This window comes from Larus michahellis, chromosome 4, assembly GCF_964199755.1.
Source record: "Larus michahellis chromosome 4, bLarMic1.1, whole genome shotgun sequence".
Classification (NCBI taxonomy): Eukaryota; Metazoa; Chordata; class Aves; order Charadriiformes; family Laridae; genus Larus; species Larus michahellis.
In genome coordinates this window covers 36,548,575-36,815,307 of record NC_133899.1, presented here as the reverse complement: position 1 = coordinate 36,815,307, position 266,733 = coordinate 36,548,575, and the positions used below count along the sequence as shown (strand labels likewise).

General features: G+C 44.4%; 3 protein-coding genes across 8 annotated transcripts; 1 reads left to right on the top strand and 2 right to left on the bottom strand.

The window, feature by feature from the left end:
- Nucleotides 1–55,229: 55,229 nt before the first annotated feature.
- On the bottom strand, nucleotides 55,230–117,486 carry SETD3 (SET domain containing 3, actin N3(tau)-histidine methyltransferase). 2 transcript variants are annotated; one of them, XM_074584039.1, is made up of 14 exons: nucleotides 117,327–117,486; nucleotides 116,584–116,757; nucleotides 91,678–91,787; nucleotides 89,977–90,069; nucleotides 86,530–86,678; nucleotides 85,387–85,459; nucleotides 84,605–84,861; nucleotides 69,970–70,028; nucleotides 67,949–68,063; nucleotides 63,632–63,706; nucleotides 60,724–60,890; nucleotides 59,998–60,083; nucleotides 58,355–58,515; nucleotides 55,230–57,729 (listed from the first exon to the last, which is right to left on the bottom strand). In XM_074584039.1, the coding sequence occupies exons 3-14, from the start codon at nucleotides 91,778–91,780 to the stop codon at nucleotides 57,286–57,288; spliced, it is 1,782 nt and encodes a 593-aa protein (XP_074440140.1). In that variant the 5' UTR covers nucleotides 91,781–91,787; nucleotides 116,584–116,757; nucleotides 117,327–117,486; the 3' UTR covers nucleotides 55,230–57,285. The 2 variants fall into 2 exon arrangements, with proteins under 2 accessions (XP_074440140.1, XP_074440139.1); XM_074584038.1 differs by lacking the exon at nucleotides 116,584–116,757.
- Nucleotides 117,487–117,794: 308 nt separating this feature from the next.
- Nucleotides 117,795–137,025, top strand: CCNK (cyclin K). Of its 4 annotated transcripts, none has more exons than XM_074584031.1 (11): nucleotides 117,795–117,933; nucleotides 120,279–120,545; nucleotides 121,580–121,661; nucleotides 122,256–122,387; nucleotides 123,216–123,321; nucleotides 123,467–123,524; nucleotides 125,810–125,979; nucleotides 127,564–127,853; nucleotides 132,287–132,320; nucleotides 133,449–133,523; nucleotides 135,695–137,025. In XM_074584031.1, the coding sequence occupies exons 2-11, from the start codon at nucleotides 120,349–120,351 to the stop codon at nucleotides 136,315–136,317; spliced, it is 1,767 nt and encodes a 588-aa protein (XP_074440132.1). In that variant the 5' UTR covers nucleotides 117,795–117,933; nucleotides 120,279–120,348; the 3' UTR covers nucleotides 136,318–137,025. The 4 variants fall into 4 exon arrangements, with proteins under 4 accessions (XP_074440132.1, XP_074440135.1, XP_074440133.1 ...); XM_074584032.1 differs by lacking the exon at nucleotides 117,795–117,933 and adding an exon at nucleotides 118,050–118,204; XM_074584033.1 differs by lacking the exon at nucleotides 117,795–117,933 and adding an exon at nucleotides 118,111–118,259.
- A 155-nt stretch (nucleotides 137,026–137,180) lies between these two features.
- On the bottom strand, nucleotides 137,181–252,816 carry CCDC85C (coiled-coil domain containing 85C). Of its 2 annotated transcripts, none has more exons than XM_074584035.1 (7): nucleotides 252,694–252,816; nucleotides 251,642–252,524; nucleotides 182,168–182,244; nucleotides 165,663–165,767; nucleotides 150,137–150,232; nucleotides 142,661–142,759; nucleotides 137,181–140,893 (listed from the first exon to the last, which is right to left on the bottom strand). In XM_074584035.1, exons 2-7 carry the CDS (start codon nucleotides 252,351–252,353, stop codon nucleotides 140,804–140,806), a joined length of 1,179 nt encoding a protein of 392 aa, XP_074440136.1. In that variant the 5' UTR covers nucleotides 252,354–252,524; nucleotides 252,694–252,816; the 3' UTR covers nucleotides 137,181–140,803. The 2 variants fall into 2 exon arrangements, with proteins under 2 accessions (XP_074440136.1, XP_074440137.1); XM_074584036.1 differs by having other exon boundaries at nucleotides 251,642–252,490; nucleotides 252,694–252,717.
- Nucleotides 252,817–266,733: the final 13,917 nt, after the last annotated feature.

Sequence of the window (266,733 nt, the reverse complement as noted above, 5' to 3'; positions counted from 1 at the left end):
GAATCGAGTCTGTGGCTCACACATTTGCAGGAACTGAGAGAATGTTAGTTGGCTGTTGTGTTTTTGGTTTTGGTTTTGTTTTGTTTTGTTTTTTGTTTTTTTTTTCTTGGAATGAATCACCTACTCTCACCTGGTTTTGAATTGACACCATGAGAGAGTACTTTTGGCAGATTTTTTAATCCAAACCTGTGAATCCTCCTAGCTCCTAAACACTGTGGAAATAGTTTTAGAAATTCAGGCAGATTAGAGAGAGAAAGAGAGAAAAGGAGTGTGCAAGGGAAAGAAAGAGGGAAAATTTCTCAAAGGGCTAGCAAATCTCAGTAACCTTTTGACAAACGTGGCCTGAGTTCCAAGTTTGCAATGAAACCTGAAGACAGGCAAGTTTCTTGTGATTTGGGGCTCTGCTATGAACATTTTGCACAGCTCTAGGTAAAAGGATCTGTCCTGCTGTGCTGCACTCTGTGCCCTGTGTGCCGAGCATTTGTCACTGTGCAGAACAGAGGAGGGAGAGTACAGATCAAAGGCGGCAGAGAAAGATGGGCTCAGCAGCATCCGCCGATCAAGGTGCCCCTTAAAGTTTTTGTGATTTTCTATTTGTTATTAAATATTTTTATTTGGGGGCAGATGGCTGGGGGGGGGGGGAGATGCGGAGAGGAATCTGCAGCCCTCTAGTTCTGTGTTTTGCTGATCATTTCTGTCCTTTTCACGCTAAGCCTTCTCATCAATTAATGCCCTGGCGCCCATATAGAGTACATATGTGATCTTCGCATATAGAAAATCAGTCTGATTCCTTTCTGGATAAACCCTTGTCTTCCAGATCAGGCCAGCTCTAGAAGCCCATTTTCAAAACAGCGTTTGTGGTGCTGCAAAGGAAGGATTTGGATTAATTTCTGTTGCCCTGCTTATGCGCAGAGATCTTCAGGCAATCAGAAACATCACCTGCAAATCTTCCTGACAGTACAATTTTGCCCGTAGCTATGAGGTTCGATCATACACAACGCATCTTCCTCCTAGTCTCATTGCTCTTAGAACAGTGCCGAGCGCGTTTTCTGTTTGTGTTATGCTTAATTCATGGGCTCAGCATTTGGCATTGTTTGTAAGTCTATCGTTATCTTTGTTCATGTTGACATCAAAAGCGTCCCTTCTTGTGTGTGTCTATGAGCTCGGTGGAGCTTCTCTATCAATCAATCAAGCAAGCAGGCAATCAATCAACGTACAAGTATCTGAAGCTGCTAAATACAACACCAGAGCCTGTCAGGCAGATACCTGGCTTCTAATTAGGACTAGGTATTATTCTAATTTCTCTGACTGGTTCTCCACTTGGTAGGACCTGGGGAAGTACTTTGTCATTAACATGTCAATAAAGCAATACAAATGAGGCTGGAGGGAAATATCAGCTCCCCGCACCACAATGTCAGCCCTGGTCTCTGATGCATTCCTTTGCTGGGGGGGCGGGAGCGGGGAATGCACTTTCAGACGTAGCTGATCAAAGAAATATCATATACAATAGATTTTCTTTTCTTCACTCTAGTGGCTGGGTGGCCCATTGCGATTGATTGAATTTTATGAATTAAGTGAATAAGTGAACACACAATGACAAGGAGGTTGTGCTACAAAAGCTAGGATGCCACATTCCGCATCCCTGAAGCCAGTGTCAGTTGGGAATAATTCCACTGACAGCAATGGAGTTACACTAGATTTCTTCTGAGGCAGCTTGGATCTGGCCTGCCTTGTTTTTTTGATGGCTGTAATTTAGTTTAATTATTTATGCTAACCCTCTATGCCATACTTTAAATGTACTATGATATATTTTCTCAAGGTAGAGAAAATTTAGTAATATAGGTCATTACTGCAACATTAACACTATTAAATCTTTGGAGAGAAGAGATCCCACTGCTGATGGTGAGAAAATGATGAGGTATGTAGATTAGCATAGAGTAAGATAAAATCATTCGACTTAAAAGCAGGGAAAAAAACAATTCCTTTTAACATCTAATGTTATTTGGAAATATCAAAACGATCTTTTCTTTTCTTTTTTTTTTTTTTTTCTTTTTCTCCTTACACAATATTTGTAAAAGAGAATCAAAAATAAGGAAGGAAGTTTAGGGACGCTGAAAACATATGTCTGGAATTAAAAGCACCCATCTAAAAACTCTTCCCATGACAATGTACTTTCCCCTGCCCCCTGAAAATTTCTTCACTGCACTGATAACAACGAAAAAAAAGCAAAAGAATACGAGAAATAATAGCTTTGATGACTGAAGAACCTGGCTAAGCAAAATTATTTTGCTTAGTAAATTGTAATTCTTTATTCTTAGGTGGTTGCATAACACGAATAACTTTAAGGAAGAGCTGTTCTGTTCATGAGATTTAGGGATTGTTTAATGCATGAATGAACTGCTGCCATCTTCTGACTTTTCTGAGTTCTGCAAATTAAAAAGACAATTTTCTACTGTAATCAAGTGCCCTGGGGAAAATACTTGTAGTGTTTGAACTTGGAGGCACCAAGGGCTTTTTTAATCATTTTTAAAGATGATTAAGTTCTTCGGGTGTCTTTTACAAGTATATAAAGAAAGACTAAAATTAAGGTGTAGATACATTGGTGGGTTACCATGAAGAGAGGCAGATGAGAACAATTCCGTCATTGCCTAAAAAATGTTTCTTGTCACAAAGTTAGACCCTAATTTGCACCTCTACAGCCATATGAATAACTCTACTAAACCACTGGGCAATGCCCATGTGTACATGGGGTGAAAACATGACTTAATGAGCTGGAAGTGATACTGAGATTAGGATGCCATTTGATAATACAAGCTCTAACGGAAGGCTCATACCTCACCCTTTGGAAAAAAAAAAAAAGGAGCAAATGAAACATCTGTCTGAGAAAAGCTTTGAATTTAAGCAATTTGGCTTCAAATTCCTCAGCTTTACAAGAAGCCAACTAGAATATCAGTTCTGAGCATCCACAGCCCCGGGGGCATTTGAAATAAGGAGCCACATTCTGCAGTTTGAGCCCTTTTGAATATCAGTGCCTTCTTTGTTGTTGTTGTTTTGGGTTTGTTTTTTTTTTTTTGCTGCAGTGTTTGCTCATAGAGGCTGGATATATAATCCTACTCATTTATCCACCAGCCTCTCATCTACCATCAGGGAAATTCAGAGCTCTGTTAAATTTAATAGTTACTGGTGAGAAATAAAGACACTATGGGATATTTTAAGTGAACTGCGACTACTGCCTGGCATATTAACTGGTTTTGGACTACCCTGTCCTTCCATGAGGACCCTACTCAGGTAGGATTGCCTGGAGAAGGACTCTGTGCTGAGTCCAAAGACTGGCTATTCACATGCTTCAGGAGCTGATGTGAGGATATACCTCAGTTGTGCTCAGCACCAGACATTCCCAATGTTTACAGCTGATTTTGGAGAGGTCTCTGCACTCAGCCCATAGGTCTGGATAGCTGGGCTCTGATTTTGGTACCTGATGGGGCTAAGCCCCACCAGGAAGCCCTTGCTTTCACACCCCACCAGCGGAGGCACCCAGACAGGTCAAGCACATCCCGCAAGTGGTCATCGCCCTTTGGGGAATAGCTGTTTAAAGGCAGTTCCCCTGGAGCTTCCTAAAGAGAACTGGTCGGGATGTTTTAATAAACCCAGAAATTCACTGGGACTGTGCACATAGCCATAAGGAGCAAATTACATGCCAAGAAGTTAGATTGGATATTAGGAAAAATTCCTTCCCTGAAAGGGTTGTCAAGCATTGGAACAGGCTTTCCAAGGAAGTGGTAGAGTCACCATCCCTGGAGGTATTTAAAAGATGGGTAGATGTGGTGCTGAGGGACATGGTTTAGTGGTGGATTTGTCAGTGCTAGGTTAGTGCTTGGACTTGGTGATCTTAAAGGTCTCTTCCAACCAAAATGATTCTATGATTCCATGAATCACAGCTACAAACATTACCTGGTCAGAGAGCCTTCCTCTACTTCCCTAGGAGATGTACCTCTGCCCCCTTAAATTTCTTTGGCTCTGAGGAAGAACAAGCTGACAAAGTAAGTTCTGATCTGCAAACCAGTAAGAAGGAGTCAAAAGACATAACATAGCTCTTCCCCATGTGTTCCTTTCCTCTCTAGCAGCTGCCCAAATCATACAGAGATGACATGGCTTTCAGTGGGACTCTCATACGCACCCTGGTGCATATTCCCAAGTGACATGGGGTGGAAATGGGAGATTGCCTTTGCCATATGAATGAGTAGGTAGACCAGGCACCAGAGCAAGTACAGGACAGCAGGTACTCAAGGGTACTTCCATCAGGGCAGGGAGAAACCCCAAGCCAAACTGTGTCTCTGAGTGTGGAGCTTTTTGCTGTCACAACCGCAGGCAGCTCCTTGCTCCTGTGATGTAGCAAAACCCCAAAGCCTCCTGAGATGCATCTCCTCTCCGAGCAGCATCTGCCCCTGTCAGACCAGACCTGACGCAACATCTCAGTTACCCACCCTGCCCTTTGCCCTTCACTTCAGTTAAAAAAGAGCAAAGCACTCTTCATCCTGCCTTCCTGCGGGTGGCTAGGAGCCCCTGGAGGCATGGTGACCCGCGCTCACCCTGGCAGCTTGCACCATCATGCCTACACAGTATTTACAGCTCTCCTGTGCCAGCCCCACTGCCAGCTGTGAGAGTGCCAACATACTTCCTTTCTATTGCCTGTGGAGAGCCACGAGACGAGAAGGCTTCTGCCTGTGTGCTGAACCGGTGTTGGCTTATGAAGCATATTTAACATCCAAAGGCCAGCTGTGCTCCGTTCCATCCCTGAAATCTCGAGCCGGTGAATAAAATGAATGAAATGTAAGCGCTGCTTTATTAGCTTCTTTTATGTAGTCACCTCGGGCTGCACAGGTGTGCTAGGAGCTGTTGGGATGTTAGATGTATGCGCTCTGTACGTGGTTAAGCGATGCAGAGGCATTGCATCTCGGAAGCACCCGACGAGGGAGAGAAGAGCTCCCCAGGGCCAGGCTGAAAGTCCATTTTCCTGCTCAGAGAGACCGTTGACCTGGGCCTTTAGGAGGTATGAGGCTGAAATACTGACCATATGTGGCTGTCCAAAATACTCTCTCCTTAGCCCTGGCTAAGTTCCAGGGTGGGTAAATGTATTTTATAAATTCACATTCTTTCTATGTGTTCCAAAAGAATATAGTGTCTTCTTCTTCCTGTCTTAAACTACTGGCAGTTCTGCCTCAAACACCTGTACTCTCCCATCCCAGAGATGCCTGCAGCTTTTCTGTGCAGCTTCACCGTTTGGAAAGACCTTCCAAATACCTTAGCAGGTTTCCACATTACCTTTGTTTAGGAAAAGTGTTTCTGCCATGTTATAAATCCTAACCCCAAGAGTCCTGAGGAGAAATTTGTGTTATTAGATGACACTGCTAAGGCTTGAAAGTGACAGTTTTTACATATGCTGTTTTTCCCCCCTATCTTGTGCCATTAAACTGAAGATCCAACCTTTTGTTATTCTCCCCAGGAACAAGCACAGCTGCAGTCATCTCCATGGTGTCAGAAAGTGCCTCTTGCTTGACAAGGAAAGCTCAGATTCCCTAGGATCCCCTTCCCAATTTGTCTCCGCTTGCCCAAGAAATTTACCTTTTGTGATACCTCCTGCATTTATTGACTGTGAAAGAAAAGAAACCAAGATTTTAGAAACAAAGTACCTTAAAAGTTAGTGTTTTTTCCCCAGTCTCATGAGCGTTTACTGCAAAATGTTTTTAATATATTGAGCCTTCCTCAAAAAATCTGGCAAGACCTTCTGGTGATTTAGAGCCTTCGTTTGTAGACAGGCAAACTCTGGCCTGTAAGACTAAGAAACAGCTGTACAACCTCATGTGTTGGACCTTCCACGCCTAAGCCTCCACCAGTGACGGCGCTTGGCACAACATCTGATGAACGTAGTCATACGAAGCCTGTGTGGTGCAGAGACCCAGGAGCCCAGGGTGGCCATAGGTCTCAGCTGGGCCAGTTCAGAAGCAGGTGCTCCCTAGGAGACTGCAGGGACATGTCTAACAATTACAAGACCCAACTTTGCTTTCCTTGTTCTCAGCTCCGAGCGTAATTCTGATACCAGGACAAATTCCTTCCCCTAGTGAAGTTCTCAAGTTCATCCATTGTGCCTTCCTACCAAACTCCTACTGCTGTTCACCCAGGGGAAAAAAAATAAAAATTCTACTTTCTCTACTCAGAATGGAAAATGGTTGGTCTTTAATCCACCCCAGAGGCAGCTGATTTCCAAACACGATAGAGTCACTGCCACATCTGCCTGCAAACTGTCCAACCTGGCCTTCAGCGCTCAGGGTGCTTTGGGTGCTGAGGGTCCTGTTGTTGGGGAGCAGGAGTGAGAACTGTAACAAAGCTGCTCTGTTGCACAAACTCTCTGTTCCAGCTCCAACCTGACAGAAATTTCAGGGGGAGAAAGCTCTCTGCCCCAGTGTGTTTGCAAATAAGGGTGGGAGGTAAAATGGACAGATTTCATTTGCAGAGACTTTCAGTGCGGAATTCATTTGGTGACACTTTAGGAATTGCTATGAGTAAGTGCTAATTCAGAATTGTCAAAGTAGTAAAACTGGAAAATGAGGAGACATTGCATAGTGCAGGAGGAATTTTTTTTAAGTGTTCAACTGCTTATTCTGTTCCTTGAGAAAGTCTTTTGCTGAAGGGGAGGTTGACTTAATGTGATTGAATAACCCCGGGTGAGAGAGATATATATATCTGTGTGTGTATACTATAAATAAACACCTCAAAGATTAATATGTGTTTCTTTTTCCAGAAGATATTCCACAGTTGATGTCTCTTTTCACAAATCCCACCTACGCCATAGTGTCACTCACTGCTTTACCTCCATTTGGAATGAATGTATCTTTGGAACATCTTCAAACATAACTTATATAGAAGGCTGTCCAGCAGAGAGAGACTGAAGGTTAATTGTAATAATTTGGATTTGATGACTACAACTCAATTAGTATGTTAAATGTCATGGAAGGTGGAAAGGAAATCCGCACTCCTAAGCACAAAGTACTTGACTAGAATTGGCTTGAACCTACATGGTGCAGCGTTGGTGCTAGAAGTGTGTTGAGTCAAATTAAATTCTTGTCTTTGAAATCCAGAGAAATTCAGGCTTTACCCACTCTTACTTTCCAAGGAAGTAAACACAGGTGCACTAAGATTCTGACTAACATCTCTCATGGGCAGTTTGTTCTGGAATAAATTGAATCTGATGTATTGTGTTTTAACTGAAGGATCTCTTCCTTTGTAATGCTGGTAAGAGGACAGCAAAGAGGGGCATGGTGCCCTGGCAACAGAGGACCATCTTGGCTTGGGCCATCCATGGCTGAGCAAGAGCTCAGCCCCTCCTCAGTCCAGTTTCAGTCTTACAACAGCACAAGCCAGGGAGCCCAGGGCTCAGAGTTGCCAACCAGTCTTTACCTAGGAGATTGAAACAACAGTCCAGATTTTGGGGGGAGCAGTAATTCGAGAAAATAGCCGAGGCTTGGTGTTTATCTGGGTGAAAGACAAAGATCATGGAGGACCTGATGTATTTGTGATAATCTGTGCACTGCTGCAGAGTTTCATACCAACTGCGTTGTCTTGACTGGGCTTTTAACTAGACTCAAGCTGCATATTATAAATTGATTTGTCAAAGGACATGGGGGAGACTGTAAACATCAGGACTGGTAACCTTGGACCAGCAAACATACATGCAGTTCTCTAGCTTTGCCTGGAGTTTCACAGTCCTCCGGGGGGGCAAAGTGATCTGCTTACCAATGACCCCAAACAGATTGTGAGAAGAAACAATAGGAGTGAAATGCTTTATGCACACGGGAAATAATTAAGACATTAAAAAATTGTTCTCTACATGTTATGTGAGAATGATTCCTCCCCCTCACTTCCCAGTGCACTGGGGAGATAGTAGCTGTAAGAGAAAGTCAATGGTTTTTCTGTTTGTGTTTGCTTGCAAATTGCAGCCTGAAATGTTTCTTTAATTAAATCCAAAGGAAAGAAGTTGCATTATTGATTTCCCCATAGATGTTTCTCCTTGATGCAGAGGCGGGACAAGCCTTCGGACCTCTTCAGAGGCTAACTTCAGGCACCTACCCTGTGTCATCTTCCTATATTGCTGGACACAGACGCAAGCTATGAAGTAGACATCAAAAAGTTGCGGACCTCTAAGTGTTCTGGCGAATAGCAACATGAACTGTTGGCTAAAACAAACCTTAGATCCAAGCAAATGTATCGATGCAGTACCAAAACTTTTATCGCTTTCCTGTCTGCCCCATCTTCTGCCACCTGCTTTGCCTGTCCCCGAGGGCATCGCTACCTCTTGCCTGGCATTCGGGTCTTGTTGGGTAACTGCCTTTTAATTATTGTTTTCTGAATCTCTCTCCTGATTGTAAGTTGTTTAAGAGTTGTAAACTGAGTGAGTCTCGGTGCTGGAAAATCACCTGAGAAACTACTGTTCTTACAAGGTTCCTGACAGAATAAAAAGCAGAAAAAAAATAGATATTTTCAGACGAATTTTGCAGTCCCTGTTGTTGCAGGCCAAAGCTACTTGGACAGCCCACATAGCCATCTGCGTTTCAGAGTGCTTACCTGAACTGAACTGTCATTTTTTTTATTTTTTTTTTTAATTTTATTTCAGGCTTATTAGCTTTGAGCAGAAATTTGTCAGGTTTAGGCAGGGAAGGCAAGGACAGAGCTGTTGGCCGAGTCTGTCTCCCGCCACCTTCAACAGAAGGGATGAACCTGTCAGGGGCTGGTTTGCCTCAAGGTATCCCATGGCAGTTATTTGTTAGTCCTGTTACCATTGACCCACTGACAGTGACTCTGGCTTCTGGTTATGGCCATACAGAAATTATAAATTAGGCATTGGAAACCCAGAGATGATTATTTTGCAAAGAGGCAGCTCCCCGAGTACATGTCTGCACACATGCTCATGATTTTGCAGTGAAAACATTCTCTTGCCCATCATTCCTACAGACGATGAACCCCAGTTGTCGACGAATCTCTCAAAGATCTGAAACTAATCTTTCGGAGACCCGCTCTGGAGCCTGTTGTATTAGAAGGGAGTTTACAAAGGAATACGTTAGAAGATCTTACAGCCAGCAACGACTTGCAAGGAAACACGCTTTAAAAACAAAACTATTGTTTAATGGTGCCAAAATTCATTCATTCTTGCAAAGCCTCAGATTTTCCTGCTGCAGCACATTCATTCTTAAATGTCAGACTCCATGCACGCAGCCCAATTTGGTATTTATATGATGAAAACTGCAAACCAATGCTCCTTAATATAGTTGCAGTCTTGTGATGGGATTATTTCCCTTGTGAAAAAGCAGGATATTAAGTCCATTAAAAGATATGTGAAGTATGGCAGGTGCACAGCAATTTTGCAAGGCTGAGGGAAAAAATGATACCTTGATATGCTGAATTGAGGCCTTTTCTAATTTTTGACAGTTTACATTTCCGAGCTATTTGGTAAAAATCCTCTTTGGTTAGCACCACTGGAGCAAATTCAACTTGCAGCAATGTGGGTGTAGATCTGGAGTAATTCCATTCTGAACGACAGAGCTACTTCAGACGTACTCTAGACCCGCTGTTACACAGGTGATAGGATGGAAAAAGACTAAGGGAGGAATCCTGTTCATGAAATGATGATTGCCAATGGCTTGAGCGTCGCCTGTGTTTATGCCCTAGGGGAATTACAACTGGTGAGGCGAGGGACCCATCCTCTAAGAAGAAAGCGCCTTATTTCAGACTTGCTTTGTAAGAAGCAGTCTGAAACAGAGACCTTGCTCAGAGCCATGCAACTTTTTTGCATCTAACGGGGGTTTGTGTCACTGGTCCCACTCTGCCTGGTGGGGAACTGGGGCACAGAGACAGAAATTGCTCTGGGGCACTGGGAAGCCACGAGCAGAGGGAGGACAAGAGACTGGTTTGGAGGGTGAGGCTGGTGCATGGGCTGCATTGGAAGGAAGCGCCGAGGTAAAGGTACATGTGCACAAATCAATTGGTTGGACTTTTGTGTACGGTTGGGTAAACTCTTTGCAGGACAGGAAGAGTGTATGTGTGTGGGGATCAAGAAATGAATGTTTCATGCCAAGTTTCAGGCTGCCATTCAGCCAAGTTTCCATTCTTTTTCCACCACCCTCATGAAACAATCAGATTAACAACAGGGAGGTGCAACTTCCTACTTGCTGGGGCCAGATTCTGCAAGCCTGTCCATCAAGACAGCCACCGGCTTCCGCAGGGGGCCACAGAGGCAGCATGAGTGTGTTTTAAGCAGGGGAGGAGAGATGCTCACCTGGAAGGGAGCCACGGCCAGCCATCCAACCAGAGGTGACCCCTCTGCCTCACCTTCCCCCTTCCTGCCCTTCCCTTGCTGTGGATCGTCTGGTCAGCCAAGCTGTGGTTTTGCCTTCACAGGCAGGGCTGGAGTGGGATGTTGCTGTATGCCCTCTCCAGCTCCTGGTAGCTGCCTCTCATTACTGCCATGTTGCTAAGGCTTTCGTGACTCTTCTCCAAGCCTAGCAGCCGGATTTTGGCAGCCTTCCAGGCACTTCCACTAATGTAACTCAAAGTTACCGCAGGTTGTCTCGGGAGGTTTAGGATGCTGCCGGACTCGTAGGGATGCTCGCTTTTCCTGGCTGCTCTTCTCCAAGGCTTTAGCTTTAATTCTGGGTAGTTTACATCTCTGGAGTCATTAGAAGCAGGACCCGTGTGCTTCTCCCTGATTATGTATCACACCAACATTTCATCAGAGCAAGGCGCAGCTCTGGTGATGTATGACACTAGCGCATCATCAGTCAGCCATCGCAATAATGATGCATTAGCGTAATATGCCTTCAGGATGGAGTTGTACTGATGATGTATTTTCAAAAAGATGGAGTCCTGGAAAAAAGAAACAGTCTGGAGCTAATTCAGTATGAACGTGGCCACCGAGAGCATACAGTGTGCAGCTGATTGGGATAAGAAAGATGACTTTACGTTACCCACTCTGACCCTGATCCTTTCCTTTTCCCTTTTAATCTTTCCTTCTTCTTTCCCCCCTCCTTCCTTCTTTTCTCCTCCACTAGCACTTTTCCCCTCTTACTCTTTGTTCCTCTTTCTCTTCTTCTTTCTTTTTTTCTTTTTTTCACACTGGTGACTCTCATGGCCACTGGCTTTATTCATATATTCTTGTCTCTCACAGTCTGACCTTGTGTCATGCTGTATAACTTAATATTATCCCGCTAGAAACTTTTTCCCCCCTCTGACTGAGATAATATTAAGGTGACCTGTAAGTGCAATAGATAAAAATCTCCAGGCCATCTAGGCAGTGACATTAAAAATCATCACAACCCTTAAGTGATGGAGGGGGGGAAATCTTATGGGATGTTTCCTTGGCAAAGGCAGCAAATGTGGGCTGAGGAGTGGCTACCCCTGGGATTTCTCATAGCCTTCAGCTTCTGGAAGATGAGAAGTGTGTTAACCCATTCACACAGCTAACAATATTAAAACAACAAACAGTGCTCAGTCAAACCCAGCTTGTCATCTTTCATTGGATAAAAAGTAACCTTTCTAATAAACATTTCAACTAATAAAGACTACAAAAGTAATTATACTATTAGCTCGCTAGCCCCTGACACCCAGACATTCATTTCAAAGTAACTTTCCTGCAGTGTTTAGACTGAGACAATTGAATGATGGAAAGAGATTATACCAAGACCAAACATAAATAAAATTGGCTTCAGTCTCGTCTGGAATTCAGGCTATACATGGAACTCAGATAATGCCCTCAGTCTAGTAGTAACACGTCGTTAGCATCCAGCTCAAGAATAGATGAATTCTAGGAATTTGATCTTTCAACACTTTCAAATGTATATTCTGTGAAATAAAGTATTTCTCAATACTTAGCAATACCAAAGCATTTTGGAATAAATATTCACTATGGAAAATACAAAAGACCTTTCGTGACATTTACAGGTTTTTTTCAGTTTTTGTTATTACTTTACCTCTTGGTTTATTAGTACGGTTATTTGTTCGATTACATTAACACTCAGAGATTCCAACCAGGACATGGCAACCCATTGTGAAAGGACCAGGACACACACGCTTAAAGATGCAGTTCTTGCTTGGGCACTTAATCGCTGTGTCCTACGCAGTGCGGGATTTCTCTTCATGTTTAGAGTGAGTTAAAAATCTTCTGAAAAATGCAGGGGCTCGTAGCTCTGGTGGCTGAAATCATCTGTTTATTCATGTATAACTCAGGCACATCAGCGTGCCTCAGCACTGAGCTGAACTGACACAACAAGTGTTGATTTTCCATGTCTAGCTTGTGGCTTCTCTGCTGTAAAAGCTACTAAGCAGGTCAGCTGTGGAGATGTGCAGAAAATGGACCGAAGCCCCCTCTGCTCATTTTCCAGAGCCTACCACGCTCCCTGCAGTGAGGACCAGGAGGCAGTGACCTACAAGCTTGATGTGGTTCTGCTTTTGTTGCTCCAAATTAATTTCCAGTTAAATTGTTCAGGTGGGAAACTGTACTATCATTGGAACGGATGTCTTGCATTTCATTTAATTCCAGCATGAGCTAATTCATCCTCAGCTCATCCAGATGGAAAACCAGGTAGTTTTATTCCCATTTTACAGGTAGGGAAATTGAAGCAAATTTAATTGACGTACTCCGAATTGTAAAAAGAAGGAAAAGCATGGAGTGGCTTGGAATTAGGAGTCTGCTACTCTTCTGCTTCAGCCCAGGAAAACTAATTCTGCATTTAGCTTTTACCCCTTCTGAAATACAATTTCTCAATATCTATTCATTAAGTATCAGCATGAATAAACTTGCAATTCTTTTGATGTTCTTTTCCCATAAACTGTCATGAGTTCCTCTACCTGTACTAGGTCATAAAGATTTGGCTTGCACAATAAATGCTGCCATATATAGCTAAGGGATGATCTCTGTTGCTCTCTAGAACCAAAGCTCTAATTGGCTGGTGAGATTGATTAACATGTGAAGCAAAGCTAAGGTCTTTAATCAATCTTAGAAGTCATTTATTGAGAGTATATGACAAAGCCATAAAGGTTATTGCAAATTACATATTTTAATATTAAAACCAGAACCTTCTGCCTTTGTAGAGGTTTGAATATGCTTTTCCCCCTGTTTATAATAAATTAAGATTAAAATTAAATAGATACAAACTAAAAGGATGAGTGTAGGAATGTATGCCTCTTTATCATTAGTCGGTAATATCCAGAGCGCTGGAATTCCTTGCCCCAGAATGCCTCAGAGCCCAGCCCAAGGTTCATTCACCCCAGCTAACACCTACTAGCACTCCAAAGTGGTTACTTATCGTCGTGTCTAATCTTGATGAGAAATTGGAAAGCACTATGCGCGCTATTCTCATTTCTCTCTTTGCAGAAGTAAGGTTGAATAAAATGTAGGTGGTTACATGAAACGTCGGCCTCGGTGTATAAAGAAGTCCTATGCTGAGGGCTGATCCCCTGCTCTGGAAGGCAGAAGGGAGCATTTATCCTGCATAGATTCAGAATGGATCCTCAGGGAAGGCTGGGGGTTGTAAAGATAAACCTGTTCCTAAATCTGAAAGCTCAGCCCGAGTCTACACTTCTATGTAAGGAAGGGCCGTGCCAAGAAATTGCATAAGCATCTGACAGCTTGCTAGCTGGATGAAACAGAGAGAGACACCTCTTGGGTGATCTAACATATAGATAGTTATAATTATGTTTTTCTATTTCTATCCACCTGTCTTGAAATTGAGTAACTCTGCTGTTAAATTTGGATTGCAATAAAAACTGTCTTCTTTTGCATTTACCTTAACATTTGCCTTATGTTAAGAGTGACTTTAGAGTAACTGGAAGCCATCCCATTGTAAGGACTCGAGAGTTCTCAAAATCAGAGTCCTGGACCAGCACCTAGAATTATCTCATAGCTAGAGCTGCACGGGACTGCTCAGGGACTTGTAGTCCAGGTCCTCAGGGGCACCCAAAGAAGGTGTCCGTTCTTCCTCTTGGCTCAGGAACTTCTCCAAAAGACCAGTGTGAAAAGCAACAGCCAGAATAAGAATTTACTGGTAGTTATTGTTTTTCCAAATATCACATTTTTCAGTCTTGCTCTGACTAAATGTTTCCTGCCACATAGTTTTTTTGTTTGTTCAGCTGCCCTTCAGCTGCTTTTCAGTCACCTCAGGTGAAATGAAAGGCCAGTCACATTCAAGATCAAGCAAAACTGTCATAACTAGGATTTCCAGGATGGTCAGAATAAGCCTGAGTTCATCCCCTAATGCAGATAATACGAAACAGGGAGCAGCCAAGTGTGATTGTCACATATCTTACAAAGAAGAAAGAATTTAATTCCACCATATTTGCAACCTAGCTCGTCAGATGAAGAAACTGAGGCAGAGAGTAATCTACAATTTTTTTTCCTGTGACCACACGAAATAGCAGAGGAAATCCAAAGGTCTGAAACACAATTCCAAAACCTTGACCATGAGACCAGCCTCCTTTGTATTTTTTGACTGTTGCCAGTCATTGACATGTAGAAGAAGTGACTCTAAATGCATGTCCTCAGCCTTGAAGCCATGTGCATAAGAAGGGAGGATTCCCATGGGTGATTGGGTGATCTGGCACAAAAAGGCTTAAGTGAAAGACCCCACTATTGATTGCCAGAAAGCCAGTGATTGACCTGAGAAGAGTAAAACCCATACCTTTGGTTTCTCTGACCAGTGTAAAAGTCTCCTAAAAAAGGAAAAGGCCAGCAACAGATAAGAAAGGAGATGTGCAATTTTGTTTCTAATGATGGAGTCTGTACGACCCTTAATGACCTCCTCCTGTCTTTGGGCTCTCAGTGCCCCGCAGAGCAACAGATGCATAGCTGGTGAGGCTAAATCAGGGCCAACAGCACAGCAAAGATGGCTAGGGAAAAAGAGAACATTTTTCCAGATGCTAAGCCTGATCTTCTGTCTTTTATTGTGCAGGAGTGTCGTAATGAGGGAAGTGTGCATATAGAAATCAGAGATGGGAAAGGCTATCAGGTCGTCTTGTCCATCCTCCTCACAATGAGAGAGGTTCTGAAAGAAATATAGTATTAATGCAGGGCCAAAGAACAGAAGAAAAGCCAGGAATTAAGTGAAATAAGTTCCGAAACCATTAGGGGCTGTTATAGGTAATACAAGTTAATAAGTAACATTAAGGCAGATGTGGACATTAATTGGCCATTTAGATTTGTGTGTGTGTGCGTGAAGTTATTAATGATAGACAGGTTCTAATATATCCTGTCCATGTCCACAGTAAAAGTCAGAAAGAGTCCTCATTCAATAGGATAATGAGGCAGTTAATGGATGATCCAGCTATTTGATCTGTATTTTTAGTGCATTTAAATAGAATAACTATAATACGGTAACTACAGCTGATATCCAGCAAGTAAAGAGAGAGAGAAAGTGGAAGATGACATTTCTTTGCAGGGAAAAGGGCTGGAACCATTACTTCAAAGTTCAGACTGTGCTCAAGAGTGGCAGGAAACACGGAGGAGAGGATGTCTCACATGAAACACTGCACTCCGGGAATCTCTATTGCGGCACAACCCTGGTCGCGAATGTCACCAGGGAAGAATCATGCCCCAATCTAGTTAATATGACCTGGGTTCACTGAAAGTCAATGCTATCTGTTGTGGAGCAGGGTGTTGCTGGCTGCTGTGGTTTAGATGAACTGGGGACTCTGTGCCTGAAACACCCTCAAACCTGCATCATAGTGGTTGTATCGTAAGCAGACATCAATTTATGACAGCTGAGGAGCATCCTATACATCTGTCCAGCTCTTACAAACCTTCTCAATACAAAGAAAAAAATATAAAAACAAAAGTTGGTCATAGCATTGCCTCAGTCTGTGACTGTAGGTGACACAGCCTATAGTCTTTGCAAACACAGAAGCTAACACTCCTGACGCTTGATAGTCTTAGAAATTCTGCATGGGGCTCATTTGCAGAGGTGATGCTCTCACTGCCTGAGTAGCAGATGGCAAGTAACTCCATGGTCCTTCCCAGCAGCCATCCCCAACCATGTTCTCCATGGCCCAACCTCCTTGGCATGCACCAAGGCAGCCTGAGCTCAGCGGGGCAAGGTCAACTCCACTGGCACAACTGGGCTTGGGAGACAGAAAGGCAAATCTCGTGGTGTGTGAAGGCAGCCCATGTTCGTTGGAGACAAATAACATGGGTGTAAAATGCAGCCAGAATTCTTGTGTGACTGGTATCAGAAAAAATGCACATGCGGAAGAAAGATGGAGGTAGTCAGCTACTAGGAGAGACGCAAAATAGGTCTGTAATGAAAAAAAAATTGGTCCTACAGCTTAAGTAGGCTGTCCAGTCCTTTTTGGATTCAGCCTACTGGATGGTGAACGTTTCTCGTACCATTGTTTAGAAAGGGTTTGGGGGAAACGAGGTGGTTTAATCTCACGACTGACCTTTGCAAAGTATTTACATACACAAATATTTAAAATGTGCATAGCGCCTCTCCTGTTTGCCAATTTGTCTGGCTCAGTAAGCCCTTCCTGAAGAGCGCTTTGCACCTGCAGCAATCCTGATCCGTCTCCGTTGGCCTGCCAGTGGGATGTGGGTGTTTTCCTGGGATGCAGGCTCACCGGGGTGATGGGCTGCATCATTGCATGGGGCGATGCCAGCCCTGGGGTGTGTAAAGAGGGAGGTCAATGCAGCCCGAGCACCAGGTCTTATTCTGAGGCACCGAGCTCACCTGCTGAACAAGGGGATAGGAATCTCTCCAAAGAAGGAGTTAAGTAAGGTAAATCCCAGGTAAATCCCAAGATGCCCATATCTATGCAACTGGAGAGAAGGCCCACAGTACAGACATTAAAAGTGTGGTTTTTAAGAATGCAATTAGTGTCACGTGACTTCCTCGTGGGGTGTTTCGCTCTCCCAGAGGTTGCAGGTAAGGGACTGAAAAGTGGTATTCCCAACCTTTTTTTTTTTCCCAGAGAGCCGAGCTATTATATTTCCCACCCTCCTGCAAGGGTTAACGAGAAACCTTTTCCGCGCCCCTGACTTTGCCTTTCCCCCTTTTCTATATTCTTGCTTCCCCCTCGCCGAAGTCATTTGCAAATGATATCACTTGTCTGCATATTGTCACTTGCCGCCTGCCCACCCATTTATCAAGTGTCTGCAGCCCGGCGCAGGCTTGCCCTGTCCTCCCTGCTCCATTGTTCCTCTTGACCCAGGGGAAGGTGTGCGTGCGTGAGACGGGGAGGGAAGCTGGGGCTCTCCCACAGCACCGGGAGCCGGGGTGCGGGCAGGCAGTGCAGCTGGGAAGCCACAATTACAGGGGGAGAGTGACGGCTCCCCCTCCCCGTCTGGCATTGACAGATGACCTTGCAGGGACAGCAGCCCTGGGCCTCCCCACAGACATTAGCTGATATAATGGGCTAGACTGGACACGCCGGGCTGAGAAACGTAGGAGGTAGGTAAATCATCCCAGCGCGGTGGAAATCAGCTCCGCCGGTTACTTGCACAATAGGTTTCCCCGCAAACTCATAAACTTGTTTCTCAGTAACCCTAAAGCAAAATGATCGTGGAATTTGAACGCAACATTTACCGAGTCCTAATGAATAACATAATTATCACTTTATGCAAATTTGGGCTCATTTACATATGTGAATATTTAACTATTAAAAACAACGCTTTGATCTGGAATAAAAATATGTATATCACATAATCATAGCCTTATGGAACATGAAAAATATCTTTTTTCCTTTCTTTTTTTTAACTGTACAGTTTTGCTGCGCTCCGGTTTGCTGTTTGAACCTTCTCGGCGGGGACTCCATCTCTGGAGCTTCTTCCCTGAGGATGTCCACTGGGGTCTCTCGGTGGCTGTCATCCCAGCTGGGCACATCAGGCCTTTCTCTTCGGGTCACTTCATTGCGGAGGATGGCAGCCTTCCTTCAGCTGGCTTTTTTCTCCCCTGGTACCGTCCACTTCAGTGGCAGGAGCAAATCCCAGCTCTGGAGACCAGGTGGGCTGACTCCTAGTGTGTTACACACCATGCCGGAGATATTGCCAAGAGATGGGTACTTTATACATTAATTACAAAGTAAGGGAAGAAGTCAAACTCTGCTTGCATATTTAAATCAAGCCACAGCGATGCACAGTTTTCTCTTCGGGAAAGATTACCTGGGATGGCAGAGGCAGCACGAGTCTTCCACGGGACATTTCCCCACTGAAAGCTCTGAACCTGGTTCACAGAATAGCACAGTCACTTTGGGCCAAGGATCTAGAAGTAGCTAGGTGCCCAACACCTGCTGACATCACCTTAAAATTGCTAAAAAGCAGCTCTTTGTGCTGGCCTGGGGATTCAAGCCATGCACAGTGACAGCTTAAATGATAAAGCTTCTGTTTTCATACACTGGAGCTATTATCAGTAGCTGTTGTCTTGGGTTATGCGCCATTCAGAATAGAAGTTAGATTTAAGGAAACCCTCCACTTCACCAAATAATTCCTTGTCTGCAAAGTTCTTCATTTGTTATTAAACCAAATGAACTAATAATGTGTATCTGGCCACTCAAAATTCCCCCAAAGGCTGTCATTGATCACAGCCCCTGATCAACAAGGTTATCGAGTAAGTGGCCTCAAATGTGCCTACCAAACTGGGGTGGGTAAAGATGACCAGGGCATTAATTACCCTCTTAATGTGCCTTGCCCAGGATGTGCGAGAGTGTCCCCTCCTGTGCTGATGGAGACAGCCCTTCTCTGCTGCCCTGCCCCGTCACCCCCTCCCAGCTCCAGGCCATCAGTGATGGTCAGCCCTGCCTGCAGTAATCCTGTACACTAAGGGAGCCAGACAGGGACACAAAGCATGTGTTTGACACTAACATAGCGAGGATGTAGGTGTTCATCTAGGAAAAAACCCCAACTTTAGTTCCAGCTCTTAGCTCCAACCCCTGATTAAGTATTTTGCCCCAAGGAAGTTTTTCCTGGGGCTATGGTACCCATGGCTCCTTTTTCCAGGTAATATTGCCTGGGATAAAAAAAAAAAAAATCATGCTCAAATTCCCTTTTTTTTTTTTTTTTTTAAATCAAGCATCTGATGATTATTCTACAAAACAGCGTAAACACCTTTAACAGGGCGGACCGAAGGAGTCCCTCCTGAGGATGCCCTGAGAGTCTGCGGGCTCAAACGCTTTTCCATCTCTCCGGAAACTGAACTTGGGTCATCCCCATCCTGGCGGAGCACACGAACCGCTGAGCTGTTGCAAAAACAGGGAGTGGTGAGGAAGGAAACAGGTGGTAGCACTTGCACCTCTTCTGATATTTTGTAAGCAAAGGCTGGTGTAGAAATTTAACTCCAGGACTGCTTGTAGTGCCGCGATTCCCAGTTGGACTTCAGTGACTTTAAAGTCTGGGCTGTTTAGAATTTGAGTGTTGGTTTGAACTTTGCAGTTTGGGCTTCAGTCTAGCAAGTGCATATTTTAAACAAAGAAAACATTTGGCAAATAGTTGATTCTGCATGCAGGCAATGTCCCTCTGCTCCACACGGTTTATTTTTACAAGGGTCTAAGGGAGACACATTTCTCTAAAAATAAAAGGCATCCACATGAGGCTGAATTATTCCTTCCCAAACACAAACTGATCTTTTGCTTGTTTCCAAGCGCTCTATCAAATTATAACAACAAAGTCCCGCTGTACTCCTTAAGTTAACGAGTCTACGACTGCACCTTTCAGTCTTACCCTTCGCAGCCCCAAGACACACCCGTTGCTCCTCCAAAGCTTTTGTCCATCAGAATTGCTATCACGACCCCTGGCCTTGGAAACTTTACAAGTTATTGGTGGCGTTTCCTACACACGTTGTAACACGGGAAAGTCAGCAGGTGACGCATAAGTAAATGATTGGAGAAGAGTAAAATACTAAGAATCTTAATTATTTTTTTAATTATGGAACTTGTCTTTGCAACAAGCACAGGAAGATGACTTTCTTCAAATAACCCAAGGCCTCTTAATGTGCGTAGCTTACGGTTTAGTGATGGGCAAGAGGGAAACTCTTGTAGTTCTGTGAAAGGGGCTAGAGAAAACACAACTCAGACAGCAGCACGAATTTGGTACTTCTAATAGAGTGCCAAAAATCTTCCAGCGTATTTTGCATAAGTGGCTCTTCTCTTTACCTGTCCAACACAAAGCAGCACCCCAGAGCCGCTCGCACAAAATCACTCTGCTGGGTTGTCTCCCTCCTGCGCTGAGAGAGCTGCCCCTCAGGAGGGCACCCAGAAACGACCAGCAGAAGTTTATGCTTGAGCATCTTGATTCAAAACATGTCGAAAACCAGGTGAAAGAGGAGGTGAATGCAAACTGTGTTTATCATTGCCTCCCCCCCCCACCTTTTTTTTTTTCCAAGGTATAGAACAACGAGGCCCAGATGTTACAATCACAGGAATGCTAAAAATTTCATAAGTTATACTGCAGGCAAGAAAAGCCACAGAAGGTCAGGCCAAAGAGGCTCAGGGTTTCTGCGGGGCAAGAGCTGCTCAGAACGAGTCTTTTTAGTGTGCAGTATCCATTACCAATTGATGTCAGAGATCCTCTTATAGATGGATCATCTAATGTTTTTTCTTAGAAGGCAAAAAAATATCCATGGCAAAGTTTCAACACATGTATTTGAAGGGAAAGTTGGAGTTATGGAGACAGAACTTCTGTTTTGACCAGCTAAGAATGGCAAGTTCAAGTTTTATCCTGCTGTCTTTCATTCCCATGGTAGGATGATTACCACTAAAAAAAAAAAAAAAAAAAAGGAAAAAGTTGGAAACTTCTATGCTGTGTAAGAAAAATCTTCTGGAGCTCTCTATTTCTGGATGATAAGTGAACCAACCCTGCTTTCATCTAGTAGCCTGCTGTCAAGCAAGCGGGTTTGAACAGGCTTGGGTTTATTAGTACATAAAGTGCAGCATGTGTCAGTCTGTGTTGCTAGGACAGAACCCCAGTTTAAGTAAAGTTCAAGGTTATACCCAAGGCAGAACCATGTGGATAGTTTGCAAAGAACCAGTAGCCTCCAGCAGCTCGCCAAAACTGCTGGGTTTGCTCAAAATGACAGCCAAACTTCAGGCATACTGCTGCCTCCTGGCTCAAGCAGGAGCTGCGGCTTCTTTGCCAGGATGTTTCCCATATCACAGGGGTTTCCCACATTAATGTACCTACACGCCAGCCTCTGCAGGGGTGGCTGCAGCATCTCCTGCTGCCCCAAGACACATCTGAATCAGAACCCCACCTATGCCCTCTCCTTTAACCCCTCTTGCGTCCTGCCCAGAAAAGTTTCCTGTCCCTTTTCCCTGACACCCAGACCAGTTTTGGGAAAAGGCCAAGCAGGCCTGATGGGCTGAGATAAAGATGCAAGGGTCAGCACAGCTCTGGCCTCCTCCAGGAGTAGGAACTTGGACCCACCCCAGGAGTTTTGTGAGTCTCCTGCAGCACCCACCACCCACCTCTGCCTCGGCCATCCCACTCACAATGTAGCCATTGGCGGGACATCAGCCCCTATCCCGGATGGTGGAGGGACCATGCGCCCCAGGACTTTCCCCGGTGTCCTCCCCTTTAGTGCCAGCACACCTGTATGTCCCTTCATCAGAGCATTGTTTCCCCATTCAGAGGTCCCATTTCCAGCCCATCTGTCCGAGGCCCACCCTCACACCCCCATCTCACACTCTCAACTACCCACTGTCAGAAGAAACTACTGACATAGAGTCATAGAATCAATGAATTGTCAAAGTTGGAAGGGACCTTTCAGATCATCCAACCATCAACCTAACACTGCCAAAACATAGACAAGATTAACCAAAGACAAAAAGCAAACTAAAATCTTGCTCCGGTTCAAAACAAAGCAGAGGGCAGGAGCAGAGGGCTTTTGTCTTGGCTAACTGGGATGGTACACCCAACATTTTCACCATTTGCAACCTGCCCTATCTCTTCATCTGTCCTTTGGCACCCCTGCAGCAAGGGCTGGAAACAGCCCTTGGTCCTTCTCTGCACCAGCAAAGCCAGAGAAAGGAGGAAGGTGAAGTTTCCCCAGAGGAAACACCTTTCCCTGGCTTCAGTGCAAAGCGTGTAGCTCTTGCTAATGATGAGCCTCTGCTGTCCACAGACTTTGGTAGGAAAAAATCAGGGTTTCATTTACTCACACCTCCTAGAATTTCTCTTTAGTTTGTCCATAATTTCATGTAGGCATTAAGCGCTTTTTTGCTATATATATCTCAAGTAGAAATCCGTTCAACCAGAATTCCCTTAATAAAGGTTAAAAGATTTGCAGCGAAGAAATGTCAAAATACACTAGCTTATAATTGCCCTCAAATATGCAGTTTTATATATTTACTTCATGGAGAGGAACCTTGGCATATATTTAATTAAAGAAATGGAGCCTGCAGGAGGTCTTGGAATGGAGCTCATTGTATTTTGGTTTGGGGTGAATTTCACAATCTACTCTCTAGTTTTATTAATCTCCCCAAGCATGAACAAACTCCAGCTATTTCTGTAGAAAATGGGAAGGAAATAAAACTTAGAAGCCTTTGGAAGTGGTTTTAAACATAGCAGGAGAAATTATAGTATTTAATGTCAGAATCTAGACAATTATTACGGAATAAATGGCCGCATGCAAGAGAAATAAACTTTGAACCAAGACTGCTAATTGATACTTCAACAAAGGAGACATTTTTATGAAATAGAAATTCTGAAACAGACTTTAGCACTTTTGTCAATTAACCAACAATAAAGGTTACAATCAGCACCGGGAAAGCCTACAATATGATTCCTGTTGACATCATCTTTTTTGATTAAAGCTAGAAAGGTTAACCTGAAGACCTGCAGAACAGGAACCCAAGAAGTGAAGCTCTACTGAGCTTCCTAACGCCAGCTACTAGATGCAGGAAAGAGCGCAGAAATATGTCGCTTAAAAGGTTAGTTGGTGAATAATATACAGCCATAGCTCGGCACCACGACAATGGTGCCATGCCAATCAGAAGGTGACAAGACTTGTGCACTGCCTTTGGCAAGAGGTAGAAAACCTGATCTTGTGATGCGAGTAAAAATGGGAAATGCACACATAAGAGAGAAGCTCAACATGAGCCGGCAATGTGCGCTCACGGCCCAGAAAGCCAACCGCGTCCTGGGCTGCATCACCAGCAGCGTGGCCAGCAGGTGGAGGGAGGTGATTCTGCCCCTCTGCTCCGCTCTGGTGAGACCCCTCCTGGAGTACTGCATCCAGCTCTGGGGCCCCCAACATAAGAAGGACATGGACCTGTTGGAGAGAGTCCAGAGGAGGGCCACAAAGATGATGAGAGGGCTGGAGCACCTCTGCTGTGAGGACAGGCTGAGAGAGTTGGGGTTGTTCAGCCTGGAGAAGAGAAGGCTCCAGGGAGACCTTATAGCCCCTTCCAGCACTTAAAGGGGAATTACAGGAAAGATGGGGAGAGACTCTTTATCAGGGAGTATAGCAATACGACAAAGGGTAACGATTTTAAACTGAAAGAGGGGAGATTTAGATTAGCTATTAGGAAGAAATTATTTACTGTGAGGGTGGGGAGGCCATGGAACAGGTTGCCCAGGGAAGTTGTGGCTGCCCCATCCCTGGAGGTGTTCAAGGCAAGGCCAGAAGAGGCTTTGAGTAACTTGGACTAGCAGGAGATGTCCCTGCCCAGGGCAGGGGGTTGGAACTAGATGTTCTTTAATGTCCCTTCCAACCCAAACCATTCTGTGATTCTCTGATGCTGTGTGTGCCAGAAGGGGGGACATCAGCATGTGCGGAGCGCCACTGTGAACTTTGAATCTGATGACATGTCACATTTTCAGTGAAAATTACCCACCCTCCTTCTGAAGGGACAGAGTTTTAAGACCTCAGTGGGGCCAGCAAGGGACAGGTCTGGGGTATTTATGGGGGTATCTGTGCCAGGAGCATGCTGCTATAACCTTTTACTTGGCTAAGGGAACTGTCCTGAAACAAAGACTAACACTTTCCTTCTCCTCTTCGTAAAATGCCAGAAGCAAGAGTGCAAGTGTGTGGAAGAGTGACTGGAGTGGTGAAAAACATGAAATAAAATGTTACAAAATGTGACTAATTCCATTTGTCAAGTAGGCTCAGGTGTCAGAGTGTTGCAGGTCTAAAAACCAAGCCAACCCTGTTATTTTTCACTGCTTTACTCCTCCTCACTTCTACTTTTTCTCATAGGACAGATAGTGGAGGATAAAATGTGTGGGAATGGGGGTATTTTCCACTGAAGTAAATGTCATTTAAGTGTATGACGGGAGAACATCAATTTCCATGGCAAAGCAAAGAATTGGAGAAACATCCCATACAAAACCAACTTGTTCATTAAGAAATCAGGAAAAATATTTATCTTTCCCTGGCTGGTAACTGAAAAACTTTTTGATCTATAAAACGAGAATCATGTTCCAGTAGGAGTACAAGCATTCTATCTTACCAGCTCCCTTCAAGTCCCGTACACATGGCAGAAAGTATAAAGTAGGCTGAGTTCAACAGCACAAAGACCTTAAGCATGTAATTTCAGCCAAAGGGAACTCCTTACAGAAGATCTGAGACAAAGAGCTCTGTGTCATAGGATCACAAGGCTTGATTAATCGTGTGCATGTTTCAGCGAGAAGTATTGCTTTCCTCCCTTGTTCAACACGCTCATAGTTGAGGTAAAAGGAGATTTCACACCAAAAGAGGAAAACCACACTGTTGTAATACCTAGCTTCCACCCACCTCAGTGCGTACTGGAGTCCTCAGCCCTGGGTTAGAGACACAGGTATCCCAGGCTGCCAGGCCTAGTGTAGGGGAGGACGTAAATCTGATACCTCAGGATGGGATTAGAGAAGCTGGAGAGGAGAAGAAGCAGCTGCCCAAGCTGATGGATAAGAAATGTCTACAAGACACCTTGTGGTGTGAAGTATTTAGTGGTGAGGCAATTAAGCAGAGGCATAGCTACCGCTGGGAGAGAAGGTGGCACCTATCTCCTCTGGGAGTCCTGGCTGCAAATCCTTTCCTGGAGATAAGAAAAATACTGAAAAACAACTCACAGTCATCTCCCCCATATTTTTCCCTTAGCCACATAAGAGGTAGGAAATCTGCTTTCAAGTCTTCCTCCTCTCTCCTCGCCCACACACCTGATTAGAAAGCAGAGATTCGAACCCTGGTCTCCCATTGAGTAGAGTGGCCTCACCACCACCCTCTCAGGTATTTGGGAACAGGACTTTCTTAATACCCACTGCTGAATCTGATCTACTTTGCCATAGCTAATTAAATACCTGCATTCAATTATAAACCAAACGTGACTCTCCCACCTTTCTCTGTAAGGCCAAAGGATGAGGATATTCCCCCAGGATGTGAGAGACTCAAGTTCGAATCACTGCTCCCGAGGAGATGGGCTCAGATGGCTATGAGTTTTGAAAGGACTGGTTCTCAGAAGACCTTAAGGCATTTCCCACTCCACTAACTGTGTTCAAAGTGTGCCAAGAGGTGATTCCGTGTGCTGTCCTGCACCACTGTAGCATCAGCTATACATGGAGCATCCCTCCTAGAGGGAGCATCCCTCATGTTGCTAGTTCTTAAAGTCTCTGGGGATACAGACTCCAGGAAATCCACTCCAGGGCTCCCCTTGCGTCAGCTTTGAGGAAGGCCATCTCAGTGAACACTCGACTAATTCCTGGCTCAATCCAAGGTACCCCATTTTCAGAGGTGGCTGGTACCTATTGCTACTTTCAGTGGATGTCTGATGGGTCACATACCTGCCCAGGAAATCTAGCTGGAGGATTGCTCCTCCTCCTGGATCACTGCAACAGCAACAGTGTTTGTTCTCATTGCTCCACAATAAGTAACAGTGCTGGAGAAACATTTTGCCAAGGATAGGAAAAACTGGCTGTTCCTCCACCTACTTTCAGTAGCAAGGGGAAGTATTAGAGTCCTCTTAAAGAGGAGAAAATGCACGGACATGAAAATAGGGTGGGAGGATGAAACCTGTCTGCATCAGGCATCCTCCTCCCTCCAGTACTACAGATGCCCTATCAAGAGGAAAAAGTTGCGTAATGAAAGAAGTCTGCCTACAAAGCCTGCTGCTGCAAGAGTTTGCCAAGAAAAGAGACTCAAGAGAGAGTGCCTCACAACAGCCTTAAAGCAAGACATTGCAAGCTAGAACCTCAACGCAGGATCTCTGACTAATAGCATAGAAGGGATTAAAAGGATAGAAAGACCACTGAATCAAGCAAAAAAGCACGTAACAGGGCATCTCTGGAGGTTCTCACTCATTAATGTTACTGCTATTGCAAACAATAATCCTGTTTATTTTCGGTTACTGTAGAGTGTGGAGGCCTGAATGGCCGGGGCTGGCTGTATTTGGAATTCAACAAACAAGGAGAGAATTTGAATTGAACAGGATGATGGACAAATTATCACGCTGAACTTCTCCAATGTTCAGTGCCATCTCCTTAGGCCCATCTAACAATGAGTACTATGTGACTCACATGACTGATACAACCACGACTCATGTAATACGTATGATTGATACGACCAATGAACAAAGAGAAATAGTGTTGCTGCCCACCACCTCCATGTTGTCCAGGTAGTTTTGTCTTGCTCTGGTTTTATTTCAAATCTGTTATTCTTGAGGCCAGGACCTGGATATGCATCGGCACGAAGGAAGGAAAACGGAGGTGTTTAAATGCTTAGCTGCCCGGTGTACCATGAAATAAAATACTCAGTCCTGGTTTGATTCAAATTTTGGTTAACAGTTTGAAATTGGCAGAGGCAGATGCCAGTGAGACTATTGCTGTTCCCAAAAGTGGCCAACTTCTGCTACTTCGCTGATACTTCTGGAACCGTTCATCGTTTATACATACATGTATTCAGTATACATTGTTCTCTTCCCTTGAGCGTTGTGATTCACACGCTGATGGTATCAAGAGATCCCCAGCAAGATGAGGGCCCATGTGGGTGAGGGGGTACTGGCACACTAGCTCTGTCTGTCTGAAAGAAAAACTAGAATCTAGAAAGCCCTGTGCCCCCTTTTTTACGCACTGAGCTGAGGAGCAAGTGAACAGACTTACTGAAGATGCCACAGGCAATCCATGGTGGGGCTGGGAACCGAATCCAGATTTCCTGAATCCTATCCAATGTCTTAACCTCAAAAGCGTCCTTTCTCACTTAATCAGGTATATCAGACGAGTCATCAGACACCTATATGTATATCTGCTTACCCTCAGATTTGTATACCTCTGTGGCCCTGAAAACTAGTTTGTTCTCTCCTGCCTCGCCCACAGAGGTTTGATAAGGTGGTAAAACCAGCTTAAAGACTTCCTTTGTTCTGATGACAGGCACTGCACCAAGCCTCTGACCTTGGTCATGAGGTCCTGAGACGAAACAGCTGTCGGATGGGCCAAATCCGTGTGGAAACTTCCTCCTGGGATGTGCCGTGTTAGGTGTCTGCTGGAGTATCGGTGCCTGGACCTGTTGTCCTAATGAAGGCATTGTAGGCCAACTCCTGAAAGAGGCTCATCAGCAGTTCTCCAAAAACACCTTACCTGTAGACAAATGTAGGAAGGACATGGTCTACTAGATAGAAAGTGCACAGGTCTCAAAGAGAAGCCAGTCTGGAAGCTGACAGAAACCACTGGCAAGGTCTGCAGCTGAGGATCCTGTTGCCTAACCCTTAGTAAATCCCACCAGATTAGAGAAGCACAGACTCAAGAGCCATGTGAAAACTCCAGGTGAATTTGTTCTCCATGGCTCAATTTCTTAGTCAATCTTCCTGAGAAGAAGTTCTGTCTTTCCATTTCCTTCGAGAGCAGGTGCTGCAGACCTTGTCTCTAGGCGCGATCGAAGTCTGCTGTGTTGAAAAGAAAGTTGACAGAAGTAGCAATAGGCATGACAGGAGCATATGAGACTGCTTAAGCTAATCATTAAAGCCCAGGATCAAGAAAGCAAGTGCTTACATGTGCCTCTGACAGTCTTATCAAGCCAAGAGAAAAGGAACTCCTGAAAAAGTAACAGCTGAAAAGTGAGGCTGGTGTGATAAGACGGCAATTCCCCCCAAAAAAGGTGATTCAGGCAATATACGCTGGTATTTAGCTAAAAACATGAAAAGCACATAAGGAAAATGTTGTAAAACTGGCAAACCTTATGGAATTTAAGAAGAAATCAACAGTTTTGAGAGATTAGCCTGTTATCACCGGAAAAAAACACTTTGACTGGAAAAATGAACAGGGGATAAAGTTAGAATTGCTGTGGCTGGTGGCAAAACTTCTACAGATCTCAGCAGCCCCAAGACTTCATCCCGGGAGCCTTGTCATAGAAAAAGAACCACCACTGTTTTGACCACCTGAAAGTCTTCAGTGGGGAGATCCCGAGCTTTTCAGCTTTTCCACTGTTCCCACCCATGGATTTTCTGAGCTCCCTGGCATACCAGCGTCATTCCCAAAGACTAGTCTAGCACGTGGGTACATCTGCACTGCACATTACAGTGCTAAGTGAGTTAGCTCTAAAAGAACTAGCTTGAGGACGAGAAGCAATCCAGACTTATTAGCATGGTGCTCTACCCATGCTAATTTATTGTGCTAATGTAGCTATACCACTTCTAGGTATCCCTGAACAACGCAGTGTTGTGAGATCCGGATCTGCCAAGAGTACAGATGTGTCAGTAGGTTGAATGAGGAAGGTCTGAGACTAACAGGTTGGTTGGTAATGTGAGGTACACCGAAGGAGGCTATTACTTTGTGCTGCTTTAATGCCTTCTAATTTTTTTAATTAAAGCTCGGTTACAATATCCCGTAGGGAAAAATCCCTTGCTGGCAAAAAGAGTAGGCCAGAAAACCTCACAAGCTCTTTTCTGGCATTAACGTCTATTACTCTAAGTAGCAGTCCAGCCCAAACTTGTAGGAGAATAAAGCTACCACACTCCTACCACAAAGACTGTTGTTCTTTGCCAGTAATTGCTGTTTTTCCATATACAAGGACCAGATCATCTACTTTCATTCAAAATGACTTCTTTTAGATTAAGGGAAAACAGCAATGAGAAGGGGGAGGGGGGAATTAAAATAAAATGCAAGGTCTCCAAGAGAGATTTGCGCGCGTTCCCTTCCGCGGCAGGCTGGAGCAGGCAAGAGGAAAATGTCTGCTGCCTCTGCACACATGCAGAATTTCTTTGAAATTCCACGTCTTGCTGGCAGGCTTAAATGTTTCCTTTATTACATCGGCCTTTCAGGGCTCCCAGTCATTTGGCTGCGCTGATATCAAGGCTCGCAAATGGCTGAAGTCCAGTAAGGTAGCAATCGGGTGCCTCTTTCTACTTGGGATCAAGATAGGCACCTGGCTACATACAGGTTTGGCACCAGAAGACCAGCAACACTGTTGCCGCCAGTGCTGTCTCCACAAGCACCCTCTGATACTTCCCCACTTGCCCGTGTCCATGTGCCATCTCGTGTTGCACGCTGAGAGAGTAAATCATGGGGGAAAGAAAAGAATCATGGAATCATAGAATGGTTTGGGTTGGAAGGGACCTTGAAGACCATCTAGTTCCAACCCCCCTGCCATGGGCAGGGACACCTCCCACTAGACCAGGCTGCCCAAAGCCCCATCCAGCCTGGCCTTGAACACTTCCAGGGATGAGGCAGCCACAACTTCCCTGGGCAACCTGTTCCAGTGTCTCAGCAGCCTCACAGTAAAGAATTTCTTCCTAATATCTCATCTAAATCTCCACTCTTTCAGTCTAAAACTGTTACCCCTCATCCTATCACTACAATTCCTGATAAAGAGTCTCTCCCCATCTTTCCTGTAATTCCCCTTTAAGTACTGGAAGGCTGCAATAAGGTCTCCCTGGAGCCTTCTCTTCTCCAGGCTGAACAGCCCCAACTCTCTCAGCCTGTCCTCACAGCAGAGGCTCTCCAGCCCTCTCATCATCTTTGTGGCCCTCTTCTGAACTTGATCCAACAGGTCCATGTCCTTCTTATGTTGGGGGCCCCGAGCTGGACCCAGTACTCCAGGTGGGGTCTCACCAGAGCAGAGTAGAGGGGCATCTTGTTAATCCTGTGTTTGTACCATCTCAGTGGTGGTCTGCAGCCAGATCCAATCGTTGTTACTGTAAAACCAGCACTAATAACAACAAACCAGAGCAATAATGCGATCATGGTAAAACTTTTGCTGGCGTTATCCCAGGGGTAAGCTGTCCCCGGTGCAGGCAGCGGGGCAGGGCTGCCGGCAGCTGCCTGCTCACCCCGCCGGAGGGGGACGGCAGCGCCGCGAGAAAGCGATTGATCTGCGAGGCTCCACATGAGAGTGACAACCTGATTTACGGTTATGTAGCTGTGTTAGATGAAGGAGCTGTGGCCTTTTCCTTTCAGCATAGGTGTGGTCATCGCTTAATTATCTACGAGAAGGTGGAAAGCATTAAAACCTCAGGAAACTCTTGTGTCTGCGAGTGTGCGAGTAAGAGTATAAGTGTTAGGCAGCTAAAATTACCTGTTAAGAATTAATTTTACTTTCTCCGAGGCTCTTCTTTCCACCCCACACGCACGTACGCTCCGGCACGCACAGACAAATACATGCAGGCAAATACTAAACAAATACATTCACCTTGAGAGCATTATTGACTATTCGATATGGTCGGGTTGCTTAAGTTAAAAACTCTCCAAAGAAAAGAGTTTGCAGATTTCTGTCAGCCAGAGATCTATTACTCATGCTCAACCATCTGGTATTTAATGAGAATATGACAAGCTGATTGTTATTTTTTTTTCACATGGCAAGTTGAAAAATGCGACTTTTTGATCTGTATTTTAATTACACCCCCTCTGATCTCTCTCCCTTGCACTTTCTTGGTGATATGAATTCAGAGAGTAAACACACTCTGACTTTCCCTGTTAGCCCTTCCTCTTGAATGGCGAAAAAAATATTTAATTTCTTTACATTTCTCCGATTCACCTGTGATCCGTGGAGGTTTAAAGCAAACTCTTTTCCTCCCAGATGATGAAGAGCCAGGGAAGGGCTTCCAATGAGAGGTGGGACTGCTTGGCTCTGCGACCACCCTTGGTCCAGCGCAGCTCCCTGGCACCCTGCTTTTTCCATGCCATTGCAGCTCTCAGGGAAAGGGAGTTATTTTGATGTTACATTTCATGTTACAGGCGTTGCTATTATCAGATAGGCTCATAGTTTTGCTCGAATGCTGGAAACATAATTAGAAAACCCAACAGAACACATCACTTTTGCCACAAAAAGAGGGGAAGCTGTTAAAAGCCCTAGAAATCGGAATTTCTAGCAGACTGACCCCGCTCAGTTCATGACAGGTTGCTGCCTGCTTACCCGGGCCTGCTGCCTATAGCTGCAGCTAAATCAGACTATGTATGAAAGCATGACTTTAAAGGGACCGGACCCAATCACATGACACATTTTTGTCCAAGTTCCACTATCATGTGACAATCTACAGTAGATTTATGAAATTAAGCACAGATGGCTACTTTGTTTTTGTTCTTTGAACTGACAGCTGCTGGTGTAAAAATAAATTAAATTAAATTTCATGTAAGTCAGACTTTGAGATTTATTTTTTTTTTTTTTGGTTAAATAATCTTTAAGGTCCCGTCCCTCCCCCCCGCCCCCCCCCCCCCCCCCCCATGCATTTTAATGTTTTACTGGTTTTTGCCTCTCACCCCCATGCTCCTGGCATACCGCCAGGAGCCTTCCCCAGCCGCCCTGGCAGTGACCTCCCTCCTCATCTGGGCACACACCTCCGAAGGAACACCAGACATCCAGCCCCCATCCCCGAGCTGATTGCGAGCAACGGTGGGGACAACCTGCGCCAAGCCTGGCCAGTGGGCATAGCTGGAGCAGGGCCATTTAAAGCCACTTTCCATCAGGAAACCCAGGTAAAAGAAGGGAAAACCCCATGAATTCTCCACCCTGGAAGCCTGCAGGAGAGTATTCCTAAGCCCTGAGGAACTGTCAGCTCTGAAAGGCTGCATCTGCCAACAAAAGTGGGAGGATTCTTATTCACCGAGTTGCTAATAATCCAATATACAGGGAAAAATGAAGGAAGTCACTTCTAGGTAAGGAAAGTAATGGCAGGTGCATAAAAGAGAATGAGCTGAGTTTTTAAGAAAGCAATGTTTCAGGATTAGCCAAAGGGTTCTCCTATATTCACAAATCTCCATGGAGCACTTTAAAGTCTTCTGTGTTTGTATCACTTAAAGTGCTGCTATTTTAGGTCAGTGTAAATAAGTCATGTGTGCCGTCAGCCTTGTACAAGTGCTTTCTGCTGCTTAATAATACATGTGCTTGTCCATTATAGGGGCTACACGGGTACGTGTTGGGATCTAGAGGCAGTCGTGCAAAGATCCTGTCTTTGGCATGGCTGCTTAATGCTTTGAGTGAGGGCAGAGGGTATAGACTTGTGATGACCTAGAGCAGGACAGAGGCTAAACCTAGCTCTGATCACAGCGCCCAATAAATAATTCATACGAAACCATCCCATGGTATCACTGCTTTCCTCCCCAGCTACGCCACCAATCCAGCACTATTACCTTTTATTTTATTTATACGCAGATATCAGGGTTTGAGGTAGCAGGGGGTTAATTGACCACATCAGAATCCAGCCATCTCAATCGCGTTTCAGCAGTTTTCTGGGATTTGGTGGATGTTTGGGAATTAGAATGTCTCAGGTTTCCTCACGGAGGCACCTGGCAGAAATGATGCTGTTGGGATGCGGCACCCTGCAGGACACCGCAAGCAGAGCATCTCAGGCCCTGACGTTCCCTCCAGTCTCAGCTGTGGTTTGGGCATCCAACAGACTCCCACGCCCATGAAAGCTATTCAGATGATTGCCCTCAAGTAGGAGCAGGACATTCTGAAGGCAAGATCCCACTGACCCAATATTCGTGGCTCCTTGTATTGTTCACTTCCTTTTGTGTCCCCGCTCTCTCTGGGTCTCTTTCTCCACTTATATAATGGATTCATCAGTACGGGGACGCTCATTAAGTGCTTATCCAGAAATTAGCACAATGGGGTCCTGTTCTCTGTGGCAGGACAGCAGGACACACAATTAGTTTCACTAAGGGCCTAAATTGCACCATAGTGTCATGCAATAGGCTGAATACAGGACAGAGAGCGGGAACTTTCGAGATCTCAATCATTTGATCATTTTGCAAAGTTACAGTGAAATGTAGAAGTGATGGCGAAAAGTGGGCCTGTCCACGTTGCGTTAATTACTGAGTTAGTGCTGAAAAAGCCTCATGTTCTTCAATCTGACCAGGTGGCCATCACCATGAATTAGATGTGGGTTCTCACATTCTGACCCGCTTGCTTTACCTTGGAGTTTCTAGGGAGAAAATGGGTTGAAGTGCCCATTTTTCCTGATTGGCATCTGCAAGAGTCAATCAGCAGGTATTTTTAAAGCCTTGTGCTCCTGTGATTTTGCTCCCTGAGAAGTCAATTCAGAATTGCCATTCCTCCAACAGAAGGAAAATTCAACCACTAAAAGAGCAAACTATCGTACTGGAAAAGCCAAATCTCTGAGTCTGACTTGCTGGGAGGGAGATGCCAAAATACCTTTACAAATCTGCGCCTCAGTACCAGTGTCAGGTTTGCAAGGTGCAAATGCTGCGCTTCTGAGAAGAAAGCGAAGAGGGTTTCGCTAGCAAAAGGCTTGCCCAATCACACCTCAACAGACCTCCACAGGTTACTGAAACTGAGCACAATGTCTGTGAAATTAATAGCTGAAGAGTAATTTGGTAAAAGAAAATGGTGAAAAGAAAAAAAAAACATTTAGTTTAAAATGGTACTTTTCTTTCCCCTTCAAATGTTACAGATCTGATTTCTTTGACAGGAAAATAAGTATGTGCGTGCATCTATACGGTGAGTTTTAAGGAGAGGTTTAGAAACAAGATTTTTAATAGAAAACAAAGGCACGTCAGTTAATAAGCATGCATTAATGTTGAAAAAGCCCTGTAATAGTGTTTCTTGTGCATATGTGGGAGTGAGGGATTGTAAGAACAAGTGGTGGCTGGTTGCCTGGGTTTATCAAAGCCCAGTAGGGCAGGATCACCTCTTTGTCTTTGCTGCGCTCAGAGTCATCAATCCCTCCTGTTCCTTCCGGAGCTGTGAAAATGTCAAGAGAGAAACTCCTCCTCCTCTAACAAAACCCAAGTGCCATGAAAGCTCCAGCTCCAGGCAAACACCCACTGTGCCGTGTGGCTCAGCGAGGCCTGGGGTAGCCCACCCAGCCGGGTCCTGCTGGCTTTGCGGGGCAGAGGGGATGGGCAGAGCTTCTGATGATGGGTCCCACAGCTCGGTGGCTGTGCTCCTTCCATAGCCGTGCTCCCTCCATGGCTGCTTTCCCTCCATGGTCGTGCTCCCTCCGTGGCCGTGCTCCTTCCGTGGCCATGCTCCTTCCATGGGCATGCTCCCCCCATGGCCGTGCTCCCTCCATGGCCGTGCTCCCTCCATGGCCATGCTCCTTCCATGGCCGTACTCCCTCCATAGCTGTGCTTCCTCAGTGGCCATGCTCCCTCTATGACTGTATTCCCTCAGTGGCCATGCTCCCTCCATGGCCATGCTCCCTCCATGGCTGTGCTCCCTCCATGGCCGTGCTCCTTCCATGGCTGTACTCCCTCCATGGCTGTGCTTCCTCAGTGGCCATGCTCCCTCCATGACTGTATTCCCTCAGTGGCCATGCTCCCTCCATGGCCATGCTCCCTCCATGGCCGTACTCCCTCCATGGCTGTGCTTCCTCAGTGGCCATGCTCCCTCCATAGCCATGCTCCCTCCATGACTGTATTCCCTCAGTGGCCATGCTCCCTCCATGGCCGTGCTCCCTCCATGACTGCGCTCCCTCCATGGTTGTGCTCCCTCCATGGCCGTGCTCCTTCCAGAGTTCGCAGCCTTCTGTGAAGTGAGTAGGGGCAGGCCTGGCCTGGGTGCCATGAGAAGAAGAGGGACTTGGCATTATCCCTGGGCAGGGGCTGGCCACGTTCCCATGCCGTGGCAGGGCAGTGCTGGAGGCAGTTTTGCCTGATGCCGGAGCTCCCACCTGAAACCGCAGCTCCCAAACAGCCTGGAATGCAGCCTCCTCCTTGGGGGTCCCTGCCCCCTGCTGCCCTTCCCACCACCTCATCCGCTCACCAAAGTCTCCCCCTTTTTTTAACAAGGCAACCCCCAAAAAACCATCCTGCCGAGGGGGTGCACTGCTGAAAGCCAGCTCGCTGAGACTCCAGCGCTCACAGAGCCCCTGGGGGGTGACAAGCCACCTCAAATAGAGGAGGAGGGAAACGGCCCTTGCTGCCAGCTGGGGACCAGCGCTCCGTGGAGAGCTGTAGGTGACTGCCGGTCCCGTCTGGAGAAAGGCAGGGTCTGTTAGATGCTGCGGTGGGAGGCAAACGGGGCAGACAGGGAGGAATGCAGACAGGGGAGCGGGGATGGCCGGAGGGGAGGCAAAGGCAGCAGGAGGGTGGCCGAGGGCGGGAGGGGAGAGGAAAGGCTGGAGGACAGGGAGGAGGGTGGAGAGGGTGATGAGGTGCGGGATGACGTAGGAGATGTAATCTAAAGGCAGAGCTGGCCAGAGCCTCCAGGCTGGGAACCAGGTGACTGAACATGATCTGGGGGAAGCAGATGCCTTCCCAGCACCTGCGGTGCAGCCCCCACCCAGCGGTAACAGAGGTGGTTCGCTCCCCGCCAAAGCGCGAGGGATCCATGCAACCCACGGCTGAGAGAATGAACATCAGAGGAAGAAGTTCGCGCAAGCATTGCTCCGTACAGTCAGGTTGACAAGCTGGAATCAGAGACCTTCTGTTCCTCCTTGCCTGGTGCCGTGCTGGGACAGGACGGGGGCGGTTTATGCTGCTGGTTTCCCCAGCAGGACCACAGGCTGGTGGCTGGGGGGACACTAGGTATGAATAAGCGATGGTTTGCAAAGGCAGCTGTGCAGCTATGTGGCCTTCTTCCTGTGTTCAGGTAAAGTCTGTGGGTAGAACAGTATTTTCCCAAGTGTGCTCAGCCTGGGAGTCAAATACTTCTCTGTTCTCCATCTTTTTTTTTTTTTTTTCTTGCAAAATAATTCTACCAAAACCATCTAGCCCAGGAAGTGATTTCAGGAGGAAACAGACAAAGATGGGAATCTGAACCAGGTAAAACCTCAGATCAGTAGCACAGGATTAAACACGGGATTTGCCCCAGCTTGATAGTGTTATTGTTCTTGTAATTCAAAGTCTCTTTTCTTCTGATGGCAAAGATAACCTTCTAAGTGTGCCGACCATAATCCAAATCAGTCTCGTATACTTAAGCCTTCATATATCCTGGAACAACAAATACCTCTGAGAAATACACGCCATCCTATTGCTGTCAACAAAGCATCACTGCTAGTGGCAACAATTCACTGTTTAAGTGTTCAGCTCATGTTTTTTCTTTGCTGCTGCTGGACATCACAGCAGCCACTGATGGTAGACTTTGCAGTGTGGTGGTGGCTTTGCCAAGAGGGCGCATGACCCTCAAATATTTTAGATCATGTGAGATCGCGTGTAAGGGACAGAGAAAAAGGAGATTCCTCCTCCTCTGCAAATTCTACTTCTTAAAATTTCAAAATCCGACATTATCTCCTACATCATCTACATTGCCCAGATCCCCTCCACCCCATCCAAAGCAACCAATAGCCCACAGCACCTCCCTCTTTGTCACTAAGAGTATTGACAGTATAGACTCTATGATAGCTGAGGAAGAAACACAGAGTACTTACAAAGTAAAATATACTTTTTATAGTATCTATGATTCTATACTGTCAATACTCATAGTGAGTAAGAGGGAGGTGCTGTGTCACTATGAGTATTGACAGTACAGAATCTGTGATAGCTTAGGAAGAAACAGAGAGTATTCACAAAGTAAAATATGAAGTTTCTGCAATGGCAAGTGAGGAACCAGGTCGGCTAAGTGAACCTCTTGAGGTGTGTCCCACACGAAAGGATGAGGCCATGTCACTCTTTCTTCTCAAGGGACACCGTTAGACACCGCACCTGCTATGCTCAACATGGCACTTCAGTCCTAAGGGTCTTGTCTTTGGGAAAAGGAGCCATATCACCATATTGCCTTCAGCATTTCCAGGGAGAGCAGACAGGGAGCCACTCTGAGGGGCAAGTCAGTAACCACCTCACCGCACAAGCAGAGATAGGGGAGATAACCTTGGTGGGAGGCTCAACAACAGCCAGGAGGGGCCCACATCCCTTCTCCCTGCCCCTCTGCATGCTCTCGGCTGCCTCTGGCAGCCCCTGCTTCCTCCTCTTGTGCCAACCACCTCCGAGCAGGCAGGGGAATAGGTCAACCCAGTTTCTTAGAACAGAGACATGTACTTCTCCTCCTCCTCCGTGACTAGCTGCTGATGCCTTTGGGAGTTGTTATCCTTCCTGCACAGGAAAAATGCAGTGAAGGGAAGAGGCTCACGTCCCACACAGATTTAGAAAAGAGCTATCTTCTAGTCCAGGGGAGCAGAACGCAAGCCCCACTGTCTCCAGTGGCCACTCCAGCTCAAGAAAGCAAAACCTATAATGCTACCGCAGATTTCATTGCCTTCAACGGCTACTGATAAGCCATTAAAAGCTACTTCAAATGAATCAAACTAAAAAATAGCCCTAGATTGGCTCATGGCTTCAATACACATTAAGAATTTATGCCTGCCAGCCCAAAGTTTGTAGTAAGAGATGTTTCTTAGTGACCTGGGAGTAGGTATGTAAATAGTGAATTAGCAAAATGTCCGGACGACACAGAATTTTTTAGGTTACTCAAGACTATGGGGAGCTGCGACGTGTTCCAGAAAGACTTGACCAGACAGCATGATGGCAGATGAAATTCAGCGTAGACATGTGCAAGCTAATGCACACTGCAGGAAATAATTTAAGCTTTCATACATGCCAAGGGACTGTGAATTAGTGATGAGAGGCATTATGGTGGACACACAATGCCTTCAGTGAAGCTGGCTGCTCAAAGTATAGCCCAGGTCAGAAAACAAATGAGAGAAAACTCAGTTATCTAAAGGTGAGTGGGCTGGTACTCACATTGGAGAAACCTTCTGGGTCAGGCTGGAACATAATTTAAAGCTACCTGGGAATGAGACGGCTCTGGAATCAATTCTCTCTCTTTGCCTCAGCCAGGTCTTCCAGGGCTCACGTTTTACACGTTGAGAAGGTCAGAATTAGTCACCAAGCCTTGTAAAAGATCTGGACCTCGCTGAATTCTTTATCCATCTGTGAAGTCCTTGAAAAGTGATAGATATCCTGACAAAGGCTCAAACTTGGCAATTAAATTCTCATGAGCTGGAATTAGAAAAGGTGTCCCACTTACACGAATAGATTGCATAAATTGCATTTGGAGACGGTTTCAACAAGACGGGTTCCCTGGGTTTTGCTGTGAATGAGCTAAATGCTCCTTCAGCATAAGGCACTATTGCAGTATCCCCAAAACCAAACCCCTCTGATGGCGTGGAGTGGGAAATAAAAAACCTTATTTTCCCTCTTAAAAGACAAGGGGCATAAAACAATGGCTGGGAATGAAAGCCCTGTAAATTAATTTGTATTATAATTTCTGCAATGCCGTTGTATATAAATAGAAGTTAGGTGCATAATTTATGGAGGATGGTATATGTGAATCGGTGTCTCAAGCCCCCTCAAACACACTCTCTCAAGCGTGATGTGTAGAACACTAACACTCTCAGACAGCGCGCAGATTGCAATAGTGAAAAAAAATAAATCACTCTAATACTGTGTGTTACAATAATAAATGCAGGAATTAGAGGTTTTTACCTCTCTGTAAATAAATTATGCATATGTAGTTTTAAATTAACCAAATTAAATGATTAAAGACACTCCATTCCTTCATAAACTTGTCTCGGGAGTAAGGAATGCAGAGGTCTCTGGTTCCTCTGAGCCTTGCTGTTTCATTTGAAGCAATCTTGGATGCACTTCCCTTTCCTCCCAGCTTTGCAAAGATAGAAGGCATTTTATTTTCCCTTCAGCTAATTATTTTCAGATAAATGCAAGTGCTGAGATTAGGAGCACTGCTTTTGTTCGCATGCCCTCGGTGGGGTGTTGCTGGTGCTGGGGAAGTACCACATGGCTCCTCAGAAGTCAGCCTGCCCACAGCCACTGGTTCCAACATTTCTGCCTCTGGATTTAACCTAGGGAGTCAAATAGGCACAGCTCTTCAGGAGTGGGCTGGCAGTGTTAGTGGATGACATTCATAGAATCACAGAATGGTTTAGGTTGGAAGGGACCTTAAAGATCATCTAGTTCCAACCCCCCCGCCATGGGCAGGGACACCTCCCACTAGACGAGGTTCCTCAAAGCCCCGTCCAGCCTGGCCTTGGACACTTCCAGAGATGGGACATCCACAACTTCTCTGGGCAACCTGTGCCAGTGTCTCACCACCCCCTGAAATGCAGGTCCATAGTGCCTTCTCTGCACAAAGTACCATTGTCATGTTTTGTCAACAATGACATGATTTGTCGTGGTACATGGCACTATGGTATGTGGCACCATGATTCACACTTGGCTACAAACATTGTTGCCCATTTTAATGTGGGAGGCAATTTAGGCTGTAGCTCAATGGACTACTTTCTTACTCATTTCATGAAATAGCACTGTAGCCTAAACTCACCAGTCGTAAGAAGAAGAAACTGCAGAGACCTGAAAAGTGTTTTCTTTCCCTGTATTACCAGTGCTGTCCTACCACCATACTACCAAACAGGGCTTGACTTTGCTACATCCCAGATACCAAATGAGTTTGGTTCTTCCAGGAAATCTCTGGGTTGGTATCCCTTACTCTCAAAGCACTTAGCTCAAAATGACTTTTTTTTAATCAGTGGAGGAGGCACAGAAAGACATGGGACCTTTCTCCCAGGGCAGTGGAAGAGCTGGGACACTTGTCCCTCAGTGTGTGCCCTACTCCTGGGCAGCTCCACCTCCATGCGCTGCGGCCATTTCGTCAGCTGAGCCACTGCAAGATGTTGTTTAAACTTTGCTCAATGACCCCGAGTAACTTGGTTCCTAGACAGCTCAAGCATTTACAGATGTTAAAACTTCCCAAGGCTGTATTTCAGAGAGGTCTACTGAAATTTGCACGTTGAAAAAAAACCAACAGGAATGTCCACATAATATATCTTTCAACTGGATTTTACACGTTTCTGCTAGAGAAGAGCACACAAGCTTGTCGCTCTGTGTAAAAATGTGTATTTTAGAGTAATTCTTTCCACACAAATCAGCTCAAGCTGAAACAGTGTGCTCAAAGCAGTGTGAAAGCAGGAGCCTAAGTGAAGGCAATGCAGGTACGTCACAGTTCACAGAGCTTGCTAATATTTCTTCTTTAATTGCACCTGTAGCCAAAGTGTGCTGATATATGCTTTCATTCACTGCTTTTTGACCGTGTTTTCCCTTCTCGCTATAAAACCAGCCTCAGCCTTAATGAACTGCATGTAAGACAGCAACATCTCTCAAACCATTCTTGGTGTTTTGGAGAAGAACCCCGTTTTCAACGTTTCTTCAACAGAAGAAACGGACCCCTTCACACCCACATCAACCGGGCTTCAGGAAGCAACTCCCAAGTACATGCAGTGGGATCAAGAAACTGGGTTTAAACCGTAACTTTATGAGTTTATGAATGGGATTATAGGTAAATATGAAAACCAGTAGCTTCAGGGAACCAGACTTACTAATACAGAGGTTTCCGCCCATCCTTGGTAGAGTGAGCATGCCACCCGTCTTGGGAATGAGGGTAGCTGTTCCAAGGTAACTAAATATTAAGACTTCTATGATTCAGACACATGGTGGTTACAGTGTACTCAAGTCAAAATGAAAAGAGTTAGTTTGAACTTAAAAAACAAGAAAAAAAGCACCTATTAATTTGGTTTAAACTTTGGAGGGAAGTAGGGAGCAATTTTCATCTCAGAGCGCCAGTGATGATTCTGCTTGATCCTAAGCAAACCAGGTTCAAACTTCTTCCAAGATATTTTTTTAAACGCTATATAAATCTACCATTGAGGTCTTTACTGCAAGTTTCTGAGTACAAATACAGCCTCATGGTGAAACGAAGATTAGTAGCTCGTTTTGTTCATGGCATGAACCAGGGGTTTTGCATATAAACGGGGGATATACATTGGAAAGAGTTTTGATCTTTCATTCAGAAATCTTCTCTTCTAGAGCTTTACACCTCTCACTAGCTGAATTGTCATCAGGACTTGGAACAGTGGAATGTAACGTTCACACAAAACGACGACAGGCAACTAGGCTACGAGTTTTTTGGAATTTGTTTCTAGTGTGATGGGTCACCAATCTGCCCGTGGCCTCCTGCATCAGTACAAAATTAGTGTTACATTTTCCTTTTCCCAGCTGTTTGCAAAACTTACTAGTGCGCGGTTTAAACATCCCAAGAAGCTGCTACAAGCTGACATCCACGTCTGCACACCAAAACGTGAATCACGTGGCTGCGAAAACCAGGCAATACTTCACACTTTTAAATCACCCAGGTTCTTGTTTTTGTGTTTGGATTGTGTGTGTGAAGGACAAAGAGCATCTGTGACGGCAGGCACACAATTGGGTGGCTGGAAGAAAACACAGGAGGAGTTGTGAAGAAATTGTCTGAAAAACAGAGGACATGAAAAGCATGGCTCAGGATGGAGAGGGGTGGCAGGCCTGTGCCTCTGCTCCACGTGTGTGTTGTTTGACCATATCCCACTTGGATCAGATCCCGCCCTCACTGGCACGACTCCAGGTCACTCGTGGACATGGTCTTTGCTGCAGGTGGGCTTCGGTACAGCTACTCAAGGGTTGTCTACCAGAGTTAAAGAGGAACTAAATGTGTACAGGCTGAGCTTAACCCTCACCTTCACCAGGAGGTGAACAAGGCCTAATCCCACTTTTTGTGTCACTCCACGTTGTGTTAGGAAGCATTGGAAACCGATAGCTGAGGGAAGGTAGATAATAACCCAGGCCAAGCTACTTTCAGCAAATACATACAAGAAAATATTTGCTTAAAATTAATCTAAATATTCTATAACATTGATAGAAAACAGATAATTTAAAGACTTTCCTCACTCATCAGAGTTTTCCCATTCCCTTTTGCCTGGTCTGTACCCATTTCCCACTCCCCAGGGTGTGCTTCTGCAGTGCAACTTCAGTCCTTAACTCCAGGAACTTCAGGTGAGCAGCTCCTGTTGTCCCTTCCAGAAGCTCCCAGTTGTTAAAACGAGATCTGGCTGAGCCTTCTTCTGTCACCAAAGGCCTGCCACCCATCAGTCCTTCATACGAGCATGTTTAAAACCTGCACACGTTTTGAGACTTGTAAGTCAATTTGAAGGTCGAATTTGTCTTTGAGAGTCCAACCGCTCCGCTCCATTGAGAAGGCTCACACAGTCCCCGGGTAGGAACCCATATAGCTCTGACACAGCTCGTGAACGTCTCTGCCCTGACACAGCCTGACTGAGCAGAGCCATTTCTTTCAGACCATACCTAGGAGACACCTGCCTCAAGAATTGCCTAGTGCAGACAATCCATGTTCTTCCTTACTGAATGACCGTACAAACTAACCGCTGAGCATGAACATATTTAAAAAGAGCCATAAACACCCATGCTGTGCAGTCCTCATCCACAGCAAAAAGTGAAGGTACCTGGAGAGAGAGGTTTTGATTCAACCCACTATTGGGAAAAATGAATTTGGAGCTGAACTTCACAAACTTTGCAAGCAGTTCTGTACTGTTGTTTTTCTAAAATTATGACTAAATGTGAAAAGTGTGGAGTTTAGCTATCTCTGTTCCAAAAAAATGTACTGGAGAACATGTCCCTATTTTTATCTATGTAAGTAAAAATACTCCAGAAGACATTAAACTTGACTATAGAGCTTCTTGTCAGAACATGGCATGCAGCACACGAACTTAGGAAGATTTAAAAAAACCCAACACTGGACTTGACTTATAGAAATAATAAAATTAATCTGAAAAAATAATTGAAGAAGACCTAACAATTTCAGGCATGATAAGTGAAGATAATCGCGGAGCTCTTACGTTCTGGTACAATTGTTAAAATGGGATCATAAAACATGAGAAATTTTTAATGCATCTGAATTGAAAGCCAGATGTCTAGAAATCAGAATACATGCTCCACCTGTGAGTTGTGGAAACTGTATCATCGATAGTAGTAATTCAAACGATGAGCAAGGAACTCAATGGGATTTTCAAAGCAGCACTAAGACAGAGGACTACCGGAATACTTTGATATTTGACCTGGCAAAATAGCAGTTTAAAACATAAATACCACCATAAACAGCCCTGGTGTTACAAGCACTGGGATATACTCCAGCAGAAGAATCTTTGGAGAGTGCTGAAAAATTAGAGGAACACAGATGGGACACCCCAAAATGACTCTCAGGATGGAGGAAACAGCTTACAATGGGAGGCCTTTTTTGCCTATCTCATCAAAAGAAGAAGCCTGGGAGGTAAACTTGAGTATTCCATACAAGTATATTCACAGAGGGAAATTTTCAGGAACTAGAAAGAGAGCTTTTGCATCCAGCAAAACAAAGCAGTACAAAATCTACCACTAGGACCTGAAGCAATAGGAAAATATTTTTTTTTGAAAGTAAGAGTGATCAAATGTTGAAAGAAGCTGCCAAGAATAGCAATGGAATCACCATCTTCTCCTATCTTTGTATCAACATTGGATGTCTTTGTCTTAGCCAAATGCACATTATGGACGTGTACCAGGCAACTGGATGCAATTGAGGAGGTCAGAGTCAGTGATCCAGGGGACCCTTCCAGCCTCAAGGTATAAATCTAGAGTTGGAGTGGTCCCTCCTAGTGGATTCTGGAAAGGATGTATTAGCTTCTGCTCGTGCTTCAGGGCTTTCATCCATCTTTTCAAAGGATCAGGATAAGGATCTTCACAGAAGCAGTTTCCCGAATCTGCAGGTTCCTGAGCTACTTGCCCTACATTTCCATTAAGCATCAGTAGTGCAGATGCTGTCTCCTTGTGCTTTATCTGCCTTTTTCATGGTCTTTTTGGCTGCCTGGACCATGCCTCTTCAGACACGTCCCTAGCTGATAGCAACTTACTGGTTGTCTGCAAGACTTCTCATTCCTACAAAATTATCCAAGATTCACAGAATTCAGCTAGTTTCTCTAGGCGTTCCTTTGCAGTCCAGGGTTAGCTAATGAACACCTCAATTACAAGTATTCGTGAGAGACAGTTTACATTTTTTCATTAAAAATGTCACTGGAAGTCCAGTCTTCCCATGCTACAATATTTGAAGCCCCTGCCAACAGCATACACGGCTGATATTAATTAAAGTAGATGATGAGAGCACTTGGAAAATGAACACTTTTCTCTGCTCAGATAAATGACCTTTAACGAGTGCTTGTTCGTTAGTTAGACTAGGTCATTACTAGAGATTACCAAGCATTTTCAATAAAACTGGAATTTCTGACTCATCTTTGGCTTTAAACTTGAAGACTGAAAAGTGATGGAGACTCTTCTCCGAGCGGTACAGAGTGTCATCCAACACTGTCACTAGCCTGCCCCACCACAACAGACAGCTAGTAATCCCCCAGTAGCATTTTGCTCTGAGCCACAGGAGAGGGGAGGTGGTGAGCTTCATTTTCTCCCTCATAAGTAGGATCCTTTCCTTTGCTGTGCAGAATCAGGCTTAGGAAGCTTGAAGACAACCATCCCCTGACACGGTGCCTTTTATCGTCAATGCACAGGTTATGGAAAATGCAAGAAAACTAAGCTTGCAGTCTGTGTTGTCACAGGTTGTAGCCACGTCCAAAATACTGGCACAGTAAACTTCAAATAGCTGCATGGCTGCACCTAATCCCTGGGTAGCGTCTTCTCCTCAGCGTGGCTTCGCTCTGGGGCAGTCAAGCTGCAGCTGGTTGAGATCTGAGCTCCTGATGCCATGGTTCCTCCTGGTTTCTACTAGGGTGCCGCCATCCTTAAAACACTGGAGTTTCAGAGTCCTCTGCTGGAAGAAACCAATTTAGAGAGACTCTCTGTGCTCCTACCTCAGTCACACACAAGATCTCATGGGACTGAGGACAAAGCTGCAAGCATGACACACACCATGCGGAAGAAAGGGCGGTCACCCCATTCAGTGCTTCTGGACACGATGGGGTGAGGGAAACAAAAATCTCCCAGCCAACCTCTTTGTTTAGAGAGGAGGGCTTCCCACCACCCTCCACAACCAGTGGGCTCCATCAAACCCTGCAACTTGCTGCTTTCTGTGAGAAATTACGCTGCAGTTTAAGACACTCGGAACAGAGGGTCTGCTTAGGAAGCAGTTTGAAATTATTGAGAGCAGCACTTCACATTTCCACAGCAGAAGCCTTTATGGGCTGGAAGTCTCAAACCTTGATCACTTCCAATTGAACCACTTATAAAAAATGTGCACTGCTGGAATATTTTAAATGACTGTGTGCAGTGTGTACTGACTGAACATTAGGGGCTTCAATTAAATAACAGTTCAGAACATAATGAACTGAAAAATTTCACACTCTCTAAAGTGAGATAAGTATGAAGTGAAGGAGAGAGAATTAAGAAATAGTGCTCTGAATGTGGCACCAGCCACTGCCTGATGAGATTCAGCCAGAAACACAACAGAACAGCTTGTGAATTAGTTTTTTTTTTCCCCAGACCTCTTAGAGGGCACAGGAAATGGTCAGGTCCTTTTTTTTAAGTAAGGGTGACACTACTTGTGCTGCAATTGGGGGTGCACCTGCCCTGGGAGCTTGGCTCAGTCATGTCGGAAGTTAGGCACTCCTGGATGCACATTTAGAGCCAGTGGTTCCCTGCCATGGGCTGAGTGGATCATCTGGAGCCCACGTCTAAGGTTCTGGCCTGAGATTCCTCTAACACTGAGTCTTTCTGCAGTTCTTACATTTAGTAATGAAATAATCTGCTCCTATGACCATTCTGGACCAAACAGAAGCAGTACAACATCGGAAACTCTGCCCACAGCTATGGAGAAAGATGCAATGCAGACTATCCACGCTGTGGTTTTCTCTGCGTGTCAATGAAAGGAGAAAGAGGGACAGCAAAGGCAGAGATCCTGCACCACAGCATGAGGCGCTTGCTCTGGAATACTGCAGCATGCTTCACAAAGGAAAAACTGGCACTCGGAGTGCCAACATGCTGCCTTTTGGTAACCTCTGACTTCACACAAGGGCTATTCTCCCCTTGTTCCATGGCTGGTTTGTTAGCTTTGGAGGTAAATCCCTTTACAGACTTCCCATGATCTCTAAAGTGCGCTTATTTGGTTTGAAATGGAACAAAAAAAATGAGATCTCATTCCAATAAGTACCGTATTTATCCCTTTACCAGAGAGGGCACGGGTGTCTTTAGAGATCTTGCAAATACAAAAGATGTTAAAAAAAACCCTCGACAAACCTAAACAGACAGGAAAACTGACACGCTTCAGTTTTTTAGGCTTATTAGGCTTAACATTTCTGTGTTTGAGGTTATGCTTTTCAACCGACTGATTACTATTTGCTCTATCTGTGTTATTTCATCCCAGCCTTTTCAGCCACCTCCGTGGCACCTGCTCCATGCACTTTCCCCTCCTTCGTATGCGTGACTGGTGAGGTCCTATCGCCAGATGCCAGCTGACCAAAGCAGCTGTACTCTCCAGCAGCCTGTGAAGGCTGAAGGTGATGGACAACTGTATCAGCCTCTACCAGTGTTGGTATGCCACTTACGTACTCTGTTCTGTCTTGTAACTAGACCAAAAAGATTCAAAAAGTGAAAAGCACACGGAACTTAGTAAGTGGCTTTTCCACATGGTAGAGAGTTAAGTCAATTTGCCGGCAGGTGTTCATGGGGATATCAAGAATCAGGTGGGAGTCAGGAGCCTGCATTTATTCCAGTTTACCTGATATAAACCCAGCATAGGAAAACACTGAAGCAGACTACAAAAGCCATTTAAAAGCATATGCGGTAAGTTTAATGATTTAGGAGTTCTATAAAAATTGTAAGTATGCTCTGATCTTCAAAAAAAAGGTTGTCAAATAAAATAAAATAGGACAGAAACTTATGCACACTTCCTCAAGCTCCATATTGCCAAACTGATGAGGCTGTTATCAAAGACTTGGTCTGACTCGTCTTTCGAGGAATGTAGGAAATCCAGCTCAGACCACTGAACTTCCATTCTGCCATGCACAGAAAAAGCATCAAAAGCAATGCAAAAACCTTTCTCCTTAGACAACTGTGTAATTACCTGCCCATGGGATAAGTTTCTACCTTCCCCCCTCAATTTTAATCTCCTCGTAATCTTAGGGCTGAAGGCTAATTATCCTCTTAGTTTTGTCTATTATTTCCTTTAACAGAAAAGTGAAGCATTAAGACCAATGCTTTGCCTTTTCAAACTCCTCCTGAGTGGTGGGTTTCTCCCTTTCTTTGCTATAGCATGAAGTGTCAGTGGTCAACTATATTGTATTGCGTTAGTTTGAGGTTCCCTGCCCTTCAGATTGCCCCTGGTCCTCCTACGTACAGAAGGATGAACAGGACTAGGGCTGGACCAAAGAAGAACTTTCCAATTCAGAGCCAAGTTTGTTCTTCAATTTGCAGCAAAATTCATTCTTGACTGTTTGCACCAGAGGACAAAGAGCTATCAAGATATTGAACACTTCGAATCTTTTACTTCAATATTTCAAAGAAATGGGTTGAAGTCTTTAAATCATAATAGCTTACACTCTTAAATAAAAGGCTGATTCAAACCCAAATCAGAGGTTTTAAATTTAGGTTGTTTTTGTGAACAAGAAAACATGGTTTTCTTCTGGCTCTCATGGTTGACCATGATCTCTGATTAGGGCTGTCTCCACACGGATCTTCTGCAGGCTAAAAATGTATGAGGTTACGAAGCCGGTCTGTTGCTAAAGCAGGGCACTGCCTGGCTGGTTCCATTTTCATGGGACTCAGCAACCTCTGAGCTGTCCATAATTTTGTCAGATTTGAAGATGACCAACAAATTCTTAACACTTGAGACTTAAGTAACTTATGACGAACTTAAGTAACATGTAGGGAAATGCAAAGAGATCATGTCACTGCCCAGGTTTTGTTTCTTTAACAGATCAGCCTTGAAACATCAAAATAGGATGCTTTGACAGATCCAATGTCTTCCGAAGTTTTCTACATGAGGAAGATAGGCTAAATCTCATCCTTTCCTGCAGATTTGTGCACAGTTTAGACCAATACCTTCCCGAGAGAACATTTTGTCGCTAAATCAACCAGCTCTGCCTTTCCCTACAGCACCTTTCATTGCTTCGTATATCTGTATCACAACTACTCTTTACCTTAAAAAGCCTTTAAGGGCACTCTCACATAGAAGCTCCACCTTGACTTTGTTGTCTATATTTTCTGCAGGCTAACAAAAAATATTGCTTTTTATATCTTCTCGGAAATAGGATGACCAGTCCATATTGTGTTCTTCAGTGCTTTCCAAGCTAACACTTTATTTGCAGTTGCCATCACTGAACCCAGAGAAGAAATCTCAATCAGGACAGGTACAATTACACCTGTGACTGGCAGCCTGTCCTTGGGGGAGGTTTCGTGCTGCTGTTGCAGCATTAGTTTCTTCTCCCAACCCACGGCTGGGGAGAAAATAACCCCAATGCTTAATGACCTTCTATTCCTAAAGATGAACTGCTTATTTTAGTAGGCACTTGTTCTAAACAAGTAGCAGGCACACCTCTTTTCCTCTTTCTAGAAACAATCTTGTAGCTCGTTCACAAAACTATTACACATGAACCTGAAAACATTTAACAAAGGCATCTCTCGTGACCAGAACCACAGATTCAGGCTCTGCCACCCTGTTGGAGCCCCTTCTTCATCTCAGAAAAGTACTGCAAAAATTCAGCTTTGTGAGAGCTGTGAGGCATTTGGAAACCATTGGGAGAAAACGTGCCACGAAAGCGAATGCCTTCGCTGCATGATGCAAATATATGTTAAGCAATAAAACCCTTGTTCCTAAATATGCTTGTCTTGTTTTGATATTCAAGGATATGAAAAAAAGACATACATACTTCTCATTTAATCCTGCCAAGATATAAAACTTGCCTGTTTTTATATAGTTGCCCAATATGGACAGCAAAAATAGCTTTCTTAATACAGAGAAAGAAGAAAAGGCTAGCTAATTCCGTGTGATGCAAAATCACGAGGTCCACCTCAAGACTGCACATCATTTTGAGGCTGAAGTTCTACCTGTTGAACCTCATTTCACTTAGGAAAAATGCTGCTGCTTCTTGAAATGCAGCTTACGATGACTGAACTGTTCTGTCAGAGAATATTACTACTCCCAAAAGTAAAATCTGAAGAAAAGATTAATATACTTTGCTGAGAGTAAGCTTGATAACTATCATTGTGCTGCGTATTTGCTTCTCGTGGCAGATGATATTTGATCATTTGAAATGATTACTGGGCTTTAGCTGAAAATCTTTTGAATCAAGTGGCTATAAATCATCTGTCCCACAAGTACTGCTACTAACTAGTGAGCATTTAGACAGCATTAGCCCAGGCTAATAACTCCTCTCAAAGGGAGAAGGGGCAGAGAGTACCTCAAGTGTGCGGGTAAAAACCTCTGGGGACAATACAAGACTTTTTAAAGCAACAGCTAAACCTCTTCCATGAAAAAATAAGCCACATCAGTGCCAAACTGTATTTTAAACTCAAAAGCCACGCTTTTTTTCCAGGGCGGAAATAATTTTATCTAATCTTGAGTGATGCCATTAGAATATGAATTTTGTGCAATGACATTAGTGCATGTGTTAATAGTGTCAGATACTTCATCCCCTGTACTTGAAACGGGCCTCTTCAGAAGCCAAGAGCTGCAGCTTCCACAAAACAGGACTGAGAATTGGTGACAATATATCCACTTCTAAGGTTTCGATAATAGGACTTGCACTACTTCATAAAAAAAAATATACAGGCAACACTACTATTTTCAATACACATCATCTTATTCTTTGAAAGATTTGTGTGTCATTCCTGCATTAAAGTGTTCAGCATCAACCTATAAAACTGCTGTAATAATACTCCAGAAGGACTCACAATCTTAGTTGATACCTAAAAACTATGCAAAAGCGTACATGAAAAACAGTTTCCAAAAATCACTCAGCACTGACATTATACTAAAGGTGTAATGATTTTATCAACATAAAAAATGATTACTTGTGATTCGTCTGCAAACGCTTCTTCAACAGATGATGCAATTTAAAATTAATAAATATGCTTTTTGATGGATACTTTTCAGAGGTTTCAAAAATGACAACATACTGCAGCTCTAATTTTTAAGTGTTAAGCTTAAGAGACCCAACATACCATTGTATTTTGGAATTGATGCCACTACACAGAACCAAGGGTTTATTTTTATCTAATCTTGTGGCTCGTTGAAATCCAGGCATTATTGAACCGCAGTATAACTAGGCCTTGGTCATCTGCAAACACCACCACCGTTTCCTTATTCACTTTGCCTGTTTATGCCTTTCGGCTGTGGCTAGACGCTGCTTTAGAGCTGTGGGGAAAGTCACACGTATACGCGAAAAACGTTAAAGGGACAAATTATGGATTTGCATAATTAGATGCTAAGGTAAGTTAATAGGGATGTTAGTGAAAATTATTTTAAACAGCTTACTGTGATCTATACTTTTCCTGAAGTCTGTTTCACGCTATTCCTTTTACTTCAAATCCATAGTATTTCTGGTCCTTTTGTTACTAACTGTTCAATACTATCTTGACAGCAGAACTACATCTTCGTTCTCATTTAATAACTATTTATCATTCTGTATCTGCCCATTTTCAAGAAGGAATAAAGTTAAGTGTTCCAGAAATTGGAAAAAATTGAAACTTGACCTTTATTAAGTGGGTTAATTGTCACAATCTCAGCATGTATGAAATTAATGACCAAAAAGTGGAACTTCAGAGTTTCAGAAGACTAGGTTAATGTCCAAAAAAGTCTAAACTCTGACCTTCTTGACATATGCCAAAAGAAACAGCCACCCTAATAAATTACTACCTGTGTGCAATTATAATAAACCATTCCTAGCATCCAATCACTTGAATTAATTGCTGCAAGGCAGCGGGGCTTTCTTACAGATATTCGAGTTAATCTAAAAATTCCTTTGCAGTTCATGGGAGGCTGTTTGTGCACGCCTGTCTCGCTATGGAGATGCAGTTTTAATATTTCATACCTTCGCACCACAAATCTGTATACAACCCCACTTATTAGCGCTGAAATTAGGAGCCTTGGCTGAGTTACTAACAAAACAGAAAGCAGTGAACCAGCATGGAATAAAGCAAAGGGAAATGAATTTGCCTTAACCCATGCCATAAGGCAATTGCTGGATGCAGGGCACCTACATAATTCCCAAATTTCAGACTTAGAGAGGTGACGCAGACAACTTTTGTAAATATGACAACGGCAGAATATTGAAATCATACAGAATTCACAAAAAGGAAGTTAAAAAAAATAATAAAGAATACCCCACTGGCACAGAACCAAGTCAGCAGCACAACGCAAAACCTACTGATTTCCACACCACCGTGTCAAACACAGGCGAACTGGCCAGGAGGACAGCCAGGATTTCTCCTGTGGACAGCAAGTGTATCTAGGGGATAGGTAGGTGGCCCCAACCTGACATAAAGCAAGAGGTGTAAGTGAAACAAGGCACCACACTGGAATTAGGCTGCCGTTGATCTTGACAGAACAGAGGAAGAACAGTGGGACACTACAAGGAAACTTCATTTTTTCCCGGTGATTCTTTTTGGAGGACAAATGACTCGTGTGCTCAGGGCTGTCAAGTTGGCCCAGTTTTCAAGAACATTGTATGCTTAATATTAAATAAAACCCTAAGTGTTTAAGTTCAACTATCTAATTCTGCTGGTATCTGAATCTGTGCATAAGTAATGGTGATTCAGGTGGGAAATCAACATTCCTCAGACACGCAAGATTTTATTCCCTATCCTCACGCAGATTTTAAACACCTTTCTGAAGAAGCAAAGTCAAGTCTCAAAGGGCCCCAGATCTATTTCACTCCAGTTCACGTTAAGCTGCTCAAAGGCAGAAGTTGTGGTGGTCAGCATTACCTACTTTGCCATGTCTGAACTGGATTTATTTGGAAAATGATTGTCTAGTTTCTCCAAACCTGGAAGTTAAAACCAAAATAATTCTGTGTGGACATGCCCAAAAATTGTTAAAATAATAAAAATCAGAAAAACAAATAAAAGGAGTTCAGAGCATAGTAAACAGAAGGAACCACCTGGAAGATGGAAGACTCAGGTTCAAAAGCCTCTTCTGCGCTTGATCACTTTATATAAAAAAATAGTCCTATACAAAATACATTATTTGGACAAAGGTCCCCAACTCTAGATACATTATGTTTCAGGTGAGTGTCCTGAATACAGCACTATCTTCTATTTTCACGTTGCTCTCTGTGCCTTTGTCCAGTCCTTCCATGCTGGATTCATAAAGCCTTTCCTTACCTCCTCGGTGTCGAGTAGTTCTCCCACAAGGGCAGAGGAGCCGGTCAATGGACAATGGTGACTCCAGCCCAGACTTCACTCAGGCTGCCCTCGGCACCAACAGCACACCTCCTTTTCACTGCCAATTTAATGCATATCAACAGTTTGTAATTCATACATTTTCATCTAGGGAAAGTGAGGCCCTTATCTAATTATGAAATGTATGGCTTGCTTAAAAATCCACAGTAATTGCAGTACTAATTGGAGATGCTCTTTTTTTGAACACTCACCAGAATTCCTAAACTTCTTGTTCTTCAGGACAGCAACGCTGCCTCTGAGACAAGCTAGCTAGTGTTCAGTTGTCCAGATTTTGTTTTCCAACAAAGGACATCTCCTCACTTTTTCCTTCCCTATCTAGTTGAATCTTTCCTGATGGCACCAGCTCCAGCTGTTAAGGCTTCCTAGCACGAGCGACAAAGGAAGATGTCAAATGCTTTCTGGTTTCCCACCGTTCCAGTACTGACTGTGCAACATTTTCTGGACAATGCAAACACTGACGACCAACTTGATTGCTTTTGTAAACTGCCAGGTCCAGTTCATGCTGCTACCAAAGTAAAAAAAGTAAATTAATTTGTTAAGTGAAGTTTGATGTCTATTTACACTGAAAATAAAGATAATAGTTAATAACTGAAGACAGCATACAAGGCAAAAATCACATTTTGTTACGTGAGTATCCTACAGCACCCAACATATGCTGCTACACAAAACAACTTATTCAAGCGTATTTCAAAGCCTGTTACTGATAATCCAGGAGTATAAGTACTAGAGCACTCCATACTCAGCAAAAGGCTATAAAAAAAAAAAAAAAGGAAAAAAAATGGGTATTTTAGTTTGGTTTCTGCTTGATACCATAGGACAGGTGCTTTGGCATTTGGCAACATTTCAATTTGTTTTTCACTAAACAAATTATCTTAGATAGATTTCATTGATCTTATTAAAGCTCAAGTTTATGTCATTTACACTGACTCCATAGCAGTCAGTCATTCAGTTTTGAAATGCAATGAAAACACCAGTGAAGCTAAGGAGACACAAAACCCATACGAATCCAGGACCGTTTGCGGCTTTTTTTCTTAAGTATGGATGGAGGTCTATTTATTTTAGCTGAAAAATCTGCCACATGATTTCCAAACTTGTGGCATTTGTTAGGAAATAGATGTAGAACCCAAGAAATGTTAAGGAAGCTCCTCTAACCATGAGTCACCAATTTATGTGCTGTACTTTGTACAGCAAGCAACGCACTCGAAGAAGGAAGCATGGTCAAAACTATTAAATATAGACTGCAATTATGTGAAAATCAGGTGGTCATATCTGACTCCAACAAGGATCAGTTAAAAATCTTCTAGGAAAAAAAAAAAAGAAATGGGCGTTGCTTCATTGGATAAACTTGGTCGAGCAGTTTTTTCTGAACACTCCTGTTTGGCACAGAGTGTGAGAAATAGGAAGGACTGATTTTCAGCCCATAAAATCAGAAAAGAGCAGCGGATTTGGAGAGCATCTTTATTGTGTCAGATGGAAACACTTCAAATTACGTTTCATAATTACTTCACACACCTTTCTATAAAATAAGGGTGTCAGAAGTAGCAGCAGCAGATATTAAGTAGTTTCTAAACATGTGAACCAGAGAAGAACAGTTTGTGTAACCTAAATCTTGCAGTGTGCCTTTGAAATGTGTAAGTTTCATGACTCCATGATGCTCATTCCTCTCTAAAGGCAAATTAGCCTCCAGAATGCAGCTTCGGTTGAGTTGCATAGATTTTCTGTATGTACCGCCTTTTAACAAAGTCCAAATGAAGGAATACGTATTTTAGCCAAGATGCTAAAACATAACTTAGTTTAGCCAAGATCCTAAACGATCTTACCTCCACAGCCAGAAGGTTCTCAGCTCCCGTGTACTCAAGATAAGATCGAGTTGATACAATCTGCAAGCATTTTTTTCAGAGTGGAGGTTGTTTCTCAATTTTGTATATTTGACTTTGTCAACAGGGCTATACTGACATCGTCTTGCAGTATAGAGCCAAAGAAGTTGGAGGTTGTTAAGGAAACGATTAATCAGTAGGTAGGTTCATGCAAAATTCAAAAAGGCTTTCCCCCCCCACCTCTTTTGTTTTTGGAGAACAGTCCGAGAAATCCAAGTGATGTCTTTCTTACAGGAATACTTCAGATAGCTAGCTAAACAGAAGCGAGATTTGGCATTTAGCCTGGGATTAGTGTGAACAGCCTCTTAACCAAACATTATGAAGAAAGTTAACTTTAAAATGCTTTGAAAGGTCTGTTTTCATGACAGATGGTAATAAGGGCTCATCAGTGCCAATTTTTTTTGTTTCCACCTCAGTTTTCAAAAGCTTAAGTTTTAGGTTAGTGCTTCTGAGAAACCATTACATGCACAGAGGAAAAATGCAAATTACAAAATTAGATTACTCACTATTTTTATTGTGTGCAACATATTTTTTCTAGATAACACTAACATATGAAGAGTAAGAGTTTGACCGTGCGCTCAACAGACCACTTTCCCTTTCTGTTTACTAGAATCCTGTTTTTTCTTTTTTCCCAGCTATTTCTCCTTTAATCTTTATCTGTACACCTGGGCAGTTATTCCTCTGCCCACAGACCCCAAAAGATCCAGCAGTCAGTAGCAGGTAAAGATTTTGTTTGTATAATACACTCACTAGGGAAGACATGGTAGAACTATATTTTATTCAAGAAAACCCACACATTCTGTCCTGTGGTGACCACAGGCTTTGCTAAGCCATAGATATCCGCGAATACTGGAACAAAATACAGTGTATCAGATTGAATCAAAGCTAGTTTCAGAATTGCATCATAGTATCTAGTACAACCTTGTGCAATGTAACTGGCAGAAACAGAAATGGAATATTGGTCCTAATAAAAACTGAAATGTAATGACTTTTGTATGACATTTAAACTGTCAAGACAACAATTGATAACATTCTACCAAAGGCAGCATATAGTTACAAAAATACTGGTCCAGCATCTTGTTAGTGGTGAAGCAATATCCAAGGTGCAATGGCAATGTGCCATTCTTAGTGAAATCTTTTTTAAAAAACTATTTTTTCTATTTTCCCCACACTGATACTAGCTGAACACCAAAACTGCTATGACAACCCGAAAGAAAGTCACTTTCATGTGTATTGCACCAAAGATTTATGCAAAAACACATTTTCCAAGTTGCAGTATAAAAGAAGCAAAATCTAATAAAACTATGAATATGCCAAAAGACGTTTTACTGCAACTGATCCTGGATGAGCAGGTTGCAACATCTACTGAGCTTTAAACAATTGTCCAAGCTTGTCCATTTTATCCATTATCTTGAATCTAAGGATACAGAGGTAAAAGACAAAGTCCTTAATATTGAGAACAGAATAAAATCACCTTATAATCCTCTCCGTTCACCCACAAAATAAAAACATTCCGCCCTCCCCTCCTCCCAATGCACAGGTAATTTCAAAGTCAAGCCTTGGAATCACCCTTGTTCTGATACCGCACTGCGCTAGGATTGTACTGTTTCCACCTAGAAGACAAAACATAGTATGACAGTGACCAAAACTGCTGGAGACAGCAGACCTGCTTAACTTGTGGAGGTATCCCAAGAAATGTGCCTCAGAGGGAGACACGATCTACATGCGAAAGCGTACTGCAGACTTGGCTGTGGTCTAGACTTGGGCCAAAAATACATTAGCCTGCCTGCCATTTCCTTCAAGACAACAGCATCAATTAATATCTTAACCAAAAGATGACGCTGAGGAAGATCAGGTAACCGTATCACATTCAATATTACATCCAACACCAGAGAAATGAAGGAGTAACAGACAGGAATATTAATCATATTTTCCTTTTAATAATGGTTTAGTCAAAAGTGTAGCTTTGAAAATCTCTAGCTAGTTGTGAAAACCTGAAGAAGCTGGGAAGCGACCTCACTTTGAACAGTACAATTTAAAGCTGTGGCTTGGCCTATCTGCTTTCAAACTCTCCAGTGGCACTGCCAACCTTGTAAATAAAAGGTACCGCCTGGCAATAAAAAGAAGTCAGCCTTTAAAAGTTGGTGAATGTTGTTTTGTAGCAGCCTAACTCTGACTGAAGAAGAAAGATGAGATATTTTTTATACAGTAAACAAGAGACAAAATAAACTGAAATCTTCAGAGATCCCTTGAAGTGTATACAATTTGGATTCTCATCAACATTTAAAACTACCAATCATAAGGTTGCCACCTTACCTTTTTCTGGACTGGCACACCTGATTTTAAACAGGTTTTCCTCCAGTCTCCCAAGTTTCTGATCCTCTTATCCAGTTTTCTGCTGTACTGCTCTCCCACCTTCATGCTGAATACCGAGTCAGTCCTGCCTTCTGCTTTTCTTGGCAGGAGGCAGAGCAAGCTTTTAATTTCGGTAGTCAGAGTGACAGAACAACAAAAGCACAGCAGATAGAAGAGCTTAATTCTTCCCCAGGAAGAAAATACATTTGGTTCAATAAAGGGCTGCAAAATCTTCCAAAGGCACCTCTTTCCCCAGTTTTTGCCTGAAAGCAAGATGGCAATCTTAATTGAAAAGGGATGCTAAATCTTTTAAATAACTTAAAAATTCATTTTTATATAAAGCAGCAAAAACATTTTTCTCTGCAGAAAGAGAAATGTTAACAAAGAAACACACCAACATAAATGCACTGTTCATAAACTTCAGCTAATTTAACTTCACAAGAAAGTAAAATTTTAGGACTATTCTTTAACCTCATCAGTACTTTCTGAAGAAGATTCTTTGGCATCTTCAGTCTCTCTGTTGCTTTTCTCTTTTTTTAGATTTTCACTTTCTGATTTGGTCCCATTAAATAGAGAGTTTTCACCATTTACAAACCCATTCTCTGTGACTCCAGCATCAATAGCTTCATCAATCTTTAAGTCCCCTTGCTCTTCCACATCTTCTAGGTTTCTCAAGACAATAGGAAGTCTAGAGTCTGCCACAGTGTTCTCCAACAAGGCAATATTGCTCTCTTCGTATTTAGGAAGTGGAGCTCCATCTGCCATTTGTTTGGTATAATACTCTCGGCTAGCAGCTGCACTCTTTACTGCTTTCTCCAAGATCTCTTTTTCGCCTAAGCGCAATTTGATAGCCATTATCGCGTGTGAAGTAAGGTCATGGGTCTCCAAGAAGGACTTATCATCCTGTTCAAAATGAAAAAGCAAGTTTGTTAGTAACAACAAACACAATAAAAAAATCCCTCAACTTTTCCCTCTGTGCGCTAAAAGTAAGTGACAACTAGGCTCTTCAGGCTGAGCCAAAAGGATATATATGAATGAGGGGGTCTGCATGGCGTCCCAGTGAAATTTGTCATGAATTCACACAGAAGCCAAAAATTTCTCCACACGGATCAGCCTGCATAACAAGCGAAGTCAGGAGACTTCACGAATATATGGAACATGTAGGTTCACTTATATGCTTGCACTAGCAGCACATTTCTTTGCAGTCTGGAGAATGCACCTAATAGACAACAAGTTGAAACTGATTCCTTATTTTACTTGCAGAGAAAAAGCAGGTAGCCTCTATTTGGAGAATCAAAGAAAAAATACATTAACAAAATTACATTAACAAAATTTCCCTTTTGCAATCTTATTTGATTTTCCTTAGATAATGCAAATCTGTTTCTACACTTTAAAAAGTACAGAATGAATTATGTACTAACATCCAGATTAAAGTTTGTAAGGACAAGATGGGGGACAAAATATCTTTTCCTACAATCATAACACAAAACATTTCAGACATTTAATTTACATATAATGATAATTTTACCTCCACGGTTGTTTTATAGGTTTTCAAAAGAAGGGATGCTCTGGCTTCCAGGAATGTCCAAAGTTTAACTTCATTGTCCCAGCTAATGGGAAACTCAGAGTTCCCCAGAGTGAAGATTTTGTCAATGGCATGCTCGCCTATCAAGTGTTCCTTCAGCTCTTCTGCAATAAGTATAAAACAAATCTGTTAAAAACAATCTCATCATTCACTTTTGTCAGTTGACAAACTGCAGAAAGATTTATTTTCAATAGTATAGCTTTGAGCAGCTAACAAAAAAAACCTCTCCTCAAATAAGAATTATGGGATATGCTGGTTATTTCCAGAATACTCCTCAAAGAGGCAACTGGAAGTCTTGAGGTTAGCAGAAAATGGACCTTCTGCTCCACTCTGAAATAGAGATACTTTATATATTATAGCCTCTGATACACAGCATAACTCTGTGACAGTGAGATGGAACGTTTTGTACAATACTTGATAAAAGGGAGTAATTCTTTAAAGAGTTCATCAGACTGACAATAAAAGGAATGGGCCAGGGAGTGTGCAAATAGCAGTGAAATTATTTTCCTCATTGTTTTGGTAATCTTTTTCAGTAGCAGAAACTCCCTACAGTTGGTCAGCAAAGACATCCATCAAACAAACCTCACACAGAGTAGGAAATGTTTAATCAGCTCCTTGACATTACACAAATTCCATTAATCTTTTAATTACCAAATTTCACTCCTGCAAAGCAGCTATCACAAATTTCACAAGCCACTTGCATGTAGTTTCTCAATAAACAATTTTCTTACATAGTGTTTGAGACATATGAATAATCTAAGCACGATCGTATATCAGAGTAGTGCAACTAAAATGTTTACTAGCTATGTTTTCTTCTCTGAGCCAAATTTCACTCCCTCATCAGCATCCTAAAATTTGCTTTACTTGAATTTACTTCCCTGAAGTGGTCAGGCAGTGGACTAGCTGACCGCTGTAGGTCCCTTCCAACTGAATTATTCTATTCTTTTCTAATCTCTTCGTAGTAGGATGCAGTGAAGGCATGACACTAAAAAACGTAGGTTGTTTTTATTAAAGAAAGCAAATAGAGCACATGCAAAAACTTAGCAGTATTCCTACTGGTATTAATTGCACATATATTTTCCCCATAAACCCCCCTAAGATAAGAGAAACACTACAAAGACAGTTTGCAAATACATTAAGTTGGTTTTAGAATATTCCAATTCCATACCTAAATGATGCTATCAGCGATGACTAATAAGACATGATTTTAAGCATGTAACCCCCTAGGTCTCACATGATCTTGTCTGTGAACCATTTTTAAACCTAAGAACTAAAGATCAAGCTCTGAAGCTCACTCATTCACAATAACCTGGGGGATTAAAAAAAACAAATAAATCGCATCACCACATGCTTTGGGAGTTCCAGAAAGGCGTGTGTTACTGAAATATTCCCTCAGACTACATAGCCAAAGACTTGGTTTAACACTAGCTTATAGATCCCTTTTTAACCTCCACTCCTTGACCGTTCTGATCTTCTAGATTAATGTTTTATATAAATGTCTATCATATTCCTGCACTGAAAAACAACATAACAAAAACCAACCCCAAACCAAACGCAAATTAGGTTATCTTTATAAAACATCTTACCTTCACTCATACAAAACACTCGAAGGAAAGCCAAAAGCTGGGCAGAGATTGGAGGCTCAGTGGAGTGCAAGGCAAAAACACTAGAACTAATAAAAGAAACAAACAGCAACAGTAAATGCAAGTTCTATCGTTATACCTTTGAACTTATTTCAACATAAAAGACCTCAAAGTATACAACAAATGCACTGTTACAAAAGTAACTTTTACAAAATTAGGTAATAGTAGTTCAAACTGAAGAAAAGCTTCCCTAACCTGTATCTGAAAAGAACAATTATCTCCACAATTTTACGCTTACAATTATTTTTATATGGCTTTCATAATAAATTCATGAAAATGCAACATTTCATGTCTGCTGCTCCTAACAGTACCCTCTGAACTGAAAAGACCAAAGGAAAATGCTGTGGTTCACATACTGAACATCGTAGTATGTCTGTAAGGGATAGGAAAGAAAGAAAAACCACAGATTGCTTCAAATTAATCCTTGCTCTGTTTTTGTTCAAATGGTTATTAAACCAAAGGCTTTTTCCTTATATATGGTCCAAATTAGATGATAACATAACTCAGAGAACTTCTGTAAATATTATTACAACAACTTTAATTTGCTATACAAACAGGAGAAATATTACACCTAAGAAAACTATCATAGAACAGCTTCATATATGCCCTACCGGACACTATATATTTTAGAAATGTTTTAAAAAACCCATGGCATTGTGTTTTACTTACGTTGGGATACCAGCACGAGCTAAGACCTCTGCCTTCATAGCATACAGCCTGTCACTTTTACTCACGCCAAGCTTTATTTTCACTCTGTCATGTGAATTATTATCAAAGAAAAAACCACTGTGGATCACAAATTCAGCGTTTGACCGAGTGCCATAAAAAATGTAAATCTAGAAGGATGAAAAGAGAAGTGAAGGGACAGGAAAAAAAGCTTAAGATCAGCTCACAAAACTGACATAATTTGAAAGTTATTTCCTGAAAGAGCTACTGTTTTGAGTACAGGGTATATTTGGTTGCATAAAGAAAAACGCTTTGTTTTCTGGTATTGATTCAAATGCTGTATATAGTGTGGCAATATACTTCAGAGGTAGATGTAAACATGTCCATGTAACAGACTTTGAAAGGAGAGAAGCAGTTGTTATTCTACACTTTAAAATCAAAATGCTTTGTTTTCTTACATTGCCAGAAAATACCAGTATATGGAAATAAGTTCTCAAAGATGCTATGCCTTTTAAAGACTAAAAAAATCTGACACAAGGAGGGCCCATTAAAAGAAACGGTGTTTCTGGGGTCACTTCCCCCACCATAGGCCCACCCAAAAGAGTAACCTACAGTGTTGATGTATCAACTTTGCTTTTGTTTTAATGTTACCTTAAGGCATGGATATATCAAAGTATATCACACAGAGAGAACCGATCTGTGTCCAGGCAGTAGTTATTTTTGTGTTAGACTCTGAACTCTTCATCTAAAGCAAAGAGGTTACTTTAATTTACATTAAAAAAAGAAGTTCCTAAATATAACCTGCAAAAAGAGTTTAATTCAGGGCTAAGCTATATGAAGTACATGGGACAAGAGGTCAAATCAGCAATTATCTTCTCCTGCATCAAGAGGATATTTTCTCCTTTTGTTTGATAACAGAATTGTCAATTGGAAAAAAAGTTTCAACAGTTACAGAACTCCCTTCTTAAACTCAGGGTACAGCAATGCTCTGGATACCTGTAAGCTGCCACTCCTCTCCAGCTGACAGAGAAAGGCACAGTGTTCTCTTAAGGGCTTAACAATGCTAATGATGCCATTTACTTTCTTTGTCTTCAATTTTAGATTAGAACTATTTATCTCAAGCACTAAATGCTTAAGCGTTATATTAAATTATAGTAAACACTATACTGTAACACACTCATCTAATGAAAAAGTGACCTGCCTGCGTGTGTTAAGGCAGTGGTTAAGGAGCGAGTTGCCAACCCTCTCAAGTTTTAAAACTACTGTGATACATCTCATATTAAACTAAAAGTCGCATATCGTGTATAGATTATACAGTATGCTCTTACACACTAAGACTGTTAAAAAAAGCCAATTAAACAGAATGAGAAAGTTGCTTTATTCAATGCCAGTGTTCGATAGATTTGGTGGACTTCTGCTGCCTCACGTTTTTTACTAGTAAAAGCAAGGATCATACACTCTTCCTGCTGAAACTGTAAGAAATAACATCTGCACAGTATATTAAAAGACCAAAGTGTTATATAATTAAAGTGCTTTGATAATGTCGTTAAAGTTTGCGCAGAATTTTTTTTTTTTTTTTAAATCTAATAAATAGCAAACAAAGTGAAACTACTAAAATAAAATTGAAATAGAGGAAGCCTCTATAATTGAAATGGAGAGAGCAGCCAGAACAGCTATATGACACATCCATTGCCAGCTGTGGAAAATTATAAATTGGATCACTTCTGGAAAAACTGTGGACCCCTTTTAACTCATCATACCGGTATTGGAAAAAATAGCAAATATTTGACTACCATAACAAATTCTAAGAGCAACACAAAAAAATATACAATCACTGTAAACCCCAGCATAGCAATGAGGATAAATATACCCCTGGAAAGACAGACTTAAAAAAATTTTTCGGACACATCTTTGTTAAAAAAAGAAGGTAACAACACATAAGAAAAATGAAAATCAAAATATTATTAAGTATAAGACTGGCAAAATAATACACTAAAGGTAATAGCTCAGAGACTGAGTTACAAAACATTTCAGGATGTTTCATAGACAAAGTCTTTTTCTGGCCACGCTGACTACAGTTGCACGAGCAGTGGGAAAAACTGAGTGCTACTACACTTGAGGGCTTAGGCTGGCTGCCGACACAGCGCAGGAACCCTCCTAATGGAGATTTCCTACACTGCTGGAACCACCGTCTTCAATGCATTGCTAGTTTTAATGCTCATTTTTGTTTCTTAGCAGTTCTGAACAAAATATTGGACTCTGAACTGTTCCACGCATCTTTGCAAGACTCGCCCTGTGGTGCTTTCTGTCTCAGGAGGAAGGGGTGTGTACATGTGTGTATGCCTGCGTGAAAGGGAGGGAGTACATTTTTAGGTCCTTTCTCATTTTCACTAAGCATGGAAATGGCAACATGGGTAAAATGACTGGCAACTATACTGCACTTAATCTCTTCTTAAATGGAGACTAACAAGAAACATAAACCAACATTTCAAAGAAAGACTCTACAATCTGCTGTTGCAGACAAAGGGACGGCCCGAATCTAAAATATATTTATCTTTTGTTCTTTGGACATGGCCTTTCATTAATCTCATCCGGAACATCATGCTCATCATCTGTGTCTGTGCATTTACCAGTGATTAAATATTTCTCAACTAGTTCTCTAAAATATGAGGTATCAAAACTCACCTGAAGTTGGGGTCTACCAGGTAATAGAAAATATTTTATTCTGAAAAACATGCACTTAGTTTGGTAGCATTTTCACACTAGCTCACAAACATTAGCTCAGCATAATAAAATGCAAATGTAGCAGGGCTTAATCCACACCACTCTGCTATTAAAATTTTGTAGGGAGTTACCAAGTGTCCACAAAACTTAATTAAAGAATAATTATGTAGATAACTGTTCACGCTACCTGTTCTCCAGGCTTGAAATCTTGAAGCGCTACACATTCACACCGGTCATCTTCTAAATTGTAGCCTGTAGTGATCTATCCAAGAAAAGAGTAACAAAAGCGCCTTTAGAATTTTATATTTATCTCCCCCCACCACTGACAAAACATTGTCCTGTTGGAAATAGATATTAAGAATAGCAATCGCATACATTTCTTTCTCTGGACCATATAATACAGCTGGTAGTAATTGTTTTACAATTCCTGAGCAATCTTTTCTTTAAAAAATCCCTGCATTAAAGAAATCTAAGGGAAGAAATAACTTACCTGAAGCAAATGGAAGGCTCTGAGGAAAGCACCCTCCACAGACCACAGACAGTCCCATGCTAAAGCCTGCAGCTTGTTATGAAGTTCTGGAGTTTTCAGTCACTCCCATGAGGCCCAAGGAAGCAAGGCACTGACAGCTCTATGTGCTGTGCTTTATCCTTCAACTGCCAGCACATTTTTGATCTCTCAATGAAAAAGGATTAGATAACTGTGGATCTTTAGGGGATACAATCTTCAGAGAATTATAATTTACTTGCAAATAATCCCTTTATCTGAAGTTAAGTAATACTCTTAAAATGCTAAAAGGATTTTTTTGATGGTAGCAGGCAATGGAAGAGGATAAATTCTCTTAACAAATCTGTACTTCTCTGAAAAAAAGTTATGAAACCATAAACTGGTCACACTACCAAGTAAAGCTATCCCAAAAATGTAATACTTTTTAAAGCAATAAACAGCATGTTCTTGGATAGTATTACCAAAGATGCAGGCATGGATGCAGCACAGGATGGACCATAAGCTGCTGAACAATCAGGAAGCAACTTTTATGGTAAATATTCTGAATTCAGTACTGGAAAAATATGCTCTGGGCCTGGGAAAAAAATGTAGAAGTAGCCAAAGATTCTCTCTCAGCCTTTGTAAATGAAAACATACTTGTTTGTAAGCTGACTTACATACAACTATACCGTAAGTTGCGGTACACCCTGATTCCCATCTTGGATGCAGTTTGTCCAAAGACAGAACTCTGTGGAGCATTTTGAAAGCTTGGTTGGTGGCTTACTTGTTAAGAGTTTTATGCTGCTTGTATCATCATCGGGCATTTGTTAGCCAAAATAGTGCTTTCCAAGTGAGAATGAAGAACTTGTCTACGGTGCAGCAAATCCAAAAGGGCAGCCCCAAGTGTGGGCAGACTGGCCCTGCGGAAGGTTACAGAACTGCTCTGCATGCGGATGCCATCACTTCAGCTCTATTAATGGGTTTGTGGTATGCTGAGACCAGAAGAGAACACTGGCATCGTGCAATACGGCCTACTGCAAAACACGGGCTGTAGTACTTGAACACAGAAATTCCTGTACATTCACTATGCCGGACTGAACAACTTTTAATTAAGATCCCTGGTTTAGGAAGTTAACTAACCCTGAATTGCAGGTTGCAAGTGCTAGAGGATTTACCTTCACTATGACAAATGTGCCTTTCAAGTTCAAATACAGTCATCTCGGCAAAAACTGCAATTTCCATTCAAAAAAAAGCAAACTCTGGACAGTACTTGACCTGTCCTGAAATTTCCTTAAAGTGTAAACTCATTTAAATACTTCTGAATGTGAAAACTCCATTCCAGTTTCTCGAAATGCCTGTGGAACAGGAGGCTTTCAAGAACTGGGGAAATTCCACTATGGTAAGAGAAGGATTCTGTCAGTTTAAGCATGCTTCACTAGACTACTGCTCTTTTTTGGGATTGTTTTTTATTTTTGCCTCTTTTTAAAAAAAAAAAAAAAAAAACACAGACGTAAAAACACTAGCAGCGCTTCTAAAAGGCTTTTCTATAAAGCATAATGGAGTGCTAGACTCTTATTTCCTCTTTCTTTTAATAGCAGTCATGTAAGAGAATTAACAGGGTGTTTACTTCTCTTCCCACATGATAGCTGACAAATTGCATCCCTTCAGTTTTATTTCTGAAGCAGACTGATACATGAATTTCAAGTTGTATATAAAGCACGCAATAGTCTGCTTGGTCAGTGATTAAGGATGGACCCAGCCCAACAGGCAGAATGTAGCTTATTTAAAGCTCTGGCAGAACTGGTAATCAACCTCTGACTGTCAAAATACAATCCCACTAAAGAATAACAATGAGAAATGCATGAAGACAACCATTTTGATATAGTTCTTGGTGGCAGGTTGATCTAATTAATAGTGTCAGAAGCAAGAAAAAGCTGGATGGACCTAGCTCCAGATAAAACCCAAAGAGCATTTTATTATCTAGCTCATGGAAAGGAGCACTGTGGAATAAAGCAAGAACAGAGATCTATAGTAGTCGATCGACTCAGTAAGTATTTCAGCCCTATCTTTGGAATAGACTAGAGAGGGGCGCACACAACACCATCTTTTGTTTCTTACTTTTCTGCAATGAAGAACAATTCCCTTCATATATTTTAAAGTGATGTGCTATGATTAAAGCAGAACCCACCCTCATCTCACTCTACAATAATATAAACTACAATACAGACAGCTTACAGTTACCTTAACAGCTTACAGTTATCTTAGCAGGTTTTTTCCCCTATTTCTAATAGTACAAGTGAACTAACACACAACAGAAATAGGTTTAGTAGCTTTTCTTGGCCCATTATCAATATTACAGTTGTCTATCCTTCCTAAATCAATAACCCCCTAAACTAGTTTCTGAAGAACTATGAAACAAATGAGTGAAGTCTGTATATACATTCAAAATATTTAAGTTCAGCACACCATCAACCCTCCCTCCACCCTTTAGGATACACCTCAGCATAAAAAAAAAAAATGCTTCCAACCCTGATATACTACTGCACCAGCAGGTTTGGCTCCAGAGGCTGGCTCCGTATCAAAACCATTGTTAAAGAGCGTAATAAAAATAAAAATTACTTTATCAATTTAAATAGAAGTTTGAATGATTAAAACAACTTAACTAGCTGCCCTTTTAATATACGCTACTTAATTTTTTCCCTCCCAGAACCTTAATTCTCTTCCTCTTTCCTCTGATCCCAACTTTGAAGGCATTCATTAAGTGTTGTCTAATGAATACAGACAAGTCTCTGCAAAAGCATCTGAAAGAGATGCCCAGCAGGAAAAAGGTACAGGAAGTACTAGAACTTATAATACAAAAATATACATTTCTGAATTTTAAGCAGTTTTCTTTACATCGGAGACTCTGATACAAGCTTTATTGCTAAAATCAAAGTTAAGAGATTGCATAACAAATAATGAAAGGCAAGAATCACTGTTAAAGAACAACATGTAATCGTATTTTAATAGAGAAAAATAAATGAAAAAATCCCACCAAACTCTCGCAACTTCGTAGCCTAGCCTACCTTGGTGTATTTGGTACAGTCATAGTAACAATAAATTAGGTAAACGTCAAGTGAAAACCAACTTGCTTTACAATTTGAATAGCAGGGTCATATTCACTGCTAACAATAAATAATGCTATCTACTGGAAACACAATTAGAGGGTATGAATTTTGATGCATATGTGAGACTGGCTAAATAACATTGATAACCCATCCTCTTATGGGTTTCCATTTCCTCACTTCAACATTAACTAGCCTGTTAACGAAATCAAGACCTTATCTTCCGAACTAGCTCACGTAAGCCAAAATGTCAGCAGGTCTCGCTTTCTATATACATATGTCACCTTTTAAATGTTTAATATGCCCTAAAGTAGTATTTTTGCATTTTGTTTCTTTGATGTAGTAACAGATGTACTGTTTTTGTTGAACTAGGCTTTGTTCTTGTTGTTGCTGTCTCTGTAACAAGGCTCTCTGGGCATGGTTAGGAGAGCAGGCAGTATTTCTTAGTAGCAAATTTCTAACCACTTTCCCTAGTGGTAGCTACAAGAGGCAACCTCCATCATTGTCTGCTTTCCTATTCCCAGAACAAATTTGTCCACTATTGTGAATCTTTTTCAGCCCACCAGAAACAAAACTCTGTGTCAGAAGAATATTCAAACTTAGCTGGGAAAAAAGGCATCATGTAACTGAAAACTTTTAAAGGCGCATTATATGTATATAAGACATAACTGTATGCAAGTATGCAATCAGTTTAAGTTTCCTCTAGATGAAAAAGTTCTCCCTGAAAAGCTATCATAAGACATTTAAAAAACCAACAAATCTTTCTTTAAGATATTAGTTTTTCAGGGTCACTTGGGAAGATAAAATACCTCTGTTAAGAAGCATAATGAAAAGTCTTATTAAACTGTTGTACAGCATTTGAAAGGCTTAATACTTAAGCCCTAAAGCCTTTCAGCAACACTGAAGAAATCCTTACCAGTCCATTAGTATGATTACACATGTCCCATAAAGGTATTAGAGCCAATGTAACTCTGGAACCATCTTCTGTCGGAATCTGGTTCTGACGTGTCATAACAGAGGAAACCGCCCATCTATAAAAATTAAAAACATTAGACGGTCAGTCTTCAAAACATCAATATACAGTTGGCTGTAGTCCAACCTGAAGCAATCATTTAGGCTGGGAGCTTCCAAACTTCATTTTCTTCAAGATCACACTGCCTACAGTAACAGCAGAAGGCAATACCACTTGCAGAAGCAGCAGCAGCTCCCAGGTTTCCAAGACATACACGTAGACCGATTTCCAATCAGGGTTTCAATCCCACTCCTCTTCTGCACTCTTTGCAACAGTACCTTCACACCTTCCATGACCTCAACCAGGACCCACTCCCGTGTCACCTTCTGCTTCCCCAAGCCTTCACTGCACACATAACTCCTGCCACACATCCCCAGCCTGGGGTCAGCTATTCCTGCAGGCTTCAGAGCAGCTCACAGCTCCTGCTTGGCAGCAGCAGATCTCATCCGTGTGCGGACTCTTGTAAAAGCCAGGAGGAATTTTTCCCCTCACTCCCTAAAAAGCTTAGGTACTGCATGAACTGAAAACCAGTATCATCACCCAACACATGCATGGTATTTTGGTAAGAGCTTTGCTTTAGTTTGCTAAACTACGATCAGTATTGCTAAATTTTCTGCTTAACAGAATAAAGAGGAAAAAAAAACCCAGTACTCCAAACAGACATCCAGGTAAAAAGAATGAGGAAAGTATAACATAGTTACGTCACTCAAAAACCTTCTAACTCAGGTTAAGCAAAGGAAATGCCAGCTACCTTAAAAATCTTCAGAAAAGCTTAACATTTCAGTATTTTCTAAAATGTCATTTTTATTTTATTTCTGACAAAAATGAATGTTAAATGACAGAAGGAAAAAAAAAAAAATCTTAATTTTGCTGTGTTTTGGCCTTAATACATTTATTTGTTGTGGTTTTGTTTTTTTGTGTTTTTTTTTTTTTTTTGGGGGGGGGGGCCGGGGAGGGGGATGGGGATGGGACAGACGGACAGACAGGACACCACCAGAAGGTGAAAATAATTTTAACTCCCACAGATTCCACTACTAACAAGTATTTAATATACAGAATTGGACTTTCAGAAGGACTAGAAATTGCTTAGAAAGATGCCGTCAAATTAAAATCTACTTAATTTCTAAAAAAGCAAGTTAAAATTGTGGATATTTCTGACATAACAAACACTGTTTGAAACATAACAGCAGTATGTTTCTTTTTAATTGTTGTACTTTATCTGCAAATTTTTAGACCATTTCACACGTAAGTTGGCTTGTTCCTCTGTGACCTATAAGCAAAGGAGGCACGCTTTGGAAATCCCACTTTCATAGACTTACTCAGAAGTACAACTAGGCTAAAAAAAATCCTTGTAAGACCTCATGAATGCCTTTTATTCATGCTATTTTAATCACTTCACAGAATTAAAGCTCTAGTTATCTTAATTATTCTTATTTTTATCTTAATTATGTCACCCCCTATAGCACCTCCAAGTGACACTCATGCTTCACGTGTACAGCTTAAGTTCTCCAGTTCTCCTGTTCAAGAGCCACTATAAATATTAAATTTTTCTACTACGCACTGGTAAAGCCTTTTAGAAAATAAAATTAAAAAAAAAATATTCCAAAACCCAAACCTCCTGCAACATTAACTAAATTATTTTCTTAAGAAACAATGAATTACCTTACTAATCTCAGACTATGTGTGCCAGTTGGCTAAATTAACTGCTCATAATGACTATTCCTTTGTAACAATTAAAATCTACATATTTATTTTACTTTTTTCTTCATTAAGTGTATTAGTATCAAATCCTACATTTAACATTTCAATAACAATAGGGCTTTCCCACCAATGAAGCATTTCCAGGGTCCCACAGTTCATTATATTAAAAAAGAAAAAAAAACAGAAAAAAAAACCAAAAAGGAAGAATTAAGAGACAGACCAACCTGTAGTCGTCATAAGTGAAAGAATCCTTTAAGGGCAGTTTGCTGGCATTAGGATGGGTCTGGGAAATGCAAGTTTCAGAAAAAGGTGAAAAGAGAAAGAAAAGAGAAATCAGAAATCAGTCAGCAGAATTTCATTATTTAGCTGCCTAACAGATCCTAACAAGAGCCAAATGAAGCAGGAGGCGTCCAGCCGCGCTACAGAGGGATCATCATGCTATTATGCTCTCATACATCACTGTCAACTTAATTTGTTGTGCCCAGCAGCCGCCATAAATCTGTTTCTTCATATTTCAAGACTGGAACCCACAGACATCGTACAAAAATAAAAAATTTAAGGTGGACTGAGTATGTGAAGGTAAAACAAAACCCAGCCCATGGTGCAGGACAGGGGAAAGAAATCACACAATAAGCACATACTAGGTTTCACCAACTTCCACATTTTTCCTTTTCTCTGGGTTATTTGTAAGGTATTTCACAAATGCAAGTAAAAATTATACATACTAGATTTTCAATTCTTCCTCCATACCTGTAAAGGTTTTGTGCAGCACAAGATGCACTACTCCAAAATAAAACAGATAAAAATATTTAAATAGTTTTGGTGACAAACATGGATTAGATAGTACCTACGTTAAGCCATCTACACATATTCCCATCTAAGAGTGGAGTAATGCCATTGAATAATGCATACTGTAATTATCATTAACAAGCACAATATTTAGATTTTTAAGAGGCTTTAAGAAGCTGAAATACCTGTTACTTTTCTGATCAATTTACTTATTAAAAGTTTCAAATATACAGGTAGATTAAGCCCACACTCGCACACTTTCTTTAGAACTTTGTCCCAATTCACAAATGGAAAGCCATAATAGCATAAATTTTAATCTTCAGGTTCAATTAGGTCTCAGAGATGAATGAAACAGTTATCTCAGAAGATACAAATGATTTTTTTGCACAGCTCTATCTTTGCGACACTCTTAATGCATGAAGCTCCATGTAGTATGCAGTTTTTTACTCTTGATGCATTAGCATCACAAGTGCATGGTAATTTATCATTTCTCACTGTAATGTACTTGCTGGCACCGTGTGCAGGACAGTAGGGGATGAGGTAAAAGTGGCTCAAACCGTAAATCAATTAGAAAACAAAAGCTTGTGCTCAGTGCGCAATTTTAGGCAAATTATATATTACAAAAGACTGCCAATTGGGTGTTAGGTCCCAGGTGTCTGCTCTCCCTCAGCCCCTCCAGTTAACCCTTTGGATGGACTTTCTCCAAAACAGGGCAGAAGTTACCAATTCCAGCGACTCCCGTCCCTTCCCTCGCTTTTTTTTTTTTTTTTCCTTTTTTTTTTTTTTCTTTTTAAAGCAGTTTACATTTCCACACGATTTTCATTCACAGCGATGATACGGTCATTTCCGAACAAATCCTCTCGACTTTAATTGTAGCCGCGCGTTCCGCAGAGTTATTTCTTCTCACAAAGCCCAGCCAGCGCAAGACGCGAAGTGAAAGCCCAAGCAGTACACGGCGGGGGGTCTCTCCGCTGCGGCGCAGCGGCCGGGACGCGATTCCACAAACCAACGCAGCCTTACACTGGAAATAACAATTCTTCAAACCCAACACACACGCACACCACCCCGCCCATGAGAGTCCTTTACGACAATTTAATTTCCACTTTTATTCCTAGTATTATTAATCTATTTTACAGTAAACTAAGCAGGGAAAGCCAACACCGACAGTGAGACGTTATCAGCCTATCAGTTCCACTTTAAAAATATGACAACATTTTCCTCCGATACGTTACTATTGGTCGTGAAAACCCGGAATCTCGTTCTGCACCTGAAGTTTTAAAGAAGGTATTTCAGACGAAGAGAAGTTAGGAGCCCTTAAAAAAACCCCTATCTTCGCCGTTCCACGGCGGGAAAACGAGCCGTGCCCCCCCTTCATCCCCCCAGAGCCTCGGGGTGGGGGGGGCAGCGCCGGGGCCGCCGCCGCGGGCCGACGCTGCCCCCTGCTGGAGCCGCCGCGGCGCCGCGCACTGCGCGCGGGCCGGCACTGCCCCCTGCCGGCCGCCCCCGACACAACACGCTCAGCCCTCACCGGGAGCAAACGCCTATAGGAAGGCGATATCTACATCTATCTATCTATATATACACACGCACGCTGCTATTGTCCTCTCCCTGAGAAACGTGTCTATTACATCATCAGATTGCGCATTTGACGTCAGCAGTCCCTCTGTAACGAGTCAACTCGAACGCACAACCCACGGGTTCCGATGCCACCAACCGCTCCGTAAATCTGTGAAACTTGGGGACTGCCCCTATAAACATAATTCACGTAAAACCACATACACGGTCTTAAAAGACACAAAGCAGAATAAAATCCCAGTGTACGTAATTACCATATTTACACCATTCCGTGGTACAATATTCTAGTAGCTATTTTAAAGTTAAGATACGTCAGCATGTTAGATTTCTGACTTGGACTACTTTACAACGTAACTTAAAAAACCCTATAGACTACAAGGATCCAAAGACACACGAAAAAAGAACAATATTCTGATTAAAAAATTGATTTAGTATGCAGCTTCTCTTTATAGTCCCTTGGTAAAAATGAAATCTCCCTAACAAACACTTAATAAAACCTGTCAATATATCTAGAAAGAAAAATGACACAAATGCATTAAGTATTAAATACCCTTGAAAAAAGTCACATATTCCATGAATTTTTGATGTACTATCTTGACATTAATGTAAAACCTTGATATTTATAATTGACAGATATTTAATAAAGTATAGAAGACGACTGCTGCATAGCATGCAAATTGCTCAGGCTGATCAAAAAAGATACCGATGTATTTAAACTAAACAAACACTTAATACATAAAAAAAAATAATCAGATATCCAGCTTTTATAGGTTCACGCAGCTAGGTCTCTACACTTTAGCTTTGAAACGTGACATTATCCACTACACGCACCCTGATTTTAACTTACCAAATCTGTATGAAGTAGTTTCAGGAAGTTGGGCAGGGAAGCTTTAAATAAAAAATGGGAACATGAAAACGTGAATCAATTCATTTAGATGCAGGTCCTGACATTCTACTGAAAGAGTTATTATAAAGAACAAATACCATCTATTTAGTTACCCTTTCTGTGAAAATATTGTCAGAGCTGGCAATCAGGGTGATGACCACTGCAAAAACAAATAGTGGCATGCTGAATTTCATTTTCCTCCTGATGCTGCTATTCCTTAAAAAAAAAAATAATATATAAATAAAATTGCTTCTTCCCCTTCAGCGTTCCAAGCCTTCTTTGAGACATTTGGAGGATATCTCAAAATAACCAGAAATATTAAAAAGTAACAGTGATTGCTGCCAGATTGTCTGCAGCCACTGCGGAAAGAGACAGACTGTTATTCTAGTCACCTAAAACACTATCAGACTAGAAGCCAGTTACTCAGTATGGCAACCAGAAAAAAAAAAAGGGGGGGGGGGGGGCGGGGAGGAGAAGAAGAAGAAAAACCCCAAAAACCTCACTTTCAGTCATTTTTCTCTTTCTGGGAAGCAGTAATATCCAGTGGTTCGTGTCTCACACTCAACGTCTGACAAGAAAGCACAACTCCTGTAGGGGCCTTTGCGCTAATAATTTCTCCATTGTACTTCTGGATGGACATCACAAGATAATGATTCTCAAGCCTCATAAACTAGATGCTAGAGGACTCCTCCCCTCTTGAGAAGGCTTGTTTTTATTTCAATGGCAGGAAGGCTTCAATGTAGAGAGGGTGGTGGCCTTTCCAGCTGAGAACCATCATAACCCGCGCTTCTGCTATCCAGCCTACAAGGGCATCAACCTCCTGTAAAAGGATGGCCAGACTATTAGAGGCAGTAACCCTGTACCCCATTCAATCACAAAATGCCAAAGCTCATCTATCAAAGCTCCTAACCTTGGCAAGGAATTTCCATTAAAATTAGCTTAATATTTGCTTGTTTACCAAGTGATGCAAAGTACAAGTCCTATTACTGTAATGTGCAATAAAATGTTTTGAGTAGAAGTTAAAATTGGAGTATAACAGTTTACCTAGTGTTAAATTTGTGTTCATATCTAAGCTACTAGATGTCTTCAAAAGAATTGATGTATTTTGGTGTGAAGGCATATTGGTCAGTATACTCCTTTGTACCATTAGCCCTTGTACTCTCCGAGTAAGAAAAAATTAATTGAATCACTGGATGTCATCATAGCAGTTTTTTTTGAAAAGACATCACCTCTCAGCTGAGACAAGTTGACTGCCAGTCATCTATTACTCCAATGGACTACATAACAACAACAAAATCCTTGGTTTTGTTTTTGTTAGTTTCCTGAGTTTGTAAACACAGAAATGGCTGGATTTCTGTGAAGAATATTTCAAGTACTCAGAAGTCCAAGGCAAAGCTGTGGGCAATCACTGCATTGATATCACTAAATCAGATTTCAATATTCTCAAAAACCTCTTGTGCACCACTGAAATAGAAACAGCTCCATTTCTATCTCAGGAAAGCAACACGCCAAGCGTTGAGATTATACCAAGGCCATCGCTCCACCCCCACTCCCAGTTCCCAAAACACTAAGGGTACTCGAAACAGTTAAAGCCAAAACCAGTTTAAGCTTCCACCTTGTTAACTTTCATTCCTTTGAACATAAAGCCCAAGGGTTGGTTCCTTTTGACCAAACATTTTTTTTCCTCCCCTTCTTTGCAGATTCTCCCCTCTTTCCAACGTACTCATTAACATGGGGAGATTTCATTATAAGCCTTGTTGGATGCTACTTGATGGTTTCAGGCCAATGTGTAGGTGTACAAAAACACAAACACACACCACACACACACAGTTTCAGGGCCAGAAGCAGGAAGATCTGTCAGCATTTGCTGGTTACTGTCCCTTTCCCAGCTCTGCAAATCCTTTGAAGCAGCAGCCTTGAAGAGAAACTCCTCTCTGTGGAGCTGCTGAGGCTTTAACTGCCCTAAAGCTAAGTAAAATAAAGAATTCAGAATGGAGGATCCTAGCGATCTATAGGGAAACAAGAATTCAGTTTTTCCATTGGACATACGCTGCCTAACCTAACGAGGGAAAGCCAGTTCACTGTATAGGACAGGAGACAAAGGCAAAGATTATTTTACTTTGTAATAACAGTTTGTAACTACAGAGGCATGCTCTGGAATTTTCAAAACGGATCAATTCATGAAGCACTAGGAATGACGACCACAAACCTGTGCTGTTATATGACTTTTCCAGTGGAAGAAAGATCATCCTACTTCACAAAACCTAATAGAATGAATCTTAAAATTAAAAAGGTACCACAGGATTGAAACTTATTAAATCTAAATAACATTCTTGCTTATTCTTTATGTCAGCAATTTTTATTTACTTTCTGCCAATATGCACAAGAAAGCACTGTTCCAGACTATTAGGGGATTCATGCAGCGGAAGCAGAGTGGAATGACTCCTTCTGGTGCAATGGAATTTAACTGCACAGTCCTTTTTTCCATACCTTCTACCTGCAAAAATTGTTCTTAAGTTAATGAGACAGCAGTGGCATAACAGACAACTCAAAGCATGACATCAGCTAACTCAAGGGTCTGAAGGACTGACAACCCACTTCACATGCAAAGTGGACATTAGCATTTGGCTGACAGACTACACAGAAATAATTTTGAACTGACTGCAAACAAGTACCTGCCTACAATCTCGTGGCTTCTCAGGAACAGAGAAGAATTAAATAGAGGCAAGACAGTGATAGACTTTTTAACAGCCACTTCTTGATCACTCCATTTACAAAATACTTCTTAACATACAGAATTCTAAAATACTAATCTTCCCTGGAAAAGAAGGCACTCAGATATGGCATTTAAATCAGTGACCAAGTTTTCTGTACTTTTTCCCATCCTTCCACAAAATCAGAGTGGAATGCAGCTCTGCTAAGGGCTGGAGGGCTGAAGTGGGAGAGCAAGCTGGGCTGAGACTGGGCATGTTCTGCAACAAGCCAGTCTCCCCAGTCCCTCCCGTCCACTGTTCAGCAAACAGAAAGACAGACTAGGTCCATTATCTCCTGTGGTAAATCTCAGGAAATATGAGTTAAGTGTTCATGTTCAGCCTTGGAGTGACAGGTTCAGTCCATAGTATTTTATTCACACAGGTCCAGTAAGAGACCGACAGTACAGAGTTTCCCTGCAAAGGTCTATGCCTGCGTACTAGGACCTATCATTTACTCTTTAGACTCCTCCTGAGGTACAAGGTTTACCTTGTTCATTTTGTTTAGTGCAACACATGTGCACTCTGTTCATGCACAAATTCATCGCACAACTCTATTATTAATTCAGTGAATCACAAGCCACAAATAAAATGCTGTAATGGAAAGCCTGAAGTGAACTGCTTTGAAAGGACAGGGATATTTCCGATTCACCACCACTCCACATCCAAAGAGTTTCCTAACATGCATGAATATCATGCAGTATGGCCAAAGTTTTGTTACCTGTGAATCAACTACTCAAGTTTACAGATAAATCCTATCAGGAGCCACTTAGGTGGAAGCTTGGATCACGATCATCTTATAACCAAGGTATCACGCTGCACCACCAGCATGGAACATGGGGCAGGTAACTCCCAAAACCAGATGTACTGGGACTATAGTGCACACACATCTAAAGCTAAAAACCTTATAACTTCCTCTTCAACTTGCATTCAAACCATAGTACAAGAAAATAAACTTTGGTTTACTTAGCAACATATCAATCTCCTACTGTGCGGAGTATTAGCATTGGGTCTGACTGAAGAGGATAATCCACTTTGTAATTTAGTTAAATTACTAATTTTAACAAAGATAAGTCCCCTGTATAATTTTGCAGCACTTAAAGAATACATCCTTTGAGTATTCCATTCTAAGAAACATCAGCTTGTTATCATATTTTAAATTTATGGAACATTTGTAACTGCTGTTATATCAGGAAAAATATTAAATCTGCACAATAAGTACAAACTTTATATGAGAAAGTATACTTGTAAGTGCATGATGATCTCCTGATGTCTGCTGAGGCACTCACTTCCACAAAAGACGCAGGCAACACCTCTGGGGATAAACTCAACTGCCCCAGAAAGTGCAACTCAGTTAAAAAAGCAACAAAAGAAAAGCAAACAAAAAAACCCTCTCCAGTCTATTGGCTGTAAAAACAGATGCTTATCTGCATTCCCAACTACGAGAGTGGTTGAGAACCCTGTCTTCCAAAAAAATGCTTTAAAAGCCCGTGATACTAACAAGAGAACGTATTATTCTTCCCAAATGTGGCTTACACTGTGCAGAAACAAATTTTGTTTAGCACTGGCATACACGCTTTGAGGTTTGTCTCTGTTTCTCCAGAGGAAAGAGGGCGTTTAGGCTAGTATAATAGAATCCAAACCATTCAGAACATAAAATAAATTAAAACCTACTGATTAGGAGATCTTAACAATGAATGTCCAAAGAAAGATAACATCTATATCTAAAACGAAAGATATGTTTTACCCTGTCTGTCCTCCTCCGACTTTATAATATTCTCACTGTAAGGAATAGCAGACACCAAGTGGGACGTGCCTGTATTTCGATCTAGGCCAGCACAGTCCAACTGGCGCCTATCGGCTGAATCTGGACCACAGGATGCCTCCATATGGCCTGCCACCTTTTCCTTGGAGGAGATAGGGAACAGCTGTTTGAGGAGCAAATGCTGCCCGAACAGCCAAACACCTCCTCCTGTGTCCGGCTGGCTCCAAGCCCAGAGCTGTCGCCGTGTTCCTGTGGAAGGCAAGGAAGGAACGGGGGAAGAAGGCAGCAGACCTCCTGCCCACACAAGGACTTGAGCTCTTCATTTGTCTCAGATGGACAGATGCAACCCAGCGAAGCCTGGAGCTGCTTCTGCGATGGAGAGGGGCAGCCACAGGAATGGCCCAGCGAAGCCCCAGGATCTGCCGTTACTGTCATCATAGCTGGGGGTGGGATATACCAGAAATGACACAAAAAAGTCAGGAAATTGGCGCCTGTTTGCAAAGTCTAAACCGCCTTACGGTAGATACGCTAAGTGGTACATACAAGCATACAGTCAATATTCAGTTTGCTGCCAGCAAAACAGATTAATACAATATTTTGGCCCTCACAGAGAGGAAAAACACAGAAAGGCATAAATATATTCCATTATTAAGTGCCTATTGATTTATTATTGATCAAGCAGAACTACTCAGGCGTTGAAATTCAGACAAAGCAAATCTAAATGGCAACACTATTTTACCTTTGTAACTGCCCACTCAATGGAATTTTAAATCTCCCCTTAAGCTGACACGTATAGTAGACAAGTAAACAAAAGGGAAAGATGTGATAGGGTTTACGACTGTGCCATCTTTCTTCCACCCATTTTTTACAGTGTCACGGACATCACTTCTGAAAAAAGCTATTTGATTGGCGTGCCAGTAAGTATAAATCAAGTAGGGAGGAAAACTGAGAACCCTAAGGACCTACCTGGTACATGATCAAAACTGTATTCTGCTTCCAAATACGCTTGCTTTTGACTGCGTATTAGTTGAATTCTTCAGAGGCATTAAAACATTCTCTATTATATCAACTTAAAAATAATAAACAACTTCCAAACATATGAATAGTTTAGAGTGTTAAGGAGTACACTTGTCTGCATAACCCAAACATTATTTAGCACATGGGAGTTAAATGGTGGTATCTTAAAGCCAAGTATAGAGAGAGACCAGACGTTCTCCTTCACACTGACCTGGAGAATCATATGCTTATTGGAATATGATAGATTAGAAACTATGGAAAAATAATATAAAAGTGGCATAAGTCATATTGAAAGTATCATCACAACTTCAAAAATTGGTGTCAAAATTAAGCTAGAGATGTGAAATCTCACCTAATATACCCAATATTGAAGAGTCAAATGTGATACCAGATTTTAAAGATGCTATAATATTATTTTGAGATCTAGAACTTAATGTGTTAAAAAGTCTTAGCTAAAATGATATTCCAGTGCCCAACAGCTAATAACTGGATTTTAGAATTTCATTCACGCTAAATCAATTAGTCAAATTTTATATGAATAATAAATTAAATTTAGTATCTGATCAAAAGGGATTACAGCCTCCAGGAAATTAAGTTCTCTGTCCAATAGTGCAAACAAACTGATCAAAACATCTTTGAATAGATTACTGCAAGGTTTGTATTCACAATGGGACTACAATAACACTTTCACAAGCACTGTCCAGATGTCAATACACACTAGGAAGAAAACTGGTATAAGAGTGTTCCTGTGGAACACTGGATACAAACCAGACTACAAATACTACCTAGAAGTATGGCTTCTGCTAAATAGTTTCTATTAAAAAAAAAAAAAAAAGAAAAGAAAGTGTGATTCATGGGGCTGCTTCTGCCTTCTGGAGTAACAGTACCTTGAGAGAAGGCAAAGAAAGCTTTTGCAAGTATTTGATTATTAACATAGCAAAGAAACATAAAACTGAGTCAAAGAAAATTAAATTTACTTGCTAAACCGTTACTTAAACAGGTGACTTTGCTTTCTCCATCCAGCTTAATTCTAAAATTCTTACTTACCAATCTCTCTTGTACTGGGGAGCCCAGAACTGGACACAGTACTCTGGCTGCGGCCTCACCAGTGCTGCGCAGAGGCGAATGATCATCTCCCTCAACCTGCTGGCAACATGTCTCCTAATGCAGCCCAGGATGCCATTACCCCTTTTTGCTGGAAGGGCACACTGCTGGCCCATGTTCACCTTGGACCCCAACATATTCATGGCATTATTCCACCCCACATGCAGGACTTTGCCCTTCTTGTTGAAGTTCATCAACCGTCAGCCAATTTCTCCAGCCTGTCAAGGTCCCACTGGATGGCCCCTTCCCAGGGATCCAAGTGAGCCTGAATGGCTTTTTCCAGCCCATGAGAAGCAGTCAAATACTGATACTACTTACACCTAGACTGCCCCTGAATGCATACAGCTGGCTACCATATCAAAAGCTACGGCTAGCTAATGGGCTCTGCTAGTTTCGGACCTACAACTTAACAGATTTTAAATGTTCACTAAAATTATCGTAAAATTGTCTTTTAGTAATGCGGCTAATAACAGCCTTTACTATACATGGGGGAAAGATATAACGCTGCTTCAGACCCATAGCGTGCAAAATGTAAATAGAGTTCAGGCACTTCCACCTTCTCTAAGAGCACTCCTTGTCTTGATGTCTTGTTTTCATTTACAAAAACTTCTCTCTAGCAGACTACAAACAGACATCCAGGTGCAACTGAAAGTCAAACCAAAGACCATTGCATATTCTTTTAAAAAAGGTTCCAACTTGCTTGTATTTTCTTTAGGAATATAAACTCACTGTGAATGTCTGCAAACTATATGGCTCCCTCTTGTGCTTATTATACCACATTTCAGTGTGCAAAAAGTTTTACATTAAGCCATAAATATTTGGGGTCTGTTCACCCTGCAGTAAGCACGCAATGCCCATAAATGTTAATGGAAGTCACACGCATACTTTCTAGGGGAAAAGAAAACCCTGCAGTTTACAAAACTTCTCTGGAACAAACTACAAAAACATCTTGCAAACTACAAGTCTGCTGCGATGAAAGTACTACTTTGACTGTTTGGTGTATTTTGATAGCAATGCAGAGGCCAAATATGCCTTTAAAGTACATCTGTAAGAACTTTTAACTATTTTTTAGTTATCAAATTACATATGTTTAGAAAGGTGTCAGTGTGGTTTATAGAGCCTGGCTAACATGCTCAAGGGTTTATTTTTGTCTACTCAAAATCCCACCTGTTTCTGCTTATCAGACCAGACTACAGTTTAGCTTGCAGCAGCTGTGAAATGCATAAATCTGCCCATTCTTCATGTGTATCCAGACTAAGCACTTGGAGAGAGAGAGAGAGAACTGCAGCATTCTGAGAAAGCCACCCTTACGGAAAAGCCGGGGAAATAAAACAGACCAGCGCTTGTCAAACTGTTTAAAACTGCACACCTATCAGAAGCCAAGTTATTTTAATAACAGTCTAGCAATCCTTTTTGAAAAAATGAAGCATTTGAATAAATGATTTATTAGCCCTTTATTTTCCTGGCTATTAGAAACGTTTTGCAGACTAAAAATGCTGCAAAGGAATTAAAGTATTTTGCCTGCACAAAATATCCCCTTTTCCAGTGTCTTCAAATATCAACTTTTTATTTCAGGATGCTACTTGTTTTACTTTCTGCAGTAGAATAGCTATCAAGAAAGTAAATATAAGATTTTTGTATTAAAAAAGCATATTTGTAAATTTAGAAGAAATATTAGTCTGCGTACCTGAAGCAGTATCAAAATCCTGGTCACACAGGTCAACTTTCATTAAAGGGCTTATGCTAAAGCAGTAGTAGTACTAAATGGAATGATGGTATACAAAAATCTAACTTTCATTTCCATAAAGCTTACAGAGTATACTGCCTTTCATAAGAAAGTGGTTTTGCTTTGCTTTTTTTCATTTATATGATTAATTTTTCTCTCCCCACCTCTTCTTCCCTTTTCCATATGGCTCATGAATTTCCAAAAACATTACCCTTAGCACTAGTATTCTGTGGGTCAACTTTGTTCATAAAATGATATGAGTGCATGCAAGGTGATACTAAAATTCATTTCAGCTTTTCTGAGTAATGAAAAACGGTACTTTGTTTTAGGGAAGAAAGAGGCTTTTTTTTTTTTTTGTAATGAACTTGTTTTCTCCACCATTTCATAAATTACAAGCTCTTCCTTTTCAGAGTAGAAACAGATATCAAAAAGTTTTAAAATTTTTCCATGAGTTTTTATCAAAAGCATTAATAATAAGTAGCCAATACATTCACTTGGCACTTCCGGAGCCAGCTGAAATTATATATCTTCCCAATGTGACATTTGCTGAATACTGAAGAAACATTCAGCTGAAATTGTGGTTACGTGGCAGTGCTGAAGCATGGCAGCAAAGAACCAGAACACACCTAAAATTTACCTAATATTTATTACCACTCATTCGCCAAAGAACAAGTAAATAAAGCAAATTATTCCTACCTGATCTACCTTCATGCTCACATTTAACACGAAACAACGGCTATATTATACAAGAACATAAAATAAGCAATAAAAGCACTTGTCAGGAGAATAAAAAAAAATTTAGTCTAGATTTCTGACCACAAGTGATCAGAACCTACATTTTAACAATTCATACAGAAGGCAACAGTACAGTACTAAATACTTTCTTGGGTATGCCAATATAAAGCTCAAAGAGAAGACTGCCATTTATTTAAACGCTATTTCCACAAAGGTTTCCCATTGCTGCAGATCAAACTGAACTGAATCAGTCTCAACAATATCAGACTGAGAAGTCTTTCTCCATCAGCTGCCATATCAGCTTCCATATCAGCTTCCATAAAATCGCAAATGTAAAACAGCAAATATAAGTGAGAGTATTAAAGGCTTGTTACGATGTACAACACATCACCTTCGTTGGGGCTCAAAATACAGTCTGCCCCTAAAGTCATCTCATGTATATTATTTTCTTTGCTCAAACTGTACCTTTTCTTACTCTTAAGAGTCAACAGCAGGGACTTTTATGTGGAATAGAAATTATTTGTTAGTGAGACATTTCTTTGACCACATTAGCTTAAAAGCTATACAAATGATCTTTGATTAGCTTTAAGTGACAGTAAGAGAAATAGAGTGTATTTGCCATCCTTAAACAGATTATGTGCCACATAAAACTTTCATAAACAAAAACTGTTTTGTCAAACATTTAAGCTGCTTTTCACATAATAGATATCTCATGTTTCAATTGATGTTATACCACTCCATTTTATATACATTCTTCAGTTGTGCTTGCATCACTTTAATACCAGTCTACATTTATTCATCCATGACTGAGAAGCAGTCACATGGCAATCAAAATCCAGGGTGTCATTCTAGATCTCATTTCTCTGTAAAACTGTGTTTCAGGGTTTTTTTAATTAATGTTGTGACCATATAACCTCTCACATAATGCTACTAGTGCAGGATTAGTCAATGAAAATGATGGAACTAGTCATAGTGATAGCTTAGCTATCTAATTAAGTACTGCAAGAGCATGAGCACTAGCGGTTGGAAGAGTTAGAACATAGTTACACTATATTCCGCTAATAACTCTTTAAAAACAGTAGAAGTATTTAGGGGTAAAAAGATACTCTAAATAAATAAAATTTAGGAGTTCTGTTTGCTCAGGCAGTATACTTTGAGAAAAAAAGTGAAAGCTGGAAGGTCATGTGTCAACTGGCAGCCCAGAATAGCACATGGCAAAAAAAGAGAGTTGGCTAAACTGTAATTTCATGAATTGTGACACCTGGAAGGAAGAATTTTTTTCCTTCCTGATATTAAAGCCATTCTTCCTACCCTACTCTTATTTGGTTTTCACCTACTATTTTCAGTGACTTTAATTTTCAAAACATATCCCTCCGCTCTTTATACTTGGTAAATTGACTCTGTGTTTGAAACATAGGAAGTTCTTCAAACACTAAACAGCTAAGCAAAATTTACTTAAAATAGTTAATAGAAAAGCTCTGGAACTCCGATAACGTTAAAGGAGAATAGAATTGCTTTATGTCTTATGACCTCTCCTATGGCCAAAAAAAATATCCCTAGATCACACAACTGTGGAAATTCAGTACATAGAGTCATACACTTTTTACACAGATTGTGCCACAAAAAGCTCTGGATGTTTGGACATTGAGCACTACCTTGACAACAACACATCACCATTCACTTACAACATCAATTATATCTAGACATCACTCAGTAACAGTTCTATCTTGGAAACTCAATTTAAATCATTACTTCAGAACATGATGAAAAGTTCACCCACCTCAAGCCTCCCCACACTGAAATTCGCTACCAGATGGGTTTATCTTTGTATTTGAAAGCAATCAAAATAATTATGTTACATAGAATAGAAAACGACAGCTAATCCACAGCCACTGGAAATACAACATATGCAATGGTTTTATTCTATGTCAATAAACAATTATAATTTTACTGTGTTCACTGTGAACGATACATTTTTCAAACAGTCCTAGAGGCACAGGTTGTAGATCTCTGCAGGTCATCTAGCACAGCTTCCCACAGGCAAACTTCTGGAGTCTGGCTACCAGTAGCAATTTGAAAACAATAATTGGATCATCCCTTATCTCCTTTTCCCCAGAATAAACAAATCCAGCTCCCTCACTCTGTCCTTGTATGGATAAAGGGCAGAAGCAAATGACATCTTAACAGCCCTCCTCTGATCTCATTCCAGTTTGTCAACGTGTTTCTTGTACTGGTGGGCCCAAAACCGTACAGTATTTCAGATGAAGCCTCACCCAATGCCAAACAAAGGACAGTAATCACTCCTCTCAACCAACTAAATACGTTCTTAGATATTCATAATCCTACTGAACTGTGAAATTTTAACAGAAGTTCAAAAAACAGCAAGAAATTGCTTTAATGATTCAAACCTTTAAGAGCAATACACTTGCTCTATTATTTAGCATCACTGTTTTCACACCTTCCTCAATAATCATCATGAGAACAACATATATACTACATTTAAGACGCTTACCTGAATAACTTTGTAGAAATAGGCGTACTGTCGAGCTGTATTTTTATATTGGCTAAAAACATCATGTATGGCCTGAGTTGACTGAAGATACTGCACTTCATCTTCTTCAAAATAGAGAGGAGTATCATATTCACTAGGGAGCGTCTGGATGTAGGGCAGCCAGAAAGAATTGGGGTTGGCTCGCTCACAAAGAAGATGGAATGCCAATGTTATATTGCCCATGGCTTGAAGAATTCGATCTTGAGAATACAGAGACCCTGGATTAACCCAGAAAGGTGAGGCACTAAATTAATTGTCCATGGAAAATATCATCCTAGATTAACTTTAAATGAACACAATGAGATGATGTGTAAGAATTTTCAACAAAAAAAAAAAGGCTTCTCAGGTTTCTAAAAATGTTTATCTGCCCACTTTATTATGCTGGAAGTTATTCGACACAGTAAAATCTTCTTGTATAATTGCATGATGGAAGACATGAAGAAACTAGAATAATACTCTCAGTGCCACAGAACATTTTATCTCCAAGTGTTATATGAGCTATGTGATATGTGTTCAAAATAACACACGCACTTCTGGAAGATATCTAGTGTGCTCAGCCAGACACAAAGAGGAAAATTAAATTCTTTCCACTGCTACTTCAAGCTTCTAGGTATTCCAAACGTGACGGTCGACATGATAAGCAAAGTCCTGTAATAAAGGAGATCAGCTAAAAAAAGAAATTCTCCTACTGCACGATCCCATCCATATCAACTTCTTGCTTAAGAACTTCCTTAAGCTCTTACCTAATACTGAATTTTTAGCTGACTCAACTGTCATCAACAGTTTTCTAGGAACCCACAGAAACAACTCTTCAGCCTACAGAAAGGAAAAAAATGCACAGAAGGTCAGTTAGCATTTATATGATATACCAAATGTCTCAAATATGCACTGTCTTTAAATTACATGTTGTTTTAAATAAAAAAAAAAAACAAACCAAAAAAAGAAATTATTCTGAATCAGAAATCTTCCTTCTTTTTCATTGCAAATTAAACAAAAATGGTATGTTTCATATTGTGGTAACCAAATGTCTCAATCTGCATTACACAAAGCTTAAAACAATGACACCTAGATTACAAAATAAAGTGCTTCAGTTTGTAATTGCTACCATGTAGATTGCCCACACAACCTCAAAGCTACCATTATACCAATACATTATATTGCTATTAATTATGTGATCAAATACTTTATCACAGTAGAGGTTTTTTCACGTTGCCCATTCTTATTTTAGAAGAATTGTTCAGGATTTTTATCAACCAGTAGTGCTAGACTTATTAACTATGTGCTACTAAAGCCTTAAAATGAATATAATGTTTGTTTTCTAATATTCTTTCTACAACAGCTGATTGTTCTTCGAAGCTGTTCCCCATCTGTAAAATGGGAATGGTAAGAGGCAATCTCAAATGCTTACTTTTTAACCGTGTGTGTCTATATTCCTTACCTGATGATCTTTACAATTATCATGTAATTTTGGGGTTTTTTTAATTTTCACTGGAAAATAAGTATTGCAAATACCTCTTTCTAGGCAAAAAGACCAGTGCTTTAAAAGAAGGGACATAAAAGAAGCACATAAGAGACTAAGTAGTTTAAAATCATGGAAGAGAGGTATACATCAATGGGATAGAATACTCTGATGATTAGATAAACAGTAGAGGCAACATAGAGGAAAGAAAAAGACTGATTAAAAATTTCACAGTACTATCCAATAGTCATCAAAATAATACCCAATTTTATCAATAAGTTTATTTGTCAAGGACGCTGAGTTGAGAGCATTTCAGAACAGCAGCTTCATAGGCAGTCAAAGGGGAAAGGAAAGGTGGTGTTTCAGAGCTCTGCAGTTACATTCCAAACACAATTTTCTAATCAAAGTCAAACGCTCACATACTTACTTTTATCTCTCTTGTTGCTTTCAAACCAAACCCCTCCTCTTCAAAGTTAGCTATTTCAAAACCCTCTGTAGATGCTCCATTTTCAGTTGCCCACTTTATCAATTCAGGGAAATAGTCATCTCTTTTTCCATCAAAGACAACAGACAAACCTATATACACAATTTATTAAAAAACAAATGCAGAAATAAGAGGATATAGAAAGACAAAGAAGTTCAATATAAAACCACATGTAAAAAGCTACCTGCTATGCCACAGCAGTTCTACTTTGAAGTAGCCGAGTCAGAACTGGTCTTTGTTAAGTGTTACTCAATTGTATACTAATGTCGTACCCAATTTTCATGCACTTAAATATTCTGCCAAATTGGCTTACCAGTCATCTGAAAAACACAGCCACCTAAAGTGAGCTGTGATGAAATATGAAGCTCCCGTCCTCTTCCCCTTTTAAATAAACTGAACGAAAATATTTCCCAGCTTAATAGTCATGATAAATGCAATCACCACAACATGTTAATACAGACACAAGGAGGAATTTGAGAGGCAAGCTGCAGCTTCATTAATTCAGCCCTGGAAATGATGATAAGCAGATCTCAAGCTCCTTCTCTCACATACAAGGCAGTTAGCTTTTTCCTGTAGCATACTGATCTACTAAAATTAAGGACTGATCATCCTCCTGACGTCACAGAGTTTGTCCAAATTTTTACACTTTGCTTTTCCAACAGGCACCTGGTCCAACAACGAAATTGCAAGCCTCATTAATTTCCTCAGGTTTCCCCTTTACTGTCATTGGATTTGAGCCTATGCATTATAGTTCCCAGCTACACTCAGCCAGCCCCACTCCTACCTCTTTGCCTCTGTGTTCTCTTCAACCCAAACTCTAGTCTCAGATCGCATTAAAAGTGTCCAGACGTCCCTGGAATGCTCAGGCCATTTTATGAGTTATGAGTGACCAAACATCATCAGCAAGTTGCTTACATTCAAAAATATTTTTGTTAAGCACAGGTGATAAATATCTTTAGATTAAAAGGATTTCGAGAAAGTAGCATTAGTGTATTTGAAATATTCCTCCCTCTCCGAATCATGCATTTCAAGCCCCACAACCAATCAAATCTGCAGTTAACATAAAAGTGCAAGTATCATCTAAAAGAACAGCCTTTGACGATGCAGTATAAAAACTTGCTATTGATAGAGTATTTTTTTGAATGCAATGACAATATGGTGCATGGTGTTTTGATGTTTGTTTGGTTTTTTTTTTTTGAAAAGCTGGCATTTCTCCTTTATTTCATACTCCCTTCAGTATACTATTTTCTGTGGAACATATTCAGAGCTAAGGCCTCAGAACTCTAGTAAGACTAGTTTCATAGCTTCTACAGAACTTGATAGGTGTTTATACTTTCCAGGACTTTGCTCTTTTGATTTCCAACCTTGATTACTGTATAGGGCTACTGGAAGCTTTTAACGTCCAGCTGGTATCTGGAAGCATTCTGTAAGCATCTCTGAAATTCTACCTCTGTTCCTCATATATGATGTGGTCCAATACTTCCTACATTTTTCCAAATCAAAGAGAAGAGTAACTCCTTCAAATTACAAGCACTACTGGGAAACAATTTATTTCTATACTGAACAAAATACAGCTATACTGATGAAAATCTGTATTGAAAAATTAGCTTTATTTAAAATTTTGCTAATGAGTTAAACAAGGAAAAATTTTAGAAAGTAAAAATACTCAGTTTTCAAATTAAGAGTTTTCTATAATCAAGATCATTTTAGTTCATTTTCTGCAACCCAGTGTGCTATTCAAGAAAAGCATAAAGTATGACACTTCAGGCATCATATATTCAATTGTACATCTTAGAGTTCCCCAAAGCAATTTATACTTCCCTTTCTAATTGTTTAAAGCTTTTATTAAGCTTGAAAACCTTGTAGTATAAATTACTATGTTCCATTAAAAATAGTTTTGAAAGAACACCACAGTATTCATACTCACAGCGTCTGTAAAAATGTTACATTAAAAGCCATTTGTATGTCAACGGCGCTATAGTTAGTAGGTTTTGCATCTTTCAAGGAAAAAAAAATATGCTCTGTTAACATAATACTATTATACTAATTCTACCACTTCCACCAGCACCCATTTTCACCATGAATGTTTTGATATTTGTGGCACAGAAGATACATACAGCATATAGCCCAACTCCAACGCTAACTCTGTTCTTGTTAACCTGAATTATGTTTTAGCATAACACATGTATTACATCATAAAAACCAGGACATGTACCATACATTTACAGAAGTCACAGAACAGCAAAACAGTGACTCAAGTTCACCTCTACAGAGCTACAGGATGCAGTCACTCAAACAGTATCATTTATTCTTCCATATGCGCTCTGCCAGTAACCGATGTTCAGAGGTCTATAAGCCCTTTCATGAAGTAAGATTCTTATATGTTAGTCAAAATTATTAAAAACAGGTATGAAAAAGACATTTCAAGCATCTAAGTACAGTCTTCTGCTTTTTCAAGCAAGTACATGAACACTCAAGCTCCATTGTAAATACAGTCTGGCTTTCTTACCATCACCATATAAATATCAGAGAAGAAAGAATTGTTATTTCTCTGCCATTAAAATACAACAGTCATAAAAAAAGATTACTTTTACTAAAATTACAGGAAAAGCATTTTTTAGAGCCTATCTCCAAATAAAAACAGAGCTACTACGAAAATGAAGTATCAACAACGGTAAGTTGTTGCAAAACATACCAGAAGAAAACTGTTCTGATCTGAAAAATAAGTACACCTTAAACTTAGGAAAATTGGCAATAAAACTCTATATTAACTGTGGTACCATAAGCATTTCTTTATTTTAATTATGTGCTTGATTTGTAGCAGATAGATAACTGATGTATTTATTTTGTGCACTTACATTTATTTTTTTAAGTATAATTTAATGTCATGATGTTGAATTGCAGAAACAGTTTACATTTCCAGTAAAGCGTTCAGGATAAAATAAAACAGTTATAAAATTAAATTCAAGATGTTCAGATTTATAGACGCAGAAAGGCAGACTATGCCATCAGGAATCAAAAAGGCCTATATTCTCAAACAATTTTTACTTATAGTCCTTCATATTATTGTATTATTACAGTCTCAAGCTCTTTTTTCTACTTATTGAACAGAATTATCACAAGATCACCTGTCTGCGATATTCACTCAGAATTATAAGTATTAAAATGGTTAATGCCAGTAGTCATGCCCACCAGAATATTTCAGAAACATTTGCAAGTGTAAAAAGCAACTGCATGTCAGAGAAGTAAGATTTTTATCCCAAAATAATACGATTGCCTGATATTTATATACCAACAACAAAGAAAATAATCCTTTTAGCTGTCAACAGACAATTCTTTAGGCAAATCAATACTCTGAGCCACCCTTATCTTACAGTCTTTCACATTTACCTTTTTGTTTTTTGCGAATTTTCTCAACAAGTGAACGAATCTGTACATATTCTTCCCATTCCTTACCGGGACCTGGGGTAGGACTGCTGCATTCTGGAAGTAAAAATGCCAAACAAAAATGTTTTCTTTAATAAAGTGTGTGTGTGTATATATATATATATTTTAACAACAGAGAAAACGTCACGGTTTCACAGAAACTTTAACTGAACCTTAGTATTACTTGTCCTTCAAACATGTTTACATGGTAAACACTGTAATCTCCACTGTTACAAACATCCCATTCCTTGACATGTAATTAATAGATACTTTTAAAATTTTCACAGCATAACTTGCTTCAAGTTATTTTCTTTTCTTTTTTTTAAATATTCCTTCAGATTTAAGACACATCAAATGTTTAAAAAGCTAGGAAGAAAAAAAAAGATAAAACAACCAGACCATTAAGTAGATAGTCTCTGTTTTCAATAACCCAAGCAAAACACACTGTTTAGATTAGCCTGCTTGCCATCGTTCTTGTAATGAAAGCAGATAATAGCACAGACCTTACCTTAAGTAATTGAGAAATTTGCTGGTACATACATTTGACCTGCCTAGTCAATATGGTTTTCATAGAAGCATGCATACTGGAAGGACAAGCAAAGGAACACTTAGCCAAGCTTTAGCTTTAGATTATATCCACAGTGTCTCTGACAATATGCTAAATGCCAGTATGTGGATTTCTTGATCTAAGCCGCATAAATCCAAGTGGACAGCTGAAGATTACCTTGCTCAACTGATTTGAAAAAATCTTTGCATTGAATAAAATATGGAAGCTTGACAAAAAGAACAGCTGATACTTGTCTTTGCTTAGAAAATCAGATCTATGTTTTATTTTTGGTAGCAAAGTAGAGGCCAATTGTAGCATAAGCATCAAACAGCTCTGCCAACTCCTTGTCTCCTCTTTGTGAGCAATGCTGAAGAAAAATTCTAATTTTCTAAGGCAACATTAAGATGTGTCCAGGATATGAAAATCTGGACTTCTGTTTCAACAAAAAGTGTAGCTCAGCACACTTACTAATGACAGTAGAAAGAGCAAACAGTATTTTAGCATCATCATATGAAATTATGCTATGCTTTTCATATTTACTAGAAATAATGGATGAGTTCCAAGTTCCTCAAAAAGTGAAACAACCTTTTGTCAATACACAAGAACTAAGCACCACAAAAAGTTTCCAAGCACCAGCAACAACAAAAAATTTTATTTAAGCAACAAAAATACCAATGCAGTTCAACCGAATTGTATTCCTGCTTTCCACAGTTAATTTCTCTAATATCTCCTCAAAGTACTGTTCAAATGATAAACAGAAATACGCAATTCTTGAGGCTTAAAGAAAAACATTTTTTACAAAGTTTCAATGTCAAGTTCTCTATAGTAGTTTTTTTTGATCCAATCTTACCCATTATTTATGCTTCTGTTGAGAAATAAAGCCAAAAGCTGCCAGAAATATTTTATGTCCAATACATAGGCAATTAAATAAACCAATAATGGTATATACTATCAGAGATAGATACTATGAGATACATACTATACTATGTTAAGCAAGTTGAAATAGCAAGCTTGGCCACTTACAGGAAATGAAGAGAATTCATTGACTTCAACAAGAGAACATTTTTGAGTGGCCTGTACGCCATCCCTTTTCCCAGAGACATAAAAATTAAACTTACTTTGCAATAACTCGCTAATTAGATTCAACATTTCCTTTGGAGATACTGTCGCTGTGGCTCCTGTACCTGACTTCTGAGTTTTTACTCGGCTCTTCTTCCCCATCTTCCAACTAAAACAGATTAAGAAGCACACTGTCACCAATTACTAAGAAACGAAATACAATAATGATGAATGGACAAGATCTTCTCTTATTAGTCACTTAAAAAAAAGAAAAAAGAGGATGATGAGTTGGTTCTGGTACATATATAAATGCAAGTATTATTTGCATGGCCTCAGTGTGAGACAACCATTCAGTGCAATCAGAAGCAATATTTCATGTAGTTGCATATTAATTACCTCAGGGTAACTAGAAACTGGAAATCTTGCAGAGAAAAAAAAGAATTCCGATCACTTACAGATTCATTAGTTATAAACAACTATTACGGATACCAAAGTATCTATGCTATATAAAACCAGATTATTTTACCTCATTAACTGCAATGCAGACATTAGCTGAATTAGTATTTGTAACTGCACTAAAATAATAAAATAGTAATATGAATAGAAAATTAAGTGTTTCATTTCAAAATAAAATCAATATATCATATGTATAACTTAGCAGCAGCTGCTTGTGGTTCAATACAACTAGTTAAGGAAAACTTATTTTCAGTTATCACAATAAATAGAACATCGTCCTAGGCTGGTTTTCCAATATTCAGAGCCCCTTGTTCTCATAGAAGACTTAAATCATACAACATCTACTGGAAGAGCAGCGTAGCAGGGTGTGAAATATCCAGGGAATTTCTTGCATGCACTGGGAGTAATTTTTGATGCCAGCGCAGAACAGCGTTCTAGGGGAGGGGTTCCACAGGACCTGGTACTCGTGAATAAGGAAGAACTGCTCATGCATATGGTGGCCAACAGCAGCCTTGGATGAAGTAATTGTGAAATGGTAGTGTAAGATCTTGATAAAGAAAGGAAGGAAAGAAGCAGACTAAAGATTCTGGACTCGCAACAGTAGAGTTGGGGCTTGCTCAGGGAACGGTGAGCAGAATGCCCTGGGAAGCTACAAAGGAGCCCATGACAGCCAGCCATCTTCCTGAACTCTCTTCTTGGAGCACAAAATCAAGCCTTCCCAACAGGCAAGAAAATCTGCAGGCACAGCAGGAGAGCTGCTGGGGCCAGTCCCAGTACATGGGACTCCTCACCAACTGAGCTCAAATGAAACAAACGTATGTAAAGTGTAAGTGAGGACAGGCAACAGGAGGAGAAAATAGATGCACTGTCTGGGCCAGCAGAGATTAAATTAGGGAGGCTGAAGCTTGTCTGGAGTTGATATTGAAGAGGGATGTGAAAGGCAAGAAGAAATGCTTCTACAGATACACCATCAGCAAAAGACATTTTGTGTAATTGAGCTGCTAAATTGGAAAGCAACCTAGTGATGAAAGGTACAGAAAAAGTTGAGGTACCCAACACCTTGGGCATGGTCTTTTTAGCAGCCAGGTCTGCTATCAGGCTTCCCAGGTTTCTGCATCTAGCAGCAAAGCTTGAGGGAGAGGAGCTATCAAGTTAAAAGGCTATTTAGGTAAGCTGGACCTACCCAAGTATGTAGGACCAGACAGGAAACATACAAGGGACTGAGAAAGCTACCTGATGTCACTGCAAGGTTGCTGGCTATTGTCTTTGAAAAGTCCTGGTGATTGCCTATGACAGGAAACAGGTAACTTAAACAAACAGAACCCAACTGAAAAGCAAGGTGGGTGAAGGAGAAGATAAAGGATCTAGGAAACTAGACAGCAGTCAGTCTCACCTCATTTGCTGTACAAAACAGAGCAAGTCCTAAAGGGAAGCTATTTCCAGCCACGATGAACATGAATGTTACTGGGATCAGACAATAGACTTCTAAAGGTAAACCGTGTACAACCAACCTGACTGCCTTCTGAAGAAATAAGTGGTTCTAAGGACCAAGGAGAATTGGTAGTTGCCAGTTGCTTTGACTTAAGCAAGGCTTTTAACACTATCTTCCATAGCATCCTGGTTGTCAAACTGAGGAGACATGGACATACAAGGTGGACAAAACATTCTTTGGACCATGAGGTTCAAAGAATTGTGGTCAATAACTGTAAGTAACTGCCAACTGGTTAGACACAGTAATCCTCAGTGGTCAACATCTTCATCAGATTTGGATGCTAGGACAGAATGCATCCTCAGCAAATTTATGGAATATATGCAACAGGGAAAGCAGTCAACATGTTGGAGAGCAGGGCCACCATTAAGGAGGACTCAACAAACTGGAGGAAGTGGCCAACAGAAAGTTTATAAAGTTAAACAAAGACAAATGTTAAGCGTCCTGCGTTCGGGAAGGAAAAAACCTTATACAGCATTACAGCTGCAGACTGGCCTGGCAGCAGCTCTGCAGAAAAGGACTTGGAGACTCTAGCTGACAGCAAGTTGAACATAAGCCAGCAGTGCACCCTTAAAGCAATGAAAACTAACTGTAGTTCGAGCTGCACATGGAAGAGCATAAACGGCAGGTCAAGGGAAGTAATTATTCCCTTCTGCTTGGCACTGGTGGAGCCACATTTAGAGTACTGTACAGTTTTGGGTCATGCAGCACAGGAGGTACTGGCAAACTGGAGCACATCCAGAGGAAGGCCATTAAAATAGCAAAAGGGTTGACACATGGGATGAAAGACATAACGAGGGAGTTGGGTTTGTTCACTCTGGAGAATAAAAGAAGCCCACTACTGCCTGCACCTATGTAATGGGGCATTATACAAAGGGTGGAGGCAGACTCTTCTCAGGCATGCACAGCAAAAGGTCAACACACAACAACCACATGATAAGCATGGGAAATTCCAAAGAGATATAAGAAAACTCTTCATTATGAGGGTAGTTGAGCACTGAAACAGGATGGAGATTTAATTCCATCTCCAAGCAACCCTGGAGAATTTAAAAATTTGACTCAGCAAGTCCCTAAGCAACCTGATTCAACTTTGAAGTTAAAGCAGAAAATTGAGCCTCTCAATCTCCAGAGGTCCCTTCCCATCTACATCTTTCTATGATTCTACATGTTACTGCAACTGATGCTTTCACCTCTATGTGGGAAGCGTACGTAGTCTATATGGTATATAATATCTTCCTATACAGTATAGAAGATTCTATGTCATCACTTAGCAGTGAGGGCGAAGTCAGACACATTCAGGTAACTTTAGACATCTGAAAGATTTCTACTCCCTGGGTCATCAAGATCACTTCAGCCATAGCAGCTTTAAGTTATCACACGCTGCACAGTAAAATCCATAAAAATGCTAAAAATCACCGTACAGAAGTAGTACTTGGGATTCCAGGTGTTCTAAGCACTCTGTTTATATAAAAGGGGTCCTTTTATCCCTGGTCAGTGTAGCTAGCTTACCCAAAATGAAGCGTTTCCTCCCATACTCTATCAAAAAGTTTTGTTCAGCTGGTATTAACACTGGAATGTATCAACCGGCAGCTGAAAAGCTGCTTCTCCACGCTGATCAAGGCTGAAACAATTACAATCCATATGTTAAGTAACTGTATAGGGCAGATCTTTTAAATACAAATGCTATATTTTAAAAAACTTCTACTGGGAAAGATACGTAACCTGGTTGCTTTCATTTTCCACTATGACTAGAGTGAGCAAGAAACTGCCAAGCCCAAAGCTTAGTTGAAATGCTAACTTTGAATGATCAGGAAGGAAATTAAGGTTAACAATGTAATTTATTAACTCAAAATTAAAGGAGCTTAAAACTGACTGAAAAGACAACAACTCATAATAAAATGGGAAAATCTAAGGCAAAACTATAAGGTGTCTTCAAAAAGGAAGGCAAACAAACCAAATTCTTTCACCTTCTGACACTAAACACAGCGCAAGGAACAAGACTATCCCTAAGTACGTGGGGACTGGTGTCAGGGGTATCCCCTTGTATTTTAGCTCTCTCTAGCAGGTATCAGAGGCTCAAACAACCCATCTGCACTGCTTAATTTTACCAGTCCCCCTTGAGTTGCATAACTTACTTTCCCAAAACAATTTCTACCATGAAAAGCCCTCACATGCAGTCTAGTAAGGGGAGATCCCACAGATTCAATGTAATCACACTGGCTGATCGAGGCCCTTGAAGTTTGTAAATGAACACTGGACGTCGTCTTGAAAGACACTGCTCTACCACAAACAATTATATTTGACACAAGATTTGCAGCTCATATGAAGCAGGGAGTAAAGCTTATTATGAGATCCATGTTGCATTTATAATAGTGCAAATCGGAAACAGGATCAATATAAATGGCCAACCTGCCATAATATAGTGTTAACACAAAGCCATAGAAGAACAAAAAGAACTTAGAAAAGTTTGTTTTCATGGTCTTCCTACTATACACTTTTTCCTTCCCCCCCTGCTCCCCTCCCCTCCCTGTAATGCTCTCATAATTGTAAGAAGATAAACAGAGCTGTTGTGCACAAGGCTACCTTCACAAAGACTTTATTAAAAATTTCATCTATCCACTTGAGTGTTCCCCTCTCCCATATGCCATCCCGTTACATTTATTTTAGACCCTTCTGCTCTTAAGACGAATCATGTCAGATCTGTAATGGATCCAACAGCAGGTTTGGGGACAGAGTTCAAAATCTTCAGGCCAAGAACAATACAGTTCTGTGCTGATTCACACAAATGGTTTTCTACATTCCCTCTAAGCACAATCCCCTGCATCTTAGAGTCATCAGAAAATTAAAGCACTCACACAGTGTATTCCATGTTACAAGTTATAAATTGTGATGACATATCGTTTATATGAATCAAGATGCTCATAAATACTAAGATAAATAAGTTGAACAACTGAAATTATTTTGACGGATTTTGGTTTCTCATTTCTAAGAACAAAGTTTGTTTATCAACCAATAAACTGAGAAAAAGCACTCTAAATAAACGTTCTGTATACACAACTACCAAAATACTGTGGGTTTTTTTTTCTTTTAAGTTGTATTTAGAGGAAGAATCTGCATTGGTAGATTTTATGAGGAATATTATACATGGAGACATGAAAAGTGCCACCATACAGTCAGAACAATGATACACCAATACATGAAGCTGTATGAATACAGTACACAGTTAGCACTACATTTTGAATTTTTCCCCGTACGAAACATGTTAATAGGGAGAACCAATTTTTCACAGTGAAAGCATTGCCAAGAATTATGTCTAAATATAAAGCTGTTTTTAGAATATGTGAACTTCAGTTTCCCAAATATGACAAAAAATAAAAATTTGAACAACGCTAAGTATTTGCATTATTATCGTAGGTGAATATTGTTTTAGAGGCAAAAAAAATAATCTCTAGCTGAAATCTGCTCTACACAAGTAAGAAATTCAAGACTAATATAAGATCTTTCTCAGCTCCTACTGCTCAGATAACATGCAGCAAAGATTATCATAGGAAAAACAAGTTCAGTGAACACAACTCATTAGATTGATGTCACCGTAATCAGAAATGCATTATTTCAGTAGGATGCTACCAGCATAGGAACGTGAAAAAAGCTCTGTATCTTCACTCTCTCCTTTGATGCATGTGTCTTGTCTAAACTGTTGTTTCTTCGTCATCAGAATTTCTATAGAGAAAATATTCTGCATGCATGATTAAATCAGCAAGTCTCTCTCACACAAAAAAAGCAAAACCAGCAGACTGATATCTTGAGATATCTTGTTTGAAGTATTTCCTTTTAAGGAATCAACCTATCTTAATCAAAACTGTACTTTTTTTTAATCTAATTCCCAATCAAAAAAATAGGTCTCCACTTCCTACATTACTTATCTCCATTCACTGCTCAGTTACACGAAACAGACAAACTATTTAAAACCTAATGCATTTGACAGATGTATTGTTTATAAAAGCCATAATTTGAAAGGAATTACTGCTATACATGGTTGTCCAGAAAACATATTCCAAATGCCAATCTAGTGGAGCAGCCATGTATTAAAAAATATATATAATCACATGATATATTTCATATAACATAAAAATAGATTATGAAACTTTTTCAAAATTTCTGAAAACTAACACACAACGTATAATCCAATTTCACACTTGATAAAAAGCAGTTTAATGGAGCAATATTCTCTGCCATATTTAACCAGCAAATGATGAGCAATACTGATAACATGAGACCCAATATGGAGAAAGTAAGTGTGGGTCCTTTGTGAAACTTTTTGTAATTTAAATTACATTAATAAAATTACAGTTCATGAAACAGATTTTAGAGTTAGATTTCAATTCTACTGAAATCCCTGAAATCCCCAAAAGATTTGTAATTTCAGGGAAAAAAGTGCTTTTTAATTTGCAATAAAACTTCAGATATGAAGCATTTTTTTTTTTGCAAGCCACTAAAACAATTGTTTAGAAAGAAATAAAGTATAAGCGTGCTTCTCAACACAGCAATGAAAGGACAAGCTGTTTGCCAGTACATGCGTGACAACAGAAGAAGCAATATAAAATATAGCTGCATGACATGCGGAGAAAAATAAAACAAAAAAATCCTTCAGGACTGAGATGAACTGCAGACTTCATAAATATCTGAAGAAGTGGTTTGGGTTTTTTGCAAGTCTGCTTTTCTGTTTGTCTTCTGGTGAATATTTTTAAGTATTATGCCATGTTTCCTTTCAAATGAAGGTTGTTGAAAATTCCTGAAAGCATTCTGCAAAGAGAGAGTATGCTGACAGCAACGATGAATAAGCTTGGTAACACACAACACAGCCACGTTTCCAAATATAGTGTATCAGCTGGCTTGGCAAAAAGAATCATGCCAAAGCTGGCAGTGAGGGGTGTAAATGATCCATCTCCCCCCTCTAATACTGCTATCAAAGAGCAGTTGTGTCAGACTTTTAACTTGTTTCCACATCACACACAAATAATATTTTAATAAGCTGTAAAATATGTCTCCTTTTGACTTACAACTTTTAAAAGTGAGCATATTCACCTAACAGCTTTTGAAGGTAACCATGAGAAAGCTGCACAAAAATCCCCAAAGTACTAAAGAACTGCCACCAAGTGTGTGTATGTTTGGTTTTCGGGGTTTTTTTGTTTGTTTTTGAAAAAACACGACTGCTTAAACATTTCATTTAAGAAAGCTAATACTTATGGTATTAAAGAACTTGACCACATCACAGACCACATTTCCTTATGGAAGCAATGCCAAGCTTGGATGATAAAATATGGATCTTCCCAAACAATACTTCAGAAAAAAATAATCCATTTAATCATTAACATACCCCCCCCCAGCTTTTCATATTCACATGACCACCATGAAGTTCACTGTAGCACTTACATAAAGCTGCAGTTAAGCTTGATACAAAAAAAAAAAATATCTATCACAAAGCACTATAAAGATACCTACCTCTCACTCATTGGGGTAAAAATACAAGCTCGCAACCTTTGTTGCAACACCATGAATATAATCATTGTGCTAAGCAAGCACCACATTAATTTTTAAGTATTTAACTGTGTTAGTTTTAAAGAATTTATCCTACATGATATAGAATATATGAAGTCTGATTTCTTCTGGACATACATCTACGCTTCTTATACACACCTTTTCCAATGGTCCCCCCTCCTTCTCTCTCTCCTTTTCTCTGTTCTCTCTCTCTCTAACTACCTCATTTTTTCAAATGGTGGCTTAATGACATAACGCAAGGCTCGCACTCATAACTTTACTTACACTTCAAGCAAGGTTATCTTGGTTAATAAATGTTAATTGTTGTTTGGACTCCTCTGGCGTCGTTTCACCTTAATTCTGACATCGGAATTCTGCAAACCTGAGTCGCCCCAACCTTTGGATGTGAAACCCACATGACTTTACTAACCAGGCAGCATCTTATTTTGCAGGTTTCGATATAACTGCACATGTTGGGCAAAAACATCAGCACACATGTTGACTAACAAACAGGCCAAGCAGATAAACTATTCTCAACACAGCTTTTCCTCTAGCAAGCAGACCAACTTATGTTTGAGTTCTCCCACTCCATCAAATTTGATTAAAAACATCCAACAGATTGATGGGTTTTTGGAAGAACCAACCAGCAGACAGAACTGACACACTCCTATAAGCCATACTTGCTTCAGCTGTAACTTTTTACTTTACAGAGTAGCAAACCAGCTACTCGCAAATTCACTGAGTTTTCACAGTAACAACCAAGTTCAGAATTCCCACAGCAAGAGTTATCCCTTCAAGTTTAACTTTGCTTCAAGGACTCAGTATATTTCCAATGCAGTTTCTTAACACTGTATCTTCTTTAATTCAGATCCTTATAGATGCTAATTACATTATGTTCTCATTACATAATAGTTTCCACCCCACGCATCTCCTTGGCATAGACTAGCGCAGAAGGTGAGGGGCGCAGATCTAGAATCAGTATTAGGAGGACAGCTATGGGTCAACAAGGGCAGACAAGGAGAAGACAAGGGAATTCTCAAGCCATGCAAAAAGCACAGAGAGGTGAGTATAGTAGGTGGTTGTGGGATATGTTCCTTGGCTGCATCGAGAGGGAGGACAGATGAGTAGGATGCACACAAACCAGCCTTGCAATTTTTTTTCTAGTTTGATTGCCTTAGTCTAAGTCATTTTACCCTCTATTTCAGAGAGGAAAGTGTATCATCATCTTGTATGAACATATGTTGAGCAGCCAGGGTCTTAAGGGACAAGCTTAACGCTTATAGGCAACTGACAGAAGTTCTCCAAGCGGTATGTAGGAGAACACAGTTTTACACTTGATATGACCAGGTTTACGGGAAATGTGATCTTTGGCTTCCACCGATCAAGTTTTTTTTTCTCCTAAACTTGAATCTTATGACTGTGGGTAAAAAGATAAATACATTTTATAGCAAATAGAAAGCATGAAATCAAGAAGTGTAAGAACAGTGTGGGTGGAGGAAGAGATCTGTGATCTTTAAGAAAAATTCAGTTTATACATTTACAATGAACACTTATGCTTGCTTGTGAAAACCACCTACATCATGTCACTTGGAAACCACATTAACACTCTCATCACTCCTAAAGTATTAATCTTGACTGATTAGTTACTGATTCAATCCCTTTCCCCCAGCTCTCAATCTCTCACCTACTCTGTACTCCACTCCTTCTCTTCTTGCTATTACTTCTTCTCTCCCACCACTGCCCTTTCCTTTTTCTTCCATTTCTTCATTTCCTCTATTCCCCAAAAGCTCTATGAAATACAGTGTCATTGCAGTGCGCTGTGTTTGTGTACCTTCCTTGCTCAGCATGTTTCTGTTCTTCTGTTTAAGTTCCAAGCTCTTTCGGAAGTGGGACCTCCTGTGATTACAGAGTGCTTATAATAAAGCAGCCTTTTTTTTTTTTTTTTAAACAGGATCTGAAGTATTGCCATAACACTGATGACAATGCTGACAAAAATAACCTACAGAACACACTAATAAGTTTAATGATAGAAAAGCCACTTGCATTCCACTTAACATACAGTGTAAATTTATGTTTCCCAAGAACTCCCTTAGCCATAACCTACACTATTTCCTTCTTTAAGGGCTAGTTTTGATAAACTTGCTCCTTGTGGCAAAATGCTGTACCCAGAATCAGTTCAATGCACAGCCCAACTAATACCGAGTGCCCTAGGTTCTTCTGCTCTCCCAAAACAACATACACCTCTCAAATGCAGTTCCTTCCAGCTAGTTAAGAAACTATAAACTCTCTCCTATACAAAATATAACATAAGGGCTGCCATGTTCAATTTTTTTTTTTTATCTGATCATCAAGTCAAGAATTCTCCAGCAGCAGCCCACAGTCCCAGAAATGCACGTTCTGCAGGAAGAGGGAGATCCTGGCGCACATATACTGGGTACACACTGCAGTTTTCTTCCAGTTCCATCTTAGGAGATGCTGCTTACCATTCCTCCCTTTTTTTTTTCCCTAGTGTCTGCTCCCCATAATCAAGACCCCATAAAGTCACAGGGCTTCTTCCTCAGTCTTTCTGATTAAAACACGCTTACCACATCCCCTAGTACCTTCCTGTCTCCAGAAACAGAACCGCACTGAGAAGCGCCCATTGTCTCCTGGAGCAACAGGGAGAACAGAAGTTGCTGTGGTCTGTTTCTTTTTAAAGTCCATGGTTTTCATCCTCATCTTAGTCTTCTTATTTCTCTTCTCCCCCCTACCCTGTCTTTTACCAGAGGAAAAGTAGTAGTGATAGCAACCAAGAGCAGCTACTTAGAGAGCTACATGAAAAGCACAACAGAGGAATTTTTCTCCAGTATGTTCACCCAGCTTCTTGTGGTCCAAGCTGCAATGCAATAAGCTTCCCTTCTTCATGAGGTTGTGAAATTACCCAGGTCAGCTTCTCCTACTTCATAAAGAATTTCAGTTTTATTTTCCTTTCAAAGCCTTGATTTAGCCACATGACCCATTTGTAATGAACTCCACACATTTCCTCTCTCAGGCAAAGCAAATGTCCCTGTCACTTATTAAGAAAAATCTTACTGAGATAGGCTCTCTGCAAGCCTCATGTTTTTTGATCCAGGTATTCCTCCCCACACCTTTTCTCTTCTTTCACATCAGTTAGCAGATGGATTTTATCCCATTCAGGAGGTAGGTACCTTTTACCTCTGTCTCCACTCTCTGGGCTACTTGGTTCTCCCAAACATCTATTTTCTTCAAGAAATCTACCAAGCCAGTGGTGGTAAGCTTCGCTGTTCCTTAGGTGCAGTATCATATCAAAAGTACAATCATCTAAAATTAACTGATTAAAAATAAGTTCTTAAACACTGATGAGCAAAAACAACTAGAGGAAAAAAAAAGACTGATACTGAAAATGTTTCTCACATTTTCACTAATGAAAAGAACTTACTGTCAAAAAAATCATTAGAAATACATGCTGATATTCTTAATGCTTCCAAAGGAATGCTTCATTTCTCATCCTACAGGATGGGTTTGATCACAGTTACAGTATACACATTTATCACTACTTTAAATAACCTCAACTAAATACAACAAAAAACATTGTGAGATAACATTTTTGCTTTTGTATTTATACAGAAAAATCCAGTTTATGCAAAGCATCTGTTTTTCAACAAGATCCTGCTTTTACTTAATTCTACAGCCAGGCTGTTTACTAAGGCACAAGACAGTCGCAATGATTGACTTGTGGTTCAATAAACCCAGATGTAAACTACATTTTGATTGTTTGTGAGAACACTGCTTACACGTTTTATGCTGGAAGAGCTGTTTGCTGTGACTGTGTAATCCCAAAAGCAATCCCCTCAACATATACAAGAAACTTTAAAAAGGTTTGGTCCACAAAAGGAATGAAATTAGTTTTTGTCAAGAGCTATCCTCCCAATGCTAACATAAGAAAATTTCCCCAAACTGTAAAACCATAAATACCGAAATGTTAATGCTGCCCCAAATCTTCATAAGCCAGTATATCATAGCTATGCAAGACTTACAGTTAGAAAGTTACTTTGTCTATATTTATTATCTTGTACACATACATGAGAAAATAACATACTGTACAATCTTTAATTTCAAATGTTCATATGCTAAAACGTGAACTAGTAACTCTGTGCTACCTTTGCCTGTACTTAAACTGATTTGCAAAGATCCAAAAATTCCATTAATTTCCAAAATAGCTCCTGTGATGGCTTAACACAACCTGTCCTACTTCCCATTGCAATATACCAATAATGCTCAAAATCACTTTCGTGCATTATTTCAGATGGTGACTTCTTGAACCATGCTAGCACACTCAGTTTACTTACTTCACAGGGTAAATATAGCATAGTCACTAAAACTACTTTATGTAAACCTTAATATCAATGATGACTTATGTGACGGAGAACTAGGACCTTTTATCACCATTTCTAGTGTTTTACTTAGACACAGACAAGTGACAACAGTAAGAAAATCAGTCATTGTTGATGACTATGAAGGCATGCACAAGAGTTAAAATTCAGCATTATTATGCTAATAGAGGTGTAACAAAAGTGTACAGCACTCATTACATTGCCGCAAAGTGAACAACTAAGAGCAGAAGTTCAGTCCCCATTCAAGACAGTTGATGCACTTCGAAATTTTGACAGAGCCTTGGATGCAATTGAAAGCTTTAGGATGACGGTATGTATGACATCGTTTCAATGGGAATAGTTTTTTTAACTCAAAATGTACATTTCACCTGGGTCAGCCCTCACTGCAACTGCTTCTTAGTCATGAAGAATCATCATAATTTTAACCACCACCAAAGAGGCAGCACCCTTTAAAGGGGTGGAAAAACTTCTAACAAAAAGTTAACCCATTCTTCTATGTGTTACTGAAAAAAAAATAATATATATAACATCAGATACATATTTTGTATGTAAATTCTCTAGGATGCGCAGAAAAGACTGGATGCATATATTACTGCATCAGCTTCACAGCTACAGAAGAAACTGAGCCTGACTAAAGAGCAAAAAAATTTCCTTGGGTATCCTGCATAGATTTTTTTTTTAAGTCCTTTTTTAATTGCATTATAATCAATGGCATAAATAATACAAAACTAGGCAAAAACATATATTCCAATTAACAGGATTGTCTCCAAGGAAGACATTTAAAGCTGAAGATACTTAATGCCAAGGACTACTGTTTAATTGCAACAATAATTCCACCTAACTGAAATGCCCTCAAGCAACCTAGTAACAAGTGGGCCCACAATTATTTCTATGCACTGAAAAATTCTCTTATCAGTTCTGTTTACTTTTTGTCTTAACACCTTTGCCTACCCTCTGCTTTCTACACATATTGCAACTCCAATACAATTTACTATTGCCTGCTAGGCTGCGCCTTTACAATCAGTTAATTATGTAGGGCCATCACACTGACAATCCACATCCCCAAACACAGCATAGGCAGCAGATCCTATAAAAGTGCCCACCACAATTTCCGTGCCCTTCTAATGTCACTAATCCACACGCTGAAGTTTCTCCTCCAAGCAGCTACGTGATACAGATGTAACCACACATCAGATATGCCACCGTCCCTGTTACTCAAAAGGACTTCTTACCCACACAGTCCTTGCAATACTTACATGAAGGGACAAAAAACATCTTGCAAACCCAGTGAAAAGGAGGAAGGAAAGAAGATATCCACAGCAGAGAACATGTTTCCACAAGCTTTAAGACTTGTTCTATGCTATGTGGCAGCATATGTGATTCTTGCCCTCAAAACGAGTTTCATCATACATTCATGTCTTGTAACAACTTAAATTGGCTCAATGTTTCAATACCACTGCTGGAACAACAACAAAAAAAAAGCATAAGGACATGTATTTGGTCACTGAATTGACACTACCCAGTATGCACAATTAAATTGTGCTTGAAGTTATAAATATCTGAATTCAGCTACAGTTTTGTGTTCTTTCCTGGAATACCCTGTCCTTACAGAAGAGTATCTAAGCAGTTTTAAAATAACTGCTGTATTTTTCTCTAGCTATGAGTGAAGCACAGCTGTTCCATCAAGCTTCTGTCCGCAGCAGATTAAATCCCCGAAAGCGTAGGGATGAGATAGTACTGCTGGTACTTCACCTCAACCAGCAGTGCCTGGGATCACCATCAGCCGACAAAGAACAAAACACAACCGAACAGTACAGAAGCATATTATTCAATGCATAATCAATGCCAAGGACTTCCAGGCTGCAGCAAGGAACTGCAATAAAAACTAGTGTGAACAAGGCAAAGATAACAGTATGGAGAATTGCAGTGTGTATTTGCGTGCCTTTTCTTTACCTTTCTAGGACAGGCGGGAATATCAACACTAGGTAACGTGCTTGCTGTTAAATGATATCATGAGTGTTGTACAATTCTGAAAGACAGAAGACAGCTCATTTTGAATGAGGATTGAGTTCATGCTAGTAGGGAGGGGAAAAAAGACGTTTGGAATGGCACTCCAGCTCCATGAGAGCATGCTGCACTTTTTCACACCCAGACAGTACACACCTGCCTACTTTCCTGCTCTGTGTGTGGAGTGACATCAGCCTGTTGTGTATAAAAGAAAATAATAAATCACTGATCATTCTTGGGAATAATGAATCAGCATTACTATCATTCATTTCATATGTACCCATGTGAAGTTTGTGGAAAATTGAGCTCTTCGTTGTATGGTAAGGAAGTGCAATGGTTGCCAACATCTAAGTTGTAGCAGTGCAGATTTACTACAATGCAAGCGATAAACAGAGCGCCTCCAGAGTTTTTCTTATACCTCAAAGAAAAAACTTTCCCAATAAAATTATTACAGACCTGCCCCATAGCAAGTGCTGATGATTAGGGGCTTTTTTGCTGGTGAACCCTCACTGAAGAGATGACGGCCCTTAAGCCCAGTTATGATTACACTTCAAGCTACTGTAATCCTAGTATCCTTGAAAACACCCAGAGCACACCATACACTCAGCAATTCTAAATCTCAAAAGAATGCTATTTTGACAGTTCAGAAAGGAAATTCTGACAACATAAAAGTGCTATGTGTATTGTAAAAAAAAATAAATTAAGAAGCTTCTTCTATGAATGCCTGATAAGTGATGTAATTGAGGGCTTAACAGTTGGAAAACTTTCCAAACCCACTTGCCTTAAGTCCACTCCTCATCTAGTGGTTAAAGTGGTGACTATTTTAGGAACTGTGACCAGAAGTTTCTGGTAAAATACCAGCAGTTTCTGATATTTTTATTATAGACCTTGAAAGTTAAGGAGCAGGTTCCTCCAAGCCCCTTTTTATCTTCTGACATTCATAGTTGTCAACTTGAGCCCTTAGAGTCTCCTCCATGTTTACTCAAACTACTGACACTGCAGTGGTTTGAAATAAGAAGGCTTTTAACACAGGCATTTACTGGGCTGTCAGGTCCAAGAAAGATGCAGCAATAGTAAGCATTACTTGGCTTCACCCCTGAGCTTTCAAATGTTTGATAAAATAATAACCAAAATGTACACAGACCACAAGGCAGTGTAAACTGCCAGCAGCTTCTCAGAAATTTTAATCCTCACAATTCAGAATAACTATGGTAGAACTGCTTGGTAGCATATTTATTTTGTATGTTTGCAGCTGACAAAACAGATCAAAGCAGAAATATTTTTAATATTTTTTTAGCACACCCATTACAGAATAAATGCATTGCACTCTCTAGTCCCAGAACACGAACAGGATGACCACACCACCTTCTGAGCAAAGGCACCTTCTCTGTTTTAAGGGAGAAAGACTGAACAGCATCTTTCCACAAGAGAACTGCCTCAAGTCTACTAATGCACTGTTAACATGCCTGCTGAAAATCAGCCATGTCATTGACGTTATCTGTCTAACCCGCAGGCAGGCCACGCATCAAAACCAAGAGTAATGCTGACCAGACTCTACGAGTGATAAAGTGTTCAGATAAGGAGCTGCAACCATTTCTATAGTTCCCTTACAAACCCCAGGTATCTCTTGGCTCCGACCCCTCCAAACTGAGACTTTAATGTTCTTATTTCTAACTACCTGCATTCCTATTTTCCTCGGGCTATCTCATTCCCGCACAGCTACCATAGAGAATCTACCTGCCTCAGATTCCAGCAGTTTGTACTTTCAGCAGTCCTAGGCCCCTGGAGATCCAGCACCTTTCAATCTGATTTTAGATGTGCATGGCTTCCTTTGCCACAGCAAAGAGGCACAGCTCAAAAAGCAGCTTTAAGGCCCGCTGCCACAGCTACAGCCCTGTCTCCTTCGCCAGGAACACCGCCATTTCTTCTTCTACAGTAAAGGACCATGAACTAAACATTGCATTAACCAGCAAGCCACATCTGAAACACCTACAGGATGAAATTTATATCCATCATCCCAGAATGAAAATTCTGGTAATTCCTAGGTAATGTAATCTCAAGAACAAGGGAACAAACAGCAGCATGACTCCAGACAAGAGTAGCTGATACAGTTAATATTCTGCTTCCTAGTTCCTGTAGCTGAGTTTTCTGCTTCCAAAAATAGAACCACTATCTACTAGTCTGACAAATTTCTAGATAGAGAGAGATGACTTTCACTCTGACCAATTGTTCCTTACAGAACACAAAGGGCAGAACTGAACACGAACACCGTGACTATTATCATGGAGAAGCTGGTCCTGACATCTTGCTGCAGGTGATATCGGTACATGTCTCTCCACCAAAGAAAAATGCATTTTGGGAGCAGCAGTACTTTCCAAAACTAGACTGCTCATGTCCTATGCCTTAGGCCAACTTGTCACATACTGTCAGGGTAGAAGTCTGCAGAAATGTGCTCAAACCAGCTTTTTGTTATTAACCTGATCTGGCATTGCTGAGAGTTTTCTAGAAAAGATGAAGTTGTATCCTTGCAGAAGGTAAAGTGTTCCTCAAAGTTACACAGAATTTTGCTTTCTTCAAGTACAACAGTAAAACCCCAGTAAACCAAATTAAAACTGCGTCACTACATTAACTTCCCACCTTCAAAGTAGGCATACACTGTATCTTTAAGACTGTGACCTCCATTTACTAGAGTCTGCAAAGTTTTTGGCTGTTCAGATAATTACATGAAACTCTGCACTATGCCTCCAAACCACTTGCAGGGACCAACTACAAGACATCACAAAATAAAGCGAGCAGTTCTCACATTAGGCTATTGTTTCATTTTTCTCTTCTAAATGCCCAAACTCAAAGTGCAATGGGACAGTTTTTTACATTCAGGCATCGATTCAAAGATTTAATAAGCAGAGAAACAGGTTGTACAAGCCAGGCATCCTACAGTGACAGGAGGAAATCACAACATTATCTGTCATTGTCTTGAAAGCAGGAATTCTATTTTTTCAATAGAGCATTGAGAAATGCAAAAAGTTATAACCTCATGAACCCTTATAGAGTTCGCTATTATTCCCAAGCATCAGCTGGGATCAAAGTGAGAAGTAACTGCTTGAATGCAGACTTTTAGAAAAATGGGCAAAGAACAGATACCAATCTGAATCTGACAACCACATGAAAACCCAACAGTCATTTTCTGCAGCTGTAAGCTTTACAGTTATCTTAGCTTCTTCACTGTATCAGCACACAAAGCCTCTCAAATTGGTCTGACAACACCCATTTTACTTGCTTCTGACTGACAGAATCAGGTGCAGCATATTCCAGAGGGAATGGATGCTTCTCTATTTTAAGGAGAGTTAATATATTAATATGCTATCAATGCAACTCTGCTTAGCAAAGTGGAAGACTGAAGGTTGTTGCTGGTCATCCAAAGCAGACAGACATTTCCCCTTCTTCACCAGCCAACCCTTGCTACTTTCTGCAAGTCTAAAAATACTATTCCAGCACATAAACTTTCTCGAGGAAAGAAATTCATCCATACACAGCTCAGATTCCTGCTGAGACCCACTTTATTTGGAGAACGCAGCTTCCAAAGAAAAGACTATCCAGTTGTAAGATCACAGATACATATACGACAGCCTCCAAACATTAAGACATGCCAGGAATATCCAAACCAAGGCAGTATTACCCTCCACACTGAGCAGTAGTACTTATAAAAGTGCTGCTGGGCTTACAGAGGTTTGCAATGGAGTACTATTGCTGTAAAAGACTGTTGAAATGTATTGGTCTCATCATGTTCCTGAATCCTAGAAGCTCTAGTCGTGCCACCTGGAAGTACACAGACCAACAAGATGCCAAGCCTGTACAAGGCAATGGAGCCTTGATTCAGCAGGTTGTAGGCCTATTTGAAAAGTCAGTTTTGTTTATGTAAAAAATCCTAAAATCTGGACAAATGGGTCACAGGCCTTTAGATACATGTCCTAGCATGTTCAACAAAAAAACCTCAAACCCTACGCAGATGCATTAAAGAAATGCTTTTGTATCAAGGGTTCAATTGGTAGAACTTAAGAAACCTGTAAGTAGGTGCAGGGCATCAGCAAAGACCTGAAGATCTGAACACTTTATCACTGTTTTTTGAAGAATTAAGAAACCCAACTTTGTGAACATTGATATCAACCTCTATTCCGTTCCATCAATATTCAATGAAAGAGCATATTGGCAACAATTCATTACATCCCAGTGAAAGTTTGCAAAAGTAATTTTAAAAAACAAGTAAGTTGTAGTGTCTATCAAAGCAGTAAAACAGAACCATTTTGACAAACACTGAAATGCTGCCTATACAAGCATTAAAATGCAACATGCTTAAACAGAACACTTTTACCTTTAGGTGAAAGTTTTCTAAGCAATAAATCATAGTCTGTTGTATTTATTTAAAAAAAAAAAAATGCTCCCACAAATCTTATACAGCTTCCCAGAAGCGGAGACTTGATGCAAGAGGATAACTTGGTATTTGCTAACTTGGGCACCTGTTCTTGGTTTTACAAAGTATGTTCCAGTGGCCTATTACTTTCACCTCTTCTAAGAGCATGCAATTGAAAATGGAAGGATGGAAAGAAAGCTACTCTGCTACTACTCCCATCATTTTTACGAACTGTAAAGAGGTGAGACTTTCAATGACCACTTCCTCCAAGTTCAGGCGTCATAGTTTAGGCTGGACTGAACACTGAAACAAATGACAGATGCTCTCCCCCACCCCTCCCTTCAGGGAGAGAAGGATGAGTGAGAAACAGACCTGAGTTTAAAAGAAACTAAACCATTTATTATCATCTTAATAATAGAATAATAAAGAGAAAAGATAATACTGTCAAAAAAGAAAATACATAGATACAAAACCATATTGAGTTCCCAGGATGACAATCATGTCACCGGCAGGCACTGGGAAAGTCCTAGACTGCACTCAGTGATGGACAGGAACTGGATTCCAGAACACACAGATTGGGATCAAAGGCAGACAAACAGACAGAGTCCTCCATTGAAAGAGTCAGCTGTTCAAGAAAGAGGGCTGATCCCTCAGCTTTTATACTGAGCATGATGCAGATGGGATGGAATACCCCATTAGTCAGTTCTGAGTCACCTGTCCTGTCTGCTCCTCCCTGCAGGTGCGACCCCTCTAAGCTTTGCTGTTTCCAACACTCTAATCAGGCAAACAACAGCTGGCTGACCTTGATTATAACAATAAGCATAAGCAAGAGCCTCTATGCGTATCATTCCTTGGTATTAATTATAAACATCAGGCCTTACCTCTGCTAGAAGCCAACACTGTCTGAAAAATATGCACTTAATTTCAGAGAGTTCAGTTAAAAGAGGCTTAGCCGAAAAGTAAAATTACTGAACAGAAAATGGGTTCTGTTTTACCTCAAATCAGGACATGAGGAATGGCCCATCCCTATGTGCAGGATATTAAGCAAAGGTGGCAGGAGGCCTGCATGAATGAACAAGATGCTCCTGACAAAACTCAAACAAAGAAACAGAAGAGGTGGAAGCAGGGCAGGTAACTCAGCAGGAAGTGAGACACTGAGCATGCAGGGATGGGGTCAGGAAAGACAAAGCCCACTTAGAGTTGAATCTGTCAAGGGACAAGACGACAGTAAGAATGGCTTCTACGGGTGCATCAGCAGCTAAAGGAAGGAAAGACTAGGCAAGGTGCAAGCCTGCTGCTGAATGGGGCAGGCAACCTGGTGACAAAGGACACAGCAAGAAAGACTTCAGTACTCTATGCCTTCTTCACTGGTAAGAACTGCCTTCAGGAATCCCAGGCCCTGAGACCTGATGTAAGGAAGACTTACCCTCAGTGCAAGCGGATCAGGAAAAGAAACATTTAAACAAATAAAAAAAAAATAATCTCACATTTGAAGAGACCACTGGAGATTGACTTGTCCAACACCCTTGTTCAAGCAGGGCCACCTAGAGCCAGCTGCCCAGGACCATGTCCAGACAGCTTTTGAATATCTCAAAGAATGAAGACTCAGTCACCAGCCAGTGCTCACTCACCTTCACAGTAAAAAAGTGTTTCCTGATGTTCAGAGGGAACCTCCTCTGTTTCAGTTTGTGCCCATTGCTTCTTGTCCTGTCACTGGGCACCACTGAGAGGAGCCCAGCTCTAGCTTCTTTGCATGCACCCTTCAGGTATTTATATGCACTGAGGAGATCCCGCTGAGCCTTCTTTTCTCTAGGCTGAACAGTCACAGCTCTCTCAGCCTTTCTTCATACAAGGAAAGTCCCTTAATCATCTTAGTGGCCCTCCACTGGACTGTCTACAGTAGCTTCATCTCTCTCTCGCACTAGGGAGCTAGGTACTAGGTACTGGACAAGGTACTCCAGGTATGGCCTCACTAGTACTGAGTGGAAGGAAGCTGCTGAAGGAAGTAAACATGTAAGCCTTTCCCAAAATTATGAAGGGCAAGGTGAGTGGGAATAGTCAGCATGGATTTATGAAGGGTAAGTTACGCCTAGCAACCTTGTAACCTTGATGCGAGAGCAGCAGATGCTGTTCATCTCTACTTTAGTAATGCTTTTGACACTGTCTACTATCACATCCTCATAGGCAAGCTGGTGAAGTACCAACTAAAGCAGCGAACAGCGAGATGGACTGAAAACTGGCTGCACTGCTGGGTTCAAAAGGTTGTGATGAACAGCATGAAGTTCAGCTGGAGGCCAGTCACAATTGTGTACCCCAGGAAATAAAACTGGGGCCAACACTGTTTACCGTCTTCACTGATGACCTGGACAACAGGACAGATTCACAAATTAAGTAATTGCAGACGCTAAGACACTGTTCACTGAAACACCTAGAAGCAAATCTGCAAAGCTAGATCTTTCAGAAGTTCTTGTTGGAAATATTTCAATACAAAAGTTCTTAAATCCAAAAGCTCCTTCTCTCAGTACTTGAAGTTATTATGTGGCTACACTGTGTCATCAAGTAAACATAACCAAATGGCTCCAAGAGTGGCCACAAAAACAATTAATCCAGCCTCCCAGAAGGCCTGGCAGGACCAGGAAACAGCCTGCACCTCCTTCTTGTTGCCACCATCCCCTCGCGACCAAGTCACTCATATTCCCTTAAATCATCATCAGTATGAGCACATAGGTACTGGACCATCAACACGGGTTTCATGGAAGTGGAACATCACATTCTCTTACCACTCCACTAAATACTGTGTGAAAACTTTGGGTGCTAGTGCTATAAAGCATTAAAGGAAAAGGAAGATTCTGCTATTTCTATTAACTACTTGCTAAGAAATACAGGCAGCATTTGCAATGTAAGAGACTTAGTTTTATCGAGAGTTGCATAATTCCACCACTGTATATCATATCCTAAAGTATATACAAATATATATATATAAAGCAAAACCTAAAAACTGATCAAAAAGCAAAAGGCTAGAATCAGACTGATAACACAACAGCCCCAGAGATGGACTCCCCTCCTTTCAGTGCAGGTTGCTCACGCTTTTAACAGAAAAAACTGAAAAGTAACTTATTAGAACTGATATGGTTTACAGTCCATCTTCAGCTACAAAGATAATTCTGGCCTACATTAAAACACTGGCTGAAAACCATGGTGGTTCAAGCACTTCTGTTCAGGCACTTCCAGGACAGGGCAGCCAATTCCTTCAGATATTGGGAAGACATCCAAGAATAAAACAAAACAGAAAGTAGATACTAATCTGTCATACCATAATATTCAACAGCCTTTAACTTTGTGCTCTACAGTTATATTCTATTTTGATTCTTAATAGGATATTAGCAGCTACAGTCTCAGAAACATGCCTTTTGCTTTACGTCTGCCTTATGTATTACTTAGATGTGGCCAGCTTCAGAGCTTGTAAACACCTGTCTGCACATACTCACTGGAGATAAAACTGATCTCAAGCACAGTCATTCACATCTCAGTGAGCTTCAGCCCAGGCTAGAAAGACACACGGAATCCTCCCTACAGCTGACAGGTCTGCTGCTCTAACCTGCTAACAGATCCCAGAATTGAAATGCAAGACTTTGGTGCTAATTCTTTCTTACTTCAAAGAGATAAAAAGCATTACCAGACTTGCTGAACAGTATGGGAAGTGGTAAAGGTCAGACAGGAATAGACAGAGCAACTGGAATAATCATTTGGTGAAAGAGATGCAGGCAAGTGCCAATGTAGGGCAGAGTAGCTAAAAACAAAAAAAGGGAGCAAAGAAGGTTACAGCAGAGGAAGGGCAAGAGCAAGAATGCAAAGCAATCTTAAAACACTCTTGGGCACTGAACTTGCCTTTTAATTACTACAACACAAGCCTCTTCAAAGTCAAGCTCCAAATACACAAGACTAAAGACAGGTAACACTAATGGGGCATTTTTACAGTACGATGAAGAACTAGTGTACTTTATTTAGATTTGAGAGGCCCTTTCTCATATTTTACCATTAGTAGTCTTGGTTAAAACATTATTAACATCTAAAACCAGGCCTAGGAAGCTGAAGTGTCTCTAATAAGTCAGCTGGCAGAGGATGGTAAGAATTAAATTAATAATCCCCTGTTTGCTATAAAAAGCTGTACCATCACAGGTTTGCCAACATTAGCACAAGTCTAAAGCATCTGGATAAGAGGGAAGATTGAATCACTGCTGTATACACTGCATGCATCTACCCTGCAGAGAACAAACTTAATTAATCCCATTTTGGTTTTAGGTTAAGGAAAGAATGATGGTACATAAATATTACTTTGATACTAGGAAGAATCCATTCTGCAGAAGAATATCAAAAGAAGTTATTAAAATCAAGTAAATGTTTATTCAACGCACTTACAAAAATGAACTCCAACAAATCAGGGTAACTGCTGGGAAGCAACTTCCAAAGACATTTAGTCTTAGAATCAAAGAGAACACGTCTTGACAATATTCTGACTTGGAAGGCTCAAGATACTCCTAGATCTACTGAAAAAGCCCAAAATTATATATGTCAGTTTGACTTTTATTCTCCCCATCCCATTCCCCCCCCTCCCGGCCCTCCCATTGCAGCTGAACCTAGTTATATACTAAATACAAGACTGCTTCATAAATTAAATATAAACTTCTGGTAAGAAATTATTAATTTGAAGGTAACAAAATGCTAAAGGGCAAAGAAAAATGGCTACATCCAAGATAACCCAAAGAAAAGTACTTAATTCATAATTACTATCACTTTTATCAGCTGCTAATTCTGAAATATTATACTAATAACTACAGGATTGTCCCCACGTCCCCCTGCCTTCCATTAAAGCTTTCTTAGGCAGAAGGAGTACTTCTTTCTATAAACACCTCACTGATCTTCTAGGGAAGATAGTTTACTAGCTGCCACACAGGAAAACAAATTTTTCTTAATGATTAATCACCCTCTTTCCTCTTTTGAGCCAGTTCCTCAGACAACTATTTGGCCAGAAAAAATACTTACTCTTTGAAGAAAAGAAACAATAAACAGACTGTTAAACTCTACCACTTTGCCAATCTACTTTTGTCATTTCTTTGCTTGAGTTTTTAGGTCCTCCTGAAGACTCCCAGACTTTTCTCCCCGCAAACTCCTTTTGAGCAGAATGAAGAAAACCCCTGATTTACTGTTTTTACTTGCATGTTTCTAAATATGTTCTTCCTTTAGAAAATATTAACGTCGCTTTATAAAATACAACTCTTAACTGAGAACAAAGCAAGTCACGCTGATTTCAGTCACCAGCACAGAGCTAACGCAACAGTGCAGGCCTCCAAAACCCCTTGATGCTTAAATCACGGGCATTGTGATATGTCCTTTAACACTACGACATTCTGGTAGTAAAGATACAGATCCCCTGAGATCTCCAACTTGCCCACACTGCCACTTTCTTTCAAAGAGCAACCACTAAAGCACTTATTTGCTGACAAGTACCAAGTATGTCAGTTTAACTCCATAATCAGCACCACTATGATAAAGTATGTAATACTTTAGATACAGCAGATATACCTAAGTTTGTTATATTTATTACAATAAAAATATTATTAAGATGTATACCATTCTATGCAGAGAGACATTATGTGATTTATTTTTAAATTATGTACAATATTGTTTATTTCAAGACTCAGATCTGACTTCAGTGTACAGATCACGCCATCTCTAACTGGCAATGGTAACATACAGATTAGAAATGATTTCGGGGGTTGTGGCATTTCTTCCCCCAAGACCCTTAAGTCTATTTCTAGGCACACGATGCCATGGACGTATTTTCAACTGTACTTCAACATATATTTCAATCCAGCTTGCTAAACATAACCAAAAGCTCTACTAAAGCGCAAGCTGGCATGCTTGAACTTCTACCATATTAAATTACTTAACTGAGCAAAAATATCTGGAAACACCCCCGCCTTTGTGCCCATCACGCCATTCGCTCCAACAACTTGTACGCTAGCTTACTATTTTATACCAGAAACCAGATACTGAACATGCAGAATGCTACAGCTCTTTACTCACCTACAAAATACTAGGTTTCACTTTATAGTTACACAAGCTTACAACAACTGAAAGCAGAAAACACTTGTGAGAAATTAAGCTAACATTAGTAGCAATATTCACAGAACACAGCTGTCATCTAAGGAGACAAGTGCTTACATTACTTGTTCTTAGAAGGGAAAAAGACAATTTGCTTTCAACTTTATCTCAAGAGCTAGCTTAGGTTCCAGGGACAAGTCCTTCCAAGTCTCCAACAAGCTCGGGAGAAGACCAACCTTGAACTAAGCTGTGAGGGACAATTTCCAAAAGGAAGAACTGAGTTTGTCCTGACAGCTAAATATTGCCTTTGGGTAAAAACCCAGATGCCACTTGAATTCAAAATTTAGGAAGCTGCTAAGAATTAAGCCAAATGTAAAGCATAACCTCAGCTTACGCAACTCTGAGCAAGCATTGCTGGGTAAGAAGAACGATGAGGAAGGGACCACAAGAAGTTTGGCCTCAGCAGCTATTGTAGTAACAGGGGGAGGCTGAAACACCTAGGCTGTCTGAGGAGTAACACCCCTGTAGACAGACAGTTTAACTGATTTACTCTCATTTTAAAACCCACCTTTTTTGCCCTCTCTTTACTAAAGCAGGTTTCAGAACTGGGGGAGAAAAGGAAAGAAACCAGAGCGCTCTTCTTCCTGCCAGAGGAGGACTCTGAGGAGGAGACAGATACCAGCAGAAACGGCTCCTTGAGCCAGACCCTGAGCGCCGGTGGCAGGGGAGCCTCTCTGGAAAGCTGAAGGAGTAGAATTAGGGAGTATTCAAAATGTCACGAATTTAAAAATAAATAAAAAAAAATAAATAAAAAAAAGGAATTACATGATGGGAAAAGCAGTTTTTATGCCATTTGTTTTACTCCGGTTCCTGATCAGCCTCTCACGGAGGGGAAGGGGGGGCGAGGCGGGGAGGGACAAGGGAATGGAGCGTGAAGACGCGAATGTCACCCCCCCTAGCTCGCGGTTGTTCCCCCACGCGCGGGGCGCCCCCGCGCCACGCCTCTCCGCGTGCGGAGCCCCGCACGCGGAGAGGCGTGGCGCGGGGGCGCCCCGCGCGTGGGGGAACGGCCGCTTTCCCCCACCATCCCCTCCAAGCCAGGGGGTGGGCAGCAAGGCCTGGGCCCAGGGCGGTATCCGGAAAGAGCGGCGCCTCCCACGGGAAGAGAGGCGGCGGCGGGGCCAGGCCCCATGGGAGGGCTAAGGGGAAAGGCCCGGGCCCCACCGGGGGCTGAGGGGGGCCTGGCCGAGGGGCAGCCGGCTCCAGGAGAGAGGGGTTGGGGGGGGAGCCTCCAGCGAGGCCCGGCCTTACCTCCCGCGCAGCGGCGGTGGCTCCGGCCTCGCCTGCTGGTGAGCGGCGGCGGAGCCCGAGCGAGCCCCTCGCACCGGACGCCGCTACCCGCGGGTTGGGGAGGCGGCGGCGGCGGCCGAGCTCGCCTCAGCCCCGCACTCCTGGGCCCGCCCCCTCCCTCACCCCGTCACCTCCATTGGCCCAGCCTCAAGGCACCACCCCCTCCGGACTCCGTGACGGCCAATCCCCAGCGACCATCCCTTAAAAAAAGAAGGGCATGGCCGCTCTCCTATTGGCTGAGATTTAACGCATGCCTTCAGCCTCCTACTGGCTGCTACAACTTGCGATCATCTCCTCCCAGCTTTCTGATTGGCCCGCTCCAAGACGACGGGGGCACGTCGCCCGCCCTCTCCTCGCGTTTCGCTGCTGCTGAAGGAGATGGGATTGGCTATAGGGCTGTGGGGATACTGCTTCTCATTGGCCGCTGGGAGGCAGGGGCGCCCTTTGTGACGCTGACGTGATGACGCAGCGAGCGGCCTGGCCTGGCTCCCAAGATGGCGGCGCGCAGGCTGCGCCGTCGTTAGAGGCTCCGCGCTCTGCTGGGGTTCCCTCTGCCCGCGCCCGGCCTGTGAGTGCGCCGTGACGGTGTGGGGCCGCGGGGCGACGGCCGCCGGTGCAGCCCGCCCTCCCGGGCCGCCCGCTGGCGGGAACCGGCGCCTGGGGAAGAGGGGACGGGAGCGGGAAGGCTGGGGTGGGGAGCGAGCGCCTCCTCGGGCACCGGCAGCCTCGTCTAAGGCGGGCGGGCGGGCCGGGTTTGGGAGGAGCTGAACTCCCCCCCCCGCCGGTTTTGGGGACCGTAGGGGACGGAGCTGGGCTCCTGGTCGGATGGTTCTTCTAAGGTAGGATGTATAAAAGCCGGGATCGAGCTCCTGAAATCTTAACTGTATTAATGGGGTGCGTAAAAAAGCAGGAGAAAAACTCTTGTTATTCTTTTCGGTCGTTACGGTTTGCATTGGGGATGCTTGGGGTGGCTTGTTTAGGATGTGTTCGGGTTGATTGTTTTTCTTCCTAATTTTTTTTTATTCGGAAGTGCTTCCGCTGCCCATAGAAGCAGGTCTCGTCGCTTCGGGCGGCTTTAGTGTTAACTGGGTTTAAAATTGTTTAGAGCATTAGAAAGCAAAAAATAAAGCCCTAAACAAACAAGTTGTAAAGAAGAAGAACCGTAAGAGTTATAAAAAGAAAGTTTTCTTGGTAAATATGGTGGGAGTGTGTGGTTGTGGCACAAAGCTGTTTTATTGGTGCTGAAAATAATTTTAACTAGCCATTCACTTATTTGTGGCAGAGTTTGGGTTGATCTGTCACTGGTGCCATTAGTTTTGAAGGTTTTTTGTAACCAGTGTGTAACAAAGATGGTTTCCTTTATTCTGAAAAAGAGAAACCTTTTGAAGTGGAGCGAGACAGTGATTGCACGCGTGTGTTTTCTGGCAGTTCATGTGATCTTTCTTCCATTTTCAGAAGGGAAGCATCTGGAAAATTAACAGCTTAATTTAAAGAGTTTTAAGTTTGGGTCGTCTTCTGACTGTTTTGCTTCGAGCAAATGTATTGCATCATATGTTAATCACTATTTGTTATGCAAACCTTTGGAGGTGACTGCAGTAAATTTTTGCATAGTATATGTAGTTTATTGAATTACAGTAAGAGTAGTTTTGTGGCTGAAAGAAATAAAGGCAGTAAGACAGTCTTCATTCGGTCTTTAAATTGAGGCATGACTGAACATCAGTCAGAACTCAAGTATCAGAAAGTTGTCTGCAGAGCTTTGTGATTTAAATATACGTATATGAAGTGCTGGTCAACACAGGAAAGTTGCACACTATTTGAATGTAATCAACTGACTTGTTTTAGGGACAGTTTTAGATGGCACTTTACCCTACAGACTGACATCACTTGTCTTAATCTTGATATGTAAAAGAATACTACTTCTGTTACCTTTTTTCTGCAAGTAAGACAAGTACAGACCACTTCACAAAGCTTTTTTACCAAGTGGTTGCTGCGCTCTTACCATCCAGGGATATTTGGGAGACCAGATGGGTATTTAAATTGCCATTCAGTCTGACCTAATGAGTGTGTTTCATAGTTATGAATAGTGAGTTGATTTCCATTGTGTGGTGTCCGTGTTTCACACCCCCCTTCCCCCCAACTTTAAACCTTGCTGCTACCATCAATAAATTGTGGACTATTTTGTGGACAAAGTAGGTGAAAGTTGTTCTACTAAAAAGTAACAGATATTGTTGATAATCACGGAATCTTCAGAGTTGGAAGGGACCTCTAGAGATCATCTAGTCCAACTCCCCTGCTAGAGCAGGATTGCCTAAAGCACATCCCTCAGGGCTGCATCCAGGCGGGTCTTGAAAATCTCCAGAGAAGGGGACTCCACAACCTCCCTGGGCAGCCTGTTCCAGTGCTCTGTCACCCTCACTGTAAAGAAGTTTTTCCGTGTATTTGAACGGAACTTCCTATGTTCTAGCTTGTGCCCATTGCCCCTTGTCCTGTCACTGGGAACCATTGAAAAGAGCCTGGCTCCGTCCTCCTTAAACCCACCCTTTAGATACTTGTAAACATTAATCAGGTCCCCCCTCAACCTTCTCTTCTCCAGGCTAAAGAGTCCCAGCTCTTTCAGCCTTTCCTCATAAGGGAGATGCTCCAGTCCCATAATCATCTTGGTTGCCCTTGAAGTTTCTTTATTGAACAGCTAATAGCAAAGATAACCTCTGTCTATTTCTTTGAATTGAATTTACAGTATATGGGGAAGGTAAGGGCAAGGTTAAATATTACGTGTCTTTGAGCATGGAAAAAGTCCCTTGCAATGGGCAACGTTAAATACTATTCCTCTTTACTCATCTTCGAGCACAGGGGTAGGGTGGGGAAGTCCTCTCTGTTTATAAAGAAATCCCTTCTTTTTTTATTTTCTTAAAGGTTCTGAAGCGACTATCTGAAGACTTCGTTTTTGAAAACTTAAAAAGCAAGAACAATTCTGTTTTAATAAATGAAGGAGAATAAAGAAAATTCCAGCCCTTCTGTAAACTTGGCAAACCTGGACCATACAAAGCCATGTTGGTACTGGGATAAGAAAGACTTGGCACATACACCGTCGCAGCTAGAAGGGCTTGATCCAGCTACTGAGGCACGATACCGCAGGGAGGGGGCCAGATTCATATTTGATGTGGGAACACGTTTAGGGCTGTATCCTTTCAACTCATGTTGGCGTGAAATGTCTTTTTGAATCGGGATTTTCAGAATAAAATGTACAAGAAATGGCATTATGTGCTTAGTTAGCTGTTCAAATGTTTTTTTAGTCATTAATCAAAAACCTTTTTTGAGCTTACTTGCCTTTTGATGTAATATGTTCCTACATCATTTTTGTCCATTCATTGGGTAAACAAGGTTTCAACTGAAACCCTTTGGCAGTAGAGAAGTAAGGTGATACAGACTTGCCAAGTAAGAATAACTTTTGGCAGTTGTCAGACTTGGTCTCTTACTGTGTGAATCTACATAACTTCTAAAATTTTGAATTTTGCATTAATTTTTCTACTTATTTCGCATCTGAGGCTTCTGAGCTCTGCCTCCTCACTTTTTGTTTTGGGGTTTTTTTTATTTGTTTATGTTGGCATTTACAACTTTGTAAGTATTAGTAAGTTCTCTCTACTGTCCTTCTCTCATAGACTGCCACTTAAACTTTTTGCTTCCTGTATTTCTGTGCTTCTTTTGATGTTCTTTGTTTAATAAAACCCTAGTAAAGATGAAATTTTACTCTTAAAGAAAGGAGTGTGGAGCGTGTTCAGGTATTATTTGCATTTGTAGGTGTGAGTAATCATTAACCTTCCTCCACACCAACACTTTAATGTGAAGTCATCATTGTTCTGTTCCTTCATGTACCTACTGCTGCTTTTGACCATCTCTGAAGCAGGTATGGCTTAACACAAGGATGACCTTGTGTGGGTCCTCCTGTAAACATAATTGGGATTTTGCACGCTTCCAATAAATCCTTTAGTTACCAACTGTATCTGGGCTGAATCATAGCATTTACACAGCCTTAGGGGGCTTTGTGGCTTTTATTTTTCTAAAGCTCCAGTTTTACTTGCACTGTTTTCTAACTGGTCACTGAATGGACAATGGCTTGAGGTACTTGATACAGCAGTATGTATCTTCTCCTTTGTGCATGTTTGGTTTTTAATTTGGTTTATGCCCTGTTTGAAAGTCCTTATTCTGCACCACAGACATTATGATACTCTAGCAACAGGAATAATTTATTTCCATCGGTTTTATATGTTTCATTCCTTCAAACAATTCCCAAGATATGTAAGTATTTACAATATTGATGACCTAATACAGTGATTGCACTAGGCATGGACTGTTTGAAATGGTGATAAGTTCCCTGGGTACTACTGCTGTCCATGGCTCCAAATGATGAAAAATAAGCATTTTATCTTTCAGTCATTATGGCTTAAATACGCTATTCTTGCTTGTTTACACACTTCTATTTATGCTTAGAAACATATTTATATTGATGTTGCAGTTATGTTTTGCTGATACTGTTCTTTAGAAACAGTAACAGCTGTAGTTCTGGTGCTCCTGTATGGGCTAAAAAAAAAAATTGTAATACCATCTTAAAACTGTTTGACAGACAATGCTGAACCAGTACAAATTCTGCTTTGAGTTTCTGACCTTGAAATAAAATTGTATAAAGTGGACAGTCCTCCAAATTCTGTATTTTTCCTTTGAGAACGTAAAAGTTTAACACTATAATAAAATAAGAAGTTAATATGCTATTAAGTCTTTCCTGGGAAACTTCAACAGCACTGTTAATGGAAACTGACAGTACTTTTTATACAATGCTCTACTTTATTGCATATCTACATGCAGACAACTTTTTGAAAGCACTTTCTTTTTTAGGTGACAGGAGCCTGCTGTCTCTTCCTGGCAGGGAAAGTTGAAGAAACACCTAAGAAATGTAAAGATATAATTAAAACAGCTCGTAGCTTGCTAAATGATGTACAGTTTGGACAATTTGGAGATGATCCAAAGGTAAAGATACTCATGTTGAAATTGATTTCATCCTGTTGTGCTCCAGCAAAGTGACATACATTTATTAGAGCACTGGCTGATTTTCAGTTGTTCTAAATTAAATTATGTGTTCAGCATGCATTTATAGCTCTTCTGGTTAACGTGATAGGTAACTATGAAAGTAATTCTTGCTAATACAAGTAGCTTTGGGAGCCTACTGGGATAATCGTTTGTATAAAAAGTTTACATTTGATTTCATATAAATTCTGATGTTATTTTGCAAATTAAAGTAAACTTGAGTAATTCCAGTCAGAGCTAGAAATATCATCAAGGCATAAATCATATTTGCCAGTTTTAATGTCATTTTAGGAAGCAATTAATAGCAAATCTTAAGTCAAATAAGAGAATTACATCTCAAAGTATTGAGAAGTTTCCTGTATTTGACTTAGCAAAACTACGCTTCTTTCAAAATTTGCATATTATAAATAGCAGAAGGATCTGAAACTTGGGAGGGAAGGGTGGTGAGAGCTTCTCTTTTTGTTGTGATTTTGTATATTTGGCACTTCGATGCTGTATCTGGTTCAGTTATCTCCTCCATGGAGGAAAAGGAATCTTAAACGTCACATCCCATCTCCTGCCCCAAATAAGTGTGAAGAAAAACTATCTGGGTTTAAAATAATGTTTTAAGTTGGAGAGTTTTGTGTTTTCCTTGGAGACAAACCCTGATCAAGCAAAAGCAGACAAACATGTTTGCCTGGAGATGCTCTGTAGTCATGCTTTTATACTGGCATGAAATATTTGTGAGTAAAAGAAGGAATAATATTGTGGTTACCTTGTTACATTCTGCAGGAAGAAGTGATGGTCCTTGAAAGAATCTTACTACAAACAATAAAGTTTGATTTGCAAGTGGAACATCCATACCAATTTCTTCTTAAATATGCCAAACAACTCAAAGGTAAAATGTTACAGAGTGAGCAAGTAATGCCTGTTGTTAATTTTTCAGAACTTAATTTACATTGACAGTGCAAGAATATTCTACTGCAGATTGTTTGTCCTTTGTAATAACTTTATTTCTTACCATTTTTCTGATTGATTTTCAGGAGACAAAAATAAAATTCAAAAACTGGTTCAAATGGCATGGACATTTGTCAATGACAGGTAAGATACTTCTAGGAAACCCTTTGAATGTGAAATAGTTACTGTTGCTTACTTTGTTCTGTGTTGAGATACTTCTTTGACAAATGCTTGTTACATGTTTTCTTGATCATGTTCATCAGTTTTTCTTTCCATCATTGCCATGATAGTTCTATTGAGTAGGGAATCTAGAGTGAGTATAGAAGTAGACCGTTAAGACCTTTGTAATTTTGTGGTAATGATTTAATGCTTCATTAAACAAAAAGTTACTGTTTGAGAGGGCCAAACCAAATCATAGATCTCTGGGATAGAAGCTGGCTTCTTGCCCAGTCTCAGGTACGTGGCACATTCTGAGGAAAGAAATCGCTTCCCAATTCCATCATGTTCGCCAACATTTTTTTTTTTTAAAGCAATATTTTGGTAATAGTAAACTAGCCATTAAGTTCAGTGAGGAATACAGTTTTTAGCACTAGATTTACGATTGCTTAGAGAATGGATTTGCAATACGATGATCACATCAGTTAACAGAAGTGTGTGTAGAAACACTTTTCATGTGTAGTATGATATTGGAAAACAAAACCAAAGGAACTCGATACACTTCAGTCTTGTTAAGGAGGATTCTAGAGAGCTGTGCAGGTTAATACACCAAGGACAGTTAAATGTAATTTTTAATTTCCATAACAAACCCTTAAGAAAATGTGTAAGTGCCCTGACTATTCAGAAATGCTAAGTACATTGCTTTCAGTCATACCTATGTCAGTAGAACGCCATTAAAAAAGAGGTGCATTTTTATTCGTACGCCTAATTGGAAGTAACCCAGTGTGGGTCACCTAAACTCTCCAAATTAATCTGAGCAAAAGGTTGCTTAGCATATTTGGTTGTCAAGATAAGTTTACTTCAGCTGTTGTCAGTCTTGCAGGTAGTGATCTTACAGGCTTGAGTATCACTGTTAAGTTTGTCAGGGAAAACTTCTGTTATATATCCATCAAACTTTGGACAGTACTGTACTTTGAATTAGATGGTGTTTAATAATTCAAGAAATTTAATAATTAAAGAAAACGCACTTCAGGAAGGCATTAGAAGTTGGAGTGATTGTTTCAAATAATATTTATCTCTCTTCTTGAGAGTCTGTCTTGTGTTTACTTAATAGGTGCCATGTTAGAAGCGTACTTGTTTTCTAGGATCCCGGGAAAATAATTCTGTACTTTGCACTACAGGCCTTTAGAATAGGGGGTTCTGTTGTTATGCAGCCACAGTACAGCACCCAAGTAAATTCCATTAAAGTAATAATAAGAAATCAGTGTTTCAGGAGCTAGTTCTTGTCTTTTTTTTGTGTTTACTGCTGACCTGATTCTGCCAGTGTTTAAGTATCCCATTGGCCTTCAGTTACGTGTGGCCCACAGGAGAGAAAATGGATTTAAACCATTGTCTAGTCTACTGTTTTGATGCATTTAAGGACATTATAATGAATTCATCAGTGAATGTGCAGAAAGTTAGCTAGCTAGCTGGATCTAAAATTCTTTAAGCAGATCCCGTGTTACAGAATCTATGGAGAAAAAAAAGAAGGAAAAAAAAAAACAACAAATTTTGAAATTTAAAATTAATATTAGGTAACAGTAACTTTGATTATGACAGGAACTTAGTTAATATCGATAACACCAATAATATTTTAGCATTAGTTTTAACAAAGCTTGTTCAAGAGATAATCTTTTACAGTTTTTACAGCTTGATCTAAAACAAGTATCGTGCTTGACAAATTGCTTTACAAGTTGATGTTGGCTGTTTTGTGGGCGTTTTTTTAGTATTTATTTACACTTTGTTGAAAAACATTTGGAAAATCTAAAATCTAGATGTGCACATCATTCCCTAACCAGTGTAATGCAGCAATAGCACACTTCTGTAGCAATGGACACAAACACTGTATTAGTTAATGCTACAGATGAGACTAGAGTGGAATGTAGCTGCTCATAGTTACAATATAATGCTCTTTTCCCTCTTCTTCCACACTCATATAATGTAAGGTTTTCTATTTTTGAACTCCAAACTTTATGTTCCCCTGTGGTGTTTTGGTTCGGTAGGCATATGCCCTCTGTATTATCTGTGTAAAATTATGTTGTATCATGATTGCAGTAGTGCAGAAACAGTTTAGCTTTGTAAGCTCTTGTTTAACAAAGCTCTTAATTAAATTTGAGACGTTAAAGTGTGGTGGGATTTTTATACCCTGTTAATTGTAGCTGTTGTACATAAGTGTTGTACTTTGACAATCGGAATTATCCTCAGGGTTGTGTTTTGTTTTGTTGATATTCCAGTCTCTGCACTACACTGTCACTGCAGTGGGAACCTGAGATCATAGCTGTTGCAGTTATGTACTTAGCAGGCCGTTTGTGTAAGTTTGAAATACAGGAATGGACATCAAAACCAATGTACAGACGATGGTGGGAGCAATTTGTACAAGATGTTCCCGTTGATGTTCTGGAAGGTATGAAAAACATTTGCCGCAAACATAGAAGTATTTCCTTTAACTGTGTGATCTAGGTCACTGGTAAATGCAACTTGCTTTCTATCTGGGTTTTAGTCAAAATAATCATAGCCAGGGTATGTAACTCAGGTCGTATGTGCTATGCCTTAACCAGGTTTTTAATTAAACTTATAAGAGTGGCTTAGTCTTTAGTTATTGTGGTTAGTCTTCTGGTTAATATTTGCTTTACTACTTGTTTAGTTTATTACACAGTTAATTAGCTCTAAATTGTTGTGGTGTTTGTTTTCTTTGTTTTTTAAAAAAATGATTTTAATGATCCCTCTCCCTGTTTTAAATAATCAGCTGTACGAACACTGGAACTAATCGAGCCTAGTTTCCAGTGGTTTTCTCATTGATGGTTTAGCTCTTCAACCAAATTATGCTAGGTTTTATGGTGTACCACCACTGAGGAACAGATTATGGGGGATGAATTCTGGTAGGGGATGGATTATGGATCTTTTTCATCAATGCAGATATCTTAATACTATTCCCTTTGTGTGTGTATACATTGCTCATATTTACCTGCTGCTTGTCCTCTTGAGAGAACCCCAGGAAGTTAATAAAATAAAGCAGGACCTCTCTTGACTCTTGTTGAGTAGATTGTGGTTATGTGACAATTAATGTGTCTTTATTAAAGTTTTTACTAACTTACCTGGTACAGATGTCAGGCTAAGCTTACTTCTAGTTCCATAAATTGCTTTAGAAACCTTCTTTAAAAATTGATGGTTGTCACAATCTGGTGTTTGGTTCTAAGGAAGTTTTACATAAAACAGTATGCATTGCTGTTCAGGTCGTTTAGCCTTTGTTGCTCTCAGAACTTTCAGGTGAATACCATACAGTTCTGGTGGTTTCTTAAATGGTTACTTGCTCTGTTTTGTATCATGGCCTTTTTCAGAGTTGCTTCAGTTTCAGATGGATCTCTGCTGATTCCCTGCCAAAGAGGGTTATAGAATGGGAGTCTCTCCAGTTTCTGCTACTGCATCAGTGAATGGTCATGGAGAGAACTCATTTAGCTTTTCTAGAAAGGTTTTCTTTTCCTTGAGTGATGCTCTTGCACCTGGTTGTCAGTTCGCCCTACATGGTTTCTGACAGACCTTTTGCTTCTAATGTGGTGGAAGAAGAATTTAGTACTAGTCCTTAGTTTCCTGAAACTTTTTTGACTGGCCTAACTAGATGTAAAACATACAATCTTCCTTCACTCACTTTCTTGCTAATGTTACTATCCTGTTGTTACGCTGTGACTTGGCTCTCCAAGCACACAATAATAATATACGGTATATTAATACCAAGACACTTTGTTGTTCTTCTCGAAGGTATGCTTATACATCTACCCATTGTTAGCATACGCAGAAGAAACTCATAAATGCAAGTACAAATTGAAAATGTTTGGGTTTCAAAAATCAAATCTGTGGTCATTATAACAATGAGTAATATTTACAGTGAAATCTTCTGAAGTTGATCTCTAGTAAACAGCTTAGTTGATTATTGTGTATTAAATGTACACTTGTACATTATGGGTGTATAATCTTCTGGATATTTTTTTAGACATCTGTCATCAGATCCTGGATCTATACTCACAGGGAAAACAGCAAATGCCTCATCATACTCCTCACCAGTTGCAGCAGCCACCATCTCTTCAATCTACACCCCAGGCACCCGCGGTACAGCAATCCCAGCAATCACAGGGTTCAGAGCAATCACAGACTCAGCAGCAAAAAGAGTCGCAACAGTCAGCACCACAACAACAACAACAGCAGCAGCAGCAAACACAAGCACAGCAGTCTAAAAAGCCCTCTCCCCAGTCAAGTCCTCCTAGACAGATTAAAAGACCAGCAGTAAGTTTAACTTTGAACTTTAACTTGCGTTTTATTTTCAGGCTGATCTGGTGTCTATTGGATTTAAAGACTGCAGTGTGCAGCAGACTTGAGTTTGCTTTAAAAATGAGCTTTAAGAATGAGCCTGGTGATTAATTTTGAATGGTAGACTTCTGTTGGTTATATGGCAAGTATGTTAGTGTAGAACAGCCTTTACGGTTCTGGGGTACCACATTCTCATTCCACTTGAGGCAAAACCAGCAGAGAGACTTTTAAGTTGGCATGAGCTATTGAGGCTCTAACTCTCTTTGTGGTTCTGTGCTGTCAAGTTTTGTTGTTTTTGCTATTAATCAGTCTTGATTTAGGGAAGGTCTCTTGTGCCATACTGGAATGTAGAGACGTGCACAATGCTGATGAAGACATTATTTGACTTTCTCATCTTTGATTACAAATTTAACGGGATAGCAGGTTCTCAAAGTATGTAAAAATTCTTAGAAGTCGTCTTTCGACATAATAACAGTAGAAGCCTATAAATGCATCCGACATTAAAGTCTCACTTTGTGTTATCACCTCGTCACTGAAAACAAGAAAGTACATTGGCAGTTGTATAATATCACAAGTGCTCTGAGTGCTTTTCCACAGTAATCAAGTCCAAGTGAAGCTTTCAGACCTTAATCTACACTTTTTCTGGACTTGTTTCACTTGCAAGTTATTATTATAAAAAAAAAAAAGTGTTAAAGTGTTACCCAGATCTTCTTGCTTGTACGTAGTAAGAAGAATGTTTGCAGAAGTAAAATTTTTGGAACAAGTCCATTTAGGAAGTAAATTTTGTACAGCTTTTACAGTTTTTGCTTGAACTTGTAATTAATGCATGCCCAAACTAGAGAACAGATATCAAGGGGAAAAAAAAACACCAACCAAACAAAACCAAAAACCCAGGAAGAAGCAATGAATGCTAGAATGAAATGTAACAGGAAGAGTGCAGCATCTTCATGATAGCAGCCTCGCAAAAATGAGAAAATGCAACTCTAAAATCTTGGTCTTGTAATTACAAGATGTAGCCTACTACTAGAGGAACATATCTGCAGTGAAATATATAGTTTTTGCACTGAACTATAAAGCTGTTCAGGATAGAAAGCTGATAAAATGTGTTAATTAGCTTGAAAAGTGGGAGAACTTTTTGTAGGTAGTATGTATTTCTTTTCATACTTTTTCTACCATCAGCGCAAACTCAGCTTGAGCTGTCAGATTGGTCGGACAGGGAACTTACTTTTCTTCAACAAAAATGCCTGGGACAGTTTGACATATCAGATACTGTAAATAAGAATTTGGATTTTTTTCTCTGTGTGTACATCTGATTGTAAGTTGTTATGAACGCTTGTTCATTCAGGTGAAGGTTCTGCCTTTACAGTACTACTGATTTCAACCCATCCCATCTGTTAATGAACTACCTCATGGGAAAAAAAGTGGTGTCTTTTGCATGAATAGTGTCTGTTGTTCTTTAACAATCACCTCTGGTCAAGCCCTCAGAGCAACTTAGCTTTTCTTGAAATTAAGAGTTTGAGGTCCACTACCTAATAATTAAGGAAGTGAATAGTACAGATAAAAAGGTAAGTCCTGGTACACTGTAAGCATCCAGAACAAATATGAAGCAAAGGGTGATTCACAGGAGGTGTTTTGTAGGAAAACAGCATGAACTTGAGAAAAGCAAATGTGATGATCTGAAATAATTCTTTCTTCAGAAAGCAGTCTAGGAGAACAAGATGTGTAGTGTTTGAGAGATTGACTTGGTGCTTCTAAAATGTTCTGCAGTTAGATGTACATAAACCTTAGTTAAAATGTTTGCCTCCTCTATAAATAGCGCTTTGCATGACTTCTCCTTTGGTTTGTACAGAACATAAATACACTTTGTTCCTGGAGTCCAGATTTTCCATTTACATGAACTCTTATAACTCCATTACTTTCTACTGAGCCAAGATACTTTCAAGCAGCTGAGGCATTGGCCCATGACTTACAGACCCATGCCAGATGTCTGAAGCATCTGCACATCCTCTACATCTCTGGTGGTGAAGAGCTCTTGAATGTTCAGTTGACTTCACTAAAAATATACCAGTGAATCAGATGTCATTAGTATATTCAGTTTGATTAAACTAAAAATTGTTAGTGGGAACAATTTTAATGCACATAGAAACAGCACTGAAAGAACAGTTCCATTGTGGTATGGATTGAGCTTATTATGGAAGTATTAAATAACTATGAGCATGCTAATAAACTGGTAATGTTGACCCTGGGATGTCATGACTGGAGCAATACAAACTACAGTACAGTAGAAGGACCAAAAAAAAAGCTCATCTGTATTCATAGAATCATAGAATGGTTTAGATTGGAAGGAACCTTGAAGACCATCTAGTTCCAACCCCCTGCCATGGGCAGGGACACCTCCCACTAGACCAGGTTGCTCAAAGCCCCATCCAGCCTGGTCTTGAACACTTCCAGGGATGGGGCATCCACAACCTCCCTGAGCAGCCTGTTCCAGTGCCTCACCACCCTCACAGTAAAGAATTTCTTCCAACAGCCCCTGATAAAGAGTCCCTCCCCATCTTTCTCCTGTAGGCCCCCTTTAGGTACTCAAAGGGGCTATAAGGTCTCCCCGGAGCCTTCTCCAGGCTGAATAACCCCAACTCTCTCAGCCTGTCTTCAGAGGAGATGTGCTCCAGCCTTCTGATCATCTTTGCTCTCCTCTGGACTCGCTCCAACTGGTCCATATTTTAGCAGCTGCCATTATCCGAGAAGTGATTTAAATTCTTAGAGGCTTTTGTTGCTTCTTGAACCTTCTTTTTTTTTCCTTTAGCATAAAATAGAGTTCAAACTGATGTTTGTTTTTTCTGCCACTTGAGCTATTTGGCTCCAGTTGCTTGTTGTGTTCTAATAGTACACCTCAATGACATTACTTTCTTAACGTTGCTCCATGTTAACAGATGCACAATAACCAAATTGCTTGCTGCTTGAAGTGATCAACTAACTTCACAGAATGAGTGATTTTTTGGAAAAGTTGCAAGTAGTGGAGGCTTGCTTCTGTCTGAAAGTGCAGGGAGATCTGATATTTACATTCAGTTTTACAGAAAAGGAATTTAGTGCTAGAAAATCAAGAAAAGACTGCTCAAGTGAAGTAAAGGCAGCAGATGAGTCTGTGAGAGTCGCCAAGAAATGCGGTATGTTTGGAATGGGAAGTTAAAGATTGTCCTTAAAAAGTAGGAAAGCAGCCAGAAGGTGGCTGAAGCTGAATTGAAATGTCTATCAAAGGAATAAGAATGAGGTAGCCTCAAGCTGGCCTTGGGTACCTTTGTAATGGACAGCAGAAATCTTGGGAATACCCATCAGAATTAAGGAAAATTCACTGTTCAAATTGGAGTGAAATGCAAATCCATTCTTGAGGCAGAAAGTAAATTGATGGGAACTGAGAAACAGCTGGTGAAGGCAAAGCCACTAGAGGTAAATAGTCTCTTAAAAAAACCCACCTTTTATTCAAAAGACAGGGAAGCTAGGTACTGTGCCCCTCGGACTTTTATCATTTAAATACATTTGTAACTAAACTTACTGTACTTAAAATTTCAGTTGAGTTTTCTGCTTTTCTCAAAGCCATCTGAGTTGGACTAAGTAACCTGGAAAAATTTTTCTTACTCCCTTGTGTGGGATTCTTTAAAAAAACCCAACACCACAAAACATCAACAAAAAAAACCAGCCAAAAACTTGTGATTGGAAGGATGATGTGAGTTTTTGTGAGTTTTGTTCAGTGTGCATAAATGTTTTTCTAGCATAACATTTGGCTTTTATACAATGCTTTCCATCTGAAGCCTTCTGCAGTGTTTTACACTGAGCAACACTTTTACTGCCCTCCTGTCCTGGTAAATAAAGCATAAAGGCCTGAAGTGATTTTGGCAATGGTTGAATGACAGGTCAAATCAGAATTGGGAACAGAGGCCAAGTCTCTTGCGTTCAGCTCAGTGAGCAGTGTACCGAACCATGACATATGTGCAGTGGATGATAAATAAATTAAATGAGATGTAATACTCAACAGTGAGAACAGCAGGAAATGCTGTCTCTAAAATAGCTGCTATTTTTTCAGTCCTTTCATTCCGACAGTTAAGCTGGACTTTCCCAATATGATTTGACTTTGTTTGGTGTTTGTGTTGCATCTGTTTAGAGATTGGACATTATTAGCCTTCTAATAAAAATATAGGAACAAATAAAGGGTTTGTCCTGCCCCCTTTTAGGGGAGGGAGGAAGAAACTGGTCCTGACTTGGAAACTGGTTCTGGTTTAGTCAGATCTGTACAAAAGCTCTTCAGCAGGCTGTAAGTTGCTTCCTATTTTGCTTGCTTGTTACTATTTAAAAATGCTTTGTATTTTGCAGCGGTCTTATTTCCATCCTTTTTTTTTTTTTTTTTAAAAAAGGCTGTATCTCCAAAAGAAGAAACAAAGACAGCAGGTAAATGTTAATATTTGATTCATATCGCTTTCACTTTACTGTTTTAACAAGAATAAGTCATTTGCTGGCATGTGCTTAGTTTGTTTGCTTACAGGCTTGGCAGTTTTCAACTATTCTGAACCTAATAATGTCTTTGAATATATACTGTAACTATTTTTAAAATGTTCCTGACTGCAAAACTTGAAAAACTGGAGTGTGACTGTGCTCCCAGAGTCACTTAATACAGGCTATTCTGTAGAAGTCCTGCTAAACTACTCAACTCTCAATTTATAACTCCATGCATCATTTGGAGTAGTTCCTCAGTAAGCTGTGGGACCTTGAAGTGACTCAAGGTATCATGTCACTAAATAGCTGCACTAATAATGAGCCTGTTGGTAATCAGTGAGATTTGTAACTGGTTGTTGGCATGGCTGCCAGTAAAAGGCATTTTGTATCAATGTGTACAGTCTAACTTAAGAAATGCTTCACTGCAGTGATCACATCTAGTTTTTTTTCATTGGTTTGGTTGTTTTGTGTTTGGTTTTTTGATTTGTTTTGTCGGGGTTTTTTTGGTTTGGTTTGTTTTTCTTAGCTCTGCTGGTTTGGAACAATGTATTTCAGGATAGCTAGGATGTGATTCTGTAACCTTTTCCAAAGCAAGTTTGGCACATCTCCTTCTCTGGCTCTGCAGATAGATTCCAGAGAACTGTCTGTTCTCCATCCTCTCTCCTGTGCATTTGCCATTTTGTTTGGTTTCTAGACACATTCCCCTTGCAGAGCATAGCTCAGCTTCTCCTGAGATTCGTTTTAACTATTTACAAGTTACAGTTTTATGCTAGAAAATGTACGTATGCTCATCTGCACGTTCATAGCATTATTGGCACAATTTGTCTCTAGTTATAAAATACGTAGCTTGAATTTGTAGGCATGTGTGGTTTTGGAAGACATGTGTGATGCTTGATGCCACTTTATTTATACAAAGGTCTTGATTTTAGTTTTCTTTATTAAACATGCAGAGTATATAGGATTTCCAGTCTACCTTTGCATTGTGTAATATATGATATGATAATCACTAGTGTGAGACTAGAGATGGACTTTGGAAAACACTGCAGAGCAATAGCTAATTAGGAACTTCCAAATGTTTTTTAGAACCACCACCACCATCTAAAATTCCTAAAATTGAAACTTCACATCCACCAATACCTCCTGCACATCCACCTCCAGGTACGCTTTTATTTTCTAAAACACACTTACTCCTGCAGTTAATTGCTTTGTTTTTCATTCAAATGGTGCTAGAGATGTGGGGGGAGGAGGTTTTTGGCTTGATTAATCAGCTTGGCAAGTAAAAGCGTTAGGTAGATAAGCTCTAGAGAGCATTTCATCTTAGTAGCATAGGTTTTTCCAGGCAGAAGCAAAAAAGTTATGATGGAAACAAGACTATAGTAGGTAGACAAAGGGCAAAACAAAGCTGTGACTCTCAAAGGCCTAGAAGACTAAAACTAATTGTCACTAGCAGGCAAAAAGGGACTTCTGTTCTCAAAAGGATGGCAGATGCCATCTTATATTACCACAATAGCTTCCAACTAACCTATAGAAGTCCTCCATGTTACATTATTAGTATAGAAATTCTGCAGGTATGTAACTTCTGAACAGTAAGGGGGATACTTTGTCCCAAAGGAGGACTTTCATCTGCCAGAGAACTTTAACACTGCACACACGCCTTATGTTTGCAAAATAAACTCTACTGTTGTAAAAATGTGCTTTCAGGGCCTTGATGCATTAGCTGTCCTTCCAGTGACCCGTAAATATGACATAAATATTTTATAGAGCACGGTCCATAATGCAACTGTAAGATGACAGCTTCTAACAGGGAATTACAAGAGAGAAAAAGAGCGCTCTGAAATATAGTAGGACCATTTTTTTCCTGTTTGTTAAAATCTAATTAAGAATGAAGAGTTTCTTCTAAATAATGTTCGTTATTCCTTCAGTTGTTAAATCTTGAATGCACCTCTTGCATCCAGAATGATTCTGAAAATGAGCAAATTATTGTCTGCTATAATTCAGGAGGAAGGAGTCATTGAAATCATAGGTACCACAGCCAGCATGCCCACCTTGCATGATCTAACTATGTAGCTGTCCTAGGGGACAATTTTGCTCTTATAATTTTAACTTAGATAAGGTAAATCCTACTTAGGCAGGTAACAAATTTGTTTCCCTTGTTATCTAAAATTTTCTTCATAGAATTTGTTTATACAAGCAAATAATTTTATAAGCACTGAAACATTTTAAGAACTGTCTTTAGAGGCCAACTCTTGGCTTTTGGGGCTCTGAGGAAAAATTAGGTGAAAACTAAGAATGTTCATTGACCAAATGAACAGAAGTACTAGAAGGTGGATTTATCTCAAATACTGTTTAGCATTGTCAATTTAGTTGTGTGTGCCACTGGAAATGACTGCCCTATATCTGCTTCTAAATAACTTTTCTTACTGAACAATGTTTTAGATGTTTTATATATACATGCAGGACGGATGTCAAGATGCCCCAAATTCCTTTGTTGGGCATTTTAATACTGACTGTAGGACTACACAGAGATGTTGTCATTAGGTCAGTCTTACTGTGGTATTCCTCACTTTATAATGGCTGCATTGAGAGGAAAAAAAAAAAAATTAAGATTCTTATTTAAAGAAAGGACAGTTTAAAGCACGTTCTTCCCAGAAATGGCCCAGTACAATGCTGTAAAATTCTGACCTTTTTGTCAGCTTCCCCAGACTGTCAGGTACTGAGTTCCCTGAAACTGATCAGTGGAACAAAGCTGATCCGATTTCACATCCCAAGCAATCTGCCCCACTTTCTTACTTACCCTTTGGTTTTCTTTTTTCTTTTATTTAGTAAACAGGTTTAGAACTGAGTGTTGAAGACTTGAGACTTTGGCCCATATTCTCAAGTAATGGGAGGCAAGTGAAGTGTAGAGGGTAATCCCAGGCCACTTCCTGGATATAAAAGAGGTAGAAGGGAGGATTGAAGCACTGATCAGAAGATTTTTGGTGTCTTGGGTCCCACTACTTTTTAAATCTGCTAGTTGTGATTCTGTCCATCCAGTCTGCTAATTTCTGCTCATTGTAGAACAATATTTAAATTCTAAGAAAATAGTAATGAGAGTGGAAGATGTATTTAACTTTTAGAATGGGAAAAGCTGAACTTGGAGCTTTGTTATGCAGCTTAGTTATCTCCTAGTGATATAGGAAGGTCTGACTGGATACCACATGGCATTCAGAGACCTGGAGAATTGAGTACTGTTTTTGACGCGTTAACTGGAAGAAAAATATGAAGTATTCAGAAGCTGTTATTGCCACTATCCTTCAAAAAAAAAAAAGAAATGGAATTTTCTTTTCCAGAGCGCAAGCCTCCTTTGACAACTGCAGTTTCAATGGGAGAAGCAGAGCAATCTACTACTGTGGACTCAGTAGATATGCCAAAGGTCCAGATCCCTCCCCCTGCTCATCCTGCCCCAGTGCATCAACCTCCTCCTCTGCCGCATCGCCCCCCACCCCCGCCCCCCACCAGTTATATTACAGGGATGTCTACTACAAATTCTTACATGTCAGGGGAGGGTTATCAAAGTCTTCAGTCAATGATGAAAACAGAAGGACCAACTTACGGAGCCTTACCACCGGCCTACGGACCACCAACTCATCTACCATATCATCCTCATGTCTATCCTCCCAACCCTCCACCACCAGTTCCACCTCCACCCCCTACTTCATTCCCCCCGCCCAATATTCCACCTCCTACTCCTGGATATCCCCCTCCACCTACATACAACCCTAATTTCCCACCTCCGCGACTGCCTCCAACTCATGCAGTACCACCTCATCCGCCTCCAGGGCTGGGAATGCCACCGGCTAGTTACCCCCCGCCTACTGTTCCCCCAGGTGGACAGCCACCTGTGCCACCTCCAATCCCACCACCTGGTATGCCACCTGTAGCAGGACTTGGACGTGCTACATGGATGAGATAGCATGAGGTAATTTGCACGATATCCCCTTACGTTGAGTAGGCAGGAGTAGCTAGCCAAAACCTACTTTGTAAAGATGAAGAGGAGGGTAATTTGTATAATTTAGATGAAGAAATGAGGCAGTGAAATGAAAATTTAGCTGATCTGTTTGCAGTATTGTTTATGGTGAGTTATATAGGCTTCTAGGTTTTAATCAGCTTTGCGGTATCTATTCTAACTTTATACATTTGACTTAAGTTTAAATTGTCTTGAGTTATTCCAGCACTGGATTACTTTGTACTAGCAAAACCAGCCATATTGGCTCAATTATATCAGTAAGAAGAAAATTTCCTTCTAGAAATCGGTGCCTATTTTTGAGTATCAAAATAGCCAGAAACCATGACATGTGATCTATAGAAGCTTTCATTTTTAGTAATAATTAAAACAACACGATGTCAAGCATAAGAGCTACTTTATTTAAGAGAGATTCTGAATGCTAGCTGACTGGAATCATTTTGAGGTGTTTGCCTTGCTGATATTTTTGTTTTGGAATGTACTGGTATCTAAAGTATTGTATGTTTACACCTGTTTTGCAAATTCCTGTACATAATATATATATTTTCTAAGTGTGAAAGTCTGAATGTAACAACCTACTGTGATGTACATCCTGGTTATAAATGGGACTACTTTGTTCACATCTACCCAAATAAAATTGATTCTGGATTTAGTGGATTTCCGGGTTTTTCATATTCGTTCAGAATTCATAACTGTGGTACTTACTGCAAGATACTTCAGCAGTGGTCTCCCAAATCTTATTCATCAGTTTATTTAAAAAGAATGTTGTTTTTTTTTATTTTATTCAACTAGAAGTATACACTATCACAATCAATCTCTTACTTCATTTTTACTAAAATATTTCAAATGAATGTTTTACACACATTATCAAAAAAATCTGTACTATTACTTTCCCTCCCAAAAAGCCAGAGTGGTTCAATAATAGGTAAAAACGCGTGCTAAGGTCTAAAGAATTTTGCTATATACACAACAGCAGGTGCTAACTTTTCCAGTTCTTTGTAAATCATATACAGAAAATATAGCAGGGCTGTAAGATCACAGGTTTAACAGAAATCAAACTTTAAACTGATTTCTAAAGCAGCACAAATAGACTTTCCCCACATTATGAAAAATATACAATTTTATCACTTTACAGTCATGCACTTTGAAAAAGATCAGTAGTACTCTTCCCCCACAGTTTCTAAAAAGATAAAAGGTCACTTTAACACTGACTTCTTTTAATATCTAATATTTGGATAAAAATGTGCCATTCTCAAAACAAGGTTGTGCTCAGCAGTCTTAGCAAGGTGCAAAGAGCCCACTGAAGCTGGTCACACCACAGCATTTCAGAAACCTTTCTGGAAATGCCATTCACTTCGGTCGCTCCAACAAAAGTCAAGGATGTGATTTTACTTTCCTTAAGCAAGCAAAGTCCGTTTGTAAACAGTGGATGTTTTCTTTGCCAGAGGATTGCAGAACCCAGGGCTTCAATCTTGAGGAAATTAACTTGGACTGTTGCCCCAAATATATCAATTTAATGGTGGCAATTTCAAGGGATGCTCCCCTCCAACTTAATATACAAAGCTCCTCAGGTAGTTTTCGCTGAAGACTTAGCGCGCTTAGGTAAGTGAATTTAAATACGCATATAGAAATCTTTTTAGACAACTGAAAATTCAGCACCCAAGTCATCCTGTAAAGTCATTGAGCGTCATTTTACCTCAGGAAGACACTTTATAGCTCAAATGGAGCTAAGTATGAAGAGTAGCAAGCCTAACCCCCCCGCCCCCCCAAAAATAACACGCCAACATATAGCACTGTCATGGTTCTTCTGCAAAATCGACGGTGCCCATCTTGCACTGCAGATTTGTGCTGCCAAATAGAGTCTTAAAGAAACGGGATATACCCGAAGAGCATCAAGACCGTTGAGCTGAACTACTGGCTGGCCTGTCAACTGGCTCTTGGAGGATTTGCAGCCCCAATGGACCTCAGCTGTAGGGGAGATCTACAGGTAGAACACAACAAGCTTTGCTTGGAGTCACTGAATAGATGCCGAGAGAGAGATTTGATAGCAAGGAATATCTGAATGAGAATTACGTAGCTGGTGAGACTAGTAATCTGATTACTATAGCTCTTGTTGAGATGAACTGCTAGTCTAATATACTCCTAAAATAGCAAGCACGTCATCAACATAATTAACTCTCTACAAGTGCTGGCAACATTTGCATTGCTTTAGTTAAAATTCACTGATGTAAATTAACCTTGTTCCCAATATGCTTAAAATCTCTGCTTAATCCAGTGATAAGATGCCACCAAAATTAAAATGGGCTTTCAAGCAGATGGATTAAAGTAACCCTCTGTGCGACATGAGATGCTAAGGAAGAATGATGCCTTCTGCTTTACATCACCTTTTCTGGTAAGAAAATCTCAAGGTATAAATTGTACAGGAGGGAAGACAAGTAATCAATGGTGACTGGAAACTGGAGGTCAAAAGAAAAAGCAAAGAGGAGGAAATCTGGAATCCTCTAAAGATGCCGTAATTTAAAGGAGACAGTCAGACTCCAGGATGGATTTCTCCAGAGGCACTGGATGTAAATATTACCAGAGTTAGCTAGCTCAGCGTGCTCTGACAGCAGTAGTTAAGAAATAAACTTACTGGTGAGTGTGTGAGAGAGAGTATGTGTGAGTTTTGGGGGTGGTTCTTGCTTTTCTTTCAAATAACTTACTCGACTGTTACATTTTTATTTCATTCATCTTGTATGAATAATGAAGCGGTGCTTACTCTTACTGGTTAGTATGTCTTGTGGTTGTATTCCTTCCAGGTTTTTTTACTGGTTACGGATCTCGGCTCTGACACTCCAAATTCTTTACCCCGGCAGCTTAGATTATTGTACACCATGGGACAGATTCCCTTTCATAACTTGCAGCACAGGCTCCTTGATATTATATCGGTGCTCTGTGTTAATAAAATACCACAAGTCAAGAATTCAACTGGTAGAACAATAATTTAAGAGGAAGAACCTGTCCAGCTCATCCAGCTGTCTGTAAATGTGACTGATTCTTACAGAGAATAAAAAGAAAGTGGTGGTGTTTGAGGTCATGAAATCTTCAACCTAATCACTAAAACCGATGCAACTTTTGAAGAGGAGGCTTTGATCTTTTCACATGTCTGTCTTTAAAATTACTTTACACCAATTATTTTAATAACCAAGCCCCGCTTCCTTGGACTATTGGGAAAGAACACCTAATAAAATACAGGGACAGCTGCTGTGACAACTTGGAAAAGAAGGGGGTCAAATTCTTACAACTATACAAGCAGCTACTCCACAATAGCAAAATATAAGTCCCATCGTTTTATATACAACCATTTGAAGAAGGAAAAAACCCACTTGTTTTGGTTCATTAACAAAAATAAAGCTTGAACGGCAGGAAGTAGTCTCACCCGACAGCCCGTGTTTATGGAGTTTTTATTCAGCTCTGCAAGGTTGTTGTTTGGTTACCTTACACAGGAACCAGTAAAGGTGAGGGATCCAGCAAGAATATTTAAAAAAACCTACCCAAATCTTCCTTACGTGAAAGATGAGCTGCTCTCGAAGATCCCGTGAAAGCTGTAAGCACTGTTAGGATGGCAGTTTTCCGCTGAATTATTTTGTAGTAAAAGCTTTACGGGAAAAGTGTTGCCATATTCGTGGGGAATACTGGTGTGTGGCTAAGTGACTTCGCTTCATTCACATTACGACTGCAGAAATCCTGTGTCAATTTGTTCATGAAAATATAGTTCATTAACAGCTGATACACAGTCTTTCTGTACGCTGGTGTGAGGAGTGCCACCGCACAACGCACAGCGTGGTGGTACCAGTGGTTTTAGCTCGCCGCTCAATAGTGCACACGGCGCCTTGTGAACACAGTTGCGTGTCATTCTTTCAAAATAAGGACCTCCAAAAAAAACGTGTCAGCAGCTCAGGAGCTTGGCAGGCAGGAACCCAACGAATTCCACTTGCTTTTTTCCTTGGAAGGTGCTGCCTGGAGCCACGAACCCAGCTAGGGACCGTTGAAAAGCGGGTGGACCGGAGCGATACAAACTGACTTCTCCGCAGGTTAAGGGTTCTTCTTGTTCCTCTTAGAAATTCTCCCGAGTTAGTTAATTCTACAAACAGACCGGTACAACAAAGCAGGTTCGAACTACAATACAAATGATGCAAGTCTGGCATTATTGGATGGTTACCCATTGAACAGTAGTCCCAGAGCACCGCAGCCTGGAAATCAGGCCTTTAGCTGCCATATTTACACTATTGTTACAAAAAAAAAAAAAAAAAAAAAAAAAGAAAAGAAAAGAAAAAAGGAAACCCTGAAAAAAACCTCAACCCCAACTCCCAAAGAACAGGCAGCCAGAAAGGCTGAGCTCTGCTTCTTTAGTCTTCATAGAATCAATCCCTTCCAGCCTTCTGGGACGGTGCTCCTACAAGGGACCCTTGAATTGGTTTCCCGAAAGATGTTGCCTGATGGAGGGTTTGGAGCTCGCAGCATCACCCAGCTTTCGCCAGACAACCTGTAACAAAAAATAAAGGGGTGACGGAGAGAAATACAGGAATTAAAAAAAAAAACCAAAACCCGAAGCCTCTGATGAATTGCAATATTTTCATCATTGAAGCCTGAACGTCAAAAAAAGCCATGTGCTGGGCTGTAATTCTCATCAGAGCCACTGGATGGCATCTGTGCACCAGTTTCCAAGGAAAAGATGCATTTTTCTAATTAGTCTCCCTTGAAATTAGAACCATTTCTGCCTGGGGTAATAGTATAAAACAAATACTCTAGGTTCAGAAGTTAGGTTCAACGGTAGGTCAACCCTGCCATGCTTACAGAAATGATGATACCGTGAACAGAAATGATAATGAAAAAGATAATGATTAAAATTTTATATATTTTACATATATATATATGACTTTCTAAAAACATACATTTTATCTAGAGCCTACTGGGGTAAGGGAGGCTATTTTTTAAAAAATAAGAAACTGCAAAGCACTTCATAGCTGCCTTGGGTCTACATAAAGTGAATATTTTAAAGAAAAAACAGCTGATGGTACACAAACAGTAATGAGTCTATTTAGGAGGATGAAGTTATGGCCTTTTACCTTTCCCCCTGCACAGCTACAAGGGAACACGGCATTAAGCCGCCAAAATATCCTACAAAGCAGGCTCTCCTTTACACTGGTCTTGGCTTTACTTTTAGGGATCCAGCAACCAAAGCCTCCGCACCTTGCCAAGGATGGGTGCAGTGATTTAGCTCTGCAAGATGCACTCATGTTTTTTTCGCCCTCTTTTTAGAGTTGAGGTGCTTTTTAGAATTTAAATGGAGGGTTCGGCTCCTCTCTGATGCCGTGAGGCACTAAACGATGCCACTTGGGCTGACCTCCAACATGCATGTCTCAACGAGAAGGCTCTATAAGCATCCTCCTCCCTGCTGTGGGCACTGCTGGTACTGCCCAACGGCACATCCCCGACGGCAGGCGACGCGCAGCTCGAGCCATGTTCTGGCAGAAATCCCAAACTCTTCCTTCAAAGCCCAAGTGGGGCCAAGGTGCTTTGAAGCTGGAGGCCGTGCCACAGCAGCAGACACCGCAGAGCAGAGGTCTGGTACGAACACTCACCGTACAGGACGTGGCAAGCTCAGTTGACAGCGTGGATGCCCAATGTGTTGGCAGTGCTAAAAGCACTCCACACACCATGATGCTGTTCAACGGCTTCAGACATGAATATTCTCCCTCCCTACCTTACGGTTTAGGCTCAAACCCATTCAAGCTGTACAGCTTTAAAGACAGCAACCAGTTGCTGCTCAGCCCAAAGCCCTGAAGACATGGTGGTTTTTAAAAGATTGGTAGACATAGTGCTTAGAGATATAGTTTAGTGATGGTTTTTATCAGAGTTAGGTTGATGGTTGGACTAAATGACCTGAAAGGTCCCTTCTAGGCAATTCTATGATGCTATGATTCTATGACATAGTAGGAGTCAACTGCTAAGAGGACTCTCCAAGCCAGGGAGAGCCCTTTGCACAGCTCTTGGTCAGCTGGACTAGCGACTCTGCACCCTTGAAGGCAGCAGAGTGGGAAGCATCTGCTGAGCAAAGGCTGCTCCGTGCAGTGAACGGGGCAATCGGGTTGCTGACGCCCAAAGCGGTGCTCAGCAGAGCCTCCAGCCTTCCCTTGGGCCTGTGGATTTCGCATCAAACAGGGCTTGTATGCAGCAGACCCCTGCTCCTCCATATTTCTAACAAAAGCCCAAGAAATAAACCCCTGGAGTTACTGAGAGGAGTTATTACATTGCACATTTCACGAACGATCGCCTTCTCCTTTTCACTCAGGTCTTCTTCATAGTTGTCTTGCATTTGTCTGTCCAAATTTTCATGGACCTCAAGGACCTACAAAAAACAATATTACAAAAGCATTATGCTCCTCAAATAATTAACAGTAAATAACAACCCCATTAACCTGTATTTAAGTTGTCAGGATTCACAAAGCCTTGAGAGTTAGAGCACTGCGAAGACGAGCATGACACCAAGCTGGGCGCCTCCATTCTCGCCCCTCCCTGGTGATGGCATGCCTCCGTCCCACCACCTGCATGGTGTGGCTGCCACCACAGTCCTGGGGGACCCCATGGTAAGTGGCAGCGAGTTGCCTGCACCCACAAACACGTCTCTTCCAGGAAGGCTGCTGGTGGCCCCACCTTCCAGGCAGCTCCCCCAGCAACTCCATTCCCCTCATTCACAGGAGCGGAGCTTCTCCATTCCCTTCTACTAATCCCAGTCACGGGGCAACTGTGATCAGCCCAGGCCAGCAGCTTTTCGGTCTAACAGGGTTTTAGCCATCGGGGAAAGAGGCAAGCAGAGGTTTGTACCATGGAAAAGCAGAGTATCACCCACTGTGCAGCTTAAGTGTGCGGCCTCCCGTCAGTCATGAACTTTCAGATCTTAAACAGACACGCCCAATTCCACTCACCTTTTGGCTGAAAATTGTTTTTAACCCCTTTAGTTTCTCAAGGGAACCCCTCGGAGGCCCATAATGATGGCCCTGGGACTCAGAGATCCCGATTTGATTCCTGGCTCTTACCCACTCCCTCTTTGAGCCGGACGCGGTCAGACTGCGAAGGGGATGGGAACAGGATGGGGAAACCCCCAGTATTGCCTCCCAGGCCCCGGCCTGCTGACTGCGGTCCCCCGAAGGCGCCATCCCCACCGAGTGCTGTGGCGAATCTGGGTGACCCTCTCCCGGTGCCACACACACCCTCCAAAGATGGAGGTAATCACCTCGACTCCCCCCGCTTTCCTCTAATCTCCATCAGCACTGTTTCCACCCACAGCCCATGCCCTGTAAGGGTAAGGGAAGAGGTGGCCCTTGGCCGGGGCCGGCACACGGGCGTCCCCAGCACACCCTCACCCCCAGGACTGCAGCCATGGCTGCCGGGTAACATTGACCGGCTGCGCAATGAGTTCGGCTGCTACAAACGCTGATAAATACCGGCCATACCCACAAAGTGCTGGTGCCAGGCCTGCCTGGTCCTCCACCAGCAGCTCCGGTTTGCTGCCTTTCCTCTCATTCCTGGCTACCGTCAGTGGCCCGGGGACATGCCCGCGGCACCCTGCTGCAGGAGCCTCTGGGGGAGAGAGGCATTGCCTCACCTTTCCCTCCTGCTCATGACTACGGGGCTTTTCCCATGATATTAAAGGGAGGAAAACACTGCAAAACAACGTAGATGTGGCTGCAAAAGCATAGGAATAGCCTGAAAGGGAGGAGGGGAGGGATTTGAGACTCTCCAAGGAGGCTCAGAGTTCTGCAGCTTGGAGGGCATCTATGGCAGGTGCTCCCAGATCTGGGAAGAACCGGGTCTCCTTGCAGAGACAGAGCATTTACAGCTCCAGCACAGACACCCCAGACGTGACAGGTCCAGTGCTCGTGTTGGTGGGACACCTCTCAGCCTGCTGGCTGGGCCACACTTGCAGCTTTGCCTTGGGAAACCAAGTAAATGGGCTGTAAAAACAGCTCAGGACACTGCAAAGAATAGTGAAAACATCCCGCCTGTGACTTATTTTCTTAGATTTCAGGTGGACAATGTCTGAAAATGGAAAACAGTCTGATTTTTAACCTCTTTCTTTTAAATAGCACTTGGAGACATGTCCCCCGAGCGCTCATCCCCAGGCCACACACGGCAGGTAAGACGCAGCACGTCCATGTGGTTGCTGTGTCCCACCATGTGCTGCCCACACCCCGCACCTCTGTAGCAGCTGGGAGCCAGCCCTGGTCCCCCACGTCCTGCCTGGGGCACGCACTGTCCCAGCCACCCCCACAGAGCACCTCTGGGCAGGCAGAGCCCGGCTGCGGCCAGGTGGCCCCTCCATCACAGAGGTGAGGTTGCTTGGGGCTAAAGGCAGCCTTCCCTTCCTGCTGGAAACACAGCGACCCACAGAATCATAGAACCATAGAATGGTTTGGGTTGGAAGGGACCTTAAAGATCAGCTCGTTCAAAAACCCCTGCAACGGGCAGGGACACCTCCCACCAGACCAGGATGCTCAAAGCCCCATCCAGCCTGGCCTTGAACACTTCCAGGGATGGGGCAGCCACAACCTCCCTGGGCAGCCTGTGCCAGTGCCTCGCCACCCTCACAGTAAAGAATTTCTTCCTAATATCTCATCTAAATCTCCCCTCTTTCAGTTTGAAACCATTACCCCTCATTCTATTGCTACAATCCCTCATAAAGAGTCCCTCCCCATCTTTCCTGTCAGCCACCTTTAGGTACTGGAAGGTGCTGTAAGGTCTCCCGGGAGCCTTCTCTTCTCCAGGCTGAACAACCCCAACTCTCTCAGCCTGTCTTCAGAGGAGAGGTGCTCCAGCCTTCTCATCATCTTTGTGGTCCTCCTCTGGACTTGCTCCAACAGGTCCGTGTCATTCTCATGGTAGAAGCCCAAAACTCATACCTCCTCCAAGGCATCCCCCTGCATTCAGGTGGCTCCTCTTGGACGGGCATGTTGCACCAGTCGGGCATATTACAGCACAGGACTGCCTCGAGATTTCACCGCTGCATCTGTGCTGACCTATATAGCCCACCCAGGGCTTTGCCACTGATGAGCAACGTGCTCAGCTCAGTGTGCAGGACCAAAGCTCCTGGAATCACCCAACACCACCAAACAGCGCGTGGTCTGATTCACCACAATACACCCACACGCATATAATGCTGAACAGCAGGTGTATTTGTGTGCGTAAATATTCCTACACCTCCCAGGGAAGTGCCGCGCTAGATGCAGTGCGAGGATGGGTTTCACCCTTTGCTGAGGTCTAACAGCACCAGCTGCTCCACGAAACGAGATACGGGGGGTAGATTATCCCCCGGTCTGCCTCGGCACCACAATCCTGCTGTACTCGAACTGCTTTATGAACAAAAATAGGTCATTCTCCTAGGGCCCTTAACCTACTTCTAAAATGCATCAGCTAGTTCAACCAATGTAGCTGGGACCAATCTTTGCACAAATAAGAATTATCCACACCCTTTCTCACAGGAGAGGAAGGGCAAGAGGGATGCAAAAAGCATGTACTTGCTGACAGAGACAGCATCTATTTTTTGCTAAAGAGGAGGGAATTAATTATTGATCCAGCTGGACTCGCACATCGAACTCGCTTGTCTGGAGTCAGCGAGCCTCCGACGCCCGGCTGCAAAGGCAGCAGCCCGCAGGATGGCATCCTCATGCGGAATGCCGGCTCTGTCCACAGGGCAAGTGTCAAGGACAGCCACGGTTTAGATTAGTTAAAGATCACATCAGCTCCAGCCTCTCCCTCCACCAGCCATCAATCTTGCAGGCACGAGAGTCTCAGTAGACAAAAATAAACTGGTTTTTCTATGACTTGCGCTTAAACTAAAAGCATGTTCCCTAGTCCAGGAGGTGTGGAAGGGTGGTGCAGCCCATTTCTTTCGGTGGAAATGTATTTTAATGGTGTAAACCAGGCAGAGCTTGAGCTGAAAGCTGATCAGAGAGAAGTTATGGTTGCATTTCTTTTCTGAATAGCTTGGGACTCATTTACCCAGGAAACCATCCTGCTCCCCAGGCCCATCCCATGCCTGGGTAGGCACTTTGTAAAGATGTGTTAGCATCTTGGGCACGGGAAAAAGGGATTCGGAGGGATAAAACTCAACAGCCTATCCTGGAAAGGCATGCTGGAAAAAAAATACAGTCTGAAGAGTGAAATCACCTCCTGCAGAAAGACAGGAAGGCTTCTTACTGCTGACCCAGCCCCAGCCATCCTCAGATCCTGCCAGGCGCCGCCTCAGCTGTTTAGAAGGACCAGGTTAATGTTCCTCCAATTACACCACTGGGGACTATGGACATGCCTTCACATAAATTGTCTATGGCTCCGCTGAAGCTCAAGGACTGTGGATTCAGTCTGGATCTAAGAAACCGGGGTATATCCTCCTGTGATTCCTGCCACATCCCAACCCAGGAGCCTACAGAAGGCAGACAAGTGTACCCCAGGCTAGGAGCGGCTCATGCCATCCCCTCCTTTTTGCTCTCCGTCGAGCTGCACTGAGAGCACTTGGCCCTTTGTGGACGCGCCGGAGCTATGAGATCTTCCTGGGTAAAACACCAGCCGGTGAGAGCAGCTGCCCTGCTCGGGCACAGGGCAATTCCCTGTGCGGGGGAATGGGGCTGGACCCAGTAACGCTGCTCTTCTGCCTGGGGATGCATCTCCTGAAGACAACCTGCACCTTCCTCTCGATGAGCCCACTGGCTCGTCTGGCTTTCTCCCTGCCGGTACGTAAACTGTGAGGAACACCTCCGGTATATTTAGTTCTTCATCGTGACTGCACTGATGTCTGTGACCAAGGCAGTGTCACCTCAGAGTCACCTGGTCCATCACACCCACCTCCCTGCTGACTTGCTGTACTGTCCACGCAATGCACATTTAAAAAACAAACAGACAAAAAAACCCACCAAAGATTTGGAATGACTGCAGTAAAGCTTTGGAAGGGGAGTTGAAAGTTAAGGCAGCACTCTCAGGAAGCACTCTGAGATCGAGGGATGCTTTCTGAAGGGGGCAAGCCTCACTGATTTTATTAATTAGTAAATCAACTGGACCAAGCGCTGGGGAACGTGGCACCCTGTTTCAGCAAGGGAACAGTCTGTATGTCCTGCTAGGACTTTTCCCTAGTTTTGGAAGGGACAAATCCTGCCTTGCCCAACATCAGCGGGAGTGATGGATCACCCACTCGGTGGCTCTGTGCACATGGGAGAGGTCCAGGCTGGTCCTGCAGGGGAAGCAGGGTTAGAGGCTAAACGTCGACTTTTACATTCATCTCCTCCTCACCTCCCCGCGTCTTTAGCAGGTTCGCTCAATTCCTAAGAAAAGTGCTTTGATGTTCAGCGAGATACTGAGCTGTAGCATATGTACCTTTTATTCTCGTTAGCAAAAACAGCTGTTAGGAGTGCCAACCTGTCATCTTGCTCCTTATTTAGTAGGCGCAAATAAACAAAAACTATTTCAGAAGCAAAAACAAAGAAAACCCCTAAATGCGCTAAAGGAAGAACAGGCTTATGCTAAATGGCAGGCAACGCTTCAGCCACATAGCTAGCGTTCAGCTGCCAGAAGAAAACAAGGAAAAAGCCTAGGGGACATTACATAGATGGGTGCAGACGGAGGCAATCCCTGCAGATCCATGCAGAGAGCACAGTCCCTTAGTGGCCCTTGGGCACAGAGCTGCATCCTTGCAGCCACATGGCTTCCGGACAGACTTGCATTCAAGCAGCCCACAAGGCAAGGAAAGCCAGCTTCCAACTGTCCTTGCCTTTCCTCATGGTTAGGAGCTAGCCTGCTACAGCCATAATGACTCCTTTAAACAACCAAGAAGGGCTTTTTCTAGTATGTGATGTGGTATAGCCAAAGCACAAAGTCTTGTTTGTAGGCTACTCTCTTCTCCTCCTCAAGGGAGAGTCATGAGCTCTATCACAGGCAGTGAGGGTCCGAACCGCTGGCTGCATCCTGTTTCCCACACGCAGGGGCTGGCACTGGAAAAGCTGCCCAGTCCTGCAGGGTGCAAACAGGACCTACTCCATACGCTACAGCATGCCGTGGCCAAAAAACATGTCCAAAACCCAGTTTAAGATCCACAGCTGGAGACCGACAGCCACATTTTCACTGTGCCACAAGAAAGGAGGAGGAGAGATTGAGACCATGACCAGTTTCCTCAGTCTTTTCAATTTCCAGCTGATCCTTGGAAATGGGCCACAGGATGGAAAAATAAACACCTTCTCATCCCTTCCTGCCACACAGGCCTATAAGAGAATTTCCTTCTCGCTTCAAATGTGAGCATATTTTTAACCCTAAGCGTATGAGCAGGACACATCATACAAGATCATTTCTGCCCCATGAGATGTGCCTGCCATGCCACCTGCTTCCCGACCCCAGCCATGGCACTTTCCAGGGTTTTGAAGACAGACAAACGTACCCCACTGTCCAGATTATGAAACTGCAGAGGAGAATTTCTTCCAGCCCTTCCTAGTGATCAACAAAGCTCTGAAGTGGGGCATTAATAATAATAATATGTGCAAATAACCAGTCATCCAACTTCCTTTCAACTCCTTTATATGCATCATTGTGCCAGACGTTCCAAACTTAATTTCCAGTTTCCAAGAATCTTCCTCATTAATCTTCCAATCCTTTCCAGAGGCTTATCAAACTGCATCTTAAAACCATTTATGTTTCTTGCCCTTACTAAGATATTCAAGTCCCGTAATCCCTAAAGCAAATAGGAACCTAATTCCCCCCCAGAATGTGTTCATAATCAATTTATAACTATTTGATCTTGTAGCTTGAAAACATTATCAACTCTGCTTAATATTGTCCCTCACCAAATGCAATGAGGAGCAGGAGCAGAAAGGTACAGACCCCACAGTTTGGGAAGAAAAAGCCAACAGCATTCATTAATCTATTCGAGTGCCTCACTACCCTCACAATAAAGAATTTCTTCCTAATACCTCATCTAAATCTACCCTCTTTCAGTTTAAAACTGTTACCCCTCGTCCTATAACTACACTCCCTGCTTTCCAGCCATCCCTGTGGCACCTTGGAAAGGATTTGTGCTTCTGTGTCCCTTAGAAACTCAGAAGTAATTTACTTAACTCGTTAAACATGTAACACCAGGGTATTACATTTTTCCTGCTAATGGACGGTCACTAGGACTTGAGAACTGCTGTGAAATCACTGTGCAAGTTTTCTCCTTGAACTCATCTAGCAATGTCCCACGGTTTTTATTGCTGACGGTCCTGACTTTAATCCCTACTGATGATGCACTTATCTACATGGGTATGATGCCATGGTTTGCTGTGTATTTACATAAAATAAAGTCTTTCTCCTTTGAAGACTGCTGCAGGATTTTCAATAAAAACATATGTAGGAACTGCATTTTTTTTGTCCCTTTTAAAAACAGCATTTTGGTCACCGCTGTCACCCCAGAGACGCAGTTTGCGCAGGACTGATGAAAAGAAAGGGTAACCAACACGTTCAGCATCAGCACCTTTTGTTGGAGGTTTCCCACCCAAAAAAATAGTCATGCATGATCCTGCTTAACTATTTGAAGCAACGATTATTTCTTATGATACAGGTGCTGGTTACCGATAATCTGCCCGAGTACTAACTTCCTATTTCTACTTGTTGTGTTTCCACGAGAAGAGCAAACATCCCGTTCTGTCCCGTCGGTGTTTGTTGCACTGTACCGCACCGCGCCACGCCACACGGCCGAGTGCGGCATCCTTACCTTCATAGCATGCACAACAGCCTCTGGTTTCTGACCAACAGGGACATACCCTGCTGCAGGAGAAGACGCAAGATCAGATGTCATGCGAGCTGGTCCCTGTTGAAATAGGAGAAGAAACGCTTTAATTCCCTTTGGGTGATTTAAGCAACGGGGGAAGAAAATATCCAGAAAATTTGAGCACTAGCTTTTCTCAAATTCAATCCCCTTCAGGCACCTGCAAAGACAAAAGACATCACTACCCCTTCCTCACAAGTCACTTGATTTAATGCCATTTAAGCCTACCATCACTCAGTCTAGATGTACTCAAGCAAGAGATCACCCTGGTTTAAAGCTAAATTGATTCAAGTAACATTTTTTGCTCACTTAGGATAACTTCGTACAAGGACAAGATCAAACGGTTCTCATCTTTCTAGCCAAGGGAGCAACGCAAACAAGATGAGTTTCCAGCATAAATAGGACATTTCTAAGAAGCTGCATTCACGGAAGAAACCGTTGGCATCACTTCATTGCTTTTCTGGCAACATTTTCACATAGACATCAAGTACCAATCTTCAGCTACAGAGAAAATTGTGAAGGCAACCTTAAAACAAGCAGATGTCCAAACCTAATGTTGGCTGGGTTTGTTTCCAAAATGCTGGCCAGTCCTCCTGCATGAAGGATCCCATTGGGAAAGATGCCGAAATTACATTTTACAAAAGATTTTGACTGTCCAAACAGCCTTGTAAGCACTTTTCATAGGGCTTTCCTTTTTTAAAGGCATCCAACTTGGATTATGAGAGACACAATATCTTTATTCAGTGAGATGCACCCTGCCTGTCCCTAATATTTTTGCATTGCTTTGTAGCAGTGGGAGAAATCAACAATGAAACCATTGACCAAACGCGTATTTAGTCTTCACATCCTTTAGGAAACACAAAGAATGATTATACTGGGGCCTCTGAAAGCAAATTAGGATGGCAGAGCGGCATGTAGCACCATCACAGGAATGCTTTCACATACGACACACGAGGCGCTCCATTCTCATCTTTCCACATTTAAAAACACAGCATGTTTTATGCTTCGTCTCATCGCTTTGCCTTCCAAGCCAAGGCCACCAAGCTACTCGTGCCAGAAAGGAGGACCAACAGAGGGGTACTTTGCCACCTCTCATTCTTCCAAATGTTTCAAGTTGTGGGGGCCTTTTTACTAATAAAAGTGTTCATGCGCGTACGTTAAAGAAAAAGATGGGCCAATGCATTAGGCTGCAGACAAAAATACCATGAAAGGCATGAAGCCTTTCATATCTAGGCCATTGATCTGTGCTTCACCCATGCCATGACCAACAGTCATTTAATCATAATAGCGACTTCCATGAACTGAGTTGCTGGTGACACAAAAACTTCCTTCTGAGAGGGAGGCATCTCAGAAAAAGGAAAATTAGACTTTATAACTCCATAGTAATTCTCCAAGGAGACTTAACAGACTGCCAAAGCACAGAGACCAAGAGACAGTCACAGGCTGGGCATGGTTCTGGACCTGCTGGCAGAGGGTTACAGCTTGCTGGAGCTGTGGCCACCTGGGGACATGTCCTCAGCCATCACATCCATAATGTCACACAGAAAAGGCAGAGGCTGTGGAGGGAGCACCAGGGACTGGGTCCAGCCAGTCTACAGCTGTGTCTTAAGACTGCAAAACAGGTTATAAATTTCTCACAAGGCTGGTAAATACAACAGAGTCCTCCCACAATCAGTCTCCCACAGAGGTCAAAACCACCAATACATGTATAATTCCTCTGGCTTCAGCACGAAAGCTGCCTTCTTTCCATCAGTGACCAAGATCATGACAGCTGAAAGCAAAATATTCTGGAGTTTGTGGCCATAAACCATACTTGATATGGATCCTCCCCCATGGCCCTCTTTAGAAGTAACACAGGAAATACCAAGCAAAGGTGTAACATCCACCGTTTCTTCTGAGTTGAGAGTAATCTGACAAAGCAAAAGGAATTCTGCTGAATCCTGCTGCTGGCAACATTTTAAATACAGTTTTCTGACCAAACCAGAATAGATCATGAGGTCTCCTGCCTGACAGGCAGCCAGCAGCTTCTCCTCACAGAACGGAAGTCACTAATGAGCTACAAAGCGTTTCCATGATCGTAATCACTCTCAAAATTATTACAGAATACAAATGAAACCAGAGTGATTAGAGAGAAGTGTTTTCTAAAGAGCTTGATCATACTTAACTGCTTACCATACCAACACGATAAAAGTAATCTTGCAAGCATGGCGATGCACTGGATATATTGTATCACACAAAAAACACCTAAAGGGTCACCTCCCTTCTCGGACACGTGGCTGAATTTTGGCAAGGGCGATCAACTGAGCTCCAGGTAGAGAATTTGAGTCAAGAAGAGAAAAATGTTAAAGAATGAGGGCTGCAACAAAGGAGATAGGCCCAAAACTTGTTATCGGAGTCTCAGCAACAGATGACGTCATTTCTAAAACAGGCATCATCCTTGATCCTTAGCTTGGAAGCCAAAACCCCCAGCCAACTGAAACAGATGTCCAAATTGCTGAGTGTGATCGTCAGCGACGGCACCAAATGACCACACCGCAGGTTCGCTATGCCCCAAGCCACAGAGACCTCCCCACCACGTCAGACTTACTACAAAAGGCCAAACATGCACATGAAGGAAGTGGGGGAGCGAGCAAGGATCTCACCAACATCCTTGCTCTTTGCAACTGCAGGATGCAACAAGTAAAAATATCCACCCTGCTAAGAGTGGCTTAATATTTAGCATTACACTTAGTGCTTTTTGTGCAGTCGCACCCTTAGAAAAGGCTCTTTCCAGACTTACAGACAGCCAGAACTTTGTCGAGGGAGGTAGGTGCTTATTCCCACTGATTTCAGTGTAGTTCACAAAAAAGCTTCAGCCGAACTCCTATCAGCTTCCTGCATGGAGACATACATGAAAGAGGCCAGAAAAGAGGGGACTGTAGTCAGCAAGGAAAGAAATGACAACATATCCAGCAGGATGCATGGCCAGCCTTTGGAGGATGGAGGAGAGGAAAATGTGCAGAGGTCACCAATAGTGTTAGCCGAAGGGGAGGAAATGGAAGGAATTGGAGATAAGGTCAAGGTTGCTGGACTGGAAAACTGCCAAGAGTGGGAGAGAAGGGAGGGAATGGGCAGAAAGAGGAGGATGTGCATTTTACCCAGCAGGAAACCCGCTGAGATGAAATGCAGGGGAGGGGGAACCAGAGATAGGAGATAGGAGATTGTAAGAAGGGCAGGATGGAGGGGGAAACCTCAGGAAGTCAGCGTTAAGGCAGTAGCTGAAGTCACACAGATGGAGGAGATTCCTCATGCCTAAAATAGGTGTGTTTGGAAACTGTGGGTAAGAATTACTACAGTTGCACCCCAGCAATCTAACTCAGCCACTCCAAGGACCTCCATCGCTGCAGAAACCCATGCCCTTCCTGTTCCCTATAGCTGGCATTTTCACAGCCATGGGAACACGACTGACTCAGCAGCCTGACAGACAATAATAGCAAGGTTAATCTGGTCAACATCCTAAGAAGCAGAAATTGTCCATATAGGCAAAAAGCAATACCGTGTGTTTTGGGGCATGCATCGCTCCCAATTTCCTGTCCCTGTCTGGTTTTGTCAAACACACCCTCTCTGTATTTGATGGACGTCCGGCTTTTCCACTTGCGAGGTTTTCATAGCGTTTGGTAGCTCAACGATGGTTCAATCTTCATCCTCAGACACGCGGCTGAGGCATCACACAACTATATAAATGAATGGTGCTAAAAGACAGCTCAGAAGTCACCCAAAAGGATGCCATTACATTTATAACAAATCTGTTGAGAAATACCATCTTGATCCGTTTTTGTAGTTTACTCCTGCTGAGGCTGAACCTCAGCAGAACAAGGAAGCTGAGTCATTTCAAAACGCAAAGTTTCTTACTCTCTTTGGCCCCAGCTAGCTTTGCAGTTGCTCCAGCTCTACGGCAGCAGAGACAAGACTGGAAGTTAGCTTGCTTAAGTCATCGCTTATACAATGAGTTTGTAATTCAAAAAGAAAACAACCGTGTATCTATGTTGTGGCATCAAATGGTCACCTGGGTAGAATTACATCGCACACTCTTTCTGTTTCATCCGCAGCTACAGTTACGCTGCCAAAAGAAAGAGCTGCCCAGCGGTGAGATTACAAGCTTAATTAAGAGTGGGGGCTCTAAGTTAACGTATCTCAAGCATTGGAATTCCCGAATGCTTGGAGGAAGCACCTTATCTTCCCTACACACAGGGTTTGTTGATCACTGCACCTCTGAGATCCGGAGACCCTTCTCCAAGATATGTCTTTAAGAAGCAAAAGTCCCAGGGAATCAAAGGCCGTGGAGCCACGTGAGACGCATCTGATGCTCCCTAGGTAAGTTGGTGCTTTTGCTGCTCTGCAAACCACTGTGGCAGTTCAGGGCATTCGAGATTGCTGTAGCCTGGATCTCCAGTGAGTTCAGCCCTGGGAAGAACAGCCCTGTCTCTGCCACCAGGACAGCCCTGGGACTACAGTGTCCCGAGAGGCTCCTGGCGAGGCTCTTCTGCATCCCTCGTGGGAGGCAAGTGCCAAGCACCCACGTCCCCAGCCCCTGTCCCAGTGGGGAAACCACGACAAGAGCGATTCCTCTGCCGCCTCTGTGCAGACAGCAGTACTGAAGCACCACTGAACACATTTCCCTTTCAGCCCTCACCCGCTCCTCCATTTCAAGCAGATCAGCCCTGGATATTTGCTGGTGTCTGTGATGGGAGCAACGCACGTCTCAGAGCTTACTGCTCCCATGCAGCATCAGCCCCTCCCCACCTTGCCAGCCTCACATCCTGCAAGCCCAACCCACAAATCCACCAAAGAAGCCCAATTCTGTTTGAGACCCTTCCAGAAACCTCTCACCAGAGCCTGCAGGGCTTGTGACTCAGTCTCCAAGTCTGCAAGGAGACGCACAGTCCAGCTGTACCATCAATAGACTAAGAAAAGAGAGAGGAACTCTGCAGTCTCTCATGTCAGCGCACCCTTGAAGCAAGCTGCTACGCACAGGGGATAAACCCTCCAGTTCTCTATTTGCCAAGAATGACGCTTGACCTGGTGACAGCCTCAAATCCAACGCAGAAAGCAAATCAAATCAAACTATCCCCATGCACTGACCCAGCCCCAGAACTCAAAGACCATCCGCGAAGCAACAGCGCTGGTGTGGGATGTGAGAAAGAAAATCCTAAGACCACAAATGATCCTTTTTAATCCGACACCAAAAAATGAAGAGCGGTGGCCTCGACTTGCAGCTGCTGGAGAACATCTGCTGCTCTATATTGAGCGACAATGACACTGCCAGTGTCTAGGACCAAGTTACCTAATGAGTCCTTGCTGGTTCCATGGGATGTGCTCCAGCGCAGATGCTGACATGCATCGCCATTGCTACGCCATTGCTATGTGTTTGGAGGAACAAAATTAATAGGAGTCTCCGTAGTAGGGAATGCTGGGAACTCCTGCTAATGACACGCCTCCACAGAGACAAAATAAGGCTTAAAATATCAACATTACTTAATAACAGTGAGAATGCTTTGGAACCCAGGAAGAAAAAAGCCTAACTGGGGACGACTGGTGTCTGCTCTTTTAGAGGTTTGGGGTTGGAAATCTCAAAAAGGAACAAAGAAATTGCGATAAACAATTTCTCCTTGATTCCTCCAGGGATCGGAAAAGACATGAGACCTTGGTCCTGCCATCAGTTTTCAATCTCTTTCTGCTCAATTATAGTCTGTCTTTTAATGACATGCTCTCCGTACCTCAGCTCCCAGAGAGCTATTTCTGATCGCCAGAAAGACTGCAAAAGACTAAGTTTCAAAACCCAGAGGAAAACGCTGCGCTGATTTTACTCCACCTAAGTCACAGCCCAGGCACTAAGGATGCTTTGGACCAATATGGAGCATGAGAGCAAGCACTAATGCTTCTGAACCTCACGTCTTCTCCTCACCTCCTATTAATTTTTTTTTCTACAATTTCAAAAGAACAAGCAGACATTTAGGATTCAAACCCGATTAAATAAACCACGCTTTTCTAATGGCATACCTCAGACAACATTAAAGCTAAATGGAGTCATATCAGACACTGTGAAGTTTTTATTGCTGAGACAGAACAAGGAAAATTACATTATAGGCAGGCACTGCCAGACAACTCACAATAAAATTCCCAGGCACGTCTATTTATCTCGAAGTGGTTTTGTTTGCAGCCTGTTTAGTCAGGTTTGAATTATACTAGGGCCCTTCCTTAGCATCCGTCACCATCCCAGTGTTTTACATTGGGAGGTGCCCAATTTTACAATTTTTTTACAATTGGAGGTGCCCACGCCACCCTGTAAATTGGGAACTGCTAAGGGACAAGCAGGAGGCCGTGCCATGCCCACAGCCACGTGGAAAGCGGGTGGCAGAGCTGGGCAGGAAGATGGAAATGTGCCATGTCTGATTGCAAACCCCAGCCCCAGCGTGCTGGGGAGGGGCCCAGCATGTTTTGATTTTGTGAACATGCTTTTGGCTACAAAGTTTAGAAAGCGCCTCAATAATCCCCCAGCGAGCATTCCAGCCAGAGACAGTGCTGGGAGGGAAGTTGGGGAAAACCAACGTCAAAAGCAAACATCAGAAGCACGGGGACCCTCTGGCCTGGGAGGAGCATCCCCGGAGCCTCGCAGGGAAGATGCCGAAGCCCCAGCGTGCAGCATCCCCATCACAGAGGTAGCACAGGCAGCACCGAGGGCAAACACCAGGCTCGTGCAGGCAGCCAGTCCCTTAGTAAAGAGAAATCTCCCCTCACCCAGAGATGAGTGGCATCCCCAGGAGGCCACACCAAAAAAAAATAAATCTCCCATTACCACCAGCCTGAGAAATTCCCTGGGCCCCGCAAAGGCAGATCAGAGAGGGTCCCTCATCATTTCGCATCCTGGACCATGTTTCCCGTCCCCCGCTGCCTTGCGGCTGCAGGGGAGTTAATGGCTGAAACAAAGCCACGGTGCCACGTGGCGCTGAAGCGTGTCTTGACTCCGGGCTGACATTTCGTCCTCCCTTCCTCCCAAGCCCCTTCCCTCCCTGCCGCATCTTCTCATGCCCGTGGCAGCTCTGCCATTGCCACCGCACATGGTGCTCCCGAAGGGGGTCCAGCTCCTCTCAGCGTGGTGTTCCCGAAGGCGTCCAGCTCCTCTCAGGGGCCCCCAGGGACACGGCTATGGGAAGGCACCCCAGCAGCAGCCCTGGGGCTCCTCGCTGGCTACAAGAAGATTTCCCAGAGGCATGAAGAAGCGATCAGTGCCAGCTCCTCTGCAAACCACACCGGCCTTTTTGCCACCCTGCTGCAGGCAATCAGAATCATTGAATCATAGAATGGTTTGGGTTGGAAGGGACCTTAAAGATCACCTAGTTCCAACCCTGCTGCCCTGGGCAGGGACACCTCCCACCAGACCAGGCTGCTCAAAGCCCCATCCAGCCTGGCCTTGAACACTTCCCAGGCTGGGGCATCCACAGCTTCTCTGGGCAGCCTGTGCCAGTGTCTCACCACCCTCACAGTAAAGAATTTCTTCCTAATATCTCATCTAAATCTACCTTCTTTCAGTTTGAAACCGTTACCCCTTGTCCTGTTGCTACAATCCCTGATAAAGAGTCCCTCCCCATGCTTCCTGTAGTTCCCCTTTAGGTACTGGAAGGGGCTATAAGGTCTCCCCGGAGCCTTCTCTTCTCCAGGCTGAACAGCCCCAACTCTCTCAGCCTGTCCTCATAAGATCAGCACAGGACATCCTTGCCAGAGGCAGGGAGCACCCAGGTCCCTTATGTGCCCCGTCTGCCCGGCAGATGATCCAAAGCCACAATGACACTTGGTTATTGTTATTCCGTGCCTACCGCGCAGAAAGCCTGCCAGCATCCAGCTCAAAACAAACCACCCGCTTCCCCCCTTGTGCGCTTAAATGGCTGCATGGCCCTACGTCCCTGAAGTCACAGCGAGCTGTCTCACAGCTGCGAGCGCTTGATGCCCTGCCACCAGGCACAGGAGAGGGAACCCGGGGGAGATCCCACAGACAGACACCGGCTCCCCAGCACAACACGGGTCCTGGCCACCGGCGAGAGTGAGTGCAGGAGCCATCAGTGCTCCGAATTAGCATCTTCCCTATCAAATCAAGGGACTTTATTGCAGATGCTAATCTCCTTTGGCATTACTTAATTTGATGCCTTTAATCATGGAGAGCAGCTGGTCATGTAAACACTCAAATCCATGAATTAACCACTGGGTCCACACGGGAGCCCGGCAGAGCCCGTCTGTACGGCTCAGTCACCACCTCCTGCATCTTCACGGCCTCCGCGGCATTCACGGATATCTGCTTAAGTAACAAAAAGGGCTTAAGCAGCTCTTTTGATTAATAAAGAAACAATCTAACCGTTCATTGCTTTCTGAGCACAAATATCAAGGACACCTGGCAAAAGAATAGCTCTTCTCCCCGGCAGGCACGGCACAGCGCTGGCTGTATGGGCTGTGCTGGGGCACCCAAGGAAAAGGAGGATTTCAGGAACTGGCCCAGAGAGAATAAACAAAGTCAGGACATTGTTCGCAACTGGACGTCATCTACGAAGAGGAAGGATGTCTTTTCCCAGCACCATGCGAGTGGCGGATCGCAGCTCAGGCCCTGGGAAACTCCTCGGTGTGTGCAAAGCTGGCGAGGCAGCTCCCTCGGGCAGCGGGAAGGGGGAGCAGAGCGGCCACCCTTGGGGTCAGGAACAGGGCTGCAGAGCTGGGATGGGTGCGTGCTCTCAAAAAAGCCCCACCAACAGCATCAACACCCCCCCCCCTGCCCCGATTGTGAAATTATTACCAAGGTGGCATAGTGAACGCAGTTTGAGCCTTTAACCACCTGACACAAGGAAACAAGAAGAGTTCTGGCTGCTGCGGGCAGAGCCAGCCCAGGCTGTGCCCGCGGATGAAGTGCACTAACTGCGACTGACTCACAGGGGCACTGTCAGCACAAGCAATTTGAGAGGTGCTCCTTCTTTTCCTACGGGAACGCACCCGAGCACATCTGATTTCAGAAGGGAACAGCAGGTTATTTCCGAGACTTTCCTGATTTTGAAGCAAGTCTGCTTTGGGGGTGGCGCAGGTGAAAGCCTCTGGGTGGGTGGAGGATGCACGCAGATGCGGGAGGATAACCGCGCACATCTGTATTGCCCCCCTGGCTCTCCATTTCAGCCTGGCTGACCTGGGCATCGCTGGGGAAGCCTCCCCCTCCCCGGCCTGGGGCAAAGCGAGCGGCTGTCGTGCCCCCATCTCTCCCCTGACCCACTGCCAGCCCCACACAAACACACACAACAAGCGAGCACGAGAACCTACAGCAGATCCTCAAAGCAGATGAATTTTTCTCGCCTCCTGCGGTTACCTGTAGGGGCGGATTATGGATACGGCCTGTCAGTGTCTCTTTTGCTCATCAAATCCCCAAACTTTGTCGTTGCCAAACTTTGTGCCGGCTGGCTGCCGTGGGGAAATAAAGCCACCCGCCGCTCAGAGCCGCTGCAATAACTGCTGATGAAGGGCAGCTGCCTTCAAAAATGGATCGGCTTGTTCTCAGCTGCTGGTAATACACTCTGAAGCTTCACAATAGCGCTCCCCGGGCTGCAAATCCCGACAAACCTTTCATTTTACTTTCCCTTCCACAGCCACTGTTTGCTGCAGCAGCAAAAACGGCTGCCTCGAATTTCTCTCTTTGTCTGCTCAATAGCATCCTGGTGGTATCGGTGCTGCCGGCGGGAAGGAGCTGCTTTCTGCCGCCCTCCTTGATCATTGTTTTCTCCCTGCCTAAAACGGGACCACGGCCATCATCGCTGCCAGGGGAAGGCGAGAAACAGGCCTAGGGTTGTCCTCTGACACGCTGGCAGCGCCCAGCTCAACTGACAGGCACATGGATGGGAGAAGACAGGGGACCATCAGGGAGCTCCGTGAGATGGGCTTGGTGGAGCGACAGAAGGGGCTGAAGGCATTTTGAGAGGCTGCAACGTGGATGGTGAAGATACAAAGAGCAGCCCTGGGGATGCCAGATGCACCAGGCGGCCCAGCGACCACTGTGCCTGTGTAGCACAGAGGGCTGGGGGTCTCCGTGCTGGCAGTGGCAGTGTCTCTGTGCTGTGCAGGGACACCTCGGGGCCAGGCTAAGGTGCTAGGGTGGCTCTGTGGGGACAGCAATGCCCACAGGGCTCCCCTGGCGCTTCTGGGTGCGTCTCCTAGGCACCACGATGGGAACAGTGGTCTCTGGCCATTTCAAACTTGATTTTAAAAGTCAGGTTGGCTTTAAGAAGCTGATCCAGTTCTCCTCCCTGAGAGGAACAGATTTACTCCCACGCAGGCTGAGGAAGGGACTAGCAGACTTGCTCTGGGTCCCCCACCGAGACCATGCTTGGGCCACAGCCACATGTCCCCACCTACGCCAGGCTGGCGCAGGGGCCAGCTTGGGCCTTCCCCTGCAGGGAGCTGAGGACGAGATATCGAGTCACATTCTCGCTTTTATTCTGCCTTAGCACTCATGTATCGAAGAGGAGGGAGACACCATCTTTCCAGCCAGAAGGAAGACAGGACTGTCACTGGGTTTAGATACTACGTGCCCTTGCATCTCCTCCCCTCGCCACTGCCCCCACAGGCTCAGGAGACAGTCAGAGCATCAGCCAAGGACGCTTTTATCATCCCTTCCCACCCCATCTAGCGGTTTCTCTTTACCCCTACAGACCACAAACATTTGGGCTTGTTTTTGTAATAGCGTGCGTGCCATCTGGCAGAACGAAATACGCTTCTCACAAGTACTGCTACAAGGCAGAGCTACCAAACGCGGCTGGTTGTGACAGCGTGGTGGTGAGAATCAACGGAAGGAGCCGAAGGAGCCGAAGGAGCCGGTGCTGCAGACGGGCAGCCAGAGCCACCTCCCATCCTGCATGAAACAGGCACTGGAGAAAAATGCATTTGCCGGGAAGGCAGGGTCCTCTCAGCCAGGTCCTCTCCACTACATAACCACACTTGTCCTGCTTCTTTGTGTTTTCCTATGGATCTCAACAGCTTCTGGAGTAGATTGAGGGAGGAAAACGGTGTTGTTTCTTCCCAGCCTGGCCTCTAGTCTAAAACAGACTCCTGAGAGATGCCGTTTTCAATACCTTAAAGGAGGAAATCTCACTTTTTCCCAGAGGTACTTACTGTAGTCACTAGGGATGTACGTAAGGCTGGGCAATGGCACTGTCACCACCATCCCTCAAAAGAGGGAGCTCTGCTCAGCCCTTGCAGAGTGTACCTGCAGATGCTTTCCCCAGGGACTCCCAGCTCCGAACCCCAGAGAAATGCAGGTCCCTTCCTCCATCTGCCACCACCTACAGCACTCGCAGACACATCCCCCCACAGCCGGCTGGGACACTATTGGGAGCTCCTGCTCCTCAGCAAGGGGTCACATAGGAAACTACCACTGTACAAACTCGGTATAAAAACTTAAGGAAGGGGAAAGTGATATTTATTTTAACCTAAAACTGATTTCTCTAACGTGTAACTCACACTCACACACCTACAAACTCACACTCACGCACTCACCAAAAGGTAGATGTCCACGTGGCGTGGTCTGCGCCACTGGGTGTGACACAGAGGACAAGGGACTCCAGCTATCAAGTCCTAATGACAGCTCTGGCATCCTTCCTCACTGACAGCAAAGATCTGGGTTTTGGACACATTTTTCACATGCTTTAGGGGTCAACGGTTATTATGGGCTGATCTTTATCTCAGTGTCTTGCTTACTCACGCCCCGTAAACCCTAGGAAAGCTGCTGCCTGTTGCCTCCTTTCCCTCATTTTGGGCACCTTATCTAAGTCTTCCTCTTGGAAGCAAGCACAGGAATCGCAATGGCACGTCACAGTGTGACCTTGCTGCCGTTATCAGCGAGCAGGTCTTCTAGTGATGAGCCATCTGTGCTGCGGCCTTATCACATGGCAGCCCTCCTGGTCCTGACGCAAACCACGCATCCCGCAGTGTTTACCCATTTGTTTGCTGTCAGTTGTGTCTTTGGCCACCAGCACGGGCCACCCCGGCATCCTCGCTCCAGCACTCCTGCTGGTGTTTTCGCACAGGCTTTTCCATTCACACTCCATCCACGCTATTCCCATTAACAACCTCAACAGTTATTTCCACTAAAGGCAAGATTCCTGTTACAAACCACATGAATGCTGCTAGTAAATTTTAAATCTAAGCTAGCCAGACTAGCTCCAGCTGCCAGTGACAGGCTGGTTCATGGTGTTTTATGCCAATGTGGATAAATGGCTCCTCCAGGCAGCTGGCTTCTGAGCTTCTCAAGGTGAAGATACCTCCAACCATAGGAACATGAGCAGCCCTCAGGCACCTTCCCACACCTGGGCACCAAGACATGCCTGGGGCACAGTCACAGGGCAGCAGGCAGGAACGTGAAGGGCTGCAGGGACTGTGTGTCCATGTGGGCGGCCAGGGCACCCAAAAGAGGGTGATGCAAAGGGATCGGAGAAAAGACAGAGATGCAAGCTCTGGGCCATGCCTCAGCCACTGCATTCATCCTCGGCTGTGCTACAGGTGCCTCGAATGCTCCAGAAGTCATCAACTGAGATTCTACCTCTTAGAAAATGAATTGCTGAAATGTGACTATTAGTAACAGAACAAGAGCCTTACTGCTGTGGATGGGGAATTTCCTTTTCCCCCGTACATTCTCCCCATGTCAGAAACGTAACTCAGCTATCATTAGCTCTGACCAAAGGTTAAGCACTGTGTCACGTAGCTTTATGGAGAGACCTGAGTGCTGACACCTGAGTGTGGACAACCCCACCTCCCAGGCTTCATTCTTCATTACATTAATTAGATTAAGTGAGATTATATGAACAGGCAACCTGAACCCCCTGGACAATGCCAACAAACAAAGCTGAAGGTCAGTGACTCCCACCTGGTACTCTCAAACTCCAGAAAAGCACTGAGCTGGAAGAGCTTCCAGGACAGGCTGAGCATCACCTTGTCTACCGCATCCCCATGGAGGAGCAAGGAAGGGAACACATGCAGCGCAGGTAAGATAGATAGATACAAACACAACATGGGAGACAAAAGTCTGTTCTAGCTACCATGGAGAACCTGAAGACATAGCAACAGCTCAGGCTAGTGAATGCAAGCGCAAACACTCCAAGGATGCTGTGGGATCATTTCTATTTCTGACACCCAGACATCAGGCTGGCCAGCGGGTCTTCAGCAGTGCACTGCCTACAGGTAACTCAAAGTCAGCTCCCACGCCTGAGACACCATCTGACTCAAGGCTGAGCTGGTCTGGAGGCTGTCAGTGATGGGAAGGATCGAGCCAGCTCAACCAGCTTGCCCCGGAGCCTGCCTCTCTCATCCCAAGGGAACGGCCTCCTCTTATGTCTGGCTCAGAGTCCGAGCCCAAGGGAATCACCCTCACCTCCCAGAGGACACGGAGAAACCTCCACTACACCACGGGATGACTGTGGTTTGCAGTTCCCAGGGCTGGGGAGTTTGGCCGGCCTGCTATCGGTTCAACCTAACATACATGTCACACCTTGCCTTGCAATGGCCAGGGGCTTGTAGGTCAGAACTAACCCCCTGGGAATTCTTTTCCTGGATATTTGGTAACCGCTGCAGACCACAGAGTAAATATATAATTCACTGTCTGCAGGATTCACCACTGACTAAACACTGCACAGGTTGCAATTATAAGTGTCTTTCCATTCTGTGCCTTGAGTGTGCACCGGTGTCCATGACCCAGGATCCATGAGAAGCACCAGACCGTTTCATTAAGCGAGGTGCATCAGGGCCATGGAGAGCTGGAGCAATGCCTACGTGCAAACTGCGTGACAGTGAGGGATGTGCTGAGGAACTTCCCCAAAGAGTTGCACAGGCAGTGACGATGATAAAACCCTAAACAGATGTGACAGCTTTGGAGCCGACACCGATTGTCCACCATCACTCACCCGCGTGAAGCCTGGGCAGGCACAAAGAGGAGCAATTTCTCACAAACTCATGCCTGCTGTCAAAAAAAAGGCTGCAGAGAAAGTCAGGTACGTCTAACCATTCACTGCCCGGGAGGTGCCTGAGACATTCGAAGACATCTGCATGCAGTTGTGATCGTTATCCAACATATCATGTCAAGCCACAAAACCAAAGGGATTTTGGTAGGAATAAATGGCTACATAAGTATCCCAGACAATGTGGATTTGGATCCAGAGCTGGTTTGGGTTTTTCTTTAAATCATCTTCCCGCAAAGAAGGCAGAACACCCCCAGGGTGACAGCCCTCACACAGCCCCGGTGAGCGGCGGGGGCCAATGCTCGGGCAGAGAAGTCTCCTGCCAGCTCCCAGCCCCAGCACAGCTCCTCTGCAGAAATCCGCTTGTTGTATCCCAGCCTGACCCACAAGATAAACGTAAATTTGTGTGTAGCTGTTCTCCTCAGGGCAACCAGCACATGCCCACCAAGCGTCCCTCACCTGAAACCAAGCTGGGGATCCAAAGCCTGAGCACAAGGGAAATGAAGCAAAATCCTCAAAACTGTAAGGCACCAGCAGAGCCAGACAAACATCTCCAGGTTCAGACACCTCTGCCTTCCTTAGACAGTCTCCTGACTTCATATATGGGGCACAAAGTTAGAAACGTGGATATTCAGCCACAGTCTTCCATTTCATTTGGGGCACAAAGGGTTTTCTCCCTTTTTTTTGGCTGGAGGGTCTCCATCCATCCATCCTGCAGTTCAGCAGGGACAGAAAGGGGCTCTGTTTTCACACTGACCGGAGTTTTATTTATGCAAACTTTCTTAAATTGTTATTACACCCTTTTTTGCAGCTCTAAGAGGCGAGCTAAGCCTATAGAACGACTTTTACCCATGCAGGCAGCCAACACACAATTGGTACCCACAGTTCTGCTGACAGGAGGAGCCCTGGCAGAGCAGCACGGAATCCATCTTTTGCAAGAGGCTTTAATCAAGATTCTTCCGTTGTTTGAGAAGAAGCAACGCAGGAAAATCTTAGGAAACATAAACCTCATTTGTGATACAGAAAAACCTGCACTGAAAGTCCTAAGAACTTAATCGCTAAAGCAACTGCGACCACACACTGCCAGACACTGGGCAAACCATCTTTCGCCTCATCCGCCACCAGCTTTTTGACAGCAGGCACGCAGGGCATTTACAAAGCAGGAGCTGCAGGTATAACAAGACTCAGCCTTGCTTTAAAAGATGCACAACAGTGACCGTCAGCTAACCCAAAAACCTACGCTGGGAAGCCGACGATCCAACCACAGGTAAAGATTAAGGTTTCCAGGGGCTGCCCATCCTCCCAACAGCTGCAGGTTTCAGCTGCACGTTTGCACCGCTGGTTTTGGGGTGAATCCTCAGCTGGCAGAGCTTCCCTGTAATCTTCCCGTGCTCCCCTCTGGCAATGCCCGCGTTTGAGGAAACCCGCGGCTCTGTCTGTATAGGTAAGGAAACGGCTCTTACGTTTTGCAGGGCGTCTTGATACTGTGGCAGTGAGGAGAGCTGTGACTCGGAGTGGTACGGGGACAACCCTTTCCTCAGCGTCCTCAGGTCCCCCGTGCTGGACTGCTGCAAAGAAGACAGAAAACACGACAGTCCGTATTAACGAGAAGAAGGAAATCCATGCCCCTCCTGCTGCACTGGCTTTTCCCATGACTGCTTCCGTCCTGTGATCTGTTCCCATTACTGCTCCCTGCAAGGGCAGGCATAGCGACCATCGTAATAAAACGCTTTTCCCATGCCCACGCCTGGAGAAAACATTTGCAAGCAGCTGGAGGTGAACTGCTCAAGGTCCACTCCATTAAGTGACACAGCGAGACAGCATTTTTATTTTATCTAAGTGCATACATGTTAGTTAAAAACATTTGCTAAGATGCAAATGAAACAAATACTTTTTTAAGACCTCAGATGAAACCAAAATCAGCAAAAGAAATCCACCAGGAGGCATTTTCTGGATTTTTTCCTTTTTAAAACAGCCTAGGCCATTCCAATCACCTGCACATGGGAAGACGAGGGCCTGTAAACACCTGAGCCTGCAAAATGTCTGTGACAGGAATAGTTTCTTATTTGGTTAGAAATTTGCACACACCCACAGTTCTTACAAAAAGTCAAATAAATAAAGGTAATCTATATGACCCTAGAAACCAGATAAATGCAATCAATAGTCTGCACGCCAAGGGAGAAGCAGCACTAGGTGTCAAGTACTGAATAATCGCACCAGGACAGAGTTTCTGCCTTGTGTTATTCTCTCTCTCCGTGAATCTGAAACGGGACGGTCTTAGAATGAGAAGAGTTTCTAATTTATAAAAGTATACCCATAAAAAGCCAAAACACAAGTAGTCAAAATCAAAGCTCTGGGAGAAGATTATATCTTTTTATTACAGATAAACATCCTCATTAACTTTTTGTATTTTTAAGAGTATCAAGCAGTGCACTGTCCTCTATTTTAAAGCTATAAAATCATGACCTTTTAGATTTTTATGCTCCATTAAGACTTTTGACTTGCATTTGCTACAGAAATGATGTTTTCTACTTCAAACGAACCAAAGAAAAGCCACTGGTGCAATAAAATTTAACAGGAAATCTCATAAATCAGCTCTACTGTATATAAAAACCCCTCAGTAACCCCGAAGACCTGACCATAACCGAGACTTTGGGGACTGTGCCTGTGTACAGATCTCTAGAAATATGGAAAGTTCATTTCCATTGCTTGCTCCCACTTAGCAGAGAAGAATCGGTGCATTCAGAGTGGATACATCATTTTTTATCGGCATCAGAAACATTTTCTTGTAGCCACGTGGCCTGTTCAGGACACGTTCAGCTTTTGTGACCCAGCGCTCTCACAGCCATTCTGGCGCACTCGCCCTATCAACTTCCCTTTTACAAGCTGTAAAGAGAAGGGCAGTTTTCAAGAAAGCCACCATGAGAAACGGATACTAGTCCTGCATCACCCAATCTGCTGTGAACTGCTGGGTCAACCTGGAGGTTAACCTGGAGTCAAGTGATATGGAATGACTTTAGCATATTGGATGTCTGGGATTCCCTTGGATTTACAAGGTGGCACCTGAAAGGAAGATCGTGGCCTACCTTTCTTTCGCTTTTCATAATAGAGAGTCAGAGACAGAAGATCTGAAGGAGATAACTCCTCCTGAAGCGAAAAAGTGACTGCTGCAAAACTGAGTTCCCTCCACCATGCCTGGGAGCTAAATACTTCCAAAGGAAGGTGACAAAGGTAGGTGATGAGAAGACCCTTACTGGCATTGTCCCAGGCACGTGATGTGTAGGGGTCTCTTGGTGGTTATCCTGAAAGGATTTTACCCTGGCTGGTTATGCTTTCACGGCCCTGCTGTGTGTCACCCCTTCTTCACTATTGTACGTTCACCAGGGGACAGCAATCTCCTGGGGAGGTCCTGACTCTCTGCTGCCCACCCCTTTGGCCTGTCAGCTCAGGAGCTCGTGCACCTCTCCCTGACATCTGTGATGAATGGGCAAGGGAAAAGCAGAAGAAAACAGAGGAGCGAAAACGCGAGGTTGTAGGTTTGTGCTGGAGATCACGGGGGTCACGGATCTCCTCGAAGACTCTGCTCCAGAAGGACTTGCAGCATCTCACCGGTGTTTAGAGGCCCCAAATTGCTTCAGGCTTCGGCAAACCGCACTGCAACGTGCAAGGTGCCACGTGCTTATGGAGAAACAGGAGTGTAGAAATGGGCATGAGAAGGAGAGGTTTGGTGGACATTTGTCTCCCAGAAACTTGTTCTCTTACCCCCAAATCCAAATGGGTTGGTCTAATTAGACACAGCATGTGTTTCATCACACTACAGGTTGCCCTAGAAAGTCAAAACGCCTCGCCCATCAAAGGGAGCACGGCAACCAGACCTAAGTCTGCTCAACACACAATATCATACTGCTGTGGCTAAAAATATGCACTTTAAATTGATTTAATTTAACTGCCCTATGCTCCTGCCTGGAGCAAGAGTCTGCATTAATTTCAATTTGGCTTGAATTGGTTGAAATTGTGTTGGTAAATACACAAATACAGTCCAAACTCGGCTCTAACAAGTGTTCATAATGGATTAGTTCTATTGCTTTTTTTAAGCAAATCCCATTTAAGACAGTGCACTTGGTGTGTGACAAAACTACTGTTAGGTTGTTTCAGTGACTGCTGATTATGAAGCTGACCTAATGCATTCAATTTGATGGAAAGATTCCCACTGAGTTCAATGGACATCAAAACAAGCTCTTAATTAAAGAAAGAAAAAAGGAAAAAAAAAAAAGAAAATAAAAAGAAAATAAAAGACGTCTAAGAAATAAAAATGCCAAACAGAGATCCATCCAGAAGAGTAATGAGGTGTTTGGGGCATGGAGTGGGTTGGGAAGGGATAGAAGAGCCTTCACCTGCCATTATTTGTAACGCATCCGTGTTGGAGATGGCCAAAGAACCACTTTTTCCTACTGCTGCGAGCAGAAAAGCCAGCCCCTTCACAAGCACTCCGCTCAATGCAATTTTCCATCTATATTTTCTGGAATTTGTTTCAAAATGTATCTTACTCTATGTATTTTTTTACAACGGCCTACCAATCACAGTTCTGCACTGTTTATTTCCCTTGCACTAAAAGCAAATGTGTATTTCTTCACTATAGAAGGAAAACTGCTTTTTCTTCCTTTCTTAAATTAAAATGGTGCAGTGACACATATTCATCAGACCTCCCTAAACATTTACGCATTCATCGGGCTTTGCTATCAGTATTAGAGCTAACCAGGAAAAGAAAGTGAATCCCTCATTAAAAAGCAATATGGCTAATGATGCATCAAAATGAGTAGCCATTACTCCACTTAAACCTAAATTAAAAATCCTGGTATTTGCATTGACAATTCACTTACAAAATGAAATCTCTTATTACCTTACCCAGTTTTCATTACTGAGATGTAAGTGGATCTCAAATTGCTTTTCTAGTCAGAACGGCGTTTTAAAAGTACAATCCCTGATCATCTCTGTTCATCATCATTGTTGGAGGTTATCTCAATTAATGGGCAACATGTCTATAATAAATTACCCTTTAGGTAAAATCACTTCACATTTCTGGAGTTTCAAGGAATTTATCAGCAAAATCATTTTCATCTGAACTAAAACTCCATGGGAGTGCTGTTTCGATTGAACCTTCATTGGGAATGTTGTCTAAGCTGAGGAGCAGAGAGAGGGGGAGGGACAGAGAAAGAAAAGGAGACCAAGGGAGAGCTGTGGAGACTCATAGTCCGTCTTTACTTAACCTGATCAAATTTACAACTTGCATAACCTGAAACACGCTCATCCCCTGCAAACGCCAATCACTGGCCGTTGACTACTCTGGAGGAGCTCTTGCTCTTTTACTGTGAATTTTTTTCAAATGCTAGTTTCATCCAAATGTTAAAAAAAAAATAAAAGAAGGAAAAGGAAAGGAAATAGAGAAAAAGAGAGCATCTCCTGACTTGCACAGTGGTATGAAAGTGCAAGACCTCCCCTAGGTGTAACTCAGCATCGCTCTACACTGTGTTGCCTCCCTTTACCAGCCGACGAGCAGGGGATGAGCCTCTGCAGACACAACACCTTCGCCTTCAACGCAAACCTGTGCTACACACTGCCAACACCGACAGCTCCACAGCCGTCCCTCAGACACAGTAACTCTTCATTATCTGGAAATAATGACATGACATTTATTGCTAAATTCCTCAGCTAGGCAGAACTTGAAGTGACCCCGGAAGATACTGCTCTTGGATCAATGCCCGAGATCTTTGTCAGCTCTGTTAGGAAAGAACTGGACCTAGACATGCCCCTCCTGGCAGGGAAGGGAGTTTTGCCTACTCATATTGGTGAGAAAAGACCAGTAAATCCAGTTTTTAGTAAAAACGGACTGCAAACCCAACTTCTTCTCTGTCTAGAAAACAGAAGCAATTTGATTGTTAACATGGGTGGAAAGTGGTAGGTAATTTCCCTAAAAAATAATGTATCATTCTAAATACTTCAGATAGAAATTAAAGTCTTGGTACTTACCAAAGCCTAAAACTATATTTTTTTTTTTAAATCAGCAAACACTTGTTCCTATCAAAGCTTTCTATCCTGCTAGCAGGGAGAAGAAATGGTGGCCTCTGACTTTTTGACCTGATGTGCTGAGTGATTCAATTTGAAAATAACACAAATAACACAAGAAGATGGATGGTGTTTGTGGTATTTTAAGGTCAAAGTACTACAAAGATACATTTATTTCCCTTTCCGTTTCTGTCCAGTAAAGTCAGATCAGTGCTGTGGTCATGTTGAACCAACTGTGAAGATAAAGTGTTGAAAACTTATAGACAAGGTAGACAAATTTTCTGTTACCCTTCAGTGTTACTTCTGCTGGAAGGGAGAAAAAAAGAAGATGAGGATTTAATTCTGAAACACTTTGATGTAACAAAATGGACCATTCTCACCAGAAATTAAATACAGAAAGAGAAATTCACTTGATGGATATTTCTCAGCATTTATGAAAGAGATTAGCAAAAAAAAAAACAACTAACAGAACGATTTCAATTAGAATTATATGCTGAAGTGACCGAGGAAAATTAAAAAACGACACTGTCAGCTTCCAGTAATTCATGAATTAGCATTCAAAACAGGGCTGTTACATAAGTAGCCTTTAATTGAAAACACTATTTTCTCCTTTCGCCTAAGTTGTAACAGCCTGAGGCTGAACAGAGGTTAAAAAAAAATATAATTAATCATAAATGATCAGTTTGACCCTGTGCCCTGTGGAAATATGAAAGCCTTTACAAAGAGTCCCGCCTTCCCTTCTCCCCAGGGGCTGTGGGGTCACTTGGAGCAATTCAGGTGTCTGCCCCCCGGCATCCCATGCCCGAGCATATCCAAGGCACGGCGGAGGCTCAGCAGATGGGATGAAGGGATGCCAGAGACCCACATCCCGCTGGTGCATGGCAGGGGCCAGGAGGGACAGCCCTGGTGGCACCCGAGGACTACAGCTGAGCACCTGAGATGCTGCTCTTGTCGCTTCTTCCTAACTCGTTTGTAACCTCCTGCAGTGTGAAAGCTTCCTCCCCTGGTCCACGTGCCGTTTAAAAAATAACAACCAAGCACCAATTCAAAGGCCAGGAGTCCTATAAAGCCTCTTTTTATTTCCCTCTGGTGCGGGGGTCCCTTTTAAAAGGGATGGAAAAATGTGTCCGGAATGTAGAGGAGGATCAAGTATACGTGAGTCACCGACAGCAGACTGCCCAGAGGACTGGCATTTTGGAGGCTTTGCCATAATCAGCTTCGTTTTCCTACAACACAGACCCACTGGCACTAAGCTCAAGAGACAGCAGATTACACACCGCGCCACTTAAATTTATTACTATTTTATCTGCTGTTCAACATAACACTAGAAGAAATTATGTAACTTAACGTGAAGTGCAACTAGACGGAAAGGAATACTGTGACAAACTCAATATTGACAACAGAAGATACCCTTATTGACACCAGTTCTGAAGATTTTCTTTGGACAAACGAATACGCCACACCATCCCCCAGCCCTCAGAGAGACAAGCAACTTCCATTTTTTAGAGGCTACTCTACCTGTTTACAAAGCACAGGATTTCCTTTAGCTGGCAGTTAAATATAAGGGTGAATATTGCCCTTAGCAATAGGGCAAGGGCATCCCATCCTGAACCATGTAAGCCCATAAGGATTTGGGTAATTCTCTATATGAAAAAAAGTCTATATGAAAAAAAATGTCATTCTTACTTCACATTCTAGTAAATCTTGGATGTTAGATAGAAAACTCCGCTGAGACTTCGACTTTTGATTATATATGTTTGTGAAGAGAAAAAGGAGGAAGGTTTTATTTCAGTCCACTGGGTCAGGCTGCTTTCATCTTTATGGACTCTTCTACTGCCCATTACCTGAATTACTTGCCTGTCACTGTAATATAAATTCTTAAACCTACCGGCAACAATTTTCTAAACCATAATTGTGCTAGTAATTGAAACTGCCTCAATTTTGACACTCAACAACCCATTGTTTGCAACTGGGTAATTAAATGGAAGGTTTAGTTCAAAATTTTCTCCTGTTATTTCCTGCAGCAATTTAGCTAAAAGTACCAACTTCTCTTCAGGTAGGTAAATGGCTTTGATTTAAAGTTGGTCAAAACTCTGATGTTACTAACCAACGCCTTCTGCACAAGTACAGGAGGGAAATAAAAAATAATTAGGGACATATTTAATGCGTTCAGACGATAAAAAATGGAAATCGTCAACATTAGCATGTGAAAGAACATGCAATCAGAGCCCCAAACAACCAGCAGCAATATTAAAAGGCAGCCCCCAGATCCAAGGTTTTGTGGATGCATGAGCTTTCTCTACCTTACTGAAATTTCATGGCAAACTGTTGCAGTCAGCCAGCTAGAAGGGAACAGAAGAACTTTATGCATTTGGAAATGTAACAGAAAAAAGTTATTTTATCATCTTGGAAAAGCTTTATCATTACCACAGATGACCAAAATAAGCTGGTCTTACATGCAGCACTTGATAAGATAATGTTAATATTTGAACTTCAACCCCTTCTTCCCATATTAATGAACAAAGCCTTGCAGATCTGCACAAACGTTAACTTCTTACTATCCCGATTTAGGGTATGGTGACCCCACAAACAGTTGATAAAGCCTGAGCACCTTACTCTTCTTCACAGCTACGGACATTTCACCATACAGAGTTCAATGGCACGATCAGAACACACCACTCGGGAAGAACGACCTGCCCCGAGGTATCCTTAGTAAGCCCAGCAGAGCCGCGACGTTTTGCCGAGGTAAAGCAAAGCAGAAACGCATCTCAAATAATGCGAAGGAGATGCTGCAAAGCGCCTTGGGCAGCTCTCACAGGGGCACCAGGGCAACGGTCCCTGCAATGGTACCATGCATGTGTGGCCCCTTCAGGTGGCCTTGTGCCCCAGCGAACATCCCCCACCACATAACCTCGCACAGAGACTTCCTCCTTATCTCATTAATCCATGTTTTAGGGTCCCATGCACCAGGAAGCTGAGGGATGGGCCATTTCGCTGTGTGAAGCTAGCAAATAATTGAATTAAGGTTCAGTAATTGCAGTTATCACTACAAGACATATTCAAGCAAAAATAAGCTCAGCAAAGCACATATCTGACTTTAAGTATATGTGAAGAGTCCCATTAGCTTCAACGGCATTTATCAGGCAAGCTGGAAATTACACACATGAGAGTGCAATAAAAAAAATCAACGTATTTGATTTTGAAAGAACTCTGCAAATAAGAAAAAAAAATTAAGGGATGAGATTAAAACTATTTAACATCTTCCATGTCATGCAATAATACGAGCTTTCTGTAACAGAGGAGATTAAATTCCTTTACACTGGTTTATATCCCTGTTGCACACGCGGTGCATCCCGGGATCATTCCTTAGACTTGTGACAAAGGCTTTAGGGGACGATGGTTTGCCAAGACACCTACTCTCCCAATTCTGTCTCCAGGATTCAGCCAGCAGGTCACAAGCACAACCTCGGCCGGTTTCATCAGTAAAGCCATTTTCAGTTGTTCATGTGGAATTGGAAACGGTACGATCCTGAGACCGAGCCCTTGCACCACAGCAGCACAGGGAGCTGTAAGGATGCACTTGGACTTTGTGCCATGGCTGGATCCCGGACATTCGCAAAGACAATGCAGGAACGAGCATCCCCCCTCTAACTTTCCCCTCATATCACGAGCTGCATTCATACAGGCTGGAGGGGCAAAGCAGCAGATTTCACCGTGTTGCAATAGTGACAACTGGAATTCCCTATTGTCAGGGGAGCTAGCACTTTGGGAAAGGCTTAATAAATAGCAGGAGACAGTCAGTAAGAGGCTTAGCAGATTTTGCCATGTAAAACCACTCTTTGAAAAATATTTTTATTAGTATCTCAGTGGGGTACAGGCAATAAAAGCAGTGCAAGTCTCAAACCTCTCCATTCTCTGCAGCAACTGAGGTAGGGAACTTTAATACTCTGTTAATATTCAAGAGTGTCTGTATTTTTTTCCTCTTGTTTTAGATCAGCAGAGAAAGATCAACCTCATAACTCATGGGAGACTCAGATAATCAGCTCAAACCAAATTGCAGTATATAATTATAATCACGCAACTGGCAGGCTTTGCTCAAGAGAGAATACGGGCTGGCGCAGCCGAGATTCAAGCATCACAGCCTATAACCCAAATAGAAATGCAGCTCAATAGATAAAGCCAAATGGAACTGTAACCATTGACGTGTCTGGTCTGTGGCTTGTACGCAATGAGTTTAGGAGCCTCAGACTAATGGAGCCCACCCGTGGCTCATTAGCACAAAAATCAGTCCCTTCAGTAGGGATGTCAATGGAGAAGCTAAGGAATGCTGCCCCACTTCCACCCGTCTGGTGGATGTAGATGCGGATGTGGTATTAAGCACACGAATAAACTCACTGGATCATCCCCTGGAGTCACCTTTCATTTTCTTCTGTCATCTGCACTCCAGGCAACGAGGCCAAAGTGAACCCCTGCGTCTCCTCCCAAAAGCTCAGCCACAGCAACACTGCTGGGGCTGCCTTCAAGGCACTCCCCCACATCCCATAAAATGAGGGAGCTGGGAATGAGGGAGGCAAAGACCTGAAGCCCCTTCTCATAAATCAGAAAAGGCTCTTTAACTAGCGCTGGGACCAGGCTGGCCAAGGGCTCTGCTGGCCTTCTCTCCTTTCAAACAGCGCTCAGGGCAGGATGGACACTCGAGCCCCTCTCTTCTGGAGGACCACTCAGATGTTCAAAGCTCTCTGATGAACCAGGACTCAAATAGTTGGGAAGAATCAGCTACGGTCTTAATCTTTATGAGACAGTTTGAATATTCTTTAAAAGTCTCCTATAAAGATTTAGATTTGCATTTTTGGCTTCACAAAAAGCAAAATAAAACTGAAAAAATTTGTCACAAACATATAGTTTTGGGTAAAGCCTCTTTTTTTTTGTCCAAAAGCATGAACAATTAACACCCTTCCCACACTTCCCCAGATTGTTTTCAGGTACTGGACACTGAATTTTTCTTGAGCTGGTTCTGAATTTGTCATTGAAGTTATTGCAAAAAATCTGGTTTTAAGCCTCTGCAGCTATTGCTCGGTTGCCCCTTGAAACATTTTTCAGTCCTTCTCAGATGGACCGATCACTGAGAATCTGGGTGCTTTGAACCTCTCTACACATTGCGAAGACACAAAATGCTGCTTCTTCATAGCCTGATCTAACTGCAATTAAGAGCTTTTTCCCTGACCCTGTCCTCATACACAGAAAAAAAAAGCAGAATCTAGTGAAATTATTACAAAGGTGGTTAAGCATAGGATATGACTAATCCCACATTTCACAGCTGGAGGTTAAACGGAGCCTCATTACACCCAATGTTCTTGCTTACCCACAACAGAAACAAATGGGGCATGGCAGAGCTGTGCGTGTGCAGCTCTCACACACTCGCGCTCTTACACAGAAATTCAGCTCCAGTCCTTCCAAAACGTTAGTTAAGTTGCAAGAAATTATACTATTTTCTCAAATTCCTAGGATTCAATAAACACTGTATGCTTCTGTCTATCTGTTATTTACCTTCTGGATTCAGAACTTCTTGAATTAAATTTCCTAAGGTTTTGGGGAGCTCTATTTATATGTGCCAGGTGACATTCTCATAAAATCCCTTGATTCCACAGGTGACAACCCCCCAGAACACACAGGACACCATCCAGCTTTCAGTACAAGTTGCGAAAGCTCATTTCTGTCATTGATCCTGCTTTTTAGGTGTGCTCCTACTCATGAATGTGAGGTGAATGCCAAGAGAATATTTATTTTGGTAGGTAGCACACCAAATCCTTATGTCCAAAGTCAACAGAAGGAACTCCATTGTCTTAAAGGACTGGAATGTATTTTGGATGATTTTGAGATGCTGAGGCATCTTTGAACTGCTCTTATAAAAGTGTACATCTCGTATTTGGGGGGAACGGGACACAATTTTATTCAATAAATATACATTATTTACTTAAATTTCAAGTCCATTTACTTGATAGCAAATTGGTCGGATCAGTCTTGTCATTTGAATTCATAAAAGGAGGTGAAATGAAACACGCTTGGACATAGATTGGTTCTGCGTGCTATGTATTCTTGAGGCTTCTGATGCCACAGCTAAGGGAGCTACATTTGGGGGATTCTGTTAATCTTTCTTGCATTTATGCATGTAAGCAATGCAATGTAATTAGAGGCCTAAATCAGTTTGGAGAGTGGTCTCATGAAAGACCTCATGAAAGGTCTCATGGAAAGTCTCATGAGAGAAGGTCTCATGAAAATCTGGTTCTGCGTGAGCTGTACTCCAAAATGCACGGAGTCCTGTAGAAAGTCTCACCATTGACTTGAAAGGAATATGTGGAGGCCCCAAATATTCCTCTCCTTTTTGATTAGTTAAAATTAATATGCAGCTAAACATTTAAACAGCGCATAAAAACGGTAATATAGTAACCTAGGGCATGTCCCCTTCAGTATTCTGAATTTAAATGGAGACCAAATGCACTGGAAAGCTTTCATGTCTGAGTTGCTCACTATTACAAAAAAATCCAATTTCCCTAGTGAGACATGAAATTAAAGCAATTATACTTACCCTCCTCACACACAAACAGTAGGTAGACTTTGGGGAAATAAGACAGGTTTGTAATTTTGTTCGGCTGGTGATGAGCATGTGCAACGCTCCTGGCGTAAGCCATGGCCACACAACAAAACTCCGGAGCCGCAAACCAAGGAGAGGCCCCAACGTTAAGACCCTACAGCAACCCCGAGAGCTGGGAGGCAACTCCACAAGCAGGAATTGTTAGTGGCAGACTTGGCACAAAAGCAACTGATAATAAAACAGAAGAGGAAAACTGCACTCCGACTCTCCTGGAGCCAGCCAGCACATAGTGGGCCATTTCTTTTTCTCCTCCATCCTCTGCTCTTCAGGAAGAGATCAAGCTCTCCGCTGAACGGCATTTACATCTTTGCTCTTTGCAGTGCTAATGATTCTCAGGCTCTCTTCAATCCTGGGGTTCAGTTTTTTTCCCCCTCATTTTCAGAACAATATGCTAGAAACTGCCTGCTGAGTGCGTGTTTGTTAAGAAGAACTGAGGCAGCCTGTAGACGCCTTTACCATGGAAGCTCCTAGCTCAAAAACCTCAGCTCTGTTTTCCTAGCAGTGTTCACAGGCATTAGTTACTATTATTTTACTATCTGTACAGCTGCAGCCTTCTTTTAATCCAAGCTAAGCATGCAGTTTCTTAAAAATAAGACTAACCACAGTTTTCAAGACCTTCCAGGGATGCTCTAAAGATCTTCCAAGGATACTCTCAATCCCAATCAGCGAGTAGATACTGAAATGCTCTGAAATGCTGGTAATACTGAAGTCTATTTGGTGATTTTAATTAAATACTCTGATGTGCCTCATAAATGCAAAGGGCTGTCCGCTCCCCAGGAAGAATTGTTTGTATTTCTGCTCTGCACCAGGGGATGTGAAATTTTCCCTGAAAGATGCACCAGGACCTCGTTGCCGAATACCCAGTTACTCAGAGTCTCATCTGCCCAATACATCTGCTCTGTTCAAAGCTGGGCTTTTTGAAACAAAGGTGTGCAATGTGCCCTGGGCATCCTTGAGTAGGAAAATGCCTCTGGCATTCCTGGAAAACCCAGACACAGCTCAGCAGAGACTATAAACCAGAAGAAGACCCAACAGCCAGCCCGCGGTGCACAGCACTTGGTTATGAGAAGAGAGAACAGGGTGATGAGTCCACAAAACCTATAACCTTCAGTTTTAGTTAAAAGTGCCCAATCCTTGCCATCATACCAAATGAGCTGAAAATGCAGAATAATGTGAAAGAATGCCCAGAAGTTTGTCACTGTTATTATCTCTAAAATGTACGCATTAATTATGAAACTATGCAGAATTGACCTTTGGAGCTCCCGAAGCTCATAAACACGGGTTTCTCTAATCTTGAGGGGAAAGGGTGTAATTACAAACTCATTTTTAGTTTAAGGGGCAGTGTGAGGTGGCTTAAGGAGCCTATTTTCTGCTTGGACACTTTCAGCTCAGAGGAAGGGAAAGCAAATATGGTCTCCCATCTCCAGGGTTATATCTTAGCAATACGAAAGGTACCCTCATCTAGTCAACCAGACACCATGAAAGACAGGTTAACACCAGCTCTCCCGGGCACTCCCCACAATGACACAGAGGAAAAACAGGACTTCTCCCACATGATGTTGCATAGATTAACTGCACGCACGCAGCAGAACTTAGTGCACTTCTTCCCTAGGGAATTTGAGACTATAAAAGCGATGCCTATGAAGCTCTCCAAAGCCCACACCCAACATTCCTCAGAGCTTACGTTCACCTTCTTTATATCTCAACTAAAACTTCCAGAAACCAGCTACACTTGTGAGAAAGGTTGACATCATCAACCCCAGGACACTGAGGTCCCCACCTGCTCTGGGGGGTCTTTGCCACTGTGGGTACACCACAGACACCTACCAGCACCGGTGAGCAGCCATGGAGAGGCCTTTTCTGGCAGTGGCATTCGCTACAGCATCTCCCCAACAAGTATAAACCAGGGCAACGAATGCTGTGGTGTTGTCAGAATTGCTGCCAGGGATCTTGCCAGCACAGCAGTGCCATCCAAGAGCACGACTTTCTAGTTAATATGGCCATGCCACCAAAACATTGCAGTGTAAACCTGCGTCAAAGAAAGGTATAAAACTGGAGTCGTTTCTCCTCAGAGGAAGGAGAATGGGAAGACCGATGGTTACTGATGGGTTAGCAATGTCAGAAACAGCTCATCTGCCAACTGGAAATACACATCTCCTTCCCTAGAAAGCAAAAGAAGTCAAACACAAAAAATCCACATACAGCTATTATGAATAACGTCCACTTCTCCATTTACTTTCCTCCCACTGCAAAGCGCAGCTCGTGAGGTGGCACTTGTTGATCTCCCATGGGGAGGAAAAGCTCCCTCCATTAATCTGTCCAAATGAGTCACCAGAGAAGAGGAGGTGTGAGTCCCAGCACACCTGCACTGCAGGTAACATGTAGGGCACAGGACAGAGACCTCTCGCCTCTCTCACTGAGACTTTCTCCCAAAGTGCTTAGGGAGAAAGGAGATGTCGGGAAGCAGAAGAAAACAGGGCAGGCTGGGGACCCCCTCACCACCTTAATTCCATGCCTGAAGGTGGCACAAAGACATCACCTCCCAGCATAGCTTCACACCCCAGATGCCAAAGAAGATAAAGCAATGAATCTCGAATCTCGCTCAGGATGCAGCAGCCAGCAAAGGGGCATTGTGTCACCAGCCACTGTAATATAAATCCTTCCGTAAGGCTTGCAATATCATTCGTGGCACCAGCCTTCTCCGGTTGCTCTGGATGAAGCACTATTTCAGCTCTATGTTTAGCGCTTGGAGAGAAGCCAGGAAGACTTCCATAACCAGCACTGATTTGTTAATCCCTTAATGCACAGACACTGTTTGTTACTTAGGACGTCAGGTTTCATCACTCCTCAGCAGGCTGGCGATAGAACTTCTTGACACCGGGCTGCAAATATTATTGCAATGTCAATACTCCTGGGGAGAAAGCCAAACCGAGTTAAAATGTGACTTTGGTGTTGACAAGCCCGTTTGGCATTGCAGAGTTCAAACGGCCAGGATCACCTGGCAACTTTAGAAACAGGAGAAAGTTTGCCAGGATCCTTTTTGACCGGAGTCTTATCCCAAGATCCGCATGGTAACAGCTAAACGCTTTCCCATCAGATGAAGCAAGTCAGAATACGGTAAATGGATTATTCTTTTCCAGGAAAAGTGCTGGGAGCGACGTGTGAGTTTATGCCTATACAGATTTTATTCACCTTTCTCATTGAAAGAAAAAAAAAAATTACAAATCTAGGTTTGTAACGTGAGAGATCTGGAGGTGATGCAGCTCAGCATCCCCAGGGAGCTCACCCAGACCATGGAAGCTCCAACACTTCTCCTGTTGCCCCAAGGATGCCGTTCTCCCTGCTTACGATAAAAAGAGGTAATTCCTGAGCGTGATCTAAAATAGGTCGGATCATGGTCTTTTTGGAGGGCCATGAAGACATCGCAAAGGGGCTGCACACAACGTCACAGCCAGGCTGGCATCGGCGCATGCTGCTGCCGCCGGGGTGGAAGGTGGGGGTGGCGGGGCGGCTGGCCTTCTCCAGAGCAGAGAGCTATTTTAAGATCATTTCCCTCCCTTTGGGATTCAAACGTTTGCAGTGACACAGCCTGAAAGGTGAGGACACCTGAGGACGGTTGTGCGCGCGGAGGAAAAGGCACAGCCCTCCCACCCAGGACAGCACGAAGGTGAAGGGCTGATGCTTCAGGCTCACGCACCCCAAGACTAAATGGGCTGCACCCTCCCGACGCAATAAGCCCAGGCAGCTGTTCAGCCCCTATTAATTTACCACCCATTAATTACCAACCACTTCTTTTTGACCTCGTAAGGCAGATCTGACGGAATAATGTGCTCAGCTGTGGCAGGACGAAACGGGGCCAAGGGCGCATCGAGGCCGTCCCCGAATCCATGAGCATCCCAGCTGCCCACGCACAGCCCGTCTGCTTATCAATAGCTCCAATTAAATAGTCTGGGGGGTTCGACCGCCACCAGCTCACTGACGGGTTGGGAGAAAGACAGAGGGAGTTAAAATTAAATTAGCAATTGATTCATACTTGAAGCCACTGGGTAGCAGTTGAGTTGAGCACCCTTTTTTGGGTTTTAACTCTTCGGTGCCTTGTGAGTTTTGTTTCATAGGTAGCCACGCCAATGAGTACACTGGAAACTGGGGATAATCTTTAAAAAAAACTCACAGTCAGGCCAAAATGTGCATTTCAGTAAAAATAAGGTTTGACAAAATTATTCTATTGAAATGTCAGTAAGCATAGAGCCTTTTTTTTTTTTTTTTAAAAAACAGGAATGTTTTAGAAACACGTGATCCTGGAGCAGTTGGTTTTCAAACTTGATGAAACGCAAACAGCACAACACGAATTGGCAAAAAGGTATTTTTTAAAAACATAATAATTAGGGGAGATTTTTTTATTTCCGGTCCTTCTAATTGTAAAGAACCTTGGACAAAATGACTGTGATACTCAGTGCTTGAAGTAAGAAGCAAAGTATAGGAAAAAACATTTAAAATGCCAGGGAGGTAGAACATACAACAGTAAAAGGATGCAAAGAACAAGAGGAAAAGGGTAACTTTTCCGAGGGATTAAATAGGGAGTATTTCACTGAATTCAGCAAAGCTGTCCCTGTTTACACCAAGTGCTGAGTTTTACGGGGGGGATCCAGGGGACACAGTGGACAGAATGACTCTTCCCACTGCTTGACATTGCTGTACACAGGCAGGTAAGCGCCAGCAGGGATGAAAAGCCCAGTGGCACGTGGAGTAGACTCTGAAGGGCAGATGCAAGCAAAAAGTACCAGTCTAGAGAGGTCTTGTTCGGTTTTAAGCAGGATCTCAAAACAAAGCTGGGAGCCAGTACTGCACAAAACTATTCCCAAGGCTTTGACTACAGTCTCCTCTGCCAACAAGATAAAAGTCAATGTAAATGGGTAAGCAAGACAAAATCCTACAGCAAGGGCACAGGCAGCATCCCTGAGAGCAGCGGTGGATCAAGGTGTTCCGCAGGGAGGCCTTAATGCTTCTCCAAAACACACAGAGACACTAACAGAGGGTTTACTTTATTTTTCCTCTTTTTCTTTTTTTTTTTGTTTTTAAACAAAAGGAGACCAAATTCAGTGGGGGGTTGATACGAAAAGACCATTATGCTCTTCCCCTGGCAGGATACCCACCGAAAGCCCTTCTGCATTCAAGTGGGCAGTCAGACACAACTCCACAGAAACAGGAGAACCGAGACATTAATATCTATTAGGCAATAAAAAAAAAACCTACCTGGGAAAGAAGCTTGTTGTCATCCTCCAGCAGTTTCACTTTTGTTTCAAGTTGCCTGATGTAGTTGGAAGACGAATCTTTAGGAAAAGAGAAAAAGATACGTTTAAGCTTCTTGCGTTACAGGCAAGGACTGTCAGATAGCAACGTGTTTTCCCACTCCCTGGAAGGCAAGTTTGGGAAAGGTCTAACGAATAAAACCCCAAGTGTATAGGGTGAGGAGGGGATTCTGCCAAAAGTCTTTTCCACTAAAAAAGCTGAGATTCAGCAACAGCAATATCTTCTGTGAACCTGTACCAGTGCCACCAGGTTGGGGGCTGGGGGTGGGTGGGTACAGAAGGAAAGTGAAGTTTAAATACTGTTTTGTAATTTTATAAAAGCAATTTCCTAGCTTTGAAAGCCATTCTCATTCATCTAAAATGTACCAAAATGCGCAACAACACAAGACGATGTTTCCTTCAAGGTTTGAATCGACAACCCCTCCACGCACATGCCTTTTTCTTTCAAAAGTAACTGGAAAAAAACCCTCACAAAGACAAGCTGCTGGCACCGCTCTGCAAGGAGGTGGCTGCCGCAACTCGCAGTGCCGTGGAAGGGGAGGACGTGTGCGCTGCAAGGCCAGTGAGCAGCAGCGCTCACGGCCTGATGCACGCAACAAGTGCCCACCCAGGACATCTGGTTTTTCCCAGTGGAAGCACGAGACACTAAACAGAAAAACCCCAGGGCAATAAAACACAGAATAGCCCCGCTTAATAAAATGGTAATATTCAACCCGAAGGAATGTAACAGCCAGTTTACCATGGCAGCACGACAGCAACACCAGATAGGGTGACCCGGCGTGGAAGATAACTCGCAGGAGAGCTCTGTGGGTGGCTTACTGCTCTTCAGAACATCTGGGGTTTGTTTTGAAATGGGCTTTGAAGCAACCCGTTTGCAAATTTCGCGGAGAAAAAAAATAAAGGAACCTGGGAAAACCTTTTCTCCTTTTTCATTATAGCTCAGCAGTTTGCAGTATTTCCTTCCACCCATCTGGATGTTTGCAAAATTCCTCCTCCACTTGTAATTTCGGTAGCAGAGGCTGTGAGTTGTTACAGCAGCAGGAAAAGAGGGAGGGAGTTTTGCAGCTTTAGCATATGAAAAAACTCTAACGTTTCCCACACAAAGGCGAAATGGAATTATATTTTGCCTCATTTAATTTATTAGGCCGCGACGGCATAAGGCACTATTCAACCACAGGACCTCTCGCCGAGCGGGAACTGGTGAGGAACCAATGCCAGTGCATGTTGCCGATTGCCGGCACCTCTCCGGATCACCAGTCCCAGCATGGCGAGCAGGCACCACCGCCCGCATCTCTGCGCCGATGAAGACATGCCCCCGCACACGTGTACGCTTTAGGCTGGCCCTGCGCTAAACAGCTTATCTTCGCCTTTGCCAGGAGCTGCCGAACGCACTCGGCACAAGCCCGAATGCCGTTTCTTGGCCACTCCGGGGGCAGTTTAGCAGAAGAGCTAGCATGCAAGCTACTGCTAATCACTGAGAGCGCTTTGACCATTCAAGAGAAAAATTGGAATATGCTTGAAAAAGCGCTGCCATAGACAAGTGCCAAACCACAGAGAAAGGAACAGCAGGACGGATCGCAGTCAAGTGCCCATCTAAAGCACAAACGCTCTCAGAGGAAACTTGCTCACTTTTTTGTTTGGATTGTGCTTTGTCCAAACCCAGGAAATCCAAAGGAGTCCTCATGAAAAAGGGTAAGAAGACACCGTAGGAAGCTATGTAAGTTCAGCGAACAGTTTAAGTGGTGGTAAGGCTCACAGCAGTATCACCTTCAGCTGCAGGGACCACAAACTCCCTCTGCCCAACAACCACCCCAGCATGGGAGCGGTCTCCAGGTCAGAGGAGAAGAGGGCAAACCAAGTAGGTTATAGGATCAGTCCATAGCACCTTCCCTGCGAAGGCCTTGTGCCAACAGCGCCGTGAATTTACCCATGCATATCAAAAGGTGGCAGGTATAATGCGGCAGAAGATCAGTGCTTAAGTCAGCAAGATTTCAGCATCAGCTTGAACAACTTTCCAAATTAGCAATGAACCTGTCCTCCAGCAGGGTGAGAGCGGAGTCTAAGATTCTTAAACACAAAGCCAGGAGGACCATGGACCCTTTGGTCTGACCTCCTCTGTGCCCCAGGCCACCACACTTTGTTAACTTACACCTAAATTCAGTCCAGTAACGGCCATTTGGCTAAACAGTTCCCAGAACAGTCTCCAGCTCTGTCTGAAGACAAACAGACTCCACCATTTCCACTCATGTGCTGGATCCAACAGCCTCCGTCGGCAGATCTGGTCAGATAAGGTGTCCTTCCCCGCCTGCCCTCCAGCTTCACAGTACCCGCGTGCTGCCAGGGCAGCAGCAGCAGAGCTGAGTGCCTCTACACAATGAATGCAGACATCCTGATACAGCAGGTCCTGATTTTTACCTCAAAGCATCAGGACATTCAAAGCAGCTTCACGGAAGGTTTAAAACAGTGTCAAAGTAGAGGCTCCATCCACGCCTGCCTGGGAATCAAGAGATGCCTCCAGACCGAGCAAAGTCTCTGCGTGCATAAATTGCATAGGCAGCAACGCTTGCATAAACAAGTGTAAAAATTCTAGATAACGCTCATGATCTCGATGTGATGCTGGTAACAGACACAGGCTCCACAAGAACCACCGCACTGACCAAGCCTGTTGCCCCTTAGCAGTCCAAGCCTGTTTCCCAAGCCTGCTATATGCAGTACCCCCCTCATCTTTGTACTCTCCTATCACTATTAAGTGTTTATACAGTGGACCACTACACCCCTCGTGTGCAAAGAACAGCAACCAAAAAAAAAAAAGAAAAAGCTTATGGGAACTATTTCTGATGCAAACAAACCCTTTCTCACAGCTCTGTGCCCAGGGAGGGCAGCGAAACTGCAGGAGGTCCTCTCCAGCAGCTCCGCGTTCAACCACAGTGGGAAGTTACCCAAGGTGGAGGCTGGAAACCTGAACCTGGTGAGCAACCAGGTGCTTGTGGTGGGTTCCAATACGTGCCTGTGGTGGGTTCCAGCGCTGCTAACAGCTACAGGAAATTAAGGTTAAGCGATGAACGGTGACGCAGAAGCTGTTGTGTTCGGGCCCTGAATGCTACAAGGACTGATTGGTTGGTTGATGGAAAGAATCGAGCATGGCTGCCAAAGAAAAGGAAATGGAGAGAGAATTATTTCCTCACTTTGGTTTCATATCCCTTGAAAAAAGAAGGGTGCACCTTGGGAAGGCAAGCCTTGCCTCCCCAGGGGCCAATGCACACTACAGCTACCCTCAGTCTTGAAAGCCTGCCCTGAGATTTGCTACAATTCTTCAAACACCACTGTTCAACCCCAAACCATGTCCGGTGTCTGACCTCAGCCAGAAAACACCCCACAGCAGCATAAAATATACGGAGAAAAAAGAAAAAAAAAAAAGCAAATGAGCTGTTTTTTCATCAGAAGACGCTCCGTCTCAGGCAAAGGCTGAGAAAACAGTGCTCACAGCCATCACCATCCTCACTGTACCCTCAGAGAAGAATTGCCTCCATCTTCTGGACCTGCCTGTGTTGAGGTAGATGCCAGATGAGTCATTTGCATCTTGATCTCAGGTTTAAAAAATGCCATAATTCTCAGGACAGCAGGCAGTAATACCACCGGGCTGCGGAGCGAAACCCCAGGCTGGGTCTCTCCCACGTTAGATCAAGAAACACATTCCCAACATTTTTCTGCCTCTGACCTTCCTTTTATCAGTGAGTTTCCCGCCTCTCCTGCCTCCCCCAGAGCCATGGGGCAAGGACGGCCCTGCTGACTCACCCAGGAGAGGCGGCAGAGCTGGATCACGGACGGCTCGGACCCCATCCATCCCCTTCATTAGAAATTTAATGAATGGTCCTCATTGCCTTGTCAAAGCCTGCCGCCACCTGTGAGCCATACTCCACCTTCACCAGCCCAAGGGCACTTTCCTCAGTGGCATGAGCAGCTCCCAGACCTGGGCACCCCCAGCCCACCCACCCAGCCACCACCTTGTGGCACCAACTTTGGGTCCACCCACACCTGCTGGTGCCTTGTTGGTGGCCTGACACCTCATCCTACCCTGTCCGGACAACCATGCCGGCTGGCTCTGCAGAAGTGTGGTATCGTGAAGGGGAGGCACAGTATCAGGGAAGCAGACAAGGAGGGTGGTCAAGGGCACATGGTCAAGGACACAGGGTCAAGGATAAGCTTTTTAGGAGGATGCTCTGGCATTCGGTGCCGCCTGGGATGCCATGAGGGCCAAAGTCCTCCTCCAGTTACTCCTGGAGGCCACAAGCACCAGCTGCATGAGCAATGGATGCCTGAGTGGACCAGATGGCACCAGAGAGAAGGAATTTCCCATCAGAACATCTCCCCTTCCACCCAACACCCTCCCTGTCGCAGCCATCACACTTGGTGCAAAAGAGGAGGTCGGGGAGAGAGCCGGCGCCGTGCCCTGCACCCGCAACAGCAAAACGGGTGAAAACCATAATCACCATCAGCCATCGCTCACTTGTACAACATAAATGCTTGAAGCTAAGTTGTTCGCCAAGCCGCAAAACCTGAAGTCCCGTTTCTTTGCAAAGCCTTTGAAAAACTAATTGGATGTAACTCTGCCCATTATCTCCACGCGAGGTAGAAAAGTCGCATTCCAGCCCAGGAAGGAGTATTACTGTTATTACCCACCCTCCACAAGATTTACTGTCTTAAAAAATATACTCCATCTGGAACGGGGTGTAATTCAACTTGGATGTAATCTAGCTGAGTAACTTTTTTCCACATAGATAAACCACTTAATACTCATTACAGCTAAATTGAGGCAAGACAAATCACTCTACCTTGTTTTAACTCAATGGCCTCTGGGAGAGCAGGGAACTGCCTGGCTCCTGAAGCTTTTTTAAAACATAAATTAGAAACTGTTTTAACAATCAAAACAATCTTTCAGCCTGCAGAGCACAGAGCAGTGTCATTTTAAAAGACACTTGGAGACACTGGAACCTTTCCCATTCTCATCCGAGATTTCAGAGGAACCTGTCAGAGGGGTAAATAGGATAAATTATACATTTATTTTGACAGTAGCAAAAGAAATGTTCTTATTTCCTTGTATGTCATTTCTCCGAACCACAAGCAGGCAGAGCACAGGTTTGCGTGGTAGCTACGCGGTTGGGATCGAGACGCTTTTGTTTAAGACCTTTTCTTAACGAGGCCTGAGCACTTAAACGAATACAGGAAAAAAATGCAGGTCCTTTACTTTGGGTGGTTCACAGCAGAGATGCAAGGAAAGATTAGTCAATGTAGGTGTCCGTGAGATGAGGAAGCTGTTGAGATCCCTCCGATGGGACCCACTCACAGCAGGACGCTCCCTACACCGAGCCTGGACAACACAAAACAACCCGGCACGAGCAGACTTGAGCCAACAGAGGAGCCTTACTCCTCTTCCACGGCATCCCACTGAGGTTCGACTTGACTTTTTGATGTCTGTTACAAAGAGGGGGTGAGGCAGTGTCCTGCGGAGGCGCTGGCTGGTCGCTCAGGACTGTGGTGCCCCCCTCCAGCGCCGACCCCACGTGCCCCACCACGGAGGTGCCCCACACCCGCAGCAGCACGGCTGGACACCCGCTGCCCCCCGCTGCGTTTTCTCCCCAGGAGTCAAGCATGATTTAAGACAGTAAAGCACAACCACATTTTGTCAATGTCCTGCAAACAAGGCTCTTCCTCTCCTCATAAAAAGCAGCACCCCTAAAAGGGATTCTCCCAAATCCAAGCCCAAGGAGGAAAGATGCAGGAAGGAGTGACGCTCTGCCAGGTTTGCACCTTGCGGCCAGCTGCCGCCTTCTCCTTCGCGCGATGGGATGCCGACATTTTCGTTTCCTCCCCCTTCCATCAAAGATCGTCTCATAAAAAGGCCTTCACCTGTGCTCAATAAAACATTTCGCTGTTTGTCGGCAGTTTCGTTATCACACCTCTGCCCTTCAGCACCGTATTTCAGAGCCGTATTGCTCTGCTGGTTTTGCTTCTTGACACAGACAAGCAGGCTGAAAAATGGGCGAGCGGTTACATCTTGTAAAGAAGTTGATTTATTAAGGCAACAGCACTCTTTCACAGCAGCTGGGAAGCAGATGAAACTCACGTCTCTATTTTATCTAATGTCATTAAAGGAAATTATTCACAGACGTGGACAAACCCACCACCCTTACTTTTTCCTACGCAGCCCCCATCTTTCTGCTCATACCAGCAAACCCCATTCCCAACGTCCTCTTTGGTGCATGAGGAAAGTTTTCCCGTCAGGCTTAACTTGGTGGATGGCTCAAATGTGAGCAGGGACACCCAAAGCCACGGCTGAGTTACTTTAGTTCTGCAGGTGCTGCCCTCTGCTACCAGCACCACCAGGGCTGTGCTCCTCACTTCTCCTCGGCATGCCCAGCTCTGCAGCGATTCTCACCCTGACTCTGGCAGAAGCCATTTCTTCCAGCACCTGGAGGATGCTGCCGGTGTCCAAGGCACTTGTCCCCACTGAACAAAGGCAGCTCTCCAGCCTGGCACCCAGGCTCCAACCCAGCTTATCCCCTCTGAAAATATCACTAAAGGCAGCTGTGAAAGCACGCAAATGGATGTGAGGGCTGAGGACAGAAGGCAGGTAAAAGCCAAATGAAGTATGCCAGCAGTGAGGTGAAGAAGCTCACCGACCTAAACCCTCCTTCTCTTCTCTCAGGTCCAAAATACCATACTCTGCTAACCCCAGTCCCCACCCCTGCCTCCCCGGTAGGAGCATGGGCACAATCTGGAGTCTCCCTTGGGATGTGGTAAGAGAATGTGCAGCCACAAGGTCCACGGCAGACAGAAGCTCCCAGCGTTTTGTAGCTTTGCAAGCTATTCTGCAAGCAAACCATGCTGACCTGCTCTACCTCTTGTCCCACCACCTCATTCACCGCGTGTTGGGTAGGGAGCGGTTTCCTCCGCACTCTGCCAGGCAGCGTAAGAGGTGGCAAGAGGGCACTTACAGATAGAGAAGTAAGGCCAAATCTTGATTATTTCCATAGCTGAGGTGCTGCAGCACACTTTTACTGAATAGACACTGCCTTAGACTGTGCTAAATAAATTAAAGGCCCATATGTAGCATCCAAAGACACCCATGAGAACATCTATCTGAAAAAGACTGGTTGGATCAGGCCTCATTTTCAAGGTGCAGGTGATAGCTCAGGTATAGAGCAGGTATTCAAACGCCAGCCAAAGCAAGAGGGAGGTGTGTTGTCAGTCCAATCACAAGGAAATCTGGTCTCAGACTAATACACTTTTTTTTCCACTCTCACAAGCTGGTGGCTAGGCACTGGCTGTGCTCCTGCGAAGCGCTGCTCCGGCGGGATGAACATATGCCACTGCAGCTATTTAATTAACATTTCATCGCAAGCCTGTAACTACGAGCTCTGAAGTTTTTCAAGACCGCACGTTCGCAACTCAGTTCCAGTTCATTAGGCCTGTCTGGGAGCTTAGCGGCCTCGGGTCGGTCTGTAACAGTCTGATAAGGTCTCTTACGACTTCGGCTTTTACAGCTCGCTACGACGACTTCCAGCCATGACATCATCTCCGTGCACAGCAAAACATCTGCCCGTGACAGCTGTCAACAGGTGCTCAAGAGCTCCTGATATCTTATCGGGATTTCATTAGGAAGCGGCTGATAGGGAAGGAGCCGCGTGTGCATGTGTGTGCCCGCATACCGCAGCGCAGCCGGGAGAGAGCTGTCTCGTCCCATTGGAAAGTGGCCACCAGTTTCTCCTTCCTTGCTTGGGTGACCTTTACATTACAATCTTTGCTGGGTCAGTCTTTCTGTCAGGGCACAGCACAGCAGGAACCACTGGGAGATGGCTTGTTGGATGCCTAACCCACTCAACCTGTAAAACCTGCTTAACGAGAAGGTGGTAAAACACCTCCCAGTCTTGTAGTCTGACACCAGGCTTCCCATCTCCTGAGGGGAACGACCACCAGCTGCTCTTCTGCTGCTGGGAGTGGGCAAGGACAGGCAGCGCTGTTGCAGCTCTCCAGGGCTTTCCACAGCTCTCCTTGTAAGCCTGCTTGCAGAAGATGGCACCCTCACCAGGTTGCTCAGATGCAGTCCCATCACGACATGGTGCCCGCATGACAGGGTGGCTCAGCCCTGATTACTAGTCACGACTGTTTGTCCAGGTTTCCTGGGGAAATCTTTCCTTCCCTCCCCCAGAGATTTTGAAGGTAAACAACCGAGGAAATGATTGCGTTTGCTTTACAAGTTGTGTTTTAACGCCTGACAGTGGGCATTGCTCCAAGAACAACCAGTGTGAGCTTTCTGAGGTTCAGCCTCAGAATGAGCCTTCAAGCAAGAGTAGACAGACTGTAATTAGATGCAATAAGCAAACACAGGGATAGAAATATGAATGCCCAAGACGTGCACAGCCAGACGGTCTCGACCAGTGTACGTGTAATAGAGGAAAGCTGATTTACAGCCCCTCTTGCTCCCTGCAGAGGGAAGCCTGCACTGTCCGAGGGAGCAGGTGCTCTCTGGATCAATTCCAGGTGCTGTGATACCTGCAACACCCACCACAGCCTGTGACACCGGGCAGAATTCAGGTTTTCCTTGGCCTCTTTAAGAAACCACTTGCTGTGCAACCACGCAGAGGTACTCAATGAAGGACTGCCTGAATGCTGAAAGGGCAACTCTAGAGAAAGTAGGACAACGATCAAATTGCAGGCGGATCAGAGCAATCCTCCCTTCCAGACGCTGTGGTACCAGCACTGCTCTATCAGTGCTTACTAGCTGATACGAAGGGAGACGACAAAAGATTCAGAAGCTGGAGGAAGGGCAGGGGAAGACCAGAGTGGTTACTGGATGTGATGCTGAGCTCATGAAAACCTGCGAGAGAGGAAAAGGTGAGTAACACCAACAAACTGGAGGCTCTTTGACTGCCTCGTGCCTTAGTCAACATAGCTCCATTCAAAAAGCTTTGCTTCCCATGTCAGAGGTGCACTGCAGCATCTTCTGCTGTCACCAGTCCCAGCAGAGTAAAGCCATAGCCCATTGACCAGTGCCAAAGCAGTGAATTAGCAGATCACCATAATCTTCCTTATCCTGTACCTCTCTACTATGGCCACAGATGGGCAAGGGCTGATCTACCACAGTATGGCCTAAGCAGAACCTTCCATGAGAGTCTAATTTTAGATACAGAGAGACAAATCCTCCACCTTTGACAGACCCATGGGTTGCTTCTCATTGGTGCGGTGGACTCCTCGGTGCACAGGAAGGAACGGCAAAACCCTCTGCCTGAAGTTCGGACCCTACCAGCCAGTTATGCCGGACTCTCCATCGGGGGAAGGCAGAGGGGAACGGAAAGTTGTGTCACCAGCGCTCATCTGGGGAGCGGAGCTGCAAGTCACTCACTGCTAATGGGATTCTGCAGCTTTTATGATTATGAAAAGGTTAAAATGACCTGCCAGGCACCCTCAGCTGTTTAAGCCTCTTTTCCTTCCTCGTGCTGCTTTAATCTTGGTAGCACGGTCACGTGACCCAGTCAAAAAAAGCCCCGAAGCCGATTAGGGGCTTTCCACCGGCGACAAACGACTCGAAACATTTGGGATGGTGTGGATGCTTCAGAAAGAGTAGCCTGCTTTGCTCTGCGCCTTCCTTTTGGGGGCACCTCAGCGAACGCTGCAGCCTCTAGAAGTCACCAAGAGGGTACGGTCCCAGGGGAAAATCCCTGAAACCAAGGGGACAGGCTGTACTCACTTCCACTTGAATCAATCCAGTTACTTAATTCTTCCCTCCCACCTCCAAAACCAAACCCTTCCCACCTTACTTTGGCTACCGCCATTGTAGCCGCTCTCCCTGTCTCTACAACAGCAACCAAAGGCTAAGCCCATCCCATTGTGTGCAACGCTCAAAGCCTCTGCCAAGGTCGACCTCAACTTTTGTGGAAGCACCCTTCAATTCCTCACACACAGCAGTTCTGTGAAAAAGGATCTTGGGGGCTACTGCAATTCATCAACTGGGCACAAACCAGTGTCACGCTGGGGCAAAAGCAGCATGTGGGGTCGTATCGTGACACAGAAACAAGAGCCCTGTATGTAAACAGGGGAAATAATCCTCCTTCATCGGTGCTATTAAAGATCTTGAATAAGGATCTGTGTCCAGTTTTAGGCATCACGCTTCGAGACTCATGCGGACTAGTTGGAAGGAATTCAGGAGAGAAATAAGGAGGATCAGAGTGTGGAAAGCATAATCCAGCAGGAGAGCTTGAAGGAACCCAGATTGTTTAGCCTGGAGAAGAAAAGACTGAACGCAGATGTAGTAATGGATTCAAATATGTAAATGATTGTCAAAAAAAGATTAAGTGAATAAATTGTTCTCCATGTCCACCCAGGAACAGCAAGCTCTCTAATAACAGGGCTATTTAAGGGCTAGAAGAGATTGCCTCGGGAGGTGGTGGCATTGTCATTGATGATGGCAGGTTAGACAAACATCTGTCAGGAGCAGTTTAGGTAGTGCTGAGCCTGCCTTGGGGCAAAGGGATGGGTTAGGTGACCCCGTGAGCCCTTCAGTTCCGTTTTCCATGCCTACCCTGCACAAATATCACATGAGAAGATCCGTGGCTATTTCACTTAAATTCCAGAAAGCTAGCACCACAGTTATTTGAAGGCAAAAATGAAATCACTGAACAGCCTTTGATCGGCACGTCAGATTCAGTAATCTGAAACCATCCATGCATTTTGGTTTTCCGTCACCTGCAGAAAGTCTCACCTAACTGCCTGGTGGCTGTCAAAGAAGAAAGCGTGCAGAGAAGAACAAGAGCTGGGGTAGGGCCCTCCCATACAAATGGGATGTTTGCAATAAAAACATTGCATTGGAAACAGTTGGCGGTTTGAAAATACAGCCAGGGATTTCAAGAGCTAGTACCCCCCTCCAAAAAAAGAGAGGTTTTATCTTTAAGAGTTACCGTTTCCAGCTTTTCCACAGAAATTCACAGTCCTAAATCACAGAAGGCCAACATGCATGAGGCTCGGTATGACTATAGTAACAACATATGGTCTCTAGCCAAAAGAGCTGAAAAAAGAGGAGCTCAGTGAATGCAGACAAGCTGGGGAATGCCAGGAAACCATGTGGGTTAGGAACAGCCTCAGCAAGTCGAGGCTCATAGGCACCGTGACAGAGGAAGGTGCTGGAGAAGGCTACAGAGACAGCCGTGTCCATGGCTAAAAGTCTTAGGGCAGCACAAGAGAAAGTACAAAGGTGCCAATTTGAAAACTGAGTAAGCGGGGAATGGATACCAGGTTGTCCTGAGCTATTTTAATAGTCCAGAAATCCCCATGATAAGCTGCTACCTTTCCCAAAACAACCACATGGTCTTTCAAGACAGGAAGGTAGCTATCAGAAGCCCAAACACTCTTGAGTTTGCATTAATGAAACCAAAAAGAGCTAGAAATGAAAGTCAAGTTGGGTTCAGAGCCCTTTATCACTCCGTCACATCCAAAAAGCTCCGGAAAACAGGCTGATCTGAAATGTTTACGCACCCAACTGCCCTGTTTGTTACCTCTTGCACATTCACTGAAATGCGTGCAAACGTATCCCAGAATCTGCTCCCTGCTTTCCATTTTGCACTATTGCCGCTCCATCTCTCAGCAAGGAGAAAGAGTGAGCACCCACAATCGGTATTTTTCTCTTTCAACCCACCACACTGACCAAAGCTGCCCAAGACATTTGCCCCCAGATCTCAACCCACCCAAACACATGCAGCTTTGACCCCACCCTCAAGAGATTTGGCAGGGTTGTTGCAGATGCAAAAGCTTCACCGTATTTGATGAGACCTTTGCTGAAGTTTCTCTGTTTTTATGGCAAACTTCTAACCACCAATGGTTCAAAAGCCTGTGGGAAAGACATCAGGGTAATCCAAAGCCTTGTGAAACAGAACAGCTGTAAAAGAGTTTTGCTTTGAAATTTTAGGTTTGTTTGAATCCTTCAACATTTTCTCCTGGATAGTTTACCATCACCTCCTAGGTAAGAAGCACTGCCAAGTTTCAGACGGCTGTAAATCTTACATTCGACATTGTACGTACAAATGGGCTGGTAGAAATTCCCACTGCCTTTGAAGGAATCCTGCTCAGAAACTGATAGCACAAAGCAGTCCAGCTGCAGAAGGGCTCTCTTGAGTTTACAAAACTACTTCCTAAGCAACCTGTGGGGGGGAAAGGCAGATTACCAGATTAATTGATGGGTTGGGTTTTTTTTGTTAAAAGGGTAAATAAGAAGATCTTAAATATTTGCAAAAGTCTTCCTTTGCAAACATCAAGTCGAAACTTTTGCAGGCTCTGAAAATGCATTTCAGGTTGTAAATCTGCTCCCCCCTTTTTGCTTGGGAAGATTCTTCTGGACAATAAACGCAGTGAGCCCGGGAGAGAGCTGCATAATTATCCACTCCACACAATGGAAACCAGCATTTCCAATGCGGTCCTCAACCGTCAGGAATCCAAGCTGCGTGATAATTAAAACTCAAAAATCCTCTTCCATCAAGAGAAAAATTAAACTTTAATTTCCACTCCTCAAATACCCCCACCATGTTCAGGAAGCCCACTATTAAAAAAAAAATAATAAAAATCTCATAGATGCAAATGATGCCCTTCTGGGTAGCGAGAGGAAGAATTTAATTGGCAGCGAGAAAAAACTAATGATTAGGTTAATGAAAAATAGGCTCTATTGACTCGGGCCACTCGACCATTCCTGATGAGGGTAAACAGCCCCCCCTGCTCCTTCTTCCCCACTCCCCTCGCCTTTGTCTGCTGCTCACGGCAAGGCTGAGAGCAGGAACGCATTCAAAAGGGATGCCTCGGTGGGAAAAGGCTGGAGTCAGATCAAAGTCCTTCCACCCAGGGGCCCACCAGAGCCCAACGCTCACTGAAGGGCCTCCGTGTGCCCAGGAATTTGTTATCCCCCCCCACCCCGGTCCAGGCTGCCCCGCATCCCATCCTTAGCCCCAGCGCTGGCTGCCCCCATCTCTCCACCTGAGTCTAAAAAAGTGCAAAGTAGCAAAGGTGTTAAAAATTGCTGGCCTTTTTTCCAGCGAAAAAGCATTTATCCAGTTATGGCTGGCATTTACGTAGCAGGCAGGATGGTAACAAACCTCATCTCCACACCTGGGGCTGGCAGGGGAGAGCTCTTGCCCGAGTGGCAAGAAAGATGCAGGATTTCATGGTGTCACCACTCTGGGATGAGGGCTGGTGGGGAATTTTTAGGTAAAGCAGTTTTTCATAGGAAAACTCTGATTTACCAAGAGAGCAGTTTTAACACAGGCATCCAATTTCACGCAATTTTTAGCTCAGGATGAAATTTCTGGCCAGACCCTCAGAGAGAGAAAGGGAGAAAGCCTAAAATAGCTGCGAGCCCATGGCTTAAGGCAATCACCAGGGAATGTCTAAATCCCTGCACACTAAGCTTTTCTGGAGTTGGGGATTGTGTGCATCTGTGTCAAAGACACACAAACTTCTATGGACGAGGACACGGAGCCTTGCTAAACTGCAGGCAGAAACTCCCTGCCCAGTTCTTTTTGCCAAAAATAACCGCAGTGCTAGGATGGGCACCTGCACAGGTCCCAGCACTCACCCATAGTGCAGTTTTTTTGGATTTATGTGTATTTTGCAATTAGCTGGTTTACTGCGCTGGTCCCTCCACATGAGCCGGTATTTTGGGAAGCGAAGCTCTGTTGCAGTCCAGAGCACCGAGGGGACCCCATTGCCCTCCATCCCTGCGGTCCCTTCTGATTTAGGGTATTTTCTGGGTCGGTTCTTCTCTCTCCCCCTGCTCGGTTCCTCCTTTCCACCCAGCAGCAGGAAACCACCCAGCCTCGTGCCCTCCTGCTGCGGCCCGTAGTTAAACATTACGCGCCGCGATTGCATAGTCGCTTAACTCACTGTTGACAAACACATTCCAACAGCAGCGTGGCCAGGGGAGGAAGGTGCGTTTCTTCCCAAACACCTTCAAGGACTGGGCACAGACAGGAAAAACAGCCACACGTAAAACCAATAAAATATGTATAGTGGATTCACTGTCCAGTCCTTCCATGTTGTCCTGGTTCGAGGTAACAACAAAAACCACAAGAGATGTCAAGCTGGAAGATGGCGTAAATCCAGTCCCTGCCAGCTTTTACCTGGGATAAAATTCAACTAAAAAAACCCAGCCTGGGTCACAGGGGAGCCCTTTCATGCCGTCAAATTACACAGACGGACCAGAGGCTGTCCCCTGTGTTCTCACAGGAGGGTGGAGGGATCCTCATAGTGGAAAGCAGCGATGCCCCATTTCCTACCTGCAGCCCTCTCCTGCCTGCACCCCCTGCCCTGCCGCGGGAATAAGCAACAAACAGGAGAAGGGCTGTCAAGTGTAACCTGTCGGCTATGCCGAACTAGCGCGGGCTTTGTCAGGGCCAGCTGGGAACAGCAGTAGGCCAGCCAAAAATATCCTATAACCCAAAACTGAGCAGAACGGGGACTCCAGATACCTGAGCGAGCGACACATGGTATGGCTTACGAATCTGAATACAGTAAACATATGTTACATACAGTAAATGCCTGGAAAGAAAGGCTAGACAATACCTAAGCATTTCCTAACTGTACAATGTCTAGAGGGAGTAGAAACAAGATGGAGGAGCAGATTACAACGTATCACTGGGCTGGACTGAAATAATGAGACAACAGGAAACAAAACCTGACTTAGAATAAGTTAATTGTACAACGCTACTACAATAGAAATAGGAGAAATCATTTAGAAACAGCAAGTCGATCCTCAGATAAATCTCCCTGATAGCTGTGACTCACTCTGGTCCATGCCATCACCCTCAGCCAGGAGTTTTAGGAAGCGCTCCACAAAGCCGGCCCTTGTCAGCACTGACCCTTTCCTGGCGACGCTGAGCAACCCCAGCTGTGAGGGAAGGCGGCTGGGAGCATCCCACAGGACCAGATCCCTGGTGATCAGAGCAAAGCAGGGAACTGCATCCTCACCTCGCCTGGGGCAGCCGAGGAGCCCAGGCGTTTGGCCACGGGGGATAATAAAATCAGTCCCACGCTGACTGAGAGAGCAGGCGATCAGAGGCGACTTTCTGCTCCCACAAGCCAAAGGAGCTCTCGCTACGGCTTTGCAAAAGGACTGTGCAAACCTTTACCATGTTTCCCTGAGGTTACAGTCAGAAATTAAAACTATGCAACGTAGCCAGCTTTCCCTGTTATTTATTAACAGGTTTACTACCTCTCGCTCAAGCCCTTTGGACTGGCGGCTGATCGCTCCCTGCAAGGCAGGTTAACATGTACTTCTCCGGGTCTCCAAAGCGGCCCCCACGGCTCGCTCTCGGCCTCGCAGGCGCCCGCAGGATCCACCTCTGCGTGTTGGCCTTCAAACGCATATTCTGCATTTCAGCTCCCTCCCTCCTGTCACATTCGTGAGTTCTGGTTATGCACATCACGGCAGGGCTGGGGCAATGGGAAGGGACATGGAAGGGGACCCTGACGTGTATGTCCCCAATCCTTCCCAACCACATGTTGCTCCACACACCTCCTGGGGCTCCTCTCCATTCACATCTCAGGACTACCTGAGAACAAGTAGAGGGAGAGAAGGTGATCTCATTTCCACGAGATATTTTCATTATACTCATAAAAGACAAGACTACAAAGCACAGGCCCCCCTAAAGCCTATGCTTAGTAGTCTAAGATGGTATCTAAGATGATATCCCCCATCTGCTCTCCAGATAACTAGGTGGGCTCATTTTCTAGGGGTGCACATTGCATAGAGATGGGAAACAAGTCATTACGCCCAAAGATAAAGGGTGTTGCTTTGGTTCGGGCACAAGGATGGGGAAGGAAAATACATGGACATTCAGGGTAACGCCATTCATAAAAGCATAAAGACCTTTCAGGCCATCTATCACAGAGGTTTCCAAACTATTTTGTTTGCCCATTACTCCCACTCTTGATAGATGCATCCTATGCCCTCCTTCTTACAAGCCAGGCAGTATTTAAAAAGAGTATTTCGAAAGACCAAATAATTTGGGGAGTTGCTGTTTCAGGGCCTACCAGAGCCCTGCCTCACACCAGGACAGGTCCCTGTGCCCAACTCACCGGTAACAGCTGCTTGGGCAGACCGCAGCCCCCAGCTCCCCCCAGCTCAAACCGCAGCTGAAGACCCTGCCCTGTAAAGAGGCAAAAGTCCCACTCACGGCCCCCTCCATCCCTCCCAGAAATGCACCGTTCCTGGGGGGCCATATCTCCCTGGAGCTCCCTGAAGCCACTGATATGCCCCATCTCCTCCCCAAAGCCAGGTTTTTCTCGTTTTAACGCAACCCAAGTAAGTGCGTGCCTGTCGCTTCCCTCGAGAAACTGTGCCGCAGCCCTAATAGCTTTCACCTTGAGGAAACGTTTCCTAATGACTTTCTCCTTCGCCTAATTTCATCCCATTAATCCCGGTTATACGCGCTGGGTCCACCCTGCACCATCCGTCCTCCCCCGCCCTGCAGACACGGGGGCTTGGTGACCACAGCCCTGCTGAGGCCACTTGCCCCCGCTGCCAGAAAAACCCTCACACTCTCAGCCTCCGCAGGCACATGAGAAATGCCTGGGAAGCAGCTTGCATGGAGGGATTTGTCCTTTCCCCCCCTTCCAAATGTCCCCTGAATGCAGTTTTAAAAGACAGGTCATCCCTGCCTTTCTCTAGGAAGTGCTTTGCAATGCCAATTTCCATCCCACGAACGCGCAAGCCTGCGCAGCACTATTTGTGTTGACCAACAGGAATTTAATCAACCAACAATAATAAACTGGGTAATACTCAATTGTATGAAGCCGCCAGTCAGATGAAAGGATTTACAAAGGCCGGATTGATCTCCAAGCCCTGGCAGCTTTCCCACGGTCCCCCTCTAATCTGCCGAGCCAGAGAGAACACGTGAAAACTCCAAAATCCGGGTTTTCCTGCAGGGTGTGTTAAATTCAAATAAGTCTCTGGACTACAGATGTGTGGTTTTTTTCACATCCCCCTGCTCCCCGCCTGGCTCTTACCTAACCCTAAAGGAGCATCACGCCAGGGCAAAAGCCCCCTCGGAGACAGCCAGCTTATGCAACCACTAATGCCATAAGCACCACTATGTCTTTAGTGACAAACAGGCTCAGCGCTGGCTCAGACCAACAGCAGCCAATTCTCCGCAGAGAATTAAAGAGAAGGAACCGATATCACTTTGAGAAATCAGTCAGCATGGCCACCATGGCTCAAGCAGTTAGCATCTTTCCAGCAGGTACGGGAGCACCTTCTGACACTGCAAAGCACTGTAAGTAAGCAAACTTGGGGGAAGGAAAGCAAAGAAATGCTCCAGGCCACTTTTCGGCTGCAAAAGCCCTCAGGGAACAGCAAACTCAAGGGTGTTCCCGAGGGTGGCTGCTCACAGAGCCGCAGAAGGATCTAACTGAAGTATTTGCGCGTGCCGCCTCTGGCTCTGTGCTCGTGCAGGCTGCTCACACCCTCACCTTCCTTCTGCAGAACCTGCCCGCGATTCCAGCTGGCCAGGCCCAAAGGAGGGTGACACTGGTCACCCCTGGGGGAGCTGACCCATTTGGGGTGACACTGGTCACCTCTGGGGGACCCAACATGAGAGAGGGACAAGAGGCTAATTCTGGCACATCGCCCCCCTGAACATGTGGGGGTCCACCAGTGCCATGGGTCTCCTCTTCCAGCACCTCAGTGGCTCCCCTGCAACACACGGCCACCATCACACGGCTGAGCAGTCCCATCCCACGTGGTCCAGAGCACTGGGTGGCTTTGGAAATGGCCTATTGCTCACATGATCCAGGCATTCACGGTATTGCTGGTTTTACAGCCATCTCCCTGCAAATCAAGTGAGCATCTGGGTTTGGGGGCTGAGATGCAGGAACTGGAAGCGGCCATGATGCTGCTGATGGTGGCCGCACAGGGGCCACCAAACCCGAAGGTCACACTCCTCGCTTGGGAAGTCCTCAAGCTGCAAATCACTGGTGGCTGGGCAAGTATCGTAGGGAAACACATCATCGTACGTGATCATCACATTGCCCTAGTTTTAATTCCCCTGGGCACTGGACATCAGGCCAGAGGGATCTTCAGTCTGACCCAAAGCAGCTGCTGTCACAGTTTTAAGGCTGTTGTCACCTCTGCTCATCACAATGTCCATTGCTGTGCCCCACATCCAGCCAGCTTGTAACCACACTGACCAGTGCATCAGGGAGATGGGTGCAGAATTAAAAGGAAAAGAAAAATTAAACAAACACAAAGAAGTACTCAAGCAAAGAGGGGCAACACAGCAAAAAAGGGTAGCACTAAGCAGCAGTACAGGCAGGCTGGCAGTAGCTGCTTTCGAAGGGCCAGCTGCAATATCTGATTCATCCACAATCCAGCCACATCCCTGACGACTGTCATAGCATAGCACCTAATAATGCATAGCACCTAATCATGCTCTAGTGACAGAGATTGTAGGGGGTTTTTTTGTGTGTGTATGGTTGGACTCGATGATCTCAAAGGTCCCTTCTAACCATGAAGATTCTATGATTCTATTAAAGACACCTTAAAAGCCCAGCACAGTAATAATTTTACTAGGAGTGTTTATTCAACCAATTGGTGAAGAATGAGACGGTCTGGGAGGGCCCTGCAAGCAGGGATGACTCCCTTGGCTAGGAAGCAGCCACGTGCGCAAGCTGAGAGCCCACAATGTGGGCATCGGTTCCACTTTATGGCCAGCCGCGGTTTGTGGTAGGAAGAAAACAGGGGCAGAGATTTCCTGTAGTGGGAGGAGGTTTGGGCAGAGGTTTGGCAGCTTTCACCCTCCAAGCCAAGGTCGCTGTTTGGTTGGGAGGTCGCAGTCCTCTGTCCACAGAGGTATGCATAGAATCACAGAATGGTTAGAGTTGGAAGGGACCTTAAAGATCGTCTAGTTCCAACCCCCCTGCCATGGGCAGGGACACCTCCCACTAGACCAGGCTGCTCAAGGCCCCATCCACCCTGGTCTTGAACACCTCCAAGGATGGAGCATCCACAGCTTCTCTGGGCAACCTGTTCCAGCGTCTCACTGCCCTCACAGTAAAGAATTTCTTCCTAATATCTAATTTAAATCTCCCTTCTTTCAGATTAAAACCATTACCCCTCATCCTATTGCTACAATCCCTGATAAAGAGTCCCTCCCCATCTTTCCTGTAGGCCCCCTTTAAGTACTGGAAGGCTGCTATAAGGTCTCCCTGGAGCCTTCTCTTCTCCAGGCTGAACAACCACAAACACTCATCAGAAAAACAAAGGAAGCATGTCTACACAGTTTTGAGTGATCCCCTCTCCATCTGCTGCTTCTTCAGTCCTGGGGAGAGACCAAGGAGGCAAACCTGGGAGTCACATCTCCATCCCACCCTGGCCACCTCACGCCACCACCACCAGCTGGCTCAAGTGAATAAACACACACATCTCTACAGCACCTCGTGGCATGGCAGGGCCCTGCCTCCCCTCCAATCTGCACTAATCTCCTCTAGCGTCTGTGCTGCAGAAGATAATTTAGAGGCAATGGCATGCTCCTGAACACATTGCCTCTCTCACACAGCAATTAAATGTACATCATTGGCTGGCTGTCCTGTATCCTTGGGGCAGGAGGGATTGTCATCATCTTAAAGTCATGATTTACAGAGGTAATAATCATGGCACCAGCCTCATTACATGCCAACTTTCGGGAAATTAGGTGATAGATATTATTCATTAAGTTGCCACATGATACCCATATCCATCCATCTGTTACAGCTGAGCTAACATTTTGGTTGGGAGCATGCAAGCTCTTTAGGAAGAAAGCAGGCGCTGTCCTGAAAGGCGATGGGGAGAGAAGAGCAAGATTGCAACTGGGTAAACCATTTTCCCCCCAGAAAAAACATAAAAAATAAAATTAAATTAAACAGAGACCTCTCAGACCTTGGAGGCTTTGCGAGTACCCAGCAGCAGGACACTCAGGCCGAAGCAGAGCAATAAACAAGTCATAACGTGGTGCTCAAAAATGGCACGCATGGGTCAAAAGCTTCATTCCTAGTGAGGTCAGCCCAACCAGCTGCATGTGCCACAGAGTGGATTAATTTTGGGGTGCTCCGTGTAGGCCGCTCCATCATACTGAGCTCTTGGGACCCTCCAAGGAGCTATCTGGACTTTGCCCAGCATCAGGTGCCCGGGCTGTGGATTGCTGCTCCCCTTGCAGTGACCAGAACGGGGCTGCACAGGGCTACGTTTGGAAAAGCCCTGCTGCCCTTCACCCTCAGAGTCCGAGGATCCTCCAGCCACCCTCAGCTGCTACCAGGAGCCAAGACCAGCCTCTGACAGCTGCAGAATCATGGAGATACCTCTCCTTTGTGCCTACGCCTTTGTCCTGCCTCCACGCACAAGGGAGTGAAGGAGGAAGATCTGGCTGTGACCTAGGGCTGGGATAAAGACCCCCCAAAAGTGCACAAGAGTCCATGTCCCAGAAGAGACAAGGGCCTCCAGCACTTCTCTCTTTCTCCCCCAAAAGTACTTATTACCCAGTTTTTGCCTCAACGAACACTGAGATGGACATTTTTAGAGAACTCATTTTCAGGATGACTCACTCTCAAAATCAGGGAATGAAAAGGATCCCTGCAAAATATTTTCCATTTTTATCTTCTTAGGGAAGGCTGTGTTCTTAGGCACGGAAAACAGAGGGCAAGTGCTGAGACCTCAGACAGGCACAATCCTACATTGCACAGATATCCACTTTCAAGTATTAGTCATCATTAGTTAAATAATACAAATGGTTTCCCAGCAAATTTCTTCCCAGAAGGAGGAGAAAAGTGAGTGTTGATGGGGCTGCAGTAGCCGGTGCCAGCCTTTGATAGAACAGCTCGGTGTGTCTCTGAGAGAGGGTGAGACAGAGAGAGCTTCATGCCCATCAAGCTACAGCACGCCCAAAGGCCCACATTTATCTTCTCTAACCCTGCTCAACCCCTTTTAACAAATGCTTCCTCAAGCAAAATGCATTAGAAGGTATCACAAAAATAAAAGGGTTCCTACTTCCCCCCTCAATGCATAAAAGCGCTGTTTTCGGCCACAGAAGATACCAGAGGTGGCTAGGGATCTTGGATCTGGGAAATCCTGTAATAGCGATTGCAGGAGGGCAAGGACTGGAGTCTGGGGGAGGCAGGGAGCCAAAGCCTGGGAGATGGAAAGTCTACCTCATACTTAAAAGCTTGCCACTAACGATGGGCAAGATCTAGGTTTTAGTGCCCATCCCACCACAGGCAGCTGCCTAAAGGGGTGATGCTACCCCATGGCATCCCACGGTGACCCAGCAACACGCAGCATCCCCGGCTGGGGCCGGCATGAGGCAGGAGGGGACGTGCGGATGGGCATGGGGAGCCGGCACCGGCATTGGCAGCCACCCAACATGAGGCCGGTCAAAGCCGCTCACAAAAGCACATGCCCGGCACTTCATCTCCGAACCGGAGCTAATCACTCCCCTGCTGTTTTTCTCCCCCCGCTCCCCAGCGCAGGATATTCAGCTGAGCGGAATGAAAAGCGCAAAGGGCTTGTATACAGTGGCAGTTCGGTCCGGGTAGCATCCCAGCCACACTGGGCAGCAAACCCGTCATCTCTGCAGCATTAATAAATCTGGTCCTGCCAACAAATCTGGTCCTGCCGATACACTACCTAGTACTTACAGCACTTCCCACACAACTTGATAAAGTTCTGGGTACCAAGCTGGCACTGTTGGGATCCAGTGGTGCCGTAAACCCCCCAACGAGCTCTGCCCGGGGCCTCCCCGTTGAGAGGAAAAAACGTGAATAAACTACATATCAATAAAGCTAAGCGAAGCTTCCCGCAGAGGTACGGGAGTGTTACACCCTGCCTGAACAGCTCAGGAGCCCGAGGAATGATAAAAAGCCATCACCTAGAGTCAGCCATACATCCATATACTTTGCTGGATAAGAGCTGTGCGTCACAAGCCTTCAGCGCAGCCACGACCAGAGTCTTCCTCGCCTGCCCCCAAGCCCCGTGCTTCAGGCAGCAGGCTGTCTTCTCCCCATCATTCCCCACACGCCTGGCACATCCAGCAGGGCAGGCAGGGACACATTCCACTCACCAGCACAGGCGAGGTGGAGGGCACACAGTGCTGCACGTCCCCGGCAAGACCTCAATGTTCATCGCCGCTCCAAACAGCCGAGGGAGGGCACCCCAGGTGAAAATGCTGAGCAGAGAGAGCTGCGAGGCACAGCTGCATGGTGAACCACCCTTTTGGTGAGCCAAGATTGCCTCAATGGTGTTTCTCTGTAAATGTAACAACCAACTGGGAACTTTAAGGTGCCCTTCACTATGATCCTATAGGTCTTCTTCCATCATACTCCACTAGCACAGGCTCCCAGGTGGGAGCTGAAGAGTTAAGAGTCATTTTGCAGGGCTGCCAGCATATATCATGAGGTTAGACACTGTTATTAGAATGAAAGGGACATGACAACACCAGAACTCAGGATTCACGCCGACAGACTTGTGTCCCTTCAGGACCCAGCAGCATTTGCCTTGGGCAACAAGATGGCAGGGAAAGCAAAACGTTCAGCAGTTGCAAGGGATGAAAATATAAGCACAGACTACATTTGAAGATGCTTAGGCTAGGAATTAGGAAAAGGAGGTATGAGATTCAGGAACGGCCTTGCAATACAAGCAGTAGGGGCAAAACTTTCAGCAGGCAAATTAATTTGCAAACATAAAGATTCAGGAGCAAATTCAGTCCTGGTTCAATTCTACTGAAGTCAATGAAATGACCTCAGGCAGGGATGAATGCGGCCAACTTGAATAGCCGTGGCTCATTACTACCAGACGAGCTGTGCACCTACAAAGGGGGAATGTCTTCTGGGTAAACGCAATCACATGCAGAGATGGACATGTCCAGAATGGAGGCAAGGGACAAAAGTGCTTCTTGGCTTAGGATCCTCCAGCACTTCAACTGTTGGTTCCGCTGACGTTTTTGCTTAGGTAAAAAATTTAGTTTCAGCTATTCTACAGAATACCACAAGTAACACACTTTCCTTCAGGTCACTGCCACAGTACAGCAAGTGCTGGGTGGCCCTTGGGAACGTGCGCTTTCAGACAGATTAATACAGCTTGACTGAAGAAGGGAAGATGACAGACACTACTTAACAGACTTCAAGCGGGGCTCATCCTTGAACTGAATTCTCTTCACAATCTCACGATCCCTTAATCGGAAAAGTCACTCCCCATATAACGAAGTGCAAATACTTTTGCTCTTAGTAATTACTTTTCATCTAGACAGGGGACAAAGGGTGAAGATTCACTCTCTTTGGGGTTTTTTGTTTTTTTGCATTGTCTTCATTTTTTAAGAGGATCTCAAATATTCAGATGCCAGAACCACAAGTTTAGTGGCAATAATTTAAAAAACACCATAACAAAATATTTTGCAAATATTGTCGTGTGTCCATGTTATGTCGGGCAGCTTGTTACAGCACTATACCCTTACCCAACGGCTTTGCAATCAGCAGAAGAGCCGTGCAGCCTTCATTATACAAAGCCCTTGGAAAGTTTATCACAGGGAGTTTACCGCAGTTACTGGGTCATCCTTGACTTTTTAAAACCTTTTGTGAATCACAACTAATGGTACGAAAATGATGCATGCATATTATCCTTGTCTGTGGTTTTGCCCATAAAGGACACCATCAAGGGCAAGAAAGCACAGATAAAAACCAGAAAACTTTAACTCTTCGTCCTCTTCCCTCTTGGCCCCCCAAATTGCCGATGAGACTGCTGCAGAAGGGCACAAATTGTTCCATATCGTTGAGACCATCGGTATGCGGAGCCAGGCTGTGCTCCCAGGCTGCAGGCAGCCCCATGGCGACGCACGTGCCGCCATCGGCATTCGGGGACCCACAACCCACCGCTCTAATTTTAGCACAAACAGCCTGTCTAGCATCTGGGGAAGGCGTCTGCCGTGCAGACGCCAGCAGCTGGCAGCCAGTGGCAGAGCCCCAACAACAGCAACAGCAAACCCCTGGTGAGATCCGCAGAGGGCAACGGCAGGAGGACACAGCCCGGAGCTGCATCTCAGCTGGAGGGCGCAGAGACAGCAATGGCAAGAGGAGAGCAAGGCTGGCTCGCAGCTGGGGGGGACAGGCACCCGGGTCACCCCCGTGTGCCACCCCAGGTGCACGCAGAGCCCACTCCTCCCCTCCCTTTCCCCCGGAGACCAGGGAACCGTTCAAAGCCCTGGTCAAAAATGATGTATTCCAAAACCTCATCTGATTCACTCAATGCCTCTTCCCCCAAAAGCAGAGCTCCAGCTGTCCCCAGCTGCCAAGGATAACACGGTTGCGAAAGGGATGTTACCGTGTGCACCAAGCTATTGGAGAAAATTCCACTTTTATCTCAGCAAAACAACTTTCCCTTTCTACCGCTGGCAGAAAAAAGACCGTCCCCACCTATCTGCATTGCATAATCCAGCTGCAGCATCTAAAGCAATGTTTACCTGGGAAAAAGATACCGGGCAAATGCTTTGTGCCGGGTTCCCAGACTCCAATGGGAGGCAGCGCTTGGAAACCAAGGAAACAGCAGTGGATATCATCCAGATCCGGGGATCGCCAGTTTGGAAAAGCCTGGGAAAACTATGCACATGAGAGGGCCAATTGGTCATGAGCACTGGGGGAGACAGGCAGGACGAGCCAGTCAGGCTTTTCCACTGCTAGTAGGTGTGATCCCACAGCAAGGTTTCTCCCCTGCCACCGCAGCCCCGGAGAGACACCAAAGGAGACACCAAACCTGCTCTCGCAGCACCCGTCTGCATGTCAGCCCCGTGCCCTGCACCTCCCAGCCCCGCTGCCCCCCACTCGCCCCCGGGGCAGCTCCTCACACCCTCCTGCGTGGTCACCCGGGCTTTCATCTGCTCGGCATCAAGGAGTCAGTTCAAAGACATCGATAGGAAAATGCTGGGAGCGCCGAGCCCTGGCAGGATGATTCCACCAGTCCTTGCTCAGGCAACGTGCCCACGTGGCAATGGGAAAGTCTATGCTTCATGTTCCTAAGAGGAGGAATCTTAGCTAATATTGATGCTCATTAAAAAAAAAAAAAAAAAAAAAAAAAAAAGGAAAACAACAAAAAAACCCCAACCAAAACTCCTTGCAAGGTTAGGAGAAAAAAAAAAAAAGTCCTGCTGTCTTGGGAAATGTCTTTCCCACTGGCTTCTCCTTAAGGATTTGGTTTAGGCTTGTGGGAACTTAACACATTAGAAACTCGCCCATAATTTGCATGCCCCAAACAGCAGGGAGATATCATGAGATCTGGTATTACTGAGATTTCTTTCCTTTGGCAAAACATATTCCAGAAGATTTACTTGGGGAAAAGTTCACACACCATTACAACTAAACTGCATGCGCCTGGTGAGTGAAGAAAGGGCACAAGATGACACATTACCCTGTGGTTTTATTATACTGGCTTTGCTTCCTTACCTCATTTGCAAAATTAGGGTTGGTCATAATCCTTCCATCAGTCTTTCCTGAAAATTAGGAAGGGACCGAACCAGATTTTCCAATTAAAAAAAAAATCTTCCCACAGTTTCTGAGATGTGAAAATGGATTTGCCAAGTATTTCATCTAAAGGAGCTTTCTGAAGTACCAGCTCGGCATCTGAATGCTGAAATGTTTCTTTGCAAGTGCTGTGGGAGATGCTCTGGCGAATATTCCCCAGGAACACACACAGCCCAAGAGATCCATCCCCTCACACTTCGCCTGTTCCTCTGCGAGGGAACGAGAAGGAACACAGGCCAGAGGGTAGACAAAGTTAAAATATGTGCTTTTACAACAATATTATTTCAGAATGCATCTTGTTTTCCTGCAAATGCTCTGCGGTGATGAATAGGTGCAAGGTGGAGCAAGAACACAGAAGCCTGCAAACCCCTCAGAGATAGGGACCATGATGCAGCAACCTCCAGTGCCTCCTACCAGCCCCTTTTTCCCCTGAGCTTGGCACACTCAGCCCGAGGAGGTCCTGCACGTGAGATGCTGAAGCGCTCTCCAGGCAGGTCTGAGCCACCCGGTGCCATGCAGGGCCCTAAATGGGACAAGCCGGTGTTTCTGCTTCTGCGGGGAGTAAGGAGGCTCTGCAAACCCAAAATGCAAACAGCAAAGCTGCAGAGACATAAGTGTGAAGGGTCTCCTGCCACAAGGCCAGGGAAGGAGAGATGTCCCCTGTACCATGGTGAGTGCAGGGGACCAGACACTTGCCACCTCGGCCCACTCAAACTCACCAGTGGGTGACTTTAGGAAAAGTGTCCTCCTGGTTCCTAAGGCAATATTCCTTATTTTGAAAGCAGTGGTCTACCTGAGCATGTTGGCCTTGGAGCTGGGTGTGACACCAGCACCCAGACAACCCTCAGCAGAGCCTGAAGCCCCATTCTGCAATGCCCAGGAGAGCCACCGCTGCCCAAGAGCTTATGGTCCCATTGGACATGGCAAATGGAAAAAGCCTTGCTATCCCCATTTCACCAACGGGAACCGAGTTATAGAGAAGCCAAGTGATTTGCCTAAGGCCGCACAAGAAGTCTGTGGCCAACCCCAGTCCCACGAGGCCCAATCCAGTGCCTTAACCATGCACCGGCTCCTCTCTTTCATGTGGTGACCGGTCTGAAGCTTAAGAGCTGCTGACGTTTCGCAAGGCAAAGCCACATCCTTGAACCCTTCCCTGGCAAGCATGCCGCAGCAGCCAGCAACTTTGAGAGCAGCGGTGTAAGTTTCACGCAGGGACTGGAGCTCATGGCCCATATCTCGCCCCCTTTAGAAAAACCGGCCCCTCAGACCCAGCCCTTGCCCTGCCCAAAGCCGAGCTCTCCATTACCTCCTCTCCCTTACCTGCAGGCAGGAAACTTGGAGCCAGCTGTTGCCATAACAGACTGTGTTGCCAAGGAAATACAACAATATGTTTATCAATAAAAAGCCTTGGGTGTGCACAGGCAAACCAGTCAAATTCGCTGGGGCTGGAGCCACTTCTCCTGCTCTCCAGCTCTCCTAACCCACCTGTGACCTTCTCTGAGGCTTTAGATATTATGGCAAGCACAAGCAGAGACACAGAAAGACCTATTGGCCTGCGGAGCTTCCTCGTTCCTTCAGTCCAGCATTGCAACAGGCTGCCCGGAGAGGCTGCGTAAACTCCAGCCTTTGAGGTTTTCCAGACCCAACAGAAGAACACCCTGAGGAACCTCCTCTGACCTCATGGCCAGCCCTGCTTTGAGCAGCAGGTTGGAACAGAGATTTCCTGAGGTCCCCTCCAGCCTGAATTACCCTCTGACCATTCCTGGCCATTGCTCTGACTCCCTTTGCGCCTTCACTGCCACAAAATGCACACCCCAGGCAGGCAGCAGCACTGGTGGGACTTGAGCATCTTGGTCCCCATCTGACCATCTCCATGGGGAGCATCGCCTTCCCCACGCATACATGGATGTCACTACCCACACTTACAGCTCTTGTCTCTGCAAGAAATGGTACAACTTGGTATAGAAAGATAAAAGCCAGATTTGGTAAACCCTTGTCAAGACAAATAAGCCTGAGTCATTCGTAGACATGGAGCTGGGCGCAATTGGCCCAGAGTTAGGGAACGAAGGCCAGAACCTCAATCTTAACACTGAAGTTAACCAAATCAGGCTCCTTGAAATCCACCATCCTGGAACTCCCAAACAGCAAACGAGGAGTATTAACAAATCCACAGCAAACAGGAAAATCCAATATTGACTCGAAAAATGAAATTCAAATGTTTGAAGAAAAACTTTGAAAAGCCCTAAGCACATGATATAATTGGGCCAGTGAAAATTGTGAGGGCAGTCTTACAACTTAAGGAAAAAAATTAAAATAATCTATCTGTAAAGCTCTTGCCCCGCTCTAGGACAGTCTCCAACACACTCTCGTTGTCTACTATTTGTCTAGAGCGGTGGGCAGGAAAGATTCCTACCAGCAGTGCCTACCGTACATTGACTTCCCCCACCTACTGTGTTCTTTTTTTTTTAAGGCTTGGATGTTTCAAGAGACCTTACAGAAGACCTAGGGTTTTCCCCCATATTTTTGTTAAACAAAATTTTAAACCCAAGCTACCCGAGTGCTCACATTCTTCCAAATGAGTTCACACGCACCTTCAAAATCAGGAAGAGGAAATAACCTAACCCGTGAAACAGGCTGAGATTTACTTTATTTTAATTATTAAAAATGACAGTGTTAATTTCAGGGCCTTCAATAATTCAGCTTAATTACTCAGGAGACAAAACTGTCAGACCGAACCCTGTAAAATATACATAAACAAAACAAAACCTATCCGTAGCAGGCAGAACGGCTGACTCTTTTACCCTGTTCCCAAATAAAACCTCGTGCTGCCAAGCGCTGGCACGGCTGCAGGTAATAAAATTGACGCTGAACGTTTCGGGAGGGAACAATGCTCCCACGCGCGCTTGGAAGCAGGTGACAGCATCCTTTCTTCCATTCAGCTGGGGGGTTTTAAAGCCCCTCAGCCCCTCCAAATCCTTTTGTCCGGCAAACAAGGCGCCCTGCACAGATGGCACTGACTTGTGAGACGAACCGCGCTCTGTTAATTGTTCGTCCTGGCCGCCAGCAGCAGGAGAGCGCGTGGAGCTGGGGACTGCGCGGTCGTAAACCACCCCGCGACCCACGTCTGCACCGTCCCCCGCCTCGCAGGGCTGCGCACAGAGCAGGGGGGAGGAAAAAAAAAAGGAAGTGTGCCTTAAAAAAAAACAAACAGAAAACAAAAAAAAAGCTTATGGACCAAAAAGTGTTGAATTAGTGGCGACAGCAAGGCAGCCGGCATCTTCGCTCTGCCTTACACGACAAACCTCTCAAGCACAAAGGAGCGCATCCCACTCTTTATACAGCCCACCGCGCCAATCACAGCCCTGCGCTCACCCACCTTTCCCAGCCTGCTTCTCTTGTTGCCACTGAAAACGGACCCCTCCATTTCACCTAATTAATTTATTTATCCTCCCAAGCACATTCAGGGGGGAGGGGAAAGAGGCAGGGGTGCCCAGGGACAGGACCCCAAAGAAATCTGCGTCAGCTTCTTGTCACCAGATTGTTCCCCAGAAAAACAAACGCCAAGCCACCGTTACCACCATAAATGCAGATTCCTGCAAACAGAAATACCATCGAAAAAAAAGGTCACATCGGTAGCAAGGGTGACCTGTGCTCGGAGCCAGGCAGAGCCCTGCTCTCCTGCTTTGCGGCTCCTGCTCCCGCATCTGGAGGAGATGGGCATCTGATGCTGCACCTCCATTTAGAAAAAAAAATGGGAAATCTATCCCTTTTATTGAAAGTGCTGTTGTGGAATTCAGTAAATGGATAACATGCTCAGTATCTACTAGCATGACTATAAACACAAAAAAGGAAAGGAAAAGCCTGCGGCAAGACTAATATTAATACCCAGCCATGTCACTCTCAATTAAGTTCATATCTAATGAGCACATTTTTTCCTTGCACTGTCCACTGACGCTGTAAGCAATGTCCAATGAAAAGCATAAAATGCTGCTTCTGGAAAGCAATGATCTGTACTGGTGAATTTTGAACCGACCAATTACGAACATTATTTTTAATGGAACGAGCAGGGTTTCTATTGACTCTAGTCCTCAATGCCAGAAAATGTCTGTGTCCACAAAATGTCCAGACGCACTTCTCTCAGACTGCACCTGCTACTGCTATTACTTGATTTGCTATTACTATTACCTCTGTAAATATATATGTATATTTATATGAAAAAAATGGAAATAAATCTCTTGTGCATCCTAACTGACAATCAGTCTCACTTAGTATTGCATTTGTATTGGGACCGCCTCTTTTCCATGAACATCAACTGCTCCTCCACGTTGCACAAGATCTGAAACTCAAATACACCCGAGCAGCACTCTTTACTGTAAGGTGGGATGCAATTTCGCCTTCTTGCCCTAAAATCAGTGTTGTAGCACACAAACATGGAAAAACTTACATCATCCCTCAAAAGTGCTTATCTGCTCCCTGTGGAAGGCGTGGCAGGGAGAACACCAAGAGCAATGCCAGGCAGATCTCAAGCGAGTAGAGCAGGATAGCACTGCGGCCAAGCGAACAAGTCCTGACGTACAGCTTTCCCCGGAGGAGGTTGTGTTACACCCAGATCCACCGCTACAGCCTTCACATTCCCACAGGCATCCGTCCATCCATCCCTGGGTTGTGCTCCATGAAAAGGCACTGGCACACCCTCCAAATCATTTTAATGAAAACTAGTTGTAGGGAGAAAGTTGACCCACCTCCCCAATCCAGTTCACTTCAAAATTAAGCTTTGGATTGACTATATTAACGTAATTCATGTTAGTCTGCATGGCTGGAGGCTCCTGGAGGCAACGTGGCGCTCTGAAGCACAGCAAAGGAGAGCTGCTTTGCTCCCGAGGGGAAGAGTCACCTCTCCTCTCCGCGATGCCCTGATACATTCCTCTCTCTCCTTCCTTTTTTTCCAGGAAGAGATCACTTAACCTGAAGGATATTACAGCACATGGCTGGCTCTCATCCCCTCCCAGGGAGCTCTGGAGCATACAACCATGTCCAAGAAGCTTTCTACATCTCTTCTGCATTGAGGAGAACCACGAATAAAGAGGACCAGTTTCCCATCATACATCCCTTTCTCAGACAGGGAGGCCGCACTAATAATGGGTGGTTAAACCCAAAATACATATCAAAAGTCATCCTAGCCAGTGACAGACTGACTCAGACAGGGGCATCAACAACCTGAATGCGAGCTTTGAAGCCAGGTACAGGCCTGTCCTTTCCAGGTGTATCAATGGTCGTGCCTACGCTGGCTTGCTCCACAGCTCTGCTCCACCTCCAGCCAGAACTTCATCAATAACGTCCCCTCTTCTCTCCAAAACCAGCAAACAAACAACCATAGGCCAAAGCATTAATCCCAGTGGGGTGTTGGATAGAGTGGACAGATCATGTTGATCTTCCACCCTCCTTTCCTTCTACTGCCAGCATTCTCTTACTGCTTTTTCCCTGGTTTAGGCACCAGGTGTTTCAAGGCAGGATAGTGAAGGAGCAGAGAAAGAAAGAGATGCTACTAAGGCACAGTCCATTTCTCAAAGATTTTAACACAAAGGCTGAATTCTCCATGAGGATTCCCCCCCAAACCAGTTAAAAAAGAGAAACTTTTTTCCCCCCTCAGGCTGGACCTGTACTTACAACAAAACAAAATCTATCCCTGGGGGTTGGAGAAAGGGGAGAAAAAATGTCCTGAGTCAGTTCAACCACAAAGAAATCATGCTGTTGTTTTAAAATTACCCAGCCTTCTGAAGTCAGCCGGTCAGAAGTGATCCTTTCCAAACCTATCTGCTTCGTTTTTCCTCACCGCTTTAGCGAGGTTTTAAAGGAGAGGGAGGATGGAAGAGAAAAGTGAACATTTTCAGGAGGTATCTGAGCCCCACCTGTCCCCCGCAACCCCTGTACACACGCTGCAATCCGATACAATCATTTTATTACAGCTTCAGCTCTGCTAAATCCAATTTATGCGCCAGGCCATAAATCTTGCTGCATATTGGAGCAGAGCCCTGGTTTCAAGCTCCAAGAGATGCTTCACCCAAGTAATGAATGTCCCGACTGGGTTATTGTTTAACCCGCGGTGTGGCCAGGGCGGGGGGAGAAATGAGGGGAGCGAACGGCAGAGTTTGCGTGTCGGCGTGTGCAGCTCGAAAGCGCCAGGCAGCAGATGATCGAGACCCAAATGTTTAGCAAATACTGAGGAAGTGGGGGGAAAAAAAACAAAAACAAAAACAAAAACAAACCACCAACATTTGTATTCAACAGCTCCACTGAGTCCGTACAAACACTCCAAGGTCAAATCCACACGTGAACTGTGGAATGATCAGTCATGTGTTATGGAATTCTCCCTCCAAAACCCTCAAGTTTTAAGGCTACCTGGCAGAGACAAAAGACCTGATCGGAAATAAAACCTATTTCACGGGGCAATTATCTTCCATCCTTTAAAACTGTTGCCGCTACTGAAGAAATGGGAAAACGGGATCATTGCCTCAAAACGCTGCAAGAACAGCCCCGCGTCCTCTTGCGACATCCCCGGGCCCGGCAGCCTGGCAAGGCTGGGCGCTTGCACAACTCCCAGGGCTGGCACGTGGCCCATGTGCTCGGGGAGGGGAAAGCACGGAAGTGGCATCCGTCAACAGGAAGAGAGGAAAATGCATGGGGGCGTGATCCCCAGCTCTGGGAAAAAGGCTGGAGGGCTCCTTTAGTCATTCCTTTGCCACAGGTAATGCCAGTTGGGACACAGGCTTGATGCCTGGCTTTGGGCAAGCGGCTTGGCTATGAGGTACCTGTTGGCCATATTTTGGGAGCTTGCTTTGCCGAGGTGCCTTTACCGTATGTGTGAACGTAGGAGGTGGCTTGACTTTGATGCTGGAATTCGTGGTCACTGCAGAGGACGACAAGGTGACTTATGGCAGATTGGTGGCAAGGAAGGAGAGGCTGGTGAGCAACCAGTTTTGCCGCTGGAGAAAACATGCTGGGTAGCTGGCCCTTCCCATGCAACCGCTTTCTGTGAGGTCTGTTTTGAGCCCAAGGATAAACTCTGATTTCAAGGCAGAGGAGGCTCCTCAACCTGTGTCACACCAAGACAATAAGGATGGTCCCTTGGTTTGGTTTCATTGCACAAGGTCCCCACACACACCACACTCCAAGAGCTGCTTAGGAAACCAGCTGAAACGCTAGGAGTAAAGGGAAAAAAATTAATTCCTAAAGCAATGGCAACCCGCCAAGTTTTTGAAGCGGCTAAGCTTGAGAGGCTCTCTGGAACCTCAGGTAACTCGCTGCATGAGCCAAGGGGAGAAATGAATTACTCCACTCCCTTCCCTCAGCCTCTTTTTCATGTATTTCTGCTTAACAGAAAAGGCAGTAACAATAAAAATGGAAGCTGGGACTACAAAAGCAAGGACCTGCTCACAGATACGTCAGGCACCCCATAGCCCTGCCAACAAACTCAGCCCAGGCTGCAAACTCCACTGGAGCTCCACCAACCTGCTCAGTTTCTCCCTCTCTGAGGCCAGGCCATGAAGCATGTCCGCCAGCTCTGATGCCATGCTCCAAGGAGCTTGTTATTCCCCGTAGAGACTGACACAATGAGCTTCTGGTGACCAGCAGACGCCCTGTACCAACTCCTCCCTCTCTGCTTAGCATCGCCCTCACACAGCCAGCTGGTTTGGGGCATAACGCTTCAAAAAAAGGAAGCAGATTGATTTGACAGTCCACTGGGGAACAAGACTTCTCGGCAGCCTAGAAAACATGACCTACAAAGAATGACTGAAGGAACTAGGTTGTTTAGTCTAGCAAAGACTGAGGATAGACACGATAACTATCTCTAAAATACATGACAAGTAGCTGGAAAGAAGTGAATGACCTGTTCTCCTTTCCCACGGCAGACTGAACAAGGCAAAACCAGACCTAAATTGCAATGATGAAGATTGAGGTTAGGGGTTAGGAAAAGCCTTCCAATTGGGAATGACAGCGGCCACACTGTCTTGTGGCACATGGAATTGCCATCTGCAGAGGTTTTCAAGACCAGGCTATAGAAACATCTATTTAGATATGAGCTGGTACATCTATTTAGATATGAGCTGGTCCTGCCTCAGGGCAGAGAGCTGGTCCAGATGACCCCTGGAAGACTCTTTCATGTCCTATTTCCACTCACTCAATTAGTAACAGTGGTTCATGAGTCAATACCACAATTTTCAAATCAATTGGTTGCTTTGAGGCCTGCTCTTCACGTCCGCAATTTCATGCTAAGCCCTGTCCTCCCAGGACTACTGCTCCATAGGAGGCTGGTTCCAAATTCCTACCAACAAAACAGGTGCCCGCAGGAGCGTATCTGCTTTGCACGTTGGCTTCCACATACTGGAGGAGGTCCAGAGCAGCTGGTCATGCTCACAAGGACAACATTTCCAAATGACGGCAGAGCTGGCAGGGAATCACACAAAACCCTGGAGTGCAGCCATTCCCCTCCTGAACTGTTGTCCCTTGGTCAGCTTGTCACCAATGCAGCCCCAACCTTGTACACACAAATGGAGGGAAGAATCATAGAATGTGTTGGGTTGGAAGGGACCTTTAAAGGTCATCTAGTCCAACCCTCCTGCAGTAAGCAGGGACATCTTCAACTAGATCAGATGGCTCAGAGCTTCATCAAGCCTGGCCTTGAATGTCTCCAGGGATGGGACCTCCACCACCTCTCTGGGCAACCAGAGAATCTCATGAATGTTTTTGTTGCGAACCACCTAAGTCTGCAAGCTGAGTGCTGTAATCACAAGAGGTGTATTCTGTCTCCTCGTACATGTGTACACTGCACAGAGATCTAAGACACAAAACATGACAGTTAACCAACAGGGGGAAAAAAACAGTGCCTAAGCAGATATCAAGAGCGTATCAACCTTTTGAACCCAACTCTCTTGTGACGTGCATCTGCCTTAGATTCACCTCAGAGCAGACAGTTTCCAGTTAAACTGATGCACAAGAGGAGACTGAAGCCTCTTCCACCTCCCTATGCCAATGATCAGACACAAACACGGAAGTTCCAACCAGGCTCCCGGTCAAAGACAACAGAGGTGGGCCAGGCTTTGCTTTCCAGCATATCTCAAGCAAACCCCCGGTCAGCATTTCATCGGAAATGCTGGCTTCCCTTCCAGCTCCCTCTCCCTGAGGGCATCATTTCTTCCTTCCGAGGCATGGCAATGGTCAGCTTATGTTGGAGAATACACATTTATGAAGCTAAGATGCCAATTCAGCCCACCAAGCTGAACAACCACCTCCTTAAAGCTCCCATTCAGAACCTCCATCGCAGCCCCAAATACACGACCATCTGATGGCACAGAAACAAGTGTAAACAAGCCATTGGCTAAAATATACCATCAGAAATCAGGTACTGTGTAAACTAATAGAGTCTGGCGTTAACACGGGGGCATAAGGAGACATATTTAGCATCTTATTTTAATTCTTCTAAATTGTAAGCAGTTTTTCAGCTATATTAATTCTTTGAAGTGAGTGGTTCTCCCCTAATCATCCTGGTTTATATTTACACGATGAGGTGTAATGATGCATCTCAGGAATGTTATGGTATTAGTTAAATTAACTAAGACAACCCTGGCTGCAAACTGATGAATTTTAATGTGTCAACATCAGATATGAAAATGCAGTTGTGTGGGTCTCCGGATTCGCATGACCATATGGTTCAGAATTCTAATTAATGCCTTTGGATTTCATTTCACATAACTTAGAGCTACATTAATTCAATATTTTTTCAGAATTTTGGAGAAACATATATTTTGCCAAGCTGTGGGCTTTCAGAATCAGTAAGTAAGTGGGAGAAAAATCTTTTATTTCCCTTTTTCCTGACAACCTCATCTTACCTTCACGTAGGCTGGCAGTCTTCCCAAAACATAGGTCAGCTGGAGCTGCTCCTCTGCCCCAACCAGCCTGGAGAGACCCACTTTGCAAAAGCCATAAAGGTTTATTACTAAAAAACAAACCCATTTTCAAATCGTTATGTGCTGTGAGCAATCAGACAAACTCTCCAGGAGGAAATGCAATCCAGCCTTCTGAAACACAGTGGTTGTGACATCTAGGGATAGCACAGACCCTGAAGCCAGGCACTGCCATCAGCACTGCAGACCATCACGATCGGATCCGCGCTGACAGAAGATTTCCAGCTCTGTGGGGAGTGCATGGGTTTGCAAGTTCCAGTTTGGGGACAGTGATATTCTTCTCTTCTTCATCTGACCCCATTTCTTAATGATCCGCATTCAAGATCTCCCTCTAGGCAACAAACAACATTTACTTGTGCTTCTCATTAGTTAAACCAAATCTAAATAAAATGAAAGCACAACCCACATTCGATCCAGAACTCAAAGCAGATCTGGTCAGACATACGTGCCATCCACTGTTATCTTAGAAAAAATAATTCTGCACAGAAACGAATAAACCTCGAGATCTACGTGGCGTGAACGGAGCAACTACAGCATCACTCTGTGGCTTTCTGAAACACGTGCAATGCTTTCAAAAGCCAGGTACATTAACAACAGCTCGCAGAAGTCTTGAAAGACCCCCACAAGTGACCCTGGCAGGCACTGGTTCATGCCCAGTACGAGGGGGCTTCTTACCTGTAAGTACATCTTGGCATGGCTACATTCATGTAGTATTTCTTCTGATATTACAGAGCTACACACTTCTCACAGCATGGCAGGGAAAGGATGGCCTTGAGAGGTTTAAAGATTTAAGATGTTTCTCTTATTTTCCTTCACAAGAGCTACATATAACTACAGGCACTATCAATTTAAGAGCTCAGCTCTGCGAGAACTAAACACGCTCAGCTTCCCATCCACAGTGCCCTGCGGGGGGGAAGGTTTTAAAGCGTCAGACAATGTTTGTTCCATTTTTGAAAGGGTCAAGAGGATCCAAGATTGGGATTGCCAGATCTGCAGTTTCCTGCATCTCTTTTACTTCAGAGAATCGCTGGGGAAAAACTGACCGCAAGAAAAAAAAAAACAACAAATGCAAGTGCAGAATTACTGGTTGCGCTCCCCAAAATGGTACCGAAACACTGGTAAGGGCCAGGCAATACAACATAAAATCATAGAATGGTTTGGGTTGGAAGGGACCTTAAAGATCATCTAGTTCCAACTCCTCTGCCATGGGCAGGGACACCTCCCACCAGACCAGGCTGCTCAAAGCCCCATCCAGCCTGGTCTTGAACACCTCCAGGGATGGGGCATGTAGTGACGTTGTGCCCCAGTAAGTGCCTGTTGTCTCCAATCTCTAAATGGAAATGCTCTGGAGCAGGCAGGATGTTTTTGCTGCCGCGATGATCAGTCCCTGCTTTATGTCTGAGACTCTGGATGTTACCCAACTAATACAGCAAATAATTCACCAGAACACCAGAGCAATGGCCTTCATTCTCTAAGAGCATTTAGGTACCCAACTCAATTTTCCTTCAACGGGTATGAGGCACTTACTTAGATATCGCTGAGATTTGTCTGTAGACCTACTCTCCCTGAATCGGGTTATTTCCACATTTGCACAAGAGAAGGTAAGAAAACAGCAGAAAGGAGCAGAGCAAAGGGCCATTGGGGCTATTGCAGGGACACAACCAGAGTCGGGCAACTGCTGCTTTTCCCTTTCTGCTCAAAAGGACTAAAAATGCATCAACGTGAGCCACCACCCTCCTCTCCGAGCAGGAGACACTTGCCTCTGCCTGGCCTGGACCAAATCGTAATCACCAGCTCCCCTTGGCCATCCTCTCTGGCAAAAGAAGCAGACGACAGAAGAGAGCCTAGTCCCACAGGAACCCACCACCCGTGACTGGGAGACCTGGCATGGGGCTGGGAACATCACCTCGTCCTTGGGCTCCTTCCTAGCCCCCTCCCCAAATCCAGTTCCAGATCTGGCACCTTGCTTCTAGAGGGAGACGGGTAGTCTGACCTCAGCAAAATAAACGAATAGAATTTAATAGAATAAATAAATGGAATTTTAAAAGTTCAAACTCCCGCTTTTCACCCCAAAGTGTAGGAAATAACCTGGATGGTCATAAGCCTTTAGCCAGCTTTTGGCCTGTTTTAAAGCTCCCAATCACATTAAATGCCAGTCTTATAGTCTTACATGGACAAAAGAATGGTGGGAAACAAAACCCCCAGAAGTACTGAACAGAGCATTTCTGAAGTGAAACAGCTGCACAGTTTCACCTCACCAACCTCTATAAAAAATGTTACTAACGCACAAGAATCCCTCTCCGTAAATGCTGTGTGACAAGCAGTCAGGTAGAGCCGATGAGCATTTACTTAACAACAAAACCCCAGGAAATATTAAAAAAACGACCCAGGCTGCAATCCTAATCCTGCTACCGATCTTTTGCTTAAATATTGTTATTACGTATTTCTTACTTGCATTATAAGCCTAGTCACAGACAACAAGCCTTGTCTGAGCTGCTGTTCAGACACAAAAATAAAGCTAAGTTTTTCATCCCCAAGTGACTGGAGACATCACAGCTAAAGCAGGGACACACAAGGAACCGCGGGAGCCTCGGAAGGGCTGCCTCCCCATTTTTGCTCACAGATTAATTGCGCCAAGTGCATCTGATCCTGCACTGGTACCCACCACGGTAAAGCATCCCCATCTCAGGCTGGGACCAACCACCCCATCTTCCCCGCATACACACCGGGGATCTGCCTGTGTTGTCCTGGATTTGTGCACAACACCTAATTGTCATTTTTCTAGTGGAGGTGCCTCAGGGCTCCTAAAGTGTTTACAGCCCCATTACCCGCCCCAGGCACTGTAAAAGCAGCGAGCCCAAGGTCAGCTCCCACCCACAGAGACAGGTGGGACTTGCATCTGTTCACCACGGTGGTCTCCAAAGCCTCAGGTGGCCCCAGCAAACCTTTAACTCAGCCTGAGCGCAGCGGCTGACAACTTGCCCCATACAACTGAAGACAAGAGGTTGGTTTCTGCTGAAGCAAAAGTAAAGTCATTTCTTAAAGGAAAAGAAAGAAGAAAAAAAAAGGGAGAAAAAGGAAAAAAAAAAAAAAGTTATTCCCCGATCAAATTAAACCTTGTTCTAAATGGCTGTTAAGAAGGAAAAGTTAGCTTTGGGTTCCACATTTGCGTGAAAGCAATATAGTTTTATTACAAGAGATTTCTCTTCTAAGGCCCTGGGGCTTTCGTCCTGGACCTTCTCGTCCCACAGCAGGGCAGCGGCACTGAAGCAGAACGACACACACAAATAAGGAGGCGATATGCTGAAACGCTGCCCTCGGATGAGGGAGTTGGACATTCTTTGGACCATTTATTAAACCTTGCAAAGCTGTTTCCTAAAAAAATATAAACTTTATTCAAATCCCAGAGCAATTCATAAGCCTGATGCTAACAGCCACCCACATATAAACCACTGACTACGTTTTGAGAGCAATCTCATTAGCTATTGTATAAGGAGCTCCCGTACACATCGATGAGTGCTGCGCATCACTCCCTACCTTCCCACATCTTTTCAGATCGGTGGAACATGTAAAAAAGAAATCTTCCGTAGGCTTTGAAAAGACCGAAAAGCTTCAGAAAAGGCTTCTCGTCACCATTTTTTTTCAAATGCAGGCCAAAAAAAAAACCAATAGTCGACCAAAGTCTCTACTCTTTCACTGAAGAGACGGCAGCTGTATTGCCCTTTTTTAGTACTCGGCGAGCGGTCCTTTCCCATACAGAATCCCTGCTGGTGCAAGGGGAGTTAGGAGGCCGGACCCTGACCCGGGAGACCATCCGCTCCCTCCGTGGCAGACGGATCCCGCAGGGCATCCTCCGGCAGGGCTGCCCCTACCTCCTGCAAGAGAAGGTCCACACACCCTGCGCTCAAAGGGAGATACATCTGACCATGCCTTTGCCTTGCATTTATTTCGTTCAATCCCATCTACATTTTCCTATCTTCTAGACTCATTTGCTGATGTTCCTCCTCCTCCACATCTTCATTGCTCGCTGCTTCTCTGCCTTTCTTTGCTGCTGTTCTATGCAGTGGATCACTTGGCTCCAGTCAAATCAGGCAAAGAGTTCATCCAGGCAATCTGTGAGCATGGTTGATTCTGCTTACTTACTGACCTGCTCCATTAGCAGATCAGTGGAACCACTAATCAGCAAGGGCTGGTCCCACCCTGCCGAAAACATCAACTTCTTCCACTGGGCCAGCCAGCTCCAAAAATGCCACTTTTCTGCCCAAAGCCTTGTCTCAACACACATAAGTCACAACACCGTAGCAACACTGGGGCAGCCGAGGAAGAAACAGACCCTTCCCTCTTCGCTTTGATCCCGTCTTGCGGGCGTACACGTGTCCACCACCACGCTCTTCCCACCAAGAACATGCCACAGTGATCATGGAACCATAGAATCAAAGAATCATAAAATCATTCTGGTTGGAAGAGACTTCTAAGAACAAGTCCAACCATTAACCTAACACTGCCAAGTTACCAGTAAACCATGTCCCTAATTGTTACATCTGCCTGTCTTTTAAATACCTCCAGGGATGGTGACTCAACCACTTCCCCAGGCAGCCTGTTCCAATACTTGACAACCCTTTCGGTGAAGAAATTTTTCCTAATGTCCATCCTAAACCTTCCCTGGTGCAAGTTGAGGCCATTTCATCTTGTCTTATCGCCTGTTACTTGGGAAAAGAGACCGACCCCCGCCTCTCTACAACCTCCTTTCAGGTAGCTGTAGAGAGCAATAAGGTCTCCCCTCAGCCTCCATTTCTCCAGACTAAACAACCCCAGCTCCCTCAGCCGCTCCTCATAAGACTTGTGCTCCAGACCCCTCACCAGCTTTGGTGCCCTTCTCTGGGCCCGCTTCAGAATCTCAGTGTTCCTCCTGTAGTGAGGGGCCCAAAACTGGACACTCAACAGTGCCAAGTACAGGGGGACAATCACTGCCCTAGTCCTGCTGGCCACACTGTTCCTGATACACATCAGGATGCCACTGGCCTTATTGGCCACCTGGGCACACTGGTGGCTCATATTCAGCTGGCTGTTGACCAACACCCCCAGGTCCTTTTCCACCACGCAGCTTTCCAGCCACTCTTCTGCAGGCCTGTAGCACTGCATGGGGTTGTTGTGACCCAAGTGCAGGACCCAGCACTTGGCCTTGTTGAACCTCATACAATCAATTGGCCTCAGCCCATCATCCAGCCCGTCCAGATATCCTCTGTAGAGCCTTCCTACCCTCAAGTAGATCAACACTCCTGCCTAAGCACGGCATGTTCCTGCAGCTAAAGCTACACCTGAGCCAGGAATAACTACACGGGTTATGGCAAACAAACAAAACACAAGAGGCAGGCACTAAACCCGCAGAGCTGGGTACATACTGCTGCAGCGACACACCTTGGGAGGCTCCCCTCCCGTTCCCCACCTCCCAGCCCTGGCAAGCATGTGAGAACAGAGCAGGTCCACCACCACGCGCTCCTCCTCCTTGCCAGCACTGCCCTCGCTCCTGGTGCTCCTTCCAGAGGGGAACCCTTACAACCAGCTGCGGGGGCACGCTGCAAGAAGAAACCCAAAGGCATCAAATGAGCCACAGCTAAAGGCTGAGGACTGAAGGCTTTTTTGGGTTCAACCCTTTTGAGGAAATAATGACTTGTTTTTAATTTGAAATAAAATAAATAAATAAACGCACCCAATTTTTAATGAACCGGGTCAGCTCTGCGACTGGAATTGTATCCGTTTCAGCGGCGTGACCAGGCACTTTGAAACCAGCGCTGATAACAGCCCCGTTTCCCACCACCAGCAGCAGATGATGTGCTATTATGACGTGTCGAGGCACTAAGCAGATTAGCAGCAGCAGCCTGTTTGAACGTGTTTTGCCGGCTTGGCTCCAGGGGAAGGCTCAGGCTGGGGGAGCAGCTCCAGTTGGGCCCCGCAAGGACAGCTTCAGAGCTCGGCAGGTGCTAAAGACCATCTCTCCGTCCATCCCAGAGCAGATCACGGGCACATTTTGGCGGCTCTGCGGGGTGGTCAGCTCATGATCCCAGCTTATGGGATGGAAATTCAGAGCTGGACGGCCACCCCGATATACACTAACCTCTGCACAACGCAACCAGGACCATGTTGTTAAAGATTCCAATGGAGCCATCGGAAACCCAACGGCAGGTTGGGTTTTGTACTTTTATGAAAGCTCCCAGGGCCTTGTGCTTTTATGAAATACTTACGGCCTCCTGGAAAGCATGAGGAGGAATGGAGAAAATAACAACATCCCTTATCACTCAGGATGCTTTAGCAGAGATTAGATAAAAGTCAGAGGCGTTTCAAAGCAGGAACCCGGGCTGGCAGGGGAATCTGCCAGAGCACCTCTGACAAGCTTGGAGGTTACAGACAGTCCAGGAGGTCACCCTTCACTTCTTTCATTACAGGGGAGAAAACTCTTGAATATTTTTTCTTCTGTTGTCACCCAGGGCCATACTATGGGAAGGCATTAGAAACACCGGCTGAAATTCTCCTTTCCTACCTTGCGCCAAGGAACTGGGCAACCCAGGATGGATCCTTTGACTCAAATATCTGTTTTTCCAGCTCTGATATCTGCCTTGCAAGACCCTCAGTGCAGCAGAATTAAGGCTTTTTATTGCTCAAAGCAGAGATTGCCTAATCAAAGCACAGGCTAACTCTCTCCAAAGCCACATTGCTCAAGGCAACTCCAGAAGCAGCCCTAAACCCAGCAATAAAATAATCAGAGGCCTCTTCCCAGGTCCCAGCACCAAGCATCAGAGGAGGCAGAGGGCCAGGCAGGGGGGAGGAGGGTAGCTGGGTCCGTGCAGCGGTCTCCCCTCAAACCAGCTTGTTTTGGGGAGCAGTTCTGCTTCAAAACAAGGGCCCCAGTCCTCTTGTTCCTGGCAGCCTTCCTCTAACACAACAAACAGGGTCACAACTTTGCTCATTGAATGGTGTGTGAGCTGGGCATACTTTAAACCCCAGGCAAAGTCATAGAATCATAGGGTTTGGGTTGGAAGGGACCCTAAAGATCGTCTAGCTCCAACCCCCCTTCCATGGGCAGTCCTCCACACGCTGCTGTTCCTCACCCGCTCTCCCTCCAAAGAGAATAAAATCAGAAGGGACTCCGCAATGGTGAAGAGGTGTAAATGGATACAAAAAGTTTTCAAGGAGAGGCCAAAATTTGGATACCTTTTCCCTGTGGCATGCCTAGCTGCAGAGCATCATTTCCAGCTTCCAACTCTGACAGGGCTTATTCAGTCCTTGCACCTCCATCTCATCCAGCGCGGCTTCAACGGCCAGGCTATGGAGGACACGGAAAGCCAGCTCAGGCACGAGTCAACTCGACTCTGAGAGAATTATAGCTCCAGGACCATTTTCATGAGCCAGTCATCTCATCGGCAGCAGCTGCTCAAAGCCCTAAAGCACACTGTAAAGCAGATCTTGGCACTTGCCTTGTGGCTTCCTGGAAAAGCTTCCCTTTCCACTGCAGGAAAACCTCACTTTACACCTCTTGGAACAGCAAAAGCTGTGACTGAGGTACTCCTGAATGAGGAAAAACCAACACCCACTCCAGATAAATAGCTTCAAGGATTGGTTATGCGAGGACTCTTCTGAGCATCTCCACTAAGGACTTTTCTGAGCATCCCCAACAAGGACTCTTCCAAACATACTCACTGAGAACTCTTCCAAGCGTCCCCACAAGCAATGAGGAGCTTGAGAATTTTGGGCCACCAGGCAACCTGCCCTGCCTGCTCTGCCCTTCGCAAGATTCAACCCAGCAGCTGAAGGCCCATGAAGGACAGGCTCCTCCAGCTGCGGTGACACTGGTGCTGCCTACAAGGAGCAACACTATCAGGAAACAAAAGTTCAAGCCAACACAGCTCTTGCTGTTCAAACTGCTGCCGCTTATTTCCATATAAGGGCTATTTAAATGCAAAGGCTGGTAACCAATTCTTTGTTAATCATTTTACGATAGGATAAACACACTGGTGAATACAAAGGGAAAGTGAATGGAAGGACCCTGCTTTGTCTCCCACCCTTTTTAAAGTGGCATATCTGGATTCACGGCTCTCCACCTGGGAAGGAGACCCATGCAGCGATGGTTTCACCGCAGACTGTACAAACAAGGAGATTTGGAATGAAAAGTAAAAAATCTGCCCCAACCAAAAAATGCTTGCACTCAAGAAGATCCCGTAGCACCACACAAACACTTCAGAGCACTTCTTCTCTCTCCTTCGAACACCACACAGCAAGAAACCGTCTGCAGTCAAGAATTTCTTCTAACTCTTGATGGCAAACAAATAATGCACACTCACTATTTTTAGTTATGACCTCGGATACTTGACGACTTCAAAACATACGCTTAATTCACACATATGCAAGCAAGAAAAATTACTCACAGGCAATGAATAACGAGGGTTTGACATTTAAATGTGACTTATTTGTAAGAGTAGTTAACATTTGTATTAATTAAGGCACACTCAATGCAAGATTGTTCTGCGCCCTTCATCCTAGTATACATGAAGATTGTTGTCTGTCTCAGAAAAAAAACGTGAAAATTATGTGTAATTACCTGCGTGTACTTTCCACCTGGGTATCATTAAAGACAGCAGAATGCCATTGAATTTTAATTCAATATTCTTGCTGAAAACCTCAAGGAAATACCAGGTTCCTGGATGTCATCAAGATCGTGGGGCTTGCTACACAGAACCAAAACATATCTACAAATCCTCTGGTACCCATGGATCGACAGCACTATACCCCTTCAAAAAAAATCTATCATCTTATCACATTTTTGGGAATGCCCGTGCATTTAAGCCCAGATATAACTAGATCACGCAGGTATCTGGATTGGTCTTTTGACCTACCAGAAGCAGAAACAGCAGTAATAAGGCTGGGGCACAAATGGCAGAGGGTGAGCTTCAACCTGGGGTCCGCATCAAGGAAAGGAAACTAAATGAACCAATATTCCCTCCCCAGCCAAGAGCATTTTCTGGGTTTCTGTTTTCCATTAGAAGGAGATGCTCATAAATAGGATGAGAGGAAACAGCCTCAAGTTGCGCCAGGGGAGGTTTAGACTGGATATTAGGGAAAATTTCTTCACTGAAATGATTGTCAAGCATTGGAACAGGCTGCCTGGGGAAGTGGTTGAGTCACCATCCCTGGAGGTATTTAAAACATGTGTAGATGTGGCACTTAGGGACATGGTTTATGGTGGACTTGGCATTGCTAGGTTAGCAGTTGGACTCGATGATGTTAAGGGTCTTTTCCAACCTAAATGATTCTATCATTCCATGAGTTTACAATAATTAATTCTAGTTTAACAACATTACCTTCAGTTTTGTAGCTGTGAGATTATTACCGGAGTGAGCCCACCAGAGATGACGGGACCGAGGTCCTTGGACAGCAACCAATGCCACAAGTCGTTCTTTAGCAAGGCAGCCACGCTTCTACAGCACCCAAGCCACATCCCTTTCAGAAACATAAACTTTCCTAAAGAAAAAGAGCTTCTACGGGCACAAATAAATAAATAACGACATGCCTGCAATCACCCCAGCTTTTAATTAAACGGCAACTGAATAAACAGTTCGGAAGCTGCCGTGCCGGGATGGCCATAACCCCGCTCCCGCCACTGCCCTTTTGGCTTTGCGCTCCCGGGGTCAGATTCTCGGCATACCCTTCCCTGCAGCCCTGCCTTGTGTTTGAAGCGGCATAAACTCTAGTTTTGTTAGGGTTTGGCGGGGGGGAGGGTGGTGTTGTTTTTAATATAAGGGCAAGCAGCACGCCTGCCACGCACCACGCTGCTGGCGGGGATTTCCTTGCCCTCCCTGGGACCGGAGAGGCATTTGGTAGAAGCAGTTTCCAGGAGCTTAGGAAAAAAAAGGCAGAAAGCTTCAAAAAGATATGACGTTAATCTCAAGAGTTGCTTCCTACCATCACTCATCACCTTCTAGGCGAGACCTTATATTTATAACATCTATAAAAGGATCCGTGGCCAGGTAGCATGCATTCATCACGGGTGCAGTTCCACCAGCAACGAATTTGCTCTCCCCTCTTCCAAGCTCTGACTTTGTCGTCACCAAACACAGCTCTCGCCTCGAGGAAAGAAAAACCCACAAAAAAGAAAAAAAAACACCACACCTTTGTAGCCTTATCTTTTAATGCAACACAGCATGTGGTGTTCTTCGTTTTATATTAACAGCTCGAGTTATCAAGGTTTTCCACCCTGGCCTGCATTATCAGATCTCCCTCATCCCAGTATTTTGAGGAAAAAAAAAAAAAAAAAGAGTCCTATTGAAATGCAAGTACTTTAGAGTGATTTGCATTGTTCCTAGGAGAGCAGGGATAGATTTTTTTTTTAAAAAAAAAACACCCTAAGATACCAGGCATCATTTTCACTTCTTTATTAAGCCAAGGATCTGTTAAAGTGCAGATTTCCCCCCTGTGCCAGTAACACCTGGCAGTACATAAGAAACTAAGCATTTTGACTGTAATGACATTTCCACTGAAATACGTGCAGGCATCTGACTGCATTTCCAGAGAGGTGGAATATTATTCAGTGAGGGAACACAAATATGCTGGGAGGTGAGAAGGGGTAGAGGGAAAATTGCAGGCAATTAGTATTTTCTTGACAAAACTGTAATTTGTGAATTTGCAAAAATCCTCTTCTGAAATGCCGCTTCATTTGATCCGGGAATAATTCAAATGCATCTGTCACATTCCCGCCCCCCACAAACACAGACCAGCGTGCCCACATGAGTCAAACCGGGGAGAAAAAGGATGTCAGCCCCCTCTGCCCCGCGCATCCGTCCCCTTCCCACGCCGCCCGAGGAACGGTAGGCTCCCCGCAACCTGATGGAGGGCTGATGCGCTCATCGAAGGAACGAGGGAGGAGACTTCAAGTGACTAACAATGCTCTTCAAAGAGAGAAAAAAAAAATAGTTTTCCCATGGTTTAAAATTACCGTCTGAACTTTAGCAGAAAAGCCGCAGCGGGGCCACGGGCAGAGGTACCGGATAGCATTACCTGCTCCCCCGCCGCACGGGAATGTAAACCCCGGCCCCATCACAGGTAATCCGCCTTCTCAAAATATACTGCTGACCTACGCGCCCAGGTGCCCCATCGCATAGGTGGTCGGTTGCTTTATGAGAATGCAGCTGGGATTCCGTGGAATGGGGACAGAGGGGCTGGGGCTCAGGGGGGGTTTCAGGTGAGGCCTGCAGAAGAAGGGGTAAGAAGTTTCTCTGACAAGATAAACAGCAATCACTTCCTAACAGCTTAGACACAGGATACCACTTCTCCTGCAAATGTATTTACACTTACACGATACCTCTCCATGACTAAAGGCAAGGAGTAATCAAAAGCTGACATTGCAGCTGTGCACCGCGAAAGTAAACCTCCCTCAAAAGTGGAATGCCAAAGGGAGGAAAGCAAGAGATATGCTTTGATTTATAGGTTACTTTTAAAATTAGTGGTGGGGGAGCTCTCCCGGTAGCCCTTGAGAAGGTCTCTGTTTATTTGAGGAGCTCACGGGAGCAGAGCCACGGCACATCCTCCTGTTCAGCCCCATAACCCAGATGGAGCCTCATCTACTCAATCAGTATTTATTTACGTTTAAATACAAAAGGAAGGCTATCCAAACAACAGTTGAGAGTGTCCAGGAGATAATTAAGCACGCTAATGCACAAATCTATTTAGACAAGAGTGAGTGTATTGGTACAATCAAAAGGCGGGTCACGGTTTATAGTCCTTCCCTGGTATAAACAAGCTCCAGCAGTGACCCTCGCGCCAAAGTTGTACTTAGGGGATAAAACCCTCTTCTTCAAGAAACCCTGACCACGGTGGGATTTTTGCAGCGCATCTGCGAGGAGATTGCATTGGGTTGCTGGATGCACGTGTTTGCCAGTGCTCAGCACTGGCTCAACAACCCCTGGGCTTTGGCCCACTCTCCATCACGTTGTGTCCTCCTGAGTGCTCAAGGTCCTAGAGCCCCATCCATCCATCCATCCATCCATCCATCCATCCATCCATCCATCCATCCCCACAGAGCCGTGGCTGCTGGCAGCACGCAAGAGGGCACGAGCAGGCATCACAGAGCCCACCCAACTCCTTGCTATAGGAACTGGCTCAACTGTTTTAATGGAATCACAGCTTATCTATTTTTACTGTTCTCTGTATACCTGCTCTGCTTTCCTGTACATAAATTATTCTTCACTTCCTTCCTGAAAGAGCTATTATTTAACTGCATAGCCGGTGTGAACTATTGTATCACCTTCCTCCAGAGGTCCATTAGAGCAATGATAGAGTGCAACACCGACACAAAAACACATGCACAAACGCTCCCTGAACTAAGCTCTTGCCACGTAGCCCTTTTGAACGGAAGAGGCACTATAAATAGAAAAGATCATCAGCCTAAGCCAGGTCATGGTGCAGAGTGTGGACAGATTACTTCTTCCAATTTACAAAATTAAAATACATGGGCTGTAATCACAGTTCTGCTTGTTTTGGACACATCTAACCCTGAATGGTCAAAGAGGGATATTGCTGGGATTTCTTCACAGATATTAAGGGGTCAGGCAGGGCTTGCTTTAGATTCTCTCTCTCTCTCTCTCCTGAAAGCTGTCTTTATTTAATCTTAATTAAAATTATCTGAAGCAGCCAGCCCTCTCACCTAACCCAAAGAAGTAACACTGGATTTGGGCTTGAAAACGATCCTTCCTTGTATTTCAAAGCAGAGATGTGTCTTCATCTATGGCAGTGTCTACCAGTTCTCTTGCTGATAGTGCACAAAAAGTCAACTAAAGTAAAACCGAACAGTTCCATGCCCTGGCTCATCTGAAGTAAAACGCCGGCTTTATATGCACATTTAAAATAGTTGTTTTATTTTACAAGCATCTTTTTTTAGATTCTGATCTCATTTCAGCCTCGGTTCCCAAAGCAGCTTTCAGTGGCTGATTCCGCCGCCCTAAGAAAGTTACACTGACTTCCAATACCCACACAAAACCACTGGTCTCTAATTAGGAATTCAACTGAATCAGTATTATAATGAGCCACAGAAAGCTGCCTATAGGCATGGATTTATTTAACTAAGGCCACGCTGTCTGGAGATTAGCGAACAAAGTATTCCCCCAGCCCCACGGCGTGCCCCAGGAGCCCCTGTCGCCGCGGGTGGGTAAGGGGCTGTGCATAGAGGACGGCAACGCTGCTGGCTCGGAGAAAGGAGATGCCGGCAGGCGGTGAAGAGCAGGCTGCTGAGTAAGCCTCCTCCCGAGACACGCACACTCTCTCACGAGGAGAATACAAGTTATCTCCACTTCCTATTGCTCGTGCTGCCCTTAACGCCAAGGAAGTGGGTGGGAAGAAGTCACACCACCACTTCAGAATGATAGAATGGTTTGGGCCCTTAAAGAAGGGACCTTAAAGACCATCTTGTTCCAACCAACAACCTTCCAAGACAACAGAGCAAGCAAGGAGTTCCCCTCTCCTGCTGCAGAAGGCTTTAGGCTTCTCTTAAGGCCTTAGGTCCAATCCTGCTCTAATCGCCTGCAGCAGAAGTGTATGGCACAAGAGACGTCTGCTTTGGCAGTAACATTTCTCTGGAGCAAAGTGTGCTCCAGCTGCATCGGGTGCAAGCGGAAAACGAAACCAGCAGATGTGCAAAGCCAAAATTTGCATCAGTCTGGGAAGCCTCACACGTACCACCCACTGCAGACAAGCAACGGAGGTGTGCTCCCCCCACTTCTGCTTCTCCTCCAACTTCACTCCCCACTTCACCTCCTCCAAGCACACCCAGAACCAAGTTTAATCCCACCCTGGGGGAAGGTGACGCATGAAACACAAGGTTGGTGGTTTTTTTACACCATTTTACACCTGCAGGGAAGATGCCTCAATGGCCTTGGACATGCCACCTGGCACCAGACATGCAGTTTGTATCATTGTTTGCTGTCTACAGATTTTGACCTCTAACAACTCAGGGCCAGTCCCAGATTTGCTCAGAGCAACAGAAACTTCCCCTTCAGATTCGCACCTTTTTAGCCAGAGGAGGGGACTAGTTAATGCAGACCTTCCTTGCACAGAAAGGGAAGGCAGTGGCCCCTCTCCAAAACTCTAGAGGCAAAAGAGAGACAGACAACAAGCCCTGGCTGGGTGATAAAAGGGAAAACAATGCAAGGCCGCAGGGAAGTTGACACGCTGGCCCAGCAAGGTGCTCTCCCAGGGACGGGGCCCTGACCTGGGACCTACCAAGGTCTCACCCACAGCTCAGCCTCAGCCAGGTCACTCTGCAGTTCTGAACAGACCATAGGAGAATTTAACATCTCCAAATTACCTCTTGACAAACTGGAGTATTTAACATCACAAGGACAAGCTTTTGGCCTCTCCTAGGAAATTTCTGTGAATTGCTACCTCTTTGGGTTAAATGTTACCCCAGTGATACTTCTTCTCTTATAGCAAATGAAGCTTCTCACCCCTTTTCACCCCAACATACAGAGCCAGTTGTTCCAAAATACAAGTCACAACACAGTTAGAAAGGGCTAAGAGAAAACCAGAGAAGCAGGAATCCCAAAATGGGTTTTACCCAGAGGCAAGGGGCAAAGGCAGTGAGATGCGTTAACATCATCATTTTACAAGATTAAAAAAAAAAAACTAGGTCACCCTGTCACTACAGAGATCAGGTGGGATTAGTTTAATGCCAGTGTGTCCAAATAAAGGTCAAAAAGAGCTCCTTTGATCAGCAAAGTTAAGAGGGTATGGCTATTAGCAAGCTGGTTTTTTAGTTTGTATTTGTGTGGTTGTCAACGTGGGTCTGAAGACAAGGCAGATGCCACCTAAGAGAGTCCAGGCTAAGGAAGTTTGCAGTGGCTCTCGGAGGCAGATTTCCAAGCCATGGATTTAAAAGGTAGGGTTGCATGGGCTTGTCTGGATTTGCAGCATGAATCTGCCAAACATTTCCATGCATATATTTGTAACACAGACCAAGATCTGTACACAATCCAACTGGAGGCTCCCACATTATGTTTAAAGGATGGCACCAAGCAGCAGGTCTCTGCAGCATGCCGTGAGGCCAAAGCTCCTCAAAGAGCAATCCTTGGAGGAAATCCAACAACGGAGCATACCACAGCATCACACTTGCTGTGCTGTCAAAAAGAGCCTTAACCCTTGGCCTACGGCGATTCATCTTTGCTTGCACCCTCTAACATTTTCCACCACTATTCATGCAGACACATTAGTAGCACTCAGCCACAGCCTAAAACATCGAGCACAGATCATTCACCATGGGCCAAACCCATCTAAGCTTTTACCCTGGGCCGCAGGAAAGGGAACCCTGTCCATTAGAAGATGAGAAGAACTCAGAATAGCTCCAGAGCATCCAGCAACAGCCTCAGATGGGAAAATGGAAATATGGAAGAGTTTGTTTCGCCCTTCAAGACGCCAATTGTTAAGCTGCTTCGGGCTGTAGCCTTCACCTAATTTTTGTCAGGAAGGACCAATCCTTGCTCACTGCCAATACTCTTCTGATCAGCTGTCGCAGAAGTTAACCTGGGTTTGAAGGCCACAATTGTTGGAACAACAAAAGTATGGAACTTCCAGGGCCTGCCTCCCTGTCCCAGCACCCCCACAGCAGAGGCTGATTAGAATCTGCCCTGGACCCAAGTTATCCAGAAATTCCCTATCATGTTGTCTGCAGTCGCTCCAGCTCGCTCAGACTGACCAGCCACTCGGTCTGCATCAGCATCCCCGGCTTCAATGCCTGGAATTAGGCTCTACAGATTAGGCAATGTGCTGAGGCTTATCTCTGTGTCTAATCACTAATAAAGTTGCAACCTGGTGCATTTGTACCATATTAGGTCTCGCTGAACAACACGGGCTTTAAAGGTCATCTGCCTCCTCCAATCACTGCCAGGTTTATTGCGGCGGGCATGCCTGCCCCGGCAGGTCCCACTCCCGCTCCCGCTCCCACCGGCTGGCCACCGCCAGCAGAAATCCAATTACGGGCACAATGGTCCCAGCTCGCCGAGGCTCCCGGGCCCCTCCACGCTCCCGCCCCAGCGCCCCCTCCACAATGGCCGCTTTTGTCTCAGCCTGGCTATTGTTTGGGATTCTCTCGCATCCCTGGACACAGGATAAAGAGCTGCGTTTGGAGAGATGTTTATGAATGAGGCCTCAGAACACAAGGGTGCAGCCACACAGGGCTAGACCGCGGACAAAAAGGGTCACGGTTTCTAAAAGCCACGTCGAAATGAAATGATTAAAGATGCAATACGCACCAGCCAGGAATGAAAAGTTACGGGCAATCTGGAAATAGGAAGTGAAATCCTAGTCCTTCCAAAGTCGAGGGAAGTTTTGCCATGACCCTCAGTGCAGTCAGGGCGTCTCCCAAAATATTCATACTAAGCGAAATACCTAGCAGATCCCATTGCTTTAAAGCATTGTTTGGAAAAGATTTCACATCCCATTCGTTTCCAAAGGGGAAAAGAAATAATTTTAGTTTAGTGAGAATGTTTTCTGATTAAAAATGTAGCAGATAGATAGCAGCCGTAAGTAGTAAGATCTGCGCCAAAGAAACTAGGTGAAAAATGCCAGCTAATAAAAATCTAAATCATTCGCCTTATGTCAGAGGAAATACTCTGTTCTGTAGTGAATACTTTAAATTTATCAACAGGAAAGACCTATGTGTCCTGTCAGACCTGTAAGAGTTACGAGGACCTTCCCAACTGGGAGCCTGTGAGACCAGGTCGGTTCTGCAGGGCAAAACCCTTGTGGGAGCTCAGGCAGCTGGCAAAGTTAAGCTCAACTTCCAAAACACCTTCAGCATTGCAGGACTACGAGTCTCGCTAACAGCCAAAACCCAGCTTCCTTCACACAGCCAGGCCTACCAGGGACAAAGCCACCCGCAAACCCCATCCGTCACGTTGGAAAGTGCCTCTTTGTGAGGCTCTGCTGAGCAGAAGAAGATAGTAATACTGTGAAACCTTTCTCGCCTTTAAAGAGTAGAGGCAGACATATAATTGCATTCAATGAAACATCATATGGTAATAAGGAGCGATGGAATAGCCAAGTATAAATCTCCCATTCAGTAGAGTGTCACATGTATAAATCTATTTACCAAGGATTACTCCGTAGCTCCTTCCATAATAAATCATCAGGAAAATGGCTTGTGCACGGCTAGCAGAGCAGGGATTCGGAAAAGCAGGCAGGCTGTTCTTCATAAGTAGGCACTGATAACTAGCCAACCTGAGAGTTTGTTACAAATATGATATTAATTGCACTCTGCTTATTTGGTATGCTTGCTTGGGTGCTCGGGAGGATGGGCTTGATATTTTTTTTTTCGTTTTTAAACTAAGACTTTCCTCTTTGCAACCAGAACACTGATAGACATAAACTGTAGTAGTAAGCCAAAGTCCAGGGGTCCAAAGGGTTGCCTTAAGCCAAAGTCCAGGGTCCAAAGTCCATTCACTGAAGGAACTACAAAGGCTGTTTTGACTTCAAAAGACTTTGGATCAGGTCACAATTCATCATCACCATTTACAAAAGAATGGTATTCCCGCCTAGTTTCTGCTCAATGTAAATGTTTTATGTAGGCTAATCCCAGATAAATAACTGTTTTCTTGCATTATCTAGATCTTTCTCTACACATTATGGGCTGTATTAGAAAGATGAAGCACAGCACAGTCAACTAAGAGCCTCTCTATAGGATGCTCCATCTCTCAGCTCTGCAAGAATGCCACGTCACATACTGAAATACCCTGTGTATCTGCAAGACCTGCCAAAACCTCTTGCTAATCACCTGAAGTTTGTTATTTGTAGCCATGAGCAAACAGCATTTCAGAAAAGCTTTTGTTCTGTGCCAAAGAGCTAAGGCTACGTTGCATTCCAGAAGTAGCCAGGTAAGTAAAAAGGTCACATGCCAATATAGCATTTAATAGACCAGAATCAGACTGAAAACACAGGCCAGTCCTGTGGAACAGCTTTAATGCCATTTAATTCAGTGAGACACACGTCTGAAGTGCAGCAATACACTGAATACAATTTCAGCACCAGAACACACGGTGTAGTGGAGCCTTCATCCCTCTGGGTCTGTGGACGTCATCATAGAAGGGAGTACTGATACCCCAGACTGTCTTCCCGAAATCATTCCAGTACATAAAGGGGGCTTGCAGGAAGGATGGGGAGGGACGCTTTATATTAGGAAGAAATTCTTTGCTGTGAGGGTGGTGAGGCACTGGAACAGCTTGCCCAGGGAAGCTGTGGATGCCCCATCCCTGGAGGTGTTCAAGGCCAGGCTGGATGGGGCTTTGAGCATCCTGGTCTGGTGGGAGGTGTCCCTGCCCATGGCAGGGGGGTGGGAACTAGATGATCTTTAAGGTCCCTTCCAACCCAAACCATTCTATGATTCTATGATTCAGGTACTGTACCTTACCGTACACTTCAAGTCTTTCCTTCCTTCTGCTTATGACCCCAGTTGCAATTCATATGCTTAGTATCAACTTGACAGAAATCAAACAACCCTCTTCAGGTTCACATGGTCATAACCTGCACAGCACAAGACCGCAAGCCAAATTCACCCTTGGTATATAAACTCAGCTAAGTGGATGAAAAAAGCCTCAAAAAATGGCCTTCTTCAGTGTGGTAACATCTCAAAATCTGAGACGAGTTTGATCTACATGCGTAAAGACAGAGAGTAAACAAAGCAGTTGCCTCTGAAAAAAAGAAAATCTGTACCTTTTTTCACGTGCCAACTAGCTTCTTGCAGTTCCCATCATGCCAACAAAATAATTAACCACATGTAAATCTTCCTAGGAAACTCCCCAATCTCTTCTAATAAAACTACTGTAGAAAATACAGCTATGTTCTCCTGTTTGCAATCCTCACCACTGAAATTCCACTACAGTCACCAGCCCTCCCAACTCGGAGATCAAAAAACAGCTTCAGGAGCCCCTTACGCTCCTGGCTTGACCACCTTGGGCAAAGAGGAAATATCAGGGACCACAAATGCTGCTCATTCTAACAATCAGCTCTGCTAGTAGATGTATATCCATACCATGAAGATCACCATCTCCACAGCTAGAGCTTTACAGCTGAGATCCTCACTGGTCTCCTCCAGTCCTTGAAAAAGCATCGAGATCTGGAAGCCTCTTTTCAGGGTAGGAATGCAAAAGCAGCATGTGAAATGCCTGCTTGCATACGCTCATCCTACAGCTAAAGAAGGACTTTTCCCTCGAGAATCATCTTGCTGGCAATTGTCACCAAACAGTGAATTCACACACAAAATATTTATAAAATTTATCTACAGTCCACACGATGCTCACGTTGCAGAACATCCCACTACATAAATAAATCTGTACAAATAGTGGAGACGTTCTGTGATGAACATCTGAAGAAGCTGCTGGAGAAAAACCTGCGTGCGCCCACCGCAGTGCCTCATCCCACCTACTTCGCAGGGCGCTTTTCTCAGGCATCACTCTCACTGCCCTTTGACACAGGCAATTATCTGCTCCCAATCCCGGCTGACCTCACATTCCTTACCCACCTGCAACTCCCATGGAAAGATAACAGGAGTTTTCATTCACATTAGCTCAGCCTCTTTGTTCTGGGCAAGGAAACAATATTCATAATGCCCAAACTGATTTCATTCCAGTAGAGGATTAGCTTCAATCTCTGCTGCTGGAGAACGAAAAGGCGAGCAAGAAATTACCGTCAAATAATTACAATGCTTTTTGCTTTACAATGGATACACAGAGGTTTGCAAAAAAACCAACCCTTTCGCTGAATTGAATCCGCAGTAAATTTCTAAGCCTGCCTCAGACACACTTAGAAAGGCTACCGAGTCCTGCAGATAAGGCCCAGGACTGAGGGTCGGGCAGATGAAAGCCCCGTTGCCTGCTCTTTGCATACTTAGGCTAGTCAACATCCAAACCATTAAAAGGGGGAACAATGCTATTTCTCAGGCTTATAAATATGCTATAAGGCCAAACTCATTAGCGTTTACAAAGCACTTCTAGACTCGCTTGTCTGGAAGGAGTTATACAACCATAAAGTATTATTCATTCTGTTCTAAGGCAGAAAAGTACGTATTACTGCAAATCCAGCAGTAGCTTTTCATGCACCATTAAGGTTTACTACACAGTCTTAATCTAATCATAAGCACTTCAGAACCCAGATCTGTCATTCGAAACATACAGATCAGACTTCATCACTGAATAACCAACTGGGTCAACGATATATGGCACAGGACACACAGGCACTTTTATTTCCTCATTTATCCCACACTTCTTCAACTGAACCATTTGTATTTTCAAAACTCCATCGTTATTGGTTTTCCTGACATCTTGCATTATGTCTACTCAGGATTTCAACAGGTTCAAAACTCAGCTGCTAGATCTGTTTGCACATTTTTAAAAAGCTGAGATGGGAAGGAGTGCAAAGTTCAGGTCTACACCTCCTCCAACATTTATCGAGGAAACTGGTTCCTTCAGGCAACTTTTTCTGCCCATTATTATTCCGGGATCTCCTTTGCTTGCAATTCTGAAAATGTATTCATAACTAGTGGTAGACTTGCTTTTGACTCGCTGATCAAAATACAATCTTTATAGCTCCAGGCACCATCATCAATGCCGTGCTGGAGGGAGTTCAATCCAGTTGAATGAAATCCACTGTTAAAAGTAACAGCTAGCTCCCAAACCACATCTTTGGACTCCTTTACTTCATCTCCTCCTTCGGGCTGCTGCCGCACCCCTTTGCAGTGGTCTCCAACCCCATCTTGAGCTCGGCAGGCAACTCGTGCTGCCCGCCCTCACCCACCGTGAGGACATCTCCCCACCAGATCTGCACAAGGGCTGCAGGAGAGCTTCATCTGAGCTTGGCAGAAGTTCTCCCCCCAACTGCCCTCTTGCTCTCTACCCTCCTGCAGCAGGTCCAGGAGGTCGGCACTTCCACAGCCCCCCCATGCCGGGCCACGCACTCCATGCTGCCCAGCCCTTCCCTCCAGCTCTACAGATGTTCCTTGCGACAGAACAACCCTGTCCCTCTGTGTCTGATACGGTTTTGGTTTAAATCCAGATATGAAATATCTTATTTAAAAAGAAAAGGTCAAATTCAAATATCCATCCTTAAACAGAACACAGACAGGGAGTTTTACGCTTTAGATAAGATTCCTTTTGCGGGGCCAGTTCCAAGCCTTTCCCAAAAATATTGTATTCGCTTCATTTTGAACTGCCAAATAAAAAAAAGTAAAAAGAGGACCGCCTTTTAATTTTTATCCAAATAAGGCAGAATGAAAGGACAGGACAGCAGATTTTCCATCGGAAACCTTCCCTGTCCAACCTGGCCAAGATGCTATTACAGGCTGAAAGGAAAAATAGAGGCCCCTCCAACAACTGCATCAGCTGCTGTTTACGTGATCCGTTCCTCATCTCACAGGACACCGAGCAAACTTGTCTCCATGGCTGTGGGATCAGAAAAATGTTGGACCTATGCTGTCCCGGACAGAGGGCGTTTACGGCTCTGCAGCGACGCTCTCTCAAGTACGCAGCCCCACGGCCAAGGAAATTAGCTAGTCACCTCAGATACTTCCAAGAGCAAAGTCTGAATCATGTTAAGAATATTTAATACTCTGAAAATGCTGAGCACCTGCCCCTTGAACAGAAGATGCCTTTCGGGTATCCCACGTGGATCCCCAAAAATGGAGACGCTCTGGATCGCTTGCCGTTGTGCAAACTCTTGCCCTCCTGCAGCAGAGCCAACGCAGGACGGAGACCTGCATGTGTCACCTCGACCTGCACACTCACCCTCAGCTCTCTCTTGCGCTCGGCAGCAGACGCTATTGCGTTACAAAATGCTCCCTTTACTTATGGAAAAAAAAAAAACAACCAACCAACCAACAACAACAAAACACATCGAAGTGGATAAACACATAGCTCTGCATTTAAGCACGGATTAAACAACATTGCTGTTTAGAGGAATGTGTTTTTAAAGAACAAAATTTCTAGAGCAACTTAATTACTCTCCTAGGGTTAACGAAAGGATTTGCGTGATCCCGCTTCTCTTCCTCACTACACTGCGAGTGATGGATATGACTGAACACAACGATCCACTTAACCCCACAGGATCTACACCCACCATTTAAAATAATTAAATAGCATGCATTTGGGGCGATCCTTTCTCTCCCCCTCCCCGCTGCTTAGCTTTACATATAGAAAACATTTAGCGTATAAGGCAAACAACAAACAGGAATATAATTAGTCCTTTCGAACCGAGATGTTGTTTAACTTAACTAATTGAAGAGAGAAAGCAAAAGCTCACACTGCGTGGCTAGCGGCGAAGTCATAAAATGTCACTTTTCTGAGGTTCATACTCCAGTAATTATCTTCTATACAAAGAACGGTGACTCATAATTCTGCTTTTTCATAAAAATCCTGCACAAAAAGGTCTGCAATAACCCCCCCCCCCTTTTTCTTGGTCAACTTGAGGCTGAAACAAGGTCTTTATGAGCTGTGGGAGTGGAAAGTCATTAGGGTTTCAATTCCAAATGAAAATTAAGGCTTTTAACTTCCCATACTACTCATACTGACAACCTTTCATATGTAATTGCCAAGGAAGAGTTACTGCGGTCTTGTCACCCTCCTAATGATTGGGTGATACGCTGACAAATAGAACCTCCCTCCAAATTCCACTACGCACATGGGAATAAAAGCCCAAGGTGGTTAAGAAACATTGGGTTCACGCCCAAGAGTGACTTTGATGACTTTTCAGTCAGGGCTTGTTATGGGTTACCAAATTATCGGTGTCAGAAATCGAGCGATCAAGGGATCGGGTAAGAATTTCATTGGAAAGAGGAAAGGTGTCTTCAGCAATTAGGGCAAAGACACCGCGGCTTTGCACTGACGCAGGGCGCAACATAACAAGGACCCATCCTCCCCACAGCTGTGATTCCTCACCTCAACCAAAATAGCACTAGGCTGCCAGGTAAACAGCATTTTAAATACACACATAATATGATACCCAACTGCAGATGGGATGAGCTGAAATAACAACAAATGCCGTCCCCGCTCTCTGAAAGATATCGAGGTAACCTGTTGCTGTGACAGCAGCAGCATCTTTCTGAGCTCATCTCTGTCTGTGGAGAGGCAAGCACTGCTCTTCAACTTATTTTGCTCCTTGTCTTCTCATTTGGGAGAGAAATTATTATTTGACAAGTTTCTATTTCTGACGTTTGGCTGGAGACTGTCTGTGCTTCATCATCCTGCGGTCCCAAGAAGTATATACAACACAGAAAGAAGCACCCCAACACGTAGAGTGCTTTTATCCCAATAAAGCTGAAACAGGACTTGAAGCAACTCCAAAACTGGGAATTAGAAATGTCTGGAGTTACTATAAAGGTTGCTCCTTCCTTGCTAGCTCATTATAACTCAAAACCTGTGTTGTCTGTTATCATAGCAATGTCTGTATCATAGCAATGGTTAGAGGCCTCGTTTGAGGTAAGGGTCTAATCCTGTTGAGTGCTGTGTGAGCATGTTATACATGACCCAGTGAACCACAAGCAACTTGGAGAAGACAAAGGAAATATATTACCCTGGTTGTATCAACAACAACCACAGATCATGTAATTTACCTATAAGTACATCAGAAAGCCATGTTACAGTGAGAAAGCACACCAAATCTGAGTCCCAGTTCCGTGCTGGAAGTTGCAAAACCTTCCATTCTTTTGTTATTTTAAAGCTTACAGCTGAAACAATACAGTCCTAACTGACCTCGTAAAAAGGGGACTGCATTTTGTTACAAGAGGCCAGGAGACAAGCAGGGGAGACTTCCAAATAAACCGCCCAGAATCCAGAAAGCAAACAGCTACACCAAAAACTCAAAAAGAAGACTTTTCAGAAGACGGTTGAACACAGTCATACACGTGCAGCTACATCCACATGGCCTGGAGGACTGAAAGCTGCAGAAATCATTATTTTTCCTGAGATGGAACCTACAGCCACTCCAGAAGAGAACATCTCCACAAACAAGGCGCATATTATCGCATTTCAGGACATCAAAGAGGAATAAACACGCAGGCTTTAAAAACCGTTCCCCATTTTTTAAGAGGTGTAACAAGCAGTTAAGAGGATGAAAAGAGGGAAAACACCGCAAATGTTATCAGGATTGGGAGACAGAAAGGCTGCTGCACTGGCTGAAATATTCACTTGGTTTGTAGCCTCAAAAACAAACATCACAAAGGAATGAATGAATAATTGAAATAAAGCAAGCGAGTCCATAGGTATACGTAGCAGCAAAGGACAGGTGTATCAGCAGTCTGAAAAGGAGGGAACGATTAACTGACTCCTGTGCTGGGGTTTGAGTTGCAAACAGGCAAACGAACAAGGGGACATATTATCAGAGTTTTTCACAATATGCCATCTTTGTGCGATGCATGAGCCGCTGGTGGAGATCGTATAACCTAGCACTACGTATCACATTCAACGGCAAACATGCTTTTAACTCAGTGGAAAAGGGATTAAAAGCTCCGCAGATCCAAAGCACAAATCAAAGTTATATTCAGCTGCTGGGAAATATATAAATATGAGACTGCAAACCCCAGTAAGGGAGATAAGAAAAGGAAATCAGGAAGACAAAAGAATACTGTGCATCACAAAAGTCCTTTAAGATTGTACATAAAAATAAGATTTTCTTAGCACCTTTCTTAGGAGCTGAAAAAGACTCAGCAGCAACCAAAATGAATTATTTTTTTATTACTGATACACTCTGCTAGCATCTGACAATACTACTTTGGCATAAAACAGTGGACTTTTATGTAGGTTGTCCTGAGCCATTTCTAGTAGATCCTACTAAAAACAAAAATGGGGGGAAACCACTGAAAACATCAACATGACAACAGTAACTAGTCACGTATATAACCAGGGGTAGTCCGCTGGCTACACAAAAATCAAGCAGAGTATTCCCTAAATAGGCCAGATTTTGTCCATTGTTGGAGATTAAAGACGTTATGGATGTCCTTTAAATAAAAGACTAAAGCAAGTGTAAACAGTCCAAGTCTTAGCTCCATTCACATCAAACACTGTCCCCGCAGTAACTTCACTGGGCGCTGCGAGGCACCACGCCACTAAATGGTCCACGGCCTGATGCAAAGTCATGGCCATACTTCAAGGAGCACAGTGTCACAGGAGTGGCATTTATAGGACAAGGCATTATCAATAAGTATCATAGAGTGAACTAAATGTACCTTAGTAAGGAAAAAACTGCGGATGAAAGGCGGATGCCAACCCTCCAGAGACTGCTTAGCACTTAATGAAGAGTCGGAAACCAGGAATACGGGTTTTAACCTTGCATTTGCGATAACGCAGCAACCTGTCTTCAGATGATCCAGGATGGAAGATGTGGGGAAGGACAAACATTTTTTAAGTCTAGTCAACCCCACTAGATCAGAGACTGACAGCGAGCCTCCTGCTGCATTGGTTTCCATAGAAATATTAAGCTTTGGGGAATGGAAATGCTGTAAGGCTTACTTTTTCTTCTTTCCTGAAATAATGGTTTGCTTTTTACTGCTCTAATGTGAGTGGTTCTTTTGCCTGCTCCTCTCTTTCCTCTCCATGGGTCTTCTGCAGCGAGAGGACAGAGCTGGGTGGCCTGGGGGGCAGCTCTCCCCACCCAACCAAAGCAGGGATCTCAGCACCCCATGGCCATGTTTGGTTATCCCAGGAAGAACAGGTCAGACACAGCTGCCAAACCCCCAGGAATAGGCAGCCCTGGAGCATCCTACTGCCCTGGAGGCGGTTCAAAACAGCAGCAAAGTATCTCCTCTCGCTGCCCAGCCTGAGCCCTGCTCCCTCCATTTGCTCCACACACTTCATCTTCCACCTCTCCCACAAACATTCAAATGCCGCTGATGCCCCTGCACACGAAGGAAACCCCAGCAGCAGAGGAGTTTGGGGGTGAAATGCGGGGACAGTGCAGTCCCAAGCATCCCTGCACAGAGCTGGGGGATGGAGCAAGTCTGAAGGGCTTTTCAGAGCACTCCAGCTTTGATTGAACTAATTCTGCCAGCAAGCCGGGGTTGACACAACTGCAGACGACAGCTAGCGTGTCACCCCTGCAATTGCCCTTTACAGCTGGCCAAAGCCCCAGTGCCGTAAGCCCAGCACTCACCGCCGGGGCTCCCTCTGCTACAGACAGCCCAGCCCTCTCCCACCACGGCCAACCCAGGCCAACAGGAAACATCCCATCCTACAAGCCTGGAGGAGAAGCCCGCGCAGACAATGAGCTAATTCACATCAGATTTAGGGTGGCTTCGGTCTCACCACAAGATCCCTGAAGTCTCAAATCCAACCGGTAAATAACCTGTAATCTACCTCACAAGGACTATCTTTCACAAGGAGAGAGGCTCTGAGCAAGGTGAACGCTGGGCACCACCACTGCCCAGAGATGTAAGAAGTCAGTACGAGGAACGAGCATCCTGAGAGGGGCAAACAGCAAGGCAAAAAGCAGTTTAAGGGAAGGAAGAGCACATATATACACCTGTACGCACGGGGACCAAAGTAACGTGGCATAAACAGTCTTGGCCCAGACATGAATCACCAGAAAAGTGTTCAAAATAACCTGTACAGCAGCCTTCAATTGCCATGGTGATAAACGTTTCCTAATGCCTGAGAGCAGCTGAGTCCTGAACTCCACACACCTCATTCACTAACAAAAGCCCTCATTATATAGGGAGGGGGAAAAAAAATAATAAAAAATCACAAATGAATTGTGGCCATTTTAAGCCCTCCTCAGATCAAGGGCTGATTTCCACACTCCCGTTTCATACAGGGAGCACCGCGCTCACATTGCCGCCGATTCAGAAGATGGAGGCTGGCTGGCTGGCTTTCTGCTTCACAAGCCAGTAGGCAAGGGCAAGACAGATTCTCGGAGACAGTGTTACTTTTTCTGCCAGGAGTTATCTATTTGCAGAAGTGGGTCAACTTTCTCTGGGTGGACACGTTAGCGCGCGAGTGCCTCGCAGCGCTGCCGGCGAGTCTCTGCCCGCTCCCGCGCGCGGAGGAACCTCTGCACATAACTGTTTATGGCAGCCAAGTGTTTCATGAATTGCAGCGAGTTAAACCACAAGGGGACGATGACATTTGGCGACAGGGCAGGATGAATTCTGGCTGGCAGACAAAAAGCCAGGTTAAAAAAATACAGAATGCAGCAGCAAACCCAGCCAGTCGCCGCTAATGCGCAGGGAAACTGGATGCGCAGCTCCCAAACCTTCCCTCTGCCACGCGAGCAACGTCGTGTGCTCTGCAGCGGGAGGCAATAAGGCCTGATTGTGAGCGTGGAAAGGACTTCAGGCTTCCTGGGGCCAAGCATTTTAAGCGTATCTTAAATAGGTTTATAAATTTTTTAATTTGCCTCACTCTGCACCTTCGGATGTATGCCAGGCATTTTTGCCAGTTTGAGCACCTCACCTCCCTCTCACCTAGCAGTGAGATCAGCCATCCGTCCATTCTTGTGCTCCCAGAGCATCTCCAAAGCGCAGCCCCAATACACAAGGATGCCACACGGCCAGCCTGAGGGGACAACACCAGCAGACCCTGCCACAGATACGTCTGTGTGAGATACACGCAAGGCCACAGCCATGCTGGGGCAGATAAAAAGCCCGATGCCTCCCAGAGACGGCCTCCAGGATCACCCAGGTTCCATGGATGTGGTCACCCTTGTTCCCAAAAAAGCATTAGCCCTCAAGCTTTCAGATGCAATGCTTCTGTTTGTTAGTGTTAGTGTTCACGCCCCTCATCTCCCAACGCACACCGAGTGCAACACCTGCCAAGGCTGCATTTTGGGTTGCCATGCCTGTCACTTAATTAGATCACCATTTAATTCAATCCTCAGCTTTATTTGATGAAATGCCTCCAGAGGACTACATCATTTACACGTAACCAACACAGTTTATTCCCCTTATTTTGATTGCTTTTGACAAGTGTAAGGGTATAATTCCATCAAAGGCCCATAGAAAATTGCCTTTTAATCAACACAAGTTTTTTTGCCATCAACAGGACAGCTAAGAACAAGTTATCTCCATAGAAAATTGAAAGAGGAAAACAGATTTGAATGCACTACTATGGAGAATATATTTACAGATATGGCCCAAGTTTAGTACCTAGGTTAAGCGTCTTGAGCCTTGTTTTCAGGGACACCAGCTACGCTGATGTCTGGGAGCCGAGAGGGCTGCCACACAGGCAGGAAGGCAGGAGCAGGCAATGACAAAGATGCCTCAAGTGGAGCGCTCCACTGAAGCCCCTTGGACAAGTGGCCAACAACTACTGGTTACAAGAAACTCAAGCTGTACCCTTAGTGTCCGAGACCTCAGCAGTGATAAGCTTATTAGCAGAACTCACTGAACTTACAGAAAAGATGGAAAGAGATGTTTCTACAGAGGTCCTACATTTAGTGTACCCCCCCCCAGGGAAGGTTTCCTGGCTTAATCACAAGGAACCTGTATGTTGCAGCCTATAGCACCAAAAATACCCACAGGTTAAATAGAGCGGTATCAAAAAAAGAAAAGTTAAAGTAATGTTCAGAGGATGAAAACTGTTCTTGATATAAGAGAGATATTAATTGGTCAAGTAGCCAAACCTCTGTTTAAGAGTGGCCGGGGCGGGGCCACTGAGCTCTGAGAGGTCTCCATCGCAGAGAACAGGGCTTCCTCTGAGCCAGGCTGCTGTGCCCGGGCGGCGTGGGGGCTGCAAGGGCTGACATCTGACTGCTACTGAGAAAGGCAATTTCCTCTCTTTCACCAGCTTAGCACAGCTGCACTGGAAGAGCAGACAACAGTCACCGCAACACCTCGAACAGGACTGATCTCACCTGACTTTGGATGGTTGCATATGAACTAGCCATCCAGGCTGCCTTCCCATTGGCAGAGAGAAAGAGCACCATTAGCGTACAGCTCTTCTCCCTCTAAAGCAGACATAGTTGACATAAATCATGACACCAAAGTGCCTTTCTCCACGTGGCCGATAAAGGAAGCCCAAGGGGATGCAGATGTTAAAGTCTATATTGGAGATATCTCAAATTAAATGGGATGAACCTCACCCTTTGCTTCTGCCCCTGCATCTTCTCATCTCAAAGGCCTCATTAATACGTCACAGTAAATAATATGTATATTAATTATAAATACGCTAATAAAACAAAGGACTTTGACCTAAAGGCTGTGTGAAGAAGAGGAGAAATAAGTCCAGGGTAGCTGCACGTCCGATCAATACCAACCTGCAGGGAACAGCCATTTCTCTTTGCCACCATTTTAACTGTAATATATCGTATCCTCTAGGTAAATATGTGGACTTTTACAAGTGGGAATCAATAGAAGCAGAGATCTCCCCACCCCCTCACCCGGAGAGACCATTCTTCTTCCGTTGGAGCAGACAACAGCAAGAGGCCGTAGATTAATGTCTCTGCTACTACAGGCTGTCTGCCATAGCCACCTCTTTCTTCTGCACCTCTCTGACCACTTTTTAAGTGTTGATGCTTTTAATAATTAAAAAAAAACAAAACAAACAAAAACAACACAAAACAAGTGTTCATGTTGATAAAGAAATACGTTAACATTTTACTCATTTTACTCAACTGGAATAAAGCAAATGCCCATTTTGGGAACTCAGAGCAAATAGCTTCAGTGGAAGGTGAAGAAGTTCTAACAACAACATTCAGTTGATGGGGGGAAAAAAATTAAAGCCTGAAATCTTTGCCTGCATACACAGGATTTAGTCCCAGGCACATCACCAGCTAGTGAGTCTGTATGCCTCCAGGCTTGCAGATGGATAAACAGTTGTCCCACTCAGATCTAGATGAGGCTAAAACCAGTGGAAGCCGTTGCCCTGTTGCCCTGGCCTCAGGGAGCTTTGAGTCACTCCTCCCAGTGTTCCCACATACCTCACAGTCCAAGGACACATCCTATGGCACATGAAGGCTTCTTCCTTCCCCCAGGTCATATCACCCAATGTGGCTGTCTTCATTTTTTAATTCAGTTTTTTTCAGAAATGTTATTCTGGCAGGAACCAGGCGGTAGCAATGGCCATCGCTCCAATGAGGCTGCCTAAAGCTGGATGGGCAGAAAGACCACGCACGCACACACAGACTCTCGCCGTGCACCCAACAGAAAGCCAAAGCACTCACAAGGACAGCGCAGCCACCACGCTTCAATTTCTGCCCTGGATCTGGGGGTAGATTTATGGGAACTGTGGCGTATCACTCAACACAGATGCAACTGGCCAGCTCCCATCACGTAACTTGGAGATGCCCCTGTCCCACAGCCCAGGTCCCAGCTCACACATGGAAACACCATTTACTTTCAGACCAAGCAGACTCCCTTTTGGCTTTCAGCAGAATACCCAGAGCTGCGTAAGATTACATGTGCGATCTAATATTAGACATTTTCACACTATCAGTTATACTTATTACCTTATCTTCCATGAGCAGCTAATTAACCACCAGGTATCAGCTTCCAAAAAGCCAGTTTGTAAGAGTAAACAGACTTCAGCAAAGTGAAGGGAAGGTGGATCGCAGCTTGGTTTGGTTTTTTTGTTTTTTTAAACTCATACCACTTACACTGAATTCCCATTACAAAACCAGAGTTCATCACCTCCCACTGAGGTGGGTCACTGCGGCCAATAAATCAAGCCCTGGTTTACCAACTCACTTCCAAAGGGTTGCTGAAGAGAAAATGAGAAATATTTAATCCACCTTTGCTTGCTAAGATTTCATTCTAAAGCTAAAGGAGTGTTTAACAGCCGCCATACTCTCGACTCCTTTAGAAAAGCACTGAAGAGGTGAAACAGTCCTGCTTAATACCTAGAAAAGCAGAGCACCACAGGAAGCCCCACTGGTAGCACTGGCAAGGGCAGCACATTTCAGGACTTTCCAGCTTTTCCATAAACAGAAGTGCTCTAGCAAACAGCTCACCATGCCTTGCCCCCACCAGCTGCCCAAGGCTTCTGCTGCGTTCGTAACTATAGGTGTTAAATTCTGCCTCATATCCATTTGAGATCCTCCTCCACCCTCTGTAAGAAAGTATACGAGGGCTGGTCATTGCTGTATGAGTTGAGCTGGCCGGGCAGTTTCTGCTTCATCCACCAGTTAATTATCCAGCGTTTTAAAGACATGACACACCAGACTGAAGTTTGCAACCTAAAAACGAAAGGCCACACTTTCTCCTCTTCCTCCTTTCCGTTTTATCCAGGGGAAAAAATTTAAAAAGAAAAAAAAAAATTAACAGGAAAAAAGAGTATAAAAAGACCGGGCTCTAGAGACGCGTGTGCAGGGAAGGCAGAGACCCAGGAGAGGCGGAAGGATGCTCGCCGCCAGGGCTGCTCCGCGACAGCTCCGCCGCCCGCCTGAGCGGCTGGGGCTGTTCCTCACGTTCACCTGCCCCGCTGCTGCCTCCTCCGCACCGCCACAGGCTTAACGCAACCGCCGCCCGGGTCCGGGCAAACTACACACACACACACACACACACACACGCACACACCCGCCTCCCAGACTTCTTGCTGCCAGTCAAAAAAAAGGGGCCTGATAAGCTTTGCATTTGCATATGTATGGAGAGGCATTTCCAAAGGCACAGGCAGGGAAACGGCCCCGCTGAATACCGATGCTATCTGAGAATGACAACTATTCAAGTCATTTTACAGCTTCGCTACCTAAGTGGAGAGATCAAGCTTGTTTGCATCTTTACAAGGATTATGAGCTTTAAAAGTGCTGATCATATCTGTCCCACCCTCAGAAATGAAGCCCCGCAGGTCCTCGGCAAAGAGTGCTTCCCAACACAGAGACCCTCTCCCACAGACACCCCAAAACCACAAGCCACTAAAACCTAAGGTCGCGCCTGTAATGCTTGAGCCCAGAGTCCTCCTTTCTATACAGTAGCATGAGAAAGGGTGCAAAGACACACATGCAAACATAACCATGTGCAGATGCTCTACCACCCCTCCCTACGCTTACCCTACAAGGCGAAGGACATGGGACTCAGCTCTCGGTCCCCTCCAAATGATGTTGCTGGGCACCACACTGCACACAGCACTCGAGGAGGGCAAGAACTCTGCAAGCAGAGACTTCCCTCTTCACGCAGACAGGGATGACTTGAATCCCATGTGGAGAACCCCACAATGCCTCACACCAGGGTTAAGAGTGAGCTCTGAGGCCGTGGTGGTGTCCCGTATGCACAAGAGCCCTGGGTTAACAGGAATGAGCTGGCTTTGTCCTAGTCAGCTGTCGGTATCTAAAAGGGATGTGGCCTAAGGTTCACAAAGAGAACTGCAAAGCCCTTCTGTCCCAAAACATTCAACATCTGCCAAGCGCTCTCCGGGCCTCTGTGCACAGCGCTCAATGCTTTATGAAAATAAAGTCAAGTCACACCAGGAGCAGAAGCTATCTGCAGATTTACAAACCAGACACTTCTGATTTACACAGCGCTAGGAGAGAGAGAGAGAAAAAACAACAAACATTTAAAGATGCTTGCTGTACCCTGCAACATCTGGTGACTGGATCACCCTTGAAACCAGCAATCCCTGTCTACTGGGTGAGGTGGCCGGAACGTCTCCAGCTGGGAGTGGAGACACGCAGCTGCGACAACAGGACCGCGCATGGCAAATTCATGAACTTGAGAACTGGGTTCATCAGTGCTGCATGCCCACAGATCTCTTGGGCCATTTGGACTTGCCATAAATCACAAAAAAAAAAAAAAAAAAAAAAAAAAAGGACCAGCACTCCCTGGTCCCACCAGGATCACCAAAAGCTCTGGAAGATGAAGGCATGGCTATCTGGTAAACACATCCACTGCTGACACACAGGACCAACCTGGGGGCTCCAGCACCATCTCTGTGCTTGGAGGAGGCAAAAGGGTACCCCAGCCAGAAAAAAAGTCCTGTCTGGTTAGAAAAGAGAATTAAGAACATTAAGAAGAGCCTTATATACAACAGTTAACTACATTGGTGCCTGGTTTGATTCCTACTGAACCCTCTTGGCCAAACTACTTCTAGAAGTCAAGTATTTGGTCTTGCTGGTTTCAAAAGAGAAAAAAAAAAATCTCCATTTTAAAGGCATTCCAATACTATTATTTTAATGCCTGATCACTGTTAGACAACAGGAGAAACTTTGCTTGAATACAAACTGTCAGAGGAGGCTTGGCACGATTTCACAGTGGAGCTTGTTTCTAACTTTAATGACTAGGCTAAACAAAATTGTGAGTACAGCATCCCTTCGAGAGCAATCTCTTCTCTACAAACAAACCTCCTGTTTCTCAAACGGAAGGGGGGGTCTGGAGGGGGATGAAGCCGAGTTGCCCCTTTCTAAAAATGCTGCCCGTGCCAGAGCCAGGCTGCCCTGCGAGCCCAGGGAGCTAACAGGTGATGCTCGGTGGGGCAGACCTCCACTTGCATCAGACGCTTCCAAAAATCTCATTCAGGGTGTTTATCAATCTTACCAAACTAGCAGACTAACAAGCCAAGCGTAAACCAAAATATTTTAAAAGGGAGTGAGAGAGGAGGCAGAGATGGAAAAATCAGTTTACTTAACCGTGAAAACACAGGTTGCTTTTTGTTAAAAAAAAACACCCAACAAACAAACAAAATGAACAAACAAAACAAAACACCAACCCTCCAGATAAAAAAGGCTCCAACCCTCAGCCCCAGACATCTGTAACAAGCCCAGGGAGCACGACCACCACCACCCTGCACACAGGTGCCCCTCCCTGGCCCCCGCAGCTGCTCTTCCAAAGAGGTCACCAAAGATGGGCAAGGGTGGGGATGGCAAGGACTCCCCTCCCCAGGTATCCCTCACCCCATGGCCAAGGGGAACCGGGGAGGTGGGTGCAGGGCAAGGCTAGAAGCAGGGGAGAGGCTCACCGTTGAGGCCGTTGGGGATGCTCCGGTGGTGGAGGGGGGCGGACAGGTCATCCATAGACCTCCGCATGGCCCCGGCCTTGCTGTCGCCGGCCTTATGGTGGTGGAGGTGGTGGTGATGGTGGTCGGGGCTGCCCGCGCTGCCTGTGCTGGAGGTGCTGCTCCCGTCCCCCACGTCCCTGGTGGCCGAGCCGCCGTTGAGGTTGGTCAAGCTGGCCTGGCTGTCGATGGAGCTCCGCGAGCCGGCCCCGCTCCGCTCCTCGTCCAACATCAGCACCATCTCCTTCAGCTCCACGTTCTCCCGCAGGAGGGTCTCCTGCCTCGCCTCCAGGTCCTTCAGCTTCTGCTGGTACATGCCCACCTCCTTCCACATCACGCTGGCCGTGTGCCTCCCGAAGCGCTGCCATTCCCTAGACAGCTTCTTGCCTTTCTGCCGGTCGTCGTCCAAGAAGCAGCAGAGCTCCCTCAGCTCCTGGTTGTCGTCCTGCAACTTCTGGTTCACCTCCTTCAGCCCGCGGATCTCGTGCAGGTGGAGCTGCAGCCGCCGGTTCACGTCCTTCATCAAGTTGCCGTGTTCCACCATTAAGTTCATCTTTTCATTCTCCACTTTCCTCAGTCTTTTCACCAGCTCTTCCTTGCTCCATCTCAGCATCTCCTCTTCCGAAATTTTGCTCAGGTCTTCTTTAGACCCTTCCAAGGAATTTTTTGCCATCATCTGTGCCTAGGCAGCGTTCGCTCTCACGCAGTAACAAATGGTTCGGGTTATTCAGATTATTTTGTTCGCCTGATTTCCTGGGACTAAAATTCACTGCAGCATCTCGGGGAAGAAATATTATAGTTCTCCGCAGAGCACTGGACACGGAAGAGCAACGCCGGACTGGAAGATCTGCTCCCCCACAGACCCCATAATAATAATATAATAATAATTTTTAAAAAAAGGAAAAGAAAAGGGAAAAACAGGCGCCCCCCCCAAGGGGGCTGGGGGCGGCAGGGAGCCGGGAGCCAAGCGCTGCCCCCCCCCAAGCGAAGCCACCGCAGGGGATCGGCCAACTTACCCCGGGCAAAACAACTACGCGGCGGCCGGTCTCCCCCCCCCGCCCCCGTTCCCGGGCGCTCCGTCCACTTGTCCTCCCGTGTGTCGTCCCCCGCCTCCCCTCCGCCGCTCCCGAGAGACCGGGGCACGGCGCACCCGCCTCGGCTCCTCCGCAGCCCCGCGGCGACGTGGGGCCGAGCCCGGCGCGGCGGCGGCGGCCGATACCGGTGCGGCGTTACCGAGGAGCGGTGGGGGAGCCGGGCGCCTTCCCGGAATGGCTCAGCCCTCGGGAGGGAGAGAGGGAGGGATGGAAGGAGGGAGGGAGGAGGCGGGCGGCAGCGCCGGGGCTGGTCCCACCTCCTGCCGGGCGGGGAGGCGCGGCCCTGGCCGCGGCCGAGCCGAGCGGCGGGGAAGGGGAGCCGGCTGCTGGCGGCGGAGCCGAGGAGGCCAGCCCTCCCCCGCCGCCCCGCTGGCTGCCGGGCTGGGCGCTGCCCGGGACCCGGTGTGCCGCGCCCCGCCGCCGGCTCGGGTTACCGGAGCCGCCGCCGCCGCCAATGCGGGGCCGCCTGGCGCCTTCAAACGGCAGGTACAAAGGAACGGGGCCGCTCCCTCCCTCCTCCCACTGCTGCCCCCCCCGGTCGGCTCTCCCCCCGCTTTTCCCCCTTTTTTTTTTTCTTTTCTTTTTCCTTTTTTTTTTTTTTTAAAGAAAAACTACCGGAGGGAGCACCAGCCCGGGGAAGGGTGGGGTTTAGACAGGCAGGAAAACCCGCCCCGCCGGGCGGCCCCCCGGGGAAGCGGCGCCGGAGCGGCCCCGGCCCCGCTCCGCCAGTTTTTCCCGGGTTTCCCGGAGCATCTCCGGGATGCTGCCGCCGCCCCCCGCCCGCCACGGGCTTTGTCAGCCGGGCCCGGCCGCGCTCCGCTCTGCCCCGGCTGCCCGCCCTCCCCCTGGGGCGGCCGCCTTTGTCCCCGGGTCCCTCCCGCCTGGGCCAGAGCCTGCAGGTTGAGGGAGGCGGCTCCAGCATCCCCGCCGCCTCCCTGGGGCCGGCATGTTCCTTCAGAGCGCAGAGGTGCGGGAGGAAACTGCCCTGACGGCGCAGATACCGCTTATTCCGCGGTAAAATTGGCCCGGGTCCTGGTGGTCCTTACTATCAGGAGCAGGCGTGACAAACATCACTTCTGCACACCTCGGGCAGACGCCAGAAAAGGGTACAGAAAGTTCATAAAGTGGATTTCCTAGGCAACATGTAGGCAGGTTTCCTATATCCTTGCATCATATCCCCTGACTTTTGGTCTAATGCACTTTTCGTTGGGGTATGCTATCTCTTTGTAGACTGCTTTTGGCCAGTATCGTATTGTAAAAATGAAAGATGCACCGGGGCAGAGCAGTGCTGCCAGCTATTTCCCGCAAGAGTATCCTTAAGAAGTCCCAGGGAATTGCCAGCTTTGTTCTCCTGAGGAACCTTGGTAAATGATTTGACTCCAGGATTAAACCCGTGCAACCTCAGCTTTCTGACCACACTGGAAAGCGGGTCAAGACACCCTCTAGCTATAAAAACACATCAAATCCGATGCCAGAGCGTGGGATGCGGAGCAGATGGCCTGTGCATGGAGGGAACATCAGAATGGAGAGGGATGGAGGGTTGCAACTTCTGCCTTTTGGTGTTATCTTCCTAAGTCTCAGTCAGTAGAGCTGCAGTTTCTTCATGTTTTTCTGCATGAGTCTGTGCTCCTGGGTTCCTGAGCCCAGACATATCCTTGGCAAACTAAGACAACTGCCTGTTCCCTGCTGAAGCAGAACAGCAGGACTTCCCTGCTCCTGGGGGGAGTTCATCGCCTCCATGGGCACTGTTGGCCCCTCTCTTCTCCCAGCTTTTATCCCTTTATTATCAAAAAGGTAAGCATGGACACTAGTTCACTCCATGTGAGATAAGCAGGGGATGGATCCCTGGTACAGACACAAAGATGTGAAGGGGACAATTCTCCACTAGCACATACTCACACCAGCATAGGTCCTTAGAGAGGAGGCAATGATGTTGTCAAGCCAGCGATGAGGTCAGTTTGTTCCTTCCTTGGGGGAATGACTGAGTAGGTAGAGCAGCGGCCACCTGGGACCGGAAGCAGCATCAGAGCTGTGCTCCAACCTGTGTCCCCACCTTGGTGGCAGCTCTCCAGAAGGTGCAGTCCCAGGCACGGCCGGTGTCGCGGGCGGAATGATTAACTTCGCTCGTCAGAGAGAAGTAGTGAAATATTTATTAACATAAAACAGTGATTTAACAAAGTTACTAGGGAATGTGACAGTGTTTTACGAGATTTGATGCCAGGGTACACTCGATTATTTACTGTGTAGAGGCCAGGGTAAGACAAGCTCTCAGGGAGACCCTCCTGTTGAGTCATGAGGTTCAGAAAGGACCCCCTGGCTTCCTAAACTCCTTCTCAGAGAGGAGCCTAGGTATGGCTGGATTCGATCCTAGTCCCGGACTTGGTCAACCGTTTATGTCTAAAGGATTATATATGCGCAATCAATCCTTTGTATCACTTAGCTAAGATTTCAAAGTTTAGCATGCTGTTAGTCACTTACCGAGAACCTGTTGTGGCGAGGAGTCTCTCAGCCTCGAGGAGTAGAACCTTAAGTGAGCGTCCCCACTCAAGGGGAGATCCTGGCGTGCAGCCCGCTGCTCAAAGGGCTCTTGGGCTGTCCACTATTTATAGAGTAAGATAATTGACTTATAGTCATATTCCCATGCAAACAAAATATCTAGGTCCCCACTCCAGACAGTGTTTTGACTGTGTTACCAGCCATCCCCCAAAGTCCTGGTGCAACTCGTAACAGCTCCCACTGATGGTTATGGCTTCAGCAGGAGCAGGAGCAGGAGCAGGCAAGGGCGAAAGGGGAGAGCACACCGCCACAGCCGGTCAGCCCCTCCTGAGTCAGCCCTTAGGACCTGGGATCCCGCAGGTGTTTGTGCCGAGAGGTCACTGCTCCTGGGGCTTGGGACCCTTCTGACAGGTCCCAGAGAGGCCACGGCCAGCATGGTGTGTGATCAGGCTGTGTCCCATCTCATGCTTCTCAGCACCCCGAGCCAGGCCACCAGAAGGTAGCACCCTCTGCAACGGGCTCGCTGCCACTGCTCATGGCTCCATCGTGTCTTAAAGGCACCCAGGCATTTCCCGAGACAAGCCTTTTATTTACAAGGCTTTAATCACATCCTTCCCCACAGGAAGCAGAAAGTGCTTCTCCCAGACCCTCCCAAGCGGTGATGTGACTAGCAGATCCCCGGCTGGTGGCTGGGGGAAGGAGGAGCGGAGCGGGGGGACCCTGCAGAGCAATTGTTCCTCACTGGCCAAAGTCAACAGGGGAGGAGAAGCCTCCGGCGGCTGCACCACAGACACAGGTGCAGCGACGCCATGGTGGTGCCCAGCCCTGGGCCTCACTGATGCTTGCTTCATCTTTTTTTCCAAGAAAGGCTGTTTTTTTTCTAGGTGAAACCTTGCAAAGTTTGAGCCTTATTGGTGCCTTGGCAGAGACTGAGCCCAGCAGACAGGGGGGCTCCTCAGAGGAAGCGAGGAGATTATTAATATCCACAGAGGAAGTCCCTGTGATGATTAAGACTTGCTTTCAGTACTCCGTGAGTATGTCTGGGCTTTCGGAAAAGTTAGTGGCACAGATCCACCCTGCTGTTATTCACAAGGGGTTTGCTGTCATTCTGGTGCCCAGGTGGCCGTTGAAGCATGGTGGCCTGCTGTGCTTGGGCATCAGAGGAGTCCTGTATGCTCCAGAGGTGGCATTGAAGCTGCTGGGTGCCCAAACGGCATCTTGTCCTGACGAACACCCAGTGAAACACTCCTCCATTAGCAACGAAGAGGGAGGGATGGGGTCAGCAGGTTTGAGTGAGCGAGACCTGGATCGGGTGGACACCATGCGTCGTCACCTGTTCTGCTCCCTCACCTTCCCTTCAAGGCGGACGTTTCGTTGCAGGAGAGGAAAATCCCTTTAGCTGGGAAAGGCAAGGCAGCAGTGCTAGAGCAGCGGGGTGAAGCTTGGTGGTAGCGGAGAGTGTCTGTGGCCCAGATGATCTATGGGCACAGCGGATCCGAGGGCTGGGATGAGGTAGGTTTTTTAAAGTGCTTTGAAACCTTTGAGGGGAAGGACTAGGTCAGTGCACAGTTCTATGTTCAATAGCAAACCTGGTGTTGCAAGCAGGTTTTTAATCAACACAAAGAATGCATAATGTCAGAGTATTTTTGACGGGTTTGTGATTTTAATTCTCATGAAGAAACCCTGTTTCCTGCTGTTGTTCAGAAGACATTATGATTTCGCCGCGCCGATTTAAGATGAAGCGTAGGAGAAGTTGGTAAACAACACGACTCCCTTTTGTTACATCTGGCCATGGGGCCTTCTGCAAGCTGCCAGTGAAAAACACTTTTAATATGCATGTCATCCTAAGCGTTTGATGCCCATGTAAGACAGCATCAAAGCCCATCCCTCGCATTGAATCAAATGGACACTTCCACCCTCTTCAGTCAGCGATGAAATTTTAAAGCGAATTATAACATGATAAGAATTTTAGAAAAAAAAAAAAAAAGCACAAACCTACTGGGTGAAATTGCTCTTAATGTTAACTCCTGAATTCAGCAGGTGACATAAAAATCGAATTTGGTCCCTGATACAACACAGCGATGCGTAGCCTCATCGAAGTCTTACCAAAGCATTCCCTCTACAGGGCTACATCAGTATTACAGAAGGCACCGCCACCGCTCGGGTCCGTGTTACTGCCACCCCACACCCCACCCCTCCGAGGGGGGGTGGCTCTCCCAAAGCCCACGCATCAGGTGTGGGAGTGGGCGGAGGGGCAGGAGGAATCCCAGCGGGACTCTCCCAGGACATGGCTTTTCCAAGGCAGCCTAGGATGTATGCACCGCCGCGTGCGCGTCAAGGCCGTGCTCCACTTTTACACACGCTGAGGACCCGTCTCGTAAAACACGTCCTCCATGAATCATTTACATGGGTTATAAATCCTCTGCGGCATTGGTATTTTCTCATAAATCAGCGCCAAGGACTAATCCTTAATTCATGTTTTGAAACACGCCACCCAGATTGCGACAGTGGGAACTCTGGTTTGTGCAACAAAGCTGTACGATAACAAAAAATGTGCAACGCTCCAAATCTCGGCTATCAAGATAGGTACCTCGCTTCTAGCCTGATTAAGCATTTTTTTTTAGCCAGAGCATTTTTCCAGGTAGCAGCTACGTGAAGAACTGTCATGCGTCATTCTTCCCTCTTTTCCCACACCAGCTGAACCTTCCTGTGAAAAGTCTTCACCCCTTGATTTGCCCATCCGGCTGAGCTATGAGGAGCAAGCAGTCTCTTCGAAGATTAGGCAGCACTCCTTAGTGCTGGCTGCTGCCAGCGTAACTGAGCCATCCAGTTCATTCACTGTCCTTACGAAAGTAGTACGTATTAGATGATGAGGGGACTGGAACACCACTCTCATGAAGAAAGGCTGAGGGATTTGGGTTTCTTCAGTCTGGAAAAAAGACAACTGAGGGGGGATCTTATCAATGCTTACAAATACTTAAAGGGTGGGTGTCAGGAGGATGGGGCCAGGCTCTTTTCAGTGGTGCCCTGTGACAGGACAAGAGGTAATGGGCACAAACTTAAGCATAGGAAGTTCCACCTAAACATGAGGAGGAACTTCTTCACTTTGAGGGTGGCAGAGCCCTGGCACAGGCTGCCCAGAGAGGTGGTGGAATCTCTGTCTCTGGAGACATTCAAACCTCTCCTGGACGCGTTCCTGTGCAGCCTGCTCTGGGTGACCCTGCTCTGGCAGGGGGGCTGGACTAGATGATCTCCAAAGGTTCCTTCCAACCCTATGGTTCTATGATTCTATGATTTTTTGATTACGAAGTCTTTTATTTTGTGCCCTGAAACTGCTAGTAGAATTCTAAAATTCAGCAACTTGTTGGAAAGCCTTCAGGATATTCAGAGAAGAATTGTGGTTGTGACCAGCAAACTCTTTGCCGTACCAGAATAACAGGTCCTCCAAAAGGCTTATATAGTAGCCTCTAAACACTGTTGCAAAGAGTGGCATCCAAACCGCAGAGCAGGGGAGATGGAGAGCTGGTCCTTGAAGGAAGGCATGGGAGATGTGTGTGCTCAGGCTGTGCCTTGAATTATAGCTATTTGCCAGCCCTATTTTGAAGCGATCTGCATGCACCTGAGAGGTCCACATTCACGTGTTGGGTCCAGATCTGCTCCGTGCAGGCACGCTTACAGGGCTGTCGGAGCCATACCGAGTCAGAGCTTTTGGCTTAGTGGCAGCTACAGAACAGACATATCCACTATGTTTGAGGCAAGTAGGAAAAGGCCATAAAAATCCCCTTGCCCACAGTGTTCCCCAAAACTTCATTTTCACAGAAGTTTCTAACCGTTTCTTCAATGCAATGGAGGTTTTTTTTCCCCTCATCCCTAATCTGCATGTTGGTAAAGGACTAGAAGCAAAAACCTAAGAAGCAATAGGCACACGCTGCTCCTAGCTGGGAGCTGCAGGTGACTGACACTTCCCAAACTCATATATAATAGCTAGAGCAAAAATTTCACTGCTAGTTAAGCGTGCGGTGGGGATCCAACTTCATTGTGCAGTCAGAAGGCTGCATACAATATCAGGGGGATTTTTTTCTAGCGTTAAGAAAAATCCCCGAACTCCTCTTACAACGTTTGAATCACCAGGATCGCCACGTGCCTGTGAGCTGAGTCACCTCCTCCACCATCATCTACGCAAAGAGGAGTGCCACTGAAACCCTGAATCCAAGAAATAAAAAAAAAATGACGAAACTTCTCCTGAATAGGGAAGAAATCAGCCAGTAGCAGGAAAAGGGAGTCAGGCAGATTGGATCAGAGCACTGGCCCCTGTATTGTCTCTGCCAGTGGCAAATACCAGATGCTTATGAGAATACTGTGAAAAACCTGCCCATAGGGTGAGTTTCCTCCTCTCTGCCATCTGGTACCGCTTGGCTTCTTCCCAGAAGCATTAAGGTTTACATCCCTTCCAAAAATATTTACCATCCTATCTAACACGGGAAGAAGGCCAGAGATAGCTTGATACGTCTTTGCCTTTTGTAAACACTCCTTTGTAAACACAGGCGATCCAACAAATAGGTGGGAGAAATGGAAGGTAAGGTTTTACGTCCACCTCGACCGTCACTAAACTGCATCCCTCAGTTACCGGGACATCAGGGTACATCCTGGAGGCCAAACTCAGCCCCTAGTTACGTGCAGAGCTCACAGGGGGGTGGTTCTGTGTATCCGGGGGCACAACTTGGTCCCAGCAGCCTGGAGGTAGTTGCAGGAGGTTGTTTTGCAAGACAAAACCACCACTCCCAGATTTTAGCTCCATCGTTCATGGGCGCGCAGCACCCACCCACTGCACAAAGCCCAGGAAGCTCCTGGGATTTAAAACTGCATCATTTAAGCCCCTGGTGATTTAAACACTGGCTTTGCTGAGAGTACATTCATGTTACTCCCGTATTTTTTTTTTCTCTCACTGCCTCTGTATTTTTCTCACAACCCTTTGTGGATGTTTTGGGTGAGGCAGTGATGTTCCATGTGTGACAATGGATTTAGAACAGTTTCAACTGAATGATCTTTGCCATCCTTGATTTAAAAACAGGAGGAAAAGCTAACACAAGAATGGAAAAATATCAGCGGTGTTCCCGGGGAGCATTCGGTTTCACAGTGAGTGGTTGTAGCCCCATCAGCCTCCCAGCTTGGCAGGTTGCCCCCGAGCAGCCCGTGCCCTGGGGATGGAACAAACCCACCGGGGCTCTCCTGGGCTCCTGCTGACGCTCTGCTCCGCGTACATCCTCCTTTTCCCTGGCACAGCTCCGGGCTTGGGCTTGGCGCCGGTGGCTACAGAACAGACACCTCGCTATTCAAGCAGATGAGGCCATTGGTATTAGCAGCATGAGGTCGATGAAACCTGAGTGGTTCCGCAATAGAGAAAATAGGCGATGTTACACTATCCCCCGTCTTCTTTACACTCTTATTTCTCATTTCCAAATGAATAAATGACCTCTCAGTGTTATTGATGGATCAGGGACATACAAATACAGTTTTATACTATAAGCTAAGCCTTTACTCAGTGGTAAAGTGTATTTTCTGCTTGCAAGACAACAACGCTGCTGAGGACTTAATTTTGCCTTTTATAGCTCACTGAAACCACTGGGATTTTATAGCAGATGAGAAAGGAGAGTCATGCCCTAAAATGCTGACACCACTTCTATATATCATAGAGATATCTGAATAATTCATAGTGTCAAGCAGCGCAAGTTAAAGGAACAGTGGCATAAGTGACAACATCCAGCTCTAGCACACCCTATGCAAAAATAAAAACTCCACGAATTTATTTCTTACGCAAAACCCGTCATCAGTTTTTCCCAGGAAGAACTACAATAGCATTAGGAGATGCGGGGTGATGCACCAAACATGGGGATTTCCTTGCGATCGGACACATGGCCCTTTACCTTTGCCGTGTGTGGTATTTGAAATGAAACAAAATTGGATCCAGACTGGAAAAAAGGACAAAGTGTCCTTCCCCAGCACTCATTCTATGAGATGTCGTGGAAGACCCCGGGTTGCTGCCACAGGTCTTCAGGCTACGGCTCACTTTTTGTTCCTGCTAACCACTGCCTTTCAAAACAATGAAGTCCAAAAGTAAAGGCTGGAGATAAGCTGCTTGTGCTGCTGGTGCATCAGAGATCCCTAAATTCTGACGAGGTTTTGTATTGAAGCCAGACTCACGTTCTTCCAAAGGGCCCTCATTGTCACACCAACCTGAAGCAGGGAAAGCCCTCTGGGAAATCGTGCTTGCAATTCAGATATAAACATAGCACTTCAACTCATCTCTTCTTGGACACGTGAAAATAAGGAACCCCCTGGAGTTTGCAAATTTGTTTTCTACTCTACACTTCCCACCCCTTAGTTTGGATGAGTAACCTTCACTGGGTCTGATATTTCAGGCCAGCAGGTCCAGAGAGGTGATTCTGCCCCTCTACTCTGCTCTAGTGAGACCCCACCTGGAGTACTGCGTTCAGCTCAGGAGCCCCCAACGTAAGAAGGACGTGGACCCAACAGGGCGAGTCCAGAGGAGGGCCATGAAGATGCTCAGAGGGCTGGAGCACCTCTCCCACGAGGACAGGCTGAGAGAGCTGGAGTTGTTCAGCCTGGAGAAGACAAATCTCCGGGGAGACCTTATAGCAGCAGCTTTCCAGTATCTGAAGGGGGCCTACAAGAAAGCTGGAGAGGGACTTTTTACAAGGGCATGTAGTGATAGGAGGAGGGGTGATGACTTCAAACTGGAAGAAGGCAGATTTAGATTAGATATTAGGAAGAAATTTTTCACTCTGAGGGTGGTGAGGCACTGGCACAGGTTGCCCAGGGAAGCTGTGGATGCCCCATCCCTGGAATTGTTCCAGGCCAGTCTGGATGGGGCTTTGAGCAACCTGGTCTAGTGGGAGGTGTCCCTGCCCATGGCAGGGGGTTGGAACTAGATGATCTTTAAGGTCCCTTCCAACCCAAACCATTCTGTGATTCTATGATTTCAGGCTGGGTGCTGGGGAAGGGACACTTTGCCAGCTGTGTGGCGTGGGGCTGGGGACCGCCTGATGTGCATCTGCAAACTTGAACCAAGCGGGAAGGTGGTGTCATGTTAGACCTCTGCAAAGTCAACACACTGACTGGCTCAGACAAAATCCTCTCCTTGGCCTGGGTGGCCGCAGCAGGTCCTGGCAGCAGGTGACTCTGCTGCCTCTCTGCATTCTGCCCACGTCCACTGCTGCTGGGCAGGGACACCGTTACCAACGGGGATGCCCTCTGAATACAAAGCGGAGGCGGGATGCCACGCTCTCCCACCGGAGCCAGGGGGGAAGCCCAGGTGGTGGCAGGGTAATCGCATTGCCACGGCGAGGCTCGGCACCTTCCCCAGCGTGGCATTGCCTGCCATTAAATTTCCTGCGCCCCTGTCACCCGCGTGATGCCGCTCATCATTGCCTTGCCCCCCGGCTCGGTGGGGCGCAGCAGCGCCGGTCTGGCTTGGGCTTTTCCCTCCAGCCAGCAGGTTGCCCTGCCTTTGTATTCGCCGCTCGTTCTCTGACGGGCGGTTGTTTACCTCCGCTCCGAACCCTCCTCTCTCGCGACCCACATTATTGTCCGTGGCAATCCTCGTTGCCACAGAAGTACAACTCTGAAAGTGAGGAATTAATTGCCTTAGGGCTCTGATCGTTTTTAACGGTGCGGAGATAATCTGTCAGACCCAGGAACTGTGCTAGCACGGAGCAGCTGTAGCAGCAAAGATCCCCATCTTTATGATCTTATTTTTAGTCTCTGCCCTTCATTTTCAGAGCAGAGAAACTTCAGGGTTCACAATTTGGGTGCAATTTGAGTTTTGCTCTGCAGATACGACTTTAAACCATGATGTACATTGATTTTGATAGCATGCAGGATGTACCGGGCCTAATTGATCGGTTCTGCTTGCACATTTGAGCTTGTTTGCTGTACTCCCTGCTTTGCCTTCATTAGAAGTGAATGTAACACTCAGGAAAGTTTCCAGAATTGACAACTCCGGAAACCAAAGTTCCAGCTGAACAGAGCAAATCAAAGCAAATTTATTACGCCCCATGTGCTCCCTGCGGTTTAACCCCACGTCCTTTAGGTCGGCCTTATTTCTGGGATCACCAACAGCATCGCCCGTGAGGGCCAGCCCCGCGGGTGAGGTTGCTCCGGTCTGGTCACGCACCTGCTAAAATGTGCAGTGGCTTGAAGAACCCTCCCAGTGCTTCCAGCTGGGCCCCGTGGACTTCTGCTCTCTGCTGACTGCTGTAACTGGTCTGCTGCTGAGCCGGGCTGGCCTTCAACCAGTGGCCTAAGAGTAGAAAATACCCAAGGGTGGTGGCAAATGGTATAGCGCCTACGAGGGAATAGCGCGCCTTGCCACCAGCAAAAGACTGGGCCCAGTCTGCCCATAAAGCTTCCAAAGCTTTACCTGAACGGTGCTTATTTTATCAAGTCTGTCTTCGCATATTTCATTACAGAAACAGCCACGAGCAATGTATTTCTCTGTATGGAGAGATCCAGCAGGTACTGCTGTACATGGTGCTTGTGTTTTGTTTGCAGTTGAGGGACCTGCAGAGGACATTGAAGGAGAGAGGCTGTGGGAAAGGGAGTTCTCATGCTACTGGGAGGCACATTTCCCTGCAAACCCTGTGTAAGTAATGAAAAGAGAGAGAGGGATGAAAAAAAGAAAAGAGGGGGAAGTTCCCCCAGAAAGCAGGTCTAGGTTAAGTCTAACTCCATCACAAGGAGCCAGGAAAAAGCCCCGTGGGAGCCAGCCCAGTACCTGGGGAGCTGAGACCAGCGATCAGAGCCTCTCCTGACCCTCCTGTGTATGGGACTCGGTGTTTGCTCATCCCCTCCAGCCTGTCTGCTGCCGGCTGCTCCCAGAACCACGTCCGTGCAGTATCTGTGATGGCACCAGAGCTCCACATCCCTTTCCTACCCTCTCCATCGACGTCTTGCACAGTTTACTGTAGAGAGGGATTGCTGTTGCTGCTTTTGTGCAGATAATCAAGAACAAATAGTTCCTAGACGCAAGTCTGGTGTCCTTGAGAGACTTGCTGATGAGGGGAGGAAGCCTCTCTGCAGTCAGCACTGTTACCCTGCGTGGGCTGGGGGCTGCAACGGGGGACCACAGAGGTGACTGTCATACAAATGATGATGATGATGATGATGATGACAAGAAAGCAGAAGAAGAAGAAAAAGAAAAGGAGAAGAAAAGAAGAAAAGAAAAAAGAAGAAGCTGAAGAAGAAGAAAAAGAAGAAAAAGAAGAAGAAGAAGAAGAAGAAGAAGAAGAGAAGAAAAGAAGAAAGAAGAAGAAAAGAAAGAAGAGAAGAAGGAAGAAGAAGAAGAAGCTGAAGAAGAAGAAAAAGAGAAGAAAAGAAGATGAAGAAGAAGAAGTAAAGAAGAAGAAGAAGCTTTCAGAGACATGCCAACTCCTCTTCTCACACCTCATCACCAACATCAGTGGCATTTCCTTGGCTCTAACCCCTCAGCAAAGGTCTCTCCGCACCGCTGGGGGCTGGGGCACAGGCAAGGTGGGCTGTGGCAGCCACAGGTCACTGCTGCCGCCCTGCCCTTTCCCCTTCCTGCACACAGTCACGCTTTTGTTCTTCGCTTCACTTACCTGACCTGACAGACTGGAAAAGCTGCCGTGGGGCCTTGGAAGGGAACCCTGCCTGTCATCCAGCGCCAGCCCCGCTGGAAGCAGCATCCCTGCCAGGGCAGGAGCTGTTGGTTTCCATAGGCAGAGCTCAGCATCGCCAGGTTGAAAGCTGGGGAAAGGGAGAGAGGAAGCTGCAAGGGATATTTTTACATGTAGTTTCTTCAAGTAATGGTTTATTGCCATTTCTGTTCCAGGAGCAGGCTGTTTCGGGGCTTGTAAATACAGCCTGGCCAGTGCTTGCTGCTGAATAATAGCTGGATCAGACTTCTGATAAATTGAAGCCAAAACCAAAGTGCGTTTGGCTGCTGATATTTTCACGTATCTGCTTAGAGGCAGATTATTTTGCAGTCCTTGTACTTATCAGATATGTTAGACAGGTAAGCCTCGTCATTTTAGTTTCTCTGAGTGAGCTGAATCCTCTCTTGGGATAAGTGGGAGCAGCTCAGCTAACTTGAATGGATTTTATACCGGTCTATAATTTGGTGCCCCTGGAACCCCGTCTATTTTAAAAGGCCACACATAGAGGTCTTAATAAGAACATAATAAAGACTTGAAGCCCTTTTCCCATTTGGAAGTACACTGGGCACTGGGATGCAAAGGGATGCAGCAGCGTAGGAGCCAGCACAGGGAATACAGCCTATAGTACATCCGTGTCACCCAGCAGCCTGCCCCAGCACTTTTTGGGTGCAGGATGGTGCTTTTAGGTGCTGGACAGATGCGCCTTTCCAAACTTCTTCCAGTGCAGGTTTTTAGACATGTGATTACTGCTTTTACACTAATAAAAGAGACATTTGCTGCAAGGGAATGGGGTGGCTCGAGGGACTGGTAATCATGAGATAGAAACCCTTTGCTTCTGGGTTACTGGTTCAAACCCAGGTGAGATAGGTGGTGACTGGGAGTCATTACCGCCTGACAGCTGCTAAGTAGCTGGTGTCAACTGCTTGGGTGTCGTTGGTCAACTTTCTGATTAACAGGTGTCCGCATCTCAACACCACAAAGAGAACTTAATTATCAATCAGCCTCATTCCTGACAGTGAGTTAGTAGAAAGGGGAGAGGTAAATTACTTAGTCACCAAGATGGGCTTGGAAGTATGGTCCAAGCCAGGACGGGGGTGTTGCTGATGGAGGTAAAATGTTTTGTGCTAAACTGCCCCGCCCCTCCCCTCCCCTCCCCTCCCCTCCCCTCCCCTTGGATAAACAGAAGGGTTAAGCCTTTGGAGGTACCAAGCCTGCACTTTTCAACAACTTCACACACACCTTATTGCTCCTGCTGTTTACTGTGATAGTGCTAAAAGTCCTAGTCTATTGTTTTAATTTTAGGGAAATTGTCCCTGCCCACCTAGAGCTTTCTGTATAAGGCAAGAGACGGCAGATCTGTATCTACAGCAGCCAGACAAAGAGAAACTAAGGAGACTTTTTTGATCACATCATTGAAGTGCTCTAAATATAAGGCTAATAGCTTTAAAAAAAAAAACAAACCCAAACAAACAAACAAAAACAACAAACAACCAACACCAAACCACCAGAGGTTTAAAAATCTCAGAACTGCAATTTTTATATATTTGCATTTGACAACTGAAATGCAAAAGGCTTGATACAGCAAGAAATGCAGCTTAGGCTTAAACTCACTCCTTTGGCTAAGTAAGAATAGGACGTGCTTTCACCCACAGCACCATCAGTCTTAAATAAATCTTAAATGCATAGCTGGGAAAAGGTGAAACGGGTTTGCAATTGATAAATGAGATCAGATTTTTTAATGAAAACCATTATGTTAACTGATTATGTCATT

Bases quoted from the DNA above. Each gene is read 5' to 3' on its own strand.
- SETD3 (XM_074584039.1), bottom strand. From the start codon at position 91,780: ATGGGGAAGAAGAGCCGAGTAAAAACTCAGAAGTCAGGTACAGGAGCC. The intron at 84,862-85,386 runs GTAAGAGCTTAA...GGGTTAATCCAG, and splicing joins AGCTAAAAATTCAGTATTAG to GGTCTCTGTATTCTCAAGAT. The intron at 60,084-60,723 runs GTAAGTAAAACA...TTCTTTTATTAG, and splicing joins GCTCGTGCTGGTATCCCAAC to TTCTAGTGTTTTTGCCTTGC.
- CCNK (XM_074584031.1), top strand. From the start codon at position 120,349: ATGAAGGAGAATAAAGAAAATTCCAGCCCTTCTGTAAACTTGGCAAAC. The intron at 120,546-121,579 runs GTATCCTTTCAA...TCTGCACCACAG, and splicing joins GTGGGAACACGTTTAGGGCT to ACATTATGATACTCTAGCAA. The intron at 127,854-132,286 runs GTAAGTTTAACT...TTTTTAAAAAAG, and splicing joins GACAGATTAAAAGACCAGCA to GCTGTATCTCCAAAAGAAGA.
- CCDC85C (XM_074584035.1), bottom strand. From the start codon at position 252,353: ATGATGGCAAAAAATTCCTTGGAAGGGTCTAAAGAAGACCTGAGCAAA. The intron at 182,245-251,641 runs GTGAGCCTCTCC...CTTTTCCTAAAG, and splicing joins CATCCCCAACGGCCTCAACG to ATTCGTCTTCCAACTACATC. The intron at 142,760-150,136 runs GTAAGGATGCCG...TGTTTTTTGTAG, and splicing joins CTGTTGTGCATGCTATGAAG to GTCCTTGAGGTCCATGAAAA.